Source organism: Microchirus variegatus (assembly GCF_963457635.1).
Source record: "Microchirus variegatus genome assembly, chromosome: 14".
Taxonomy (NCBI): domain Eukaryota; kingdom Metazoa; phylum Chordata; class Actinopteri; order Pleuronectiformes; family Soleidae; genus Microchirus; species Microchirus variegatus.
In genome coordinates, this window is record NC_139815.1 from 12,483,705 (window position 1) to 12,772,062 (window position 288,358).

The window sequence follows — 288,358 nt, forward strand, 5'->3', positions numbered from 1 at the left end:
CTTGCAAATCTATGGTTTGATGCTATAATTTGATTGACCCTGGCATGCATTTTGATGTTAGTGTCAGATAACACAATATAATAATAATTTTCACAAACTAAATCCTATAACAGTGACACTTTAACCATTGCTAATGTTATAGTTTTGCAGAAGCAAACACTTTTCACATTTGACGCACATACTGTTGGTAGCTGCCCATACACAAAGTGAAATGGTCAAAGATGTCTGATTCAGGGTTTCCTAACATGGACCATATGTGTTGTCTGTTTGAGAACGATTCTGAAAAGTCTACTTTGTTTAGTCTGCACGGTTACATTTACATGAAAATGTGACAAATTCAACATCGCTGTTGACTTTTTGATCGAGAGATAGGCTTTTGAAAAAACAACACGCTTTTGCAACGTGCAATAAATTAAAGAATTCCTACAGTCATCATTAACATCTGTTCTTTCTACATGCACGTTTATTTAAAGAAAACTATTTCTAGAAAAACAAGGTTGCAGAATACAGTTTTTTTTTCCTCACAAAACTTTATGTAATTAAGAAATTATCCACAGTAGCAAATGTGCCAAACATTGGCACCTCTATCTTTCTCAGAGAGCTGTGGAGAATTCAGTTTGTCTCACTGGATGCTGTGCTAATTCCAGAGACCCTGTATTTAATTATTCATACTGACTACATAACTTTGCAATTAACTAATTGCCAGGCTCTGGAGATTTCTGGAAACACTGTGCTTGGCAGGTCACCGGCAGCCATAGAGGGGATTTTTTCCACCTGTATCCTTAATACACAGTGACTTAAAGAGAAATGAACAGAGTTAATATTGAAGAGTACAAAATGAGCTTTTGTATTTATACGTCCACAATCTCGAATAAGATATTCACATGCAGTACAGTTATCTATTATGGTGGTGATGAGTCATTCAGTGTGACATTTCCATTTCAAATTGTGCTTTTAAAACCAAGAACACCAGAAGATGTGATTCAAATTTTAAATGTGCAACTTAACCCTCGAACACCATTGCCGGGTGGTTTTCGCCCGAGCAAATACATTTATGTGATTTTCATGAACACCAAGTTTTCATCTTCATAATCTTTTTTTTGTTGAAATTTTTGGTTCCCAAATTCCTAATTTTCCAGTAACTTTGGAGCATTTTTATATGGTTCCCTCATGATTATTATAATTATTATTATTAATAATTACATTTTTCTAGAGCGCTTTTCTAGATACTCAAAGCGCTTTACAAATTGGCCATTATTAATTAACATATTCTCACTGGTGGTGGTAAGCTACGTGTAGCCACAGCTGCTCTGGAGCAGACTGACGGAAGCGTGGCTGCCAATGTGCGCCAAACGGCCCCTCCGACCACCACTATCATTCATACATACATTCATTGCATGTATGAGAACATGCAAACTCCTTGCAGAAGGAGAACATGCAAACTCCGGGGAGAACATGCGAGAGTACTAACCACTACACCAACCGTGATGCTTTTCTTTCATTTTGTTAGACATGACACAGTTTAAAATAAAAGAACACTTCTCATATTTGTCATGTATTGTCATGTTTTGATATATTTTGTTGACAAGTACTTTTTATTGGGTGTATTTATTATCTCGGGTTAAAAATCACCCGGCGTTAGTGATGGCGTTTTGAATTTGAGCGATAGTTTTCTAGGGTTAAACAACTCAACAGAGAGACCAACACATCCTCTTTATGAAAATGGCTGCTTGTAACGGCAGAACCCAGTCAGGGATACTCATTGTTCGAACATGAAACAGTTGGATTATAGAGGAAATTCAAACCCTATAAAGTCCTTTGACCTTTTTCCATCATGAAAGCAGCAGTTTGAGGTTGAAAGCATGCACTTGCAGAGTATCAGCAGTTGTGATGGCTGAGGAAGCAATAGACAGCCGTAAGGAACCTGCTTCTCACTTGCCAGAGTCTGCCACGTTACTGACAATCTAATCTAATCTCCCCGACCTTACGACCTGTCCACAGAGATAAGAAGCAGGGACAATGAGGGAGCTCCCAAGACCGGCAAGTCAAACGCTGCTGCACAGAGGTTGTGCATCCTGCGGCATCCCCAGACTGCACTACCGTGTCGTTTCTTATGAAGTATAGCACCACATTTATCTCAATACGCAATGACCTTTCTTCTTAATGTTCATTCTCTCACCATTAATGGATCCAAATCCTCACTCAAAGCAGAGAGTGTACGTGCAACAGCTCAACCAGAAATGGAATTCCATGGGAGCGACTTAGATTAGTGACATTTGAAACAAGCCCGCTGTTTATTCCTTGTCATAAACATCTCAACATCCATGATAACTTTCTCCATCTGGAACTAATTCTCAAGCCGATCCTCTCTGGAATAACAGCAGACATTATAAACCACAGAACGTATCGACCAAAAGAAGCTGTGCATAGACTCGTGGTGTCTCCAGATCGAGCAGATTGAACGCAGCTAAAGTAGGGCTGCCTCCGCCTTTAGGCAGGTAAACAATGTAATAGGAAACTGTCACAACCAATTTGAGGGACGCACTGCCAATAGCAGGAGACGAGATGACATTTCTCCTCATATATCACAACCTTCTGATGGCAATCTGTTAAGCTGGAGAGTGAGTAAAGACTAGCAGAGCATGAGAGGAGGAGGAGGAGGAGAAGTGGAAAAGAATACAGCCAGGATGAGGAGAGATGAGGATAGAAGTGGGGGAACAGGACGGAGATGACAGCAGGAGAAAGAGCAGAGCAGTCGGCAAAGGTAAAGAAAGAGGAGGTGACAGAGTGGGTGCTGTACGGTGATAAAACGAGCTCCTTTCAGCCCCGCGCACAGGAGTAAGGTGAGACTCCCACCAAACTGTGCTTTCTGGGCAGAGGCCCAAATCCGGGGCTGCCTGATTGATTTGACCAGTAAAAGGCCCATTTGTACAGCTGTGCCAGAGCTGCTTCCACTCCACCAGCTCACTACAGCTCCCACTGCAGAGAAACCATATTAACCAACAAGTACAGGCTCCTTCTGAGAGCAAACACGGGTGACTGCTCCTTTCCTTCATCCACACTGTACTCTAAGACTTAGCAAATACTGGAACGGTATAAAATACATTTCATAGACAAGACAGATTCTGATATTCACCTGATGATAATATTTGTGCTTATATCATGTGAATTATAAATGATATGTCCTGTTCCTACACTCCCATACTAACACATGTTGCATGTTGTAATCGTTTTTTCATCCTCTTATACCATTATCAAAGTCATTTCAGTTGCAAAAATTGTACAAATTAAAATGAACTATATCTGAGGTGAATGAGGCTTCAGTGTACATCCCAGGGTGGATGAAATTCTGTTTCCCTAGACCAGGGGTCTGCAACCGCGGCTCTAGAGCCTCGTGTGGCTCTTCAGCCACTCTCCAATGGCTCCTTGTAGCTTTAGAGAAGTGTTTTAAAATGTTGTGCATCACATCCAACGACGACGTAAAATGCAATATTAAGTACACATCTGGATGTCCTGTCCATCTTTGGATCCACATACCCTTTTTCTCAAGCATGAACAACATACAATCCAAATATTTGCTTAATTTTAATTTCATTAATTTCCCACAAACAATGAAACAATGGAAGAACTAGGTCTACATCCATGTGTTTTAATTTTTCTCCACTTTATAAGAGGTTGGGTACAAACTGAACCTTTTGTAGTTCTTAAATTTCATAAATAAAACAAACTATTGCTCTTTTATGTATATCTGTATAAAAACCTTTGTACGTTATCTTCATCTTGTGCGGTTTTTTGCGTCTCCAAATGAATTTTATTTGTGCGAAGAGGCAACAAAAATGGCTCTTTTCATCCTTAAGGTTGCAGACCCCTGCCCTAGACAGTGTTTCCAACAAGATAATAAATCAATTAATTCTTTATGAAGCTCATTCAGATTCATATAAAATTGACTGAGGGAAATATTTATTTTGTCGTCCACTCTTTTCAGTGGATATGGATATGCATACTTTTGTGTAGCATGTGAGCAAATCACAGCCTCTGCCAGTATGAAGTTATTTCAGGACATCTGAAAATACTACAGAAAATAATGCTCTTTTTTTTTTTTTTACTTTGCATGGGAGAATTCTTATTTTTTTGGCTCGTAGAAGAGCAGCTCCCGTGCCATGCTGTGCTCAGGCCTGTACGTATATGAATCAAATGCTCTCTGATTAGCCATTCAAAGTGGATGGGCTAAAGCAGGCCCCAGGTGGGCCCCTCTGTTAAATGGCAGATTAAAGAGTGCACAACTAATTTCTTTAGCTTAATCTTATTACGGGGGAAAAACAGCTGTCAACTGTCACCATGTGAATACAAACAGTCTGCAAGGGGGAGCAGGAGTACGTGTGCAGCACACGATTATGTATAACACATATGTACATATTTATATATAAAATATATACATACTTTTTATTTATTTTATTTTAAATCCAGATTTTGCAATGTTATCTTCATTTCTTGTGATAGAAGAAGAAAAGAGATTTAATCAACTAAGGACTTTTTGGCAAATGGATCTCAGACGATCTATGTAAAAATGTATATTTTACCAGTAAACACAGTATATCCTCATGGAAAAATAACCCCCAGCAACAACCCTTTTTTAAGGGTCCGTCTGTACCGTGTCACAATCATCACTCACTCACAATCACAGTCCTGCTTCACTGACATGATCTGTGCAGGTGCTCAATACCACAGGGTCTTTAGGGAACCCGTCCAGTTTAAAGCTTCATCACCTCCAAATCCCCACCACTGTAACCCTACCACCCCTCTACGAACACACACACACACACTGTACACACAAATTCATATTTAATTCAAAGACCAGCTACACGGATTAAAACACGCACTTTTCCATAATTGGAGAAACGGTTGGCCACGGTCACAGTTTGTCTTTTGACACCCCAGCACAGCAGCCCACACACTCCTGTGTCGAGCCATCGCGGCCGTTTTGATCGCTCCTCCTCTCTGCAATTGCCAGTGATTACTCCTGGCAGCAGAGCAGGCCAGAGTGAGTCTCTCTCCCTTCTCCGCTGACAATCCTTGTCAGCGGGTTTGAGGGACAATTTGGCCGCTGACAGGCCTTCCCCAGTCTCTTGTTACTGGAGGTATGCTGTGCTTGACCCACTAGTGCCAAACTATCTGAGGCTGCAGAATTCCTTTCTCTGCATTGTTCCATGTCTCTTACTCATCATCTCTCCCTCTCCCTCCTCCTCCTCACCTTTGGCAATTTTTCATGCCATCCTTCAACTCTCATTCTACATTTCTTTTTTGTGTTCCCTGCTAGAGTTCATATCGGACAACCCGACTCTGTGGCTTTAGTGCCTGGGCTGCCTGTGTCTGCCTGCTCGCAAGGCTGCACAGGGGCAACAAACAATGGGCATATTGTTAATCTGTCTATAAGAAAGCCTTATCTTGTTGTAGACATGGTATTAAATTTCGGACCAGCCTCATGTGGCCAGGTTGGGGGGAAGTGTGTGTGTGTGTGTGTGTATGGGAGAGAGAGAGATGTGGATAATAAGATGTGTAATCTCTTCACCTACCCTAAACAGCTTAACCTTGTCAGTGGCTGCTGGCCCAGGGGATAACAAAGGGTTAATGTCTACTGTATGCTGCACTGGCTCATGGTATAGATCACAGACACAGAGCCAGTAACACATTCAGAATTGTTTTTGCCGTCACATCAGTTGCTAGTTCTATAATAACAATAATTATGATGCTTTGTAAAAGTGGTAGATCAATAACTTTTAGAGAACCTTATTCAGTGAGACTCACCAGAGAATGTTTTTTTAACACCACAAACCACATTTATACTCCAGAGTCTATAAAACTGGCAAATAAATGACCAAGCTTAGTTTTTTTGTTTTTTTTAAAGTATATACTGTAAAGGTTTTAAGGGTGTCGGTTTTTAGGAATTTGTCAGCTTAGTCGAGCTTTAACTCCCAATCTGAATTCCAGGACAGATGGTTTATGGGTGAGGGGAAAGAAGATTAGGGGAGTCACAAATTACTTTTTTTTTTCTTTTTTTGAACTTCAGATCATTCATACTCCCCTGAAGATAGTTCACACTGTTGCAAAAGTAATAACAAAAGTTGAAAAACCTCACCTGATAAAAGACTATAAATGAGGGAGAGGGATTATCTGACAGAGGACTGGTCACGACTGGAGTTAGAATCCCAAAAATGAAGCTGGACCTTGAAGAAAAAACAGGGAGGAAAAGGAGTCAGAATATTATAAAAGTGCTTAAAGGAAAATGTGTGCACTGTTAACTCATATGTTCAATAATAAGAAGAGCTAGAACCTTCTTATCTTCTCTTCCTGTATATGTTCTCTCTGATTCCTCTGGTTGTATTTCTTATTTTTTTTTAATGCTTTTGGGACATGACATGCACCTGTGGGCACATCCATTGTGGTTAACAAATGACAATAAAGTGCTTGAATCTTGAATTATCTACGACAACACCGTCCGTCTTAATGACAGCTGCACCGCTGTGGCTCTGTGCAGTTTTACTACATAACAAAGTTTGCATTGCTGTTGTCTTTAGAAATTAGACTAGTTTAACCAGTTAGTTAGACTAGTTTGACTGTAATGTCTCAGCTTTCTTCACTATGTGATAAATTGTACATTTTTGGACCATGTGAACCAAAGTCAGACATCTGTTTACACATATTTGCATATTTGTAGTAACATTATAGCAGAATCACACTGATTCATTATTGTTATAATTATGTTCTGTATCTGTTTACATTATTATTATTATTTTTTTTATTTTATTTTTTTCAAATACTGCATGGTCTCAGGTGTGAATTGGCACTTAGTGTTGCTGTGGCTTTTTCTATCAGCGTCTCCCTGGAGACGTGGTGAGTCGTGGTCTTGTCTGCTGACAGGAGGTTGGTGGTGAGCCCAGATTGTGGACACACACACACACACACACACACACACACACACACACACACACACACACACACACACACACACACACACACACACACACACAGATGGAGTAAAGTCTTACTCTACTGCTCTGCAGCAGCACCTACTGGGGTCTACAGGAACCTACACATGACATGTATATTTGTATGTGCTAGTCAACATCTTACACAAACACCAGTGAATAAAGACATGCTGGTGTTTCAAATATTTGCTGTGTAGTTTGAAAAAGATTGAGGAACAGATGTACTCCCATGGAGATAGATGATAGACAGAAAGGAAGAATGTGTGTGTGTGTGCGTGTGAGAAACACACACACAGAGAGAGAGAGAGAGAGAGAGAGAGAGAGAGAGAGAGAGAGAGAGAGAGAGAGAGAGAGAGAGAAGGGCTGCTCTTTCAGGTTGGAAGATGAGGATTATTGTAAAGAGCGGATACTTGAGCTGTATAAACCATACTTAACTTTCACATGAATAATCACTAACAGAAATTGAAACCTGAACCTATTGGAGCATTGGATTATTCCATAGTATCCAAATTGTGTATGCAAACAAATCAAAAATGTATTTACATGCTTAAAAAAACAGGATTTTAAAGTCATTACACACTGAAAGCACCTCATGATATGAATCTATATGTTAGATGTGAGGATATATACTGTAGGCTACTTTATTCTCCTAGGGAACCTTAAAGAGCTGCACACTTCAATGCTTCTCTGTTACAGTAACATTAATAACATAACAAATATCAATTAAAATGTGCATATGGTCCACTTTGCACATACAAACCTATTGCACATCACATATTGCATTGTATTATCCCTCAAACAGCATCGTTTGAATCTGATGGGCCACACATACTGTAAATATAGAATCATCCTGTATTACGTTTGCCCAACATATGAACGTTGATACGGCACCTACTTATTTTATTTTTTGGTGATATTCCAGCACTTTGACGTCCAACAACAACAAAAAAATCAATTTCACAGTATGATTGGGGGGCATCCACAGAGACGGTGGTGAGTGGTGCTAATGTGTTGCGCGTAAAGGTTGTCTTTATTTATTAGGGACGTTTAAGGTCAATGTCTGGGAGACAGTCCATGCACATTACACGCGTGTTCCTGCAGCACGCTTAGACGCTGGTTAATCATGTGGACGAGCGAGCAGCTGCAGTCTCCTTGTACACAGAGGAAAAAAAAGAGGTTTGCACAGTTGTTCAATGAAAGCGATGCACTGATGTGACACGTGGAGCACTTGACGATATCACGGTGACAGGAAAATGAACAAATAAGCAGTGTTGTGCTGGAAAAAAAGCATGGTAATCATTTGTAAAATTAGAAGTATTCAAAAATGGCCAAAATATCCATGGATTTGTATTGATGTTTGTGTCAGTCGTATTTAAACAGTTATTTCAAGGATAGAATAAAATTCAAATGTGCCATGGATGCTGTGGCTTAGTAAACCCATTATGTGATGTGCGTCATCCCACTAAACATCAACTTTACATTTAAGGCAAAAAAAAATCCTCTTACTTGCATCTCAACAGAGAATTAACAGAATAAAAGGCCCCAGAGATTCTACTGGAGAGGCCATTTCCCTCCAGGTATCTCTTTCTGCCACTGTAGTCCTTTTGGTTAATGACTCGACTTCCTTAAGCATTTCTGATCAATATGCTCCGGAGGTAAACTTGCTGAAGTTACCGCGTGCTCTATAATGTCAGGGCAGCTCACACCATCGCCGGAGTGAAAACAATGGGACTGACAGGACAGAATGGGCCGATCCACAAGTATCAAACATGATACACGTCAGTCCTGACCTTGGGAAAAGAGGAAAATAATCTAGGTATCAGGTCTTGAGCGGTGGATTTTGCAGGAAAGTGAGGCTTGATGGGAAAAGAGAGGGGTTAAAAAAAGAGTAGGAGGGGAAAGACGGAAAATAATGAATGAAATAAACCTTTCACAATAGATTCGGTAACTCAAATAAAATGATAAAACCCATTGAAGAGAGTGCGCTGCAGTGTGAGTGACATCAATAAAATGATGATTTTTAAAAATGATGTGTGAGAGATGTCCTTCCTGTGGTCCATTACTGTGAAGCCAGGCCCTGAAGGAGACACGTCCCAGTGGACCACCATGACTGTTGAGGGTTTTTACAGCTTCCTGGTTGCTGAGTACATGTGTGAGTGAGTGTGTTTCATTTCCTCTTCACATGCTCCTCACACCCAAAGTTATAACCAGAGCAAGTGCCCATGTTTAAAATACATGACACAAGTGTGTCCTCAAAAGTTATGTGTGTGTGCGTACGTGTCCTTAAGACTGACACAATATCAGTGCGAGTGATGGGATTCCTAATGAGTGTCACAAGCCTCCAGGCTCACACATCTCAACTGCAGCGATACAGCAGGACTTATCTCTGTCACTCAGGAACACAACACACATCTCACTGACACACACACAGGTTTGTACAGCTATTCTTCTCAGGACACCGCACTGATTTAAAGGGGCCATATTATACCCTATTTCTCCAAGTTAACCTAGTTTCCTAGTGTCCTAATGAACATGTCTGTGACATGCTTTGGTTAAAATACCTTAAGGATGAAGCACCACAGCAGTTCAATCACCCTGCCAAAACAGGCCTGTTCAGAACACTCTGTTTAGTAGCATCTCTTTAAGTCCACCTTAAAAAAAGGTAAAACGAAACTTAAGGGACAGGAAATGACATCAGCCACAGAGGCTACTGGCAGCTAACAGCAGATAGCATTTGGAAAAATAATCATTTACAGGCTCTAGCAGTCATATATAACATGTATCCACTGGACAGATAAATCCTCTGAGGCTGGAAGTTTGTGTGGAACTCTGTACTGCACTGAGGAGACAAGAATAGAACTTTTCACGGACTTTGCGGACTTCTGGTTTTCGGATACCGTTGCCCTCGCCAGCACTCTCACGTGTTTTACGGACAAAGTGGAGCTCCGCGAGACAACGATTCCAAGAATTTAGTGCATTTTGACATCTCAATGAGTCCCAAATATAAGTATTTAAATGGTTAAAAAGTTGTTGCATAATGTGTCCCCTTTAAATGAATTTGGACATAGCCTAAACAACACACTATCTCTAACTTTAACCATAACCAGTTCATGCCTGCACTCTTAGTAATAAAAGTGCTAAGTAGAACCATGTAGGGTTCTTCGGCTTGTCCTCATAGGAGAACCCTTTTTGGCTCCAGGTAGAATCTTTTTATAAAGGTTCTACCTGGAACCCTTTTGGAGGGTTCCACCAAGAACCCTGTTAAAACCCTTTATTCAGGAAAGGGGTTTTAAAGGGTTCTCTGGATCAAAATGGTTCTCACTGGAACCATTAGTGTTACCAAGAACCCTTGCTTCCTTCAGAAGCAAATGGTTCCAGGTAGAACCTCAGCCCTTGTAGAAGAACCCTTTTGGAATCCTTATTTCCAAGTAACCCTAACCTTAATCGATACACAATTGAAATCTTTGCCCTAAACTTAATCAGTTCTTCAAAAATGAGGTTCTGCCTCATCAGGTCCAGGTTTTGCAATTTCCAAGATCAGTGTTCCTGCCAGAAAAGGTCTTAACAGAGGTGACAAATACACACTAACACACACACAGAGAGCGGAAGAAGAGGTGCCGGGGAAGCCCCCGGCCTTTAGAGCAAGAACAGTGCCCACTTGCTTATCTTATCCACACAGTGTCTTAACATCACTCACAGAAATGTGGAGAGAAGACTCGCATCAGGCTGGTTCTGCAGAGCAAAAGACAAACCTGCGCTGATGTTTGTGACACTGCACAGACTGTATTATATGTCATCCTTTATTTATTTCGTCTTGGTTTAAGTAGTTTCCAGTAGTTTGAATAAAAAATGAATTAGGAAACGTCAGAACACCTCAAAAGTTTTCAGATTCGGAGGAAACTTTTTTTGTTCTACCCAGTCATTAATATGTTCTTCAGTTACATAAACAGAATCTTTTTTATTGTTATTGCATTTGGATTCATATATCCACTCTAAACTGCAACCACACCCTGATCAAAGTGTTTTCTTGTTTTGCAACTCAAACCAATACTTTCTCCCTAATGCACACAAAAAAAACCTTACTTCATATTCCACAATCATGTAGATTATGATATTGATCGTCCCGCTCTGTAAAAGCATTATAAATATAAAGAGCATTTCTCCATTAACGGAGAGTAGGAAGCTGGCTAATGCTAATGAGCCTCAGAGTGCCCATTCCAGTCCATTAAGGGCTCTTAGCGCTGGGAAATGATTGTGTTTTCACAGGGAGAAAAACTAACACGGCCACGTGGACCCACAACTTACACACAGGGAGGTTAATGATAAATGGTACTAATGGACTTTCTGTACATTTGAGGGGAGAAAAAAAAACAGCGGAATAGAAAATAGGAAAATGTAATTGTTGCTGTAAACTTGAAAGACTCATTTCATTTGAGGACCTAATTTGATTTCTGATGCATGACATGAGAGGGAAGGAGTTTTATGACGCTCAGGAAAGTCATGCTGGTTACGTCAGGCATTTTGGAAAAAACTTATTAGATCCACCTTATGCACCCGGCTTGTTATTGTTATTTTATGTGATTTTATAGAAAAAAAAACTATATATAAGAAAACAAGGGCAAGAAGACCTTCAGTAAAGAGCAAAAAGATGATGCGTCACACCAAAATGTTGCATGTAAACACCATGTGCACCTCAGTATCACAGCTTAAAATTGTGAACATGGCTTAGTGTGTTTTAATTTTGAAATAAACAAAGCAAAAACAATGGTGTATAGTGGGGACACTGAGGATAGTAGTAAAAAAGGTCAGATTATCTGTAGCACAGGAACAGAGCGAACAGTGTGTAATGAATGGAGTGTTTAAAGGGGGGGGGGGGGGGCGGTCATGCTTGCACTTAATACTGAGTCTCTGCAGAGGAATGCACATGGGACTGTGTAAAAAAAGAAAAAAGAAGAGGGGATGGGAGTGAGTGGAGGTGGTGGCAGTGGGGTCAGAGGGAACTATACCTGTCCACTGAATCAACAGGAGACAAGGGAGGGGGGGATAAAAAGACGAGAGAGAGGGGAAGCGGGTGTGTTGTTGTTGTTGTTTGTGTGTGTGTGTGTGTGTGTGTGTAAGACAGAGCGGGGGGAGAAATAAATGGAGGAAGTGAGGAGGACGAGGGAGGGGCAGTGACTACCTGTCTGGACAATCGGCGTTCCCCCTCCGACGTGAAACGTTACTCCATCTGCATTGTTTCGGAGACGGACAGAACAAGACACAGTCAAGAACAGGCAGCCAAGCCGAGGGATCAAGTTATTCTCCGAAAGGTATGATTTACCCTGAAACAACCCCACCCCACCCCCGACTCCCACAATCCTCATGTACCCACATTCTCCACCTTTCTTTAAACTCTCCGTTTCTCTCTCAAGGTCCCATCCCTCCTCTGCTACCTCTAAAACTGAGGTGAAATCTGAAACAGTGATCCCTAAAACATTCCTGCTAAATCTCAAAAGCCAATGCATGAGTCTCCCCCCCCCCATCCACACACACACACACACACATGCTCAAACTTGCCCATATAAACCACTGCGTCTCTTCACACAAGCGCTCACCGGGGGTGAGAACTGAGATTGAGAAGTTGAGAAGAAGCAGGTCTGTGTGTGTGAGCGGCAGCAGGGAGGTCTGCTCTAATCCAGGGCATCCAAGGAGGAGGACGAGGAAACCAACAGGAGAAGAACATCAGTCAGCATCCTACATGACAAGAACAAATCCACGGCATTATTTCTCCAAATGTTAATACAAGGATGAGTCAAAGACAAACAAGCAACTTGTAGGGAAATACATTGACATGTGTCTGCAGGGATGTCGCTCATTTGCTTCCTCCGACCTTACACCCTGGAAAAAAGAGCCATAGTGAGATTAATTAAGATCATTTATGAGGGTGGCAGTATTATCAAATGTTCTTTATTGTCATTGTTTAAGAAATGTTATTGCTTAAAGGTGCATTATGTAATAAATCTAAAGCAACTGGCCATAATATGTCACAGAGACTCAGGAATAATGTTCATATAACAAACTGAACTCACTAATAATCATCATTTTTTGGCATGTGGTGCCACCTACCGCCTCCTACCGCCGTCTACCAATCATTGCAGTCAGTAGAGTCTCAGCTGCCGAGCAACCACAGGTTGCCAGTTACATCAGAAAACGAAATCTAAAGGACCTCGGTATTTTGAATTTGAATGTAGTAACCGTTTTTGGCCACATTCTTACATATGGCACCTTTAATAAGCAACTCCTTTATCTATCATGCTGGTACACCTCTGAAAAGCTATTTAAATCTTATTAAATTAATTATTCAGCATTTTGTCACAGGAAAGATTTAGCTCATTAAAAAAATTTTAATAAATAAATCACGACAATGCAAAAAAAAAATCAATCTGGACTGTTTTTGGTTCTTTATGACACAAGCTTGCTGTGATGACCTAAGTAACCTCTGGAATTAACAGACTAGTTTGTCTGAAGTGCTGGCAGACTTCAGCATGCAATGTGTGAGTTTAACGCCACCCACTTTAACAGGCCTATACGATCTGTTTGCATTGCTGACATACTTACCTGCTTCTAGGATTTTGCACCCCGCAGGATCGCTGCTCGAACTCACAACTTGTTTTGCAAGAGTAATAAGATAATTTATCTGGTTTAGGAGGCAGATGATGACATTTTTTTATATATAAATGGATAAAATACATACATTTTAATAAAAAAACAACAACTCTCAACACTTTTGATGGCCAGAATGATTAGTTAAATGACAAAATCCAAATGCCAGCATCATACCAAAGGCCAAACGCTCATGTTTCTCACCGACATTCAGTTCCAACGAAGCCTCAAAACACCTGGACGTTGGCGAGGGGTTTTTCAATAATGAACAAGTTTTGTTTTCAACAGATCTGAAAGTTCAAAGACGTGCTCTATAATTCTAGCTCACCGTGCCAACTTCAAGCAGACAGTATGACAGTCTTACAGAGTGGGACGCTTTGTTCCATTGTCCTGCAAGCCTTAACACATTTCACATGAAAACATGAGAGACCCCCCCCCCCCCCCCAAAAAAAAAAGTAGTCTAAGCAGCTTTTCTGTTCATCGTGGCAACTGCCCCAGAGGTTTCGTCGTGCAGCAGAAAGCCAGAAGAATGACATGTTGGCATGCGGCACAATACTTGGGTTTCAATTGGCTGGATTCCACCGACGCAATCAACTACTGATTGAACTGTGATTTCATGACGGGACACGTTTCTTTGTGTGCACGAACAATTATGGAAGTGTTTACTTAACAAAAGTGTGTGTGTGGATTGTCTGCCTTGTAGCAGACACGTGTTTTTTGTTTTTTTTTTACAAGTCTGTCCAAGTGATAAATCAATAAAGAGTAAACTTCACCACTACAGCAGGAACTCTGAATACTGACCTCTGTTTGGTGAATCAATTCATTTTCATTCCTGGATCCAGAGTGACATCCAGATTTTGACTGAAACAATTTTGACTTTCTTGGACCGTAACACTTTTGTGTAATTGACTGAACTTGTGGCTGGGTAACAAACTCCAATACAGTAAAAAACTTCCTCTGTTTCACCAACAAAATATGTTGTCATTCAATATAGCAGTTTGGTACATAAGAAGTCTCATCATACACATACACAAACCATACATTATTAATTAAGAACCAGTAAACCACACCTGTGGCTCTCTTATTCTATGCCATTAAAAATCATATGGAAATGTGTCATGGTTTATTCCATAGATTTGTTTCGCACATAATTATCAGACATTTTCCTCTGTCATAACTCTTCACACATCTCTTCAGTGGAGTCGTGAATGTTTGAGTCAAACATGTCATGCAAATTTATTTCCTCGATTAGCATTTACTTTCGTTATTTTGACATGTGTCGTGGTGCTTTTATAAAGCTCTATTACTGGAAGTACACACATTGTTACACCACGGTCACAATAAAAAGTGTCCTTACAATAGAAATTGAGATTCATAACTGGAGTACTGTTTACAATATCGGGTGTTGTATTACTGCTGCAGGACATAATACATTCAATAAATAGTCCATTATGCAAACAAGTATATTTCATATTTGATGGCTGTGTCCAAAGTGTATAATGTAGGCAATAGAAATTCACTTTCAGACTATTACTGTGAATAATTATGCATTATATTTCTGGGCAAATGTCATTTCTATGTCAGGATCAGATAGTTCATTCAAATGAGCCAAATGAAGAATGGGAAGATTGAATTTGTGCAGCTACAAATACATGATTTTGTCACTTCTAATTTCAGTGTACCTGAATGAACAAAACAAAGTGTAGGACCCTCCTAATGACAGCCAAAGAACTGGAGACAGAAACACAGTGAGACAGACTCTGTGCCTCGCTGACCAGCAAACAGATTAGAGGCTCAGTTCTGGAGCAGCAGACCAAAGACAAATGAAAGAAGGAGGCAGGGTGGGACGGGAAGGGGACAGTCCTGAAGCTGAGTGACACGTCCCAGTCAGTTGTATCCCATGATTAGCCTCTTTGTGTCCAAGCGTTCTCGGTCATAATCAAAAGACGGAGACAGGGCTAATGACAAGAAATGCAGGCTCAGAAAAGGGTGGACTGGGGTCAGTGGGTGGGCCAGACCAGGTCTTTGTACTGCCCTTTCCTCTGCCCCCTAATTAGTCTGCATTGAGGAGAGAAGAAGGACAGGAGGCCGCGGGGTAGAAGAGTGAAATACAGGGGAGGAAGGAAAACAGGAGAAAAGGAGGAGGACAGAAGGAATGGGGAGAGAGGAGGGGGTGGTGGTGGTGGAGAAGATCATTGACAAGGAAGATCCCAGATCAACAGGACAGCGAGCTGATCAGACAGCAGTCTGGCCTGTTTGACACACACTATGCAAAGGCTTATATCAGAGGTCTCAAACTCGCAGCTTGCTGACCACATGTAGCCCCCCGATCAATTCCAGTGGCCCACAACTTAAGATCAAGTTCTCGTAAAAAAAAAAATGGCCCACAACCGCCCACAGCCTGTGCTCTCACATATACGCTTCCGATTTCTACATTCTCTTATCGGAGTCTGTCAATAAGGTGCAGAGTAGGAAAATGAGGGGAGTTAAATAGTATAAATGCTTCTCGGCTGCTCACACTGCTGCAACTGCTTAGCCTGCTGCAGATAACAGAGCAAAAGCAAACTGTGCACATGATGATGAAGAGACAGAATAGAGAAGATAATATAATAAGACATTTGTTCGTAATTGGCATTAGCAATTTTAAATAATACATGAATTAATAATACATCATTATATTTATCATTAAGTTTTAATTACAGATTGTTTTTCTTATTTCTAAATGCATTTTGCATCATAAATATGTGGTGTTTTATTCTGAACTAAACATCATTTACAGTCACTTTTAATTTAATTTGAATTAATAGTAATTTTTTTAATTTAATTTACAATTCTGTATTGTTATCGCAGTATCATGATGGAATAGCGGGATATAACTTTAAGCTCATTTTGTTCCCCTCCTGACCAGACTAGAAGATGCTCATTGGAGTCTGAGACCCCAGGGCGTATATGAAAAACGCCCTCAGGTGTTCCATTCAAGTGCACCATCGCCCTGCTGTTTATCTCACACTAAGCTGAATAATAAATGTGGCTGCAGTCATCATGACATCATTGCAGCAACAGCTCACTGCAGGGTTAATGAGTTCATGAAGGATGAACATTTTATGTTATTGTATTGTACTTAGAAAGGCATTTTATATATATATATATATATATATATATATATATATATATATATATACATACAGTATATGTGTATATCACTGTCTCATTTCATCTTCATTGCTCACATTTTCTCATCACAGTTTCTTTTAATAAGGTTCCTCTATACTTTTTCCCACTAATATTAGACTACAACTCAATAGGATACATACCTAAAAAGCTGATTATCCACAGATAGTGTGTGGAGGCTCAACTAATTTGATACACCTGGCTAAAACCTAACTAGATTAGCACTGTTTACTTCACCCCCTACTTTAATTATACGGTTCAAGTAACAATACATGTACACAACCCTAAGGTTGGTGTCTAATAGCCTTTATCAGTTTTCCAATCAAAACAGCACTCTAGGAGTTCTTTTAAGACATAACAGTTAAACTTTCTGCTGCTTCTGTTGGGTCCTAAAGCTGCTTGCTGCTTTATCAAGACCGTGGGCACATTTGTTAAAGCTCCAGTGTTTCTTTCCTATCTCAATGAGGACCACTCAAAACAAAGCAGAGCTGTGAATCAAAGACACTATAAGGTATTTGTCTGACAGTTCCTCAGTGGTTATGATCTAAGCTGCTGGAAGCTAAAAACAGACATGAACCGAGCTTCTGTAAACCAAAGATTCTTTATCTATTGTTGGTTAAAAAAAAACAGTGTTTAAAACATACATTACTATTAATGCACAAACCGTGCAATGACCATGAAGCATCCAGACATGAACCACTCAGCTGCAGTAGGAACGGTGGGGGAGGAACCTCTACAACTATCAAATTAGCCTCCTAACACCATCCCAGTGGACAAAGCTGCCAGCCGCAGTCCCAGACGAGCTCCCTGCATCCCGTAAACACTGTCCATCTTGGCTACCTTTTATTTGAAAGGTGTGACAAACAATGGCAGGCCTTCACCGTAAACATGTGAGCTCATGACTGGTTCATGTTGCACAACTGTTTAATTAGTCCTGAAAATTTGAGCTGCGTGGTACCAAAATACACTTTGACAGAAAATAAACCATTACCGGTCACCGAGGAGCTGCGCTGAGAGGTCATGGGCTTTGGCAAACTTGCAAATGGGCAGAGGCAGCAGAGGATCGCACACTGAAGGGGCAGCAGTTATAGGTGGGGGGTAGAGGATGAGGAGTGCTGGCTGCGTTCCATGTGCACAGAGTTGAGCGGAATTTGGGAACAAGATCAGATGATATATAAAAAAATAAACTTCATGTTAGCATTGATCCAGGACTTGAGCTGTTGCTTGAGGATTTGTCAGAAACAGCCTTTAACCCTTATCAGCACAACTGGTGGCTCTAATTCTCAACATGATAAAGAGAACTTTCACTTCATTGCATCTAAACTTTGACCATGCTGAGTAAAAAAGTACAACATACACTCACTGACCACTGTTTAATATGCTCGATAACACAAAGAATGTATCCAATAATCAATCACATGATAACAACTCAATGCATATAGGCATGTAGACATGGTCAAGACAACCTACTGAAGTTCAAACTGAGCACCACAAAGGCGAAGAAAGTTCATTTGACTTTGAACATGACATGGTCGTTGATGCCAGACAGGCTGGTGTTTCAGAAACTGCAGGGATTTACACACAACATGGTTGAAAAAGAGAAAATATCCATTGAGCACAAGATCTCTGGGTGAAAATGCCATGTCGTTGTCAGAGGACAGAGGAGAATGGCCAGACGTGTAGTGGCTCAAATAACTTCTTGTTACAACAACCATACGCAGAAGACCATCAATGAACATGCAACACATCAAACTCTGGGAAAAGACGGGCTACGGAGGACCACACCAGGTGCCACCCCTGGCACTTTATCAGGTGATTGCTGAGCGTACATACACATTTAAACTTATACACCATTAAAAAAAATGGTTATCAATCACTGGGAACTGGGATCCTAGAACACAACAGATAAGGGACACTCAAACGTACTGTAAATCAATATGATGCAGTTCTACAGTAGGCTCTATTGAAAAAAAGGAGCAGTATTGTCAGTGTCTGTAACAGTAGCAGCAGCCAGTTTATTGACTGGAGTGGATATGTGATCTGAGCGCTCTGCAGGCAAACGCATTGCCCTTTGACCTGGCAGCCCTGAGGCATGGTCCTCGTGCCCCTTGGCAGATGTGACTTACTGGAGCAGACTTTCCTGCAGTGTGACAGCTTGTTGTCCCCCCCCTAAACACACAAGCTCCACCTTCAGGACATCATCTACTGTTGCAGCTCCTCCCCCACAATCTGCCTCCCATGGGAGATTCATTAACAGGCTGCATCTTCTCCACCCTCACCAGTGATTGGCACCATCAACCACCTATCTACTCCACCCCCTACTTGGATGATGGGCCTATGACCTCTGTGTCCAGCACTGAGCAACAGCTGGACAGAAGGTGGAGAAGGATGCTCTGCATCTGTTGTTACAACCACACTAGTTACTTGTGTAATCTATCGTGTTTGACATGACAGAAAAGTTATTGATCAGGTTTAGGTACCACAGTGAGCACATCACGCCACTATCAGACTTACAGTAAGCTAATGTCCTGCTTTATTTGTTGATTCTTCAGCCGAGTGATTCTCACAAATTACAAACAAACACAATAATATTTAGCTTTTGAGATAATTTTGCACTTGATGATGTGTGAGATCGCTTTCACCGAGCTTCACATTCGGGTTAGGGGATAATTCAATACATGTTGAATATAGCTATACACTCTTAGGAATAAGGGTTCCAAAAGGGTTCTTCTACAAGGGCTGAGGTTCTACCTGGAACCATTTGCTTCTGAAAAACCTTTTCCAGAAGAAAAGGTTTTTCAAGGGTTCTTGGTAACACTAATGGTTCCAGTAAGAACCATTTTGATCCAGAGAACCCTTTAAAACCACTTTCCGAATAAGGGGTTTTGAAGGGGTTCTTGGAACCCTCCAAAAAGGTTCCAGGTGGAACCTTTATAAAATGGTTCTACCTGGAGCCAAAAAGGGGGACAAGCCGAAGAACGGTAGAATGGTAGAAGAATGGTTCTACTTACAAAAAACGACTATGAAAACTTTATTGTCCACAAAGTGAAAATTTGTCTTTTGGTTCCACTTAGCACTTTTATTTCTAAGAGTGTATAGAGTGCTATATGTTTTTCTTAAATCTCAATTTCAAGTTCAATACAAGTCAATATACGTTTAAAATGCCATTAATCTTATGTTTAACAAAACCACAATTAACTGGTTTCACTCAACTCAGTCTTTTACTATATGTGACGGTTTTTTTTCCATGATAATAATTGATATTGACTGATTTCAAACCTTTTTATGGTAATAACTTTTTTGGCCTCATCGCCCAGGCCTAAAAAACTTAGGAAAACACATTTAGCCATAAAGTAGATTTGTACTATAACCATAACAAAGGTTAAACACTATGTTTAACATTCCAGATCATAAGAAGCTGTATGGCCGCTCTGCCTCGACCGGCCATACGATATCGTGCTCGTGCACCTCTGCCATGGCTAAGTGTAAGGAAAACAGTGAGTGCTTGCCTGAGAGAGGTGTCACTTGTTCTCAGTATTAGCAGTGGGGTAGATAAGAAAACAGATGGGACAGGGGAGGTCAGAGGGCCATGCTATGGCTGACAGGTTTGTTTATTTGGCCTGTCTCTGATTTCCTGCTTTCCCCCCTCCACGCCCTGCATCGACTCTGCCTACAGCCTGACCTGGAAGTGACCACGCAGAGATGGATCAAGGCCACTTTTCACCACAGAGTCAACAGCACCTACCCCACTCACCACTCAGGACAACTCAAAACACATGGGGCAAGTGTGGGCGTATCACCCTTCTCTGACAGGAACAACAATTGACTAATTTATGCTCGTGAAGTTGAGTTGGGTTTAGCGTCGATACTGTAGGGGACATTTTAACCAAAACAAATATGGCTGACACCAACAGCAAATATCAGATTAAAGTGATGGAAAAGCAGCTTGTGGCAAAGTGGAATGGAATTGGCTGTGTGATGAAAGGTTACCAGTTTGAATCCTGAGTACCCAAGCAAGGTACCCAACCACCATTGCTGCTTAGGTGCAGAAGTGTGCTGCACACTGCTCCTGTGCCAGATTGGTGTGTTCATTACTGCTGAGTAATAAGGATGGGTAAAAAATCACTATGACTGACTGGTGTATGGGCAAATATATAATATTGGAAGTATTCAAATGTTTATCCAAAGTGTTTTAGACAAATGTGTTCTCCAAAAGCTCCAATATCTCCTCTTTTCACCAGTCTGTGTGAGGTCTAAGGTCCTTATGCCTGAGGGAGGCCAGAGCTGATAACCCTGCCTGGGCGCACCAACAGATAAGACCGGCCATGTGAGATCCCACTAACATCGCACCAAAGAGGCTCTGGAGGCAAAAGGAAGATAAACTGGATCCAACTGATTCCAGAAGATTCTCTCAAGTCGCCCTGACTCATTTCCTTTAATGACAGATGGCAAAAAACAGATGCTTGAATTTGAAGGAACAGACGACTCCTGCTCATAATCACGGTGTGACTAAATTTCCACTTCTGAATGACGCTTTTTCTTTCTTTTTTCTTGCTATTTATTTGCACATTGATAATATTTTAACCACTAATCAATCAATTTAGTCACATCAGGAATTTTGCGTTATTATTCATTACACCATTGACGTCCAAAGGCCTTAAGTTTATATGGCCAGATGCGATCAGAGGAACAAGCTTTTGTCATAATCGTTGCATCTGTTCTACGTCGTTATCACTTGTTATATTTCCCCCCCCGACATTCACTCTTACACATTCTCTTCTAGATTCTCTCGCTTCTGCTGCGTAATTATTTTAAGAAAGAATTATCACTCAACATAACCGAATGACAAGTGCGGAGTGGTTGGACGACGCAAAAGTGAAAATCCCTAAAATGTGTAACGTGATATCTTGGCTAAGTGTCAGCATTAGTACAGCATTACACACAACAGTAGTACAAGGAATTTGACTTTTGACGCTCACGCATTCTTTGCACGTGATAGATTACATTCTGAAGACGCCACACACTTAAGATAATGTGCATAGCTTAAAAAACACAGTTCACATGATAACAGTAAAAAAGTGTAAGAAGAGACCCCCTTATACCCAAAGTGGGATTTACAGACTTATGCCATGTAAAAGCATATGCCAAGGCAGTGTGGCACTTTCCACAGTCACAGAAATCTTCCGCAGAGCTAAATGGGCATGGTATTATTGGAACAATATTGGTATTGACCGATACTGGCTCTAAAATGCATTATCACATATCAGCGAACACGCCAAAATCCGACATTATGACTAATGACTAATGGGCTGAATCAGCTGCTACCTTCTATGCTTGTGCTCTACCATAATTGTTTCATGTTTATTAATTTTGCACACTGAATATAAGTATATATACACATTTTTTGTGATATGAGTATGTAAAATATTGTGTTAAATGCGCTAAAGAAAAGACTAAATGACATTTAAAGGTGCCATATGTACGAATGTGGTCAAAAACAGTTACTACATTCAAATTCAAAATACCGAGGTCTTTTAGGTTTCGTTTTCTGTCGTAACTGGCAACCCATGGTTGCTCTGCAGCTGAGACTCTACTGACTGATTTCAAAACATAAACATGATTTGCAGTCTGGTTGGTTTTTTTAATGCAAATATGTTTGGCTGTACTGTTGTTGTTGGTGAGTTCAGTTTGTTATATGAACATTATTCCTGAGTCTCTGTGACATATTAGGAGAATTTTATGGCCAGTTGCTTTAGATTTATTACATAATGCACCTTTAAAGTTGGGCGCAGGAAAAAACATATATATGTATATATTTGTATCAGTATTGGTTACTCCCAATATTGGCAAATCTAATATTGTCCAATATCGTGCATCCCTAACCAGATCCATCAACATGTATCATTTTAAATAAATATCATTAATGTTTAATTTTACAAAACACAATTTGCGACCAAAATGGCAAACTTTAGCTGTAAAAATGGAGACACAATTCATGTTGTGGCAGATGTGGGAGTTCAGATGCAGTAAATCAGACAAATAAAGTCCAAAATCCGTTTAAAGATGTGAGACAAAACCGAGGACACAGAGGTTCATATGTAAATCTGTGCCTGATTGCTCCAAAGATGAGTGGAATAGCACACTTTAAAAGACGGGTCATATCACCGAGACTTAGTGAACACTTCTTCAACATCCCATAGTGGACGGGATGTAATCCCTCCAGTTCTAAACAGACGAGGGGGAAATCAAAAACAAAGCAGCGCTAAAAACAAGCAAAACATCTGCAGGGCAGCCACACTGAGACAGAGGGGACGTCAAGCACACCCAGATTCAGCCAAACAGATGTTTTGTCTCAGGCATCACTCTCTCTCTCTCACACACACACACACACACACACACACACACACACACTGCTCCTACACACACACATCAGTGAGGAGTGTAGCCTGGGAGCTCAGTAATGCAGATTAGCTCACTGTCCAAAAAGAAGGGAGGGTGCGTCCTGGAGCGTGTGTTGTGAAGATTCAGGATGAAATCATATGTAACATGAGTTGGTTCACACTCATCGAGTCTACATGTTGTGCTATGTACACACATGATGTGTGAAATAAACACATGTGACCGGAGATGCGTGCAGTAACACACATACACACACAGACAGAATAAATATTTTGGAAAACTCAAGCACAGTAAAAGGTCTTCAAGTCAGTGTGCTCGCCGCAGTGGGAAGAGAGTGTGTGTGCTAACAAGCATATAGATAGTGTGGGAGTGTTAGTGTGTGTGAGGTTTCCTCTGTGTGTGTGTGAGTGTGTGTGTGTGTGTGTGTGTGTTGCTCCCTCTCTCTCTCCCTGCAGGACATGCTCAGTGTGAGGCAGACCTGTTCAGACAACGAGGGCCGACTCCTGTTTAGACTGGGTCGGCGCCAGTCGTCCCCTCGCTTTGCCTCAGCAGCGACAAGTGAGAACCTTCAGCTGACTATCATCACACTCAACACTGACAATGCCACAGCACACCACAGTCAATCCATCACGTCTGTCACACGCAGAAAAAAACAACAAAAAAACAAAAGAAAAAAAAAATGTGGTTTCAAATGTAGTTCTAAGGAATTCAGAAAGAATACTTTTTTTCAGTTTCCGAATGCTTTGTTTTTGCTTTTTGTGATTACATTGTAAAGAGATTTTGATCTCAATATTGTTGTTTTTTTCTATTTCAAGCACAAAACCTAAGGAAGCAAAAAAGAACAAAAAAAAAACATAAGAGTCAATATGTCACTGTGAAAAACTGTACTCTTGAGACTCCTAGAAAATGGGTGGGTAACAAGTAACACACTTGACACCAATATGTGAACATAAGTTAGATTTTGCAGTGCTGAAATTTGTAAATGATTTAAACAAAGAAAACAGTGAGAACCCCTGGCCAGTTTGTGGAAAGTCTGTGACTTTGTGTGTTAATATTGTATTTAAATTACAACTGTAAGGTTCTCTGAGTGTGTTAAAATAGTATTTATCTGAATCTGTGCATTCTCTATTCTATACATCAATTCAGTAACACTTTAGATTAGGGAACATATGCTAGTATGCTACTCAGTAGCATTTTATTAGTAAATATTAAGCACGTATTAACACCTTATCTAGAAAAAATCTTTATTATTGTCTTAATAGAGGTAGAATAAGGTGTTAATACATAATGGTTACTAATAAAGGGCTAGCATGCTACTGACAAGCATGCTAGTATACTACTTACTTAGTAGCATTAGCCCTTTATTAGTAAATATTAAGCACGTATTAACACCTTATGTAGGAAAAATCTTAATTCTTGTCTTAATACAGATAGAATATGGTTATGGAGAATAAGGTGCTAATGCATGCTTAATGGTTACTAATAAAGGGCTAGCATGCTACTTATATAATAGTAAGCACCTAGCTAATGGTGAATATGTGTTCAATAATCTAAAGTGTTACCATCAATTCTAATCAAATCAACAGAATATATTTTCCCCACTCTCAATCGTGTATATTTAGTACAATGTCAGCTACAAAAAAAAGTAATTTAATCAGAATCCAGAAATTGTTGAACCAAATTTTAGGCTCCACTTGCCCAGTGGGAACTGTATTTGTGCTCCCTCATAAAGGTGAATCTTCCATGATTCCTTCACGACAGCTTTACAATCCTCTGGGTTAAATGAGGACCCATTTTGAAGTAATATATTATATCTACATCAGACCCAGTTACACGGCGGAAAGTTATAAATAGTCGTAATCAGCCTGGTCAAAGGGGGGCGGACGGGGGACGCACGAGGCTTCAAAGCTGAAGTAATAACCAATGAATCAAAACTGTCCCTGCATTCACCCCTTTGTGGGATTGACACAGACAACCTGCGTCATAAAAACGAGATCACTGAGGAATTTGGTTCTTAGTGCTGCTCACCAGACACCGTCAAAGGACAAACTGTAGATCTGCTCAAAAGCCTGTCGAGGATATGTGCGGACACATTTGACCCTGTGATCGACTTTTACAAAAGCATGTCATTATCCCAACAGTCAGGTTGTATTTCTTAATTTCCACAGCATATTTAAAACAGCAAGTGCTTTACAAAAGCAGATAGTCAAAAGGTGACTAACAAAGAGTTAGCTGTACCTAATAAAGTGGCCGGTGACTGCACCTTAGACTGTATATAAAAAGTAGACATATAGGCTTCCATTGCAAAACAAACTCCTATTATGAAGCCTCAGGATTTGTGATGAAACAGGAAATGTAATTTCATTCATTTCTATTGGACAAAACAGGCTGTCAGTCACAGAAGTGTTCACTCATAATGTGTCGGGCTTTATCGTCAATTTTCTTCTAAACAGGAAGAGAACAACATGTTTTATTGAACACATGAATCTATAGCGATTCAGACCATTTACTCTTCAGAAAAATCTATACTGATGTTATAAATCATATGAGAAGTGTAGGCTCATTTTCCTGTAGATTCACATCCCCACTCAAACTCATCATTATGTTATTGTTATTTTTTGCAACCAGTGGAATCGCCCCCTGGTGGAAAATTGCCATCATGCCTCCTTATTTTTCATATTGGGAGACTAGGTCATCATCATTATACAGAAGAGTATTAGCCCCACATGCATTTTTATTTATTTTTGTAATAAAACAGCATGAATTCTGAGAAAAAAAATAATATTTTTTTCTTTCATTTTTTTCTTCCCGTATCATTAAATGTAGGCACAGCAGATATAAAATCAATTACTGTATCCCTACTCAAACAAACAAAGCCAATCCTATGGTTGGTGACAATAATTAGGCATGAAATAACGTCCCACTGAGAAACAGTGTACGCTAACAACAGGCCAGTGGACACAGTCACAGTGTTACATGGTCATGCTCCATTTAAAAAAGCTAATCCTGCTTCACCTACACAGGAGACCAGTGTCCCCAACTCCCTGCTGTGAGATTCTTTTTAGTTGTGACACACACACACACACACACACACTCACACACACTGAAATGTCCACTGTGACCCACCTCGCTCTCCCATTTACAGCCTCTAAAAGCCTTTTCCATTTAACAGTGGGCCTGGGGCTGTGAGTGACAGGGAACAGAATGGACCTTATGTTGTCACTTTCTCAGCGCTGTGGCCTGAAAGGAGACCTGGCACACCAGTCTGCTCATAGTGCCTGAGCGGGTGGTGGTGGGTGGGTGGGGAGGACCCAGAGAGGAGGAGGAGGTGGAGGGGGAATCAGACAGTAACGCAAGAGGACAAAAAACATGTCTCCACAGTTTTCCATTTACTAGAGAGCATAGCCTGAAGGGAGGCCGGACACAGCTTGCTATCCTTTTCCATTCAGAATGATTGTAACTGAAGATTGGCCTACGGTGATTGATATTTGACCAGGAATAAAGAGATGTTAAAGGGGAAGCAATGGCACATCATCTGAAGAGAAACGCTCGTACACTGATTGTTTCTCAGTTTCAAAGAGAGATCACGAGTTGCTTTGAATGCTGAACTGTTTCACAACGGTGACACAAAATCACAGGTAACTCATGGCAAAACAAAACAGACGTTTACAGATACAGAACTACAGAAATGTCACTGAATGACATTAAAACTGCTGATGCTGTTTTATGTGATACTGCAGCGTCACATAAAACACGAAACAGACGTTCTTTTTGCCTTAATGTTATTATTTGACCATAGCAGACACCGGAAATGTGTGTGTGTGTGTGTGTGGGGGGGGGGGGGTTAATCTCAGCATTTTACTTAATTTACTGAACATTTAAGTGTTTATATTTTAAATGACATGCACACAAAGCTGTGTGATTCATTGATCAAACATATATCATATATATGCAAACATACGTATACATCGTATGTATATACATACTTTACTGTGTAGGTGTGCCTCTGTTTTTAAAGTTTAGGGTTACTTTAGAGACTCGTTTTAACAATCCGGAGTCACGTAAACATGACGTCACACGCGTCTTTTTCCGGTCAGTCGACGCGTTAACACGGCCATCACTAATGTATAGCAAATATGACATCACACGCGTATATACGGACATATATACGTATATATACGAACTGGAGCGCTACTATATACGTATATATATATACGTATATACCCGTGTGATGTCATGTTTGCTTGCCGCGACACCAGAATCCAGGCACGGCTTACCAGTTAGCTCTGTTAGCTGCATTAGCTCGTTTAGCGCCGTTAGGGCGATAACAGTCGAACTGGAGCGGTCTGTTTATTAAACGAAAAGAGCAGCGCTACAAATAATCCGCGTACACGTGTACTGCGTACTTGTGCCTCTGTTTTTAAAGTTTAGCGTTACTTTAGAGACTCATTTTAACCAATCCGGGGTCACGTAAAGAAGACATCACGCGTGCCTTTTTCCGGTCAGTCGACGCGTTAACGCGGCCATCACTAATATATAGCAAACATGACATCACGCGCGTATATACGTATATACGCGCGTGATGTCATGTTTGCGTGCCGCGACACCAGAGTCCAGGCACGGCTTACCAGTTAGCTCTGTTAGCTGCATTAGCTCGTTTAGCGCTGTTAGCGCGCCTACAGTCGAACTGGAGCGGTCTGTTTATTAAACGAAAAGAGCAGCGCTACAAATAACCCGTGTACCCGTGTACTGCGTATGTGTGCCTCTGTTTTTAAAGTTTAGCATTACTTTAGAGACGTGTGCCTTTTTCCGGTCAGTCGACGCGTCATGCATTAACGTTGACGCCGTTAACACGCCCATCAATAATATATATCTTGGCTGGTTTATCTATTCATAAGAATATTAGATATACAGAAATGACACTTACAATAGTCAGAAATGTTACATTGGGCACAAATTTGCTCTCGTTACAATTTATTTTGTGAAATGAATCAAGATAGTTTGTCATCTTTAAATATAGGTCCCCATAAAAAGTCTGGGAAAAACTGTGATATTATATACTGCTTTGTAGAAAGACACAGCCAAACGTATCATTGATGCGCCCATGAATCACTCTTTTAGTACCATCAAAATGAGATAAATGTACATGCATAAAAAAAACTATTCCCGCCAAAGCCTTTTGTGGAAACATCTAAACTCGGTCACTGTTTGGCTGTTTGATGATCCTATCACTTATTAAAATAATATAAATAAGTCATTCATGCTTTGGTGTCTTTCTTTCATCGAGGGTCCGACGCAGGCCCAGCATTGGCTCAGCGCTCAGGTATGCAGAGAGAGAGGAGACGTGTGACGCTGATAGATGGCCAGGTGTTGACAGTGACTGGCAGCTAGACTACCTGTTTCACAGTTCACTTGAAAATTCATTAAGCATTTTGGACAGGCTCTTTTTGCAGACGCCTTGCTCAGGTGTAATCTGATCCCCAGCCTCGGGGATACTGTAATGTTTTTACATGAATTGCCCTCAAACTATGGGTGAGTGCTCAGTCACAGGCCAGGGGAGAGAAGGAAGAGCAGGGAGGAGAGGAAAAGGAAGGTGGGGGGTTGGATATGTTTTGTGTAGGACAAGCTTGACATATTCCCTCTTGTCTAATGACAAATGGCTTATCTCACTACTCACTTTCCATTCAAACCAGGTTCTCAACTTTTTTTTTTTTTTTTTATGTCCCCCTGTGTCCCCATGTTGTGACAGGATTCTAAATTGATTAAGCCGTGCCCCAGGATCTGACACTATAGTGTGTTGCCTTCTATTTGTTGATTACTATTGATTTTCTTTAATACTTCATTTAAAAATCAATAGCCAGAGCAGGAGAAAAATAGGCACAGTTTACACATACTTTAACATACTATTGTGCAACAAAGAAGGCCACAGTTTTGGCAGTCGCCGCGATGGCAGCGGCCAATTACGAGGAAAGCTCTTAACAGGTGAAAGAGAGAGGGCCTGGATCGATTCGAAGCTTTCTTCTCCAATCACAGAAAGTGGCCATAAATTAAAGCGCATCTGTTTTGTTTAGAAGACAGCCATGAAGCATGGCTGCAATTTTTTTTATTTTTTGGTATCCTTTGCTCTTTTAATAGCCCCCCGTTTTTGAAATAACTGCTCTGTCCTCCATCATTCCACATGGCAGGCCCGAAAGGACAAGTGTCAAATAACAGGCAAACAGCGGGCCTTCAGCATGATATATAAGTGAAATTTGACCGGTCTCACTTTATTTGAATTTACAATAGGAGACTCCGTTAATTTACAGTAAGTTATGTTATTCCACCGCAGCTGTATGGCTTCAGTCATTATAAAAGAGGTTTCTGTGTTTTTCCATGGAGCGTGAGTGTTGTGAATTCTCTGTGAGCAATTGATATAGACTTGTTTTTATTTGTAGGGGCAGCAGTAGTAGTAGTGCTGCTTTGTGATAATAATCGGTTTTGTTACACAAAATATAGTCGCAATTAAGATGAAGGGGAAAAGTATGAAGGTTCACTTGACTTCAGACTTCTGCACGCACACAATCTCGTGCACACAGACACACAAAAGGAGGCAGCAAAGTGGGCTAAACCGTGGACACGTCAGTTGTTCCCTTGTCTCTCTATGAAATATGAAATTCTTTGTACTAAAACTGTTTAAAAAAAGAAAAAAAGTAACCTCTTTTTTTGTATGTACGGTAATACAGATAAAATCTTAAAGGTGCATTATGTAATAAATCTAAAGCAACTGGCAATAAAATCCCCCTAATATGTCACAGAGACTCAGGAATAATGTTCAGATAACAAACTGAACTTACCAACAACAACAGTACAGCCAAAATATTTACATTAAAAAAAATATTTTGCAGACTGCAAATCATGTTTATATTTTGAAATCATGTTTTGGCATGTGGCGCCACCTACCGCCGTCTACAAACCATTGCAGTCAGTAGAGTCTCAGCTGCCGAGCAACCACGGGTTGCCAGTTACGTCAGAAAATGAAACCTAAAAGACCTCGGTATTTTGAATTTGAGTGTAGTAACCGTTTTTGGCCACATTCTTACATATGGCACCTTTAAAGTCTATCCAGATCAATGGGTGATATATAAGGAGCATTTTGCATAAAACTGTAGCCAGGTGTGTTTGGAAACTATCTAGATGACAGTTAACAGTAACACAACTGACTACAATATGCTGCGGAAAATAAAAAATCCACATAAAAACATTGATCACTGCAACTATAATGAACAAAACAATGAATTGAACATTCAAATCACAATCAGTTAAATCCACTGAAAAACCTAATCCTTCCTGTGATGCATTTTTTTCTTTTTCTTTTCTCTCTCTTCCTTTCTTTGCATCTCCTTGGAATGTCAGCCATTTGTCCTCAGTTGCACTGATCTTTTTTCTTCTTCCCCTCCTATTTCTCTCTTTTTCTCACCTATTCCCCCCTCACCACGACCATATCACCCCCTTTGCCCAAACTCAAGCACGCAGAACAGAGCAGGCAGGTCCTCTCCAACAGACCAGAACGCTCTGTTCTCAGAGTTCTCACCTTTCACCCAGGGTGAACGTGAGGCGGCATCGCTCGGGGGCCCCCGAGCCCCGCGAAGACCAGAACACAACACCAGTCTACAGCCGAGCCGGGCTGTATGGAGAGACGGTGGAATGCTGAAAGACACACATTTTGGCGAAAGAAACCAGGTGGAACAAACAAATGACTGACGCTGCAAAAGAGACTTTGAGCTGGTGTGGAGGCACCAGACGCTGGTTGGAGAGTAAGTTTGATCAAACAGCAGACCTACAAATCCTTCAAAATACTATGGAAATACTAATATCTACAGTACGTAACAGCATCTGCACACTAACAATACTATTTCCAGGAATGCTTTAGATTAGGGAACACAAATTCACCATTAACTAGGTGCTAGTAGCATACTAGCCCTTTATTAGTAATTATTAAGCACGTATTAACACCTTATGTAGGAAAAATCTTAATTCATGTCGTAATAGAGGTAGAATAATGTTATTTAGAATAAGGTGTTAACATGTGCTTATTAATAATAATAATAATAATAATAATAATAATAATAATAATAATAATAATAATAATAATAATATATATGTATAATTGGAACTTAATTTGATAATCAGTTGATTTAATGAGTTTAAATTTAATGAAGTAATGAATATTTCCTTGTTTCTTTGCACCACTATGACAGCAAACTGGCTGATTGGCAGAAATGCAAAAATGTGAATGCACCTTCATTTTTCCATTTTTTTTTCTTGTGAACCAAACAACTCAGCAATGAACTAAAAAGAAAAGGTAAATAATTAATCAATGATGGAAATGATTGTGATTTGCAGCCCATACACAGCATATGACACATCTTACAATCACAGAAACATCACCACACATGGATTGTTTGGGTGATTATTTGGCTGAAACAAGTGATCGTTCATTTTGAGGTCATTACAGTAACTTCTGCGACTCTTCTGCTGATGCTGGTCTGTATACTGGTGTGTGTGCGTGTGTGTGGTGTGTGCCAGTGGTAACGACCTTGTCCCCCCCCCTCCAGCAGGAGTGACAGATGCTCAGTAATCTGTGTGAAAGGCGATCCACCACTTAATGGGATTGTTTCTGTTACACCTTAAAGAAGAGGCAGCCAGCAGACCAGAGCTGAGCAGTCGTCGTCCATAACTGCTGTCCTGGGACCTCAGGTGGACACAGTGAATGAGGAGACACCACATGAGTGTCAGGGAGGGGGGGGGGGGGTCAGCGTGGCTTCACACCTCAGAATCACAAAACAATGCCCTCCCTGCGTTGTATTGTCTTAAAACAGATGGCTGACATATTGACAAGGAGCAGAGAGATGATATGCTTCAAAAGTGTGAAAACCATCCAACATATGGAAACTTGATTGTCACAGTTGATGCATATCATTTGAGGTGCTGTCAAACAGGTGTCCCTTTAGAAGAAAGAGGTACGTTTTTCCCGCGCGATGAGAGAGTCAATTACTTAATTTGGCCACAACAGGTTCATTCTGACACATCTGTATCTGAAAATCTCATTTGATAATATTTATTAACTTTGTCTAATTAAAAATGCTCTTTCAGTGTTTTGGTTTATTCTGATTTTCTTATTAAAGGATAAGTTTACTTTTTTTGGGGGAATTTTTTGCATTACATTAAACGCAGTGATTTTTTCCCCCCTTAAAATTCAAAAATTATATTTAAACCAGTGTCATGAGTTCACACACAAAGTTTAAGCCTATCAGCTCCACAAAGTGTAGTGTAGTCCTGAATATAACAGTGTTTAGATTTGCAACAGGGATGGCAAAGCCAGATTCAAATAAGTCTAAGTATGATGAAACGTTTCAGAAGTTAATCCCATTGCTCAAAAATCGGGTAATTTGACAGTTTGACAGGATAAATGCTCCCACCCCTGCACTCCCTCAGTCATGTCTGATAGTATTGCTTGGCAGAGCATGTTTTCAGAAGAATGCAGCAAAAGAATGTGACATTGTTACTGTTCACAAAGACCAAACCGAGGCAGAATAATAATCACATCATCAACAACACAAATCTGAATCCCTTCAAATACAGCCGGGCTGTTATCGCTGATATCTAGTCTTTGTGCTAACGTAACAATCTGCTAAGGGTAGCTTAATCTAAGGGTTGCTTAAAGGTCCCATATTATGTAAAATCAACTTTGTAATCATTTAAATCCTTATATTTGGGACTCTGGAGGTCCTATCAGTCGGCAAAGTGTGAAAAAAGATGACTCACTCATGTTTTTGTGGTCCTCCTCAGGCTAAGTACAGGAGATAAAACACGCTAATTGCGGCAAACTCCTGGAATTGTCCGCTTTGTCCGTAAAACACACTAGAGTGCTGGCGAGGGCAACGGTATCTGAAAACTGGAAGCCTGCAAAGTCCATGAAAAGTTCTATTCTTGGCTCCACAGTGCAGCACAGAGTTCTACACAAACTTCCAGCCTCAGAGGATTTATGTGTCCAGTGGATACATGTTATATAGGACTGCAATCCTTATGGTATTTTTGACCAAAGCATGTCAGAGACTGTTTATGAGGACACCAGGGAACTAGTTTGGAGACATAGGTTATAATATGAGTCCTTTAATCTATAGTCCAGACATTTGAGAAGTTTATTAACCATAATCAGTCAGTTCACTTACACTAATACTGTCTTTGCATCACCATGCAAGTTGACGACGGCCCTTCTGAGATACAGAGGGAGACTTTGGAGCGATCTCACACACAAAGACAGAAAGGATGAAGAAAAGGCGGAAGAGAAATATAGTAAAGGATGACAGCGTCGTTATCGCTCCCCTCACTGGGGTAATATGAGAATGAGTTTCCTTCATCTCTTTCACCCGTAGCAGCAGCAAAACTGTCCGTGTCATAACGCCCAGTGTGTCAAAATGATATGTTTAACCATCTCCTGCCTATTATGGAGGACAATAGTAGCCCTGGATGGATTTCCTCCCAGTGTGAAATGACAGATTCCCCCTCTCTTTTGCCGAGTGCCCACTCGGCTCAGCGCACCTCTTCAAAAGACCGCGACTATGTGTCACCTGTGTAGTATGTAAAGACACGTCAGATTGAATTTCACAGCACACCTCTATTCATGCTTATGATTGCTTTGTTTGGTGGAGATATTTCAGGGTCCATAGGGGACGGGAAGGTGGGACCTGTGCTTTATAAATGAGCCGTTGCTTTGTCAACACAGGAGTGGGGTCATCTCAAGCAGCAGCTGAAAGATTGATGGAGAGAGATGATTATCAGTGAGGCCTCACTATGGTGATCAGGCCACGGAAATACAGTATGCAGGGAGGAATCAATCAATTAAAAATACTGATTTTAACTCAAGGTTTTCCTAAGAACCTGAACAGTTTGAAGTAATGCTTACCTTTAGGTAATTCACTGATATTAATCAGCATTACTTTAATATATTGGTGAATAAATGCATGTCTCAGGAGTGGAGGGGGATCAGTGAAGATGGAAACGTATTCTGGACATGTAGTAGTTCTAATTCTGATGCTTCAGACTCCATAGGCCACAGTGAGAATTTTGAATTTTACTACAGATTGATTGTATAATATAACATTTATTTTCCCCCACACAGGAACTTTGAATTTTCAGTGTGTAACATTCAGGAAGGTTTATTGGCAGAAAATGAATATACTTCCCATGAGTATTTTTGTGCATAGGAATGCCCCAATCCCAATCTGATCTTTATACTGTTGAGTATTTGTTAGTCTGATACTTGTATACTTGAACTACACAGTACTAAAAAAACTGATTACTGTGAGTAAGATAAACAATGTACCAGACTAAAGTTTAGAAAGACAAAGACAGACTCCTCTCTCTATCTGCATCTGCTGTGACATAAGTATCCAAAATATTATATAGATATAGATTATTATCATATATGGTGATCGGCCAAATTATATCAGCATATAAGATATAAGAAAAAGAAAGTCGTATCAAACGAGTCATTATAACAAAGCATGGCCAATTATATCAAACACAGGTAATATGAAATAAATTCCACTGGCTAAAATGATTGGGTACATCGGGGTTGATCGCTTTTGTGTATATTCTCAAAAACATAAAAATCATTTGGTTTTCCTAACTACATAAAGGCTTGATTTATGGAGGCTGACATCTTGCATCCCCATGTTGCTACAGCAGTCCAAACAGACAAAGCGGAAGCTTACTATGCAAACAAAGAAGAACGACATCCTTTCTGGTATGCAAAGGCCACCGTAGTTCTGTTTTACGCTCTTTGAATGCACTGTTTTTATCGGTGGATTGTTTTTTTTTTTTTATTGCATTGTATTGGCAGTTCTTATTAACTTGGCATTCGATTTGGGCTTCTTTTTAAGACAAGTTTGCTTGTTCTCTGCCCTTTTTTTTATTATGTTTTTAATCATTGTGTTCACATTTTTTGTCCTATATAAACTAAAAAACACATTTCCCCTTGAAGGACAATAAAGCTCTGAACTAAACTGGTCAGTCTAGAATGTGTCATTCTTACACATTCTAGACTTTTAAATCTTAAAACAAATCAGAATCTTAGATTTCGTATTCTCAGGAACTGTGGTGATAAAAAAAACCTAAGCAAGTCTCATAAAATGTCAGGATACTGGAGACTGAATACACTGTACTTGATTGTCATTGCCAGGTAAGTTATTGATTTGAACCCATATTTCAACTTCCTCTTTGCTGTGACAGACACAGAAACACACTTGACACACTCGGATGAGTAAAGACAGAAGGGTCAGAAGGGAGGGGTGTGGGGGCCACAGATCAGGGGTCCTGTTCTTTCGCGAGCCTTTTCAATTAAGCACCGGCGCACTGGTAACAATTTATGAACATGACCTTCCAACTCTCCGGCTCCCACTCTCAGCCCTGGGAGCTACAGTCTTCCACCCCCAACTACATCAAAACGAGCTCCAGTACCCCTGTGACCCTCTGACCCACAACATATACCCCATCCTGACAAGACAAAACAAAAAATGTAAAAGGATGTGTGTGTATTATGTGTGTTGTCTCATCATACAGGCGCAAGTGTGCCAACACACACACACACAAGCACAGGATCAGGCCCCCTGTGATCACATTGAGGGGTCAGTGGTTATTCCTTAGCATAGGCTCAAAGGTGAGCAATAAAAAAATCCAATACGGTAAATGCACTGGGTCACTAGCATATCAATATATAATACAGAAAGGCGCAAATGACAAGGTATAAGTCGACAGAAAGCGATTGAATTCTCTGTTTCTCGCTATCCTGCCGTCTCTGGATGCATCAATCTGCAGCTGTTGATAATTGAATTAAGAAGGAGACATGATTAACAAGTTCTTCAAAAAAAAAAAAAAAAACGGAATTGCCTGCAATCTGATGCCTGTGGACCCTAATGGGTTTCTTTGGGAGCGAAAAACTATTTGAGACACATCCACAGTTCACGCCAGCTGTCTTCATTTTAATTAAAAATCTTTCATGGGCGTAAGAGTTATGGAAGGTACAATGAGGGCTTCTGGCAGCGGCCCGAATGAAATGCCACATAACAAATTGTGCGTGTGAATACAGTAAGCAACAGCTACTCAATAGGACGTGACAGAAGACGCAATTTCCCAAAAAAGACGGCCAACTGCAGCTCTGGACAACTTTATTGAAATCATGAAACTTTATGTGATATCATGGATCCCGCTGCTATTAACCTGACCTCATTGCATCACCGCTAACATTAGTGCAGAACTGTTTGACTTTGGAGAGACTATTATGGATGTGGGTTTTTATATCATGACTTTTATTCAGCCTGAAACATGAAGTCAAACATCGAAGAAACAGCGTTGTTTCTGCTGCTAAAAGGCTGTGAAATGTTTTGATATACAACAAACAACGTAGATATTTCAAATGTTTAAATGTTACGGCGTGACTGCATGTCATGTTAATGAACTGGCTTGTTCTTTTACTTTGTGGCTGCAATGTGCATTAGTACAGACTTGGGTGATGTCATTTGTTACGTGTCCTCAAAGCTGCAGAGTGTATAGCTTTTAAGGGGTTTTTGTTTCTTTTTGCCTCAGCATTATTTGTATTTGTATACCTGAAAATTAGTTCTCTTAAAGGTCCCATATTGTACCCTATTTCTCCAAGTTAACCTAGTTCCCTGGTGTCCTAATGAACATGTCTGTGACATGCTTTGGTCCAAAAAGGATGAAGCACCACAGCAGTTCAATCACCCTGCCAAAACAGCCCTGTTCAGAACACTCTGTTTTACGAAACTTAAGGAACAGGAAATGACATCAGCCACAGAGGCTTACTAAACTAACAGCAGTTAGTTTAGTAAAAAGTGATCATTTGCTGGCTCGAGCAGGCACATTGCCGTCATATATAACATGTATCCACTGGACAGATAAATCCACCGAGGCTGGAGGTTTGTGTAGAACTCTGTGCTGCACTGTGGAGCCAAGAATATAACTTTTCGCGGACAACAAATCCAGGAATTTAGCGCATTGTAACGTCCCAAATGAGTGTGGAAGTCAACATCGCGTGTTTTATCTCCTGTACTTACACTGAGGAGGACCACAAAAACATGAGTGAGTCATCTTTTTTCACAGTTTGCCAACTGATAGGACCTCCAGAGATTTAAGTTATTAAAAAGTTGATTTTGCATAATATGGGACCTTTAAGCAACATTTTCAAACAGCAATTACTGAATAAACTCCAAATATCACATAAATGCTTCATTAACACCACCTTTGAGACCACAGCGTGAATGAGTGCTAATCATGTCAGCTATGTAAGCTCCAATAAGGAAACAAAGCAAAAAAGAAAAATGCAATTTCATTTTGAAAATGATTGATTGAAAATGTAACAGGATATTGAGTAATATTGGAGAAGAATATGTGGTAACACTTCAGATTAGGGAACACATATTCACCATTAACTAGGTGCTTACTAACATGCATATAAGCAGCATACTAGCCCTTTATTAGTAAATATTAATGTATTAACACCTATAAGAAAATTCTTAATTCATATTGTAATAGAGGTAGAATAAGGTAATATAGAATAAGGTGATAATACATGCTTTATGATTACTGATAAAGGGCTAGTATGCTACTTATACGTTAGTAAGCACCTAGTTAATGGTAAATAAGTGTTCCCTAATCTAAAGTGTTACCGAATATTTGTGGCACACTAGGATCATTATGTTTTTAAAATAGCTGGTAACTGCATCAACACAAATGTGCCACACCTTACAGTATAGTTGTGTTTTTGTTGTTTTAAAAAAGACTGTATTGGACTGCTATCTGTGTTCTCAAATAGTCAAGGTTGCCGTATTGTACATTGGACATGAAAAGTGGTGTTGATCCACTAAAAATATCAGCTCATTCCTCGTTTTTTTTTTTTTTTTTTAGCAATGTCAGTGCCTGAGAAATGTCTTTATCTTTTCACTCTTACGGCTGAATGCATGTGCGTTTCAGACAGCAGACACCAGAATATGAGCAAGCCCTTGTTGCAGGTGTAATCACAGGAATTAAATTACCGCTGCAGACACATGAGGCTACTTATTGCAAAATTAATTGTCAAATTAGTTCTGATCTCATTGCCTATTGTGTCATGTCTATGTGCAACATTGAATATAAAAAAAAGAAAAAAAAGACGACATGCTGTAGCGACAATATACGGGCCATGGCAGTAATCTAAGACACCTGTGTTTAATGACTATGTATGTGCGGGCTGCATTTGCAAATCATTTTAAATACCAATGAATGAGACATGACTGACTGACCTCACTATACGTCTGGTAACAATTACACGTTATCTTACCTCAGATAAAATCACTTAGCCCAACAAGTAAAAGACTGCATGGCAACATAAGAAGGGAGGTCAGTGTTTTATTGCTATTTATTGCCAGCTTTTTTATTATGCAAAAAAAAAAAATGCTCTCCACAACTGAGCTGTTGCAGTCTGTCGTCTTTATCCAAGTTCTCCCAAGACCTCCACCACACTCCACACTGCGATGCTCTCAGTGATACCATAAGTCTCACACACACACACACACACACACACACACACACACACACACACACACACACACACACACACACACACACACACACACACACACACACACACACACACACACACACACACACACAGTCTATACTGAGGATATTGTTCTCTTTTCCTAATCATTGCACCAAAACTGTCCGGGTTCTGCTGCGGCAATAACGACTGATTTTTTTTAATCACTGATTTTTTGAATAATTCAGTCGTCACTTTGACTCTGGGTCACTTTCAATACCACGACACTGAAACCACTTTCTCATCGCTGCCGTCACACAAACAACGAGACATCAGAGCTACGCACTAAAGATCAAACGCTGGCCTCGGCCATAACAGGGTGCAGTGCCGTGCCCGTTGTTTCTGTGACCCTGCCAGGGCACTGGAGAGGGAAGTAATGAATTAGAGTGGAGCTTGGAAGGCATTAGAGATTAGGCAGCAGAGGGGGCTCCACTGAGGAGCGACTGCAAGGTCAAGGGTTAGGCATATACCACCAATAGTTGTCAGACGACCTCAGCATGTTTATTAAGGGGAGATCTGCTTACTATCGACGAGACAGAAAAAAGACAAAACTGTCTCCGCACATTAAAAGAAAAGCTTGTCCAGATGCTAATCTATTCCTTCTTTTTTTTTCCTTTAAACGACGTCAGGAAAAATTTACGTCAGATCAGAGGGAAATATGCTACTGTATGTGGCCAATTATGTGACAGGTTTTAAGGGGATTTCTGCCGCCAGACTGGCTGAACTCAAAAAGGGCGATCATAATCAGATAATAACTCAAACAGTTTGTCAGTGCTGAGAAAATGTGAGTGTGCAACAGTACAGAAAGAAAGCTTTTTGGATAAAGAAATTAGAGCAGAAATACAACACAAAAGGTCATTTTTTTTCAAAGTCGATGCCTGTAGATTTTACGTACTGTACACGTGTCGACATGGAGCTACTTTAGAGTAACGGCAGTGGTGACATCCAGCAACAACTCTTCCTTTGAAACTAAATAAAGGCAAGATTCATTGCTTTGTACATGTGATCCTTCCCCTTTGGAATGTAAAGAAGCACTGATCCTGACGAGGTATAAATTGTGCAATACTCTTTGAGAGAGACGTTATTCCTCCCGCGCTCCCCTTCTGCCCTCATAGGTGCAATAAGTAAAGCAGTCCAACATAAAGCTGTGGGTCATCACAGAACTCCTGCTTCCAGGCATTGGAACCACAGAGCCTGCGGGGTCAAGTGCGCAGAGCGTCGTGACTCACATCAATAACTCACTCCGTCACTGACGGACTTCCCTGCTTCTCCGGCTGGGTTTGTCTGACACACTGTTGTTGTTATTGTTACACAGAGAAGAGCCATCTGATGAAGGCAAAAATGACGACCGGTCCCAGACGTGGGAATCTGGGAAACCTTCAGAGATCAGCCAGACTTCCTGCTGCAATGACGATAAACGATGACAAATATTTACTGTTAATTGCTATATAAATGCCTTTTTTGTCAGTTGTTTTTTTTAGTAAAATAATAAAACAGATGGTGACGTTCAACCACATACTATATAAACATACCTGTATATCTTTCATGACTATTTTCACCCTAGGTCACCAACCATTTTGAGACCAAGAGCTACCTGAAGGGTACAGAATAATATGGAGGGCTACCATAATAACATTTTATGCAATTTAAATTATGAATATTATGTGTTAACAATATTCAAGTGCTTACTTATAAACGATATCAATTACATTTTACTGAGTGACCATGTTGGTGACCACTGGACTAGGGTATATATAAAAAAAAAACATGTAAATATATATTAAAACTGTTTATAAAGCACATTTAAAACCAAAACTTGACCAAAGTGCTATAAAGTAATAAAGCAAACATTTACAGCCATCAAAGCCGTGATGTTATATGTCAATAGAGGTTGGACAAAGCATGCAGCAATTCTCTTCAGGGGAACATACATTTGACTATCGTCGGCATAAAAATGCAACAATATGCTATGTTTATGAAAGGTACTGCCAAAGAGAAGCAGATACAGTGAGAACAGGAGGGGACCAAGGATAGAACCCTGCGGCACTCCACAGGGAAAAGTTACCACAGAGGGCTCAGAATCACCAATCCTGACACAGAAGCTTCTATCAGCCAAATAAGAACAAAACCAGTCCAAGGCAGCACCTATAATACCCACCCAGTTCTCCAGGCGAGAGGAGGATACTATGATCCACTGTATGAAATGCAGCAGTCAAGTCTAAAAGCACTAAAACGAAACGATTACCAGAGTCAGTGCCAGTGTTTGTTTTTTGTTTTTTAAACCATACTGTAAAAGTTTAAAAATATCATTTCTGGAAGACTACCAAACTAATTTCTCCTTTGAGTAGACAGAGGGATCAAGGCTGGGCTTTTTGATAAGCAGCTGCATAAATGCATGTTTAAGCACATCAGGCACCACACTGCAGGAGAGGCTGCTGTTAACGATAAGCAGAACAGAGGGAGCTATGGTGACAAAAACATATTTAAACAGGTGAGGGGGACAGCATCTGTGGGGGAGGCAGAAGATTTTGACCAAAGACGTCCGAAATGGTGGACAGGGACAATAGAGCAGGAGGCATAAAGTGAAAGGTCATATGAGGGAAATGAGATGAGAGTTCTGGTTGACACAACTTTGTCAACAAAAAAGAAGAGAGCATTTTTTTTTCACACACTGCAGCAGAGTCTTCTTTAAAAATAGCACTGACTGCGGCAAAAAGGACACGGGGCTTGTGACAGATTGATGCAACGACCTCTGAAAAGTATTTGCTTTTTTCAGCTTTGACAGTGTATTGATAACACTCCCAACAGTTTCTAAGTGCATCAAAGGACACATGCGCTCTGCTCTCCTGCACTCTGGTCTGACAGAAGGATTGGGGCTCCTGGCTTTCAGTGGAGCCACCACATCCATCCATCCATCCATTATCTACCGCTTTATCCTCCACCGGAGGGTCTCGGGGGGTGCTGTGCCTATCTCAGCTGACATAGGGCGATAGGCGGGGTACACCCTGAACAGTTCGCCAGTCCATCACAGGGCCACATATAGAGACAAACAACCATTCACTCACACTCTCACACCTACGGTCAATTTAGAGTGACCAATTTACCGAATCCCCATATTCCATGTTTTTGGACTGTGGGAGGAAGCCGGAGAATCCGGAGAAAACCCACGCGCACACGGGGAGAACATGCAAACTCCTTACAGGAAAGCCCTGAGGGCTAATTTGCAGGTGAAGTGAAAGTACAAAGTTGGTGCTATCTGGGTGTTAGCAATGAAAGTAGAGGACAACAGAGTAACAGTGGAAGGGTTAAACACGTGGTAGCAAAGTGCAGGAGTGCATGGTAACTGCACGATCAAACACGACAGGCATATGATCGGAGAACACAGCATCATAAACTTCCAACTTAGAAACTGAAAATCCACATGATAACACCAGGTCAAGTGTATGTGTAGGATACGATCTAAAGAATCGTTGGTCGATGGCTTATGAGGACAACACACATGTTGATTGTAGTATTTATAATAAACTGGAATGAGCAGTAAAGAAATTTCTAGCCTTTATGAATATTAAAGCTTGCAAACATGTGCTTGCATTATGCTAAATGACAAATAACGGAAGAAAATGCAAACAAAAGGAAATTACTCTAAATAAAGAAATGAAGGTTAAAAAAAAACATAAAGCCAGCAGACCATGCCACTGAAATGAGGCTGTGTGGTAAAAAAAAACAATGATATATATAATAAGATTTATTATTAGCTAACACATGGAGATATATAGTATATGTTATAAAGCTTTTACAAATAAAACGTGGACAATTTAAAGCCATCAAAGCTGTGATGTTACATAGAGGTTGGACAAAGCATGCATCATTTCTCTTCAGGGGAACATACATTTGACAATCAGCTGCATAAAAATGCAACAACATGCTATGTTTATGAACAGTACAGCCAAAGAGACGTACATTCTGTGAGACCAGGAGGGGACCGAGGATGGAACCCTGAGGCACTCCACAGGGGGGCAAATACTAATTTGTTCATAATTCGTAAAAAACAAAATAAATGTGTTTATCGACGTGTTTGTCTTGTCTTTTAAAAGAATGATTATCGTTGGAAACACTGGACAAATGTGTCACCTAATTTGCCACAACAGCAGCATGAATAGTGCAACTCCTCTCAAAGGCCTCAGCCATACATCCTAAAGTGGCTAAAGTCAATTAAACAGAGTGGCTTAGTGACTGTGACCTAAAGATGATCGCCGGTGTCAGCTGCTGGCCAAGGTCATGCCACAGTGTTAACTAGATTTGATCCTCTGAGCTCTCCGCTGCACTTTCTTTTGCCTCTCTCTTGTTTATCCTCTCCATGTGTCCCGTCTCTCATAACAATATTTCACTGTCAGGTTTTTTTTGTTGCTCTTGTTTTTTTTTTTTCACTATACACCCTCTTCTCCTTCCACTTAATGTCTTTCTTTGTTTCCACCCCCCCCTTCCCCTCCTTTGTCCAACGGATCATTTTAATCAACAAGATGCTGGGTGACATTCATTGTCTCCCCCCTTTTTTCCATTTTGTTCCACTGCAGATTAATGTTCCGCATGTTTTGATTTATAGCTCGTCGTCTCTCTTCTACAAGCATAAACATAAAAGTGCATCTATCACACTGGCCACTTCGTGTTCAATGAATGAGGTTAAATACTCATTTAAATATGCTCTCTGATCTAACAAAAGAAATGAGACCTACCCCTGTGTTTCCATATACAACTATGTAAATGAGACATCGCATACGTCACGTGTGTAATTGCAGATTATGCGCAAGCAATAAAGATGAAAACATCACTACTGTTACTTTACCAGTGTGGTGTTATTTGGTGTGATGAAATTCCAAACACAACTAAGCATCAGATTTTAGAATTAGATAGTCAATCGATATCTAAAGACAATGACTTTGCAGCACATAATCCACTGGCCTCCTACAAGGCACTTTTGAATGTAATGCTTCTTTTCTATAGCAATTAACTCCATGCACTCTTAGAAATAAGGGTTCCAAAAGGGTCCTTCTACAAGGGCTGAGGTTCTACCTGGAACCATTTGCTTCTGAAAAAACCCTTTCCCAAAGAAAGGGTTTTTCAAGGGTTCTTGATAACACTAATGGTTCCAGTAAGAACCATTTTGATCCAGAGAACCCTTTAAAACCCCTTTCTTGAATAAAGGATTTTAAAAGGTACCTGTAGCCAAAAAGGGTTCTCCTATGAGGACAAGCTGAAGAACCTTATATGGTTCTACTTAGCACTCGTATTTCTAAGAGTGTATAAACAATTTGTTCAACTTTACTCTGTCTTGATTTTACAGTTTTTGTGCTTCTTATATTTTACATAAATTGTTTTAAATGGACCTCATTACATAAATGAGTATGGTTATTTTTTCTTCTGGGTCATTTGATCATTTGACTACTAACAAATGTCCTTTTTGTAACCATAAATGTTTTTTTACTTTTATTTATCTCATTTCAAATAAATAATAGGTGCTCATTATTTATTTGAAAATATTACTCATATCAAATTTTATGTGACCCACAATATAAAACTATACTGCACTATATACTATAAATACTGTCACACAGCAATGTTTCTTGAACCTAGTCTTAAGGTTTGTGAATAATATTAATCTTCATCATTTTTTATTAATCTTTTTTATATTTATAAAAACATTTAGGTTGAGTGGTCAGCCTTCATTTATAGGCCGTACCTGCACTAACTGAACCACCATCAGGAAAACCATTGATATTGATCAGAGAAAACAGCCACACACTATATCTGGTAAGTGATGCTTAGATCATCACTTAGGCTCACTAAAATGATTACTCAGCTCCATAATTATATTTTTACTATAACAAACAACGCACATATTTCCTAATAAAGCTGTGATCTTACAAACGGATAGGCGTACACACACAACCGCACACTTTACTGTCAGTACTCTTCCATTACACACACACACACACACACACACACACACACACACACACACACACACTTTACTGTCAGTACTAAAAAAAGCACTTTGCCGTACTAATATACATCTAGTAGAATAGTAAAGCTTATAACCCAAGTGATACACACACACTTGATCATGTGCACATGCAGTTTTTGCTTGGTCAGAGCAGAAGCATCAGTATTATCGTCACCATCATCAGCAGCAGCATTAGTAGCATTAGCAGTAGCAGTGTCTGGCTGTGCAGGTCTCCTGCAGATGATGTGATTATTTGCTCCACTGGTCACTGTCTTCTGGCTGGTTGGCTGGAACACATTAGCAACTGAGATGTATGTATGTGCCTGGCAGAGCCGTCACCTCAAGTCTGCTAGTTGTGTGTGTGTGTGTGTGTGTGTGTGTGTGTGTGTGCGTATGTGTGCGTTGTCCCTATGGTTGCACTGACCGGCTGGAACACATTAACAGCCTGGATATTTGTGCCTGGGAGGCTCAGTGTTCCACACCGTTTCATTTTATGCTGTGAGGGTAAGCAGTACAGTGTAGTTTCAGGGTTTTACATGGAAGTATATTTGTATTTAATGTCTGGCTAGATTTAATCTAAAGGATTTTAGGGTTACTTTAAAGTTGGACATGTCCTAATGGGCTACTTTAAAATATAGCCAAGTCCTTAACCCTTTAAAACCGAGCGCATCGCTGACAACACGTTTGCACAAGCGCACTTTGCATGACTGTAGTTAAGCAATGTTTTGTGATATCGGAAAAATTCCAAACAGTCTATGAAAGCTGAGAAGTTGCACGTCAAAGCCAACATTATCACTTGTTTCAGGAAGCCAGATAATCAGAGTGTTTGTCACCAGAGAGAAGAGGGTTGCAAAAACACCTGTACATACAGTCAGGTGCCTCCCCCTAAAAAGAGGGAGGCACATATAAAAAGTATTGTAATTCCTACACCGTTCACCTGATTTGGATGTAAATACCCTAAAATTAAAGCTGAAAGTGAAAGTTTCAGATCCATTGTTGTTGCGTATAGAGCTAAAAAGAAGAGAAATGTGTTGATGTCCCAATATTTATGGACCTGACTGAAGGCCTGTTTTTTGTGCTTTTCTAAATAAACCTGATTTCAAATTGTTTAAACAGTATTTTTAACATGCAGACAGCACTTAGTTACTGGACATTCTCTGGTTCTTTTATGCTTAAAATAAACCAAAAAAAATGTCCAGGCAGACATTTTGAGGGTTAGGTGTTAAAGGGTTAAAGGCCAAGTATGTAAGATTTAGATGAAATCATATAATTGGCAGGAATGGAATATGAAATTATACTGATACTGATACTGATACTGGTCAACAGCAAAATGATTGTTTAAGTTTTGTTTTTTTTAGCTGATTTAGTATAATTTTGATGTGCTCCAAAAATCCAATAATCACATTGGTTTTGCTCAATCAGGTCAACTTTCTGAACAAAGCTACATATGACTAATTGTTTTATATATATATATATATATATATACATATATGTGTATATATATTACAAGTGAATGAAATGGCTTCGACTAGAAGATCTTGCAAAAATAAGCCGTATTCTGCTACATCTGCGGTGAATACACCATTGTTCCCAATAGGAATCTATTAGAATTTTTTTTTCAATCCTAAAACCTTTTTTGGATGAGAAATATTAACGAAAATCAACTAATAATGTCACAAAAATGTGATTTCTCAAAATCAAATTACCATAAAAACCGGATCCTGATTGACAAAATTGTCATTTTTGGATTCAGCGGTGCAAAAAGACATAGACAATGTACAATTTGTTTTTTGTAACCGTGTTATACTTGTATGGTTGTAAAATCACCCGAATGTATGAATTGTTGTTTTCATTCCCACAAATTGAGCCTAACCCTAACCCAGACTATCACAAAGGACACATTAAACACCTTTTGAGATTAAATTATGCCTCAAAAAGGAAGGATGGGGTGTCAAATATTAAACAGAAACTTATAGATACTGCAAAATCCTACACACTGTACCTGTTCAGGTCCTTCTGCATCTGTTTTATGAACACATGTTTGGGTGCATGCATGCATGCATGTGTGCCTTAGCCTATGAGAAGGCCCCCTGTGTACAAAGCAACCACATCAGTGTCCTCTCACTTGGTGAGGCAGTGAGATGAGACTGATGCAGCTCCCTGCTGACTCACCAGAGGCTCTCGCCTGGACACAGCAGCTCTGTACAAACAGCCTTTAACACATCTGCACGCTTCACTGGTGCCACCACAAGTGTGAATATCTCAGCTCAAGCTCACTAAAACATGACTGTCCTACTTCAAATATCATGAAGGCAACAATGAGTTAGATGTGGTCCCTTCTCTGGGTAATTTACTCAGGATTTATGGGTCAAACTACAAATTATTTGCCTGTACACTCTTAGAAATAATGGTTCCAAAAGGGTCCTTCTACAAGGGCTGAGGTTCTACCTGGAACCATTTGCTTCTGAAAAACCCTTTCCCAAATAAATGGTTTTTCAAGGGTTTTTGGTAACACAAATGGTTCTAGTAAGAACCATTTTTATCCAGAGAACCCTTTAAAACCCCTTTCCTGAATAAAGGGTTTTAAAAGGGTTCTTGGTGGAACCCTCCAAAAGGGTTTCAGGTGGAACCTGAAGCTGCCTCTGCAGCGTCACACACACACACTACACTTATTTGAAATCAGGTATCTACAGAGTAGTTTTGGTCAATCATCCATTGGCTCATGTAACGATGCAAATTAGTATGCTGTTAAATGTGTTACAGTTCTAGTGCATAACTTGTGTAACAACTGAGGAGGCATACACTGAAAGCACAACAGCTATGTAGTGTTTGAAATAAGGGTTCCAAAAGGGTTCTTCTATAAGGGCTGAGGTTCTACCTGGAACCGTTTGCTTCTGAAAAACCCTTTCCCGGAGAAAGGGTTCTTGGGAACACTAATGGTTCCAGTAAGAACCATTTTGATCCAGAGAACCTTTAATATCCCTTTCCTGAATAAAGGGTTTTAAAAGGGTTCTTGGTGGAACCCTCCAAAAGGGTTTCAGGTGGAACCTTTATAAAAAAGGTTCTACCTGGAGCCAAAAAGGGTTCTCCTATGAGGACAAGCCGAAGAACCTTATATGGTTCTACTTAGAACTTTTATGTCTAAGAGTGTACTTGGTAAAGAATGTTTATGACAAAAAAATATATAAAAGTCCGGTAACACTTTAGATTAGGGAACACATATTAATCATTAAACGTGCTTACTAACATATATAAGTAGCATACTATTTATTTATTTGTTTATTTCGGGAATGACAGTTAAATCAACATAAGCACACATCATCAGTTAAATTCATACACCTTTATAAGTAATTATTAGTAAGTATTAAGCATGTATTAACACCTTATTCTACCTCTATTACTACATGAATTAATATTTTTCCTCCATAAGGTGTTAATATTTACTAATAAAGTGCTAGTATGTGACTTATATACATGTTAGTAAGCACCTAGTTAATGGTGAATATGTGTTCCCTAATCTAAAGTGTTACCAAAGGTCTACATTGCTTTTGTCTTCAGACCAACACCTGAAATCTGAAAACACACTCCTCTGATGAAATTTGACTGTTATTGTCAGATTCCTGGACTTATCATGATGGCAGATATATTCATTACCTATCGCGCTGTCATAGCCTCTTCACTGAACTGTAACTTAAGTTGAATAATTAGTCTGCATGCCAGCATAGCCCGGGCGAGCGGGGTATTGTTTTTCACCCTGTCGCCTGTGTGAGAAACAGAATAACTCAACAACGCACGGGTGGATTTCCATCAAAGTTGTTCGCAATATTACTTTGGAGAAGTATCTTCAATGATTAGAGCGGCTCAAGGTCAAGGTCAACAAAAATATGGTCCAAAACACAAGATCAGCAACAAATGTGAATAGGCTAGGCTAATATTGATCATATACTATGTGAGAGATATATTATTGATTGGAACATAATCAATCATATGATAGGAATGATATCATGACATCACTTTGAGATTGAAAATGATAAATCATTCATCATCATATACAGTATGATGAAGTCATTTTGAAATGGCACCATGGGCTGTAACTAGTGTTATTATTTTCATAATTGATGAATCTGTTTATCATTTTCTTGATCAATCAATTACTTAGTTGATCTAAAAAAAATGTCAAATGTTGAGTTTCCCAAACCACAAAATTATGATGTTCTCAAATGTCTATAACGCAAATGTATTCAGTTTTACTGATTTATTTGTTATATGGTGCAAATAAGAAAATATTCACATTTAAGAAGCTGAAAAAAGAAAAAGAAGCAGACAGTTTGTTAAAATTAATTAATTAATTAATTAATTAAACAAAATAACAGATTAATCTATTATCAAAAAACAGTTGGCGATTAATTAAGTAACCAATTAACACTTAATTTAAATAATTTTATAATGAAAGTTGAACCTTGTCAATTTAAAGTATTCACATAAAGGCTTAATGCATCAGCTTTGCTTACTGATTTGTTAATAATTCAAGAGGGAGCAACATATCTTTAAAAATACAGGGAAATTAAAGTGAAACACATTGTCTCATATCTCATTTAAAAAGTTTGACTGCCATAATTTGACAAGGCACTTGTCAACAAACATTTATTTTCAAAAATTAAAAAAAAAGACTTTCAGACGACACAAGACCTCCTCTGTCTTCTAGCTCATCGGGCAGTAGAGCTGATGAATCTGTCGATTATATTCTCAGTTAATACAGTATTTACTACATACAATTTCAGAAAATGTAAAAAAAACAATGCTGATTGGTTTTTCCCAAACCTTGGAATGATGATGCCTAAAAGCTGAAAAATCAGAAAATGTGTTTTAATTGTTGAAAAAAAAACTCTAAAACCAAATAATTGATGATGAAAACGCTTGATGATTAATTGAGTAATTGATTATTAATCGATTCATCGAATAATCGTTACAGTCCGAGTGGATTGTCTCCTCAAGGTGTGATATTAAGGCGACATGCTGTCCCTTATGAATGTGAAAATGCTCAAAAAAAAGCAGATATGTATCCTTTACCAGCCGCCACATCATCCAGCTTTCTGTGAATGAGTCCACTGTTACATTGGTAGATAGATAGGTTCTGGACGGCCTTCACTTCACCATTTTATGCCTCTTACTCTGGGCTGTTGCTCGACTGCTGCTGATGCCAACACAGTCATCACCCTTCTCTCTCCTCCCATCAACTGCTTCCTCTCTATAGACCCCTACACTGTTGAAGTTATGGCATGGGCTCTCTCTCTCTCTCTCTCTCTCTCTCAGGTCTGTGCTGCCACAGCTCTGTCAGCAAACTGCTGAGAAACCTATTGCCCCGCAGGTAAAAGTCCACACACTTGTCTTTTTTGTCAGTTTGAGTTCTTTCACATGGCTCCTTGGCTTTGGGAAATCGCCTCGAGCCAAAGGTTTGTATCTACACAACACACAATACCACAGTGTATAATGTAACTCTCCATTTCTGCCCTTCCATTGACCTTTCTGATGATACCTCTCTTCGATCCAGGACGTTTTTTGACTACACATGGCATGAATTATTTGCTCGAGTCTCATCCAAGGCCTCTTGACACCTTGTTTTTTTTTTTTGAGGTGAAATATTTATGGAGCCAGTGCTATTCTGCGATGACATGCTGCTGTGTATTTGTGGGGGAAACTAAGGTAGACCACAAACACAGGGGAGTGGATCTCTCTGAGCCCAGACTGCTCTCATGTGCTATCAGCAGTGATATGTCAGCTATGGTTATGTTGGATGTCAGATGGGTTTAGATCAGACTATGACAAGAAACCCTCCGTGCACACAGAGGGTAAGAGATAAGTCGTTTCATTGTCCCGCTCTCTGCCAAGGCTCACGTCATCTCTGCTGCTGCATGAAATCTCCTATCTCCACGACTGAAGTTTCAAAAAAAGAGAATTTCCACTATTTCATGTCAATATCAATGTCTAATATCAGCCACTTCATTAGGTACAGTTGTTCCACTGTTTGCTAATGCAAATCACCCAATCATATGGCATCAACTTAGTGCATGTAGACATGGTTAACTCGTTGGCTGCCAGCCATTTTCAGCACAGACTGCCAAGCGTTTTACAGCATTTTGACTGATTTTCCAAGACCCACAAAACAGTCTGTTCTATGACTATGTCAACACTGGAACTACCAAAAGAAAGAGTATAGACTCTAGAGGTGAAACAATTAATCAATGAATCAATTTAGGGCTGAACAAATAATCACATTTTAATCAAAATCGCAAAATATGGCCTACTGCAGTTTTCAAATCGCAGGAGGAGCCAAAATGTGTTAAAGCCAAAATGTGTGTCAAAATATCATTTTCTTGATATATACACATCATATTCTTCAGACTGCAGGGAACATCTTTGTTTCTCACAGATCTGCACAAATGTCACACAGTAAATCATTTTAAATATGTTTTTCGAATGAAAAAGAGAATCATGATGTCAACATTTCCATTCTCTTTGATATCACGAATCATATCGCAATCGCAATTCCTGTTTAAAAAAAGCGCAATTAGATATTTATTCAAAATCGTTCAGCCCTACATCAATTTTTACTTGATTACTAAATTAATCGTCAACTATTTTGACAATCGATTAATCGGTTCGAAGCTTTCTTTCATGATTAAAACGAGATTTCTGATTGTTTTAGCTTCTTAAATGTGAATATGTTCTGGTTTCGTTAAAAAAATAATCATTTTGGTTTGTGGACAAAACAAGACATTCAAGAACATCATCATTTTTAGGTTTGACGAACACTTATCAAATTTTTTGGACATTTTATGGACCAAATGATTAATTGTGAAAATAATCATTAGTTGCCGCTCTAATAGACTCTTCTTTCATCAGACATCAGTTGTATTTGAATTGAGGTCTATAGACGTCATTGGCAGCCAATGAGGAGTTAAGATGACCTGCTGATGTTCAAACTGAGCATCAGAATTGAAAAGAAAGGTCATGCAAGTGACATGGTTGTCGGAGCCAGACGGGCTGCTCTAAGTATTTCATCGACTGCTGATCTACTGGGATTTTCATGCATAACCGTAAAGTTTACAGAGAAAAAATATTCAGTGGGGGGAAAAAAGCCTTTTTTATAACCAGTCAGTAGATCATAGAAAGCCAAAAGTTATTTCAATAACCACTCATTAAAATTGATAAGTCATTTTGGGAGCAGCAGAAGACCTCACCAGACACTTTATCAACTTCACATCCATGTTAAAATTTCGATTTGGCCACATTTGTATAATTTATGGCGTAAGGCAAAACCCCTGAGCTGATTCTTCCTTGTTGTTCTGGTTGTGGTCACATCAGCCCTTCACTTGTGCAGTGCACGCCTCAGTATCGTATCAATTTACTCGCCAATAAATTACCATTGCTGCAGCTCATTAGCCTGAAATGTATCAGTAACCTCAAATTAAAGGCACGGTAAAGAACAATAAATAAAGCTCAATTGACAGACTTGACACTAAATGACATGTTTGTTGTTGTTCAGAGTTGAATTTTCCGATTAAAAAAAACATCACTGACATAAACTGACGTAATACTGCAGAAAGGTAAAGCTTACTGCTCTACAGACGTTTGCAACAAGCAAATATGAAATGTTAAAGCACTCTTTAAATTGTGTTTTTGACAAGCATATAGAATACTTTATCTTAAAGGCGTTATGGAGGCGAGTTGTCTGAGCTGCATGTGTTTGGTTTTGAAACACTTATCCTCCTGTTGACAGATGAGACTGGAGTTTTTCCATGACAACCCCAAACTCTGGACACCTAACAATAGTTCCCCCAGTCTCATGTCTGCTAACGGGCAACAACAGGACTTAATGAGGACAAGGACAGACACGACTCATTCAGCACCACGACTGAGGCCCAGTATAAACACAAAACCCACTCTAAAATGGAAACTTTTATTGTGTTGTTCAGTACTTTTAACCTCTACCTGCATAAAAGCCTCTCAAAGCTATGAAATGTTAACTGTAAGCTCAATTTTGTTCACAACATCACGTTTAGATCAAATAAAATGTACATCTGGAAATGAATGTGTTGTCAGTATGTACTAGTGACATATTGACAGTTTTAAAAGTAACACACTTTAATAGTCTCACTGAAATGCAACAAGGCTAATCATCCAAGAACCTTTTACTTTGCCAAACTACTACAATCTGCAGTATCAACAAGAATACTAATGTGTGCTTTACCTGTGTAGGGTCAGAGCACATCAAAAACAAAAGAAAAAGAACCCAATGTTTTCATAGTAATGGAGTCTTTTTTTGAAGAAGTGCTCGCTCATTTTATGAATTACTTGGTTTCTCTTTCTCTATATATTATTTTAGTATATTGTGCATTGGAACTAAATAAAACTGAACTTGGTTTTACTGTGCAGACTTATATTACAATTATGTGTATGTTTTTTTCCACTGATGTTCAGCCTAAAACCAACCAAAACTCATCATTTGACTTTCACAAAACTGTGAAAATCAAATGAGTGGAGTGGACTGTCTTTGCTCAACTTATTTCTGCATAAATGATAAGTGGTCTCTGTTTGGGTGGCATTGGCCCAGTCAACATTGGTGGGCTGTCTGTCCCCTGTTACCACCCAAACTGGTGTCTTATCCCACACTGAGAGACACAGCCAGACAAGTCTCCTTAGAACCGTATCAATCCCTGAAGGCTATTAAAAAGCCATTCGTCTTAATACAAGTGGCAGCCAGTCGTATGCAGCCCAAGTGTTTTATTTTAACCCCGTCTTCTCCTTCTCGTCTACACTCTTAGAAATAAAAGTGCTAAGTAGGAGAACCCGTTTTGGTGGGTTACATCAAGAACCCTTTTAAAACTCTTTATTCAGGAAAGGGGTTTTAAAGGGTTCTCTGGATCAAAATGGTTCTTACTGGAACCATTAGTGTTACCAAGAACCCTTGAAAAACCCTTTCTTTGGGAAAGGGTTATGCAGAAGCAAATGGTTCCAAGTAGAACCTCAGCCTTTGTAGAAGGACACTTTTGGAACCCTTATTTCTAAGAGTGTACTGCAACACCTACACCAATGTCAAACTCTCACAGTCACTTCAACTGAGCATTCTAAATCAATGAAAAACAAGAGCGAGAACTAACCTTCACCATGGACACTGAGAATCCACAGCCAGATCACCATCAAAAACTACTTTTTAAGTTATACAGCTATACAAACAGACAAAAAATAGACAAATGCAGTCAATAAAATAACATCTCCAGAACCAGAAGTTTGAAGCAGAATGCAGGACAACTGATAATTCATTTCACAACAATAGGATTAACCGATTGACACATTGCGTTGATCTTCAGTTTCAACCAGCTCTAATCGTGTGAGTCAATACTGACCACAAATAATAATATATAAAGAGCAATTTAGCTGCGTGTCCTTCACCTAAATTACTCATGCACACAGAGAAGATGACCTCAGTTTCCTGGCCTGCATGTCAGAGAGGACTCGCCTTGTTCGATCACGGCATTAATCAACAGCATAGTGACGTACTAAGGGGAAATGTTGCACTTTACCTGAGTGAATCAAGGTGGCATGTCTGTGAATGTGACAAAGAGATAAAAAGCACGGTGCATGGCCTTTGTTGTGACTGCGACCAGGGAGAGTGAGAGAATGACAGATGACAACAGCAAGAGGAAAAAAGTGATAAGGCTAAAGGCAAAAGGAGGGTGATAGTTGTGGGAGCAGGCAGGTTGGAGTGTGCTGGCCAGGCCCCAGTGGAGCCATCGATCCAGGCTGGCCTTACATCAGAGACAGGAAACCTGAGCTGCATGCTTCATCACCTTCCCCACGGAGTCGTCCCTCTCTCTCTCTTCTCCTCAAAATCATTCCCCACAACCGTCTTCTCTCACCGGCTCTGCGGCACCTTGTGGTAAAATCTCCACCTTTTTACTGCCTCTCCTTCCCTCAATCTTTTGGATGCACGATTTTTCAGCCGCTACAACAAACTGCCATCAATACATCATCTATGGCCAAGGCTGGCTACACCCGGCTCTAAGTGCACACAGCCATCCATTCACAACCACTCATTCTTTATGTACCGTTTGTGTGTGTGTGTGTGTGTGTGTGTACTTGTATTGTTACCTCTTAAATATCTTCTCTGGCATCAAACAATGACCTTGTCTCGGGCCGTCAGGTTTTATAAAAAATCAAGTTCGGACAAATTTATAATGACCCGTAATCCATTTGAATACATTTGAACAATTTGAATAAATTCAGAGTGCACAGATGTCCCTGACACACACAGATACAGTATTTATGAACCAGCTTCAAGACAGCTGCGTTTACTTTGTGCTCCCATGTTTCTCCACCAAAGCAGCGGGTACCATCGGCAGAGAGCGTCTCCCTCGTGTAGAAGCTTGCATCTCCAAGATGCTGTTGCTGCTGCAGGTGTCAAAGTCACTCAGGTCCCCACATTGGATATACTGTATATGGTAGGAAACCTTACAAGCGCCCTCTACTGAATCCTAAGGGCTACTGCTACTTGAAATGGTCTGAAAGATTGCAGAATGTGACCAAAAACATAACTTTACACCCCACGGACAGCCCTAACCTTGTCAGGGTCCCTGATGGAGACCAAAACCTATTCCTAATAAGGGTGAAACTAATTTCTGAGGAACTAGGGCTAAGATTTGAATTGTGGTTAGGTTAAGGTTAGGGTTAGGCATTAATGACAATGGTTAAAGGTCAGGGATAACACTTTGTTTAAGCTGTGTATGTGTGTGTCTTTCACCATGTGAACATGTGTGCACATCAGTGTCTAGATTATGCACAGCGTGTCCTGCCTGTCTGCTTAAGCTATTGTTTTGAATGGAGATGGGGGGGCGTTATGGAGGCCAGCGCCATGCAACTTGGTGGTAACAAGGTTAGGTTATCGAATTTGTTTAGGCGTCACAGTCTCCTGTGGGAATGAGCTCTACCCCCACACTCCACTCCCCTCAATCCTCATCTCTCACTCTGCTCTGTCTTAAATATCTCAGCAACCCAGAGTGAGAGGCTCTGCTTGTAGCAGCTGGTGTGTTTGGTTATTATGTATATGTTCCATTGACAGTGTACAACTTTGCATTTACTATTAAAAAGATGTTCTCTTTCACCGTCTGTAATTAGGTAATTACAGCCCATAATTTAGAACTTAAGTTTCATTATTGGGTATGGAACTAGTGAGTGTATAGCAAAAATTGATATTTGAATATTTGACAGGATTATTTACTGAATGTTGAAATATTCTGAACTCCACTGCATGAGCGCTAATGAAAATAGAGCAGCTACGAGATGCATTCAAGAAACCTCTTCAATGTCATCACAACATACAGTCTGCTGAACAAATTTGTGCTGCTGATTAGGCAGTTATTTTATCTTTGGAATCAATGATAAAATATTGTTTCTGTTTTGTATCTTTTTAATAAAACTACCAATAGCCACATCAACTGAACGACTTTTTGTAATAAAACGAATAATCAAAGTGTCCCTTTAAGGTACGCACCAAGAAAAAAGCAAAGGAAAATTATTTATTTGGTAATTTTGTATGATTTTATTTTATTTTATTTATTATGATAACAATAACGACAATCAATATTTATTTATTTTTGAATTAGACCCTACAGTATTTCAGATACAGGCCTCTACCAAACGGTTGAGATGTCTGTTCATAATAAACCTGGTTTGCATAATTCATTAAGTGTTAGTGAGTTCAGCTTGTTGCATTTTTCAATGAGATATAGTGACTTAAAGTGTGGTCGACCAAATGGTTGAGTAGTACCTTAAAGGGTTAAAGTACAATGAAAACCTTACCATTTGACCTAATTAACATTAAAAATATAATAATAAATAAACACAATGTTAACATCTTTCACTCTTTTCATGATGGCATTATTAAAAGGCCCTGTGTTTGAATGGGAAACAGTTTGATAGTTTGTGTTGCAGCAGAGGCAGAGGCCTAGTGGAGAGTCTGGGTACAGCAAGTTTATAGAGCTGAAAGTGCTCAAGCTGCAGTTTGAAAACCTAAAAGATGTTTTTCCGAATTCAGGATTTAGGTACCTGATGCTTGGAATAATTTACAATCTGATCTTCAGCTTCAAAACCCTGTCAGAGTTTGTTCCTTAATTAGAAAGACACCAATACTATGTAGTGGAGTGTGATTGCAGAGTCTCTGTATTGTGATATCAACATTAACATGGCCCTTAAATCATGTCCCCCACCTAATTAAACACTGATTAGTCTGCACTGATCTGTAAGCTAAAGATCATTTAGATGATGTCCTGGGGAACCCCCCATCTAAATGTGTTCTATGGTCCAGTCGCATTTTTCAGACCACACGTTCTGCACAACACACACAACGTGTGATGTTCTCATCTTACACATGGAGACATGAGCCACATGACCAGGCCCGTACAGGACAAACAAACTTTTTATTTTTTTCTCAGGCCGTATCGATCTGTTCTGTTGATGTCATACTCTCTCTCTCTTCGTCTTTCACACTCGTGCACACACTTCTGTCTCTCTTCTCACACACACACACACACACACACACACACACGCACACACACCCCGCTGAGTCTCCATATTTGAAAGTGTATTAACTGAGACAAATCCTCTTAAATTCCATGGCTTCTTCCTATGTGCGTTATCCTGTACATCCTGTCTGTCCCGATCAATACTGATGGAATTCCCTTGATAAAGATGATGGGAGATAGAAATTGTAAAGCATATATACATTGTTCCCATGAATAATATATTATTGACAAAAAAGCTGCTGAATGATATCAGTGTATGCGACTGCATGTTTATCCTATAGGGGAATAACACAAAGACAAACTGTGTTTGTGTCATTGTGTAATTTAAAGGGACAAGAGGTTGACAGCTACTGTAAGTGCTTTTCCCAGACCATTGATGATCTTAAGAAATCAGATTTGCATATGCCAATGTTATGGTCAATATGTTTGGCCAGTTTACCTTTTCATTACATGAGATAAAATAGAACAGTTTAATAATAACAAATTGATCATTGTTGTCTGTCTCTCCAAACTGCACTTGTTTTTTGTTGTTGTTGTTTTTAAATAAAAATAGTGTATAGACCAGATAGGGGCAGTTTGGCTGTTATCAACTATGCTATTCTGAAAGGGCATTAGCCTGCCTAATGCCAAGTCATGCGTTTTCCACACGCATGACTTGTTGGATGCATTTGGCCCCGCTGATGAATTTTTCAAGATCACAGGTAGTTTTAGCAGCCTGATAAAAAGGGAAAAAAGAAAATGCAGACACTAACAGCAGCTGAAAGCCCTGGCGTTAGTATCTGGGCAAACAGATTTCTGGGCTCTAAATAATGTAAAAAGAGGGAGAGAGGTGATATGTAAATAGCTGAGAGAAGAAGAGGCTATTGACTGCTGCATAGCATGTAGAAGAAAACCATGTGCTGCCCTGTTAATTTTAACGTTATACGTTTGAACATGGCTCATGATATTTCCCTATGTCTGTCAATGTCTCTACTTTCTGCATATATTTAGAATAGAATACAGTTATTTCAGGATTATAATGTGGCCCTGTATGTTACATCCGCCCGTTATTGTCGACCACTGCAAACATCAAAAGCAAAAGAAGTCTCTGTTCTTTTTCCCATCAGTCTGACAATGTTTTCCAGATAAAATCCATTCATACCTACTTAAGATGTAAACCTTAAAAATGGGTCACGGAGATATATTTCCATTATTTTAAATGGCTCCATAATTTCCCAAAACGGAAGGCCAACTGTGGTTTTTAGTAAAGCTTACGGGAACTACTGAATTTGTTGAGAACTACTTAAAATTATGAATTTAGAGCTGCAGTGGGTATTATCGGCAGAAGGATGGTGCGGGATTGCCTAAAAAAAAAATATTATTATTATTATTAAAAATACATGTATAAATATATAAATATATATATATACACACCTATATATACACATATATATTTAGATATACATTATGAATATATATATATATATATGTATGTATATATATATATATTTAGATATACATATGTATATGTATATATATATATATATGTGTGTAAATGTATGTACATATACACATATACTGTATATTGACAATAATGGAGCTCTATGGCAAAGACAAATCAAGTTAGTACAATCAATTATTGACTGTTTCAGATCAATTAATGGCGTTTGTTGACACTTGAAATAATACCGTGAATATCATTATTTGACACAACACAAAGCACCGTTGCAGCACACCTAAGGCCAACTGTGACAGCTCCACTCATCTGAGCGCCATCTTGATAAATCTTGCTTTGCCCCCCATGCAGCCATAGAGTGAGTAAATGGTCATCATGATCAATATCTATTTCCTGTGTGTCAGGTTTCAGAATGATGTCCATCTTGAACCAATGTTTCGTCAGACTCCCACCACAGTTTTTCTTTCACCGTTTCCGTTGCAGAAGGAGAGAAAATCCCTACAAATCAAATTAAACAAATGATTTTCAGACAAGCCGTGGATCATCCATCTTGTTCCACTGGCCTAACTGGGAGATCCTAACAGTGCACACTGGGTATCTGAGAGGGGAATGTGTCTCTAATCGTGTTTGCAATTCCTGTTTATCCTGCACAGATCAGCAGTGCTAACTTAATATGAGGAAACTCTCGATCTCTGTGCCACTCTGTGGAAACCCACTCTGAAACAAAATGTGTGCAATATGCAAGGAATAGAAGCGTTTGATTTCAGAATCTTCTACAAATCAGAAACTGGATCGTGTGGTCTCGGGGGAAAACTGGCCTTCCTCCCTGACATTTGGAATTTGCAATTTATGATCTGATTGCTTTTGGCTTTCTTGCGTCTGACAAAGAGTCAAAGAGTCAAAGAGTGACAGAGCAAGATCAAAGAAACAAAAATCTAATATTTATTTTCGATGTCTATCAGTCTCAAAGAACAGTTATTAATCAGCAGAAATATTGCCTGCAGGAGCACGAGTTACTGCGATTCCTGTTACTACAGTATACCTTCTCCCTATTGGGAATCTTAATACAACAAAGCACCTCATGTAATACACATTTATACATCAGTAAACTGGGTTATTACCCATATGGGAAACAAAAAGCCAGAACCTAAGCAAAGCATTAGTAAAACAATCAATGTAGAGCCTGTGCTAAAAGCACAATTTGAGGGAGGGTCTGGCTCCGTAAAAGCCTGCACTTTTGTGCCTTAATCAATTTATGAGTGTACTGGTCATTTTGTTTAAGCCAATAAACTAGTGGATTACCTTGAAATATTGCTCGGCCCATTGAACAGCTATGTTTATGATGCGTGATACAAAGGCTACGTGCGCGCGCATGAGGGATGCTGGGTTTCCTGCTTTAGTTTAGTCTTAACGTGGTGAACTGGCATCACCATTTCAAAGTATCCTGCTGAAAGAGATTTGAATCATGATGTGAGACGAGTTGGAAAGCTAAAGGCAGATTTACACCTTATTGCAGTAATTCTGGGCTTCACTGATAAGAAAGCAGACAGACAAAACATTGGTCTTGTGTTATCTTGTCTGTGTAGTCATTTCAGCATTTTACTACCCAGATCTAAAAGTCAATCACTGCTAAATTCCACCAGTAACTTGGACTTGGTGCTTGCAGAGAAGTAAAGCGTGCACACGTGCACAGAATCCAAACCCATTTCCTCTCTGTAATTCACTCTCGTTCTCTAATTCAGTTTAATTTCTCACACTTTCCCTCCCACCTTCCTGTCCTCTCTCCTCCCCTCTTCTTTCGCTCTTTCTCGCGCTAAAGGCGAACAGGAAGTGTCAGGTCAGACCAGGTTATTTCAGGCCTAATTGGGAGATTGATGTTCCTGCAGAAACCTGGCACCATGACATGCCTTTCATCCTCCCGTGTGCACTTCCTCCCAAATGGCTCGAGCCAGACATGTTGACGGCTCAGTGAAAATCAGACAGCTGTCCTTTTTTTTTTTGAGGACTCTTCTGTGCCATCCTTGGCCAGGGATGACACACGAGCGGTGAACAGTATCAACCACAAGTCACCACAGGCAGAGAGGGGTCCTCTTCAAATATTACTGCTTGTTCAATTCCACCTTTATCTCCTACAATTCCATAGCCCCAGTCTTGCCTATAATGTAGGCTACAGATATGCTGAAAGGTATCCTTGAATGGGCTGGAAGAATAGGGGCATCGGTCCCGACTAATAGGGCTATTTGTGGGGAATGTCTGGACGAGGATAGTGGGGGCAGAAGCTCTATTGTGTCCCACATTACCAAGCCACATCGGAGCGTGCTGTAACCTGAACCTCACGTCCACCACTTCTACAACACAGCCAACAAGCAGACAAGGGCCAGTGGAGCATGTCCTGCTCAGTGTTTAAATAAGATATTACTCAGAAGGGTCCAGAACATTTTTAAAAGGGTTGGTTCGCCCAATTTATAAGAAGGCATATTTTCACATTTAAGGGGTCAGTATGGAGTTTTAAACTGAAATTCCTCTCCAATGATCAAACAGTAAATCTGAACATATACACCTCTCTTGAGATTTTTGCTACTACCCTTCTGGGTAGGGTGTAAAAAGAACATTTTATTTTAAGGAACATTTGAAACTTTCAGCTTGTTTTTCCAAATATCACAAATTGACTTGTCAGATTTTTTCCCCATTCACACCTGATATTAACATGCATTTTGGGTGATCAACGGACATTTGGATAAAGCTTAACAAGTAGTGGTGTTACTTAAAAGCAACTTGCAAACTGGGGACACATTGTGATTGTAGCCCTGGGTGCCCGCGCATCCTGGCAAATGTTATATGGTGGACTGGTCTTAAATACATTACTCGAGAATGGAGATATACTGTACTTGGTTGGAAACATGCAGGTAAACTGCTGTACATACAATTATTGAACCAGAGAGCACTATAATCATTTTATATTCAATACACAGACAAAAACTTAAAGTGTCATCGAATGACACGCGTTATGCTTGGGTTGCAATCACCGAACTATCGCCTATATTTATAGTGTTTTCTGTCTTAAATTTAATTCAAGGTGGTCTTAAAAAGTCTTAAATTTGACTCGCTGAAACCTGCAGATACCCTGATAGCAGCCATTAACCAGGTAACACATGCACTTACTCCATCCTTGTATTATTCAAAACAATATGAAGTTCGGAATGAAGGCAAAACGAGTCAAGTAGCAAAGTATAACACTGAAACAGTACTGTGGATAGCTACCACTTCAATTATTACTATTATTATTATTATTTGTGGGCCTGTGCAAGTGATGCAGATGGACAGTGCAGTCAACCCTCAAATCTCACTTTGGACCCTGGAGTCACACTGTGGTGGGGGACTCTTAGACCACACTCTCCCACTTCCTTTCTCCCAGTTTCCTGTTTCTTCTTCATCGGTCAATTCATCAGTTTAGGGCGGAGCCTTTCTTTGTCATTTGCTTTGCTTCATTATGCAAAACACAGTTTGCTCGTCTGTCCATTTGGGTCACTGTAGAAACACGGTGGCAGCTGACATTTTAAAAAAGTTCATATTAAATGCTCATTTAAGGCTATGAAAACCAAACTATTTCAAACTTTAAAGCTGTTAGTTTATTGATAGTATATGACATTTCTGCAAATAAATATTACACACTGGACCTTTAAATGGAGAGTTACAAACAAACTGAACTCATATTTCAGTCGTTCTGTAACACAGTGGACTATATTTGTGCACTGAGGACAAAAGTGTACCTGAGAGGCCCCCACCTCAAACACCAGCACCAGTGGCCACAGCTAGATGGACAGCTGAAATTACCAATTAGTTTACCAATTGGCTGCAGCGGATTCGATTGGTTTGTAATTAATTCTAGTTACTGGCCCGTAGAGCAGGACGGATGGCGCCATGTCTTTGTCCTACTGACACACTATCCCACAGTGCTGGGCCTTGGGGGGGAGACAGCGGACATCAATACAGGCCCCAGCAGCTACTGAGCCCTCCACCTTCTCCTCAGCACACACACACACACGCACATACATACACACACACACACACACAGCCTTTCTCACCCTGTGCACACTTAGATACACAATACCTTACACATAGTCTCTGATACGCAAACACACACACACACACACACACACACACACACACACACACACACACACACACACACACACACACACACACACACACACACACACACACACACAGACGTACCTCCTTGCAGCACTTGGCTGATTCCGGATAAGGCGAAACCTCAACCGCCTGAGAAGGTGCTGACGACAAACAAAGACAACAGAAATCTTGTGTTTCGAGACCCTGACCCTTCTCTCGGTGTGTGTGTGTGAGTGTGTGAGTTTTGATGTGAAAAGGGAGAAAGGAAGCAACAGACGCTCGTGCAGCAAATGTAACCCAGTGTGGACTGATGCTTAAAGAGGGGAACTTTACACCATAAACATAGACTTTCCTACATCTTCTGTTGTTATTGTAATCTATGATTAGAGTCTCTTTTTTGGGGGGGGGGACATTTGCAAAGCAGGTGCATTTGCCTGCGAGTGTGAGAGAGTGGTGTAGCAGCAGTGGCCCAGAGCGGAGGTCACATGGCTCACTGATACCTCCCACACTGAAGGTCAAGGCTTCTACACCCAGGAGCAGAGGAGGGAAGGTTGAAACAGATCGATGATGCAGATAAAAATACACAGCACCTCAGCTCGTCTCCTTTATAAACACACACACACACACACACATATTCACACACCCTCAACAAATGACTTAGATGCCACTACAAATGATGCTGGCCTCCTTTTAATGAAAGTGATATCAAAGCCGGAGCCCACGGCAGTGACTGCTGGCTTTCAGGATAACGATACAGTAATGGAAGACCATTAAAAGATCATAACAGCTTAAACGATGAGGTTTCCGTTGTTGCTCTTGCCTAAACTTCCTGCAATCAAACCACTGTTTGCATCCAATATAAAAGAGGACAGGTTGGGAGGTAAAGTTACTCCTGCTCATAAAGGCACTAACATCCACAGTGCATGCTACTCAGAGATGTCTCCTGTGGGGCAGAGAAAGTGAGAGAGCAGCGGTGAGCTGGAGGGAGGGAGGGAGAGAAATCAAGACAAGAGTGCAGCTCATGAAAGACGGCAATGTGTGATTTATGTGAGCAGTGAGAGGAGTGGTAATTGGGAGTAAAGCTCCACAATGCTTTTAGTTAATGACAAGTCAACTAGTGAAAGATGTCTACACCACTGCGCTCCTTATTACGGACGCTGGTTAACAGTGGGATGAGGGCCATGCCAGTGAGCTCTCATCAGGTAATGAATGAGTCGCCGAGAGAAAGTGCGGGAGGGGGGGGGGGGGGGTTGTATACAATATTGTGTTTGAACTTTCTCAGGCCAGTAGATACGATCAAAGTCCATCCATCATTTCTTGTGGAGTGGAAACAGGATATGATGTTTTAAAGCCTTGGGATGAGTGATTTGGCCAGTGCCATTGCAAATGGAAAAATCACAGATATCACCTGCAACCTGCAACCAGGCTCCTATTGGATGATACCAGCTGTCAATCACCCTGGCGTCCACTTCTATGCACTGTACTTCATCAACTACTTTCAAGAATATAATTTGCAAAATGGACGTTATATGCTGCTGAAGAAGACGTGATCTGAAAATGTTTACTGATGTATGATGATATTTTTATTCCTGATGTTATTATAACAGCGGAGAATGAAAATCTTCTTTTAACCCTATAACTCAAAACGTATCATATGTGATACACTCGTTTTTGAGCACTTTTATTTCTAAGAGTGTATATGTGAACGCACAAGGGGTGAGCCATGTTTTTTTAACATTTAATTGGTGACCTCTCCGGTGTGTAACCCATGACCCACAAAGGATAAATGGGACAGTTCATGGACGTAAGTCCGTATGGATAAAGTTATTCTGTAAAAAAATGTTCTTCCATGTCATCCACTAAGTAAACAATTCACATTTGCATATCATTGTCCTGTCGTGGAGTGACTAAGAGCCTTCGCATGAGTAAGAGAAATGGTTCCTTCATCCGAGAAAATGAATGACCAACACACGTGATCTCACCACACTCCTCAACAGCACAGACAAATGAGTGAAATCACCACAGGAGACTTTAAATCAATCTATTTTTCACCGTACAACCGTGCGTTGCTGGGATGGCAAGTAACACGTAAACCCCTCATAAACTAATCTACCCAATTAGAGCTCAGGAGTGGACAAGTTTGTTGGATTCTGGCCCAAATGTGTTTGGCAACAAATGATGGGTTCATTTGCAAGACAGGGAGGAGAATAAATGAAGTGGCATAAATCAAGGTTCTGTGGGAGCGTTTGACAAAAACAAAAGCAAAAACAAATTAGTCATTAATACTCGGGGTTAAAAGGCTCTTTGTGTTATTCAAACAAATTCATTAAGCATGACGCGAATGTCTCGGGATGATATATTAACACAGGTATGACTGAGATAAAGCCAACATTTTCTGCTAATGCTATTAAAACACCTGAAGTTGCTGAATGCCATTAAATATAAATTACACATATAAAGCGCATGTTATGCCAACTGTGCAAAAATCTTTAGAATTGAGGGTGAACATCAAATTCAAAATAATTTCATACTTATCATACTATACTATCACCAGCCATGTTGTATATACTATTCTGTGGGACTAAGCCCTGCAAAAGTGTAATAACACAAACAAAACCACAATCAATAGTTTCAGTGTGTCATGACAAGAATCAAACAAAGCCTACATCAAACAATCGACTTGATGTTGAGGAAGATGTCCCCCGATCCAGCACGGCTGTATCAGAACTACTCGAGCTTGCAAAACATACTAAGAGAGGACAGAGAAAGAGGAGGCCTAGGGTGCTCGGAGCATGCCTGTGGCAAATCGACGTCAGATATTGTTTGTGCTTAGTGCTCGGCCCCATGAAGAATTGATGAAGCTCTCTGGAACTTCGCTACCATCAGGGCAGGGAAGAATCAGAGCATGGCAAACGCTGCAAATTTCTGCAAAAGCTCCCCGTGCCGTTTATGAGAGCCGTCCATTAGTGGCTTCAGCCATGGGGTCACTGCTGCTGCATGCATCTGCTCTGTGGTCGCTGCGTGTGTGTGTGTGCGTGTGTGCGTGCGCGTGTGTGTGCAGAGAAAAATAAATACAATCACAGACAGGTAGGGAAAATCATTGTCTGCGAAGACTTATTTAGTTGTGTATTCAATGCATACACTCTTAGAAATAAAAGTGCTAAGTAGAACCATATAAGGTTCTTCAGCTTGTCCTCATAGGAGAACCCTTTTTGGCTCTAGGTTCTACCTGGAACCCTTTTGGAGGGTTCCACCAAGGACCCTTTTAAAACCCTTTATTGAGGAAAGGGGTTTTAAAGGGTTCTCTGGATCAAAATGGTTCTGACTGGAACCATTAGTGTTACCAAGAACCCTTGAAAAACCCTTTTTCAGAAGCAAATGGTTCCAGGTAGAACCTCAGCCCTTGTAGAAGAACCCTTTTGGAACCCTTATTTCTAAGAGTGTATAGCAGACAATGACACATAATCATGCCCAGTGTATGTAATTGCTTTTCACTGCTTAATGTTTGTTTGTCCCCATACAGATAAACTGCATTATATTGTTGTTATTGTTATTATTCTTGAGAACAAAATTAAAAAGTAGGTCAAAAATAGGTAGAAAAAATAACACAAATAATACAAAAGTATCTTAAGGACAGTGGTACAAAGCACAAAAACAGAGAGAAAGGGCACATTAAAAGTAGAAGACAAATGACACGCGCACACACACACACACACACACACAGCTGATCTTCTTACACAGCCTTGGCTGTCTGTACGCTAACCACAATCCTGCTCCCTGCAGTGCTGACCGCAAAGCAGTCAACAGAGGCACACTGGGCCTTATCCGGCATGACACGCTGGTCGATAATCATGCACACCACCGCATAGCACAACACCACTGGAACTGCGATACCTGGGCCTGCCCGGCTGACCGACCGGCATTACTGATCACGCCTGGATGAAGCCGCACTCAAATTAACAGCAAAATGATTTTGTTGAAATTATATTTTGTATATTTGACGTTAGGGGTGAGTAGCACATGTGAGATGATGATGGTTTTAGGACAGAACCTCAGAGAGTTAAGCAGCAGGACTAAAACAAATACAAGGGATGTCTGTCTGTTCATCACATGACTGTTCAACGGGTTGTTTGACAAGCTTCAAACTTGGCAGGTGAATTACTAAGGGCACCAGTGTGTGGTTTGTTTGGATAAAAATCACAAAAGATATTGGTAGATAATGTAATCTCTAAAGCAGCCGCTTCACAGCAGAGACACAGAGAGATATTCCACTCATATGCTCATCACAAATACAAAAATACACAAAAGAAACTAATATTAAACGGGTACTACAGCACTCGTTCATATATTGCTACAAAATCATTTCTAATATTGACTTCCTCCCCCTACGCCACTCCTTGTCGGTACACTCTTAGAAATAAAAGTGCTAAGTAGACCCATATAAGGTTCTTCGGCTTATCCCCATAGGAGAACCCTTTTGGCAGGTTCCACTAAGAACCCTTTTAAAACCCTTTATTCAGGAAAGGGGATTTTAAAGGGTTCTCTGGATCAAAAATGGTTCATTAGTGTTACCAAGAACCCTTTCTTCAGTAAAGTGTTCTTCAGAAGCAAATGGTTCCAGGTAGAACCTCAGCCCTTGTAGAAGGACCCTTTTGGAACCCTTATTTCTCAGAGTGTACAAATGTAATGTTAAATAACTGTAAATTAAACTGAGCTATGCAGTCGTCACATGAACGTAATCCGTTCCCTGTGACTGTGAGCGATTATGCAGAATCACTACAGAACATATACTAAAGTCAATATATTATGCACATCAAACATGCACCATTCATTATTCATTAGCTGTTGCGTCATATAGATTTTTGTGGTACCAGAGCAGATAAAGGAAGAGCAATAGGCCTGCATGTGACAAAGGTAAAGAGAAGAAGAGCTACATAAAATGGGAGCCCTTAGCTAATCATTTTTCCCCCCTGCTGTAATACTGTAAAGTGTAACCTGCGCTGTCCTCAGTTTTACCATGGCAATAAAATGTCTGATGGATTGCCAACAACCAACCTTGTGCCACTCACAGCAACACATAGTATAAAAGACAGACTGTCACATTGTAGATGTCCTACGCCTGTAAACACCTCCAAATCACCAGCGCATCACAGAAGAAGGTCTGGGAACTCAACTGTTCTCTCTCTCATTATAGAAATGAGCAAATATAAGAAAACAATTGAAGTTATTTGTGGCTGTGTGTTTTTGCATTGTTTTGGTTGTTTATTTAACCATGCTCCGTATAGGGTGACGTCAACCCTTCTTTTTTACCGGTTATCAGGAAACAGATACAGTTGTTAAAAAAAAAGCAGACTGACAGGTGATATTCAGAAGGTCTCGTCTCCATCTGTTAGACCTAAAAAATAACAAAAGGAATATGATTATGGAAAAATGGATGAGCCATCCAGTCTGAACACATTTAAAAATTCAACAGCACCACCTACTGTTTACTACGTGCATTGCCTTGAGGGTAAAATCAACTTCAGGAGTGTGCATGCAGAACAATGTGCAACCGGGTTTAAGAATTGTGGTGTAGGATGATACACGGCAAGAAATAAGATCTCAATCCTCCCACTGAAGTAAATACACAGATTTTTTTTTTTTACCAAATATTCTGTTGAATAATTCTTCTGTTGTCTGTGGCTACACTCTTAGAAATAAAAGTGCTAAGTAGAACCATAAGGTGCTTCGGCTTGTCCTCATAGGAGAACCCTTTTTGGCTCCAGGTAGAACCTTTTTATAAAGCTTCCACCTGGAACCCTTTTAAAACCCTTTATTCAGGAAAGGGGTTTTAAAGGGTTCTCTGGATCAAAATGGTTCTCACTGGGACCATAAGTGTTACCAAGAACCCTTGAAAAAACCATTTCTTCGGGAAAGGGTTTTTGAGAAGCAAATGGTTCCAGGTAGAACCTCAGCCCTTGTAGAAGGACCCTTTTGGAACCCTTATTTCTAAGAGTGTAGGGACTTTTCTGAAGACTACGAATAATGCTAATTTGATTTAGACCCTTCTTTATTCGGCATAATTCAGGAGAGTCAGCTCATTTTGCGAGTAAAAACCTATCATAATCACAGTCATATTTTTTAGTTAGAAGTTAAAAATTAGTGGAGAACCAGTCCAGGTCTAACTTTGACCAGAACCAGTTAACAATAGTCCTTCTATATACCTTCGAGAACTGGACAAAGGTGTGGTTTCATTTAGAAAATGCTGTGGGCAAATATTTCAAGCGCAAGTCGATATTTATTTTATTTTATTTATTTGAATCATCTTACTAGCAGGTTCGTATGAATACTTAACACTCAAATGTGAAACCTGATACCCTGAATCAGTTTGTCAAACAACTTTCCCACTTAATAGGCTTTTAAACCTGCACACACACAGACACAAATGCACACACTAAACCTCCACATGCCCTCAGCCTGTTTGTATTACTTTGAAGAGAAAGAAAAACAACAAAGCAACGAGTGCATGATGCTGGTGTGTAAGCTGGGCCACACTCTGACTCCCCTTGTGGCCTGGATCACAGAACTAGTGAACCCAAGCAGAATCTGGAAGAAACCACTTAGTCTTCTCCTATACTGGCTTCACAACACAACACACACACAGACAAATAGTGCAAATACATCCCATAAAAGCACAGGTATGTGCACAAGTACCCACATCTGAACACACACACACACACAAGCAGGAGTTGGTAAAAATGCAAGGTTACAAGACACTGGCTGGACTAGACACATGCAGAGGCTGGAGTGGGAGGAGAGGATGCAAGAAATTTGAAGTAGAAAGGAAGGAGAGGACACAGGGGCAAATGAGGAGGACAGTGTGTGTCCCAACAGAGAGAAAAGGCCGCTGGGCTAATTGCTGTGACACCAACATCCAAAATCTGCTAAAGGAACCATGTGAGGGAAGAGGAGAGCAGAGGGGGCGGTGGGGGAATTGCCTGTGGCACGCACCCCTTTCACAGGGGTCACCAACAGTACACACCAACTCAGATATATACACTTTCCCTACATATTTTCACCAAAATATACTAATATATATACACTGTACATGCACACACACACACACACACACACACACACACACACACACACACACACACACACACACACACACACACACACACACACACACACACACACACACACACACACACACACAGACACTGCGCTCATTTAAAAATCATCAAACAAACAGGAACATAGTCATGACTGCATTATGTGCCATCCATGCTCATCAAATATTTATACAAAAGGAAAAGACACACCAACATAGCAAACAAGATGTGTGTGTTTCCATTGTGCTTTCATCCCAGTGTCCGGAGAATCACATCGGGGAATAACACACACACACACACAAGAGTATGAGATTGATTATAGTAGGAGTTCGGAGCACTAATAGGGATTTAGACTGCTAATAAATATTCCATTTGAAGTGCGATGTAGTTCAAACGTGAGAAAGGCCCCCCAGCTCTGCACTCTCTGTGGCCAGTGTTGATTCTCCTCCTCCTCCTCCTCCTCCACCGCCGCTGCTCTCAGCTGTTGGTTTTCAGCTGTATTGTGACAGCCACTACAGATTGTCTCACTAGCAACTACAGTCGCTGCCCCTGTGCCTACACACCATTAGCTGCCCATCTGTCAGCTTCCTAACAGGTTCCCACTAATGCAGCCAAGGACTCACTTCACTGCATTCCTCTCCAGCAGGCAGAAGAAGTCGACTAAGCTCTGCTCTGTGTCCTGCTCTGCTCGTTTTTTCCTTTTAACTTTGACTCCTCTCACCTTCGCTTCCTCTAATTTCCTCTGATCCTGCGAAGTTCTTCCCTCAGATCACCTCCGCCCCGCTCTCTTTTTTTTGCATCACCTTAGCCTTCCTTCTCCCCTCTCGCTCTCATGAACTCCTCATCCACATTTAACCTTTGCACTCCTCTAATCCCTCCCCAGACTTGTTCCCTAAAGTATCTGGGGAAGTTCAGGACTGGTACCACTGGTCAACAGGGAATCAGCAAGAATGGAGTACAGAGAATAATTATGTGAAAACCAGTTACAGTAATGCTGAAATGTTGCATATGTTGCAGTTAAAGTAATCTGCTGCCTTAAAATAAAATAAAATGTTTTAAAGGAGACATATTATACCCTATTTCTACAAGTTAAACTAGTTCCCTGGTGTCCTAATGAACACGTCTGTGACATACTTTGGTCAAAATACTTTAAGGATGAATCACCATAACAGTTCAATCACCCTGCAAAAACAGCCCTGTAGAGAACGCTCTGTTTTGAGTGTCTGTCTCTTTAAATATGCAAATGAGACACAGGAAACTACGTCAGCGTCACTGAGGCTCCGGCAGCTAACAGCAGTTAGCATTTGGAAAAGGCATCATATGCCGACACTGGCCGGCACATTGCCGTCATATATAACATGTATCCACTGGACACGTAAATCCTCTGAGGCTGGAAGTTTGTGTAGAACTCTGTGCTGCACTGTGGAGCCAAGAATAGAACACTTTGCAGATTTCCACTCTTCCGGATACTATTGCCCTCGCCTGCACTCTCACATTTTTTGGGGGTTGGGACAAAGCGGAGTACGATGTGATGTCACAATGAGTGCGGAAGTCAACATCTTGTGTCTTATTTCCTGTACTTAGACTGAGGAGGACCACAAAAACATGAGTCTTTTTTCACACTTTTCCTCCAGAGTCCCAAATATAAGTATTAAAATGATTAAAAAAAAAAAAAAAGAGTTAATTTTGAATAATATGTTGCCAGAAAAAACACACAGAAAGATGCAGTGGCTAACGGCAGCGACAGTGACACCGGTCCTGGCAAATGGGCTGTGTGTGTAACACTATCTAAGGCGGGGGAATACAGCAGTGGTTGGGTAATGGAAAGGTCATTTAGTGAATCCCCCAGGTAGGGGGGCTGGTCTGACACGGCTCGTTTGTCACAGTTCAATAACTGCCACTCTGGGCAAGTGAGAGAGAGAGAGAGAGAGAGAGAGAGAGAGAGAGAGAGAGAGAGAGAGAGAGAGAGAGAGAGAGAGAGAGAGAGAGAGAGAGAGTGAGAGAGAGTGAGAGAGAAGAAGAGGAGGGTAAAGATGTGTGTAAGTGTGCTGCAACCCTGGTGTGTGATTGTGTGCTCAGACCAGGGAAAGCACAGCTGATTCCCAGAGCTTGTCCCTCCATTATAGGCCTCGAACGGGGTCAGAGTGAAGGCCAAGCACGACTGATTCAGTCATCTCAATATGAAAACTTCTAAGCCGGAGTCTAGCAAGTGGGAAAGCTCAATTTGTTTACCCCTTTCATCCCAAAGATGACCAGTCTTTAAACCCTATAACTCCAAACCTATCATATGTGATACATTCGTTTTTGAGCCCCCCCCCACATGAGCAGTGTGACAATTTTTTCCTTGACAAATCAGATGTATAAAATTATGGGAAACCAGACAGAGATGCAAGCACTGCGTTAGGCCACTTTGCCCTTGTGTACTGTGAGAAATGCAGAGTGCATCTTTGTCTGAACAACTGTTTTCAATCCTACCATCACTCAAAATAAAAAGGTTGTGAACAACAAAATGAGTAAAAATAACTTCCAGACTTCCACCCTGCCTGTTCCATTGCTCCATTGTTTTTGTTGTTTTTGTTGGATTGGTTTGTGTATTTCTTGTTCAAGAAAAAAATAATCTTTGAGCATTGTGACCCGCTGTATCAAATATGATACAAATTAAAACTCCTATATGGAAATCGATATTTGATTTTTTGTTTGTTTGTTTGTTTGTTCAGAAGGACCAATAAAGGCTCCAGTTTCAAAGAATTGGAATTTTCTGTCAATTATTTAATGGTTTGGGCTTTACAGGGACAAGGATGTCAACTTGAAAGTCGTGGCTTCTGATAAAGTATTATGAAAGTGACGCATGGAAACGAAACGGTGCTGCACAATGCAACCAAAGACCAATGGAAAGGCGAAAAATGCATAAATGTCATAAACGATAATATACAATAAAAGACAAAATAACAATAATAACAATAATAATAATAAGGTAACACTTTAGATTATGGAACACATATTCACCATTAACTAGGTGCTTACTAACATGCATATAAGTATCATACTAGCCATTTATTAGTAAATATTAAGCATGTATTAACACCTGATGTAGAAACAATCTTAATTCATGTCGTAATAGAGGTAGAATAAGGTTATGTAGAATAAGGTGTTAATATGTGCTTAATGATGACTAATAAAGGGCTAGTATGCTACTTATATATGTTAGTAAGCACATATTTAATGGTGAATATGTGTTCCGTAATCTGAAGTGTTACCCAGTATAAAAGTTAAAAAGTAAAATGTTTCTCTCATGTGTTAACATCGTCTCTCCACCTCACATTATTTAATCCAAACACTTCCCGGGGATTAAGAAAACTCCCATTCTTCTATGTGCATATCAGGTTTGAAAAGTCCAATCTATTATTCCAACAAATGTGTCTATTGCACTGTTCTGTACATAAACATACTCTTTGTAAAATAGACCAAATACTTTATTTTCTATTTTGACCCTATTGATTCGCAGTGTCCATTGAACATGCTGTTACAGTAGGTGTGTGTGACAGAATGATGCCCAGCTCTGCGAGAGAGCCAAAGATTTTCACACAACTCAGTGAGCAACTGGTGAGAGAAGCCCAGCCTGTGCTTCTCCTCACTTTGAAAATCAATAGAAAGCGTCTCTGTGCTGCACCGACGTGTCTCCATCTGCGAGGTGCCGGAGACACAGATTTGTTTTCATCTCAGCAAGATGGCGAGATTGTGGATTTCATGCCTGACCCCCTACATGGACATTTGAGACCTACTAACTCTGTGATAGTAGAGGTTTGAGCCCACTTATATGCTATACTTGGGTGTGCTGCTTGAGGTTTTTTTTACAATGGTCTATGTCGCCCTCTTGTGGCCAGCACCGGTCAGGAACAGCTGCTGAATAAAAATTATCTCAACTTTAGTGATATTGATGATTGGTACACTGTTTTAGACATAGTAAGGAAAGTGTTATTAACAGATATATAATAATGGTAAGTGATAATGAGAGGTGGAAAGAGTACTGAAAGTACTGATCTAAATATGTACTCAGTAAAAAAGTAACTTGTTTAAAATGTACTCAGATTAAAAGTTACTTACTTTCCGAACAAGGTTGGGCTTCTTTTCGGTCCTTTGAAAAGCTAAAGCGCTAACAAAATTAAACATTTAAACACATTATGTATCAGTCAAAATGGGTCAAAGGTCACAAATGCTTTAACTCCTTAATTAGCACCAATTCATCTGTCGTCATCATTCACTGCCAAAGTTTCCGGTGCATGATTTATGTATTTATTTATGTTTTTTTATATATATATATATATATATATATATAAAGCGAAGTACAGTAATTTCAAAAGTAAAATTACACATTTCAGTACACAAAACCTACTCACACTACTACACAGTAACACGACTAAACTGAATTCATTACTCTCTGGTGAAAATTGTTATTTAAACACTTGCCTTCTCTTAATTTTAAGCCATATTTATACTATAAGCCTAATCCAAATGTAACATGAATAAACCTTATGAAGGAAAAAAAACAAAACATTAAACGTATAGTTTCTGTAACTGCTGGGAAGGACCTGGTGAGATTGGTCTGTAGATTTGTCGTATTGCCTTTTTTGCCAACACAGTGTATTCAATCAGATGATGGGATTAGTAAAACATTTATAACTGTGTTTATAAACCACATACTAATGAGTATTCATGAGTTATAAATGACAAATTCAATATTTATTAATGCTTTACTAATGTTAATGTGTATTTATTATAAAGTGTAACCCTAATGGATCCTTGAACCAGTCAAGTGTCAGTACAACAAACTATGGTGGAAAAAGTGAATGGGGAAGAAAATGTGACATTTTGAAATGTAAAGAATCATAATAGAATAAGACTTAGATTTGTATCAAATACATTTAAAGTGTGTTTACATATTGCTGGTGATATGGCTATTGAACACTAAACCTTAAACAGTCAGTCAGTGAATCAACTGAGCTGTGACTGTACTTAGTTCATCACCTCTATGGATCAAACCAATCATTTCTTACATGCACTCCATTATCTTACAATATGTAAATGATGTATCTAATAAACTGTTGAAGAACCTTCACAGGAAACACACCACCTATTGCATTAAGTGACAGTGAAAGAGTGACTTGCCTCATAAGGACTGAACCATCTGTGGTCGGTGACATCATGGGACAAAAAAGCTCTTCCTCATTCATAATGACTAAGTGTCATTTGGGCAGCTCACGGTTTAAAACACAGCTCACTTGGCTGAAGTCACCTGACCTGAGACGACTTTATTTAAGCAGTTTATTGAAGTTTTACATTTTAATTCTACAAGGGAAGTTCATTCAAAGCAAACCGACTGTGTTCATTTCAAGGAAGTAACAACCAAGATGGAACTTCTGCTGTTTAAAGACGCTTTCTGGGTAAGTTTGCTTCTGCAGTTTTGCATTCAAGCTTTTTTTAAAGCTTTAATTATCAACTGAATTAAATTATAATGATCCATTATATACTTATACTAAAGTATCTGCAAAACCAAATTTGATCTTGACACATATACACTTTATTTAAAATGATAACGTTGGTGTCACTATAATAATGTTGCTGTGAAAAACATCTTAAGTTTTCCTTGTATTGATCACTTCTCAATACAAGGTGATCTTATCTACTCTATAAAGTGTATATGAGCAGCTTGATGAAGTGAAGAGTTCTGTTGCCATGGTTAAATTTATATATATATAACTATATTTTGCAATTATAGTTCTGCATTTTGACCACAGTGAGTGCAGGATTGACACAACCATATGTCGCAATGGCTGTTTTTTTCGCAATGTTGTTTATTACAGCATTTTTTTTTTCTTTCTTCCATGTCTTCTCAACTCAGGGGTCGGATTTCACTTGTCAAGCTGGATACGACGCTGTGATCCAAAGGTTACGCGACGGAAGGCAAATGTGCAAAGACATGGAGGAGCTTTTAAAGATGAGGTCGCACGTTTGTACCGTGTTTCTGAAACCAAAAGTGTAAACACGTGTGATCTGTGGTTGTGACAAACTTGTCAACTGTATTGACAGAATAATTTTGGTGTGTGTGTGTGTGTGTGTGTGTGTGTGTGTGTGTGTGTGTGTGTGTGTGTGTGTGTGTGTGTGTGTGTGTGTGTGTGTGTGTGTGTGTGTGTGTGTGTGTGTGTGTGTGTGTGTGTGTGTGTGTGTGTGTGTGTGTGTTCATCACGCACAGGGCACTAGCAGAGGAAAAGTATGGGAAGGAGCTGGTGACAATCGCTCGCAAAGCTGGAGGACAAACAGAGATCAGGTAAATGCTTTGCTTTAGTCAAATTAGAGCCAGTATTAAATGGATAGACAGTTGGAAATTAAGATGTTTAATACTGAATTCAAAGGTCGTCAAGATCTGACTGTCATCTTCTTCTTTTAGACTGTGTGTGTGTGTGTGTGTGTGTGTGTGTGTGTGTGTGTGTGTGTGTGTGTGTTGCTTCTGCTTCTGACAGCACTGTTTACGTGGCGACAACAGAAACAACTATACAACTAGAGGAAGAGTGCAAACCTCCACCAAGGTTTAACAATATAAAATATAAAATGAATCCATATTTGGTGCACAAACCACAAAAATCTAATCATTCCTTGACTTCCTTATTCTGCTGAAAGACAAACTGACAGATTAACAGACGGACAACCATGACCCCATCAAAAGACAAAATCATCACCCCATCATCAAAATAATACAATTACAACCAAAAGATTAGTCAATAATGGCTGTGTTTGTGTGAGCAAACAAAAAGCCCTATGTCTAACACAACACTGACCCCTCTCTGATCTTATTGTCTTATTTCCAGCACTTTGAGAACGTCCTTCGACCAATTAAAAAAACGTAAGTTTCTCACTGACTGTGGAAAAACACCTCAGCCTCTGCATGCCGCTGCCATATTTTTTCTTCTTTTTTTTCCCCCGCCTACAGAAATCGAGACCATCGGGAACTTTCACATCCAGCTTTCTGATATACTGAAAGAGGAGGTGAAAAAGATGGAGACATTCAGAGAACGCCAGAGAGAGCAGAGGAAGAAGGTAGTGGATTAACAACAAAATGATTCCTCACATGGGTATATGGTTTGATTTCCCCTGATAATGTGAAGTCTGACTTTCTCCGTCTTTGTATGTGTGTTAGAAACGTATTACGTCCAACATACCATAACATACAACGCGTATAAAACAACACACACGTCTGAAAGCCTCCAATTCTGACTCTTCTGTTTCCTCTTATAGTTTGAAAGCATCATGGAGAAGGTTCAGAAGATAAAGATCACCTCATTCAAGAAGACCATGGAGGTAGGAAAATAAGTCGTATTTTTACAATAAATCTCATTCTGGAAGAAAAAATATATATACATTGAACAGCAAACAGGCCTCGGTGAAGCTCTTACTTTCTCTTTCTGTCAGTCAAAGAGGAACTATGAGCTGAGATGCAGGGAGGCAGATGAGGCCGAGCAGGTCGCTGAAAAGACCACTGTGGTAACCAAAAACTCTGAAAAGGTACAATCAACATAATATACTATTGTATAATATACAATAGTATAGTAGTGTCAGACCAGTTTGTATAGAAGAAATGTATTTTGTATCTCTGAACTGCATCCCACCAGACAAATAACCACACACTTCAGCTCTGTTTATAGATCATAGGTATCTAGCGGCAGGAAAGCATCTGTGGTTAGACTAACCGAGGTAAAACTATAACTTCTAGCATGGGGGAACTACAGTATATACGTTAGTGCCATGTTTCGAAAAAGCAGATTATTTTCAGTCTTTTGTATAAACAAGAAGTGTACCACAACAAATGCACTAAAGATAAAGTATTTCTTCCTGTGTGATAATGTGTTCACAGATACGCCACAGGGCCAAGCACTGCAGACAGACAGCCAGAGAAGCAGGTGTGACCAAGAACCACAAATGTGTTTATTTTGCTCACCTCCGTCTGAGTGGCTGTGTTTTGAATTCGAACTACAACGACTCTCTCTAATCTCTCACAGAGAAGCTGTACTCCAAAAACATCGTTCAGCTCAAAAATGTTCGCCAGGACTGGGTAGAGACACACAAAGGCACATGTGAGGTACTGTGGGGAGGCAATATTCCTGTTGCCTTTGGTGCTGGTCACACACCTTCACCATATATCATTTTTATTTTGCTTTCTTAACACCTCTTCGGCATCTCCCTCTCATCTGCTGAGTGATCTGCATATTCGATTTGGTACTAGGACACTGGATGTGTCGTCCCACCCTACGCCAATTTACCTCATTAATTGGGTGCAATTGGGATTATGGAACTTTAGACCTATCAGGATTTTAATCGCCAACCCTCCCGTTACAAGCAAAGTTCCCTTACCATAGGCCATAGGCTGCCCATGCAGCCACATGTAATACACATAAATAATAATACCAATGTCTAATGCAGCAAAGTGTTCTGACTATCTAAGGAAACTTCCATGTCTTTACAGATTATTGTAAAGACAATTACTTATATTATACCGGGAATAATACTATAGAAACTATATATTCAGATTCAGATTAAGATAACTTTATTAGTCCCCGAGGGGCAATTCGGTTTACAGTCAACCATCCATCCATTAAGGGGTTAAAAGTTTAAAAAGTGCATTAGCATTCACTATGCAATGTTAAGAATAATAAATACACAAATAAATAGGTAAGTGCTGCACATCACCTGTCTAGACGCACACTTTACTCGCCAGCAGCGGGGTGCAAGAACCAATATTATTATATTTTTTATGTATTTTTTTATATTAATATAATATGTATATAAAAAGTGTGCGTTTGTCTTTTAGGTGTTCCAGCAAATGGAAGGAGATCGCATTAGCATGTTAAGAAGTGCTCTCTGGGACCACTGCAATCATTTCTCCCTGCAGTGCATCAAAGATGATGAGGTGAGTTCATAAGATTTATATATAAGTCAAAAAAGGATTTGATATCTGCACCGTACCAGCATTGATATATATTGATATTTGACAATTCTACTAAATAACACTGTGAACATGCACAACTACTGGTAAAATAACAGTTAATATGATTGAAATTAAGCTCACCATACATGACATGATCCTGTTAGGATGTGGTTGAATTAATGCTTGCATTTTGTGAAAATACACATTACCGTTAATTAGGGGATGAATATGCTAGAAAAACATACCTGCATTATGTACTTTATATAATTAATGTATTACGGCAAGGAGGAGAAGTCCTTGACATGTATTTGTCTCCTGTCTGAACATCAGTTTTACGAGGACGTGAGGAAACATCTGGAACGATGCGACATCGCTGCGGACAACAACTATTTCATAGTGACAAAAAGCACAGGATCTAATCCTCCAGGTGAGGCCCTGTCCTTCAGAAACAACGACTTACTTACAGTCAGTTTTCTGCCCATGTGTGTCCTTACCTCTTTCCTCTCACAGATCCCATCGAGTTTGAGAGCTACTACCGAGCTGAAGTGTCCACACAGAGCAACGGCCAAGCTCCAACAGGAGGAGAAGACGTGATGAGGAGGTGTGACATAAATAATCTACAGGAGGAAATTTTAAAGGAGATAATAGCATTGTTAGTGAAACCCTGCCACAACAAATTATACATCAGGCAGAAGTGTTATTGGAGTCTCTTTTAATTCATCTTTTCTTTCTCTTTGTGTATTTTGATCGCTTTAAACAGTAAACTGTATATAAGAGTGTGATCGAGCCATGCATTCGCATTCATTTACAGGCCTGTGGACATCAGCATGGACAGTCCACAACACTCACGACTATCACTGATATCTTCTGGTGAATGTAAGTATTACATCTACTCACTTATTCACCGTTATCTTACATGTTTAAGTACAAAGCTTAACCGAATGATCAGCATGTCACTGGCTTCGTAGAGAATTTGTGATTCAAGTGGATTTTTGCAATGTATTTAATAGGGCTGTCAAAAGATTACATTTTTTATCAGATTAATCACAGGGTAGCTGTGGATTAATCACGATTAATTACCATTCTTAAATATGCCAGAAAAATTCTAATTTTTCCCACATTATAAGACAATATAAATATATAGGAAAAATAAAATGCTGTAAATAACTTTAAAAAAAAACTATACATTGCACTGTAAATAACTTAATTATTTACAAAACATAAAGTATAGAAGTTAAATAGTTTTCTTGTGGTACTAAACCCACAGCAGGAAATTCCTCATCAGCACCTTTGAAGCACTGCTTCTACTACTTAGCGTTAGCGTCAGCTAGCATTCTGACGCTAATGTTAGCTTCTGTCTGTGTCCCCGTTAGTTAGACAGTGACTGTTAATGTTATGATTATATCATTATCTGCGCCAGTAGCTCCACTTACAACTGTGTGTCTTTCTTTCTTTTTTTCTTCATCCTCTTTTTTTCTTCCTATTCTAACTTGCTGATTGATAACTCCTCTTCATTTTCCTTCAGCTTCACACAGGTTAACGTGAGGAGACGTGGGGCCCCTTTAGGGAGGTTTCCTACTGAGATGTCATTGCAAATCAACCCTTGTTGTTTAAGGGAGACGGGGATGCGGCTGCTCACTGATGCATTTAGGCTCCGAGTGTCGGGAGCCCCCTATCGGCTCGGGGCCCCAAGCAGTTGCCCGCCGCCTTGCCTGTTCATAAACTGCACGTCTACCCGTAGCGCGATGAAAGTGAGAAAGTGCGTTAATGCGTTAAAAAATGAACGCGTTAATTCCACATATTAATCATCCTGCGTTAACGCGTTAATTTTGACATCCATCCATCCATTATCTACCGCTTTATCCTCCACCGGTGGGTCGCAGGGGGTGCTGTGCCCATCTCAGCTGACATAGGGCGATAGGCGGGGTACACCCTGGAGAGTTTGCAGTCCATCACAGAGCCTCATATAGAGACAAACAACCATTCACTCTCACATTAACACCTACGGTCAATTTAGAGTGACTACTAAACCTAATCCCCATATTGCATATTTTTGGACTGTTGGAGGAAGCCGAAGAACCCAGAGAAAACCCACACACACAGGAGAAGAATATGTAAACTCCTCGAACCCAGGAACACAGGTCTTCTTGCTGCAAAGGCGAGAGGGCTAACCACTACACCAACCGTGGGCCCTACATTGAAAATATTAGGCCAATTCAGATTAAAGCCGTATATGGTATATAGATACATGCACACATCTGAAATAAAAAAGGGAAAACTTCAACTTAATGCACAGTGTATGTTTGCAAAATACAATACTTCTTACTGTATATAGGATTGAAGATTGAAAGTAATAAGTGAAAGTATAAACTAGAACACATTATTGTATATTATGTTATATTATGGCATCAGCATCCTCACAGACTCCACTCACCCTTGTCACATGGGCCACCTGTTCTCCCTCTTGACTTCAGGGAAGAGATACTGCAGCCTGAGCAGAAGTTCTGACAGATTCAGGAACAGCTTCTACTCAGCCGTGGTTAGGCTGCAAAAAAACACAATCAAACACAATCAAACACACCATACAGTCTTAGAAATAAAAGTGTTAAGTAGAACCATATAAGGTTCTGCGGCTTGTCCTCATAGGAGAACACTTTTTGGCTCCAGGTAAAACCCTTTTAAAACCCTTTATTCAGGAAAGGGGTTTTAAAGGGTTCTCTGGATCAAAATGGTTCTTACTGGAACCATTAGTGTTACCAAAAAGCCTTGAAAACCCCTTTCTTCAGGAAAGGGTTTTTCAGAAGCAAATGGTTCCAGGTAGAACCTCAGCCCTTGCAAAAGAACCCCTTTGGAACCCTTATTTCTAAGAGTGTAACTGTTTATCTGATCTGCAACAATTGTGATTTATTTATTATTTATTTAGTATTTTACTCAGTGCAGTAACCGTTTGTGAGGTGTTCCTTTTTTAACCTAAAGCACAGCTCAAAGGGGAATCTTGAAATAACAGATACAGCACTGTGTATTCTACTTTACTTTATAACATGAGGTTAAATGGGCATTTGTCGTTTTCAGTTGATATTACAGATGGAGGATATGCACCACTATCAGGCCACGAGCGAGACACATCGCTGGCCACATATACAGCTGATGAAGAAAACTATGCAGTGATTTATGCATATACCGCACAGGTAATTACTAAACACATGCATGACTTTGATTGTTAAGCTTGTTACAAAGTCAGTGTGACTTACTCTGACTCACCTTTGTTAACTGGTCAGGATGCAGATGAGCTGACTGTGAGCAGAGGGGAAGTGGTCCAAGTGTTGGAGCGAGGGGAAGATGGTTGGTGGCTTGTGGACAGGGACGGGCTGACTGGAGTGGTGCCAGGAAACTACCTGGGGAAAGTCTAAAACAAGAAACAAACAAAAAAACACAGACACAAACAAACAAACACTCACATTCACAAATGACAATAAACACACCTCAAAACATGTGTACATGAATAGTCCACAATACTTATTTGCTAAGCTTTCTTTTTAAGTGCTCATGTTTACGTTTAAAAAGTTCTTCTATGGTTTACCTAACCAAGGAATCTGTACATACAAACACACAAACTTCTATTTAAAGTCATATTTCTCATGTGGCAGATGAATAATCAAATCATTATCTTGATATGTATGGTTTAATTTCATATAAAACCAGTGAAACATTCACATTAAAATGTATGAGTTTATTTGTCTCCTGCCTCTTTTTTTCCCAGTCTATACATTTCTTTTTTTTCAGCACTAGTGGGTCAACAAACTCAACGGTTCAAATATATTGAAACAAAAACAAAAGGAAAATTCACCAATAAGTATAAAACAATAGTGTCATATTTCTTCATAGCAGGTTTATAACTAACAAAGTAGACAGAAGGAATGATCTGCCAGTAACTACACATACACATGTTTTTGTTTTTTTTTAACACTGATAATACTCCAACCAATAACACTGGAGACTAAAAAGGTGAGTATATTAGGCAACGTCTCACGAGTGAAACAAGAATCAGAGAACATCTCCACCACCAAAACAGAGTGTGTGCATCATTTACAAACTGAATAACTGGGAATATGAACTCATTCTATCAAACCATAGGTTTAAAAGCAATGTTTCCAAAAACAAAATGACAAAGATAAAAACACAAAGGATGTTCCTTGTATGGTACAAAGATCTCTCAATGATCTGATCTGATTAAGTTTGAGAAATATTAAATTAGAGGCCGATGATCTGCTGTGGCGAGCCCACAAAATATCCCCAGGGCTACAGTCGTAGTGCAAACTATCCAACAAAGAAATACATTCCAAAGAACACACACAAGCTCCAAATTACCTCTCATCATCCTCACTGGGAAAGTGCCCTCATTTTAGAAAATGTCACCAAAAAAAAGGGAAACGCAACATCAAAATCACAAGGGTCAATAAGCCGTACACAACTTTGGCTTTCCTGTTCCACTATTTGTAAGGAGAGAAAACAATAATAACATTTAAAGTAACAGTAACTTACAATGTATGTCAATAAATATGTAACTGGTTTTGCCTTGTAGCCCCCGACCCACCAAACCCGCGGCATCAGTGTTCGCTAATTTATCATGAATTGTGCAAGGTGTGCTTGAGCTTATATAACTACAGCTGAAATCTACTGTGGACTTGTCTGGTGACACTCTTTTTTTTTTTCTTTAATTTTCAGAGTGCTTTGCTGGCCGCGTGTCATTCATGCGTAGCTGTTGGTCGTGACCAGTAGCTCGTAGGCCGGGTCATGACTCCTTCTGCACAGCACCACGCAGGCACAGAGCATTCCCAGCATCTGCAGGCACACAGTAAAGGAAGGAAAGGGAAGGCGTTATTCAAGTCATTATGTCCTTATTCAAACATGACAGGCAAATAAAAGTCATCTTATCACAGCCACACTGAATGCTTATCTACAATAACTGATTTTTATCACTACTTTGAGAGCACAGGTATCCTGGTCCGCAGCAACCATGCTGAGCTTGTTGATTACAGTGCAACATGTTTGACACAACTGGGTCAGACCTGCCGTCAGCTCAGTTTTCTGCTGACAGAGATGAGTGCAGCTTTAATTATGTTCCTCATAAAGATATGCTAAATCAGCGGTCTCGAACGTGTGGCCCATGGGCCACGTGCGGCGCTCCAGTTGATTTCCTGTGGCAACAATTCCAGGAATTAAGCGTCTTGTGACGTCCCAATGAGCACGGAAGTCAACATCGCGTGTTTTATCTCCTGTATTTAGACTGAGGAGGACCACAAAAACATGAGTGAGTCATTTTTTTTTGTTCACACTTTGCCGACTGGTATGGCCTCCAGAGTCCCAAATATAAGGATTTAAATTATTAAAAAGTTGATTATGCATAATATGGGACCTTTAAGGCAGAGATTCATTTTGAATGATAAACACATTTTTATTTTTTCAGTTATATATTGTTCCATGTGAAATATCATCAAAAATCTTGCTATTGAAATATGTTTGATATAAAATTTGGACTTTTGGGGAAACTGACTGGCCCCTCCTGACCGGACTCAATGCTCAGTGGCCCCCAGGTTATTTCAATTTGAGAATCCTGTGCTAAATCAATTCTGTAAAAATAAATCTTGTTAAAGGAGTAAAATTAATTAACTCAGTTAATGTCAGTGTTAAATCCTCAAACTAGTGTAGGTCAATTGTTGCATTGAGGAACACTATAAATTTGTGTGGGTGGGGGATTATAGCACTATATAATATGAGAAAATCTGTGGCAACACTCAATTCTATACACTCATAGCTCAAATGTATTACTATTACTCGTCTCCCTTACCTGTATAGATGCAAAAGTCAATGCAGCCCATATGACGTACATCATGATCTCCTTTAGCTTCTTCACAACGAGAGCTTCACAGCCCTAAGACACGAAAAAATTATCTCAAAACCGTTTCATAAATGTAGAAAAAAACATTTTCATCTGTCGATCATATGTCATTCTGTGGTTTTAGTCAATTCCCCCATTTATTTATGCACATTGTTCGTACCCATATTATATTATATTATATTATAACTCTGCTAGTTGCAAAAAGAAAGCAGTTTGAATAGAAGTCTGTGGAAAAATGAGCCTACTTCTCACTAAATTAATAACATAATAATAGCATTTCAGGTTAAAATAGACAGTAAGCACATATGAGTGGACACCACTGTGACTGATTCAATATCGTTCAGGTGACACCTCTTCACTCCCGGTTGCAAAATGTCAGAAAAGTGCTGGCCAAATTGCAATTCTGGAGGATTCAAACGGGAGTTCTGATTCTTGCAGGCGACGTCATCACGACCAGTTCTAATGTGTGTGTACCTCTTGGTAGAGATCTGATGGACGAGTGAGAGTGCCAGTGCAGTTGCTGATGCTGGGCTGACAGCAGCTTACTGGGACACTGTTGTTCTTGGATTCTTTAAACCAGTGAGTGTTCCTCCAGTCAGAGTAGTTGTGAATGCCGCAGCAGTGAAGCTGTTAGGAGAACAGAAATCAATGGTGAGTGAAAGTCTAAAACATACATCTACATACAGTACCGTGCAAACAACTGAAAACAGCTGCACGAGCAGCTTTGTTGTGTTTATGTCTGTCAAATTCTGTGATCATTGGCATTTGGGCTGGAACGATGCGACTGAAAATTGGTCTTATATATTAGCAAACTGCTATACATGTATACTGCTATATTATATAGTTTAACTCATACAACGTGTATGTGTAGTATTATATACCTAGCACATGAAATAGACATGAAATAGTGGTATTAATTATACGGTACTGTCATTATAGCATTGCTAAAGCAACAAATCAAATGGTGGCCAAAGACTTTTTGCACAGTACTGAACTTCTAACTGAACAGGCATAAAATGTTAATTAAGCTATTCAAATTTGAACAATCGAGGTCAAGAAAGGAAAAAGATTAGAGAAAGCAGACCGTTCTTTTTTCACCCACCTGCTTCTGCACATAGTCAATAGCACGACTTGGAGCATCAGTGTTGGTGCCATTGTACTCATTGTAAACCTTCTGAATGGAGTGATTCACCTCATCTTCTACCTGAAACAGTTACACAGCAGCTGTTACGGTCACTGTTCAACAAATAAGCCAGGGAACTGAGATTAGTTTAGAAACTATTGAATAGCAAAAACATCTAGTGTCTTATCATCTAGTGACAAAGTTCAGTATCTAAGGAACTCGTCTTCTTCAGCGATTTTAAAAGAATCAGCATGTGGACACCAAGCTCAGGAAATGGTGTGCATGTGTGTGGTATCTGTATTTTGACCACAGCACTCGTCACATAGTAAAATGTAAAAACAAGTCATCGTTGCTGTGACAACACAAGCACACCAACAAGGTATTGTACAAATAAATACATTAAAGGGACACTGCGTAGTATTTATGGGTTTATATGACCCAAAATCCACTTTTTTATACATATTATGTGCTCCTGCATTGTCTAGTCGCTGTATAATATTTTATGTTTCATTTTCGTAGTGTTTCAAAAAGTCATGTAAAATAACATGGTCGCGGGCCGCTGTTGCATTGCCACGACGCCATGTTTCTACGGAAGCCTGTATAGACAAACCCGAGAGAACAAATCGAGCGCCAAGACGAGGCTGAGAGCGGATCTTTTTACGCGTTTAAAATGGAGGACCACACGTATTTTACAGCGGATAAAGGAACACCAGTACCTGACCTTACGCCTGCACCACAGAGAAAGACGACGAGGACGACATTTGACCGGCTGAGCATACCGTAGCGCTCAGGGAAGGGAGTGGGTGAGCAGAGGAGCAGTTCGTTGTTGTAAATGTCAGCCTCTCCTCTAGATGTCACTATAAACTACTTACTTCAACTTTAAATACTATATAATTAGTTTCTGATTTACTGAGATGAAAAATGTGGCTCTATGTAGTGACGTCCAAAGCTTCGCTGCCCGGCTGAACCACGTGATTGCTTCGGGAAGTGGTTCAGAGTTTGCCACAAGGTTTTACAGCTATATAGACCCCTCAGGCTCCATTCAAAATGTGGGTTTTTGAAGGACAGTTGCGGTCAGTTTAGAGTTTGGATAGAGTTAGGAGAGCGTTTATATCGTTTGGAGAGTTCTTGTTGGCTAAACAATTTATGCACAACAGCCTCATCTGTTCCTTGTGAACGTGTTTTTTCAAAAGCTGGAGAAGTTGTCAACAAAAAAATTAATTGCAAATCCAACAACAGTGGAAAAACTATGCCATGATTGTCTGGGTTACACAAGCACAGCCCACCTTCCCTGCACCTACTTTTTGCTTGTTAAAGCACACTCTCCCTCAATCCCAGATACAAGTCAACATATGTCTACTGAATCAGCTGAACATATTGACAGTGTTTGTCACCACTAGATGTCACTGAAATGAACCTTTGAATGAATGAACCCATTTTCAATACAATTGGCAAAGTGGTTCAATACTGCTTCATTGCTTCATTTGAACATCATTAAGCCTCTATGTCATCAGTAAGGTGTGAGTGAGTGAGTTTACCTTTGCTCTGTAAATGTAGCCCAGCACCACCACCACACACTCTGTTACGAACACCAGCAGGAGAATGGCAGCAAACTGAAAGGACAGTTCATTGTTCAGATACACATTAGTGAGCTAACTGTGAGGCAAAATGCTTACATTGCTCTTTACTTTCCAGTGCACTTAAATAAGCTGTGTTCTTCAATGTGATGTTACTTACAGTTGCCAGACCGCAGTAGCTTTCACGTATTGTTGCGCAGCAGCCAATCAAGCCAATGACGAAGAGTAGAGTCCCCACGGCTATAATTATGACAGCAGGAATCAAAGTGTACACATCTTCAAAGAAGTGGTCGTAGTCGTCGTACGTGATGAACACGTAGGCTCCGATGTAGCATAAAATTCCAGCTGCAGCCTGCACAGAGCCGAGAGTCAGTGAGAGGAGGAAAATGTGTTTGTTTTATTTATTCGATGGCTTATACATGATAATTAGGTTTCAGTGATAAACTACTAAATGTCCCATAGTGCATTTTTTTTTTCTGGTAAATTTATTTTCCTTTCTTTTTTATTATACAGTCCAGGATTTCGGTTGAGAATAATGTTGTATATTTCAAAACACCAACACTGCAAGTAGAGTTGACGTTGATACAGGTTTTTCTAAGACAAATGTTGATCTTTCGAAATCAGAATAACAGATATATATATATTTTTTTTTTATTATTTTTTTTTTTAAATAAAAAAATAAAAAACTAGTTTAGGCAGTTATCTTTTTATTTACATAATTTGATAAAATATAACAGGTTATCAATAACAAACAACACAAAAAAATGAATTAACTTAAATAAACACTACTTTATATCTGTTACAATCTGCATTTAGTGTCTGCAGTGCAATGAATGGAGGACGAGACCTGACATATCAATAAATATATAAATAAATACATAAATAAATACAGGAATAAATAAATAAATAAATAAATAAATAAATAAATAAATAAATAAATGTAAAGCATTCATTTACTTATTTATTTATTTATTGATATGTCAGGTCTCGTCCTCCATACAATGTGCTTATGTACAATAAGGAGGAAATTAGATCAAAAGTGTGTAGACATAAATAAGAAATAACAGGCAGATTAATTACATGATAATGATAATCTTCCACTGCCAAACAAAAAGAATTTCAACACATAGGATGGTGTTGCATTACATTATGTTGTGTCATTAAAGGTTTTGGTCTTTTTGTCTCCTCCTACATTCAGAATTACTTGCATTGCAAACACAGTATGGATTGGTTAGCCTCAAGTGAAGACAGTTAAATATCACATGTGCAGAGAGAAGTGGAACACTGGTTATCTATACATCCTCAGAGATGAGGAGTCATGTGTAGCTAAAGGTCAGATTATATACTACACATATAATGTGTAATTTAATCCGTAACGCTGCAGGGTCACTCAGCTACCGCAGCTGCCGCATACCATCACAGCAACAACTTGTGGGCGGTAGCCACCGACACACACTGCAGCTAGCTCGAGCGACACACTATTTGTGACTGTGTGTGTCCGTTAAATTAGCTCAGTCTGTGGGGAGTAACGTGACATAAGTGTCCACGAAACACACAACATGTGTCCGCCGTCAGACCCGCAGAGCGTCTCTTGCGCAGTTAGCTTAGCGTGCTAATGTTCTCCATCCCTCGACGCTGCACTTTGTTCAAAGCCCAGATTGTCTCTTTCTTACCCAGAAGATGAGGTTGAGAAAAACCAGGACGGTTTTCGACGACGTGATTCCGCACTGACCCATGATTGTAGCCTCCGTCTTAACAACGACCACTGTTTCAGTGTGAATAAGCAGACATATAGAGATAGATAGATATAAATATATATATATATATAAATGTTAGGATGCACCTGCACCTTTGCTGCTATAATAATAAAATGGCTTCAGAGGTCCTGCCCACTCTGCAGATTCCATCAGCCTCCACCAATCACATGACGCAATGAAAAGACACAGGTCACGTGCTCCGATGACGTCATCATTGAAAACAAAGCATCTAATGATGGATAAAGGATACAAAAGACTATTGTTATGCAAATTGAGGGAGAAAATGTATCAAGTGTTGGGGGGGAAAAAACTGACTTTTGAGATGAAAAAAAATAAAATTAATTTAAAGACAGAAATCTCAGAGAATTCTGACTTTTTTTCTATGAATTTTCAAAACAAAACAAAAAATCATGTGACCATAATCACAGAGGGCCTTAATCCTCTTCCATATAAAGTGGATTTAAGTCAGAATTCAGACTTTTTTTTGTTTCCAAATGAAATTTCACATGTGCCCATAATCCTCTTTACTTCTACAATTTTTAGCAGATTTGTTTTCACATTGTGTACACACAATTAAAGAGTGCACCTTCAACTATGATTGTGAACTTTGAGCATGAAAAACATGGCGTTGTTCTTTTAAGGTTTACTGGGCAAATGTAAAGAAAATATCCAAACAATGATGTTCGTTGACTCCAAAAATTGTATAAAGACACCACTATAAGCTATATACAAGGATCTTATCAAAGTATAAGGATGTATTGTTGTGATGCTTGGTGGGGGTGTTTCACCCCCTATTTATTGATTTCTTTATGTATCAATATGTTATTTATTGATTTATTTTCTAATTTTTTTATTACCTCCAAAAACCCTGAGCAGATTAATTCTTCAGCCATAGTCACTACAGTGTCCTCAATGAACATCTCTATTCCACTAGATGGAGCACTTGGCTGATGTATATATACATACATATATATATATATATATATATGTATATATATATATATGGATAATCCATTAAACAGTGTCATTTACACAGATGGTGTATTTTGTTCACCTGCATATGATTCTGTGTTCTGATGAGTTTCATGTAAAGCAGGTCATTTTAATTTTACCAACCTATTATTTAGTAAATATGGTCATTTGAATGGCTCCAGTGTAAGACAACTGGAAAAATGAGAATACCTGATCATCCCATCGTGTAGTAGTGGGTTTTATGTCAGAAGGTGCAGTGTATGATTGCTGGTTTGACACTGCCATACAATTTGTAATAGAATATGATACACCCAGTGAATGCAGTTGGTAAGACCCTTTCTACAACTCTACACAACTGATGAAGTTCTGTGTGGACTATATAAATAAATCACATGTTCATTCTCTGGCCTTGGTGAATAACCATACACTGCAAATACAAATCTCGTAAAACAAACATTTTAAAATTAAAATAAAAGATATTTGATGTACCACTTCAGCCTTTCAGACACATGCATCTCTTATGAGGGAAAGACAGATTACTCAATTGAAAGTTTGTACCTTTGGGGCGCTCAGTGATGACTTGGGTCCCAGTTTTATTAAAGTGTATCACATTTATCTCTGTCAGCTGTTCATGTTCAAACTAAACAAAAGTGTAACGCACACACACACACACACACACAAGCGGAAGCAGAACACTGTGTGAATTATGCATCACGCTCGCTTCATGGCTGTAAATTGAGTCATTAAAACAAGACAATGTAAAACTAATAAACAGGCAAATAAACAGGGACAGGAAGACAAATAGCAAAGGTTACTATTAGCCTCTGATTTAAGTTTGTGTGTCCTTCTCACCAAATGATGTCTATGTCTGTGTTTAAGTTTGTATATAAGCGACTAATGATATTAAACAAGATCAAGAATATGAAAAGTGATGGTTAATACTTCCTTGGAGCAGGTAAGAAGAAAAAAAGTTTCATTTATTTTCACAAATGTGAACATTCTATTGGGGTTCAGGAAAAATACAGCCTTCTGATGACAGTTTACTGTTGGGACATTGTCATACATGGGTCATTTATGAATATAGACTTGCTTGTGTTTTGAGGATATCACCAGGATTATGTCCTGCAGTCTATTCTCATTAAAATCCCCTCACAAAACACGTTTCTTACAATAAACATTTTAAGACACACTTGATACATATTAAATTATGATTACCCTGGTCGCCAAATATTCACTCTCACATTCACACCTATGGCCAATCAATAGCGTCCAGTTAACCTATTGTGTACCTGGAGAGAACCCTATCCACACACAGGAACACACTGACCCCACACAGAAAGGCCCTTGGTCGAAATCAGGCTCAGTACAACGACCTTCTTGCTTTGAGGCAACAATGTTAGCCACTGCACCGCTGTGTGCTATCTTTGTTTATGTTAATAGTTCAACATGAAAGTGTTGATGAGCCCAAGACGTAAGAAGCAGGAGTTTAAGACAAGTATTTTTGGATCATGTGGTAAAGCCTTCAAATACAAAAGAAAAGAAAGCTCACATATCACACATATTAATCACATCTTTCATTTCTGATCAGTGCTTGTATCTGCTTTTAATTAGCTCCAGGATTTCAACACCTTGAATATAACTGATAAAATCTTTTCTTTTTTCTTTAATAATGCACCATTGCTATTGTGGTTGGACTACACACACACACACACACTGTCTTATAACTTAATGTCTTCATGCCTTTTCGTTATTTAAATCACAGCAGAGAGTTAAGTGTTCCCTTCCAATGACACCCATAGTAAATATGAATTTATGGGTTTAGTGAGTGGAAGATACAATTCAAAATTCTGATATTTACTCACAAGCAACACCTCAATTGCAACAAATATCCCTCTATTCATCATATTTAAAATGTAGTAGACATAGTTTCATCGTCATTATATTAAGGTGGTTAGAAAACAAACTTTGGGTAGCTTGTCCTATTTGTTACTCATCTAAAACAATAAATATTCAAAGATTAAAACTACTGCAACGGTGGCAGACAGCAGCGAGTTGTAACAGAGCGTGTGTTCTATTGTGTGCGTGTTCAGCCCCACACTCTCCTGTCTGTCCCACTGATACAGATGTATGAAGGGTGGATTAATAGATGATGACGAACGATTTCAATGACATCAGATCTGTGCAGGAAAAATTCCTCAAATTAAAATTGTATGCTGTTTTTTTCGCCTGTGAATTTAAAGACACGGAGCTGCTCCTCATTTGTGTCACTAATATGAGCAAAAGGACAGAGATGTTTAATGGGATCACTCATTCCCTGAGGAGGGAGAACGCGTACACGTCCATAACGGGAGTTCAAATCATGTGGAGACACTGCCTTGACGATTTGCAATTTTTAAGCGATTCATACACACACATTCACAAATTGATAATTATTATAGCATACAACAGATTAACACACAGTTGTTCATTTAGTTATGTCAGATGAATAAATAAAGACTGTTTGGTCTGGTTTGAAGGACCATGTTATGTCTGAATAGGTTTTCAATTTCTCATCAAAGGTTAGAATGCATGTTTGAATGCTTTCCCTGTGTCCCATTGAGAAGGCTTATTTATGAAATTGTGCCCAATTTCGTAGCCCGGTGACCTACTTATGCACAACATTGTGCACTTTTAGGTGTCACGTTCTTGATGGTTGAATAACACAGAAATCATTCATGATTAGATTTTGGTTTTCCTTTGTTTCAAATCACTTGAGAGCATCAATGAAATTGTCTTTTTTTCTTTCTTTTGCTGGCCTATAAACCAGGTATTACAGCATTCTATAGTAAGATGGTATATCAGCAATAGGCAGAATTTTATGATTCATTTATAAAAGTAAATACTAGGAACACCTTTCAGTACAAAGCCCGCTCTAAAACAGTTTAAAACAAGTTTAATTATTAGCTGCACTTCGTAACCTGGATACATACACACACTTGATACATTATATTTTAGGTAAGTACTTATAGACCTCACACCTTATTGTGGAAGATTTATTGAAATAACTTCCTGTTAATCTTTTAAGGTACTACTTAACCATTTGGTCGACCACACTATACTCACTATAGTCACTATATCTCATTGAAAAATGCATCAAGCTGAACTCACTAACACTTAATGTCACTTGTTCTGAATGTTGTACTTTATGAATTATACAAACCAGGTTTATTATGAACAGACTTCTCAACCGTTTGATAGAGGCCTGTATCTGAAATACTGTAGGGTCTCATTTTAAAAAATAAAATAAAATTAAAAAATATATATATATATATAGTGACCCAGCTCACTTTACCACTATTGGTCGAGAGAACGGATCATCCCTTTATCCAAAGGACAGGAAAAGTACAAAAGACGATATTGATTTCATATCATTGTGTTCAGGAGTGTGTGATTTATATACGCGGCCTACCCACGGTAAGTGTTATTTTGGATATGTTTTAACAGCCAAACAATAAAGGTGAATTATCTTTTGACTGTAAGTGTTGGGCCTATAAATAATGGCTGTAAAGTTAATGTGCTCAATCCATCCCTGTGGAGGAAAACAGAGTGTTCCATAGACTAGCTACTATAAACCCTTAAATATATAGCTGCAATAACAGAGGGTGCCTTTACACGGTGGAGGCAATATCTTTACAATGTCACGATAAAATTCTAATTTTAATGCCCGAGACACTGATGTTATTTTTTTTGACTCCATTGGTCCTGCACAGTGTCAAATGCATCAACTGTTTGTAAGAATAAAGTGAAATATCACAAATCAAAGTCACAATAGTGCAAATAAATACTTTTATTCAATATAAATGTTCGTTGTTGTTTTTTTAAATGACAAGACAATTTAAAATATCATCCTTAAAATGAACTGAAAACAACATTTACTCGTATCGCAAATGTCACAGAAGCTGCAGAACGAGCCAGTGGCTGTGACAAGAAATTACAATCATGATGAGCAGAAGACAGAAGGTGTGTGTGTGTGTGTGTGTGTCAGATTTATTTTCACCAATGAGGTCCAATGTCCATGCGTCAAAGAGTGTCGCCTTACTCTGCATCACTTTCTGCTTTGGAGGTAGCTTTCTAAAATCTTCATCAACAAGTCCGCCTCCTGGAACAGAGTTAAAACAGAGATATTTAACAGAAATGATGGCTCTTTGGGTTCAAATAAGTAATTATTGATCAGTGGGCTGTCACAGAGACACTAAACATATACAGGTACCAAGGGATCACTGTTATTAAATATGTTTTCATGTACTTATTCTGAAGGATTTGGGTGTGGTGGAGCAGATTGTACTGAAGACACCTTTCAATTTTGTTCATTTTTCTCTAAGGTGATATAGTAGCTTGCTTTAATACAAATTTAAAAAACAAAAACACAAGTAATCACTTTTGTACTTTTTTTTCATTGTGTGGCACTCACTTGAATATTGGAGCGGCTCTCTTGTGTATCCACCTGCAGAAACTGGTGGAAAAGCTCCCCCACAGCGTTCTGCTCCCCCGGGATTCTGACTTCCAGCGCATCGACTCCCTGTCCCTCCGCTGAAGGCTTCAAAGGCGCATCCATCACGCTCTTCTTTCCCATGAAGTGCCCTGCAAAGCCAGAGAAAACGCCCATTAACAATGGCCTTAACAATGTCGTTTTAAAAATGTGTTGGATAAAAAAAACTAAAAAAAATCATAATTTTGGGGACGCAAATATTAAAGTGGTAAATTGCTTCTTACCTGTGGCCCAAAGGTTGCCTCTTGGGTTCAGTTTAATTTTCGCAACTTTATTTCTAAGCTCAGTCAAGTCGAAACTGACAGCAGCGGTGAACGACACGAACGAAAACAAGAGCAGATACGTAAATAAGCCACACTGGCAAACGTTATTCAGCGTAAACATCATCTCAGCGCGTAGTGGCGAACTACTCCTGGAAGGAAGGAAGGAAATCTCCAAGTCTGCAGTTGTTGGCTGTGTGTGCATTGTTGCCCAGGCTTTATAGGCTCTCCTAACAGGGCAGGGCTTACGCTGGCCGTCACTTCATTCAGCCTGAATTGCTGCAAAAAGTGAAGCGTAATCAGTCGATTCACTGTCGTGAAAGCGCGTCTGTGGCTGCGCGTCTTTACGCACGGCACGATTCAGGAAAGATCATGTCAGTCTTCTCGGCAGCCGCGAAAATGCATCAGCAAGTGGTTTTTTTTCAGGAGGTTGATGGATTCAGGGGTGGTTTTATTTTCTATCACCATTATCATCATTATCATTATTGTATTGTAGGTGGGGGTGGTTGATAGCTGTGATGAGGTGAGCGCCCCTCACACCGAGTCACGTGACATTTGGCCAGTTGCAGCATGCTGCTGTGATCACCATCAGTCCACAGAGGCCAAGAACCTGCTGATTTTCACTGCTAATAAGACAGACGACCTCTGTGTCACTTCAGGGTGCTAAAGTTGCAAGTTAGGGGAAGCTTGTAGCTTGCTCTTTTCATAACCTTTGGCATATTCAAATGTCATGGCTGGATGTCAGTCGAATTAGAAAAGAAGTACAGGCATCACCGCAGCCTGACAATGGTTGGCATGAATCTGCACTTTTACAAAAAGAAAGATAGATTGCGTTGTGAAAAATCATTTCAGGCTATGGAGAAGAGCCTGGGATTTCCTCCATGGCCATATTACCCTGGTCGAAGGTCTAAGGACAGAGGATGTTAACAACCCCGTGAGGGAAACTATGTTTTGTAAACTGTGGGCTATACAAATAAAGATCGATTGATTGATTGACATATATATCAAAGTGGAATTTTGCAATGTCAAACCAATGTGGATTTTGAAGACCAAATGTGGCTCTTGGCAGACTGCTTTAGTGAGATACTGTTCTCAGTAAATCAACTATTTTATTAATAAAAAAATAAAAAAAGGCCCACATAACATGTCAACGCAGGTAAGGTCTTTAAGGTCTAGCAGAAACTGTCACCAAACACAATGGTTGATGGTCAGTGAATGAGAACCTCAGTAGTTTCAAGTGGATCTACTGTACGTTATCCTTCTTTCATGATTACATGCTGGTGTTTCTGATGGCTTCATTTGAATTTACCATGATTGCAAGAAGACTCAAGTGTATGCGCTCAGATCATGTAAACAAAGGGCAATGGCAAGGTTAATACTTACAGCATGTCTGCACTCATGAAAAGTAAGGCCACTTTTCAGAAAAAGAGCTTGATTGTGAGAGTCGCGACCTCCTTATGACACAATTATCTTTACACTTCCAGAAAAAGGTGCTGCAAAGTGACCCGCGTCTGACTCATACACTGGTTACGTCCGCTGGTCTGGTCATAACAAAACACATTATAATGCACCAAAGGTCTTGAAGGTCATGAAATTGCTTATTTGAACGAAAAATGTCTGGACGCATTGTTGCAAATTATAATCTCCATCAAATACCTTGTAGAGACCACTGTTGCAACATGCTGCACATGACCACATCTATGGAATTGGGAACAAGTGAAGAAAGACATAGTGGATGGCAACCAGATTTCAAATTTAATACCACTGAAATCAGTTCTCATAAAATACTTCACATATCTTATTTAACAATGATTCAACGGGAAATAAACAAGACTTAATTTATCTTTAAGAATGTCCTTTCACATTCTGTGAATTACAAATAAAGACTGACTTTGAACCAAATTGAAACTAGTTTTCACAAAAATATTTTTAAAGCTTGGATTTTTCAAATGTAAACATCCTATCCACATTTCTACAAAATGTCTAAACAAAATGGTACAAAAAAGCCTGTTGGGTTTGACAAAGTCTAACTAATTTCTGTTTGTTGAAAGGCATGACTGAGGTTCCTGGACGTAGTTTATCCTTCGTGAGTTCTGAAGTCTGGGCGCCTCACTCCCGATGGACTAACACAAAGAGACCCAGCATGAAGAGGACGGCGTACTGCAAAACAAAAATGACAATCACATTAGAAAATGTTAACACGAAGGGGTTAAGCAAATTTCAGTCGGGACAAGGTCAACAAACTTACTTTGAACTTGGGATAATCGTTCATGAGAATGGTGACAATTCCAATGTATGGCACAAACCTGGAGGTGACACAGATATTGACTTCGTAAATTATCAGATGAAAGAAAGACACACATCAAGTGTCTGCTCAGTTCTGCAGTGGTTTGTGCAGACCCAACAAGGACGATCACGAGCACACCTCCTGTGCAAGACTGTACATGCTCCCTAAGTTGGCTCCCAGTTGGTGGTGCACTTTTGTTTTGGTAAAAAGAGACAACGAAGAAGGCGGTAACCATGGAAACTTGCTTGTGGTTATGTAGGGAGGAAATATAAACGAGGGCAAATCCTGGTGAATAAGCGATGCTACTGAAATGGAGCATCCATGCCCAAAACTCTAGAATGACAGAGCTCTTGTTTTAGTATGAACAGAAGCACAGGCATGCATGTGTATGCAAAAATTCAAAGCACATATATGACAACCTTAAATCCCTTTGACACAATTTATGAAGGAGTGACACACATACAATTAAATCAACAGAAAACATGAATTTACATTGCTTAAATTAACTAGTTAAATATGAACTTTAAAAAACGCCCAAATACAATCCTTAAATCTAGTAACAGTGAAGACGTGTAATTGCTGCCTGTTCCATAAAACTCCAAACAAAAGTATGACTAGGACAATCAAATAAAACCATTTCATTAAAATATACTTCTATTCTATCAATCCCTTCATTTCAGACTCCTTTACAGCAATTTCTACTTACAGTCCCAGCACACCTCCACTCTGCATCTCTTGGTATGGTTTTCCATTACTATAGTACCTCATCAATGTGGGTGGGGGCATCATGGTACGGCAGTTATTTTCGATGTACTGAATCATTAGAACCAGTTCATGAAAAAGATTTGTTCACAGAATAGTTCAGTACTTCCTGTATGACCAGAGCACACTCCGTCTGACACTGAACTGAAACACAGGGGTTTTTGATGCAGGTTTTTGATGTGGGTTGTGATACGGCGCTCTCCGCCCATGATCACATTTTTTGGCAGAGCGGTCGCTAAATACACCAGATTCCTCTGTTAAATATTGAGAGGTTAGATATTTCCTTACTAAATGTTGGCGATTAACGCATGTTTTCAGAACCTTTTAACTAAACGACAGTTCTGCATTGGCGTCACACATAGTATCAGCTCGGCACATAGTACAAGGTACTATCACTAATCGAAAAAGAAAAAAACATGAGTCGCGCCGTGCTGGGACTGTGACTACTCTCGAGAAAAAGAAGCTTCCATTAAAGCCGTTTTAAAAACATCTGTACCATTTTGAATTTTCTGACCAAAGTACTTACCCCCTAGCTCTTCCAACCACGTCTTTTTTCTCCAGCCAGTGTTGGCCCTGCTTGTACAGCCCTCTGTCATCCACTGCATTGTTGTCCCCTTTGGTCAAGAACTTAATGTCTCCATTTTCCCTGTGAACAAAGAATCACCATGACTAAATACCACTGTGAACATTGTGTCCCCTTCATATAGATGTCCCACAGTCTTCTCTGAGCATTTTCATGCAGTTAAATGCACAGGTATTGATAATGAATAACTGATAATGAAACCACTATTTCATTACAGACAAGAGCAAGTGCAGTCATACTTTTCATGGATCTTCAGTACTCGATGTACTATTGGGATCTCTCTGCCTTCTATTCTGAAGACAACAATCTCTCCGACTCTGATGGGATCTTCTACTCGGTTGGTCAGGAACAGCAGGTCTCCTCTGTGGAAAGCTGGCTCCATACTCCCACTGAAATTAAGGATAAATACACATTAGTAAAACATTTTTGTAACATTTGGATCGTTCAAATATTTGACATGTCCACCTTTGCTTGCTAACCTAAGTATTTGCCAACAGAAATGATCTGTACCTGGTAAAAGACATGGTAAAAAAAGGTTTACACTAACAGAAATGCAATGTCATAAGATTTTTTAATTCTTTGACATAATTTGCACCCATTCAATGTGTTTTTGCAAATACATCGTGGGGACATCCAAATATACATTCATCATGTGCAGGGAATTGCGCTGGTGGTCTGGCAATACATGATGCTTTGGGTGTGTCTCTTTATACGACAGGGTAGAGAAGGCTGGACTTGACAGCAGCACTTTACTAGCACTGCATGCCAATGCATCACAATAAACATAGAACAAGTCTTAGGTGAATGGCCAGACCAAGACTGGTTCAAAACACCCCCATGATGAGTCATTGCAAGAACCAGTGACCCTGGAACTTCTGGAGAGGGACTGGACTCTCTTCTTTGCTGTAGTTTGGTGATGTGAAGCTTTTTAAAGTTTGAAGTGAAAAGGCGGCATTCTAATGCTCGCTAAGAAGAAAATGATTGTTTCTTCTTCTTGAGATTGTTGAGAAAAACTGTAGTGAAACTGTCTCAAATTGGCACATTTAACTAAATTGGGATATTTAACAAAATAAGAGTTTGATAATAGTTTGAGAGAAATACAGAGTCTCTCAGGTTGGTGTGGGGGGATACCAGTGTTACTATACTCCCACAGAGCAGCTCAGGAGCTTCATGATTTCTGATAACTTCCAAGGCCAAATTAAAACAGGCTCCTATGTTTTTTAAGTCTGTGCAACCAGCTGATGGGAATAGTGAACAACTCTTCATGAGACAGAGACAGCAGAAGTGTGTATATTTGAGAACTGGCATACTGAAATGCTTCACTAAAACCAAAAGTTTTAATGTCTTCATAATGAATGTGTGTACCAAGTTTGTATCATGTACAGACAGATGAGTACAATTCATAACCAAGCCAAGATGAAAAAAGCATGGTATCAGTCTCAGATAAAATGAGACAATGAAAGGCCTCATCTTGTAGTGAGGATTTGATTTTAGATTGCAGGTGCACGGAAAAAGCGTGTTGATGTGCTGATTTTTTTGTGGATCCCTGGAAATCTAATGGGTCCACAATACAATTATTTCTCGATAAATTGTATAGTTAATCCCCAGTTTGATGCTGGTAGCCCATGTTAAATTTGTGTTCATTCGTTAATTCATTACGCCTGGGTTCACCAAAAGATATGCCGCTTTCTCGTATTACCATTTCACAAATGCTGCAGGCATTGTGCATGTAAAGGCGGGACAGACGAATCAGCAGTGTCTGCGTGTGCGAGAGCGAGCAGGGACATGAATAAAAGGACATTTACTTTATTTTTAAATTGTGTTGAAAAAAATAAGACAGAATCCTGTGCATAAAATTCACCTCTGTTACACAGACACACAAATCAAAGAAAAAAACAGTGACGGAACAAACAAGAACTTAGACCATAAAGTTCTAGAAAGTTTTTTTTTTTTTTTTAATCTCATTCACACAATATGCGGAGAAACATAATAACCTTATGATACATTAAGACACACTAACAGATGTTGTTGTTGTAAAGGCGAGTTAGCACGTGTTTTGAGCGGCCCCTACTGCAACGTGTACATAGTTGTACTTGTATGAATGTGTGCAAGTGTGCGCTTATCAGAGCGCACAAGGACAGGGACAGCAGATCAAAAATAGGAATCATAATAAAATGTCAGCGCCGACACTTCACCCCCATTATCAACATGTTCAATAGCATGCAATGCTAAATCTGTATTTATGTAAGTAAGAGGGATATTTCAATATCAACATAACAAAGGTTCAATATACTGTACATCAATAAATGTACATGGTGGATAGATTTATAAACTAGTTTATAAACTGTGCAACACCCATAAAGACACAGCGCAAATTAGTGCCTTTTTAAACACAAGTTAACTGGTTTCTTCAGCCACATATTAACATCACAATGATGATATTTCAATACATTGACCAGCCGTAATGGAAATGCTACACAGTGTACTTGTGAGTGTTTAATCATGATACGTGGTAATACTATGTATTGTCCCATCCCCAGATTGAAAAGCCCAGTACATGACGCTAACTTACCTAAGAACAACAACAATAGGACTCTCGCTGCCAGTCACAACCATCAGTCCCTTCCAGATCATCAGCGCAGAGGAAACGATCATACCAAAGTTGAGCACCTGGTAATACAGCTGCAGGACAAAGGCACAACATAGCATTTCTGTCAGAAACAAGCCTTCAACATCGTAAATCGCAGTATACGACTACCATTAAGATCGGGCACACAATCGGTAATAGAATAACACACATAGATTTGAGATAAGAGGTGATGAACACATCTGGCCTCAGCTCACAATACCACGACAATAGTGTAGAAAATGAAGAAGGTAGCTAGCTACACCGAGGTTAGAATTATTATTTGACCAGTGATTTGCACTGGTTTTATCTTGTACTATAAAAGAAACACTCAGGTTAGACGTGTTTATTTTGTAGGTGGCTAACATGTGTCAGACAGACTGAGGCTGCACCGATTAAAAAAACGCTCGGCGGCTAATTACCGTTAGCTTTGAGCTTAAAAGACAACACAGTCGTTTTGTACGAGAGTGAACAAACTGCCGTGCACCTACCTGCCGCTTATTCATGCGACGAACATCGTCGAGAAAGTCTAAAGACAACATTGTTGAAATACTACAGCGTAGAAAAGGCGTCCAAAATCACATGAAAACGCTCGAGGGTCGAGCATATGGATGGAAACACGACCAGGCACCGAAAGTTGCATCCGAATCTTCCGGGTGCGCTCAACCGGAAGTCCCGCCCCACACCGAGAACAGAGACCGCTGAGGTGTCAGCTCCGGATACGAGAGAGAGAGAGAGAGGGAGACGTGTCCCCAATCCTCGGCAGAAATGGGAGCTTCTAACGGACACATCAACCCACAAAAGTGCTCGATATTGTCCAGTATATATCTCCAAATCCCTCTTCTCTTCGTCTTCTGTTAATTTTACGGCGGTTGGCATCCACGTGCCAATGCCTCTCTTTATCATAGCCTTCAAAGATATCAAAGTGTCCACTTTATCTAATGAACTGCAACGATATTTAATCAAAGGCTAAAGGCTAACAGCTAACTACACTGTAACAAAGTAATCATGTGCTAATCATTTAAGCTAACCCTAAGCTAAATGAACTCAATACTGGCTCCTACACACTTCCTTGGGGAAATTAGATGTTGTGAGGGACACGATAAACCAGTTTATTAGTTGTAATGAAAGCTGTGAGAGTCAACAGAGAGTTTTTCTCTAATTTGTATATGGAAAGCAATGTTTATCATTTGAATGCAGCTAATGCATTGGTTCTCAAAGTGCGGCCCATGAGCCAATGGCGGCCCGCAATGAGTTACAGCTGATAGATTTAATCCAGGAGCTACTAAAATGTTTATTGGACATTACTGGATTTACAATATGTGTAAAATGTAGAACTGCAATCTGGTCATTACAATTATTACTATTCATTAAAATAAATAAATTATTATTAACAAGATTTCTTCCTGTTTTTTTTTTCCTTTGGCAGTCCTCAGTCCAATACTGGGTTCCTAAATTGGCACTCGGGTATCAACACTTTGAGAACCCCTGAGCTAATGTGTCATAAATTATTAAAGGAGAAATTATTTCCATCCGTACTTTAGAAAACAGTCAATAGTTTTAATGTGAATGTTTACACCACTTGAATGACATTAATATTCATTAATATTGTTATCAAAATGAAATGAGGGCTGCTCTCGTAGCAGCAAATTCACAAAGAATTATCCAGCTCACCTTTGCATAAATATTATATTATTCTATATTATATTTTGCATGTTTATAACGTACATGTGTACTAGGCTTGGTGTAAAAAGGTTACGTTATACGATAGAAATGTATCTTGGATGTATATGTCAAGTGGAATTAAACTCTTTCTTGCCTTGGTGATTGATGAATTAAAATGGTACTATACACACTAAGAAATCACTAAGTACGAGACTGTACCTAAAAAGGTACAAATGCTTTGTCGCTCCAGTTGTATGCTATCAGGGTACAAGCACTGTACCTTTAAAATGTGTACCTGCTTGTTTGTACCTTTAAATAAACATTTCTGCACCCCCTAGTGACAAAAATGTACCTGTACACGCTGAGAAAGGTACAGTGCCTGTACCCTGATAGGGTACAACTGGAGTGACAGCAAAAGGTACAGTCTTTGATTTCTTAGTGTGTACTGCCTACAGCTAACGACTTTCAGTGGCGTTGGTATCAAGTGTACGTTTGCAACTGCAAAGTGCATTAAGTGATAATATAATTGGTGAAGCCATTTTTAGTTCAGCCATGACATATATTAGTTTGTTTATATGACTCGTACAGAATATGCTGAGACTGTATTTATACTTAGTTTTGCACACACACACACACACACAAACATACCATGGTCTGTGTAAAACCTGTGGTGTTTTAGAAGTTCTTTCAACATTTACTGTATGTCCTGATATCATACCGTTTTGCATTTCTTCACTTAAAAACATTTTTTATTTGTTCTATTGGGTCACACAGTGGTGGGCAGCATTGTTGCCTTACAGCAGTGAGGTCACTGGTTCAGGTTTATGGTCTATGTGGATTTTGCATGTTCTCCCCATGTGCAAGTGGGTTCTTTCTGGGTTCTCAGGCCTCCTCCCACAGTCCAAAAACCATACAGATTTGGGATTAGGTTTACAGGACACAAAATTAACTGGTGGTTTCATCTCTGTATGTTGGCCCAGTGATGGACCTGGCAAAAAAAAAAAATTCTCCCATGTGAGGAAATAATATGAGATGTGGATCTGAACGCCATTATTTCATAGTCATCAAAAGCTATCGAGATGAACTCAGCGCTGACAGTCAACCTGGCGATGGCACTGAGACCAGCGGCAGCTTGCGACTTCTGGTGGAACGAAGATAAAACTTTTCCAAATGCCAATGAGTCTGTGACATTTAGGGCCGTGTGATGCTTTTCATATAATCCTCCCTAAATAGTCACAACTACCTTGGCTACTGCCAATGGTAATTGAGGTCATTCAGGCACAACAATGTGAGGTCAGAATCACAGGCAGCTTTGTGAGATAGCAGAGTTGTCAGTCGCTGTTACAGTTATCGCCCTTTTCCCCTTACGATGTAATGAGATATCAACTGTGCTATATTTATATTGTAGAAACAAATGCAGAGTTGGATTTTATAAACCCATCTTCTCTCATCTGTTGTAATTTCTACTGTTTTCTGTCAAAACGACCAAAGGAGCCTGTGAGGTAGCAAGCTGCAAATGGGGTTAAAGTGATAGAGCTTTGCATCACCACAACATTATGTCTTATTAAATGACTTGACATTGGAGTAAATATATTGTACATTTCTGCACTTATCATGGGTATTAATACTGAGATTACTCTGAATGATCATGTGCTCTTTATAGCAGACTAGTGCAGTGCTCATAGAAACTATGTATTCCTTTAGTGGGAGCTGAAGAAGATGTTTCAGTTATAGTAATGCATGATAAGGACAGTAAAGACTAACTTAATACATAATCACTGGCGTGGCTTACAGTCACAATACGCTAATGCTAATCAAAAATGAAAACATCTGCAATTTGCCTAATGAGGTTGCACAGTGTTTGTATTATCATAGCCCCGTTAGTTTACCTTTGGTAACAGGTTCGCCAAGTTAGCCGCAATGTAGGAGCCTGCTAATGCAAAATAAATATGTGCTCCCACCTTCCCGCTCCAGACAGCACAGCTGCTGCTGATGAGCCTGGTGTAGCTTGATAAATCGGTGAAAATTAAAATTCCTCCAAAAAATTTGAAAATCAAGGGTGCACACCATCGGGCCATGCTCAACACATATTCAAAGTCTTAGGGCGATCTGACTTACGGTCAGCGTGCTATGCCTGTCACAGACAGACAGACAGTAACTTGCTTTATTGATAGATATACTCAGCGCAGCATGAAGAGTTGTGCAAGTGCATCTTTTCTCTGTAATTTTCTCACTTCACTCATCAAACAGTTGGATTATGGCATGTATGTGTCTGATGTTATTACTTTCAGACAAATTGAACAAGACTAACTTCAAATGGACTAATTACAACGTGAATAAAAAGGGGCCGCAATCAATTTTACAACACTACATCAATTTTTATCTAGTCAATATTCCCAAAACTCATGATCTAATACTCCCAATTATCAGAATTATTTGTTTGTCAATTCAAGATATCATGATCAAATCATAACCTGAATCATTTCATTATTCTTTCATCTGTGGTACAGGGTAGGTGGGAATGTCTTGTCCCAGTCTGTTCCATGTTGTTATCACACCTGAGTCCCACTTGTTACCTGTGCAAGTTACATGGACATGATGGATGGTGCGTGCTGACTTCTTTGCTGCCTTTAAACAAAGAAAAGGTAGATGGGACTCATTACTAATTCCCACTGCAGTTAACGGTGTGAGCAGCTGGAAGAAGGTAAAGAGGAAAGAGAAAAAATACCTCTTTATCTCCGATTAATTTAAGGGATTTCTGTCTGCCCTTCTATCCATTCCATAAAACAGGGCTTCTTCTAATCACCTCTCGCGAGCTGTACACAGAGAGGTGAAATGCTGCCCTCCACAGTTCAAACTTCTTAATCACAATTCAAAGGTCCTTCATGGTGTTGAATAATATCAATACAATTGAAGAGTTGGGCGTCATGGTTGACTAGTTGATGAACAAATAAGATATTAAGATTAGTTATTCCAAATCATGAATCTTGTAAGTTAACAAATAGAGTACCCTTTTTCCTATTTCCTAGTGTCTACTATTCTATTTTGTTATATTGCTTTTTTTAAGCGTGTTTTAAGCTTCCATGCTACTGTTCACACGTGTGTGTACGTGTGTGTGTGTGTGTGTGTGTGTGTGTGTGTGTGTGTGTGTGTGTGTGTGTGTGTGTGTGTGTGTGTGTGTGTGTGTGTGTGTGTGTGTGTGTGTGTGTGTGTGTGTGTGTGTGTGAGGCCACTGCTTATATAAATGATGACTCACTAATGACTGTGAATCACAAATGATTACGATAATGGAGTCACAGCCTTCCACCCTCCCAAACACAGTGCGAGCAACACTTCTGATTTGTACCCCTGAGTGATAGTGGATTGAACATGTAATAGCACGTTTAATACTGCTGCTAAATCTGATGCACACGTTCATGTGCCCATCGGGGTGACATGTAATATGTTAGGTGACCATTTCTCTTTCATTCCAGGAACATCAAGTCAAATGTATCTTGTCCAATACTTTAGTTCACGACTAAATACACGCAAAAGTAATGTGCTTTCCATCAGCTTCATCTGTAACATTGTTTTTTTAGTGCTGATTATGAAACCTGCAAACAATCATTTCACGTAGAAATTGACATTATAACTAACACTTGTCCCTTTTATAGATGTTTTGGACTTTCCAGTTATATACCATATAGACAAAGTTTAATCAAACTACAAAGTAGATCAGATTTCTGCCTTTGAAAAAATAAAAAATAAAGCTAAAAATAAATACCCAATAATAAATGAAACTACCCAATAAACCAAATGACAGAAAATATGTAAATAACATGAGTCCTGTCAGATAACTGGAGCAATTGATTCTATGGTGATATATTATGACATAAAAAAGCACATACATACTACACAGCCTCTCCAAATGTACAAGGCATATTTATATATTTTATTTTACACCCTGTTGCATTCAAATGTGCGGTTTCTAAAATGCAGTGCATTGTACGATGACATGTAAACATGACAAGTTACAATATAAAAGCTTTGCACCATCAGCCACTGTACAACAGTGTCACATATCGAGTTACGCAAGGACTGTGAAATAACTGGTTGTAAAACGGTAAAAGTCAAAAAATCGAAAGGTTAACATTTGCATAGTGGGCGGCACATAATGCAGCATCAGTGCAGGATAACATAGTAAAAATACATCGACCTCAGACAGGCGTCCACACTCTGTAACAAAAGAGCATGTGGATTTATAGAATACAAAATACTGCTTAACAGCAACAGTCCTAGGATTTGAGCATAAACGCACGACTCAGAGATTCACCACAACATGTGAGAGCATCAGTCCATAATAAGTGTTCACTGCAAGGAATGGTGGCCATTAAAAATGAAATCCCTGGTCTTCATCAGGTGTCTGTTTTCCCACTAGCTCTTCCTGGGCATTTAGATAAACACTCTATGTAATCTTTACAACCTTTGGAGCATCTGCAGCTTTTTCTTTAGTGGGAGTATTTGTACCTTCTTGCTCAGCCTTCCTTGGCAGTCTAGGGCTGCCACCAGCTTTCCGACCCATCTGAGGGGAACCAGCAGCCAACTTACGCTGAAGTAACGGGCTCTTAGAGCCTTTGGGCTTTGTCGGTGTCAGTAAGGAGTCTACGACCTTCAGTGACCTCAGTCCAAGCAGACCACAGAAGTAGTTACACTGGTGCTGCGAGACAAAGCGATCGAAAACCTTGGGATTCCCTTCAACAGGTAGACCTTGATGCCTGCAGTGACACACAACAAAATCACAAAGAGTATAGAGTGGTGTGAACTAGCTGTAAAATGAGGTTTTCACGATAACATTTACAATAACACAACACAATACAAATATACTGACCCGGTGGATTTGACTGAAATCCCAACGTTAGTGATCTTGGTGTCAACACCTGCAAAGTAAAACCATGAAATCAATTCTACAGCAATACATTCATGCATACATGCATCATAAGTTACACGTCATTAGGTCCAACACTGAGGAGAGTTTATTGGAAGAAATGAAATATGCTAACCTCAAATATGTTTGTATAAGAGCATAATCACTTTAAATAGAAAAAAAAAAAGTTTGATTTTGTTGCTTTAGAATAAGCCTTTGATATGTACTTTAAGCAAGGGCCTTGCTTTAAGGAGGGTGCCATGTTTCTACAGCATCCTCCGTTCCAAAGTATCATTGTAATCTTCAAACACACATTTCAGGGTAAAGTTAAGCGTGATATTGCTCTGTGGAATCAGACTACAATCTTAGAAATAAGGGTTCCAAAAGGGTCCTTCTACAAGGGCTTCTACAACCATTAGCTAATGAAAAACCTTTTCCCGAAGAAAGGGTTTTTCAAGGGTTCTTGGTAACACTAATGGTTCCAGTAAGAACCATTTTGATCCAGAGAACCCTTTAAAACCCCTTTCCTGAATAAAAAAAATAATAATAATAATAATTATAAAAGGGTTCCAGGTTCAACCTTTATAAAAAAGGTTCTACCTTGAGCCAAAAAAGGTTCTCCTATGAGAACAAGCCGAAGAACCTACTTAGCACTTTTATTTCTAAGAGTGTACCTTCTAGCCGAGTGAGTAGCAGATTGCCGTTGGTCCACTGAAAGATCCAGTGCTGCAGGGCACAGCATTTCTGCTCCACCACAGAACCAGTCCTCATATCTCTTCTGCCCGTGCGATCCACGTCACAGAATTTTTCATAGACTCCTGTCAGATCGGCCTCCACCGTGGCGTAAGGGACAGGGTTCGCTGGTCGGTACATCAGGTAGACTGGAAGCACCCTGTGTAACAAAGCAGTGATGTGCACGACTTTTATAAAGGCTTTGTGGTCCATATTTAGGATGTTATCTTTAAATTGATTACACTCACTCAAGAGAGGGGCCAAAGTTCTCTATCCCTCTTGCCTCTGCAGTGAAGATTTTACAATATTCTCGAGCCAGGTTCTGAATTTTACACTCCTGTAAGCAGACCATTGGAGAACAGCAAACAGCTTTTTTGTGATTTCTGTTGTGGTTGATGTTATTCTGCCTCTGGTCATTGTGAACAGAAACAATTGCCGCTTTTCCATCACACAGTCCCGGGCAACTACACTCTTAGAAATAAGAGTTCCTAAAGGGTCCTTCTACAAGGGCTGAGGTTCTACCTGGAACCATTTGCTTCTGAAGAAACCCTTTCCTGAAGAAAGGGGTTTTCAAGGGTTTCTGGTAACACTAATGGTTCCAGTAAGAACCATTTTGATCCAGAATAAAGGGTTTTAAAGGGTTCTTGGTGGAACCCTCCAAAAGGGAACCTTTTTATAAAGGTTCCACCTGGAGCCAAAAAGGGTTCTCCTATGAGGACAAGCCGAAGAACCTTATATGGTTCTACTTAGCACTTTTATTTCTAAGAGTGTACAAGAAGTCACAAGTAAATTATAAAATCAAACCTTTCTGTACCTGCTTGATGATGTCCAGGTTCCTCTCTGTCAGGCCGCTTTCTCCTTTGCCTCCATAGGCGATAGGGTTGCGTACTTTAATGATACATGTGTAACCAGACTCAAACACAGGCTCCAGACCGTATATGACTTTTGCTCTCCAGACCTTGCGAGAGCACCCATCGCCAATATGTGACTCCTGCATCATAATGCGACCAAATAGTTTGTTGCCCCACATCCCAGAGTCAGCAACACCCTTGCTGAACAACATGGGCGTCATTTCGATTTCTTCTCCAACTGCAACAACAATAACAGATAAAGATGTTACAAGATGAACACATCAGGCTTAAAAACCAGTGACTAAAACGTGTAAAAACCTTATCTTACCTCCAAGGTCCTCTCGGAGGGACATTCCCGCTAAGACTGAAACGAAAAACACAATGTGATGTGCTACAGCCAAGTAATGCAAAGAAAGACGTTTAAAATAGAGAACTACATACTTTCGGCACTAAGTAGTGTGTCTGTTGAGTCTGTGCCATATTCATTTGTAATGGAGCATCTGTAAACACCAGTGTCTCTGCATGATGCTTGTATGATGGCAAGTTTGACCTGAGTCTCGTCTCCTGCACTGAGAGAGAGAGAGAGAGAGAGAGAACACAATTAATAAACACATATAAACAATAGCATAGCATAACTATTTTCCCCACTCTTACTAAAGTTCATTGATATAATTTTGAGTTCATCACTCACTTTCTTTTCATCTGCACAATCTCGTCTTCGTCTTTGTACCATTTGATTGTAGATTCACTGAGAACATTGAAGAACTGGCACCACAGTTTTAAGTGTCCCGAGGCATCGGCGAAGGTTTCGCCCCTGATCTTACGAATAACTTGAGGAGCTGCAGGCAGAGACACACACGCCTTTTAAGAAACCGTGGCATATTCATTCTGCCAATTAAAATGTCAACACTTATTGCAAATTGTGCTGGGAACCATAGTTTCAAATAGCATTTTAATACTAATTTAATACTGATATATTAGGAGTTTTACCTTTGAACGGGTCATGCTTGAGCTTCTCTGTCTCCTCCGTTGGCAGGTCCTGGATCTTCTCTGTGGACTGCTGGCTTGGAGGTTGAACCTCCACTGTTGTCTTTCTCCTGTTCAGGAGTGGAGAACGCCTTTCCACAGGAGAGGTTCTCTCGCCAGGAGGCTGGAGTAGAGGCGATCGCCGAGACATGCTTGGAGAAGTCGAGGGGGTCACAGGACTTACAGAAAGCCTGTTGCTCTGGCTAGAAACCTCTTTTTTCTGCTCCTGGTTATCAGCAGGTGATGTGACCTCTGTGACCTCTGTGACCTCTGTAGCCTCTGTAGCCTCTGTTGCCTCTGTAGCCTCTGTTGCCTCTGTAGCCTCTGCGGCCTTGGGGACCAGGATTTTGCGGCGGGCACCAGAGGCCAGCTCTTGTGGCGTAGCAGAGGAAATAGGCGAAGCACAGTTTCTTTTTTTTAACAATGGACTCGCCTCAAGTGTTGGGTTGGTTGAGGAGTCATTCCTTGAAAGTTCCTCAACCATAGAGCTGTCTGACGGAAGAAGCTGAGGAGTTTTCTCTGGTGTTTCCAGAGTGGGAGACTTTTGCAAACTTCTAGGAGAAACCGTGTCTTTCATTTCGCAGTGATCGAAAGGTGTTGCAAAATTAATTTCAGTTTTACCATCTCCTTTAATTTCCAGATCAAATTCCATGTCCGTGTCTTTGCCTTGCACAGGTTCATCTTGGGTGTGCTCCACAACAGCTCCTTCTGACTCCTGACCACTGGCCTTCAGAGAATTCCCAGATCCTTGGCTGGTAACTCCAGATGGTTGTGTAGTGCTGTTGGCCAATTTATCCTTACAAGTTGAGGAAATATATGTATTTTTGTCATTTTGACTCTCAGTGAGAGGTTGATCTATCAAAGGAAACAGGTGCGATGCTCCAGTTTTCTGGTTAATATCAACATTATTCTTTTGAAGTCCTGTGGTTTCTTTAACAAGATTCCTTTCTGAAGAATGAACAGACTCCAATGAAGTCTTACTTTGAGTGTGAATTAGTTCTTGATCAGTTAAATTTAGTTGACGATGTACCTCCATCAGTGTTGCCTTTATGTTTGTAGGAGGAGCTTCATCAGTGATGGTCTCAGGTATCGACTTCTTCACTTCAGTCTTTAATCCCTGACGCGTGTCTGCAGCAGTTTGTTCTTGTACAAAGTCACCATGAAATGGTACAGTGGGCACTGAATTATCTAGCGATAGCTCAAGTGCTTTCATTTGTGCTCTCAGAAGTTCAGCTACAGATATGACTTTTGATACAGGTTTTGTAATTTCTTTGAAGTCTATAGTTTGCTCCTGTGTGTTTACATGTTCTGGATTATCTTTTAGATGTGTCATAGCAGTGTCTGATATATTTGACGTCATGTTCTGCAGTTTGGAACAACTTTCTTCAGCCAATTTTGACAATGGCTCGTTCTTCTCTTTACAAGACACTTCCCCATTATCCACTGTATCTCTGGTCTTCTCAACCACATGTAGAGCCGCAGTTTCAACCTCCAACTCAACTACATGATTTGGAGCCACGTTGTCGGCCTTTGTTAATAACTCACCTTCCTTGTTACTCTTAACCTTGTCATCAACCTGCACTCTTGTCCCTTCAACAGCTTTCATAGTTGGATCAACTTGGCTTTGCAGCGTGGGTGGTGAATTGTTACATACAGGGTTGGTCTCACCGCCACCACCAAGATTTTCCATGGGTGACTTCTGTCGGTCTCTAAAAAAGACTCTGCGGCTTTCATGCGATTCCCTCGAATTATCCCGTTTGTCCTGTGTGGTATTGTCAAGAGCAACTTTTCCTGTTTTTTGTAGTGGTGATACATCCACCTTACACTTGTTGAGTGGACTCTTAAGGTTGGCAGGTGCATTGGGCCGTTCCACCTTCGTATGTGCTTGTGTAACCTTGGGACGAAACACAAACAGATGTTTACAAGTTGTAAATACTTAGTCCCTTATCCCTCGCTATGCAACACATGGAAAAGCACATGCAATTTTACAAACAGCAACAGTGTAACCAGCAACAGACAGAGGAAGGAATGGTAAGACATGAGAGGAAAATAAACGTATGAGATCAGAGATACTTAGTAAGGGTTGAAAATGACTTTTCCTAACCCTGCACTCTTAGTAATAAAAGTGCTAAATAGAACCATATTGTTCTTCGACTTGTCCTCATAGGAGAACCCTTTTTGGCTCCAGAACCTTGTAGAATCAGATTCCACCTGGAACCCTTTTGGAGGGTTCCACCAAGAACCCTTTTAAAACCCTTTATTCAGGATGGTCAAATCAAAATGGCCATTAATCAAAATGGTTCTTACTGGAACCATTAGTGTTACCAAGAACCCTTGAAAAAAGTTGTTTTTTCAGAAACAAATGGTTCCAGGTAGAACCTCAGCCCTAGTAGAAGAACACTTTTGGAACCCTTATTTCTAAGGGTTTCTAAGAGTGTGCTCAATTGGTATTGTGGGCCTAAATTCATTTGAAAATTTGGTAACACTTACAGTATATTAGGTGAACACATATTCACCATTAACTAGGTGCTTACTAACATGCACAGAAGTATCATACTAACCCTCTATTAGTCAATATTAAGCACGTATTAACACAGTATTTAGGAAAAATCTTAATTCATGTCATAATAGATGTAGAATAAGGTGTATGAGACACTAATGAGACACACTCAGGGCAAACAGCTGCTTTGTGTAACACATTTTACTACTTTAAATATATCTCTGTTTTGTAATTGACAAATATTAGTATCTTTTACCAATAACCAAATTTAGCCTCCAACTATCTTTTAATTGTGCCTCAAATGGCAACAACATAACTGACTGTTCGAGGTCACTATTTTATATTTGACTCTACCACAGGAAGGAATGCTAATAATTTTAAGAGACACACAAGCTATGCAGTGTTTTATCTCAGGCCTCAGTGTTGTCAGCACTGAGCCATGCAGCTGAGGTCTGGATGACTGCATACGCTCTGTAAGATAAATGTTCACAATTCTATGGTATTCTGATGCTGGTAAATTAGTTCAAGTAAATATTTGCTTTTATTCCACCTTTAGAAGCTCAAAGTCACATTGAGATTTAAATATCTATAATCTAAGAATATTGGGTCTCCATTCTCCACACAACACCATCAATGTCATTTCTAAAGGAATAGTTGGAAATTTTGGGTGAAACTTTCTGGGGAACGCTCCAGAGTCAGATTATGAGGTCTAAATATTTTGAATAATTGCAGATTAAATATACCGCGAGTCAACAGGCAGCAGCCACTTGGTTTAAAATAGCACAAAGGTGGTTACACGTAGTCTGGCTTTATCCAGGAGCAACATATCCTCACTTCAAAAAAGCACATATTGTAAAAAGAGTAATAAAAAGTAAAAAAAAAATATATATCTATATCTATATATACAGTACAGACCAAAAGTTTGGACACACCTTTCCATTTACTTGAATGAAGAAGTGTGTCCAAACTTTTGGTCTGTACTGTATATAGATATAGATATATAATGAATTGCTGCTTAGCTGTATTTCAAATCCATCAACGTGCAGTCATGCAACAATAGTAAAGTGTCTTGGTAAGTTATTAGGCCACTTTGTTCTGCCAGAACAGATTCAGTGCACTTTGGCATTGATGCTTCCAGTTTGTGGAGTATCATTCTCTAAAGATATTAAACCCCGTTAAGTGTTTTGGTGATGATGTCATGTCAGTCCAAAGTCTCAGGGTTGAAATCTAATGACTGCAATTTTCTTATTCATCACCCTGTTCATCAAACCCTGTATAGAGGCCGTATACAGTTTCCTCCACACATTCTTTGGGCTTTCCTTAAATTTATCACCTGTCTGTAGCGTTTTTAACTGTCAGCATGTGCGTCATTTAATTCCCGACACACGGCAGAGAATACTTGCTATATTGCTGTAATTGCTATAAATAGCTCTGTGATGCTTGTGCCGCTCATGAGGCCCGTGTTGGCAGCACAAAACACTGATGAGCTCATGCGAAAGCGCTCACTCACCTCACTGGGCAGAACTGGCTTATTCTCAGACACACTCTTCAGGCAGGGGCTTGTTTCCTTCTTTGACAGCTGATCTCCAGTCTGTTCGCGGGGACACTCAGACGAAGCGGCCCTGCGACCGTACTGTGTGTTCACTGACTTGAAGTCAGTTTTATCTAACGATCCAGCAGTGGAATTATCTGGATTCTCATCGATATCCATGGCTGTAGCATTGTCAGTTTTACTAATGCCCTCCTTTATTTTGCTCAGGCGCGTTGAATCAGCACTCAACCTTAGCTGTGATGAGGCAATGTTCGGGTTATGGTTAGGAAACCTGCTGCGCTTTTCCAAGTTTGCCTCTTTGTCTTTGTGTCCACGCTGATTCACGACTTTTTCAACATGATTGCCTTCGGTTCCTGACACACGGCGATCTTCAGATGTAAGAACAGTAGGAGATGCTGTGACCTGCTCAGTCTGTGGAGCGGCCCTGCGACCGTGCTGTGTGTTCACTGACTTGAGGTCAGTTTTATCGAACGATCCAGCAGTGGAATTATCTGGCCTTTCATCAATATCCATGGCTGTAGCATTGTCAGTTTTACTAATGCCCTCCTTTATTTTGCTCAGGCGCGTTGAATCGACACTCGACCTTAGCTGTGATGAGGCAATGTTCGGGTTAAGGTTAGGAAACCTCCTGCGCTTTTCTAAGTTTGCCTCTTTGTCTTTGTGTCCACGCTCATTCACGACTTTTCCAACGCCTTCAGTTCCTGACACACGCCGATCTTCAGATGTAAGATCAGTAGGAGATGCTGTGAGCTGCTCAGTCTGTGGAGACACAACACTGATTCTTTCACCCTTTAAAAGCCTTCCAACAGGCATTCCTGCAGCATTTCTAGAGCCTGAATCCACAATACGTGATCCAGACCTCTTCTCTACTTTAATTATTTCTTCTACATTCCCTTTAGACTTTATTGAATCTGTGCAGGTTTCATCTTTTGCTCTTCTTACCTCCGATGGCTTCTCCCTCAGTGTATCTGCTTTTGGAAAGTTTGCATTAGAAATTTTAATCTTCTTCTTGACAAAGGGCGTTTTGGGTTGGTGTGAAGTGAAAATCTTCTGGGCAGTGTCGTTTATGTACGTCCCTCCCTTGTTTCCATTTTCATGCACAACTTGTCCATTAGTCACAGGCTTCTCCTCGACCCTCTCCTCAGTGGCCTTCTGCAGCCTGACCTCAGTCTCTACAGCCGCAGCCTGATGACTCTCCTCATGACTCTCATCCTCCATGGAGCTTGGCGTGCTGAGAAAGGCCTCCATTGTGGATCGGCGTTTCCTCTGCGTCCGGTCTGGACTGATGGTTCGTAATGGCTCCAGGTTTTCTTTACCTGTCGTTTCCTTGCGTTGGTGCTCGGCCTTTTGTTTGAGCTTTGCAAAGTAGCGCTGATGGATCTTGAACTCGTTCATTTCACCAACCTCCAGAACCCCAGAGCAGGACACGATGCCTTTAGTGTTGATGGCTGAAGCCTGGTAAATAGCAGCATCCTCCACAGTGCAACTGCAGAAACAAAACCACATCAAATTTTAAATGACCTTCATTTAAAGGTGCATTATGTAATAAATCTAAAGCAACTGGAACAAACTGAACTCACCAACAACAACAGTACAGCCAAAAATATTTGCATTAAAAAATATATTTTGTAGACTGCAAATCATGTTTATATTTTGAAATCATGTTTTGGCATGTGGCGCCACCTACCACCGTCTACCAATCATTGCAGTCACTAGAGTCTCAGCTGCCGAGCAACCACGGGTTGCCAGTTACGTCTGAGCTACAATGGCGGAGAAAACGAAACCTAAAAGACCTCGGTATTTTGAATAGGAGTGTAGTAACCGTTTTTGGCCACATTCTTACATATGGCGCCTTTAAATTTACAGAATAGCATGTTGTTGATTTTGGTTAAGAGCAGAACAGTTTATAAATGTTTTGAAACATACATACTTGTAAATGTGCAGGGAATGGTTTGGCCCATTGCGGAATATTTCATATTTAGGAAGTCCACAGTATCTGTCCAACTGCATATCATCCTTATACCAAGTAAGTTGAGGGACAGGGTGTCCTGAAATAAAAAAAAAGAAGATCAACAGGAAAAATGTTTCAGGATATCAGGACTTGGATGATTAATTAATTAATGATAAAACTATTTCTTTTAATTAATGTAATTAAATAAAGCAGTTCAGTTTAGTTAGATACATTTCAAGGAGCGTGTCCGAGCTTTGCTATAGTCATATGCAGATGCTCATTAAGTGTGTGAAATGATGTGTATTTTCAGTGTATTTTTGGAGATTAAACGTTATTTGTGAATTCATTTATAAGTTGTTACCTTCTTTAAACATGTATATAACTGTGTACCATTTCATTATGTTGCACAAATGTGGAGTCGTGCTAGCAGATGCTTGAAGGCGTGTTTACCTGTGACCATGCATGAGAATTTGACGTTGCAATTCTCCGACACAGCTTTCGACTTGAGGGTTGTTTCAAAGGACGGCTGAGTTTCCTCAGTTAACAGAGCCATCACGCTGCAGAAAGTGCTCCTGTGCAGGGAAAGGGAGAGATGATCCACTCGGTAAATGAGTGAAATTTTGATCTTGTGTGTGTGAGAAGACCCTGCACGGAGATGGTTAGTTATGACTGAGAATGCTGGAAAAAAATACCCATGAACTAAACTAAAAGTCAAATGTGGGGGGAACAGCATGTGCCTTACATGTATATATTTATCATCTACGCATCATTTCTGTATATAGATCAACATCATTGGTTCAGAACAGATTATCACTTCATTCGAGAGGTCTCAAATGGAATTAATCACTGACATTAAAAGCACAGCTTTAAATAGAATGGTCTACAATATTGAACAATTAAAGCATAAGGAAGTGCAGAAGCAGAAGAAGTCCACACATGCACTTCATGACGTATCACAATGAACAGATGAAGGCTTGCATGCATGTACGACAACAGCAGCGCTGCCGTGCTTATATTACAGTACGTGTGGTTGATCCGTGTCTGGTGTCGACGTCCACGTCAGTGTTGGGTCACTGCACAGTTTAACGATACGCTACACTTCACTGCATGTTCCTCACGATTAAGCAAAGAGAATAAGACACTAATGCTAAAGACAGTCACACTTGGAATTAAGCGCGAGGTTAAGTTCAAGCACTTCCTGCTGCTGCTTGTGTTGATGGAATTCAAAGCTGACTTGCAGCATAAACAACAAAAACACCATCAATAATCAGCTTAACTAGATCTCTGAAAGAAAGTTTTTTTTTGGGGGGGGGGGGATGTGTATGATGATTTTTGTTGTTATTTGAAAAGATTGTGCAGTGGAATTTTTAGAATATAGAGCAAAAATGCTAACTAATCGGGAATATTCAGCTAGTTTCCCGGCACCGTTGCCTCAAAAATACTTTTGAAGTCAAAGAATCCTTCCATTCCTTTTGATTTGCGTGTTGTGAAAGAGGAAGCCCCTTTGTTTCCATGCAGAAGCTGTTGCCAGTGTATCACTTGATTTAAACTGGGCACCATGATGCGTAACAGAGAAGCTGTTCTTAATCAGCAGTTCATCTCAACTCTGGGGACCATGGCGACAAACAGAGTAATAACAGGCCACATGCTTTCATCCCGAATCAGTACCTGTTTTCTGGCCTCAAGTTAGAGATGTAGCTGCAGCCGCTCGGCCGGCTAATCCCACTGCTATTGTCCCCATTGCTGGACCTTCCGTTCAAAGACGTGGAGCGTGTTGTCGTCCTTCGTGAACCCATTTTCCGTCCAATCAAGGGATGCCAAAAGGAACAAAATAAAAGTTTGGGTTGTCACCTTTTGGGGAGGTTCCTGGGAAAATAACAAGTTTAAAAAGAACAAAGTGAAAATAATATAAACACATGTAGAAAAAGATGATATATTACATTTAAGATACAGAGAACAGAAGATATATGCTGCTCTTGTGTGAAGTTAACTCACCGGTCGCAAGGTCCTTTCCCTCCTTTGACAGATACCCCACTGCACTGAGCGAAGGCACTGCAATTTCCAATCAAACATGAGCATGCATACGCTGCCGCACTATTTATAGTTGGCCTGCAAATAGGCACAAGAGCACATCATACTTTCCAAAACGTTTACTTTGGAAACTTTGGACGTTTTTTGGACTATTATTATTATTATCGTACATATTATCATATTCATACCCATGCATTTTATATATAAATCGTGTTTTTAAAAAGTCTGTGGAGAAACAAAACAATCCTGTTGAAGAGAAAATTTCCACATTTCTCTAATGTCAAATACAAGGTCATTCCAGATTTGGGGCTTCCCTTAAAATAGGTGGAGAAAATAAAAACTTTTTATAAAAAAAACTTTTTATAAAAACGTAAATGTTTTCCTCTTCTGGTAATAATGAGTGACATAAACCCAGAGAAAATGACAGGAGACACTTGTGATCCGATGATAGCTTCTCACGCTGTCAAAATCAGTACATAGACAATAATAAAGGATCGTGTGATTGTGGCAGTGAGGGGAATCATTTTAATATATGACCTAACTCAAGTTTTTATTTACTTTTAGGGTTTATGTACTCATATCTGACATAATCCTAATATTAATAACCAAATTACAAACAAAAAAAAGGAAAGGTAAAGTGCAGTGTTTATAATAAACATAAGATAGTGAGGCCTAACAGAGGCTCTCCGACATGCATTGTCCTGAATGACAATTGCAGTTGATCCCCAGAGGCAAAGCAATAGGAATAGAACAGCCTTATATAGGCAGATCCCACTGAATGCCAAATAGCTATGGGCTCTTATCTCTCTGCAGGCATGCAGGCATGTGTACACACACACACACATACACACATCAATGATCAGCTGCTTTTCTTTGTAATATACAGGTGTTGTTATAAGGCAGGGGAAAAAAACATGATTCGCATCATCTTGTCTTTGTGGCAGGTGAGAGGAAACCGACTAGTTAAAGTAATTGCACCAACAAGGGCTCACATTAGGTGTCATCCGGATGGTTATGGTAATCACCGTGGTGTACATTAGGACCCCCCTCCCTTCTCTTCTCAGATTTTCCCCAGGCGCTTTAGGCCCCCAGCCCTAGCCCGTTGCGTTTGTGGGCGTGTAGAGTAGGTGTTGAGTGTGCTGGTACAGTAACACACAATGTAATGTTTTCATTATATTTTTAGTCATTATGTGTGAATAAATTATTTGTTTAATTGTGGAATCACGTCTCATCCCTAGTGCTTTTTGAATGTGTCCTTAGTTAGTCTGAGGTGAGCCCTAACGTGGGCAGAATTTGCCACATCTTGTTCGATACTCACCGAAAACCTGCAGCGTGAATGACAGACATGTGACTGAATCACAGCCTCGTGACTGAATCACAGCCTCACTAAAAGGCCGAGTACTCGTTAAACCTAGTTCAAATATATCAATTGGTATTATATCTCACAAGTGTATGTTACCACATACACTTGTCATATTTCAGATGCCTGTGTGGCCTCTGTTCAGCTATTTTAATTTCTCGGTTGCATCCCTTCATCATCGGCGTCTGTAACCCCCACACTTTCCACCTTTCCAGTCAGGGAGGCGAGCCACTGACTGGACATGACTTTAAAAATTTTTAACTTAAAAAAATGTGACCTTTCACATTAGATTCCACGAGCGATTCCTTAAACAAACACATGTACAGCGCACACTCTCGTGACAGACATGCATGAGTCGGAGCGGTGTACGTGTGATTGGCTGCCTGCTCCATGTGAGGCGGCTGGAAAACACAGTTGCCTCACTGTGGTGTGGATATTCTGGACGGGGGGGGGGGTGCGCAGAGAGAGATCAAAGCTCAGAGTGTGGAAACACCAGAGACAGACAGACAGACAGACATACATACATACAGACAGGGTATTGGTGAATCCCCCCTCATATGAATAAACTCCTTGTGGTTGGAGAGCAATGACCATGTTAGCTGAACCATATGTATGAAAGCACAGGAGGAACAAAAGGTGAACATTTCCACTTGTTTTTTATCAACTTTTCCTGTCAGCCACATCATATCATTATTATCATTATCCCTTTGCCACTGCCAGATTCGTAACAGTCTCTCTCCAAACCTGCATTAGGATGGAGTTCCTGTGGGGGGGGGGCATGATTTTGCCATTGCATGCTCGTTGCCTCATGCTTTGCTAAGTATAGCCCTTGTAAAATCCCTTTTGTGGCTTAGTCACAGAGCGACAGTTACAGATACACTTAATGCTCACTGAGATACATTTGTCTTTTGCATGTTTAATTGTTGCAGTAAGTGTGGACAGTTTTCACAGAACTGCGTTGTTCAGGCGTGTGTGTACTTTAGGACTAAGATTTGAATTCAGATTGGGTTAAGGTTAAGGAATTAATGTTCCAAGTTCCTAAGAATAGCTGTGCAAATATATGTGCTTGTTTTTGTCAACGATTTGTTTTCATTAGAGCATTTATTTGCCCGCTCCATGGAAATCCAGTTAATAGTGTTCTTCTAGTGTGTGGTTGAGAAACCTCTCCTTAACCCTTTCTCTTGTGCGTCAACACATTTCCTGTCATCGTGTCATTAGTACATCTAAAAGCCAATATTGTATAGTTTTTGCAGTGGTCTACTTTCTATTTGACAACTGACACTTTAGTTTGAGGTTTTTGTGCAATTAAACAGGCACAGGTGTTGTCTGTCTGTCTCTACGCTCATAAAAAGCAGCCAGACAGCTCGTAACTTCATGTCAAACGACAGCTCTATTTTGTCTCTATTTTTTCGGTCAACAACCGAGCGCATAATTCGAGTGGTTAAGTGGACGTGTTCACAGATGTTGTGGTAATCTTCAGTCAATGGTGATGAAAACTTGAACTGACCTACTTTAAGCCAAGAGAGTCAGCTCTCTCCCCCTTTATACCAGTGAGCACCGGCCTGTAATGCAACGTCATGAAAAACAGTTTCTTTCTTGAAAAGACGCAGAAAGAATCAGTTTTTCCAATTCTTCAAACCGGCAAACTAGCAATGAATAAAATGAACCGTTTGACGTCGCTGCACGGGAGGCACACACGCTTAGTATAAATCACTACTATTTAAGCTGCATGAAACACCAGCTGCACAGGAACACACTGTTCTAATCCAACTATGACAGCACCCAGATCTAAGATGGTGTGAGTGGTGAGGTGCTGACAAAACCCACAGGGAGGGGAGCAGTGGACAAACAGAGGTCAAGGCAGTTACGGTTGTGATCATGAAACATTCTGGGGCTCGTAGCATTTTATAGGTCTGGAATTGCTGAATTCAAAGCGGCATGTCAGCTTTTTAGATCCCTCACTGCATGCGAGGAAAAATAAACAGCAAACAAAGCTGTACTCAGTAACATGATTTCTGTGTACAAAAAGTTGTGCCAAGTGTCATCCCCCACCACCACCACCCCCACCCCCACCCCAAAGAAACTCACCCATACATATGCACAGTTGGACGGCAGATTGTTTTGATGTTTGACAGGTCTATGTGGAAACTGAGCCTGGCTTTGTACGGCCGATGCTGAGGCTGTGACATCATCTTCTGTATATTCATACTAGTGTCAGCTCCAAGGAAGCAGAAACAGGAGAAGACTCGATTTCAGAGGACAGCTGTGCGCTCCCCCCCGCACACACACACACACACACCTCGCCTTCAGGAAAGCACTGCACAGCTAACACTGCCTCATAGACACGTGTACATGTGGATGGCTGGAGCAGTGTTGGCTGTGCAGTGCTCTGTTTGAAAGTAGCATGCTGTATATTCTTCTATCTGGACTGATAAGCATTAAGTTATATAGGAGGGAGGGGCATAATGTTAAAATATTACATATATATTGTGTTTTTTTTTAGCTGTACTGATGTATGGAATCATATTTGGCGTGTTCTTCTTCCACATTATTAATGGCACTTGCCGATCATGGACTGATTGTTAACTTCTATGTAGAATGCACTGTATAAATAAACAGCTCCTCATGTAGGAAGAGTTACAGTGAACTCTAGTGGCAACAATGAGATTTCTGTATTAACATAAAAAAACAACTTTAATTGAATTAACATACCATGGGCATTGCCAATTTAGCTTTGAATTAAAAGATCATCTCACATTATCACTTTAACAATTTAATCCACGGCCTGGCTAAAAAAAAAAGTCACATACTTTGCTTCTTGCCTACTATGCTGGCAGTGTTATAATCTGGTCTGGGTTCAGCAACATTATGTGGCCAAAAAATGTAGGTTTTGTGGGTCTTGGAAAAATCAGTCAACATGAAAATGGCTGGCAAGCAATGAGTTAATATACTGAACGAACAGGATTGTAAGGGATTTTCTAAGAGGACAATATCAGGGTTCATCAGGCTCAATTTGTATAATAGAATAAATGGTAAATTTCTCATATGGATTAGTCACTACATTGAGAATCTTTGGGAAGACTTGACACAGCAGTCAATGGAAATGTAGGCAACAATAGGTGAAAATCGGTGTTGTGACCTTGCATAAGCCTATTGAAGTGATGCCATTGCAAATGTATGTTCAAGCTAAAGATGGTCTGACAAAAATTTCAGTATGTGACTTTTTTTTTAAAGTGTACAAACTCCTCACCTGAGGAGACATGGTATAATTAAAAGATAATCACCACACATAAAAAAAACAGTCTTCAAGCATTTTTAGCTGGCCTAATATAATTTATCAAATGTAAAATCAATAACAATAAAAAAGGTAAAAAATAAAACTTGTATTAAAAGAGTAAGAAAGAAGAAAACTGACCAAAACCTATGCACTGTGTTATCTGTATCATCATATTGATGAATTAAATCATCGATATTGCTTCTCATCTTTTCTTTTTCTTCAGCATGTCAACAACAGATGCCTTGCGCTTTACTCCTGTGAAGAAAACAAAAATAAAGAAGATCAGATTCTTCTGTAAACATGACAAACACTGGACGGAGATAAACTGATAAAAGTATTTGTTTCCCTGCGATACCTTGCTTTTTGCTGGGTGGCGCAGTTTTGTCTGAGGACCTCTTCGCATAAGCTAACTTCATCCTCTGGATATTCTTCTTGCTGATTACCTCATGCTGTACAATAGGCTGTGGATAGTCTTTACCCACAATGCATCCTGCTGCCTGCTGGACACTGCGAGGAGCTTTCCAAGGCTCATAGATGTACTCAGCTGGGAACTTCTTCAGGAGAGGAAGGTACTTCCTGCAGAGGCAGCAGAGGAGGTTGAAAGTAATCTGCGGATACATTGTGGTCAATTCAGCTCGACTCGGTCACTGTATGATTACTTACTTGATGAAGTCTCCGTGTTTGTCTGTCTTCTTCCCAAAGGCGACAGGGGAGTAAACCCTGAAGAACTGATGGAAGAAGGTACTCGCGGAGAGCCACTGCCAGTTCCCAGCATTCAGAGCCCAGTCACCATCCAATAAAAGCTTCTCAAACACCTTTAAGAGCAGAGAGAAAATGAAGAGGAAGCTTCAGTAATGCTGCAATGCTGAAAATATAACACATTTATGTCAAATAGGTTCCTATTCTGAGTATTCTGGCTCTTTAAGAGTTTGACAATATCCTCATTGATGCTTGAAATGGCTTTGGTTTTAAGTTAGGTCTGACAAGTACAACAAAATGAGCTGTGGTGAGAAATAAATATACATGTACATATGCCTGCAGAGAGTTTGATAGAAACAACAATAAAAGCACCTTCTGTCCTTCTTCCCAGCTGATCCACAGGTCTCCCCTAGTGAGAAAACAGGCCACTGCATGTCTGGCCAGGTGGTGGATCCAGCCCTCCTGTCTCAGCTGAGTCATGATGGCATCAATGAAGGGGAAACCAGTCCGAGCCTTAGGAAAAGTACAATTCACAGATTTGTGATAAGATCACTTCAATAACTGGGGAAACTGCACTATTGGACTATATGTCAGTACCTCTCTCCAAGCAGCCAGGTATTCAGAGTTAGTGTCCCAGTCCACTTGAGTACATACAGTGTTGCCCTCCATCTTGTTGAAGTTTGGGATTCCCACACTAGCCGTGTAGAAGAACTCTCTCCACAGTAACTGACCGTGCAGGGAAACTGGGGGATCAGAGTGTTTGTTCTGCAGAAACACATGAAACGAATAGTTGACATCTCGCTCTTATATTATACACATTTCCCTGTCTTAGGGTGAATTCCAATTCCTTGCTTAATCCTCAATCTTAACCCTCAATCTCAAAAATGTGCGCTCCCTCTAGTGCAAGTGCTGTCCCGATTCTCAGAAAAATTAAGTTGAGGGCTGAGTTTAAGGGCTGTATCGCCCTCAATATTGAGATTTTCCGACACCACCCTTGGTAGCAAGGGCTACCCAGAATGCATTGCGTGTTTTCACATAAGAAAGATGGCGTTGAAAGCAGCGAAGCGATTGAGATACAAATTAAGTATTTTCTTTGTTAATAGAGATATAAAAATTATGTAAACCATTGTATTATCTTAGTTTAGGCCCATATTATGGATTACTTACGTCATTGTTGCGTAACATTAATTTTATTTTACGATCTTTTGTCAATAGCCAGCCGGTGCGCACACGCGATCGTTTGCTATCGTTTACTTTTCAATAAGCCGTGGTGTGTGGTAACTGTCAGCTGAATATGTCTGTGGTTGTGGTATTTGTATGAGTATCATCTTACAACTAACTGACAACCTAATAACTTGACTGAAATAAAATAATAAATAAATAATCATGACGTAAATGTGTTCTTTTTTGGAGTTGACAGACTGGACGCAGCTTTCACGTTATTCTGCCCCCCGCAGTCTGAAGACGTATCTGCATTTAAGGGGTGTCCCATTTCTAAGTGACAAAATAACCCTCAACACTTGGTTTTGAGGGCCAGTTAAGATAAGGGTTGAGCTTAAAGGTTAAGATAGGAATTGGAATTGGCCCTTAATGTATTGGTATTTAAATTACACTGCCACTTCAGGTTCAGCTTTATCCATATGGGGACACTCACCCCCCGATACACCTCCGTCAGCCTCCACCAGAAGGTTCGTGCAGACAAGCAGCCAATGGTGACATACGGACTAAGAACTGTGGTGCTGGGGCTCAAAGAGTTTGGAGATGTTTGGGGCTTTTCAAATTTACACACCCATCCCTGAAATATGTACACAGAAGAAATATGAATTAAACAGCAGGACTTACATTCACCTGCTACTCTTTTATATAATATAAAAGAAATACCGTTCTTTTCATATGTTCATCAAGTCTCCTTAAAGCCTCCTGTTCTCCTCCTGGAAACAGCTCCTCCTCGAGAGCTGCAGTGTCCTGACAAAGCTCCTCCAGTGCAGGGATCCCATGTTTCTTCTCATGGTTTTCTAAGCAAGGGGTCTTTATCTCTGTACCAGAGAAACATTTATGTTAGATTCAGAACTTGTGCTTTCATACTGGAATACTCCGTAACAACACGATTGAATAGGGAGGATTCCTTGTTTGATAGTTGATCACCTGTCATGTCTTCCATGGTCGGTGCTGGGACTGGTTTCTTCGGGGGGCCAAGAGATTTCACTATTGCCTGCATTCGGTTATAAGTAAGAGGAGCCTTCCCATCATTCTCCTCTATTATCCTACAGAAGATAAACAAAACGTATTCATCATCTGACTGGTGTATGGCACAGTCTCTAAATCTCTGGCAGGTTGCATGCATACATACCTCTCTATATCATAAAGAGTATGTGAGATTTTATATACGACTTCGACTCCATGTTCTTTGGCCAGTGCTGCTACTTTCTTGTCCCGACTCAGGCTGTAAGGCTCCGTGTCGTACTCGTAGGTTAACTTTGTCGTTTTCCACTCATCGAACAGCTTCGGAAACACGTCCTCTGGTTTGCCTCTGACGACAAACAGTCTGCAAGAGTCAAACACAGCACAGCATGACAACATTATCGCACATGGCCATGATTAAACCAGTCCGACACACTACAGTAGATCTGCAACTAACGATTATTTTCATAATCAATGAATGTGTCGATTATTTTCAGGTTTAATCAGGTTTGGTTCATTAAATATCAGAAAACCAAAAATATTAACTTTCAATGATTTATTTGTTATATGGCAGAAAGAAATGGAGAGTATATGCACATTTAAGAAGCTGAAACAATCAGAAATCTTGATTTAATAACGGAAAAGGCTTCAAACTGATTAATAATAAATTAATCGAGTAACTATTCGAGCTCTATACTACATTTCATCTTATAATAGATCCATTTGCTTGTGGTCCTACCTAGTGTTGAGCTTCCTCAAGCTGCAGTCCAGGTCTTTGAGGGATCCGATGAGGAATCTCCAACGATTGATGCACATACAGTCATTGTTATGGAGGTGCGGGTCCAGGAGGAACACAGGGTAGAGCTCCTTACAGTCCCTGAGAGCAGCCACCAGTGCTGGGTTGTCATGCAGCCTGAGTCCCTTACGGAACCAGTGAATGCAGATGTGAGACATGATGATCCTGTGAACACATGAGAGAAATTCAACTGCATTTTACAGGATTACAGCAGTTTTCCCTGGGGTAGATTACATTCAAATTCATTTTCATATTATCTTTCAAGTCCCTTGAAACAGTAACTAGCTACAAATGTAATTTGATTGTAGAATTAAAATGAGGTATCATTTAATAACAATTATGTAATATTCACGTTAAGTTGTCCATTCATGACTGGAAAGTTTTGATTTAAGAATGCAATCAATTCCTAACCACATAGTAAACTATATTATAATGGTTTGCAATAACTTCATGAAATACAACAGGAGGATTCAAATGCATGCCTCTCTTTGTTGGACCGAAAGGGTGCATAAGTTAGCAGGAGGTTTGATATTCGCTGGATATTCGTTTTTGAAAGACATTTTCTAAATCGACAAATAGACATTTTCCCATTTTGATTGCTGTAGTAGTTGCCAATGGTAGGCAGCTAGTTACTACAGGTAAAGTTTAGTTGATATTTGCCATTATTGTGAAACGATATGAAATTTAATATTTAAACCATTGGCAACTACTTCAGCAATCAGAATGGGCAAATGTCTATTTGTTGATTGAGAAAATGTCTTTCGAAAACGAATATCCAGCGAATATCAAACCTCCTGCTAACATGCACGCTGGACCAGGTAAGGTAAAACAATTACACCAACACGCTGCATATTTGCCGACAAACACAGACAAACCAACGACTTACACGTTAACTTAACTTCTCCCCGCGTCAGGTAGGTTCATGTGCAAGTTTAACAACAATTTTACAAAACAGAGTGAAAGATGAATTTACCTTAACTGAATCTTCGCCACACAACTCCGACGGTATTTACTGAAAAACTCGTATTCTGTAACACGCTCAATTGACTCTGTTACAAAACAGGAAGTGTTGTGACGTCGGAGCCTAATCAGCCAATCAGAGAAGCGCTGGTTGTGTTGTAGTGTGCAGCTTTGTCCACTAGATGTCACTAAAGCGCCAATAATACTGGAGGTTGAATGTTTCCTCTGCAGTCGCCCAAAAATGGATGATCCAACAACTTATCCACTTATCTATGTACTTATCTTCTAGTTAGTGATCTTATAAAATTACTACACTGTTCCTGCCTTAGCCCACTTTAGTTTCTCTGTCACGGTGTTGGTTATATTCTATTCTATGGAATGGAATGATCTATGGATTATTGTTGCAACAATTAACTATATTAAATAAACCAATGATTCAAAATTCCAGTTATCCATTGTTCCTGAATATAAACACACAGGCGTGCCATGTGAACAAATCGTTTTTATTCAAAGTCAGTCTTGTGATCTAAATACACAAATAAACAAACAACACGATTAACTGGCATATATTAACACTATGTAGCGCTAACACACCTCAGTGTAGTGTTGAAAATGCTGCTTAACTGTCTGTAACAGAGGGCACAAACACAAGGACCTGTTCACATGTTGTTCATAAAACCCACAATTTTATGTACCACACTGCTTTCACCTATAGAAGCTTAATTTGGATGATGGATCTTCAGAGTTTAGTTCAGAGTAAACAAAGGTTACTTCTTTTGTCGCAATATAAAAAGATGGATTTAAAGCGCTCGCTGCATTGCAAAACAGTTTCATCTCAACACACGCACATAGTATTTTGCCATAAGGTGGATAAAATCATATTATGAACGGTGGATAATCTGTTGATAGACAAAGTGCTGACTTTGCAGTTATTGCAGTTATTATAGAGATACTGAGGCCGAGGTGTGTAGAGAGGCTCAAGGTCTAATATATTCTCATCTATCTGTTCCCCATGACGCCTACTTTCAACAGCATTACAGCTGGAACGGCAGTCATTAATGCATTGCAACTTAAAGTACCTTACACTGTATATTTGGTGGTGATGGCTGTGGTGTAAAATGAAACATTCTGATTGGGTGGGCCATGGATATGCTGAGAGAAACCTCCTAAATCAAACAAATATCTGTGACATTCAAACCACTGTTAGGTGATTTCACACAGTGCTGATTTAGACTATAGAGGTGTTTTTGTGTTTGCTCTCCCTCCAAATTCTTCGTACTTCAGCTGCTTCTTCTTGACATAAATTCAAGCCAGTAGCTCACTGTGTCTGAGCTGACGCCAACAATCCCACCATTACTTAAAAAATAAATGTTCTAGTAGTCGTTCTGATAGCAGAAATAGATAGATGATTGACACATCAATCATAACTTTAAGCATATTATTTAAAGGTAGTGTCGGATCTCCTGGAGAAACTGTTCAAGCAGGCTACATTTTGAATTCAAAAGGTCCGAGCCCCTTTCTTCAGACTTCCCTACGAAGCTACATCTCCAGAGAACAGGAACGAAATCCATGGTTTCACATGGATTCATGAGCACGACGCAGCATTTCAGTACTTTTCGGTGCCGCTAACTTTTTTGGATCCTTGATGCTGAAAAAACAACAACCAGGCTACTCTCGAAAGATCACATAGGCATGAACAGAGCCACCATGGCATCACTTTGCGGCCCTTACTGGGCTTTCATTTGTCGCCACTGTTCAAACGCAGCACCGATGTTCACTCTGGTCTTTGATCACTCTGCATCAGCCTTTTTCTTGGCCTAACCAACACCTGTTGTTGGCAGCTTTTATGCCATAATCCTGCCATTTAATACATTTGTTGTACTTCATACAGCAAATGTCAGACAAACAAACAAACATTTAACAAGAGCTATCCTAGATATCAACAGCACTCGTTACAAACAACAATAAAAACACTACTACACATATTGGAAACCACCATCGTTTAATTTGATTAGACTTTTTATAAAGAGGTTCTATCATTTTTGTTTCACGCTTTGTTCACCAGTGAAATGTTGAATGGCACAAAGTGTCTGCGAGTGCAGCTGTTGTGAAGAAGAAACGCGGACTGGGCCTTTGAAGGCCATCTCCGTTTATTTCTGACAGAACGTGAATGAAACAAAGACAAAACCTTCATTCAAACACATCCCAAAAAGTCGCATACACCTCTTCCCTGGTGAATCACAACACAAAGGGAAGAGGTAATGTGAGACACATAGACACTTATAGACAAATGTGGAAAATAAATTGTTTTCCTGTTCCCGTGGATGGGTTTAGTGTAAGGCTTACTGTATGTTGTTAAAGATAACAATTAACCAAAAGTCAAGCTGTGAACAAATGATGGGATTGTAAAAGCAGGGGTCGGCATGAGGTGCACAGGATGACATGTGTGGGTCATAAAGAAAGTGGGTTGTCTTGTTGTAACTTGCTTTGATGTGACTGTATATATGTTTGAGCTCTCTGAAGCAAAGTCAGAGAACATTTAGACCATCTTGGTGACAGAGTCTCTCCTTCATGCATGCAGTAAAGACACGATTTAACCAACACCGATGACTCCAATGAAATTTCTTTCACACAAGTGTGCCCACAAATGTGAACTAAAACAGTTCCACATGCCTGTTAGGTAAAACAATGCACACATTCTATTTATACATAAAAAGTAGTTAATATTAACACATATTAATGCTCCAGAGAACTTCTGAGTTATCTCTTACCTTTCATCATGCATTCAATTGTTCTGTCAATGGTATTTTAGTTAGTTATATGCTGTATATGTGCATCTTTTAATGTTGTGTTACTTGTCCAGATTTCATCCAGGATACTTGGAGCTTCATGGTGCAGGAACAGCAGCAGCTGTGATGTATAGTCAGGTAGCTGTTCGCTTTATGTTCTTTGCATTTTGTTGAATGGTTACGAGAGGCCAACATTATGTATTGGGATTACAACTGGATTATTATGATGGTGCATGCCAGAGCCCATGCAAACAAATGGGACTTATTCTACCTGAATTGTACTAGCTCCTACTTCAAAATGTTCCAGGTATTTGAAGTCAAATATTAGAAAACATGGACGATCGCTGCGCTTTCGCTTTATGTTTGAAGAGGCATTTTGACTGTCAGCAATCCAGTCTACTTATATACACAAGCGATGTAAAAGCGATACATATCGATATGTAACGTCATGAGTATACTTTTACCGTAGCCCTACATATCTTCATGCTAACAGATAACAACGACAACATACGTTCACGCCATAACATGAAAAACAAGTTGTGATAAAATTGCTGTGTCTAAGACAACTCTACACGCAGAAAAGTACATTTTATAGCCTATTCTTGTGACTCCATGGGCGCCACCATTATTCTCCGACTTCATTTTGGTGAAGTGGGGGTAGGTTGATCAGCCTCGACTTCACTAGTAGGAGGTCCCACTTCGTAGTTGGAGGTAGACAAGTCCCACATCCATCTGGTTTGGATGGGCTCTGGAACGCACCATCGGATCCTACTAAAATGTTCAGGTTTATTTTTAACGGAAGGGGCCACAAATTGGACACTCTAAATCAGGGGTCACCAACGTGGTGTCCGCGGGCACCTGGTAGCCCGCAGGCAGCCAATACGGTGCCCGCGGGCTCACTTTACTTCACCTCACTTGCATGTCTCCGTATGATCGCTCAGTAAAATATGTTTGATATTGTTTATAAAAACTGATAATCGTTAGGAGTAAGCACTGGAATGAATGTGTATGCAGTTGAATGCATAATATTAATCATTTAAATGGTAAACAAACAAAAAAATATTATATGGTAGCCCTCCATATTATTTTTTACCCTTAAGGTAGCTCTCTGTCTCAAAAAGGTTGGTGACCCCTGCTCTAAATGCTCCGTGTGGCCCTGTGATGGACTGGTGACCTGTCCGGGTGCCTTTTGCCATGTCAGGTGGGAGTGGCACCAGGGGCCGACAACAACCCTCATATGGAGGATAATGCAGTAGAAGATAAATGGATTGATGGAATCATCTGAGACTCTTTGTTGGCACTTTTTGGTATTTTCAGTCATAGTCCAACTATTTGAAGATCGGCTTGTCCTCATAGGAGAACCCTTTTTGGCTCCAGCCTGGAACCGTTTTGGAGGGTTCCTCCAAGAACCTTCCCTTTATTTAGGAAAGGGGTTTTAAAGGGTTCTCTGGATCAAAATGGTTCTTACTGAAACCATTAGTGTTCCAAAGAACCCCTGAAAAAAACCCTTTCTTTGGGGAAGGGTTTTTTCAGAAGGTAGAACATCAGCCCTTGTAGAAGGACCCTTTTGGAACCCTTATTTCTAAGAGTGTACAAGCACTACATATATAGCCGTTGTGCTTTCAGTGTATGCCTCCTCAGTTGTTACACAAGTTATGCACTACAACTTTAACATATTTAACAGCATACTAATTTGCATCGTTACATGAGACAATGGATGGATGACCAAAACTACTCTGTAGATACCTGATTTCAAATAAGTGTACTGTATGTGTGAGTGTGTGTGTGTGTGACGCTGCAGAGGCGCACTAGTGTTTTATTATTCCTGACCATGTGGCTACATGTGGTCACGACGTCGATCGATTTACTTATATGCGTATCGGAATGTCTGAGCTGCTCTGTGGAGGACGAGGGAGGCTGCAGAGACGCAGAGAGCGCGCAGCATGTCAATGGCGATGAGACCGAGGGAGAGAGAGAGAGAGCAGTGAGGTGTGACATGACCGGACCAGAGAGAGAGAGAGACAGAGCAGCACTATTGCAACTATTCACTGACTAACAACCGTGCGGTACCTTCACCAACCATCTCTCTCTCTCTCTACACACACACACACACGCGCGCGCGCGCGCCTGCTTGCTGATGAAGCGATGCCCCGCTGCTGCTGCTGCTCACCGTCACCGTCGCCGCCGCCGCCGCTGAGCAGGTGTTGCGCCACCTCCGAACAGGGACGTCGTTAATCAACTCGCACGCATGTGTGTGTGCATGTGCAGTGCGCCCCTTCTCCGCGGTCCCGCACGCAGACGATCGAGAAGATGCTGAGCAGACTGATGAGCAGCAGCATCAGGAGTCTGGACAGGGAATGCAACTGCACGGTGAGGCTGCTGGACGACTCGGAGTACACCTGCACCATCCAGGTCAGTGTGGGCACCACTCTGTGTCACCTAATTGTTGTGCCGTGAAGTCACTGGGTTCCATGAGTAGTCATGATGATCCACCCTGACTCCACTCCACCAGTTGTTGAACATTTGTTTGGATGGATGATGATGATGAGGATGATAGATGACGTTCATGGTGAGGTGTCTGATCGGATGTTGCCGTCGTCAATGTGTGTGTGCAGACATCCCGTCATGATCATGATGCCTGTGGTGCGTCAATCACCACTGTAAGATTTCCTGGACTGACAATGAGCATTAGATTATATGTGGATAGGCTGATCTTGATAAATTTTTTTTGCATTCTCTATCTGCATGAGGCAGAGCGACAGAGGGAGAGGAAGTTCTGCTCTGTATGCAGGACATGCCACTTGAATTAGTCTGAGAGGAGGATGGGAATCCAGATTATGTGAAAACAAAGGTGAAGTCACTGCTGTTTGTCCTTCACACTGACCCTGACCTTGGCGCTTCTCAGCGATGAGAGACATTTATATCCGAGACATGTATGAGTACATCTCTTTCCTAGATGTGAATTGATAAAATACTGATCCAAATGTCCCTTAAAGGGATAGTGAGGATTTTTATGGTTGTATGAGTTTGTTGTGCACATCACCAGCTTGCCATCAGACCTAAGGTTAACCTGGGACACAGACGAAAACCCAGAGGACACAAGAGCAATGTTTCTATCACAGTTCAGGTTTGGTACAATATGGCATGGTTTGGAACGTCTGCAACCCTGGGTCAGGCTTGAGTTTTGACTGAAAACAGTACCTTTACTTGGTAAAGTAAGGCGTGGTAGACGATGTACCAGTGTGACGACAACGAACATCGAACGCGACAGAACAGACAACAAAGGAGGTTATCCAGCAGCTCATGCTAAGTTTGTGGCAGTTGTCTCACAAGATATTGTGACGAGTGTTGAAGAAACACCGGTCACAAGGGAGTGACAGCTTTTCTGTCCCCTCGTTGGAAACACGGCAAAGGAAAAACAGATTTTAGCCACCTAAAATCTCACCTTAAAGGTGCATTATATAATAAATCAAAAGCACCTGGCCATAAAATCCTCCTAATATGTCACAGAGACTCGGGAATAATGTTCATATAACAAACTGAACTCACCAACAACAACAGTACAGCCAAAATATTTGAATTACATTTTTTTTGCAGAATGCAAATCATGTTTATGTTTTGAAATCATGTTTTGGCATGTGGCGCCACCTACCGACGTCTACCAATCATTGTAGTCAGTAGAGTCTCAGCTGCCGAGCAACCACAGGTTGCCAGTTACGTCAGAAAATGAAACCTAAAAGACCTCCGTGTATTGAATTTGAATGTAGTAACCGTTTTTGGCCACATTCTTACATATGGTACCTTTAACTCTATATACACAGTATGCAATTTCTACCACTAGGGGTCTATCAATCAAAACAGTGACAAAAGTCCTATTTTAATGACGTCATGAAGTAGCATGGAATCATGGGAATGCTGGTCCAAGGAGAGCCGTCGTGGTGCTCATTATATTCAGTAAAACTTGTCTTTAACTTTTTGCCTCCAGGGTCATCTCACTGTGGTAGAGATGGTAAAGCACATGACATCATTAAAGTGCGACCCAAATGAGTCAGTCCTTGAATACAAATATGAATTTATATGGATTTAAATACATTTTGGCCAATCTAAGTACACTGCCAGTACATCATGGCACTTTTTCATAATTCTAGGCTAGCATGGCGAGGCTCCTGCTCAGCTCTATTCTGCTCGGTTTGGTATCAGGCGTATTTGTCTTCCGTTACTATTGCACCTTGGGCGGTGTCGTCATAGCACGGGCTGCACGTAAATGTGCACACATTCATTATTTTAAATGGAAACGCACTCAAAGATGCACTCACAGATGAAGGCGACACATCCTCTGCCACACACAACCATACAAGAATATTTCAAAAACAAATACTAAGTATATATGTATACATATTTTTTGGAAAAATACATGTAGCATACAAAAAATATATAAGGCAGCTTTGTAAATCATTAGACACCTAGGGTACAAAATCTATGTTTGTTCTTTCTCTTAAATGTGTTATGAAAGGTTTTTAAATTGAAAACAAACAGCTTTCTTTGACCCTCTAATGAATGTTGCCTTCATTAATCTCAGTTTCTTGTTGCAGTTGTGGCATTAGCTACAATATGAGACCATTATAGGTTTTTATTTGTTGTTGACTCAGTGGAAGAGAAGCTTTTTTTTCCTATTTGAGGCTGTTGTTTGTGGTGTAGCTGTACAGAATGCAGTCAGGCAGAATTTATTGTAAGTATTTTTTGTGATTGTGTTGTAAAGCTGACCTTACGTCTGGTTACTGTGTGTGTGTGTGTGTGTGTGTGTGTGTGTGTGTGTGTGTGTGTGTGTGTGTGTGTGTGTGTGTGTGTGTGTGTGTGTGTGTGTGGCTTATTCAGAAGTTCCCCTTTACTCACTCAGCCCCCTCGGTTGAAGCATTCATCTGTTTTCTTGTACTTTGACTTGTTAAAAAAAAATCAATTGCTGTAGTGACATGGATGAAGTCGTGACAGTCGGTAAACAGGCGGTGGAGTAAGAACAAGAGATTAATGTGTTTCACCTCCTCTGTAAATGGAGTGCAGCTGTTGTTTTTGCGGAGTGCATCGTCTAATACCTGGTCTTTGAGCTCCTGCTGGGAGGAGTGTTTGATGCTTGTTACGCGGAGGAATTCAAAAGCTGCTGGATTAGAGATGACAGCACACAAAGACCATCACCATCAACTCGTTTCGACGATCTGACGGCAGAGGAGATTCAAGCAATTCAAAGTGTCAGTCCTCAGGGGACAGACGTTATTATGACAGTCTCTGGTCTTTCCCTGAATGTCCTCATCCTCTCTGTCGCTAAGGAAGTATCACCAGCAAAAGGGGGACGTCTGAGATTGTTTACTATTAAATTTCATGTCTCATGTTTGATGTTGATGTGAAGTGTGGGGGAGTATGGTTGTCACTTTCCCATTCTCATTTTTCTTCATGTTTCATCTGAAGCCTTTCCCACACTAGAGGAAAATTGGCCAGATTTCTGTCCCAGATTATCTGGCCAATTATGCTGTAGTGTGAGGGATTAACAGACACCATTTTAATGTCTTCCCTGTTTCAAATCAGAAGTTTGTTTGATATTTACAACAGAACAGCGATTGCTGCATGAGCAGAACCATTTAAACTTTTGTTTCGATCCTTAAGTTTCTATCCCAAATCCCTGGAATCTCCTCACAGAAATGTTTGATTAAACGCCAAGTGTGTGGTCCTGCATATTGACTGGATCGGCTAGTCTGTGTGTTAGTCAGGATTAAAACAGTAAATCAGCTTTGTAAATCAGCTACAAAGTTCCTTGTGTCTTGTTTGATCTCCAACGTTTTTTAAAATCAAGTCAGATTTGAAAACCCTCTGGTTTGGGGCAGACTTCACTAAGAGAAGAAAGTCTTCATGGGAACTTTGCAGCACAACTTATAGATTTAATGGCAATGTCTTACAACAACAAAAACACAAGATGAGTGCAGCCTGCACTTGTTCCATCTTGACCTCTGAGCAACTCCTTCACCCAGTAATGATGGAACGGCTTTGGCAGAAAGCACACAACGGGGACAGAATGCTTAATTTCTACCGCAGCCTCGATTGAGAGGGATCAGCTCTCTATTGGCACGATTGGTGTAATCTGTGTGATGCACACGTGTGCACCAGTGGTGGTTGCTGGTCTTTGAAACAGCGCAAGCGAACAACTAGGAAACAAGGAAACGCGATAACTATGCAAGACTGAAATGCTGTATTAGTGTTCTTTTATTTGTCTACAGACTTCTACTGAGGCTGAACTAGCTCCGCTGTCGTGTATGTTTATGCAACGCTGTCAATCGTAAACTGGTCCTGCCTTTCAGACAGTTCCTCTTATCATCATGCAGAAGCCCAGTGCCACCACCCCATCCACTGTCATGGAAGCCGAGCTTCCCTGGAAGTGACTCTTTTGCCGCATTTGTCCAATCACCGTGGAGTTCAGCGCAGTGAAAAAACCTATTCTGTGCCGTCCTATAGAGAACAGTTGAAGCTGAGCTTCAAATGGTGAAGGCTGCTACGGGAATACGAAAATCACGTAAGATGATCCATCATCTGTGATAAACACCTGATTCTGAACAAACTTGTTTTTAAAATTAAATGTTTAGTATTGAAATATGAACACAATACATATTGGACAGTATTTTAGAGGAAGCTGAGCTTCCCTTGCTGTCCTATAGCAATTGCCACTTTGTACATTGTAAACCCATTACAAAGGCCAGAATCTCCATATTAACACTTGAAAAGTGGATGTGTACTCACTACACAACTGATTGGCATATTTTAATATTTCTATCATACAAATTAACAAAAATATGCCATTATTTCAAAGAGTCTTGACAAAGGATATGCACGATATCACAGACTGTTCACACCAATGGTAGAGGCACATGACCTGAGTGATTCCTGCACTCTGTTTTTGACAAGCTCATACCGTAAGCATAGTACGTCAGAACAAAAAGTGGGACCTGGCTGTGCCTAATGGGAACATAAAGAGGATTAGTGGCTGAGCCAACATTTTGGTAGCTTTATTAATTATACCTCACATAGTGTATCTGAAAGTAAACACATCTCCATTTCCACTTGCTTAGATTACATCACAAGGACCAGACTGAAAATGACAGTGTTGTCTCGGTGAAGATGAGAGCAGATAGCTGCTGCTGTTCCCTGCTCATGTTGGGAGATGTGTCCTAGAAGGGCCCTCATGAGGCTCAGCACCTGTCATAGTCTCCATTTAGCTCAATTAGCCTACACCTTGAACTTTTGCTGCAATAATGAAATCACATCATAGGGGAACGATGGAAGATACTGTGTGACCTTCAAAAATTGAAAAAAATAAAGGGAAGAGAAAGTGGAGGATCAGACAAAGACCACATTATCTTCAATATATATACAATATAATAAATATAAAATGTAAATATGTGCAATAATATACAGTGTATAATATGTTATCCATATGATCAGTTAAACAATAAAGGTCCACTGTTCCACATCAATTGTTTTCCAGATATGATCATTAAATTATCCATAATTAATAAGCTGAGCCATACGCTTCTTAGCATATAATGTAAACAGCCCAACATCTGAAGATGTAGGGCTGTATATATAGCTCACAAATGAAATTAGGAACGCTCCCAAATGCAGAACTTGGAAGGAGCTCCTCTGGTTTTTGCGCTGTGAATGCATTATTAAAATAGGTTGCTCTTGTCTCCTGAGTGGTCTACCTGCACTCGTACTATTTTCTTCGTGGTGTGCACAACTAAAATTGGAATACAACTTGTAACATATTTTGTTTTTATACATGGACGGGCCTGTTCTGCCCATGTTGCCGTCCCCTCAACATTTCTGAACTGAAATAATCTCTTTACCCCAAAATCTGACCAATCAGTTGAGTGAGATTAATTACTGAAATGGATCCAAACAAAACCTGTATTAAAGCGGACCTAGACCGGAAGTTCCAATTAACGCTGTTTTTTAGTGTGTATCTGCGTCATTACCTCGTTTACGAAGCCCTGAAGGTTCAAAACAAACAGTTCAGCCACTGCTGAGAACGCTGTGTTTTATCGTAATCTCGGGCTCAGCGAGATCTCCCTTCTGGTTACGTAAACAGCGGTTCTCCTGAACAGCGGATCCTCCTGCTCCGGGCACTAGTCCGGGTACATCCGGTTGCATACATTCAACCGCAGAAGAAGAATAACGTCCGTTGTGGAGGTGTTTCACGAGCGACAGTGTCTTCTGACTCTGGGTCTGACTCCGGGTCAAAGTCATAAGAGGGACTTTTGCGGGGAGTCGTGACGAAGCCATTTTTAAACATTGTTAGAACAATGTTTTGATAATGAGTAGCAGTGCATCCACCGTTCCAGAGGGGGGAGCTGCGCTTCTGAGAGCTGGTGTGCTAATTATGTCACTTCCGGGTACTGGCCAATCACAAGACAGTTGGGAAGGCTCTACGCTGGCTGGCCAATCACAAATCAGTCTGTCTTCTGGGTGTGAGATTTCAGTCTGAAACACCTCGACTGAGGAGAGTGTCAGTGAGGAGAGATTTCTATCGGCTCGTTTACAGCAACCTCGAGGTTTTTGACCATAAAAACAAGTTAATGTATGTAAGTAGAACTCCATAACTAACATTTATGTGCAACAGGACCACTCCATTGTGAGCTTTAAATATGAATTCACGAAGGCATTTTATGGTTTGTTGTTGAAAGAAGAAAACATCAGATACAGAGTGTTAATCACAGTTTAAGTGTGAAATTGCTGTTCTTTACTTCAGCTGACCATTATTTAAATGGTCCTCTCCTCTGACACTAAAGTACATCTAATTCTTCACATATTACCATTCACTAAAGAAGCCAGCGTTTTGAGTGTATGTAGATGTTTGCATGTTTCATGCTTCTAACTAATCCACATCATCCAAATAAGCTAGTTAGGGTGCATTCAAATGATTATTATATTATTATTGATTATATTCACCTTTTCAATAGAAGCACGTTTTAATCAAAAGGTAAATCAGTAGAATTACTTTGATGTTGAGACTTTATTTGGGCAGACAATCAGACAGTGACATGGGTTGAGGACATGCATGAATACTCTGCCTTGCTCTAAAAAAAGTTTTTGATCACAACTAAGGACTCTCAGTGTGAGCTTAGTGGATCTGATCAGCAGATGAGAACTTAATTCTGCTCAGATGGGAAGCTCCCATGTGTAAGCAGAAGGAGCTAAATGGGAAATATTAAGATGTTCTTATTATATTTTCAGACATCTAATAAGAGAGTGTTAATAGTTTGTCTCTCACAGAGGAGCTAAATGTTCTACTCGTAGCACCTTGAACTGTAAGAAGTGGTGCTAAAAAAAAAAAAAGAAAAGAAAAAAAGGCCACTGCTATTCACTTAATTCTTACTGGACACGAACAACATTTGGCTAACAGGCATGGGATTCAGAGAGAGCGGCTTTCAACAGGGAATGCTGGTCCCCTTATTCTAACCAGTGAACGCTTAATGTAGAATATAAATAGGAAGTGCATTAGACAGAGCTTCTGCTTATCAGCCTCACTGCACATGAGTCATGTGCCTTTTGAATCCTGTTAGAAATGTGTCTACCTAATGTGGAGAAATCCTCCATAATGTGGAGAAACTGTGAAATAAGCCTTTTCAGGGCTTTGGTGTGTGTTGTCAGATGTACGACTCCCATGATGTCAGGGACTCTTCTGACCTGCTGACTTTATCTTTGAGTGAGAACATACATACTATCAGATCGGTACATTGTTCTTGTCACGTTTTCTTTTTAAACACGGAGAGTGAAAATAACAGAGTCAAATTCCTTGTACGTGCGCTCATACTTGGCCAATAAAGCTGCTTCTGGTTGAATTCTTTGACTTCTCCACTGGGTTTTAATTTCTATCCAGTTTTCATGTTGTAAGTTGTAAGTACTATAAAATATAGTATTTTAATACACAAAGCATCCTTGGTGGTAACATTATGCAACCTTGATCATTATTTCAGGATCATTCAGTTCAGTTCAGATCATTCAGCATTGATGTTGCACATTTTCCCAAATGCATTCATTCATTCATTCATTCATTCATTCAATTTAGGAAGCTTGCTATGAAAACATGAATCCCTTGCTCACCAAAATGTATCTACATGTTCAGTTAAAGTGCCGATGCAGTCATTGTAGAATAGACCCATTAAAACTCAGAGACACATGTCCCAGTTGTGAGGTTGCTGTGTTTGCGATAGCAATAAGCTTTGTATTTCTGGTGTTACGCTCTCTGTTAAAAGAGCATTTATAGTTTGGACCGGAAAATGCAGAGGAGGCAGAGCAGATTTATAAACACTATTTATTAATCGTTTAACAGACATATATAGAATGATAAGCGGGGAGCTGGAATGGGGGCTCGGAGAGGACGCCTGATGCAGCTGAGCCGGGGAAGTGCTAGAGCTCAGGGCAAGAGTCAGTGTTTGGGAGGCAGAGGTGGAAATTAACGAAATACATTTACTCAAGTTACGGTATTGAATACTTTTTTTGTGTATTTTGTATTTTTTAAGTACAATTTAAAATCAGGATTTTGTATTTTACTTGAGTACGTATTGACTCAAGTATTGTACTTAGTTACTTTATAAATCCTATCTGTTACTGAATAAAAATAAAAATTCAGCACAATGAAGACCTACAGGGGAAAAATATACTCCAGAACCAGACGAATGATGGTGTGATTAGCACCAGCACCAAAAGTGACGTAATATCCTGTGTCGCGCCAGACGCATGAGCTCCAAAATAGTTTTGGATTTCTGAGCCCTTGTCATATTTCTACTACCCTCACACCCCACGCAAAGTAACTAAGTAACTTTTACTTAAAGTACATTTCAAATGGACTACTTTTTACTTCTACTTGAGTAATATTTCATCAAAGTATTGGTACTTTTACTGGAGTACAATATTTTAGTACTTTTTCCACCTCTGTCGGGAGGAGATCCAGAATGGGGTTAGGTAAGAGGGAGAGTGTGATCATGACATCTGGACTAGTTTGTTGGGTTCAGACACAACAGAGGTAGAAGAACTTTACCCAACACTGCCTCCAGTGACATAACGCATGCATTACTCCATGTTTCTCATGTCTCCTATTCCCTTTTTTTCCCCCTGTAAGTGCTTTGTCTCATGGCCAGCTCGTTGAATTCCACAAAATCACACATAACTTTCCCTTATTTTAAAACTTTAATTCCTTCTCCATGTCTCTCTCTGTTCCATCACACCGTAGCACTGCAGCTGAGCATATTAATGGACTTGGTCCTGACTGAACCTGACACTGGTAGACAACACAGCAAAAACATAATGTATGTGACACAGCAAGAAGGTTGCTAGAGGCACTTCACTGCAGGCTATAGGCACTAGAGACATCGCTAGACATTTAAATGGCAGATAGTATGTAGAAGAGGCGGAACTGCAAGTGTATGAATCCCAGATTTTATCAGCTAGGTATGGTAACGTCAATCTGTTGGAATATGTCAACAACCTGCCATGGAGATGAATCTTTGGTGTCGCACTTGTACTAGCATTAGAAGGCTGCTAGTGTCACCATCTGTGTTGCTCCCCTAGGTGTCACACGCTCATTCACTTCTTTTTTTCTTGAATGAAATCCAATTTTTTTCTCTCACACCAAAATTTCACAGCAGGGAAAGAAACGTGTGAAATGTGCAATTTATGCAGCCTCTGCCGTTTTCTCTCAGTGATGAATTTCATCTCTCAGGCAGTGCTGTGGGTATTTGCTGATGATACCTTTAGGAACAAAAATGTTGTCAGGAAAAATAATAATAATAAGAATAAGAATAAAAAGTGATTGTGGAAGATTTGGTTCCAAGTACACAGAGTCAGACTGACCTTTAACAGCTACACTCAGCATTGAAGATTTGTTTTTGCACAGTCTCCTGTATGTGTGGTGTTCATTTTGTGTCTGAAACATAATTAAGAAATGTTCCTGTCATATTTGAGAGGCATGAAAGAGATTAGTGTTTAATGTGGGAACTGAGCAGGAGCCAGACTCTAACCAGCGAAAGGAAATCGAGTTCACCTCGCCTGTTTTGGAGCAGTTACAGCTCAGGGATTATGTGTATTCAGACTATAGCAAAGACCAAGAGATGCTCTGAAGAAAACAGATTATGTTTTTTGTCATATTGTGAATATTAGCACAATTAAAGCTCCCATAGACCGGAAGTTCCAATTAATGCTGGTTTTTTTTTTGGTGTGTATCTGCACCATTATGAAGCCGTGAAGTTGAGTCGCAGTGCATCCAACATTCCAGAAGGGGAGCTGCGCTTCTGAGAGCTGGCGTGCTGATTAAGTCACTTCCAGGTATTGGCCAATCACAAGACAGTTGGGAAAGCTCTCGTTGGCTGGCCAATCACAACACAGTTCTGTCTTCTGGGGGTGAGATTTCAGTCTGAAACAGCGCGAATGACGAGAGATTTCTATCGGCTGGTTTGCAGGTTTTTGACCGTAAAAACAAGTTAATGTATGTGAGTAGACCTCCATAACTCACATATATGTGCGATAGGACCACTCTATGGGGGCTTTAATGTGTTTAGTTTCTCAATGCTGGTGGATATCAGACTGACAGAGAAATCTTTCTCACACCGTCATCGGCTGAACAGCAGGAAAGTCTTAAAATGAATAACAGAAAAAAAGAGTGCAGCATCTTGATCTCACTGTGTCTTCCCTGACACGCATTTTTGCTCTTTGCTCTCTCAAACAAATGTAAAAAGTTGCAACAGGAAGGCAGAGGTTCGCTGTCGAGTTCAACATGTCATGAGAAAGTTGAGACACAGCAGTGATCTTGTCTAGACCGATGTTGGCCAACACTGAACTCACCAGAATCGTTTATTCTGTTGGGATTTTTGGTCAGAGATGCATGAGTGTAATGTATTATTATTCATAATGCAGTTCCTTCTGGTTCCACTGGTTTGATATTATTGAATCACCATATTGATGAGGTTTGCACCTGAAAACTTGTTTTCAATACGGCATGTCTTCTCTTAACTTGCTGCTGATTTTATTCTGTACAGTATTTTTGTAAATTAATGCTGAATCAGATCATCATTTTCAAACCCATGCAAGTTTCTAGACATGTATCAGGACAACACAAAGATACATAGACATAGATAATGCATTGACTACTGGGGGAATGTGTCAACGTCGCCGCCATCTTGGGAGTGGCATTGAAAGTGAGAAAGTTGCCTTATTCTTGTGCTGTTTGAGGCTGCACACAATACTGCACCTTTCAAACAAGATCCCGGGGACATAGTAGCCATCTCTAAATAAATGGTATCTAAAAATGAATATGATAATATAAAAAACGATTCCTCAGAATCAGTTCAACAGTCCATCACAGGGGCCACACATAGAGAAAAACAACCATCCACTCTCACACATACGGTCACGATAGAGTGTCCACTTGACCTAATCTTGGACAGTTACCATTCCAGCAAATGAATACATGAGGAGGATGTGGCATTTAAAAATATTGCCGGTTTCTTACGGCTTCTGCTCACAGAGGCGCAGCTTGTGAACAGGCAAGGCAGGCAACCCCGAGCCGATAGGGGGCCCATGTTTTTTTTCAGTTATTTACAGTATTTTATTGTTCTATGTATTTATATTGTTTTATAATGTGGGTTCTTTACAGTGTAATGTATTTTTTTTTACTAAGTTTATATAGTTTTTTAAATGCTATTTACAGTATTTTATTGTTCTTTACATTTATATTTTCACATACAAGGTTTTTCCATGTTAGTTCATAAGTTTGAACTCATACATTTTTCGTTTGTTGTCAGATTACTTGTAACATAATGGTGATGAACATTGGTGGGAAGGGCCCCCCTTCTTTGCTTAGGGCCCCTACAGACTCTAGAATTGCCTCTGACTGCTCATCCACATTGGGTTTGACTTAAAGTAAGAAAAGCTTAGCTGTTAGATCTTGTAAGACCTGGCCTGCTGACTTAGCACAGTACAATGGCCGCAGTGCACAGGTGCGCGAGTGTTGACGCACGGCTGTGACGCAAATCCACAAAGGTTTAGAGAGAAAAATCAGCAGTAACCTTGCAGTTAAATGTTAGTTGAATATTTTTATATGATTCTTAGCAATGGAATTCTGTGAAGTCGACCATTGTTTCACAATGTCTGTGTTGTTGTTTCAGGCCATTGGGTTGTGGTCTGTGTTACTTGCCCTCTCTCGTGGATGTGTGAGCATCCAAAAATAAACGATTATCCTTTAAACACACCCTCCATAATTAATCATAGAAAAAACATACTACTGACTGGGGTTTGTAATTAAGGGTGTATAAAATATGCTTAAACAATTGTCTGTATAATGCAGTGTAATTTAATAGCATCACTTTGCAAAGGCAGGGTTAATTAAACAACTGTTACTATGCGTGCTGCATTAGATTTAGCTGCATGTATTCTATAAATGGGTACTAAATCAGGAAAGTTTCCTGATTGCATTTTGTTAGCAGGTAAGAAAAAACAACCTACTTCTTTATCACTTAGGATGAAGTATGTCTTGTAAATCATGTGTCACGACCGGCTCAAAAAGCCATGACAAAAGATAGTGAGACGCGGGTAAAGTAACAATTAACAATATTTATTTAAATAAAGTGCACAAATCAAATAATGCCATGAAGTGTGAATGTTTGGTTATCAGTGTGTCTGCCGATGGATGCGTGTGAGTGATGAATGCAGGATGTTGTAAGGTGTAAAAACCAGGCCGCAGCCAACAAAACAATACAATGACCCCGGAGGATAACCAGGTCCTTCTGGTGTGAGAGAACGAGAACGACTGAGACGGTCTGCTTTTAAAACTTCCAGGAGACTGGCCAGGTGCTCCTGGTTTCAAGCCCCGCCCACTGAGATACCTGCAGACAGAAAGGGAGGGACACACAAACACACAACGCAGGCCACAGCAGAGGGCCGTCACACCCCCCTCCATAAGAAGGTGGCCCGACCTCAGCGCCACAAAGACTACATTAATAAAAGACACTAATACCCATCTTTCACCATCTTGAATAATAGTGCAACACATTTCAAACAATCAGTGCATATAATTTATACATATATATATATATTACCATATTGGGCTTAACGCTTCACCAGTGAACTAAATTTTGTTTTACCTGCTGAATGTTATTCACCACTGGTGCTCCTCACCATCACCATACCCTTCTGCAACCTGGTACCAAGGAAGCAATTTTAAGAGAGGAAAGGAGAGACAGGGACACCAAGAGGCAAACACACCTCCAGCTTAAGTTAAACATTGGAAATTTTACTGACAAGGTGCTCTGGACAACGCGTCTGCAACCACATTGTCAGAGCCTTTAATGTGCCGAATGTCTAACCAGTAGGACTGTAATAACAGAGACCACCGGATTAATCTATGGTTGGGACCTTTAAGCGAATTGAGAAAGGTTAAGGGATTGTGGTCGGTGTAGACCACCACAGGCACAACACCAGAACCCACATAGACATCAAAGTGTTTTAAAGCCCACACCAAGGCCAGTGCTTCCTTTTCTATGGTCGAGTAATTGAGCTGATAAGAATTGAACTTTTTCGAAAAGAAACTTAAAGGCTTTGCAACACCAACGTCGTCCTCCTGCAGGAGAACAGCTCCTGCCCCGACATGGCTGGCGTCCACCTGCAAGGAGAACAGACGATCGAACCGTGGGGCTGCAAGAACCGGAGCATCACACATCAACATTTTCACTCGATCAAAAGCCTGCTGACACATAGGGGACCAGACAAATGTTACTTTTGCCTTCAACAAATCAGTAAGTGGCGCAACTACTTCAGAGAAGTTCCTGCAGAAGCTCCTGTAGTAGCCCACTAAACCGAGAAAACGCATCAACTCTTTCTTTGTAACCGGTACAGGATAACAGGCGACTGCTTGGACTTTTTCCTTTAGAGGACGGACAGTACCCCGCCCAACCACTCGACCCAGATAAGTCACCGTTGCCCTCGCAAACTCACACTTCGCAAGGTTAATGGTGAGTCGTGCCTCGGGCCAGGCGTCTGAACAGGGCCTGGATGCGCTCCAGATGTTGAGACCATGTGTCAGAGAACACAACCACGTCATCGAGATACACAGCACACCCCTCTAGGTCACCTAAAATGTTTGTCATCAACCTTTGAAAGGTTGCAGGAGCATTCCGCAACCCAAAAGGCATGACTTGGTATGAAAACAGACCATTTGACGTTATGAACGCTGAAATGTCACGTGCCCGCTGAGACAAAGGAACCTGCCAATAACCTTTTAACAAATCAAACTTACTGACAAATGTTGCCTGTCCCACCAGATCGATACAATCTTCCATACGAGGAAGCGGAAAGGAGTCAGGCCGAGTGACAGCATTAACTTTACGAAAGTCAGTACAGAACCTAAATGTGTTATCGGGCTTAGGAACTAGGATGCAAGGCGAAGCCCAACTTGAGGAGGACGGCTCAGCAATTCCATGATCCAACATGTACTGTACTTCAGTTTCCAGGCATTTACGCTTTTCAGGGTTAACACGATAAAACCTCTGTGTTATAGGCTGGGCATCCCCAACATCTATATCGTGCTCTATTAAATGTGTCCGTGTGGGTGTGTCACCAAACAAACAAGGATACATTTCAATCGCCTCTGATAAATCTGCCTGTTGGGACTCTGACAGATGACCAAGCAACACAGGTAAATTACACAAGGACTCTGAATTCTTCAGACGACCCTGCACCAGAGTGGGGTCCAAAACTGGCAAACCATCCTCCACCTCAGCTGCCACAATCTGAGGGACATGGACAGTGGACACCCTACCTGCTGAACAAAACGGCTGTGGGCCCTCCGACGAGATCGGAGCCTGCATGGTATGAGAGTCAGGAGAATCACGAGCATAATAAGGCTTCAGCAGATTTACATGACACATCTGAGTCTTTTTTCTGCGCTCAGGGGTGGAAATGATGTAGTTCAGCTCAGACACCTGTTTCACCACCTCATAGGGACCTAAAAACTTAGCTTGCAATGGAGAAGTGATTATTGGCAACAAAGCTAAAACCAGGTCCCCCACACTAAACACTTTTTTCTCAGCACGCCGATCAAACACTCGCTTCATTTTATACTGTGCAGACGACAAGTTCTGATTGGCTAACACGCCCGCTGCATATAGTCGATGGCGAAACCCGTTTACATAATCAATCAAGTTTTTTGGAATCTCCGTTTCCTTCCACTGATCACCAAGCAGAGACAGCGGCCCGCGCACTGTGTGTCCAAACACTAAATCATTTGGACTAAAACCGGTACTCTCCTGTGTAACCCCCCGAGCAGCCAACAACAACCAGGGCAGACCCTCTTCCCAATCCCCCTCCATCTCAGTACAGTATGAACGCAGCAGTGATTTCAGCGTCTGGTGGAACCGTTCAAGGGCCCCCTGGCTCTGCGCATGGTACGCGGACGCTTTGTTATGTTTTACGTGCAACTGTTTCAAGACTTGGTAAAATAAATGGGATGAGAAATTGGAGCCTTGATCTGATTGAATAACTTTCGGAATCCCAAAAACCGAAATGAACTGGCTGAGTGCGCGCACAACAGACCGCGCAGTTGTCGTGCGTAATGGATATGCAGCGGGATAGCGCGTCGTCTGACACATTACAGTGAGAAGGTACACAGCACCAGACCGGGAAGGAGGCAACGGCCCCACACAATCGATAATCAAATGTTCAAAAGGCTGACTGACGGCTGGAATAGGGAACAAAGGTGCGGGCGCTATTCCCTGGTTAGGTTTACCTGTAAGTTGGCACGTATGACAGGTTTTTATGTATTCCGCAACATCCCGCTTCAGACGCGGCCAGAAAAAATGTCGCAAGACCTGGTCATAAGTTTTTCTGACCCCCCAATGGCCAGCATCATTATGCGCCAACCTCAGTACAGCGTCCCGAAACTTAAATGGCACCACGACCTGGAAAACCGGGTCAGCAACAAAATCATCACAGTGGGAAACCCATTTTCTCAAAAGAATATTGTTATCAACAACATAGCCCCGAGAATTCTCACTCACGTCTTCTGGCGGAAGCACCTGCTCAAAAAGAGCAGCTAAGGAAGGATCAGCTCGCTGTTCTGTCTTCAGGTCCTCCAACGAAACTGAGAGGGGAACATCAGACATAGAAAATGCAATCAGCTCCGACGCGTCGTGCTTCGCACCTTTCGACTTCTGGACGTGAGCAGCAGCATCAATATGCGCCATGGCGCGCGTCACCGCGCAGGCTGTGAAAACCTCCGGAAAATTCAATTCACATTCGTCCGGATGTTTACTGATCAAGGGTAGAGAGGAAACATCAAGAGGCGGCGGTGAACCATTTGCCCAAACGCGGGACCCCGCTACACCATTACCCAAAATGAGCGTAATGCCCTCAATAGGCAGTGCTGGACGTAAGCCAACCGCCACCTGACCCTGAACGAGATCTGAGAATAACTGGATGTTATGCAGCGGAACCTGCAACACCCGCATGCCAACCCCCCGCACAGGAACAGTGAACCCTGCATCACTCTTGTCTGAAAAAGGCAACACGGAAGCCTGAATAAAAGAATCAAATGCAGCAGTGTCACGCAGAATTTTAACTGGCACCTTCTCCTCACTTCCCAGTAAAGAGACAAATCCACTAGACACAAAAGGTAAAAAAGCATCTAGCTCACCAGCTGCAACATCTCGCTGCAATATCCCCTTATTCAAACGAACTCCATGCACCTCGGGTGCCGACATCGCTACACAAGCACCTTTCACATGCGTCACGGGTTGTTTGGCTTTAGCTTTTAAAATATAACAATCAGCTTTCCAGTGACCTTTCTTATGACAGAAGTTACATATCTTCTCAGGACCTCTCAGGCCACGAAACCTCCCATCAGATCTAGACGGATAAACAGAAGGAAACGCATCACTCACCCCGGCACTCTCAATAGAACCAGAGCCGCGAGCGCGCCCTTCTCCAAACGCACGCCTGTGCGTCAGGACATAGTCATCTGCCAGCGCAGCCGCTCTTATGGCAGTCTTCACTTTTTGATCGCCGATGTGGTTCGCAATATTATCAGGAATAGAATTCTTAAATTGCTCCAACACTATCAGATCACATAAATCTTCAAAAGTCTTTACCTCCAGGGCAGAGCACCAGCGCGTAAAATGAACCGACAGGTCGCGCGCAAACTCCAGGTGCGTCTGATTCTCAGCTTTCCGCCACATCCGAAAACGTTGACGGTAAGCTTCGGGGACCCGCTCATAGACCTTGAGAACAGCGGACTTCACCACCGAATAACTCTGGCTGTCAACAAAGGACAGAGATGAATAGGCCTCCTGAGCTTTCCCAGTTAAAACACATTGTAACATTACTGTGCGCGCAGACTCCGGCCACTTTCTCGATTCAGCCACACGTTCAAATAGAGAAAAAAAAGTTTCCGGATCCTTTTCATTAAATTTCGGAAGCAGCCTCAAGTTGCCAAGCATATCAAAACAGACACCCCCGCCCCCGGGATTAATAGAGGAATTCTCCTGTTCTCCCGAAGCGCCAGAAACAGGGCTTCCACCTTTTAACAACTCAAGCCGGGACTGCTCCAAAGACAGCTTCGTTTGCTCCGTTTGGAAGCGGAGCCTGTCCAATGCCATCTGCCGCTCAGCCTCTTTTATCATTTTATCATGATCCAACTGCAACAACAACAATTCTCTCTGTTGCTCAAATGTGAGATTACTCGGCCCACCAACCGTAACCACCGGCGGAGCCAAACTCTCCGCCTTGGCTAAGCCAAGAGGTTGCGCACCGCTTATCAATACACCCATATCACTCAGATTAGCGCGCAGAATACTTTTAACAGTATCCTTTAACCGTTTATCAGAGATCTCAATATCATAATGATCTGCTATTTTCAGTAACTGTTCCTTCGTGCACTTATCCAACAACTCCTCCGCTGGAGCTTTAACAAACTCGTCCACCTCAGACATCAAAAAAGTCACACAGTTCAGAGAAAAGCCCAAAAGTTACACCTCAACACCAGGAAAAACGAATGACAGCTTAGTGATCACGCGGCCCGAAAGGACCTCAGTCGGAGCGAATAATCCCCACTAACTAGACTGCCTAACCGAAACTACATAAACTGACTCACCTAGTCTTCATGCGGCTTTGCGGCGGGTATTTACGCACTAGAGACCGCTGGCCTAGGAAAGCGACCAGTTTCTGGCAACAATCCCACAACCACGGACATGCTCCCGAGACAAGCTCTAACCGCTAGCACCGCAGCACTATCGAAAAAAACAAACCCAGCGAAGCCCAAAGGAGCAACGCTGCTACAACCTACCAGGGGAAAATGGCTCCGTTACGATGTGAACACCAGCCGACATTCACTTCACCTTCAGTTTAACTAATAACTTTACCAACAATTTAATACAAACAACTTACACACATCTCACTCGATGAAACAGACCCAAAACGTCGCTACTCAAAGCGCAGATCGCTACACAAAGCCTCGTAGTACTACCAACGCTGACGTCACTCGCTCAGCAACAGCTGACGAGTCCATTGATAAATCTACCGCTCATAAAGGCATGAATGAAAACACGAGTTAAATCGCGTATGGACGAGCCCCCACTTTGTCACGACCGGCTCAAAAAGCCATGACAAAAGATAGTGAGACGCGGGTAAAGTAACAATTAACAATATTTATTTAAATAAAGTGCACAAATCAAATAATGCCATGAAGTGTGAATGTTTGGTTATCAGTGTGTCTGCCGATGGATGCGTGTGAGTGATGAATGCAGGATGTTGTAAGGTGTAAAAACCAGGCCGCAGCCAACAAAACAATACAATGACCCCGGAGGATAACCAGGTCCTTCTGGTGTGAGAGAACGAGAACGACTGAGACGGTCTGCTTTTAAAACTTCCAGGAGACTGGCCAGGTGCTCCTGGTTTCAAGCCCCGCCCACTGAGATACCTGCAGACAGAAAGGGAGGGACACACAAACACACAACGCAGGCCACAGCAGAGGGCCGTCACACATGCCATAGCAGATGACGGAAGGTAATTATGAGCAACTCCAGTTTATATCAGCAGTTGTAATATGTTGGTGTATAACATAATAATGTTTTAAGTAGTATAATAGTAGAATTATTCCAAAAAACAATATATATCAATACTATTTTCTTCAGTACGTTTAATTATCTGATATCTATCATAATAAGTATTAACTAGACTTTTTAAGTTAGTGTTTCTTTTCAGATTCAGATTAAGGCAAAATAACTTATCTTACAGTGTTTTCTTTTCTTTTTATATAATAGAAGAGAACATAGAATATAGTGATGGTAAATCTTAGCAGTTTATGTCTTTTTTTCCCAATACGGTTTGCACTGTCTGGTTTATAATCATCATTACCAAAGACAAACCCGTTCTGTCACATCATCCGCACCACTCCGGATGTCTGTCATCGTATGCAAGCTGCACCTCTTTCTTTTTTCTTTTCTTTTTTTTTGCTCAGCTCGACAGTCCTGCGAGTCTGCTGAGGTCTATTTTTAAACCCTTGCAACAGCAGAGAAACCCTATGTGTGTGGAATACTAAGTACGGCTCCTCTTACTCACACATGCTCATCCCCTTGCACAGTCAGCTCACTTCCTCATGCAGAGTGGTGCACACTTAAGTCAAGCGGCAGCCAAAGAGCCCTCACTTCTCCTCGCAGACCCTCTTGCTTGTCCTCTTGCATTCCTCTGTGGACACAAACATGAATTCAATCGGCTGTATTTCCCTACACATTTATACCCAATACAGCAACTCTGTTGCAGAAGTCTCCACTCTTCTGGCCTGGAAGGCTGTCTGACTGTGTTTTTAATGATTGCGGAGAGACAGCGGAGTTGTCCCCCTGGTGGCCATTGAGTATAATCTTATAAAAACTGCATAAACTAAAATTGAGTTGATGACCATACATTCTTAGAAATAAAAGAGCTAAGTAGAACCATATTAGGTTCTCTGTCTTGTCCTCATAGGAGAACCCTTTTTGGCACCTTTTGGAGGGTTCTACGAAGAACCCTTCTAAAACCCTAAGGGGTTCTCTGGATCAAAATGGTTCTTACTGGAACCATTAGTGTTACCAAGAACCCTTGAAAAAGGCTTTTTCAGAAGCAAATGGTTCCAGGTAGAACCTCAGCCCTTGTCGAAGAACCCTTTTGGAACCCTTATTTCTAAGAGTGCAGTCATACAAGCACTGGATGGTAATTGTAGTTTTTTGTAACGTCACAGTACGCATTTACACTTTGTTAAATTAAGCTTTTTCGGCTGAAGTTTGTCCATTATATTCAAAACATTGTCAAATGACTCTCTCTTTATCAGTATTGTGGGATTTTGTTCTTGTGTCGTCTGGAAACATTCCCACACTGTGTACGGGAATTTATTTCTCTTAAAGGGGACATATTATGCAAAATCAACTTTTTAATTATTTTAATACTTATATTTGGGACTCTGGAGGCCCTATGAGTAGGCAAAGTGTAAAAAAAGAAGACTCGCTCATGTTGTTGTGGTCCGCCTCAGTCTAAGTACAGGAGATAAAACACGCAATGTTGACTCCCGCACTCGTTGTTACGTCACAATGAGACATTCCTATAATTGTTGTCTCGAAGAGCTCCACCTTGTCCCTAAAAAACACGAGAGTGCAGGCGAGAGCAATAGTATCCGGAAGAGCGGAAGTCGGCAAAGTGTTCTATTCCTGGCTGCACAGTGCAGCACAGAGTTCTACACAAACGTCTAGCCTCAGAGGATTTACATGTCCAGTGGATACATTTTATAAATGACGGCAAATGATGGCTTTTCCAAATGCTAACTTCCTGTTAGCTGCCGGAGCCTCAGTGACACTGATGTAGTTTCCTGTGTCTCATTTGCATTTAAAGAGACAGGCACTTAAAACAGAGCGTTCTGAACAGGGCTGTTTTGGCAGAGTGATAGAACTGCTGTGGTGCTTCATTCTTAAAGTATTTTGACCAAAGCATGTCACAGACATGTTCATTAGGACACCAGGGAACTAGTTTAACTTGGAGAAATAGGGTATAATACGTCTCCTTTAAATCACAATCAAAACCACAAGCAAGGCTGAAATACAACTGCAACATTGTGCTAATAAAGCAAGATGGCTGAACATTCCAAGAAGCACCCACAAAAAGTTTCAGTGAATTATATTGTGAAAAAAAAGAATGTTCAGCAGTTTGATGGATAAATTCCCATTATAACTAGGTAGTGTGTGGGTTGGGCTGGTGTGGGATCACCTAGTCATAAGTCACGTAGACGAGCTGGAAGTGTTTGGCAGAATTTCTTAGTGGGTGACAGATGTTTCCACTGGATCATCAATTTGATTGTGCAGCTTTTGAATAAGAGCCAAGTTGTGTGAGCAGAGAGTGAGTGAGTCTCTTTGATGAAACAAATGATTGTCGAGTAAATTTAAATCAAAGCAGAGCGTTCAAGAGGAAGCCTATACACACAAACAGAATTTCAAATGTTGAAAAAAAAAAAAAAATGGTTGTAAAATCAGACTAAGCTGTTTCTCACTGATGAAAACACCGTTTGACATTTCCTTCACCCATCGGGGCAATAAACAAACAGCTTTTCGACATCGTCCTCTGTCTCACTTAGGTTTTACAATAAGTCCTATTTGAGTGCGCACATATTCACAGACACACACACACAGATACACACAGCCGTGACACACTCGCTCAAACTCTGCATGTCCTCTGCCAGCAGCAAGCAATTAATCTATTCCAGACACATTTTTCATCAATCACTGCAACTCCGATGGTCACAGTATGAAATATAGATTTGGACGTCCACAGAAAAATTGATTTTGTAGATTGGCACTCAGCCTCAATGAGATCCTGGTGTCCTTAGATCCTTTAACTTTTAAGATGCTTATCAAGACAAAAGGAAATATACTACATATATATATATATACATATATACATATATATATATATATATATATATATATATATATATATATATATATATATATGTATGCATATAATATTGTGCTTTGTTGTTTATTATTTGCTTCTAATTTATTTGTGAGATTTTTCTTCAAGAAACATGCAATTCAGTCAGGAAAAGTGAATTAAATGTTTCACAGTACACATATAAAACAAATCTATAATCTACATATCCATATTTATTTATCTATTTATTGTCAACTTTGTTTGAGTTGTGCATCATCCCTTTTAAAATGGAGAAAATGGACTCTCAGATTTGAGAAAACGGACTGTTTTATTTGCTCAATTTTGATATTTTCGTAGTTTTTTGGAAACCCATCACTTTATGAAATGTTGTGAAACCCTGTTTGGTGTTTCTGTTTTTCCCCTCACTTAGTCTCTCCCACTTTAACCTAGAAAAATAGAATCTCCTCATATGAACTCTTCTAAATAGTGTTTTTTCATAGAATCCAAGCCTCTCCCAAATGAAGGGAAACCAGTGCCAGGGTTGGCACAGGAATCTTATCTGAAGTAGGTAATGTAGACACAAATGGGGAGAGGCCTCGAGATTTCCTAAGGGGATTCCTAAAGAATTGTGCTATGGATACAAGATTTACATTTCATCTGAGATGCCTCTGATTTGAGATAATCTGATCAGCTTTGCTAGTCCTTTATTTATCAGCTTAGTTTACGAGACGTGTAATAGACATAGCTTATTGTCAGGCTACTTTCACACACGTAGACTACAAATATTGTATTGGATGACTGTTACAAGTGTTTCATTTTCTCTCACATTCCAACAGAAGACTGAATTTTGGATCAACGGGCAGTCGTCTCAGTTTGCTGACATTACCGCTGTTTTTGTGCAACAGATGGAAAGTTTAAAGGGGTTGCATTATGATCTGCCAAAATGACTGCAGTGCGAGAGCTCTGTGTCCAGCTGTCAAGGCAAGAAAATGTTAACTCCAGAAATAAAAGCATTTTTTTTTTATCATATGAAATGATTTCCAGCACAAGCAGACAGCTAATTAGATTCCTGAGCTTGGTTTCTCAGCTTCAGGCACCAAGACGAGGGCACCACTTGGGTTTTAAGTGAAGATAAAATGCAGGCTTTTTATTCTCCTGCTTCCTTTGTTTCCAAGTGGTTTCTTTCTCTTATTGTCAGCCAATTCCTCAGCCTTTTATTTTTTTATATTATTACTATTATTTGTGTCTCTGCGGAGCCTTGTCCGGATCTCACATCATGTATATCAAAAGACCGGGAGAGTTCTGGAATGCAATTAAGGCTGCTGATGTGGGTTTATGCAGGGAAACCGTCGCTGCATTTACATTTGCTCAGCATGTTACATTTTTATGAAAGACAGCGGAGACTCATTTCCGAGGCAGGTTTTCCACTTCCTCAGCGATGCATGGCCCTAGTGTTCCCTGCGTCTGTTTGATTGCAAGACTGACTTACTGATTACTCTGGCCTGGGATTTGGTGAATCCCGACACAGCTATTTTGACAACATGGAAACAACTCATAAGGTCATGATGGTTTAGCTTGGATTACATGAGGTTCTGGTGCTTTTCTTTTTGAAAAAAGTCATACTTCTAAGTTCTAATTACCCACTTACCAAGTATGGATTTGCATAAGACTGTGGATTATGTCGTGCTTCTTTAGCTGTTTCAAAAAATCAGGGTTTGTGCAACATCATTAAAGCTCCAGTCAGTGCATTTACATGCATGTTAAAAGACCGATTTTAGTTGGACTAAGACAATTATTCAGTTTTCTTAAAGCTCACATAGTGGTCCTGTTGCACGTATATGTTAGTTATGGAGGTCTACTTACATACATTAACTTGTTTTTATGGTCAAAAACCTCCTAGTTGCTGTAAACGAGCCGATAGAAATCCTCTTTTCTGAAGCTGTTCCCCAGCCGCGACTCGACTCTCAGACTGGTTCTCACTAATGTCAACTTAGTCCAACAAAAATCAAGCTAGTCTTAGTTGGACTAACATACCTGGATAATGCAATTCATAGTCTGATTATTCCTGCATGTAGAGGCTTAGTCGGATTGCAGCCTGAGTCTTTGAGCTGAAAGTAGAAGAAGACGACCTCTCACTGTTCACTGTTTCTTTCTGTGACTTAAAGGTCAACAGGAAGCTGATTAAGATACAGCGCCACCTGTAGAGGCGGAGTCAAATGTACACAGCCATTCCTCCCATTCCCAAGCAGGTTGCATACCTGAAAAGAAGTCGTTCTTCTTCTTTGTTTACGTGTAAGCTTCTTCTTAAAGAGCGATGGTTTGTCCATTTGTGCTGCTGTAGAAACATGGCTGCACAAGAAAGCACGGCCTTTGCCTAAAGTAAATATAAAAGGCAAACATACATATGTGCATGTCATAAAAGTATGCCTGAAAGTTACATGCTGAACCTGTACATTTGTTTGCACTGCAGTCACATTTCTTCACACTCGTGGGTTTGGGTATTGTGTCGTCACAGCAGCACTGGCCCAGCTCACCGGCCCAGTGACTTTCCATCATCCTTGGATTTTTTTTTTTTTGGAATGCTGGGGAACTATGGGTCTCCATGGCAACAAGATTATTACATCACTACTCTACAGCTGCTGTCGTCAAGCTGGGGTTTAGCCAAGCTGTGCGGCAGCCCAACTGTGACGCACACACACACACACACACACACACACACACACACACACACACACACACACACACACACACACACACACACACACACACACACACACACACACACAGGGCGTATAATGCTGATGGCACACACATTGTCTTTGGATTTGAAATGTGGTTTGGGTTAAAAGTTTAGAGCTAATATTAACTGGTCATGGTTAAAGTTAGGAATGATGCTTTATTTCAGCTGTCCATGTTAATGTAAGTCAATGTCGTGTCCTTTTTTTAACCTTTTCTCGACCTGAAGGGCTGTTTTAACTTTGGCTCGACAAACCTCTCGTAGCCATTCTGCACAATTGTCTGATGTGTTACAGATCAACCGATCAGATGACTTAGCAAAAAGTAATAACAATCAGGAGATTAGCCAGAAATACAAATAAGCATTCTTTCCGTACCTTCTTGAAAGTAAGTTTAGAAAAAGGGAATGCAGGATAAGATCGTTTTGTAATTTTTTTTAATCAAATTTAAGTGAACTTAAAATCTCAGTGAGCATCAACAGGAGATGTTTTTGCACTGTCCTTCTTTGGATCTCTCGCTTTCTCCTCTACCTGTAGCGTCCTTTACCCCAGTTTGATTTTTGCCTTTGGGAAGGTTAGTCCTTAAAGCGTTTGCCACTCTTTAAATAGGGTTAACAGTCCATGTTAGCCCAGTTTTCAGTGGGCTGCGTCCCTGTGGATGACTGTGACAGATGGCTGCATGAAAGAATGTACTTATTGCTGGCTAGTAGTGCGCATGCAGAGGTTGCGGTTGTGATTGGTACAAAAAGGTCTGTCAGCATCAGTCATGTAGTACAGACTCCCTCAGATACATCATGGATTCATAATGTTCGCGTTATGGCGGCAGCTGAATTATTGCGTTGGTCCAACTAAAACGTAAACATGTTAGTCTGTTTGAAGTTATACTGTTATATCTGTTATCAAAAGTCAGACTAACACACACACAGATAATGTTGCGCTACTACTACTTGAGGAAAATTGTGAAAATTCAGGCCAGGATTCTTGAACTGACAGGGAGAGTGATTTTATGCTCTGTCAGCTTACAGAACGGAATATTTTAAAGTTCATGGACAGCAGAGAGACTCATAATGGCACTCTACATGCTACTACTTGACAACTACAAGCTAAACGGGAACCCGCCTCATGCTAATAAGCTGAAAGTGGGCATATCACCATCTAGTGTAGCAGAGGCAGACACACTTCAGTCAATAAATCCATTCTCCTCTAATGCTATTATACTGGAACGAGAAGTGGTCGGCATAGTTGCAGCAACGACCATTGCGCAGATGAACTGTGCATGGACATGTACTGTGTGTTTACCACAGGGCCGTGTGCTCTCCTGCTTCAGCAGAGGTCAAAGTGACCTTGCTTGCTTGAGTGAACATGCACGTCAGTGGTGTTCCTCCAGCTGACCGGAACATTAAGGCGTGTGCAGCGTGTTGTGGGCCCTTGGGTCACAATAAGAGGAGAGAGAGCTGTGAGCTTTGACTGGAAGGAAGAACGAGGAGGAGAGGATGGAGTGATGAGAGAGAGGTTTCCACCTGGTGTGCAGGTTACATAACATGAATGGAATTTTACAGCACACAAAGAAGTGGGATTTTTTTCTGACCATGAGTGTTGCCTATCCTGTGTACCTGTCAGGTCCACACCTTAGGTAATTAAATAAGAGTTATATCACCGCATGTATCTGCAGAATGTATACATTGTCAGGATGTGGAGGATAATGCAGCAGAATGAGAGGTGAGGTCCAGGCGAATATGTCTCAGGACAGAGAGGAGCAGGAAAATAAGAAAAAAAATATGCAAACTATAGCTTCTGCAATGGGCTTCATCCCATATAGTACACTCTTATAAATAAAAGTGCTAAGTAGAACCATATAAGGTTATTTGGCTTGTCAAGAACCCATTTTGGCTATAAAGGTTCCAACGAGAACCCTATTAAAACCCTTTAGATTGAGGAAAGGAGTTTTAAAGGGTTCTCTGGATCAAAACGGTTCTTACTGGAACCATTAGTGGAAACCCTTGCTTCGGGAAAGGGTTTTTCAGAAGCAAATGGTTCCAGGTAGAACCTCAGCCCTTGTAGAAGGACCCTTTTGGAACCCTTATTTCTAAGAGTGTGTAGACTTCTATGGAGAAATCATAGTGAGAAGATTGTCAACCTTGTGCATTCACCTCCGACACAACCACTGCTACTTCTTTAACCTGAAGCATAGAAGAAAACATGCAGTATCTGTATAGAGTGATGCACATTGACAGGGGTTTAACAATGAAAGCTTTAATGATGTTGCAGTGCATCTTGTTTTCTCTGCATTTATACACACCAGTTAGTTGAATGTTTGGTCAGGTTCATGAGTCTCTCCTTCCTCATTCCCAGTGGTCAGAAATTCTGCATGTACAAGGTTTTTTTCAGCTCCAATCGAAGACTCAGGTGAACGAGCATTTCATTTCATTTTTGGCGATGATGCAAACCTGAGACACACATCGACCTTCTGGCCGGTATCATTCTTGCAGTTAGTCATGAAAGATATTGGTGAACATTACTTTTTACAACTTGGGACATTGCTCAGAAATTCTTATTTCATCTCACTTAATTTCATTGACGACAAAAATCTTTGACTCACCATTGGTTTTGAAGAAGAGACGCAAAAATATCATAATAATGGTTATAAGAATTTCAATTTTAGCACCGTTTTGTTGTTGTCAATGTTTTCTTCCTCCTGAGGCTCATCACTTGTGTCCAGTGCATTTGTGATGTCACATTTCACACACATGCATAACGCAGAGGTGAAACAACACCACAGGGCAGACCAGGCAATGGGAATGGTGTAATTCACTTTTTATGAACTTTTAATAAAAACAAAGTATACACTTAGAAATAAAAGTGCTAAGTCGAACCATATAAGGTTCTTCGTCTTGTCCTCATAGGAGAACCCTTTTGGAGGGTTCCACCAATAACCCTTTTAAAACCCTTTATTCAGGAAAGGGGTTTTAAAGGGTTCTCTGGATCAAAATGGTTCTTACTGGAACCATTAGTGTTACCAAGAACCCTTGAAAAACTCTTTCTACGGGAAAGGGTTTTTCAGAAGCAAATGGTTCCAGGTAGAACCTCAGCCCTTGTAGAAGGACACTTTTGGAACCTTTATTTCTAGGAGTGTATACACTTTCATTTTGTGATTTCATTACTTATGATTATGACATTCTCATTCCGAAGAATAAATACTGTTCTCTCTTTTTTTAAATGTGATATCATCCACATTTTTCCCCCAAAAGGAGCTTGTTGTTTAGCAAAATGTCCCTCACCTGAAGTCTTAAATTAGAAAATGTCAAAATGAGTAATGATTGACCTTTGTTAAAGTGGCTGGTTCAGAAAAAAAAGGTGTGACGTTATTCAGTCACAGCACAATGCATCTACATATATTTGTACATGAGCGGTTTCACCCTGAAAATTGTTCACAAACCCCACGATTGTATTAGTCCGTAATCCGTATTTGATTTTTTTTTCCTTATTAGTGCAAACGATAAAAGGTAGTAAAAATATATCCTAAATAAACACAAAATAGACAGACAGCAATATTGCACAATGCTCTTCAGGCAGATATCACAACTGTATGTGTGTGAATGATGCTTTGTCAGCATTTAATACATTGATGGTTGTGGGGTAAAAACTGTTCTTCTTAAGTCTGTTTGTACGTGTTTTCAAAGATCTGTATATCGTTTTCCTGACAGCAGCAGTTTTGGGCTTTTCTGAGGCAGCGGTTTAGCGCTCACACAGATGCACAATGTACATACTGGTTGCTCATTGGCTATAGATGATGCACTGTGTGTTGAAAAATGTTACCCAAAATGGTTTCCATTTGCAGTTGAGCAAACGTAACCATAGTGACGGTTTTGATGTGTCTTTCGTGGACGTAATGAATCAATATGTTTTCCAAGCTTGAGATTTATGCATTGTCAAAACAATTACGTTTCCTCTGCGTGAGGATAATCTGTATGTCAGTCATGCGACTCTTCCCTCCCAGGGCTAACCAATCTCAAAGTCAATTTCCAAAGCAAAGGATGAATTATTGCTTCACAGAACGGAGTCTAATGATGATACCGAGGCCTCAAAACCTTATTTGCTCTCAATTAATCTATCTCTGCTGAGATGAGTTGCTCCAAGTCTGGTGGGCTATTTGGCTGAAAACTTGACATCATTTGTTGATTTGACAGTTGTTCAATATGGCATCAGTGGAGCAATGAGGAATGCTAAGCATCCCTGACTTCACCTCTGTAAGAGCTCACTTGCAGGTTATTTAAGTGCAGCAACAATCCTGCACACATTAACTGTTCGCCTTCAGCTAATGTGCAGACATTGATACTATGGGCATGTGGCATAAATAGGTCATATTCATGTGTCAGTCATCCTCATTATAATGCAGCACATGAATAGAAATGAGGCTTGTTATGTTAGAGGCTTGGGCAACAAATGAGCCCGACACTTAGCTGCCAGTTATGGCTCTTCTCCTGAGCACAGTGAGCGCTCCCCCCATTCTCTGTGTACAACGCAGGGACACTGTTTTTACAACAGTGCAGAGATGCAGTTATATTGCCATTATTCAGGCCCCTCATTATGTCCGTAATGGTGCCCTAGTGTGTCGTTTTAAGGTGGAGCGGGAACACTATCAGGTATCAGGGTTGGGACCTGTGCCATGTTGCTGGGTTTCCCTTTTACACACAATACATTCACATGACAAAATAACGCAATGATTTGGTTCGTTTCAATAAACTGGTCTTAGAAACCACGTAAAGATTGGTCTAACTGAAATGGTACTAAATCTAATCCCTCAAAGGTGGACTACTCCACCCTGATAATGTGATTATTAGTCAAATTACTACATGTAGTATATTAAGTCAGACCAGAGTGCTCTGTGCATGTGCCGCAGTTCCCACCCACTCATCTAAATCGATTCCTCAGTCGTGACTCTTTACTAGAACAGAGACAGTAGTAACGGTAGTGACTGTGCATGGAAACATACTAACAGATGTTGTTTAGTCTCTTTATGAGCAAGGGTGTCAGTTTGTTTTTAAAAGTGATGGGGACAATAACCATGAGGTTGAGTGTGGTTTGAAAAGTGCTGGGTGCAAGGATTCATCCGTTTGACGTTTAATTACCACAAAACGGCGCTAAGGCTGTTTAGGCCTGTCAAAGTTAGCACCAGCTAATGCTAAACAGCGTGGGGTAAGCCCTATGTTCCCACATTTGAGATTTGTCTAATTTCTAAGATTTTTCTCAAAATGAAAACCCTATGGTCCCACATTTCTTAAATTGAGTGTCAGCGCAGGCTTGGAGGGAAGTCAGGAGTACATTTCACTGCTTGTTGTACAGGTAAAACAATTCATATGACAAATAAAGAATCTTGAATTTAATCTAGGACATTTTCAAAACTAGGTCTTGTGTTCTGAATATTTACCTTCAATTGGAGCCGCAGGTTTGAGTTTAAGAGAGTTTGGAAGCTAGCTCACTCTTTCAAATCGTCGGCCGAGGGAATGAGTGGCGAACACTTTACTACCAGGCAGGGGTAGAAATATGGGAACTTTATGAACATAAAGGCGGATTTCCACCGAAGTGCCGCAGTCGCTGTTGCAAATCGCTTCCATTCTAACCAATGAGAGCATTTCCACCGGGCGCGATGCGGAACGTCTCAGCAGCGTCCCAGAAGCGACTCGCCGCCCCGAATCGCTTTCGATAGGTAGCAGTTCTATTTTTGCGGACACAGAATCAAAGTACAACACTTCCGCCCCCCTTTCAAAATAAAACACAATATGCAGGTCATATAGCCTATCACAACTTCACATCAACATTACTTCATGACCGGAGCTACCAGGTCAACAGTCAATTGATCAGAGCGTCTCGGAGAGTCATAATGTACAGAAGTGGAGAAACAAAAAATAATTTATGACACCAGATCAACAGTTCTTCCACGTCAGAGAATGAAAGAAGCTGTGTTGTTGTTGTTTCCTTTTTACACACAGTCTATCACGGAATCTCACGAACTCGCGTCCGTTCAGGATTATCGCGTGATCTTCCGTGAATACCGCTGGCTCCCAAGGCACCGCACCGCTGGCTCCCAAGGCACCGCGCCGCTGCCGTTACGCGCCCGGTGGAAATAACTCTTAGAAATGTGGGAACATATTACTGTGGGAACATAGCCACGCTCCCAAGAGCGATATTATAACAGCCTTTTCACGTTTAGAATACACCTTGAGATACAGTAAGCACACTCAACAGTATCCCGTCACAAACTGCCCCGGCCCCATCACACCACAACCTCATAAAACAAAATGTTTATGGACTTTTATCGTGAGGAAACTTTACCCACGTTTCACCTGAATCGATATGCGCAGACGCAGACCTACAGTTAGCTGTAGACAACTGAATTTAGTAAAGCAAGTCTTAGTTGCTGATAGACACAATCCCATCATGCAACAGTTGGAATCAAAACAACGCCATATTGGCAGGAAGACCTGCACTCTTAGAAATAAAAGTGCTAAGTAGAACCATGTACGGTTCTTCGGCTTATCCTCATAGGAGAACCCTTTTTGGCCCCAGGTAGAACCTTCTCATAAAGGTTCCACCTGGAACCCTTTTAAAACCCTTTATTTATGGTGTGACCACAAACCCTTGAAAAATCCTTTCTTCGGAAAAGGGTTTTTCAGAAGAAAATGGTTCCAGGTAGAATCTCAGCCCTTGTAGAAGGACTATGTTGGAACCCTTATTTCTAAGAGTGTAGCACTAGCAACACATATACCAGGCATAGTTCAGGCATTTTGTCTCTTCGTCGGCTGTTTTCATAAAAAGTGAAGATGGCTGCCCCTGGATCACTATAAAACGCAGGTATAGCAGACCCACAGTCAACATATTCCGCTTGTATAGTGATCACTTCAAATCAGGTACAGAATGCAGTGTTTACTCGATTGAATATCTTATTTTAGTTTAGTTTTACAGGCTTTTTTTTCTCCACGTCTAAGCATTCTTTGGAGTCGGATGAGAGAAAGGTTAGCAGAAGGTCAAAGATGTCAAGATACAGCAGGTCTGGAATAATGTTTGCTCCAGCTGTTTTCGTAGCAGAAAAAGAAGCACTGCAGGGGGCATGATGAGGGTCAGATATATTCAGTCTGTCAAGTTCTGTGATATATAACCCGTGGATTTAAAGCGAGTCGTTAATTTTTGCAGAAGCCTTTCCTGCCAACATAGCAATGTAAAAACAAACTGAGTCGAGTGAGGTGATTAAAGGGATTTATTAATTCAGCACAAACACTTTTTAATGTACACCGTTTTGTGCTTTGTTTGTTTTTGTGAGGCGCTGCGTTCTTATCCCCTGTTTTGTTGATCTGCTCCCCGATCTTGTTGAAAGCTGTCACAAGTGGAAAAAGTGAATAGCCACTGCAATAAAGTGCAGATTATGTTTGCTATTTTATCCCTCTCCCTCCCAGCTCATAAATACACATGGCAGAAATTGCCGGTGTGCTTTTACCCATGTAGCACCACAGTTTATAATGGCCTCTGAGGGGAGGCTGTGCTATCAGATGCTTAATTTACATTGGGACAGTGGGCACCGTCCTGTCAAAAGAGTCAGCGAGTAGCTGTAGCTGCTGCTTTCTGTATAACGTTCCCCTGCTTGACCTGTCTAACATTACTTTGGGCCCAATTTTGATCGCGGCTCCAACATTTCTTCCCTCGCTGCCACTTTACTTTGTTTGTGAGGAGTGTGTTTTAGAGCCGAGTGCCGTGTGACATGAATAAAAACGACTCCTCGCTGTTCTCTCAGGGGCTCAGTGAATCTCTGCAGCTAATTGTCTCCACCGCCTCTGAATGCTGCTGCAGTGTTTCTCCTGTCACACACTGCTGTTTCCTCTTTGCCGGCGGTGAAGCTGCTGCTTCACCTGTGAGGAGGTGCACAGCAGGAAATAAAATAACCATAATTACCCTCATAACTTTCAACAGTAACTTTATTATAAAAAAAAGTATTTTTCTTTGTTTTTGTGAAGTGAAACCAATGATCTCAACAGCTGTTAGGAAACAGAGGATTAACCTGTCCTCCCTTTTGAAATCCCAGGACTTGTGTCACATTGTGCTCATTCGCATCTTTACGTCTTCACATGTTTGTCAGTGCGTGCATGCACCGCCTTAGCTGCCATATGTGCTGTACATTCATTATTTGTATATTTGTGTGTTACCATCCCAGAGGTCTGTGCTGTCTCCACTGCAGTGACAGCCTCACCGTTCTTGCACAAACTAACCATCCGTAACAAGAGTAAACCAAGTGGTGTCGATCATTTTATCAATTTGCTTCAGCAGAGAAATAAACCTTAGGCAGGAATAAACTGTTACATCCTAATCAAAAATAATAATAAAAAACACTATTAGCAGATGATCTTTTTTCACTCATAGTACTATTTTTTGTTTCTATTCTATTCCTGTAGTCATTTGCACACTACTGAAAGTGTAAGTGTGTATTTCCAGCTGGCACAAACTTTGGGTTGCATTTTAATGACTCAGCAAAATCCATTCTTTGGCATCGCCTGCACCCCTCTCGATATTCACAGTGTTTACAGCCAGAAAACACTGTACCTTTGAAGCTGCTGTTGAATTGACTCCAGTGGTGCATTGTTTGTGAGAGTGCTGAATGTAATTAATCAACCATTTTTTATTTATTTATTTATTCATTTATTTATTTTAAATGGAGACAGAAATGTCTGCAATCAATATCTTATTACTATATTGTTGCTGAATGTGATTTTTCCTCAGGTATGGCGTGAGTTCGACTGTGGAGCTAAAATATTCAAACACCAATGTCCAATCTCCAGTGTTAGAGGATGTGAGTCGAAGAAAATGTTGACACTCACAGTCATAAGCTTATCAAGCAGCAGTGTGATGCAATAAGATGTTTCCCTCTGGGTTCTATGACAAGTGCATCAACAATAAAATAACAATATTAACTTCATCTGCTAAAGAATGATTACATCACTTATCTTATTTCATGCTTCTTTCATATTCTGTTTCCAGCTTCATAATCACATCTTTTTTTGTCGACTCATTGTGAACTGACAATGTGCAAACACACACTGTGTGTTTGTATGTATTTTTTAAGCACTTTAAAAACAAATAGACCTAATAGACCTATGAACAAACAGGAAAACTTACAATAAAACAATAAAATACTGTAGAAAGTATAAAAACACAAATAAAAAAGTCATACAATAAAACAAAAACAAAAAGATAAAACCAACGTCACCAACTGGAGTTGGGTCGAAAGCCAACTCCAGTGGAATGAGGCCAAAACAGGTGTTGTGTTCCCTCACATGCTCCATAAAAAAAAAAAAAAAAAAAACGTATATAAAAATACATGTTTCTGCACCTGCTAATGCTTAAGGCTGGGTCATAATTACCGCCCATAGCAATTTTGCATTTCCGCATACGTGTACACTGATCCTTTGGTGTGCATGTATACTCGATCACACATTCCTTTTTTCGAAGGGTTTTGTATTCTTTTAGTGGGGTTTTGAACTTTGAGCAGGTTTCCATGGTTACCCTCTTCTTTGCTGTCTCTTTTGACCAAAAGCAAGCAGGGAGCATGTGCAGTCAATGCGCATGGTGCGCACGGAATGATACTGGACGTGTGCGGATTTAGCCTGCATGCATACCAATGCGAAAATGTGCCGATGATGAAATTTGCACCACGCGGACCCCAGTGGACGTCTACGTGCACACAGAAAGTATGACCTGGCCCTGAGATTCTGCATAATTCAATGTTAAAGCTGGAGGGTGTAATCAAACCAGGCTTCGTCTATATGATTTTCAAAGGAAAAACGTAAATATAAGGTTTATACAGTACTTTTTTTGTCTCCACTTACATTAAGCACATTAAGCAGGAGCAATACATTTCTCCATCTTTCAGAATTCTGCCCCTCAGTGAATTCCACTCTCCGACCTGGCCTGCCATAAATGTGATCATGAGAAACACTTCAGACAAGAGAGCCCCGGGTATGACAAAGTCAATGAAAGCTACTTTACTGCGAACAAAGTACAAATTTCATTTTAAAACAGACCATTAACCAGAACTCTAACAGTCAGGTTGAAAGGGTCATGCTTTCAGAGGACAGCCCTTCAGCTCAGACACGGGCACATTCTTTCTTTTTCTTGATTTCATGTTCATGAAAGGAAAATTTCTATGAAATTAAATATTCCTGTTTTCCACATTTTAAATGCAATGCTTGCAAATGAAGAAACAAAGAGTGTTTAATATAAACTGCCAGTGTGTGTTCAGCTGCGTAGTCATCGTCCATGGTCATGTGATCATTTTGTTTCATTTCATAGAGCGCTTCCATGGAGGATTTACCAGAGTAGTAGTTTAGATAGCTTGTTATTTACTATTGTGATCTACTGACTTCCTTCTGAGCACACACCTCCACAATTGATGCACTTCCAAGCTGCATTTTTCCATTGTGCATAATGCAGTGTTAAAAGTCCTGTGTGGGTGGTTAATAATTCTTCATGTGCTGAGGTTATATGGATGAGATGAAATACAGCAGAGGGCTGTATGTAGTATGCCCACAGAGTAAAACACTGCAGAGCACAACACTGTAGTATTATTTGCATGATAGGTTTGAGGAGAGAATGTTGAACCAATGCATGAGATGAATGTGAAAGACCAGTCAACAGCGGTGGTTTAGGACTCCCTAAATTAGTTTACTACTAATATGCAATTAACTGGATTTTTTCCATTGGTGCATCTTTAGCCACCTGTCCTCTAATCCATAGACAGATCGTCATTTAAATAAGAATGCTTGTATCTGGAATGTGTGGGTAGAAAGAGGCATCTTTATATTAGAACATTTACACAACAAGTGCAGTGCCCGTAGGAAATATGTATTCCTATAATGGGAGCTAAAGAAGGTTTTTCAGTTTGTATTGCATGATAAGGAATGTAAAAGGCTAACATCCTACAAACACTGTGCAACCTCATTAGCACAAAGCAAATGTGCCTAATGTTTTTTTGAAGAAAGTCAGCTCACTGTCAAAGTGCATCAGGGCAAATGGATAATTTCCTGAATTTCAAAAATTAATTCCTTTGGAGATTTGCAAATATTTTCAACGGATCCTTGTTCAGGGTGATGCCGACTACTATGATGGTAAATTTCAAGTCATTCTGAGATACTTTTTGTTTTTGACAAAAAAGTCAGCTCATTGTCAAAGTGCATCAGGAAAAAACATGGATAACCTCCTATCCAGGACTGGGTGACTGAATTAGGCAAAGTAGCTGCATATGAAAGAATATCATTCATGTAAGATACAGGACAGAAGAGAAAAGTTTCTTCTGAAGTGGGCCATGTGCCTTAACACTGTACATGTGGTGTACCAGTGGAGGCATAATGTTTATCAAGGTATAAGATAGATACCATATACTGTATGTATATAATAAGGTGGAGAGCTGATGGATATATTTATTATTATTTGTTTAAATGTATTATTATTATTTTCTTCTTCAGGATTTGTAACATCCATCATCCCTGATTTTATTTGAGATTGTTGACATGCTGTCTGGTATGCGAAGGCCACCGTACTGTAGTTTCCCTGACGAATATGTGAGAGGCAGAGGTGAGTCTAGGTGAGTCCTTCATCAGTTACAGTCTGTGGTCTCACACAAGATGTCAATGGACCTTGGAGATTGTTTCATGCTCTTGTGAACATGACACTTAAGAGCTCCAGAGTGAGCATTTAAATCAGATGTACTGTATGAGATATGTCCAAAGTCTGGCCCGCAGTCCAATCAGGACCCTCAGTCAGATTTTTTATGTTATGTTTTATAATGTCTTATTTGTGGCCTGCGATGGAGTCTTACAGAAATTTGGCCTAGAGTCCTAGATTTGCAACCCAGCTGTGACAGACACATACATGCATTATTCTCTATTATGTTATGTTTTTTTTTTTGTTTGTTTTTTTTAATCACTCCTGCGTGGCTTAGATTTAGTTATGTTGCCATTTAAAAATGACAATAGTGACATCCATCCATCCATTTCCTATGGCTTTATCCTCAGCTGACATAGGGCGATAAGCGGAGTACACGTTGGACAATTCTCCAGATAATTGTGGCATTGAAAATAAAATTATTATAAAACAGTGCATAAAAAAGGTCTGAAAGGACCACCGGAAATCAAATCTGGCCCATGTTTGGACACCCCTGATTTAAAGTATTTATCCAGAGATGACGACAACAAACTGAAAAAAGTAGATCAAGATAAGCTGCTGAGACAGATATGAGGATTGTTTCTCATGGCATCTCGCTGCGTTCCAGTGTATGACATGATCCCTCAGCAAGTGGAGGTTAAACATTGTTGATTACAGCACTTTTAAAAGGCAACAGCACACACACACACACACACACACACACACACACACACACACACACAACATGCAGGTTTTCTCAGGTTTCCTCTTTGCTATAGATTTTTTACCGTCTTCTATTTACAAAATCATTCTGATAGCATCCTGAGTGTTATGACAGTCCACTGATTGTCACATTGTTCCCAAAGGAGATAAACCCCATTCCATCCAAGTGTGATGCATTGGTGCTACTTTCTTAGAGATATAAGAAAATAATGAAAAAAAACTTTTTCGTGGAGGACACATGACCACTATATCATATGAGGGTGTATTTATCTGTCTGTGTGAACCATTTGGTGCTCCGATGATATGTGTGAACAGAGCTTTACAGTAAGACAGCTGAGCCTTAATGCCTGGTGTGTGAACTCTGAAACACCACAGTGTCCTTCTCAAAGTGCAGCAGATACAGGCCTCCTCCTCCTCCCATCATCCTGGGCCGTGATCAGTAACACATTTGACCTGCTCACTGCTCGGTCAGGGTGACAGTATTGCCTGTAGGCACTTTCTATGTAATGAGCCACTGTGTCTGTGGTGTCACAGTTCTGAGCTTCTGTTTCAGTCCTGACCTTCTGTGCAGCCAAGGTGTAATATTTGTAATTTGATAAAATGTGTCCTTTTTTTTTTTTATTGTCATGCTACATACATTTGCAGCAGTTTTTCAAATGCTGTATTATTGGGGTTTTCACCGACTAATTCAGCCATAATCATGAAGTGGGACTTTTTTTTTCACATTGAGCCAAATGGCTGCGCAGCCAAGTAAAAACATCTAGTTATTAGCAGTGCTCCTTGAGTTAATATCTTAAATTGACTCTCATTAAAGGGCCCATGAAGCTGAGTAATTTTTGAGTACATTTACCTCTGGGCATTTACTGCAATTAATGCACCCACATCCCTGGCACTTCTGCTGAATCTACATTAAGTGCATGGATTATTACCATTTTTTGCCTATAGGTTTAGCCTGTAGGTCAACCTTAATAAGTCATGTTCATGAAACCAAAGATTCAACTCCACATCTGGTAAAAGGGTACTTCAATCAGGAGAGACCAGTGAAGGAAAATGAATGTATAATGGATTGAACAAAATATTGGCTGCCGATTGAACAGAACAGTCTTTGGCATTTGGAAACAAGGGTGGGGATATCTGTGCAGAAGACATCTGCTTCTGAGCTATATCTAGGAAAACCCATTAAGGGCCAATTCCAATTCCTATCTTAACCCTCAATCTTAACCCTCAAGCTCCACCCTTAATCTTAACTGGCCCTTGCTCCCAAGGGTGGTCTCAGATAATCTCAATATTGAGGGCGATACAGCCCTTAAACTTGCCCCCAACTTAATTTTTCTGAGAATCAGGACAGCACTTGCACTAGCGGGAGCGCGCATTTTTGAGATTGAGGGTTAAGCAAGGAATTGGAATTCACCCTAAGTCCAGGCAGTGGTAGTGTAATGTAGGTTGGTGAAATGATGAGAGTGATGAAGGACGAAGAATTATGGAAGTGTGAAGGCTTGGTGGGGAATGGGAGGTAGAGAGTGATCATGAGAGCAAAGCAAGATAAATAAGACAAATGAGACAACACACTCAACAAGACAGATACAAGGTGATTGGCTAATGAGTTTGGTGAATTACAGTGGTTTTGTGGCAGATGAGACCAGCTGATGAATAGCAGTGTTTACACCAAGGGGAATTACATGTAGGAAGTGACACTGCGCATCCATGAAAGTGAATAAAAACAGAAAATATGAGAATAAGATAAGGATCAAAGCATGCATCATTTCAATCAGGAGAGACAAGTGAGTGGAATCAAATTCAAATGAAATGTGATGATAAAGTCTTTGGACTGTGGAGTCTATGGTGTTTGGACTCAGCGTGGTTTTAAGATTGAAGGTATCTGTCCAGAGCCAAAATGAGGTAAATTCCCCTGTTCTCTTTATATTATTTTAAAGGGGACATATTATGCAATATCTACTTTTTAATCAATTGAATTCTTATATTTGGGACTCTGGAGGCCCTAGTAGGCAAAGTACAGGAGATAAAACATGCGATGCTGACTTCTGCACGCAATGTGACATCACGATGATACACTCCTGAAATTGTTGTCTTGCGGAGCTCCGCTTTGTCCCTAAAAGACGTGAGAGTGCAGAAAGTCTGTGTGGAAGTCTGCAAACTGCACAAGACAGTTGGGAAGCCTCTTCACTGGCTGGCCAATCACAACACAGTCTGTCTTCTGGGTGTGAGAGTTGAGTCTGAAATATCGCGGCTGGGGAACAGCGTCAGAAAAGAACATTAACAAGTTAATGTATGTAAGTAGACCTCCATAACTAACATATATGTGCAACAGGACCACTCTATGTGAGCTTTAAGGTATATTGACCAAAGCATGTCACGGACATGTTCATTACCAGGGAACTAGGTTAACGTGTAGAAATAAGGTATAATATGTCTACTTTAATAGAAGACTGCCTTAGGTCAGCAGATTTGGTGTGTTGGTGTATTGGATAAATAAGACCAGTTGATGAAAAACTAATCTCTTAACTAACTGCCCGAGGGGCCAGCTGGAACAATTAAGTGTGCATGCATGAGAGGAAATAAAGACAGGATGAATCATAAAGACTGTAACAGAAGAAAGCAAGAGTCTTCCTGACTGAATTGAAACTTAAAAGTCACAGTTGCTACAGCCAGTTTTACATTATCATGCAAGATAAAAATCATACTGTCAACTTCTTTGTACTATAAATGAATGAAGGATTATTTTTGTTAACTCCATTTTTAATTGAGCGTGAACCTTTAGCATATTTTGCTGTCATGAGCTGCATATTGAAGGCTGTCAAACAGATGCTTGAGTTTACTATCTTCTTATCTCCAGCAGATAGCAGATGGTGCCGGTATGGAGTGCTTTTGCAATTACGCTTATAATTTAGCCTGAATTAAACGCAAGTGACGTGACAGTATGAGAAAATATTGTTCCACCCCCCACACAACTATGTAAATCAGGTTTGGCTCCTTGAGTTATAACACTAAACAACAGAAAACAGTTGATGCACAGAATAAAGAAATGTGTGGAGGATATTACATTTCTATATTTGAAGAAAGTCTCTTGTGATGAGGAGCGATGTTCCAGATTTTTGTCACAGTTAAGTGAATCCAGGTTTATTGTGTCCCTTCTTTTCTTAAAAGGCTTATTTCAGAATGACAGCAATATTTTAGTGTGAGGCAGATAATGTGCTGGTAACACCCCGAGGCCTGATGTGTCTTTGGGGCTGTCTGTGACAGTGAGAATAACGTTAATCAAGTGTGTATGAAATATTGATACCAGAAAATGACATTTATATTATTTATTGATGCTGACTGAAGGATGTGCTACAATATAATTCAGTTAAATGTGTGCAACTATAAGTTTATGTCTGAAATTAGCACAAATTCAGTGACTGAAATATGATTTTGTTGCAGTTAGCTGAAATAATATCATTAAAGAACAGTTAGCACTGTTTCCTGTGAACATGTATCATCTCTGCTGGAGGAAATGACATGATGATATACTGTACACAGCGGTGCCAGTTGTATTGATTCTGTATGTTCTGCCCTTGGTGTATCTGTTAATGTCATGCAGCCATGCTCCAACATAAGAGGAAGTTCAGACCAAACGGTGCTCTCTATTACAGCGGAGAGTTACAGGAAACGCGAGGCATGTGATTTTTCAAGGTGTACTCAAACAGAGTAAAATGTAAAAAAATGCCGATTGAACATTTTCAGCGCGACATCCGTAGCATTTCTTGACTGCTCAGTCACTGGAGCTGCTACTGAGGGTTAAAGGAAGGACAGAGTGGAAAAGTCTTACTTATTTTTAGGTTTCGCTCATCACTGAACTTTTCTAGGATACGATCCCGAGAGAATAAGAGACACTTGCAAATGTTGTACCTCTTTTTTAAAGCTCCCATAGAGTGGTCCTATCGCACATTAGTTATGGAGGTCTACTTACATACATTAACTTGTTTTTATGGTCAAAAACCTCCTAGTTGCTGTAAATGAGCCGATAGAAATCTCTCCTCACTGAAGCTCTCGTCAGTCGCGGTGTTTCAGACTGAAATCTCACCCCCAGAAGACAGACTGTGTTGTGATTGGCCAGCCAACGAGAGCTTTCCCAACTGTCTTGTGATTGGCCAATACCTGGAAGTGACGTAATTAGCATGTCAGCTCTCACAAGCGCAGCTCCCCCCTCTGGAACAGTGGATGCACTGCTACTCATTATCAAACATTGTTTTAACAATGTTTAAAAATAGCTTTACCGCAGTCCCTTTTACGCCTTTGACCCAGGGTCGTACAATATACGCAACCAGATGTGCCCTGACTAGTGCCCGGAGCAGGAGGATCTGCTGTTCAGGAGAAGTGATCCTCACATCACGATACCAGGCTTTTTCAGAACACTTGCAGAGCCCGAGAATACAATAAAACCCAGCGTTGAACTGTTTGTTTTGAAACTTTAGGGCTTCATAAACGAGGTAATGGTGCAGATACACACCAAAAAAACAGTGTTAATTGGAACTTCCGGTCTATGGGACCTTGTCCTCTGGTGCTTTTGCCATTTTCTCCTTTCTGTCACCTTGCCCCTCCTTCTTCCTTTACCTCTCCTCCTTCCTTAACCTATCCTCTGACGCCTGTCTCTCCTTCCATCTCTTCTCCCTTCAAACCTCACCACAGTTCATAAAAGCTATCTTCTCGGTGTGTGGTGTGCCGCTATTACTCTACTGAGTTTGCTCTTCTCAGGCCCCACATCCTGTGATGGATCGCCCTGGAGCATGAGCCTCTGTCTGAATGAGAAAGGATTTACTCAAGTGAGAAGGTACTGTATATGTAGAGAGTGCAGCCCCAGCTTCACCGAGTCCCACTGGGCCACTTCATAGGCAATAAGACGGGTGAAAAAATAAGGCAGAGGTCCATTACACTCAATAGTCAAGTGATGTCATACTAGGTGAAACCCTATTAGACATTATAGAGTTTGTATAGCTCTGGTTCTCTGTTTGAAGATACAACACACTGTGTGCCCATGTTTAGTAAGATATATCTCTCAGTAAATGATTGCAATTTAATGATGTATAATTCTGCATCACATTCAAAACAATGTAGTATATCACATTTTGTAAGTAGTGCAAGAAATCTGATGAAGCCAGGCTCTCTCTCTCTGTTTCTCGGTTAACAAACAATCCCACAGTGCACACACTATATAATGCATTTTTCTTCACGACTCATAGAGACATTATCATGGTCAGAAAGTAGAAACCTGTGCTACAAAATCTGTATTAAAGCGGACCTAGACCGGAAGTTCCAATTAACGACTGAGATTTCAGTCTGAAACACCGCGGCTGAGGAAAGCGTCAGTAAGGAGAGATTTCTATCAGCCTGTTTACAGCAACTAGGAGGTTTTTGACCATAAAAACAAGTGAATGTATTTACAGTTTTTCTCAATTGTTTACACACAAATTCTGGTACTTGAGACACAATGACCACGACAGGTAACTCATGCACCAACCCCCTGAACCAACTCTGCTAAACTACAAGCACAATTCCTGTTTTACACTCAAATTGCAGTTCTAAAACACACTTTTTTCAAAACACTACACACAATTCTCTGCATTTGGCACACTTTTCATGAAGAAAATCTCTTGTTTTCACAAGGAACACACTGGCATTCAAAATTCTAAAGTTAATTTCCCTACAATGCAAACTGACTCATCACATTGGAAAACACCTGTCACACAGGTTTACAATCTGCAATCAGTGCATTAGCATAAAAGGGTTCTGTTTTGTTTGTAGACCACTGTATGTGCAACTTTGTGTTGGTTGGGATAGACACTGTGTACATTGTTTTTGTGTGAATAAAATATATTTGTTTCTGTGTATTTGTGTGTTTTGAGTATAGGGGTCTCTGTGGTTACGCAGTTGGATAACGCATTACGCAGCTGTAGAAGTATAATGTGGCCTTTAGAGTCAGTGCAGTGCATTATGCTAATTATCAACCCTTAGGAAGTGGGTGTTGTTAGAGAGCATCACAAAACTGTTATTATTTTTACTCCCCTGAGCTCAGATCCGTACAGTAACACAAAAACAAATAACTAAACACCACCGTTAAACGGATGCTGCTATAGAAACAGTTACATTTCAGGACCATGTGCTCAGTTGCTGCAATTTCCATCTTCTAGCTTGAAATGACACCATCATTTATTGATGCGGTGTTTCCCAAGCTGATATGGAACCCCTCTCAATAATTAATCTGACGCAAGGCCTGGCCACGCTGAGAGAAGCGTGCCGGTGCTGCTGCTGACGCTCGCTAAGGTCCACAGTGGTCATTTGGCCCCAGTCTGGTTTATTTCCTGCTCTGCATTTATCACTTTTATTGTAGCTGTGTGACGAGATGCGGTGCATGCTGCAGAAAGCACTTAGAGGCCTCTGCTTGTTTAATGCATCGCTCTTCCACTGACAGCTCCTGCACTAATCTCATTAGAGATTGTGGCTGATATCACAGCTGGTCCCTCTACACACATGGACTACTGTTGGAAACTATACATTGAATGCACATGTCTCACCTGCTAACACAACTGACAGCACTGTCATGACAACACCACTGATGATAGTCATCATCGTCCTGTCAATTGGCTTCTGCTGTGCGAGTTCTTCATCCTATCTTTGCTTCACATTCTTCCCACCTGTGACCCTGAAACCCACTACACACACACACACACACAAAGTAATTCATAGGAATAGCGAGCGCAGCACAGGCAGACAACACCCACTGAGAATGCACTCGCTCTAGTGTCAGTGGTGTGAATTGCTGTGGGTTGCTTTGGTTATACAAAAACCCCATTGTTTTAGTTCAGTGGCCACACGATGGATCACTGTGTAGTCGAGATGATCCAGTTACGGATTGTTCCCTTTCAGTTTGAGGCTTGTCAGACTGCGACATATCCTCCTCCTCCTCCTCCTCCTCCTCCTCTCTAACTCCCACCGTAATCGTCCTGCTCGGCTGATTTTGCTGATAACAGGAGCATCGCCAGTAGATGTTTGTGGTGCAGACCACAGGGAAACTTTTAGATCTTAATTATAAGTTGTACTTTAGTTTTCCATGTGTCTCTTTTAAGGTCAAGTGCACGTTTATTCTCCAAGGCCTTAAACCTTCTCTTACATCCTAAGCTATTCTCATTTAAGTTGATGTATAGTTGTACCCATCTTCATTAAAGGAGACATATTATTCAAAATCAACTTTTTAATCATTTAAATCCCTCCTTTGGGACTGAGAAAAAGATGACTCACTCATGTTTTTGTGGTCCTCCTCAGTCTAAGTACAGGAGATAAAACACAAGATATTGACCTCCGCACTCATTGGGACGTCGCAATGCGGTAAATTCCTGGAATTGTTGTCTCGTGGAGCTCCACTTTGTCCGTAAAACAGGCAAGAGTGCAGGCTAGGGCAACGGTATCAGAAAACCGGAAGTTCTATTCTTGGCTGCACAGTGCAGCACAGAGTTCTACACAAACTTCCAGCCTCAGAGGATTTATCTGTCACTTTTCCTAATGCTAACTGCTGTTAGCTCCCAGTAGCCTCTGTGGCTCATGTCATTTCCTGTCCCCTTAAATTTCATTTTACAAATTTTACAGACATATAGTGTCATGACATTGCATGTGTGTTTATACATTGTGGTAATTCAGGTTGTATGGCTTATTTAGCATCAGTTTGGCTCAAGATTACATACATCTTTTTTGGGAAGGGGAAACATGGGTCTGATTTTCAAATATGTTAAATATATTTAATATAGTTTTATATATATATATATATATATTTGCTAAATTATGCAACGGTTTTTGCTATCGGAGAAAAAAACCGACGGTTTATGAAAGCTGAGAAGTTGCACGTGAAACATTGTGGTTATTACGGTAATATTACTCGCACTTTTGTACTTTTACATTGAGACAAAGACTCAAAAATTTTATTGTAATGTTTGTATGTTATACTGTTCAAAATTCAAATTCAATACTTTAAATTGTTAATATGCTGTTTTAACATGCAGGAAATTGTAAATAACTGCCATATATTGGAAGTTATTCTGGAAAAATGGTCAAAAATCAATTTTATGGTTAAAATAGGCAGAGCATTTGGAGGATTATGTGTTAAAGGTTATACAGATGTGCTGAATGGTATGTTTCATTTAGAATGTGTTTATGATACACATCGATCTACGTGTTAAGTCCTTGTATTGAGTGTAAAACAGAGATTAATCTCACTACAAAGCCTGCTGTAAAAAAAAAAAAAAAACACTTTGTCAATTATCTCAATACCAGGTTGTTTTATTTCCTGAAGTTTTGGCAGCAAAAGGATTTTTTTTAATCCAAAGAGAGCTCAGATCTAATTATTTCCCCTCCAGCAATAAAACCTGAGGGAAAGAAAACAGTGTGAGAAACAGTTCCCCGCACTGGAATCACATGACCGCCAAACCACATCATAGATCTTCACTTTATTGTCTCGAAAACAATAAAACAGCGCTTTAACTGGCAACACACTGTATAGTGTTACCTCTGCGCCGCCACCAGGGTATTGCAGCTGGTCTCTGGGTTTAAATCTGCCAAGGATGTTGAAGAACACTTAACTTGAGATCAATAAGGTTTGTGCCTTTGTGTCCCAGTGGAGTCCTGGTCAGCTCTCTCAAAAATCAGCGCGTGTCATCATTATGCGTCACAACACCACATATACATTACAGGCAGTTGCACATCGCACTGCTTTATTCTGTCACTGCTTCGTGAAGCCAGGCATGGTTAGTGTGCACTTCATTATCACCATTACACAGTGATTCTGAGTGCAGAGTCAGGTGAATTGCCTGGAACGATAAGATTACCGGCACAAAAAAGAGTGTAGATCAAAAGCTCTTCATTAGGTTGCACTATTTAAAATCTGGTAGCTCGTAAATCCATTGTAGAAAGTTGTGCTGCTGCTGCTGCTGCTATAAAAAGCTCTGCAGCTTATGTGAGAGAGAGATTTGTTTACTGTCACCAGTTCAGAATGTGTAAAATGTAAATGTTGTACTGGTGCACACAGAAGAAGAAGAACATTATGATTGATTGGGGAAGATTTTTTTTTGGGCAATGCTGTAGTTTCCACTACAGAGCACAGCAGATGGATCGAGTGGGAGGTGCAGGCTTTGAAGATGTTGTGGATTCACAGGTGTACCGCTGACAACCAAGAAAGGGTGTGTGTGTGTGTACGTGTGTGTGTACATGTGTGTGTGTGGGTGTGTGTTCTATTTTTGCTGCTTGGCCTCAGCAGGTCTGTCCTGGCGCGTCAGGGTGTGTGTGTCGTGACGGTGACGTGCAGACACACTGACAGAGGAGACAGAGGGTCAGCATGCTGAGTAGGTCTGGACAAGACATTTGTCTTTTTTTTTCATGGTCTGCTTTGGTTTAAACTTTTTTATTATATTCCAGTCCGGTTGTTCTCCTCTGACCTTTGGCACCAATAAAGCATTTTCACCCAGAGAACTGCTGTTACTGGATATTTTCTCTTTTTTGGATCAACCCTAGAGATGGCTGTGTGTGAAAATCGCAGCAGATCAGCAGTTTGTGAAATACTCAAAGCAGCTTGACTGTGTAGGCCATGTGTAGAGGCAAAAGAACAGTTCATAGTGATAAATACAGTTGTTACAAAATGTTAAAAGCACACTAGAATTCATGTTTTAGGTGATTTGGTACATGTTTAAGACCATTTACGTGGGCTAGACGTTCTGTTGTTTTTGATGACATAGAGTCATTGATTGAGAGCTATGGAAGCAAATGGTTTCCTTACACTCTTCGAAATAAGGGATCCAAAAGTGTTCTTCTACAAGGGTTGAGGTTCTAACTGGAACCATTTGCTTCTGAAAAACCCTTTCCCAAAGAAAGGTTTCCTGGTAACACTAATGGTTCAAGTAAGAACCATTTTGATCGAGAGAACCCTTTAAAACCCCTTTCCTGAATAAAGGATTTTAAAGGGTTCTTGCTAACACTAAGGGTTCCAGGTGGAACCTTTATAAAAAGGTTCTACCTGGAGCCAAAAAGGGTTCTCCTATGAGGACAAGCCGAAGAACCTTATATGGTTCTACCACTTTTATTTCTAAGAGTGTACTCTTACTCTCAGTCTTCTCAGTGATTTGTAATGATTTTTGTAATGAGTTGCAAAAAGTGTATTAAATGGCCACTTACTCATTTGTAAGTCAGTGGAATTATAAATTTGAAACCGAGTAATAAATCGAAGATTTTTCTTTAGTTTCTGAAGTGGACTTTTGTTGAATTTTATAGCCAGAGCTAGCTACGGAATACTGCCTGTGGAACTTTGTGCGATCAATAGACAACCGAGTAAGCCATTGCAAGATCTCAAGACAATGCAAACTTCTACACCATGTTCACACTAACTTAGATCACCTTTCTTCCCGATTCTTATACTCATTTTGAACATAAGCTGGTCATCTAGACCTACAGTATTATGTCTACAATGTCTAAATGCACTGAGTTGCCATGTGACCGGCTGATTATAAGTTATTAGTTATACCAGTGAGTGTATAACAGGTTCATCATAAGAGAGTCATTTTAAAGATTCCATTTTAATTCAAGTCACATTTTGAAGGTTTCAAAGGTTTTATTCAGCATGCACACATCGTACTGTAGCTCCAGACTGAGAAGAAGAGAAAATATGTTGCTGTCAACAGGATTAAAGGGAGACAATCTGTGTCCAGGTACAACAAGTTGTCGGGACATTGCTTCAACTTGTCAAGGTGATCTTGAATTGAGAGAACTTCTGGTGAATTGTGGGTTTAGAGCCGGAGCTGAACAAAATATGCAAAGACTGTAAATGTTATTTTATACTAGGGATAATAACTACTAAATAAGCTGATGAAGGCTATTACATCTGATATTGAGATTATGACATGTTCTATGTCATTTGGAAATGGTTCACACAGACTCATTCTTTACTGCAGCTCTTCTTCACCACGTTCTCTCTCTTTTAAAAAAAACCGACAGATCAGTGTCATGTGGCCTTGCTTGTCCTCTCTCCGTTTTCCTTTCCTCTCCTCGTTTGGTTTTGTCTTTCCCTTTCGTTACCTCTTCCGTTCTCATGTATCTCCGTTTGATTCTCTCTGACTGTGCAGTTTTGTGCATAAACGCGCAGTGTCTTTTTCTAAAAAAGCAGAGTATAGATATTTCATTGTGTCCTTTACTGGAGAACAAAAGGATGTGTCCTGTAGGTACAGATCACACGGTGCAGAAAAATGACCCTCACAATGTATATGCACTCACGATATGCAGGCATTCACCAGTGTCTTTGCAGATGCACAATAAAAGATCCCTTCAAGATATGAAAAGGGGTTGGGAAACCTCTGGCCTCCAGGCTATGACAATTACTTTGACATAAAGTTAATGCTGGGAATTTGTGGACCTTTGTTTCCATAAAACTGAACAAATAGTTTGTTATTGGGACACTGTGTCTCAAAAACTATCTCACGGTCAGCTTCACAGAAAGGACAAAATGAGGACAGAAATACAAAATTGAGGACAACAATGAAGGATACAATGATTTCTATCTTGCTGGTGCTGTGAATTTCAGAATGTAACCAACAGTGCAAGCTGTTGTTTCCATGTTGAACTGAGCACAGAGACTCTTTCCTCCCTCAGCTCTTTTAACCTTCAATTGACCAGGAAAAGACTCAAAACTGTCCTGGTAAAGACAGACAGCAGCATAGTCGTACACAAACATTCAAATCGCTTAGCGTCGAAAACTGCAAACATTTCAAGGTCAGCTACAACAATAAAAGCCTCAGGCAAAACATCTACAGGCAGATGTTTCTGCCTCCAGGTCATCCAATTTCCCCTTAAAAGTTTTATTTCAAAGTTTTCCTGTAACATGTCCCAGGAAGAGGGAGCAGCAAACATAAAACACTTTCTTTCCCAGTTCAGTTTTGACTTTTTGGACAGACAGCAAGCACAAATCCCGAGACCGAAGACTTTAAGACCCAGCATTTCATCCATCCATTATCTACCGCTTTATCCTCCACCGGAGGGTCGCGGGGGGTGCTGTGCCTATCTCAGCTGTCATTGGGCGGTAGGTGGGGTACACCCTGGACAGTTCACCAGTCCATCACAGCGCCACATATAGAGACAAACAACCATTCACTCACACTCTCACACCTACGGTCAATTTAGAGCGACTAATTCACTTAATCCCCATATCGCATGTTTTTGGACTGCGGGAGGAAGCCAGAGAACCCAGAGAAAACCCACGCACACACGGGGAGAACATGCAAACTCTTTGCAGAAAGGCCCTTTGTTCCGAAGTTGTTCCAAACGGGGCTCGAACCCAGGAACCCGTGTCTTCTTGCTGCAAAGGCAGGAGTAGACCCAGTATTATTTCGGGTTAATTTATCAGAAGTTTCAGCTCACGACTCCTCACCGCCTTTAAACGACAAACCTGAGAGCGACCATAACTGTTCTGCTAAATCCCAGTGTCTTGGCTAAAAGGTTGGATTTTGCTGACTTTGCAGTGAAACTTCAAATACTGGCTCTCATGTAGCGTTCAGCATCCATGGCAGACTCGTTGTCTTGTACCTTATGTTGCTGTAAAAATCTAAATGAAGACTCCCATTGTAATGGGTCTTTGGGGAAAGTTGTGGTTTTATGTCGGGCAGCATTCATGCTGAGAGAAACTGCAGGTTCCAGAATAGCAGATCTGTTTCCACACACACACACACACACATTTCCTTGTTGTGTAATTCAGAGCTATTTTAGGTTAAATGAAGATTAGATTAGTGTATGTCCTGGTTCTTTACTGTAGACGAGATTCTATGTTACACAGTGAATGCTTTCTCTCCTTCATCAGTTCTTCTCCAGCAGACATGTCTCAGAGCTCTCTCAGATGCCATGCCCTCTGCCGTGATGAATATTTGATCGCGCGTCTCTCTCGAGGGTTGTGAAATATTAAAACAGGTGCTGTCGGACATTTCAGAGGCTCCAAAAAGAATGGACATCATCATGAAATATAGGAAGAATGTATAGTTTTTGTGATCCAGGTTGAAGTTTTAACCTGGTTTAACTTGTGCAGATCATTGTATGGTAGAGATAATTTCCTGCTTACATTTGATTAATTTCCGGATATATTGTCTTTTTCAGCGCGATGCCAAGGGACAGTACCTGTTTGACCTCATCTGCCATCATCTCAACCTGCTGGAGAAAGACTACTTTGGCATTAGATATGTTGACCCGGACAAGCAGAGGGTACGTTTTAATTTTTAATAATAAATTGATATTAACGTCAAGTGTGTGACCGAGTGTGACCATAAAGTTCCTCTGAGGTTCTTCTCCTTACAGGAACCTCAGTTTAATCTGCATGATGTGAACTACAAGTTAATAAAGCAGATACATTTTTTAATGTAAGATAATATAGCATTAAACGTCTTGACAAGGATGATTGCACTATTTAAATGAAACCCGTAAAAAGTCACTGTGTGGAGCTTGCAGATCACTTGGTAGAGCAAATGACTAATTAAATCTCCGAGGTGGTGACAGATACTTTATTACAGACTTTAAAAATAATAATAATCAATCCTTTACCAGCCTCTGTAACTGATAGGAATATCAATCATAGCAATTAGCTCTCAGTGCCTGGTGAATCTGCAGAGCTTGAACTACACAGTTGTTTGTTGTGCACTTTTGAAATGTTAATTTATACAAATGCTTGCCGAGCTATAAAAAAAAAAAAAAAAAAAAAATGTGCACACGTTTGCAGCTTCTGTTAGGACAGCAGCCAGTTTAGAGGTATTTAAAAAAAAAAAGACAATAAAACGAGTAAGTAAACAAACAAAACAAGTAAACAGACTTTCTGGGGAATGATTGTGCCTCATCATTGTCAGCGTGTCAGTCAGCATCGCGCTGATTACAGCCGGCGTTCAACTTGAGCGGTTTATTATTCTGAGAAAAGACAACGCCTCACTGATTGTCTTCCACACGTCTCGTCTCCGCATGCGAGTTTGAATAAACACAAGGCAAAAAAAAAGGATGGAAGTGCCTTTGAGATTGAGCGTCCTCTTCAAATGCTGACGATTCAGCAACTTCAGACTTGGCAGTTTGACAGCGAGAGATTCGACGTTTTCCACATTTCCTTTTACTTCCTTTTCTGTCCTTTTCAGCACTGGCTGGAGTTTTCAAAGTCGATTTCCAAACAGATTAAAAGTAAGTGTGTTTTGGTTTCACCCGTGTATGAAACAAAATGCAAAGATAACGCAGAGACACACACACAAAAATGACGACTACACATTTGCACAGAGTACATCTCTTCCCTTTCCTCCGCAGCCCAGCCTCCATTCACCATGTGCTTGCGTGTCAAGTTCTACCCACCTGACCCCGCTGCCCTGAAAGAGGAAATAACCAGGTAAGATTTTCTCATAGCTCACAGGGCAGCAGGTGGTCATTTAGAAATGGACACGTAGCTTATGAATGTCAATAAAGTATAAGAGTTTGCCCTTTTTGACAACTTCTAAGTCTTTTTAACTGGCCTCAGTTCACTATTAGTCTTGAACTTGAATGTTTTATTTCGCAGCAGCAGCAGCAGCAGCAGTCGAGCTCCATGCTGTGAGTCTGTCTGCACGGGTGTTTGAATCCTAAGCTGCATAAACTACAGTGTCATGATGCTCCTCGTGACGATTACATAGTGCATGGCCTCTTTGACAGCTGAACAAACTGAGCCAGAGAGATATTGAGCACGCACACACATCCCTCAAAATCACATCCCTGGACGATATTTTCCATGTAATGAAACCTCCTATTCACAGTAAAGCCCCTTTTATAGAGCATATATAATAGATTAATAATAGTATTAATAGACACAACCTACTAATTAACCAAAATAATCCATAATAAAATGGGGAGCACCTTCTGAAATATAGCTTTCTTGATTACAAGTATTCTTTTTCTCAGGATCAGATCACATTGTGTATCATATTATATGTCTTATATATAACTACAGACATCAGCTGATACCATCAGGTGATATCTGTGTATATGTATACTACAAAGTACTGCTAAGAGATGAATCACCGTCCTAAATGAACAGGAAAATGACACATTAGTGATCTCATGGATGTTTGAGACGGAGACCAGAAGAGTTGCTCCCAGTGCACTTCAGTGTTGAAGCAGCAATCACAAACCTTTTCATGTCGTCATTGTCATGAAAAGGATGTTACTTTTTTTGCATAATTATGTGCTCGCCTAAACCTCGTGTGCTAACTGAAGAGCAGCCCATACGCCGATCCTACATAAATAATGAGCCAAATTAGACTTTTTTTGTGTGTGTGTGTGTGTGTTCCACTCCACAGATATCTCGTCTTCCTGCAGGTTAAGAGGGATCTCTACCATGGTCGCCTCCTCTGCAAGACATCAGATGCTGCTCTGTTGGCTGCCTACATATTACAAGGTAATGACAAAATGCAATACTGTGCCTTTCATTTTGGGGCAACTACTGCCATTTTTTTGCCAGTGTAATGGTACATTTCTTTGTCTCAGAGCTACAACTGCCCATCACCCTTCTCCTACCACAGAAGGTCCTTTTGTGTATTGTGTATTGTATATTGTGTAATTAGGATGTCTATATTGAACTTGCACCTTCCTACAACATCCGCAGGGAGTCGGCTCCCCGATATCTTGAGTAGACAAAGAGGTGTGAAAACACGGCCTGGAAAGGCAGACTCCTTTGTCTATTGAAGGAATGTGAAAGGGGAGTTGGCTCAGGTTTAAAAGTGGAGGGCTCACTATGCTCTGGGTCTTTCTCCAGCTGGGATCCCTGGTGTGTGCAGATTGACCTTTTCTTTGCAAAGAAAATAAACCCTGCCAGCCAGCAAAAGTCTCTATTTCATTCTTCACCAGCAGCAGACAATTTCCACAACAGCAGTTAAGGTTCAAAGGTGTAAGAATGTGATAATTTTCTGCTGCACACTTTCATTCTCAATCTCCACCTGTTGCGGGTGCATTAAATAAATAGATATAAAACAAACAATGGGACTGTGTGACGCCAAGTATAAGTGCAGCTTCTTATTTCAATATGTCTCTAAAATCTGGCATCCTACTTGAACTAACCCAACTTACAAACATCCATCCATCCATCCATCTTCTACCGCTTTATCCTCCACATAAAGCTGGGAGCGCTGTGCCAATCTTAGCTGACATATAGGGCGAAAGGCGGGGTACACACTGGACAGATCGCTTGTCCATCACAGGGACACATAGAGACAAACAAACATCCACTCTCACACTCACTCCTACTGTCAATTTAGACCACAATAGATCTCATTTCATTCACATCAATTGGTCTTGAAAATCTGTGTTAAAATAGGTCTAAGCTGCTTTTAGGCGTGTGTTGACCATAAAATACATTTCCCACAATGCATGGCGATTGCGCTATACCCGCAAAGTGACGGCACCGCCACTAGATCGCAGTGTATCATTGTATATGCATCATGCAATGAGTGAAATTAAATTAAGTAATAAATACAGAAAGTTATTTAGCAATATGTTACGGAGTAGTTACCTTTATTTTACATTACATTTGGTTACATTTAGTTACATTTATTCTGTATGACAGTTACACCTGGCCCTGATTTAGATAATCCCCAAATCTGCATGTTTTTGGACCGTGGGAGGAGACCTGAGAACCCAGAGAAAACCCACGCACACACAGGGAGAACACTACTACTACCGCGTGGCCAACTTACAAACAATTACACGGTAATAATCCTATGGTTATTGACATGTTGTCAAACAGTTCTTATTTAAGCAAGAAACAGGACTTGCCAAATCAGTGACTATCTGACTCCTCCTTTCATGCATGGGATGCTGTTACCAAGTATTTCTGGTCTAAATAAGAACGTTTCCAAAGTATAATTTTCAGCAGTGGCATATGTCTGAGCAGCACAGCACTTCCTCCACCATCTGTAAACTGGTGTCAGTAGTAAACTAAGAAGCCGCAGTGCAACTGACTGCAGCTCTGCACAGAACACTGGCAGCCACTGTGATACAGACATGCCAACTCAACACTCAAAGACAAACTTCTCCCTCCGGAGAATGTGGTGGTTCACACATATTTTCTATAACATATTTATGGAAGTTATTTAAAGATTCAGCCTCCAAACTGCACAGTGTATATGAGCAATACTTTTCAGTGTTGCTGAACTGTCCGTCACAATCTAAACTATGTGGATCTCCACTTTGACTCTGGAGCTCTTCCACATCAGCCCGGGTACAGTCATGAAATGTCTATTTCAAATGCTTCACTTTGCCTTGTTTATTCTGCAAACGTTCCATTGCTAAGGTCACACCATGAACAGTATTAACTGTTATGACCAGGATAGAATAGAAATCGCTTTATTTGTCATTGTATTGAATACAGTGAGACAATGTTGCATAGAAGAAAGGAAATCATACACTGCGTTGTGCATTTTCTCACAATAAATGAAATGAAGGCTATTATTGTGTATGACAGTAAAACAAAAAACAGTTTTCAGTGCATTACAAATTCCTGTTGTTAATTAATGGATTACTTAATTAGTCATTTTGGATGTATTTACCACTGCTCTAGTTTCAGGCATGTTCCCAGAAAGCTCTAAACATGCTACTCTTCACCCTCTACTAAAGAAACTGTGAATGGACCATTGTCCCTGAGTAATTACAAGCCAATCTCCACATTCTCCTTTTTACCTAAAGTCTTTGATGAAATTGAATCTGCCAAATTAATTGAATTGAAACAATAATATTTTAAATACCTTTCAGAAGAGCTTGTCACAGCGCTTGTCAGAGTCACTAGTGGTCCTTTACTATCTGCTGACAGATGTAACCCCTTAATTCTCTTAGATTTAAGTTCTGCCTTTGACACGGTTCACCACTGCATCCAATGGAGCAAACATACGACATATATACGCTGCAACAATGGGCTCAGCCATTTCTCCCAGCTATCGTTATACACATGTGTATGTTTTGATTGTGTTTACCCACAATTCCCTGCATTGTAGTCCATTTCCTGCATTTGGTTCACTTGAAGCGAACCGTGACCTACGTTTTTAGGTGGACCAAAGCTCGGTTGCACATTCACACTTCCCCAAATGAACCGGACTTTCCTAGCAAATGAACTAGGGTTTGATTAAGAAGGGCTGGTGTGAATGCACCCTAATTGGCTCAGCTGAATTGTGGTGTTCCCCAAGGTTCTGTCTAAGACATGCTTAGTGCTACCCCGTACTTTACTTTACCATTTTTTTGTTGTCTTTGATTGTAATTTAACGTCCCTTTCAATTAGGTTATAAGTCCATTCAACTCATAAAGATATTTATTTACCCAAAACTTGATAATAGTAATGTATTACACTGGTGTCTGTGAGGCTTCTATCCATTGTCCATTCAGCTGGTCCAAAACCTAATCACCAGAACAACCGTATTGATTGGAAATCTGTTTTTATACTCACTTTTAAAGCATTAAATTGCCTATATCTATATACAGTATATATATATATATATGTATATCTGTCTATGATATATTGCCAAACATCCACTGAGATCAACTGATGGATCCTTCTTCTTATCTCAAAAGCTCAATTTGTCTTTTCTACTCAGGCAAACTTTAGTTTTTTTATAAAGGCCTTTGGGGATAATTTACATGCATTTATTATGGGTCTTCATTATTATTTAACTTTCTCTCATTGTAACTGTGGTCATGTACGTTAATCTACTCCATGATCCTGCTCTCTCGCTTCTCTATCTAAATGCCCCTCTTTCTTCTTCTCTGATTTGATTTGAATGTTGAGCACTTGGGTCACATTGTTAAGCAAGGGCTCTATAAATACAGATTGTTATTATTATTATTTACTTAGTTTTAATCGAGAATGGTCATTTCTCTTTCAGTCCTGACTGAAAGAGAAGTAAGTGGCTCAAAACATGAAGCCATGCTCATCCCCCCGTTTGTTGTGTCTATGCTTTTCCCCACATTGTAGCTGAAATCGGTGACTACGACCCCGGGAAACACCCGGAGGGATACTGCTCCAAGTTCCAGTTCTTCCCCAAGCATTCAGAGAAGCTGGAGCGGCGGATTGCTGAGATCCACAAGACTGAGCTGATGTAAAGTGACACCTGTGTGCATGTCCTATACAACCTTCACACAACTTACTAACAGTTCCTGTGTGCAAAAAAGGGAACATAATCATTTCAGGTGTTCTCATAACATTTCAGCAGTATGGGCACAACACTGGTGTAGTTTATTTGCCTTCCTCCCTTTTTTCCGCAATTAATTGATCATAATTAATTAACTTCTTGATGTATTGATTAGAATAAAATCACACAAGTGGGGGATTGCTAATAATATGGGTTAAATCTGTATATAAGCTTTTTACATCTCTGAGACCTATACGTACTGTACAGTGTATAAAATGTAGTCACTACATTTACTGGTGAAGTTGTAGGTTGCAGATGAACATCTCTCACCTCATCCCTTCATTTTAAACGTGTTGGAGAACCTTCACATAGCATCAAAACTCAAAAGTGTTTAGTTTGTCCATTATGGGCTATTGTAAGTACATAGTGGTCCTAAATGGTGGCTCCGTAGAGCTGAACTCCTGATATAAATATAAAATGCTAATTGCTAAAGCTAATGCTGATTTGGGGTTATGAAAAACAATTCATATAGTCAGGTGAATGAAAACTTTTATAAAATATGTATAATTATCTTAAATTTCTCAAAAATTAGAACAGTTTCATCTAAATTGACACACTTGACCCTTGATAACCCAAACATGAGCACAGATCTTTACTCAAAATATCTCCCCTTTCTCCTCCCAGAGGTCAGAGTCCCGAAACATCAGAGCTCAACTTCCTCCAGAAGGCCCAGATGCTGGAGACATATGGAGTGGACCCTCATCCATGCAAGGTAAAGTTTGGTTTGCTGTTGGATACGATGATTAATTACATACTGTATGTTTTTGGATTACATTTGAGGGGAATTTAACAAAATTTGTTACAATTTAATTGTAAATGGTGTAAATGTTGTATTTCTCTACTGCAATCTTGAGTATCCCTAAATCAAAATCTCACTGTAATTTTGTGTTTTATGGTCCCGTCAGGATGTATCTGGCAACCCAGCTTTTCTGGCTTTCACTCCTTTTGGATTCACTGTGCTGCAAGGAAACAGGAGGGTCCATTTCCTCAAATGGTGAGTACAGATGAACGCTTACAAGTGGATATGGATGGCAGTGACAAGTGAAAGTGTGTTTTTGTGGCTGTGAGCCCATCAAAGAATTACAGTCCCAAATAAATAACTCAAACTGAGCAAACAAATATCCTGCATAAATAATTTTACCAAGACATATGGCAGCAAACCTGACTGTTGCTTAATATTTAAGACCAAATGTTTAAGTTACGCTGCAGGTGATTTAGTATAAATCATTCACGCTCTCGTTCAGAATAACAGACGTGACTCAGATCATTTTAGCGCCAGAAAAAGGAAGAAGAAAATCTTATCATTGGTTCAAACAGCTTGTGTGGCTTAATCCAAATTATTACTGTTGGCTCTGAACATTATCTTTTTTTTTGTTCATTGTATTTAGATTCTTATTCTTCTCCTACATTGATCACACACACATATCGTGATGAGATTAAAATAATTGAATTATTCCGAGATGCTGAGATGTTTATGAGGAAAAAAAGCTCCAACCAAAATATATGGAACTTTGTTCAGCCAGGAGCGGAAGCTGTGTGTTAAATGTGATTTGGCTTAATGCATCATGTCATGATGGATGACTGTGTGCAGTCAAATGTTTCATTTATCTAAAGTTTGTGGGCGGAAAATAAGGCAAAGGAAACTGGTTGAAGACATCAGTAACATTTTCAGGACCGACTGTGAAGCTCAGATTTACACTTTTTTGTTTTCTTGTAATTTATAGGTCTTGTATGTTCTTAAATCAATGCTTCTAGACTTTTCCTCACAGAAATGAATGGTGCTTGGGCTTATTAATGTGCCTCCAGCTAAATTAATATTTTAGCACCTTTTTCATTTTCTCTCTCCTTTCTTTTCTCTGCCTTCTCTCTCCTCTCCTCTGCTCTGCCTCCACCTTTTTCTTTGACTCTGTTGAACTGCAATTTTTTACTCAATTTGTTTACATCTCTGATCACTCTTTTTTCCCTCTATTTGTCTCAGGGATGAGGTTACCAAACTCAAGTTTGAAGCAAAGACATTCCATATATATGCAAATCAAAAGGAGGTATGCAAATGAATTATTGAAAACACTGCCCTTTTTGGCCTGTGGATTTCAGCAAGTTAAATGAGTGTGGCCCTGTTTTATGCATGGAGACACTGTCACTGGGGAGCTAAAATAATCTATCCTTAATACAGATGTAACTGGGAACTAGTGAGAGGACTGAAATGCAGGAGAACAAACACAGGAAGATCAGTTTAGGGTCGGTACACAAAGGTTAGCAAAATCTCAAAAATCTAAACTGGTTAAACACAAGGAAAGAATCAGAGTGTGAACACTGACAGGAGTGGAGGTGAACTGGAAGAAACTCACAGGTGAGCAGTGGCTAAATAACATGGTGAGTAAATTAAACGCAGCTGAAACTAATGGAGGAGGAGCATGTAATCACTGTGGCGGAAAAAACACAGGGAGTGAAGTGGTCTAAAACAAGAGAGAATGTAGGTTACCAAAAAATAAACAAACAGGAAATGAGTATCAATAGTAACAAAAAATGTGATCTTACCCTTACCGACAGATGTTACAGATATAAGACTAAATGTGTGTTACCCATGTGGCTTCCCAGACAAAAAGGACAAAGTAAAGACACAGTTTAAGAGATAGTGTAATGAATTCTCTAAAAGCCCAATTTTCTCAGGGACAGCATTTTCTATCTATTTAAAATACTTAGAAAATAACCAGACCATTAGAAACAGTAGTTGTTAATATTGTGTCACGTGTTGGCTTGCAGGATAGGAAGATCATACTGACTTACTTTGCACCGACACCTGAAGCCTGTAAGCATCTGTGGAAGTGTGGAGTCGAGAATCAGGCCTTCTTTAAGTGAGTCAGAACACCTTTAGCACATTCCCTTTTGGAAAAGGTTTTTTTTTTTTTTTTTTACTTTGTTTCAGTTGATTAATGTGTTTGTGATTTTTCTCTCCACATTCGCCTACAGGCTGGAGAAGTCGAGTCAAGTCCGCACAGTGTCCAGTAGTAATCTCTTCTTCAAGGGTAGTCGTTTTAGATACAGGTATTAAATGTGTTTTGCAGCACTTAATACATGGGCAAATCAGGAATATTACTATTCATATTCATCCACTTGAATCATGTAGGGGTTTTTCCACAATCTTGGAAAAAATTGATTGCACGTGTATAGTTGGTGTTTGTCTTTCATTACCCTTTACAGTTCACTCGTCACTGGAAATTAAAAGTTTCAACCCGAGAGTGTTATTGAAGGATATAACAAGACTGGTTAGCACAGTAACGTACAGTAACGCACAGTAACGCACAGTAACTGTGACAGTAACGCACAGTAACGCATAGTGAGTCACAGTAATGCACATTAACACACAGTAACCGTGACAGCAACTGTGACAGTAACGCACAGTGATGCACAGTAACGCACAGTGAGGCACAGTAAAGCACAGTTACGCACAGTGAGGCACAGTAACGCACTGTAACGCACAGTAACTGTGACAGTAACGCACAGTGACACACAGTGACGCACAGTGAGGCACAGTAAAGCACAGTAACTGTGACAGTATCGCACAGTGAGGCACAGTAACGCACTGTAACGCACAGTAACTGTGACAGTAACGCACAGTGAGGCACAGTAAAGCACAGTTACGCACAGTAACGCACTGTAACACACTGTAACGCACTGTAACGTACTGTAACACACTGTAACGCACAGTAACTGTGACAGTGAGGCACAGTAGCGCACAGTAACGCATAGTAACGCACAGTGACGATTGGTAACTGTGAAGTACGCACAGTCACGCATAGTAATTCACAGTAACAAACAGTGACGCACAGTGACGCACAGTAACAGTCACGCACAGTAATTCACAGTAACGCGCAGTACATTAGCACACAGTAACGCACAATGATGAATGGTAACTGTGACAGTAACGCACAGTAACGCACAGTACAGTAACACACAGTTATGCACAGTAACGCAAAGTAATGAATGTTAACTGTGGCAGTAACACATAGTGACGCACAGTAACGCACAGTAACGCAGTTTTGTACGTCTGCGGAAGCTACCATATAAAAGCTTCCTTATATAGTTCTTTGCCCGACAACGGAATACAGATGAACTGACCGCCTTTTTCCATTTTCTCAGTGGAAAAGTTGCAAAGGAAGTAATGGAACAAAGTGCCAAAATTAAGAGAGACCCCCCAGAAATCCACAGGTAACATTCAAAACTACATACTTGCTATGAATGATGAGATGTTCTACTTCCTACTTACTAATGTTCACATTGTTTGTTCAGGGCTGGCATGGTACCAAGTAGGAGCTGTCCTTCCATCACCCATGGCCCTCGTTTGACCAGTGTGCCCAGGACCCGACGTAGAGCTGTGCACATCTCCATCATGGAAGGTAAATCTGAGAAGTACTGAAACATTTTTGTCTCTTAACCCTTACCCCGCATTTCCACTGGACGCGTTACAGCCGCGGCACGTCAGCGGCGCGGTTCTGCTTCGTCCTCTGCCCGGCGTCAATCCCCACCGGGCGCGTTACGGCAGCGGCGCGGTGCCTTGGGAGCCAGCGGTATTCACGGAAGATCGCGAGATAATCTCGAACGGACGCGATTTTGCAAGATCCAGCGATAGACTGTGTGTGTAAAGGAAACAACAACAACACAGCTTCTTTTCATTCTCCGACGTGGAAGAACTGTTGATCTGGTGTCATGAATGATTTTATGTTTCTCCACTTCAACAATCAGTCTCTCGTCGTACATTGTGACTCTCCGAGACGCTCTGATTAATTGACTGTTGACCTGGTAGCACCGGTCACGATGTAATGTTGATGTGAAGTTGCGATAGGCTATATGACCTGCGTATTGTGTTTTATATCCTTTATTTATTTTTGATACTTGGGCCAAAGGAGAAAGTGAAACTGTTTCTTTTTTGACTCTGAAATAAACTCTGAACCTCCATCACCCACATGAAGCTCCAGAAGTAGTCGGTGAATGAACCATAGACCTCTTTTTATAAAAGGTCTATGGTTGAAACCAAGGACGTAGTGTATAGTTATAGATGACTTATGGTCATCATGGACTCAAGGACGACCTGATCTGATCAGAAGTTGGTGGTTGTAGCTGTTGGTTTTTTGCTGTAGTGAGGTTACTCTTGAAAGATCTTCTCATCAACATTTGTGATACTAGATAGCTGCTGCTTATGCACGAGTAGTACCCTGGAATGTAGCTTGGAGGTTGTTCTGAATACCAATAGATTGTCCTTGTAAACAAACTAATTGCATATTCATACGCTGATGCACTCTTTTGTCCACTTTCTGAAACGCAGAAATACTCCAGCATCAGCCAGTGAACTGCGGCATTATTTTCATGTGAGAACGTTATCCTGTCAGTTTATAAAGGGCACTTACTGTGCCTTCTGTCTTACAACAGGCTATTAACCTTTTACCATTGCTGCCACAGTGAGTAAGTTGCAGGTTAGTCAACCAGCATGAGTACAATCAAATAAACTTATAGTAAGTTCACAGTAAAGCGGTCTTTTGCCACGCTAACCCCCGCTGACATAAAGAGCAGTCTGTGACATTGTTGTAACAGCGAAACAAATCCCCTGTGTTCTGTCCTGTTGCTCTGTCTGTGTTGTTTTTTTCCACTGGTAATAATATCTCTGGCTGTAAATAGCTCCTGCCATCAGTGGCCATGCCATGAGTGTCACAGCTGACAGCAGGTGGGGGGAGAGGGGGGGGGCGAGGTGGACTGTGCACAAGTAGACCACATTCCTGTGCCTTGTCTTTCTCTCTGCTGACCTGCCTGTCAGCCGTGAGCTGAGCCGCTGTAGTTAGAGACAAAGACAGGTACGGCGAAGAAAACTTGGAGAGAATTTCTAAAGGATAACAGCAGTGTTTTCTTTGCTCGCCTTGAACCATGGTGAAGTGTCTGATCCAGATCAAGACCAAGGTGAACGTTCACTTGCGCATGGTCAACCACTGTTATCGTGATGTGAGGGTGCGCGTGTTGTCCCTGGGACCCAGGCTCTTGGGAAAGGCCCTGGGGGTCCTACCAATCTTGCCCGCTCTCCCGGGGGGTTCTTCCACTTCTGGCTCTGGTCCTGGAAGTGGACAGAGCTCCAGAAGCCATTCCAGACTCGCTGTCCCACCCAAACTCCATGGATGCAGCCAACCAGGCAGTAGTGATGGTAAGATAAGATGATCCTTTATTAGTCAATGGGCTAGTTTTGTATAGGATTGAAAGGAACAGCTCTGAAGAGTCAATCAAATATTTCAGGATTGTGTAGACTGTACGATATTCTCATGAGCAATTGTGGGCTGGTACTTACATCAGGATTATCCTGCCTCCAGAGAACATGATGATCAAGTGAGAGTTGAGAAACTGTTCATAGGTCTCATGTAGCATCAGAGGTGACACCTCTAAGTCTTTTATCTTACACAATTGGACAACTGGATCCATTTCAGGTGACACAGATGTTGCTTAAAACCTTTTCCCTATTTGCTTCCAAAGAACAGGCAGAAAAGGAAATACTGTGGCTGTGTGTGTGTTTGTGTGTGTGTGTGTGTGTGTGTGTGTTTACCAGTGTGCAGCCTAATCTGCTGATCTGACTCAGCTGTGTGTTCGATGCACCTGCAGTTAGTGGTTGCAATAACGATGGCACCTCCTAAGATCCAAAGCAGGTCCTTTAAAAATACACACACTCGCTACAAAGCCGTTTTCATTTTTGATGAGATTGTTAACTGTGAGTGTTTGATCAAGATATTTGGAAAGAAGAAGTTTTAAAATTGGGGATTTGTGTGTTTTTGCCCAAGAGCGGGACAAACTGGATTTTTTTTGGTCGTCACAGTAGTTTTGTGGTTGAAAATCATGCATGTAGAGCGACTTCTATGAACTGGAGGGCAAGTTGAAGAGAATGTTCCATTATAGGGGTTTGATGTCATCCACTGTAGCTCTGAAACTTACATAGCAAGGGTTTTCTCCAGTTTCCTCCTACAGTCCACAAACATGCAGAGATAAATTGGTCACTCGACCTGTCCAGGGTGTACACCGCCTTTTTCCTTATGTCAGCTGGGAGTGGCTCCATCCCAGCTCACTTGTCCACAGTCTTGACAATTCAAATCCAGATGCATCATTAAATACATCCCTAGCTTTTTTTTCTTCCTTTTCGACTTCTCTGTCTCTCTCGGGGTTGCCTCAGCGGATGATCTGCATATATTGATTTGGCAGAGATTTTTACACTGTATGCCCTTCCTTACGCAACCCTCCCATTTATCTGAGCTTGTGACCGGGAACTAGGGACATTGGATGAGGCGCCCCATGGCTGGGGTCAATTTAGAGTGTCCAGTTAACATACTGTACATCCCGAGATCATTTCAGCAAAACTGGTCCTTTACTTTTTGAGGTATGCATCTCACAGACAAATGCCATTGAAATCATAACCAGCTTGGCAGAGGTAAATGTGGCACTCTTATGGCTTATGCGTTTCCACTAGCATAGTACCTGGTATCAGGTACTTTCCTTAGGACCTGCTCTGGCAAGGCTCCAAGCTGAAGGTGACACTATGCGTGATGTCATCAGACTGCCGGCCACTGATTGTCAAGAGTGCCGTCACAGGAAGAGACATCTGACTTCAGAATCAAACTGAAAAATAGAGGTGGGCAGATCGATCCAAAAATATCGATATATTGATCTAACGTTGGTATTGATATTGATCAATACCAGCGTAATAATATCGATACTTCAGTTCCTGTCCTGTCGGCACTGCTGCGGAGGCAACCTGTCTGTCTGTTTCTTTTCTACTTATAAACTGTCCTGGATGGATTACTATTAACTAATAATTAACAAATTAATAATCCAAACGAAAGGACAGAGCAGCGTGAAAAAGGAGCGCCCTAAGTATTGGTATTGTATCGGTATCAGCGATCCGATACCGATCCAATACCAGTCAGTATCGCCGATACCGACTGGTATTGGATCGGTATCGGATCGATACCAAAATTTGCAGTATTGCCCACCCCTACTGAACAATGCCAAACTGTAGATCAGTTAAATAGAATCCTAAAAACGTGGGTTTATCTCCAACAATTGCCTGGAAAAGGGCGATTATTATGTCATATGTTTGACATCGTGATAACTACTTTTACTATGTTTCACATAAAGGATGTTTTTTTTTAGCCAGTGGACTGTGTAGACTGCTCCACTTACTATGCAAATGATGGTGAAATGATTCACTGACATCAAGCCAACGAAGAAGGAGGAGGAAATGAAAGAGAGAGTTGCAGTTCCCTGACAGGGAGTGGTGAAAAGAGGAGTCAATCAGGCGATAATACCTGTCAATTACAAAAAAAAAACAACAATGTCTCCTTCTCCTGAAGTGCCTTCCTCTTCTGTTTGTTTGCAGGTCTGGAGTCTCTTCGAGACAGTGCCCACTCTACGCCCGTGCGCTCCGTCTCCCATGGCGACTGCTTCATGCCTTCCCGGCGTCAGCTGATGGACGGCAGCGAGGCGAGTACATCGGCGGTGATCTCCGATGAGGCCTACAGCCCCTCAGACAGTGTGCTGCCGACACCTGTGGCTGACCACGGCATGGAAATGCCTTTGGACCGCCACCACAATGGGTCTCCATGCAGCATCGACGAGGAGCAGGATTCCGCAGCGGGGACATCGAAGGAAGGGAAGGCAGCAGAGTTAAGGCTTGGCAGGAGAACGCTGCGTATGGTTAAGAGCAGACAGTCGCCACAGAGCGATGCAGAGGAGCTGAACAAATTCATCCTGAGTGTGTTACGTCTGTTCCTGGTTACGATCGGACTGTTGTTCGCCCTGCTGCTGCTCCTCATCATGCTGACAGAGTCAGACTTGGACATAGCCTTTCTGAGGGACATCCGCAAGACACCGGAATTCCAGCAGTTCCACTTTGAATACTTCTGCCCCCTGCGGCGCTGGTTCGCCTGTAAGTTACGATGGATGGGAGGTTTTCTGATCAGTAAGTGAGGTGAGCTGAAAGGTGCACAGACTGAACACAACCCTGCGCAGATGGAGATGAGATGTGTTCAACAGAGAGACAGGTCAGGAGAGAGGACGAGAACAAAAATATGGTTCCTATTATGGACTAAGCTTCTCAAAGGAAGGACGTCCTGCCACAGAGCCAAGGACTCCTGACAAGTTTTGAACATTTTTTAGCAATGGGAAAAATATCATATTTTCTTTGCAAAGTATTTTGATTATTATTTGTGCACAAAAATCTCACAGCTACGGGGTCAAATAGGTCTGACGGAGTACAGTCATCCAACCACCAAAAACAGTTGCCTTTACTTTTTGACTAATTTATGCTGTTACATCATTGTTACACAGAATGTCTTGCTGTCTTGAGGTGTGTTTTTGTTGTTGTTGTTGTTGTTGTTGACCAGCGATTGTAAGACAAAGGTGCAGTCTCACTAACAACAGCATTTATCATGGTTGTGGTCTGTTCTGAGACTAATAACTATGCGTTTGGAGTCAGAACAGTACCTGGGCTGGTGTGTGTCTGTTTTGGTTTACCATCATTTTCGGCTGCTCCTCATAATTCAAAGGGCTGTTTGAGTGTTGAGACACGGTTTGTAGGGCTAAAATTATGGTGTAAGTTAGGGCAAGGGTTGGAGAATGCATTTTGCCAGTGAGTGTCCTCACAGCTGGGGGAAGACAAGAATGTGTGTGAGACTGTGTGTGTCTGTGTGTGGGTTGAAAGAGAATCTGGGCAGCAATTTCTGAATGTAAATCAGTTCTGTGTAAAAACAATATTTACAAATCTTACATTTGGTTGCACTGGCGATGTGTGTAGAGCAATTAGCACGCTTTAAAGGTCCAATATGCAATATTTGATCTAGTAGTTTCACAGCCACCACAACAGTGGCACCAATGACAACACACAGAGAAGGGGTGTGACACGCCTCTCTGCTGATGACATCAGAACTATACTATATGGATGCAGACTATTGCATAGTGTACCTTTAAAGCAACTAGACTTTTCTGAATTCTTCAGGTGTGTGAAAACAACCACATATGAAGGCGTTTAAGTAAGTTGTAGTAGCTATTTAACCTGGGAGTGACGTTAATGCTGCCTTGTTACAAGCCTTGAATAATTCTTTGTAATAAGTGTGACTTAGTTTATTGTTAGTCGTGCTCCATTACCATCCCAATCTTTCATTGTCCAATGGTTATAACTCGATCTTTTTGTTAGTATGACAGTAATGGCGTTGGTAGGTTCACTGGTTTTTATTAGATAACAGCCAAATAATGCTAATAACTACTATCAGCTGGGGGGACTATGTTAGAGCTGTAGTGATAGTGACGTGTCGGTTTGCTCTATGACTCTGTAGTAAGGAGCTTATCTATGTGGAATACTGTTAATATGACGTTTTGACCTTTGTAGAGCAAATATTAGTTATATTTTATCCACTGTTTAGTTTTAAGACAGCTAATGTGGCCCTTTTCTAAAAATTAAGACCCATGTTCCTCTTTGTGTTTAGCTCCGTTGTTGATACTTTTACATAAATCTGTAAGTGCAGATGACGTGTAGATCGTTTTTGTACACATGGAGATTTCCTCACCTTCAGTGGACTTGAAGGTAATTTGTCTAGTGGAAACACAGTTATCAGACCTGCACCTGCTTCCAAGAGACCCTACGATAATTCATGTTTTATGTCCAACTTCAACCTACCAAAGAAACCCGTGTTGTCGCCTAGTTTAAGATGGTAAACTCTGATCGTCTGCTGTCCTTCTCCAGTGTTTTTGTGTTACTTCACATGTAAATCAACAGCCCAGAGCCAACAACAGCATTACTTAACACCACACTATGTACTGTAGGTATGTACTGTATATGCTGTGTGCAAGTGATAATTCTGATCATTCACAGCTTTAATCACTAAATTATTGAGGAAAAGGTAAAGCAATATGAGCAGTTTTTCAAATTACTACAGGTTATTTTTTGTTGTGTTGGACAAGAGAAACAGAAATATGTGATATTATTTGTATTCTGTAGAAATTCATTTTGTCAGACTTGAATGAACGGGTTATGATATGGAGGCAGATTGAGCCAGTAGCTATTTTTGCTTTGTACCCTGATTGATTTCCTCATGTTATGTTTATGTTCAAGAAAATGCAGCATCATTTGAGCAATAAATATTATAGACAATGTAATGGATACTATTAACAATGAACAGCTAACCGATCAATGTTCGTCTGTCTACTCAACATGGGAAATGTCTTTTGAATTCACTCAGAGGGTAAAAGAGACAGCAGCGAGCAACACTCTGTGGCACAGTAGAGTATCTACTATTCATAAAAAAGTGGGTGAAATGTTTATATGCAAGTCCTGTTTAGTTGTTGCCTCCTCCAAAACTGCTTTCTTTTGCACCTCACTTCATAGAAAAGTATTAGGCAAAAAAGGATTTCATATAAAGTGACAGCAGAAGCTTTTACCATTCGACTCTGAAAAAGGTGTGGCCACAGTGAAGATGGAGCAGTTTCTATTTCTAGCCAATTCAAAAACAGCATAGGTAGCATCCTGAACTACCTGACTCTCTCTTTGTGCAATGCAGTTGTGTTGGGTTTTTTTGTACAGCTAAAATCTGTTTCAGATCACCTAAGCCACACCATGATAGAGCAGGAAGACGGCTCCATCTTACATTTAACTGATTGCTGTTGACTGGAGTGAAGCCTGAGGTTTTGTCTTACTGTAAGATCGTTTCCTGTACCATAGCCCCACACATGGAATTGTCTCTGTAAGCATGTGCTCTGCATTTATTACTTCCAACAAGGCTGCTTATCTCCAACCACTAACTGAACACTGCTGTACACTATTTATGAATAAATATAATCTATTCTTGACAACCAGCAGTAACTGCGGCTACAAGTTCAATGTTGATTTCACTGAAGAATCTGTAAATGCCAGTTTTTACCCCAGTGTCCTTGCTCCTGAACTAACACACTCAAGCATTGTGTTGCAATGCTGCCATCTTATGGAACAACCAATATTATGAATAGTAAAAATCGCACCCAAATGTTTTTAGAATAAACAATTAATATTTATTGTATACGTTTCAAAAGGCAACATAAAAAAACAAGAATAACATTTACAAATAACTTCCTAAAGGACAATGTAATGCGAACCCATCTTTGAAATTGACTAAATACTGACATTTGGAGTATTAATTAGTTATCCAACTGGACCATAACTGTGCTTAACGACTGTTAACACTGATCCTTCCTCTCCATCATGAAGGAAGTAGCTGCATCCTCATGACAGCTTGTTGAGACAGAAGGTAAAATGAAGGCAGAGGGAAAACATAATGTGAAAAACCCTGAGACAACTAAAGATCAAAATCTGCAGAAGACTGGCTTCACAACACAACATCATGCCCGAGTCCAGATCTCAGTTTAGTCCAGAATATCAGGCAGAACTTTGCTCATTAACAGGAACCGTGACAGTGTCTGGACGGTTATGAAAGAATGAACTATTGTGCAGTCTTCTATCAAAGACCAATGATGCATTTAACTGCATCTTAAAGAAGAACAGGATAATAAGCAGCCAGATAGTATCGTATAGATGAGGAGGTAGTTATGAGGATAGAGACAACGCTGCAAAAAAGCTAAACAGGGGAAGAAACAAACAATACTGTCACAAACCAGCAGTGAAACGTATTACTTCCTTTCTTCCTCTGCCTTTCTAAAGACAACCTGAGACCTGGACCTAGTCAGAGAGGACATGCAGCCGCCCTGATGAGTTGCCCCCCAATAAGGCATTCCTTGTGGGGTGAAAAGCAGTGACGGACAGAACTGTGGTAAGGTTCTCATTATCCATGAAAGAGTGCAAACGCTGGCCGCTTTCGTGGAACACCTCCACCCTCCGGGGCTTCGACATGCTTCCCACTACAAAGCAGTCTTCCTGTTTGGGGTCCCACACTGCTGACAGTTTGCTCAGCCAGCGTCCTGTTTGCATGTCATGGCTGAAATAAGAAACAAACAAAACAATCGTCAAACAAGGTCAGACTACATAGTTCTCACAGCACAGAAGCGGAAAAAGAACAAACACATTTAGTGAATTAACTAAAAGGATGTACCTGAAGCTCTTCAACAAGGGACATCCTATTGTCAGTGCAGATGTGTCATATATTCTGTGGAAAAAGAAGGCATTTAGACATCGAGTTTGGATTTAACTAATTTAAGCAAATACAGCACATTTTTTTAAAGCATATGTCAAGCTTCACCTGATGCGATTGTCCATACAGGAAGTGAGAATTCTGTTCCCAGTGTGTGGGGAGAAATACGCGCTGGATATGCTTAAAGAGTGGCCGTGCAGCTGGGAAACCGCCTTGCTGTTGGTTTTCTTCAGGCATCTGCTGTCATAGATACTTACTGCCCTTAAAACAAGATTACAAAACAAAAAACATGAAGCTCCAAACAATAAAACCATCACCTGACAGATTTAAGTGGAAAATATTTGAATAAGTCAATAATGAACCATACCTGCTTTCTGCCACAGCAAAGTACTGATTCTGCACAGGGTGGACGCTGACACAGCGCAGAACCTTTGGGTCCAGTGAGTGGACGGACTCATGGGAGTTCCTGCAGAGAAACACATCACCATTACTGAATTGTTATTATGGTTATATTTTGAGTTGGTGAATACTGTCATACTGTAATTACTAGAGTTGCAAAGTTACGGGAATTTAGTGGGACTTTTCCATGTGAATTAACATGAAATAAACTAGACTTTTTCAAAAGTGAAGGCTGGGAACTTAAATATTGTTGGTGAATAATATATTGTACCATAATCTTGGCTACAACAACCAGATTTAATGCAACTACAGCAGAGCATCAATATCACACAACATACTGCAGGGTTATTGAGGCCACACCCCCTACATGCACTGTTCCACCATCACATGCCACGGGTTTATTATAACAGGCATGTCCAAAATCCAGCCCTCACATTTTGCACGGCCTGCAGCTTCGGTTTTATGCCATATTTATGTTGAGGGAAAGCGTAGGACAGAACATTAGACCCAGTCACCTCCATTAGCTCAGCTGCTGAGGAGTTGCACTTTTTGCAACCCAGCCATGACAGACAGATATGCATTCATATCCTTTTATGTTATCTGCCTCCCGATGTGCAACAAAGGCAGAATTATTTCATTTATTCACTCCTGCGTGGCTAAGATTTAGTTACATTGCCATTTAAAAATGATAATTGTGACAATGAAATGATAAAACTGTGAATTTGGCCCCTGGGAATCTTCACATGATCAAATCCGGCCCACGTAAGAAAAAAAGCGTGGCCTGTATTATAAAAGTGGATAGAGTACCTAGACTAACTGAATGGAGTAACGGTTTTCCAGTGGTCATTCATGGTATTGCAACAGAAAATACTCATGCAGCCAAAAAGTAATTGTCTCATAGTAAAGGGACACCTGTAAAACTATTCACAGTACACCACGAGACATGGGCATAGGCATTAATTGATTTATATATTCTTGATTTTAAATACAGTTTCGTTTTATAAAACTTTCCTCAAGGCCATAAAAAGCACAGAGTGACTTGTTCACAAAGCCGAGATGCATGATGGGAATAGTACTACTGCGTAAAGTCTATGGGCTGCAAAACCCAGAAATAAACCCGGCAGTCAGAAAAGGTTTTCAGCATATGTGCTGGGTGAGCAGCTTCATCGCAATGAATGGTGCCAGGGGGAGGTGAGCCATCTAGTTCTTATAATACAGTCACATGCACAGGTGAATTCCAGAAACCTAGAAAAATCTATAACACGGTATACAACGGTATTTTTATGCATGAGTGTGTGCTCCAGCAAGGAAGAGGCACAGCTGACTGTGTCTTTATGAGAAGTTTACTGTACCATACATGAATTTATCAGCTGCAAAATATGACGACCATTCCATTTGTTCGGCTAAATTTCTTTCTACATAGTTAGCTAGACATGGAGTTATTATACATACACATCAATCTGTGTCAAGTTATTTAATTGTATAATTTTGCATGCATGTCTGTTTAAGACAAAACAGGACAGTCAGTTTCTTTAAATTATCCAAAATGTACATACATTCTCATTAATTCCCATGGAAATAATACGTTACCCTGGGGTGCGCCGATCAACGATGGCGACTTCTCCATAATAGTTCCCAACAACTAGCGTCGAACAGTCGTGTGACATGAAGTCAAATGTTTTCAGGGTATCTTCAGTGTCATACACCTGAAAAAAGAAGCAGACACAAACAAAACTTAAGAAAGTTATTTTTTGTGATGAATAGATTTTCATCAGTTTACAGTATCCCGTGTGGAACATTTAGGAGGGTTTATTTGGTGTACATTAAATATTACTACCTAAAACGTTTGTGTGTATATGTGTAAAATTGTTACAAAATACAATTAAGTTTTTGTAACACTTGTATATAACCTGTAATGAGGGACCTTGCTTTATGGAGGCCGCCTTCTTGCACTGCTATGTTTCTGCAGCAGCTCAAACACACAAGCCAGTGAGAGCAGATGTTTCACATTTTGAAACGGAAGCTTGTTGCCCCACAAAGTAAAATGAAAACCATATTTTCTGGAATATTAAGGCCTCCACAGTTAGATGGGTGGATAGATGTAACAAATATTTACATACTGGACCTTTAAATGGTTGCAGTACAAACTCTGTAACATGAATTAATAGAACAAAAAGTCTCACCTCATCAAAGACAGCCTTCTCTAGATCCATGCAGCGTAGAGATCCATCGTAGCTGAGACTCAGTAGATGGCTGGCATGAGCCTTGGAGAACAACAGGGAGCTCACTGGACGAGTGTGAGGCTCAAAGAGCAGCACTCCATCATCTCCCCAGTCACCACCCTGATGAAATACACCATTCAAAATAAGGGGAGTTCATAAGATGACACAAAAGAGCTGTATATAAACACTATGTTTATTGTTTTCTGAAAGAGGCCAGTTGCTATGAGCACATTTAGGGCCTGATTTACTAAAGCTTTGCGCGTGCAAAAACGTGTGCAAACTGGATTGCACACGCAGATTTGCGTTGATGCTGATCTACTAACAGGGCGCAACGAGGAGCGCGTCCCTTAGACGTGCAAAATAGCACTCGCAAACCATTTAGCGTTCTTGCCTTAATGCATATGCAATATGGGGCGTTTACACGCTATTTTGCATGTGATGGGAGGAGAAAATGTAAATATGTTATTTTAGCACACGCAAACTGATTTATCAAACCTGAAACTGATTGCGGTGTTTATTTTTGCGTCTATATTTAGCACGTTTGAAAGGCAGGTCTTAACTGACACAGCGGTGCGCGCACATGGCTGCGGTCATTTATAGTTATATAATATGTGTAAATCAGGAAATTACGCTTTTCCAGAGCATGTTCAACTACGCGTTCACAGATGACGCACATTCATTTCTTATTTGGTATATCTGAATAAATTAAATATAGATATCCAGAGGAGAAATGCATGTTTGTACTGGTATGGGCTTAACTTGGTCTGCAGTTTGTGGTTCAAGGAGGGGTCGTACCCATGTTCCCCCGGTTAAGACCGGAGGAACGGGGAACCCCGCTTTACCTTAACGGTCCAGCTCTAACCTGGTCTACTCTCGGTGCACGGTGAAGCGCAGGCACAAACGTCACCAAAACCTCACAGGCAGGTTACCCTAACCCTAACCCTTCCAGTTCCAGGCACATTTAAATGCAATAAATAATCACAACAATCACTATTTAATGTAACTATCTGAATCAGCTATAGATATATCATCTATAACGATTGTCCCGTCACCTCTGACGTCAGATCAAAGACGGATGGCACGCTTAATGGAAACTCAGCCTGACTGAATGAACACAGATGAAACCAGGGACGTACTGGGACTAAAAAGCCGTTGTGGTGATCTGCTTTATTTATTTATTAACTTATTGACAAAAAAGTAACACATCTATTGAAATTAGACTTATGTGTACTCTTCAGAGAAACAGCAGAACTCGCTCCCCGTCAGCTGTCAGTGAGCTGCAGGTGAGTCAGGAGGAGAGCGCAGCAACATCCATAGTCCATAGTTTTCTTTGTTTGATACGTCAGGTAATGATGGAGCTGTCCAAAATACAGACGCAGGATTATAACAATAATAATAATAATATAAAAAGTTCCTATGGACCCGGGGAACAAGGACCTCATATATGCCTCGATCTCAGTTATCAGCTCATCGCAGAACGTCACTTTCTGTTCAGTGGCTTTTAAATTTCATTCTGCGCTTCCGTTGAGTCTACTCTTTCTCCATGTGGACAACTCTTGACTTGCGCAAAATCCTCATTTAAATAGGGCAGTCTTAACCACTTCTGCGCCTGTAGTCAATTGCGGCCGCAATCTTAGTAGTTCACCCGCAAAACATAATCCAGTAACGGGCGCAGTCTTTCTGCTCGCGCAAGCAATTTAGCGCTCTCTATTTGGAATCTTAGTAAATCAGGCCCTTAGTGTTCACTTCCTGCCCTGCAGTGGTCTAACACACATTTTCAACAACTTCAGATCAAAGCAGGTCTAAAAACATACCAACTTCCAGAGGCCAACTTTGCCCCACTTGTCTCCCGCTGCCATCAACAGGCTGCTGGTGCAGGGGTGGAAGGCAGCAGAAAAGACACGATCCTTCACCACTTTGGCCACTCTGTCCTCAGTCAGATTCATGTTCTTCAGGACTGATGTATACCTGCAGACAACCAGTGTCAATTCACATCTGTCAACATTTATACTAGCATTCATTTAAAAAAGAAAAACACATATACATTAGTCAAAAAAAAACCAGCTGAGTAACTTCTATTTTAGTGTAATATAAAAAAGTCAGAACCAAAACTTTGAAACTCACTTCTTCAGATCAAGTTGTACCTTGCTTTCCTCAGTTGGGTTCTGTGAAAAAAAGTTAAGCTTAAATTGATGAATTTATTCACATATAGTATGCAACAATTACTTACTTACAAACTATGCAGGGCCTTGATTTAAGGACTCATATTTTCAAGTAATTAAATCTTTGGCCATCTTGTCATGAGGAACATTTTGAATTAATGGGAAAAAAATGTTTATAGATAACCTTCTACAGGCATGGAAATACATCATGACAGCAAGATTAATGTCTAATGTTATTTAGAACATACAGTATTGTAATAGCCCAAATAGGTACCTACCTCAGAGAAGAGTTCAAAAAGTTGTGTTGGCAGCTTGCTGCCCTCCTCCATGTTGACTGGATCCATGGGCAGAGGACCAGAAGACTTCTTGAGAGGCACAGACTTTAAAGCAAATCAGAACAGAAGTGAACAATCAAAAAAAAAAAAAACAGCTGGAACAGGAAATGTAAGAGACAGCCGTGGAGCAGTGTAAACCAAGATATTATATTTAACAAACTGTATATAATATATGGCTATTTAGAAGTAGCTGTACCTGTTCCTCATTGATGGGTTCAGGGGGAAGAGTCAAAATATGTGCTTCTATATTTTGGAGACGAAGGGATTTACGAGCTGGCAACACTACTTTTGCAGCAGCCGGCTTCCTGTTTCAACAGAAACCAAGCATTACAGCAGACATTGAGGAGTTACTGTCCTACTGAATAGAATAGAGAGCTCCGTAATATGTGTACCTCGTGAGACCCCTCTGGGATGCCTTTGGGCGTGCCAACTGTTTGAGATCTTCTGAGGCCTTTAGGGAAAGATATAAAGAATTCACAGTTATCACATCTGTTCAGTAACAGTCAGAGAAGAGAGACACAGGAAAGGGCGTATAAAACAAATTATGTGCTGCGCAAAATACACTAAAATAACAATAATAATAATACATGAAAGGGGTTAGTGATGTAGCCTTAAATTAAACAAGTTTAGTTAGTTTTTATCAACCTAAAATCAACCATAATATTGTATGGCCTGAATTACCAGACATACAATAAAATAATTTTATTGTTTGTCTGGTAATTCAGGCCATACGGTTGGTGTAGCGGTTAGCGCTCTTGCCTTTGCAGCAAGAAGATCTGGGTTCAAGACCCAGATGGAAAAAGGGCCTCTTTACATGGAGTTTGCATGTTCTCCCAAAATGTGCGTGGGCTTCCTCCCACAGTCCAAAAACATGCAATATGACGATTAGGTAAATTGGACACTCTAAATTGACCATAGATATGAGAGTGAATGGTTGATTGTCTCTACATGTGGCCCTGTGTCAGCTGAGATTGGCACAGCACCCCCGCAACACTCCTGTGGAGCATTAAGTGGCAGAAAATGGATGGATGTCTAGTAATTCATAACAGTATGACCATTCCAAGGTTCTTACATAAACAATGGTTGGACATTTTGATAGTTGACATTGCTCGGTGGCTATACCATAATATAGATGTATAGAAAAGTGCTGAGTGTAGAGTTATATTGGAGAAAAGGCTACAGTGTCAGTGAAAACATCTTTCAGCCCTGAGGTGGAGCGGTCATGGAGTTGTGGAGACATCACGTGGATGTGGCCAGTTACCTGGAACAAACTGATGGAGGACAGGAATTCTTGGTTCCTTCTGATGTTCTCTTCTCGCTCCAGCTCGTACTCTGAGAGTTCTTTGTGCTCATTCTGTGACACAAATGGAAAGCACAGACAGACATACATTTGTCACACAACTGTGATCACTTCAATTGGTCATAGAAGAAAAAAAATAAAAAAATAAATTGTGCATTTCTGAGGAGCATCTCACCCTTTTCCTCTTGGGTGTTTTGGCTGTGCTGATGTTTTCAGGAGAGTACTGGAGACACTTAGGTGCCAGCGCTTGTCGAGATGATCTTCGGACACTAACCTCCAGACTCACTGGGGTCTTCTCCTGCAAGACGAAACATCATGGTGAATTGCTGATTATTGTATTTAGACATAAAATGACCGTGATGGTGTTAAACTGAAGTATGGGTTTCACTGATGACAATGGTACAGACAGGTTATTCACAACTATCTATTGTTTTCTTCATAAAACAAAGGGTGTATATAATAAAATAAATTTTAAATAAACAGCATGAAATGTAAAATTAAATGTTAAAATGTGAATTGAGTGTTCCATAATGTAATCTTGTGCATTTTCTCTACATTTCGGATTTTTCATTGGCTTGAACAGGACAGGCAAAAATAAACCACGTTTGTGTTCATTTATCTTGCTTTATGTTTGTAGTGTAACCGAATGTATCAGAAATGAAGCTATTCATTCATTCATTCATTCATTGAAGCTGCGAATATCAGAAACTTCTACAACTATTAGTTACATATTCAGAACAAATCTTAGATGTTTAAACAGCTCGTCGTACAACAAACCAATGCGTTCATTCAAAACGTAATGCTTTGCTAACACAGATAATGTAAGCATAGAACGTTCATTTGATTCAGCTGCTAACAAAATAACAAATACAAGGCGGGTTAATATAGAGACAACATTAAACTCACCATTTCCTGTACCGTCGTCACAGCAACTTCGCGCTTTGATCGTCTTGTCGACATTTTAGTCTTTAAACGACTCAAAGAAGCTTCTTCCTCAGGAAAGTTCAGCAGACACAAACACGACCCTCCTCACACAATGTAGTAATTAAAAGTGTTTGATAACATTCGCGCCACTCGCTGAAAATGTTGTTTTGTAACTAGTCCCACCTCTCCGTGTTGTGAAACGGAATCCTATCACCTTATTGGTCAAAAGGGTACGTCATTGACGTAAGAGGCGGGCCTATTCTGTCAATAGCCAATGAACGCCTTGGGATGCGATTGACGTCTCTTCTCCTCCCCCCGTGTTTGAGAGCAGTGGAGCCCCGCTGTCGCCACCTTTCGGCAGATTTGGGGAACAGCAGGATTACGTGAATTTACGTTCTGTGTTGACGAATGAGGATAAATTCTAATTCATTAAAAACAAAAAGCATGGTCATTATGAGTGTGGCAACAGTATTTAGATATATATTAGTTATTAGATGCACTAAAACAGCTATTGTTTGACAAAACAAAGTGCTTTTTTAGATAAAAGTGATTATGATGACTGATAATAAACACATCAGTTTGGCAGTGAACTGCTTCTGTGACACAAGATTAGATGTTTTGTATGTAGCAAGTGAACAAAGACAAGACAAGTTTGCACAACAAAGTACTCACAAACATTTTCTCTTTTTTCCTAAGTAAATGCGACTGCTTCGATCTTATAAACCGCTACCCAGTTATATTACTGCCCTTGACAAACAAATACACACTTGTTATTGTTGGGTTTAAGTCTTCTTACCTTATGAATGAATATTCATGTTGCCTGCTTTCTCAATTGACTTCACCTCATGTCAACAGCTGTCTCCAAACATTTGTACCAGATGTATCACATTCTGGACAAACGGGACACACCTGTTTGTGATGAATCATGCTGGTTTCTATATATTTTATATCAGTATAACCCTATAACTCCAAACCTATCATCACATGTGATACATTCGTTTTTGAGCCCCCCACATGAGCAGTGTGACAACTATTTCCTTGACAAATCTGTATAGAATTATGGGAAACCCCACAGAGATGCAAGCACTGCGTTAGGCCACTTTGCCCATGTGTACTGTGCGAAATGCAGAGTGCATCTTTGTCTGAACAACTGTTTTCAAGCCTACCATCATTCAAAATAAAAAGGTTGTGAACCGCAAAATGAGTAAAAATAACTGAAATGTTATGTCTTCCAGACTTCCACCCTGCCTGTTCCATTGCTGCATTGTTTTTGTTGTATTGGTTTGTGTATTTTTTGTTCAAGAAAAAAAATAATATTTGAGCATTGTGACCCGCTGTATCAAATATGATACAAATTAAAACTCCTATATGGAAATCGATATTTATTTAATTTTTTTGTTCAGAAGGACCAATAAAGGCTCCAGTTTCAAAGAATTGGAATTTTCTGTCAATTATTTAATGGTTTGGGCTTTAAACGGTTAAGCAGCTTTTTCCCAAGTTTCCCAATTGTTCCATGATTTATTTACTACTGCAAATACTTCACCAACAGGACACACCTTTGTATTGGATTTAATGTCTTTTTAAATAGTGTCCATATAATGTCACCCACCATTCCCAAATCTATGCCAAATATAACTGTACTAGATGAGCAGAACACACTTTTATATTATATGGATATTTGTGTTAAAGTGAATCCAAATCAATACCCAATTGTAATATGTAATATACTAGAGCAGGGCAAACAGAACACACTTTGTTTCAGTGCTTCTTTATATATATATATACATATGGATACTCACATTCAAAAATGTGCTATATTTTTATATAGCGTTCTTGTAATCTGACGTAATTGTGCCACAAATTGTACTAAACAAGACAACCTTAAACCTATAAAAGCTGTACAAAAATATATTATTATTATATTGTACTTTCATTGAGCTTATTTTTCACCTACATATGGCATAATTCAAACAATTTCCCCCGGGATAATAAAGGTATTCTGATTGTGATTATTGATACCAAATAGTCATTCATTTTTGCCATGATGCAACCATGTTTTTAGAATTATTATAAATGTTAAAATAATGTGAATTATTTTCAATATATCACAAGTAAATGTTTTGTGTTGAATTATTACAGCCTGGGATTATGTCAATGCGAGACAGGGGGGATTGTAACAGTGCCATCTAGTGGTGATAGCATGTTTTTTTTTTCTCCAAATGCAGAATATGGTAAAAAACGACGCCATCTGGTGGACAGTAGTAAAAATGATACATATCAAGGCAAAAGCCCAGCTTGACAGCCATATATAATTTAACGCTTATAATAACGCTTATAATTACGCTTTAATGGAAGTGAGATCAGTTTGAATGGGTTTCAATGGCACATTGTTTGCGCTTAATGATAAGAGTGTAACACACTGTATTTTAGCCTTACTGGCCAGCTGAGCTGGACATAACAAGATTAAATAAAAATACACATTTGTGCCCAAATTCATGTCATATGCATAAACACGGCCATAATTATCAAAACAACAAGAATGTGAAAGTGCATAAACTGCACACAACAGTAAATTCTGGCACTTAAATGTACTGGAAAGGTAAATTTTTTTACAAAAGGTAAGTACAAACTTACTTAAAAGAAAAAACTAGCCCCAAAGCTCCAACCCCCCAAAAAACAAACCATTTCACCTGCAAATCCAGAACAACAAAGTTCATGGTCTAACAGAGTGTAAGACAAACATGTGGCAGCCGTCAGACCCTTCTCCCCCTGAGAAAGAATAGATTTATTAACAAGAGGTAATCAGGAAAGAATACACTTTTATACAAAACTGGAAATATTACTCAAGCTGTTGAAACAGACTGAAATATAATTCTCATACCACTAGGTATTGCTCACTGCAAACATCTGATGTGCCTGTTCGAGGGTAAAGATTCATGTGTGCAAGGGCGGGGTTTAAATACAGTACACATACTGTTCTAGATATAGATTTGATTTGAACACGTGAAAGTGGTGCATGCCTGCCACTTAAGCGTATGTGTTCTATACAAAGCCTGTAAAAAATACATATACAAATATTCCAATAATAAGCACAATATTACTACTGTATAGTTCCTGCTAACAAATGGGGATAGACAGGATACAGAATGTGTTACACTTGTAAGTTGCCTTCAACGTTTGTCTCAAAGTGTCGAACACAGGAAAAGTTATTACAGAGTTGAACGATCATAAGAATAACACATTTTGAAGGATATGTTTTTTTTTGTTTTGTTTTTTTAACACATTGCACATTAGGAAATGCATCAGACTGCCTGTACATCATAATGTACACAGCAGATAGTCCTGCTTCATTGGCAAATTGTAGAACAAAATAGTTTACATATTTTTGTGGTATATAATCAATTTAATGATTAAGGCAAAAAAACAAAAAAAACATAATGCACTGGCCGAAGAGGATTAAACCATAAAAACTATGCTCTCACTGTCTAAGTGTAAACGCTGGGAATTTAACTTCCTGAAGTGGCTCAATATTGGTTACATCTGCTACATACACTGCCCGGTGCTTATACTGTATATACATCACGTTGCCCACCAGGGGAATAAAGTAATAATAAGCAAAGCATTAAAAACCCGTCTCTCCAAAAACTGGGAACATGTCCCGTCTCGGTCAGAATCAGCAGGTTAGACTGCATCACGTCCAGATGTCGCTACATAAAACAAGATTCAGCTTTATGCATGTCCCACTTTTCACCTCCTCTACTGTGTTTAAAAATGATACGGATCTTTGTGATTTTTCCAAGAAACAACAAAGAAGTAACTCGTAATTTCATCTACTTTTGTGCCATTCCTCTTTAAATTCACGTTGGAGGAGTCCGCTGTCGATCCCCCTCGCTGAATCACAGGACAAGTTGACATGAACACTCATGCAGCTATAGGATTAGCAGACATGCTATTCATATTAAGGTCTACACTTGGCTTCTGCACCTATAGAGCGAGGGCCTTTAAATAAAGTTTAAATACGTTTGCAGTGATGTGAAGTTCTCAATTGATTTCGACATCGGAGCAGAAAAGTGGGAGTTGATCATCATGTCAACATACAACATATTCCCAGTGTGATATACTATATCATATCTTAATACTCTCTCATCTCTTTGTATATATTTTTTTTTCCTGTGGTTGAAAAGAACTCACGATAAATAACATATAAATACTCTTTGACTAGATAAATAAAACCTCTGTGGGCTTCTACTCAGTCTCTACTAACAGTTATACACAATGGGTTCATTAGGGAGCACGTACTAGAGGAGAACGACCTACTGTGTCTAATAGAAAGAGTAGCATATATACATTATGGTACAGTGTTCCTGTACAGTCCATAGAAGTGCTGAGAGAAATCTCTCTTCATGATGACGATTTGGGCTCGATTCTCAGAGACGCGTCATACAGGCTCTCCTCGTCCAGCGCTGCACTGCAGTCCAACAAGTACTTTGCAGCCTAAAGCAACAAGCACACACACAATCAGAACAGCATTTCTTATCTAACCCTGACAGCACCTTCTGTTAGTGTAAATAATGTGTTTTTTATGGCTGCTCGGTTTACTCTTGAATTAAATGTAATCTATCTATAAAGCAAGTTGCGTCTATGTGTCTGTCTGTGACGGGCATGTGTTGCTGACCGTTAGTCAGATCGCCCTAAGACTTTGGATATGGGTTGATCATGGCCCGATGGTGTGCATCCTTGTCATTTTAATTTTCGCTGATTTATCACATTACACCAGGCAGGCAGCAGCTCATCAGCAGCAGCTGCGCTGTCTGGAGCGGGGAGGTGAGAGTGAAGAGGCTGTCCTCACGGTGGGTGAGACACTTTCACACGACTCAACGCAGAACATGGTGTTATACTGAAACGACAAAGTCGGTGTCCATTCACCAATACGCAAGCACATATTTATTTATCATTAGCATGCTGCTATTTTGCGGCTAACTTGGCAAAACTGTTTCCAAAGGTAAGCTAGCGAAATGAAACGACGAAGTGGGTGTCCATTCACCAATACGCGATCACATATTTATTTAGCATTAGCATGCTGCTATTTTGCGGCTAACTTGGCAAACCTGTTTTCAAAGGTAAGCTAGCGAAATGAAACGACAAAGTGGGTGTCCATTCACCAATACGCGAGCACATATTTATTTAGCATTAGCATGCTGCTATTTTGCGGCGAACTTGGCGAACCTGTTTCCAAAGGGTAAGCTAGCATTAGCGTAGGGCTAACATAATACAAACACTGTGCAACCTCATCAGGCGCTACTAAATTTTTTTTAAATTTTCGATAAGCATTAGCATAAGCTAGCTTTTAAAAAATATAAATAATTTGTGTTGTGCCTAATGAGGTTGCACAGTGTTTGTATTATGTTAGCCTTTATGTTTATGTTTATGTATCATATCTTCAGCTCCCCCTATAGAAATACATACGTACTTCCTATGGGCACTGCACTCGTGTGTTTAAATTTGGGTCGGCCCTGTGTCAAGTTAAGCATGAGATTTAGTTTCACAGAGGAGGTGGAGTTTTCCCAAATGTTGATCTATATGTCAAAGAGTTTGAAGTGTGCTGCTCTCCATTCTGCTGTTTTCTGCCTGCAGGACAAGAGCTTTACAAAGCATATAAGTGTGATGATGAAAAACCCCAAAAATGTTCACTAGACGTAATTGTTGAATTTAAATGAGTGACTAATGAGCATACATACGCAAAACCAATGTCAGTGTTTTTGATTATGACATCTTAAACTTAAAAGTTTTGATCAATACAGACATTCTGGGAGTGTAAGTGCACACACAGTGTCATCTCACCTTTGGTTGATAATCAATCTTGTAAGCTGTTTGCTGAAACTGTCGTATCTCTCTGATGATGTGAGATATCTGCGGATCAATCAACAAAAAAATGATGTCAGATTAAATGTTTGCAGTTGTCCCCCTAAACTAGATCCAGTGTCAAAAAACTATTTAAAACTGCGAAAGCACTTAGGTCCCAGGGTTCAGACCTGGAATCAACACGTGCCATTAAAATGTGTCTCCTGTGACCACAGATCATCAGATCCGGCTTCCCTGTCATTTATTCAAAAAGGAATCATCTGATAATCATTGTTTGTCCTTGCAGTAGCTGAAACTTAATTAATTAAATATGGGCTCAGGTTAATATAAAGATTAAAATACTGTGAAACTACCAGAGGAATGAGGGGATGTCAGCTGAGGTGGTGTCTCTAAATCAGGAATGTGGACACATGCATCCTGAAACCATCTCAAATTTCATGTCTGCAATTGGATTGGAGGACATTCAGGACACACTGGAAGCATTCAGACCTGTACTTGTGACAGTGATGTGGACATGATCAAATCACGTTTAATACCCAGTCTGAACAGGGTCTTAGGGTGCACAAAGCTGCACCAAAACCACTCAGTTTCCCATAGTGTCAAAACACTCAAGATTCAACCAAATCTGGATCGACATCAAAATTAAATAATTTTTTTCTTGGGCCATAACATACTTTTGAGTTATGCAGCTCACATTCAGACAAATCGAAAGGTAATGAGATGCATCTACACATGTGTTTTACCATTCTCATCTTGGAGAAGTTGACCAGATTGTCTTCAGTGTAGTTTGGTGTTCCCTCCTCAATGAAGGCCAGGTCGGTCAGGTACATTCCCAGGTAAGGGACGCACGGAGGGTCACAGCTGATGAGGTCAGGCAGGTCAGAGGGACACAGCAAATGTACAGCAATGATCAACACGATATACTGTATGTAAGAGATCTACAGAACTCCTGAACATCTCATAGGACAATACCTACTTCTTCAGAGCTTCTCTCAGGTTTTTGAACCGTCCCTCTGAGGACACCAACTTCTGCAACTTGTCGATCACAGTCTTCGTCTAGAAAAATGGATCAAAAACACGTGCAACTGTAATCTTTTGCTAACCAGACTTTTTTTTTATCGTTTATTCACGTGCAAAATTATGAGATTCATGTTTTGAAAAACAACGAGGTTCTCTAAGTGCTGCAAATAGATAAATGAAGTTATTTAAAACAATAAAAGACACACCTCACCACAGAACTCATACAAAAAACAAAAATTAGAAGTGTTAAGACTGTCATTTTGATGGGGGGTATCCCATTCATTCATATGGTGTCTGCCCCTGGTGTTTGGCCTAGTTTTTGGATGTTAGAGGTAAATATGGAGCCAGAGGCAGGTGACTTAGTTTAGCTGAGCTTAGCTGAGCATTATGACTAGAATCTAACCTGTTTGGAGACTTTGAGCCAGGTCTTCTTGAGGCGAAAGATGGAGCTGCGGTTCAGAGAGGACGTGATCTCCAGCACGGCGTTGTAGTTGTGGAGGCAGCGGCAGATGTCGGCCACTGCCACCCATTTCTCGATCACTGCCACACGCAGGTTGACATCATCCCAGTGCAGGATCTCTGTGGCGATCCTGTTACTGATCTGACAAAAAAAATTACAGAGATAAATTAAATATTGTGAACAATATCTACCTACCTACCTATCTATCTATCTATCTATCTATCTATCTATCTATCTATCTATCTATCTATCTATCTATCTATCTATCTATCTATCTATCTATCTATCTATCTATCTATCTACATACATCGTTGAAGTGCTTGGTTGTTTTCATGATGTATGGAGTTCTCTCGTTCTTGTCGTTCTTCATCCAGCCTTGACCAAAGAACTCCCTGTCAAAAAAAAAAGAAAAGGTGTTTGAAATAATGAACAATAACAAACACTCATCATGTGCACTTCCCTCCTCAACCTCCTACTCAGCCTCAATATAGATATATATTTTTTGTTGTTGTTATGGACTAAGCCCTTTGTTTGTGTGTGTGTTTGTGTGTGTGTGTGTGTGTGTACTCACTCGTAAGGAATGACCTTGAAGACCAGATGGTCCAGAAGAGTGAGTTGCTCAGCAATCTCCAGGGCAGAGTGGCTCTCAAATGGTTCAGTCTTACAGTCTTCGCTGGCCTGACACACACACACACACACACACAAAATGACACACACACAATGAAAAGTGCTTCCACATCTGAAGCATCAATCTTTTCTACAGGACATCAAATAGTGAGAACACTTCTGTCATTTTCTTTTCCCTCACCATCTGTATGATCTCTTCCAGGGTGACCTGGTTGTCTCCTGGGTCCTCCTGAGTAAGAGTCCTGCATAAAAAAGTGTCATTATTTGACAGTTGTGTCCCAAAATTGTCATGACCTCAAAAAACAATTGAATTAAACCTGAGCAAAAATGACAAAAACATGACCGAGTACACACTGTATTACAGTAATTTTTTTTTTTCTTTTTTTTTTTAATCTGCTTGAGTGACACACTGATGGATTCGGCTAAATGTATTTATAACATTTAGGTCACAAAACCACATGCTGGCAGGTTGATGAGATTATCTTTTTTTAATAATGTGTTACACAAATGTTCTTCTGTGTCTTTCCCCAGAGAAAGAACATTCACTGATATTGTGAAAGTGCTGCTTAGAGGAAATGGAGAAAATGTTCCTTTTTTTGTTTCTCCACTGCCAGTGTTCACTTGGAATTTGTGTAAAAACCGTATATTTAATCCAGGACCTGAATAAATGTTATCTACTGTGTGATTATCAACACATATAACACACGTGTCATCCTGTACGTAACCATATGACCGTAAAACCAAACCTGATGATGTTGGCAGCTGCCTTTCTTTCCTGCGTCAGGAGCTCTGGATCATGCATCACTTCCTCCAGGAAGCTAATTACGCGCATCTTCAGCTCTGTGTTCAGCTCAAAATCCTAAAAGGAACAACAACAACAACAACAGTGTCATGACAGAAGTGTTGTATGTGTTGTAAAAGATGGTGAAGGTGAACTGTACCTGTGAGTGTTTGGAGACCCAGTGACGCAGCACATTCAGGACTCGGTTTGTGGCAGCTCTTCTGATAACAAACTCTTTGTCCCCGTTCCTCTGGTCAGTGGGGAAACCTAGGACCCAGTTTAATACAATTCAACTCAAACTGAATGTCACCAATGTAGTGCATCGTTATTAGATGGTCAGTTTTAATTTGTTTTACAGTAATAAACAGAGAAAAAAACCTTAAATACAGAGTACAGATTATGTTTCTGTCTTTTACGGCTACTATGCAGCATTCTTTACTAGGGATGTGAATCTTTGGGTGTCTCACAATTCAAATCCGATTCTAAGGGTCATGATTCGATTCAAAATCGATTCTCGAATCCAAAAATGTATGCAATGCATAGTGCGTTAAGGCAAATTATGGCATCAAAACAATATAGTTTGTATAAGATAATGTGATAATGTGATCACACAAAGGCAAACTTAAGACAATTTATTCATTCAAAACAAATAAAAACTTACTTCCTGTAAAAATAAATAAAATAAAAGCTTAGGCTAGCTGCCTTTTTCTCCCAGAAGTTACAAAAATAAACTGTACACAAATAACAAAAAATTGTGTTTTCGATTTATCGATTTTTGAAGTTTTTGAATTGATTCTAAATCGTGGATGATTAGAATCCACGGCCCTATTTTTTTTTCCGAAAACTGATGCGAAAACTAAGTCTAAAACTAAAACCAGCAGTGAAAAAAATATTTAGTTAACTGAAATAAAAATAAAAACAACAATTTAGAAAATAAACAAAATAAAAACTACAAGCCAAACTAACTAAAACTAAACTGAATTGTAGATAAATTCACCTTTGTCGTCATTTTTTCCAAAACTTAATTCTGGAATACAGACCATTTGAAGTTTTATTTTTGATTTACCTGCAGGTGTTAAAGGTTAAAGAATGAAATTAAAGGATTTGATCATCCATGTTTATTGTCACACATCCTTTCATCTACAAATCAAGGCTTTCTCTTAATAACTGACAAAGACTAAATCTAAATAAAAACTAAACTAAAACGACTAAATCATTTGTTGAATTAACTAAATCTAAACTGAAATTTAAAAAAAAAAAAGCAAGCTGAAAAACTAAATAAAAATAGAACATTTAACAACTATAATAACCTTGATTAGAACCGGGTGTTTCCTGTAATCTGACCAGTGTGTATTTTAATTCCAGAATATCTACATCTACAGGACAATAGCACTCAGGAAAAATGATTGACAGTCCTCAACAATGTGACGTACCTGCGCTGGCCAGGGACATGCGGCGGTACTTCTCCTTTGTTGGCGTGCCTTCGTTAGCACCAGCTGTGGCGATGGCGAAGGCCGAGGCAGCAGAGAGGGCGCTGCGGTTGTTGTCCAGCTCCCGGCAGGATGACACCACCATGCCGTTGTTGAAGGAAAACAGGGAAAACTCTGCATCGAATAAAACAGAAAGATGAGAGACTTAAATGCTGTCATTTACAGTCCATATATTCAGAAATATGACATTATATTTCTGAAAATTGTTATAGCTGTGCATGAACTATAATGATGAGCATCATCAAACTAAGTTGTTGACCACTAGAGGGGAACAAAGAGCCGAAGCAGACGCAGCACAGTGTGTGTCATGTAGCTTGTGGCAGTGACGGAGTACAGTGTACACTCCGCTGTGTGTGTGTGTGTGTCTGCCTCACTGCCCCCCCCCCCCCTCCTTCTCTCCCTCCCCTTCCTCCTCGCCTTCCTCCGTTCGACCGGGGGCGGCAGAGAAGAACACGCACATCGTTGCTAAGGTACAAGGTTTCCTTCCACCTACTCACACAAGGCATTGGCTTCCCTTGTATCCAGCGCCGTGGGAAGAGATCACACTTGGGATAAATTGTGCCTGACTACCTACGGGGTGGATGCTCCCTTTCTCTGCAGTATGGGAAGGGCCACGAGGCTGTGGGTGGTTTTTATCAAGCCCTTATTTGGCTATAATTACACTGGTTATCTGAAAAGTTTGCTAAAAGTATGCTGTGGCTTCTCTGTATCATATTACAGTCGAACACTTTGCATTGTTCATGTTTTTTTTCGATCTGAGGCTCGACTGCGAAACACAGAACAGCGTTTCATTTGAAACTCCTGCCAATACAGAATTGTTCTGCATAATAAAAATAGATAGAGTATGATGTCAGGATATAGATGATGTCTGTGTCGGTAATATCAGCAGGTACATGGTGTTAATCTTTGCACAAAGATTGGAAACAGGGGAAACGGTGGATAACCGACCTGCTAACAAAATCACATGTCAACATCTCCTAACTCCACAAATTAACAGTGACATCCTGGGATTTCCCTGGTTGCCGGGGCAACCTTGTGACGAAACAACTTGTATAATGCAAAACGGGGCATAAAAACATGACATGTTTTAACTCTTACTTGTGTTTAAGAGTAAAACAGACAAAAGGACGGTGTCTATCTTCTCGTTTGACACTGTGTTAATTGGTTTTAAAAAGTCTAAATCACAAGGCGACAAGGTGTTCTCAGCGATTCACAACACAACATAGCGGAGAGACAGAGTCGTACTGTACCCGAGTTTTTTGACTTGACATTCTTCGGTGTTGACGGAGACTTAGGAGGAGACATCTCTGCTTCGGTCTCTTCGCTGTGACCTGGATCTTCATCACATTCTTCTCTCACTGACAAATCTGTGCATTAAAATAAGTGATTGGTATCAAGAGGTAAGACAGAAGAAAAACTGTTTAGCAGCTGCAACAGAAGAAACAAAATGTTATAAAATAAAGAATCATTAGAAAGTGTTTTAAAATCTTTATGGCTGATTATATTGATCAGTTGCATCTTCCACTGTCATTATTAAAGGTGCCATATGTAAGAATGTGGCCAAAAACAGTTACTACATTCAAATTCAAAATACCGAGGTCTTTTAGGTTTCGTTTTCTGATGTAACTGGCAACCCATGGTTGCTCGGCAGCTGAGACTCTACGGACTGTGATGATTGGTAGACGGCGGTAGGTGGCGCCACATGCCAAAACATGATTCCAAAACATAAACATGATTTGCAGTCTGCAAAATATTTTTTTTAATGTAAATATTTTGGCTGTACTGTTGTTGTTGGTGAGTTCAGTTTGTTATATGAACATTATTCCTGAGTCTCATATTAGGAGGATTTTATGGCCAGTTGCTTTAGATTTATTACATAATGCACCTTTAAATAAAAACAGATCCTCAAATCCTTCTTATCTAATATAAGATTATGATTCCACAAAAGTATCCTCCGTTGGCTGCTCATTTGCTGTTTAATCGCAAACGACACTGTGTAAAAAAAAAGCCAACTCTAACCACAATCCTGCATCAGCAGCACTTAACCATAATGGGTATGAATGGATATGACTTATACAAGTGAGCGCAGAGCATGAGAACCCAATTAAAACTTGGCAAAATTCCTTGGACTCGCATTCTGACCTTGCTTGTTGAGGACACTCTCCTCAGTTTTGCCTTCAGCTTTGGTCTCGCCCTCATCTGGGATTTTGCTGGCCATGGTGCTCGACACGTACAGTTTGTTGATGTCAAGGGTGGTCTTACTGAACGGGGACATGGTAGTGTGCATGCTTGTATAGCCATTTGGAGAACAGCTGAGTGCAGCCAGGTCCAGGGCTTTGCCCCCCGTGATGATGGGGATGTTGAGTGAAAGCTTGCGATGGCGGTTGGGCGAGGATGTCTTGGCTATGGTGAGTGGAGGAGGAGAGGAGAACTTGCGGCTGGCGCGCGGTGACGTGGGTGGCTCACCGTAGAGGAATTTGTTGTTCTGGCTGCTGGCAAAGAAAAGCTCCAAAGAACTGTAGATATGTATGGGATTGAAAGAGGGGAGAAATGAGAAAGGGGGGTGTTGAAAAAAGACAAGAAGTTTAGAAGTTTTCACTACTGAAAAACAACACTTTTAAAAAAATGTTGTAGTCTGGATAGGAGACAGTGGGAAGGGTGTGTGTGTGTGTGTGTGTGTGTGTGTGTGTGTGTGTGTGTGTGTGTGTGTGTGTGTGTGTGTGTGTGTGTGGTGAAGCAGAGAGGGAACACATTAACCACAGGGCTGTTCGGGAGATCTTGCCTCTTTTATTTAAGCTACATTGTTTAAGACAGCATCCTCCTTGCACTGAGAGCCACCCCCTCTGAAGGCCTATAAATAGCATGTCAAGTGACAGTGTGGGAGGCACGGGTGCTGCCAACAGCAACCAGCCCAGGGGAGGCCCACAGAGACACGGGGAGAGAGACACAAAGCGAAACAGGGGAGCCAGAGAGAGAGAGAGACGGAGAGGGAAAAGTGGTAGGAAGAGACAGAGGTGCAATGTAAAAAAGAAAATACATGGGAGAAACGGACAGAGAGGCAGGGAGGGAGGGAGGGAGGGGGGCGAGAGAGGAGCAGCATATTGGATATGGATTCCACCACAGTGAAGGCTGCTGGCTGGGAGTGGGCGAATGGGAAGCCTCCGTGGTGTTAGCTGCTGCAGCCATGTTGTGTCTCCTCACTTGGATTTGTTAAACAGCAAAAAGAAATGAGATGAAAGGTGGAAAGATAGAGGGGTCGGGGAGGAAGAGGTGTGTGTGGGAGAGAAGGGAGGGATGAGGAGAGGAGAGGAGAGGAGAGGAGAGAAGAGGAGAGGAGGGTCTGGGTGCAAAACACCACCATCAATATTTAATACAGTAAAGCCACTGCAGATGATGGGAGAAAGGGGGGAGAGAGAGAGGGAGGCAGAAAGGAGACAAGGAGAGAAGTAGAGGGTGGGGTCCTGCAGCAGAGTGAGGGGTTGCCATGGTGACAGCGCAGCGGAAAGAGGGATGGTCAGACTTGTGGAAAGAAAAAAAAACACACAAGCGAGAGAATGGAAAAGGGTAAAGAGAGTAACGAGAAAGAGGAGGAGGGGTTAGGGGAGAGGTGGGTGAATGCAGGACCCAATTAACTGTGATGGTGGACTGAAGATGTGTCGGTGTGACCTCTCACTGCCTCCTCCTCTGGTTCCCTTCTCACCTGGACAAGAAATGATAGCGCGATCGGACCGCTTATAGACGGTCCACGTGAGTGCAAAGACCGAATTCAAACACAGAGGAAGTCCCACCTTTTCACTGCACCATTACAGCAGCGCTGCTGCTGCTGCAACTTCAGAAGGTGTGTGTGTGTGTGTGTGTGTGTGTGTGTGTGGGGGGGGGGGGGGGGTCGAATCACAGACAGATGCTCGGTTTAATGTAATGAAATGTTTTAGTTGGAGCGACGGTGTCCCTTCACAGAGAATGTCCACGGGATTGACACTATTACAGAGACACCATCGCAACTTCACTGTGAACACTATTTCAGAGGTGAAGTACGTCCAGGCCATCTGTAACTTCCTATCTTAACCCTCAAGCTCAACCCTTAATCTTAACTGGCCCTCAAAACAAAGTGTTGAGGGTTATTCTGTCACTTAGAAATGGGACACCCCTTAAATGCAGATACATCTTCAGACTGTGGGGGGCAGAATAACGCGAAAGCTGCGTCCAGTCTGTCAACTCCAAAAAAGAAGAAGAAGAACACATTTACGTCACGATTATTTATTACGATCCGTTTGTCAGTCAAGTTATTAGGTTGTCAGTTAGTTATAAGATGATACTCATACAAATACCACAACCACAGACATATTCAGCTGACAGTTACCACACACCACGGCTTATTGAAAAGTAAACGATAGCAAACGATGGCTTGTCCGCACCGGCCGGCTATTGACAAAAGATCGTAAAATAAAAATAAATGTTACGCAACAATGACGTCAGTAATCCATAATATGGGCCTAAACTAAGATAATACAATGGTTTTCATCATTTTTATATCTCTATTAACAAAGAAAATACTTAATTTGTAGCGTACTCGTTCCGCTGCTTTCGGCGCAATCTTTGTTATTTCAAAACACGCATTGCATTCTGGGTAGCCCTTGCTCTCAAGGGTGGTCTCGGAAAATCTCAATATTGAGGGCGATACAGCCCTTAAACTTGGCCCTCAACTTATATTTCTGAGAATCGGGACAGCACTTGCACTATCGGGAGCGCACATTTTTGAGATTGAGGGTTAAGCAAGGAATTGGAATTCACCCATAGCTATCAGTGATAATGTTGTGTTATTATTTTGCATCTTTCACTTCAGGTACCAAGTTTTAAAAAGGTAGGATGGCGATAAGAACAGAAAAATGAGTACAGAAACTCACACGCGTGGACGGCATCACTCACCGTGCAGGGATGGCACTGATCGGCTTCTTGTAGATGGTGATGAGCTTGTCGAGCACTACGTCGGCGCTGGTGAAGACACGGTAAGAATGGAGGAAGGTGTTCAGGAAGTCGATGGAAAGGAAGCGCAGGTCGGTCAGCCTCTCCAACAAGCGCTCCACGCTAGCGTAGCGGATCTGCAGCACCTTACAGGAGTTCATCATCTTACTGAAGCGGATGTCAACGTCGTCACAGTACAGGCTTGTGTCCGACCTTTGGTTTAAAAAAGCAGGAAACGTTAAGGTGCGTTACTTTCAGGGATTTGCCAAAGTGGTATGCACGGTGGGGTTTTTTCTGACTTAAAGGTGCCATATGTAAGAACGTGGCCAAAAACAGCTACTACATTCAAATTCAAAATACCAAGGTCTTTTAGGTTTCGTTTTCTGTCATAACTGGCAACCCGTGGTTGCTCGGCAGCTGAGACTCTACTCTGATTGGTAGACGGCGGTCGGTGGCGCCACATGCCAAAACATGATTCCAAAACATAAACATGATTTGCAATCTGCAAAAGATTTTTTTTTAATGTAAATATTTTTACTGTACTGTTGTTGTTGGTGAGTTCAGTTTGTTATATGAACATTATTCCTGAGTCTCTGTGACATATTAGGAGGATTTTATGGCCAGTTGCGTTAGATTTATTACATAATGCACCTTTAAGTCATTTAGCAAGTATATAAGTACATGTAAATCTATATATATATAGTGTGTAATTCAGTTTATAATGTATAATGCATGTACAGTGTCGGGCACACACTTAATCATCTGTGGCACGGTGACTTTACTGTTTTCCTCGAAGGCGTTCATCATCAGACCGTTGCAGCGGATGTTGTCGATGCACTATAATAATGCGAGCAGACAGACAGACAGAGAGAGAGAGAGAGGGCAGTCTGAGTATAACAGCACAACAGGGTGAGCGAGTTCAAACCCCCATCCCTCATCCTTTTATTCTTTTCAAACAGCTGCTATAATGGCTGGAAGACAAAGGGCTGTCCTGTTCTCGGGCCTTTGAATTATTTTATCCCACACACATGAAACTACATTATGTCAAAAAGCAGAGGTAAAGTTGTTAACGCTGCACATGACTCACTTTTAAAGTAAATGACAACAGATCAACACAGAGTCTAGGGAGTTTTATGTATGAACACTCCCTCATGTAACGACACAGACTAATCAGGGCTTGTAACGTGCCATATTCAGTCTACCGTGATTTAAAAAAGAAGAAGTTTGAAGAGGCAAACCTGGCTAATGTCACTGGTCCATGCTGACTTCTCCTGTCGGGATGAAGCCACCAGGATGACGGTGTAAGGCTGCACGTCTTTGGGTTCTACGATCACTTTAAAGTCCAGATGCTCTGCGTCCTGGCCACTCCGCTCCCCTTTGGCTGAAGAGCACAAATAAAATTAAAAAATATATATATAGTGACAATATGATAATACAAATATATTATTACGTGTAATAAAGAGAAAAAAAAAATGATGAAAAAAGAATTGAAATCTTGAGTTTCAAAGTTGAAATCTCGAGTTTCAAAGTCAAAATCTCGAGTTTCCCAAAAAATTCTGAATAAAAAAAAATTAATTAAAAAATCATAATTTTTGGAAAGTTGAAATCTCGAGTTTCCAAAAATTCTGAAAAAAAAAATTCTGAAAAAAAAAAAACGTATTTGTATACATTCATCTTCCATTTTCAAGGAAAATCACAAAGTTATTGATTCATTAATACAGTATCTTCCTGCATTATGGAAAATACTATGATTTTGGAGAGGTTTAGGACAGTAAGGTTGGTGCGACTTTGTATTTTCTGAGGTAATGTAAAAGTATCTGAAGTTTATTTCTTTTTTTAAGATGACGTCATCTTTCAATGTGTTTTTGTACACTTACACTCATCATCTGTGCCCTCTGGTTCCTCCATCAGTGTGCAGTCTATGAGAGAGACCACTCCATTCTGTCACACAGTTTAAAAAGGTTGTTAACAAATAATAGACATTGGTGGTGTTGGCATAATTTTAGGTTGAAGTTTTCTTTTACAGTGCTGTACCTTGGTGATGTGAAGTTTTCCTCCAGAGCCTCGGGTGCAGATGATGAGATGTTTGGAGAAGAGGAAACACTGTCGCTCTCCTTCCTTCTTCAGAGACAGAGAGCCCAGTCGGCCTCTCGTAATCTTCCCTTTCTCGCTCATTGGTACCTGGATCAGAGAACCTGTGGAGTCACAGTTTCATACAAACACGAGGCTTAAGTGACTGTAACGGTGTTTATAATTTGCAATTTGACATTGGAAAATGATCTTAAAACCACATGCAACTGCTTGGGTGTACATTTCTCATATTGTCCAAGGCATTACCTTTATTTATAGTTCATGTTTTTTGGGAGCAGTTTTGCAGCATTGTCAGCATTTTAATCTGACAATGAAATCCAACTTACCTTGCCGAACAAAAGTCTGACTAGTGTCCAGCAGAACTTCACAGCCCTCCACGATCATCCGCTCAATGGCCAAGTTCTTCCTGATGTTCTCCGTCTCACTCACTTCATCATGCATGATTCTAAAAGAACAACACATACTACTATTAAAGTGTGGTCTATGGATAATTTCCTTTTTTAAATCAACTTTATTTGCCCAAAACAGTGACACCACTGCTTAGAAAGACCCAATACAATTGAAAACAATGCAAATTTAATGCACTACCAATACACAGCAAGATACAGAAAAACATTTTGAAACTGCTTTTCCTGACTGAGAGACAACAATATACCTGGAAAGTTCCTCCAGCTTTGACTTGGCATAGTCCAAACTGTTCCTCTCCACGTGCTCGTGGGGCGTGTGAGCCAACAACTCGTGCAGCGTCAGGATGTAACGAGGGATCTGAGCGAGGAGACAGAAGGAGTGGGATTAGCTCCGACCGTTTTGGACATGGTCATGTTTATGTTAAAACTTTGAAAGGTCAAAGGCTTTTTTTTTTTAAGAAACACTGCATCTTAACCCTGGCGGTCATGGTCTCGTAAGTAATTGTTATGAGACCTGTCTTGGGTATGCATTTTTCACTATTACTTTTACTGTGTTTATTAATGTGTATATGTATATGTATATACATTAATATATATACAAATATATATACAAATACATATATACATATATACATATATATTTTTTATATATATATATATATATATATAAAGTGCAGTCTATGGATAATTTCCATAGACCGTATATTTTTTTTAATAAATATTACTGTGTTTATTAATGTGTATATTTATGTATATATACACACACTACCAGTCAAAAGTTCCATTTACTTGAATGAGGAAATGTGTACACTATATGTATGTATACATATATATATACACAAATACATATATATATATATATTTTTTAAAATATATATATCTATATATATATATAGATATATATATAGTGTGGTCTATGGATAATTTCCATAGACCGTATATTTTTTTGATATATATATATTACTGTGTTTATTAATGTATACATATACACATACACATTTATATATATATATATATATATATATATATATATATATATATATATATATATATATATATATATATAAAGTGTGGTCTATGGATAATTTCCATAGACTGTATTTTTTTTTGATATATATATATATACATTTCCATAGACCGCATATCATCATATATATATATATATGTATATATACATACATCTGTGCTCACTTGTTGCTCGAGTCATTGTCATTAGTGTTGTCACTTTAAAAACCTCAGCACTAATTTCAGCACAGTTCCTCTACTGCTGCTACTTCAATCCTACTGAGTGTGATAAATGTTGCCTGCCATCTTTTCTGTGTTTTTTAAATGTAAAAAAAAAAGGTGTGACACCTATACATTTCAACACATACACTCTCAGGTAACATCTTTGCAGTACTAATGAAGTCGTGCTGCATCAGATTGGAGGAAAGGCTCTGGATTGCTGCATAACACTGATGCAAATCTACTATTTACCTCCAGGCCGAGCACATTCAGGTCAGTACTCGAGAAACGTTAATGTGAGACTCAACCACTGTCATCTTACTTGAAACATGGGATAGGTGAGGAAAGTCTCCAGCGTCCTCTCCTCACAGTCAGGCTTGGCCTCGTACTGCTTCAGCAGCTTGTCAAAGTCGCGATTCTGCTTGCAGTGGGCCAGGATCTGCAGGCTGTACTGGTGGTTCCTCACAAACTCCTGGTAGATGTTCAGCATAGGCAGCAAGATGTCGAACAGGTCCGCTGTTGAGTGACAGGAGCCTCCATGAATACCTTCAGTGCATTTAGTTGAATTAATTGGACTTTGTTTGTGTTTCCAATATGAAATGTGTGATTGTAAAGGACGTTTGTAATCCGAACTTCATCGTGCATGGTTTGTGCCAGAACTGAAAACATGTATGTGTCATTTGACCGACCACAGAAAGAAATCCTAACATAGCGCTGCCGCTCCATATTAGAAAGGCCACTTCTTTGTTTTTATGTGTTTTTATGTGACTGTATTTGTTTTGTTGTGTCACATTTTCTATTTTATCTTTATATTTTATATCTGTTTTTATTTTTATCTCTGTTTTACCTATTGTGCAGCACTTTGGAAACAGTTTGTTTGTTTAAACTCGTGCTTTATAAATAAAGTGGATTGGATTGGATTGGATATCGAATGACGGGTGTCACAGATACCTGTGCCTCTTACCCAGAACTAATGTCGGCCAGCTCGATATCCTGGCCTTCAGACCCTGGTAGAAGATTTGGTGTAGGAACATGATGGTCTCACTGCCAAAAGAAGAACAAAGGTGATTGTAAACTACTGTTGACAACTCTTGACAACTCACAATCACACCCAGTCTCTCACTGCCATCCACCTGTTCAAGAAGATGCTGCTGACATCGTCGTGGGTAATGGGCGGCTTCTTGGAGCTGGCAGCCATGCGGAGCGGCCGCAGGAAGTTGTTGACCAGGATGTGGAGTTGCTGGACGTATTCCGCCTCAGCCTCCAGCATGCTGAACACCACCTGGTTCCTCTTCCTCATGCTCTCGGCGTGGGGGGACCGGATGTAGTCCTGGATGATGGTCTTCCACTTCCTGCGGCAAATCCAACCTCGCAGGAAGCTCTGGACCTGTGGTGAGGAGGTTTTAATATGGTTAAGTAATGCTATGATATGCCCCGTCTTTGTGTTTTTGATTCCTGACGTATACGGGTTTTAAAATTGTCCCTGTATGAGCTTTCAAACTTAACAAGGTAACGAGAAATGCACTAATATTCGGTTAATTCAGATCAGATTCTGTTCCGTTTCTGATTTGCTCAGCTCTTGCACTTCAGCTCACTGTGAGCGTGTTTTTTTACATTTAATGTTTGGAATTTTTTAACTGCTGTATCTCCTGTCTGCACAATATTTTTTTAATAATAAAGAAACCTTGAACCTTGAACCTTGTACACCAGCATCACAGCGTTACCAGCTAATAAAGAATGTACAGAAATTGTATTAATCACTTCAGTTTGTACTGATTAATACAATTTCGGCCACCTGGGGGTAACATTTTAGACAAGCTAGTTTCTCCCAAAAACCAAGGGAACCAAGAGAGTTACGGGTCAGAAGACCTCAAAATATAAGCTGAATGACACTAATACGTTCTGTGGCGCAGAATCAGAACTCTGAGGAGGAAGCTGCTGTTGTGGAGCTGCTGATGGCTGTAATCGGTGGCAGAGCAGGTCATCGTCCAAATGGAAAGTCAAAGGTTCATTCCCCAGCATTTTGTGTTGCTTTTACTTAATAAAATCTGTTATTAGTAACCCTAATCTTTGGTTAAAATTATTTGACTCCCATTTTCTGGGAGTCCTTTTCCTCGCACACCCTGGCTGAATAGCCCTCCCTCTGATCAACTCTCCTACTTGTATCAATGTAATTTTTTCTCCTTTAAAGCATCACAGTCATATCTCACCTTTTTGATCTTTTTGATCTCTGTGTCATCGTCACTGGGCGGCACTTCTGGATTTGACTGGATTTTCTCGTTGTCCTTGAGCAGTCCAGCGATCTGAAATTCAACACAAACCTGTGATGAATACACTCTGTTTGTTAGGAATAGTCCCTTATGTCATATAATGCAACTAAAAGCCTGATCACGGTCATATTATACATTTCTCGCTGCCCTCTGTGTTTTTTTTATTATTATTGTTTCATTCACGGGCTTTTGTTCAACTTCAGGCGACATCAAAAATAAAATATGAAGTGAAACAGTGGAAACAAAACGTGAACCCTCTCTTATTTACTCTGATCACAATGGCACAGTGTACGTGAACAGTGAATAGGAACAAACCCAAGTAAAAACACCTTTCAATAAAGGATAGAATATGAAAAAACAAACAAAAAAGAAAACAGACAAAATCCATTACTACTTTAACACAAAAAAGTCTTCATTAACAACAGCAGCTGATTCATGCATATTGAAAACATTTGGTACAAACTAGAGTTTTCCATTAGCACATCAAAGAGAGATGCATTTGATCCAGTTTGGAGTGAATAATAAGGAGATAAAACACAGAGAGCACTATTACAGCATTTGTGGAGAGGACATCACAGGAGCGCTCACATGAACTCACAGCACTGTGGTTAGAAAAACCAATGTTAGGACCTTTGTCCTGTGTCTATGTTTAGATTCACTCTCTTTTCTCTCTCAACGTGAACCACACTGACTAAACACACACACACACACACACACATATATACACACACAGGTGCTAGTAGCATGAAATTACAAGCAAGTTACCTCGGCTTTTAGACGCTCTATCTCGATTTCCCCATCCTCTATCTGTTGTCGAAGTTGCTTGGCAACCATTTTCTCCGTTTCCACGATTTGGAGTAGATGGAGGTACTTCTGCATGAGGGTCTCATGCTCCGTCGCCAGGTTCCTGTAACTATACAGACACACAGGCGACGCAAGGGCCTCATTAACGCATGTTTCATGGGCTCTCCATAGTCTCATCAAAGCAGACGCAGACCTCTGATCAGCATACGTTTGAACCGACGTCCACACAGAAGCACAGGCACTCACAAGACACCGAACCCTCAAATACTTGGGAGTTTGGCAAAGCGGGTTGTAAATGCTGCTTGTGCATGGAGAATAATTCTCTACATTACCCTGTTCAACATGTTATGTGTGTATCTTAAACTCACCTGACTCTTGCATGCTTGCATTAATCAGATCTCAAACCATTTTTAATATGAGAGGGTGCATGTGTGTACAGAAATAGCCCAAAAAAAATATACACTACAATTCACTACTGCACCATTTTACTCATCCTACATGAAGCCAAATATGATTCTTTTATTTCTTTACACAGGGTATCTGCAGGTCAAGTCAAATTTAAGACCTTTTTAAGAGCTTTTTAATGCCACCTTAAATGAAATTTAAAACTGAAAACACTAAAAATATAGGCGATAATTGGAAAATCCTGCTGAATTACAACCCAAGCATAGCATGTGTGTCATTCAATGAGACTCATTCAATTCATTTGTCTGTTTATTGAACATAAAGTGACACTCTGTGATCTCTGGTTCAATAGCTGTATGTACAAGTGCAGTTTAACTGCATTTTTCAGACCAAGTATACAAAAAATATATACAAAAATGAGTGCGTGTCTCAGTACACAGGTATGCTGGTTATTTGAAGCGCTGCTCTTTTCCTTTAATAAACAGACAGCTCCAGTACGGCTGTAGGCGCGCTAACCGGCGCTAAAAGGAGCTAATGCAGCTAATGGAGCCTGGACTCCGGTGTCGCGGCACATAAACATGACGTCGCACGCGTCTTTTTTCCGGTCAGTCGTCATGGAAACGCATCATGCATTGACGTGCGTTTATGTATTTAAGACCAAAACATACAATTTTTAAGACATTTTAAATAATTTATAATTCATTTTAGATCATTTAAGACTTTTAAAGGATGCGCAGAGACCATTTTACATCATTTTTTGAACATTTATTCTAAAGACTATTATTGTAGTGTAAGTAAGGTGGTAGGGCTAAGGTGGTAGGGCTAAATAAGATTTGCTTTTCTTATGTTTTTTTCCTGTTTTAGTTTAGATTTGTTTAGATTCCTGTGGTCTTGTCTTTAATTTGAATTATCCTTAATAGATTTATTCATTGTTGAAACAGTCAATACAACAGTTCCTTGTCTTAAAGGGATTTGCCACTCATTACCTATTGTTGTACTGATCCTCGTGTGAAGACACATAATATTACATAATGACCCCCCTTTAAAGTGAGGTACTGAAAAAAATAGTAACACTTTAATTACCAATTACATTAATACATAGAAATAAAAGTGCATTAGAGGTCATGTGTGAGAGGTACCTGGCCTGTGTGATAGCAGCGACCCACTCATCACAGTCCTTGACGTCCTCGGTGCGCAGCTCCAAAGCCTTCTGGTTGTCATGATTAAACGTGACGGTGAAATAATACTGTAACAAAAACACAAAAGAAATAGCATAGAAAAAGAGTCAAATATTTGTTCAAATGACTGAAAGTTGCACTGTGGCCGTCAGTGAGCAGCATTTGTCTTATAGTGAGATTGTGTTGTCGCTGAAGTCGTACATTTCTCGTGCATAAGTGTGAATGAGTGGGAGACAACAAAGTTCCTGAAGGAAAAAAAAAAAAAAAAAAGTCAGGACAGATTTATCCGTGGTACGTTCTGTCTGCGTTAATCTGACGTCTGCAGAAAAACCTTGTTTTCTTTTGTTTTCTTGCGTCCCTGTGATTTGGCTTCATTATGGTGACACAAACACACCTGGGACCTCACTCTCCGGTCGTCTCCAGCGACCCCACGGGTTGTGGCAATTACGGCGAAATGCGCATGGAAGTGTTTTCTAATGGGCTTATCAGATGGTGGTGGTCATTGCGATAATAGCGCAGACAGGCTATTTGTGGTGGAAACAGATGAAATTATATAACACTGATGCATGGTAAATAGACCCCCACAAATCCAATATATTGGATTTTTTATCCCTCCCAAATGCCAAGAGCAAATCATTTGTGAAGGGGAGTAATGTTCTATATTTCCTGATGAGCAGCAGAACGGGCCTTTGTCAATAATGTGCTTCTCATCTCCCGCTTCCTGCAAGCTGGTGTGTCAAGCCTTTTAGGCAGCTATATTTAGCTCTGTGCCACTACATTTTTTTTTTTTTTTTTTTTGCCACAGAAACGTTAGCTGTCGGTAAGTGAGGCAACGTACGCCATACACTAAACCCCTGTTTTAAGCCTATGAGTAAAAACTGCTGAATTTGAATTGGAACAGAGAAAAGGTAAGAAGCTTGAACATGATTGAACATTTCAATCGGTAAACACCACAGTCCTAGAAACCATATAGGATAGATTTGGATCAATTATTTTACCTGTGGGGTTCTGGAGACCCTGGATCTGATTTGCCAAGTCAAAAACTCCCTTAACTCCCTTAATTTCAACATAATTTACGAGAGAAAACATGACTTTAAAACTACTGCTGAGTTTCAGAAAATCTGATCTGGCCAGACTCCAGCAGCAATATTGGTTTTTTATATGCTCAGTATCTGTGCTTGATGCTGACAGTGCATCTTTCACATCACTAATTCCTCCAGCTGATGGGAGTTTTATAACGTTCTGTATGTATATAAATAGGAAGTAAGGTTAATTTTGCAAGGACACGGGTGATTTAAGCCATGTTTCTGGACGTACATCATGCATCTATAAATTCCAGGAACGTCAACGTCTGTCTGTCCGTTATTCGCATATCACTCAAACCGATGCTCCGATTGATTTCAATCTTGACAGGTGTCTTGGTACAGACAGAAGTAAGTAAAGTGCCAAATTTCACGTTGTTTGGATAAGTAATGCAAAAGAAGCACACATTGGCTTTCGCTGCTCTACTGTAGCCACTCCCCCCCTCACTCACACAGCACTGTGGGCTACCTGAGAGGAGAGGCATGGCGAACGCAGTGCACAGGCACTACAGATGTTGCACAGGCACTGCACAAGTTATAATGAAATTTAAGATGCAACAATGAAGAAAAATCATCAGTCAAGTGACCTGGAGGCCACTGAACTTTAAGTCTGGTCAGTAGGGGGCGGTCAGGTGAAGAAAAGTCCAATTGTGTGCGCGATATTAGCTTAAAATTATCTCACATTATTCCATCATGATATTGCAACAACATTTGTGACATTTAGTGCTGTGCAAAAGATTAACGCGCGTTAACGCATGACACGTTTCCATGACGACTATCCGGAAATAGACGCGCATGATGTCGTGTTTATGTGCCGCGACACCGGATTCCAGGCACCGTTTACCAGTTATCTCCATTAGCTGCATTAGCTAATTTTAGCGCCGTTAGCACACCTACAGTCGAACTGGAGCGGTCTGTTTGTTGAAGGAAAAGAGCAGCGCTACAAATAACCTGCGTATGTGTGTGAGCACAATTACTTTAGAGATTCATTTTAACAATCAGGAGTCACGTAAACATGACGTCGCGCGCGTCTTTTCCCGGTCAGTTGTCATTGAAACACGTTGTGCGTTAACGTTGACGTTGTTGATGCATTAACGCTTGACAGCACTAGTGACAATGTTTTCCAAAATTCTAATTTCTGGTGTTTTGTTACGTGACGCCATATGATCTACAATAAAAAAACACATTTATGATGCAAAATGAATCTGTAAATATCAAAAACAAACACAGATACCATCGATCGAAGGGCTGCAAGTTTGAAACCACTGCTTAAAGCGGACCTAGAGTGGTCCTGTTGCACAAATATGTTAGTTATGGAGGTCTACTTACATACATTTACTTGTTTTTATGGTCAAAAACCTCCTAGTTGCTGTAAACAAGCCGATAGAAATCCTCTTTTCTGACGGTATTCCTGAGTCGCGATATTTCAGAGTGAACTCTCACCCCCAGAAGACAGAGTCTTGTGATTGGCCAGTATATTCAGCACATCCGCTCTCAGAAGCACAGCTCCCCCCTCTGGAACGGTGGATGCACTGCTACTCATTATCAAAACATTGCTTTAACAATGTTTAAAAATAGCCACAACGGACTTTATTCTTCTTCTGCGGTTCAATGTACGCAACCGGATGTGCCCAGGGAACCGCTGTTTACTTAACCGGACCAGGTTTTTTCAGAGATCTCGCTGAGCCCGAGATTACAATAAAACACAGCGTTCTCAGCAGAGGCTGAACCGTTTGTTTAGAACCTTCAGGTCTTCGTAACAAGGTAATGATGCAGACACACACAAAAAAACAGCGTTAATTTGAACTTCCGGTCTAGGTCCGCTTTAAAACCTATACCCATGGTTAAACATCCCATAATATCTGTTAAATCAAAAGCGAAAGTGACCACATTGACACCGTTGTAAATGCTGCACTCGCACAGCACAGTGCCGAGGCATGTTGTAGCACATTTTGTTGGCCCCTTCAAAATCACTTTTTCAGATGCAAATAGGGGTTGCCATAGTAACTGGGGTCTTAAACGTAGCTTGCCGTCTTCTAAATGAGGAATAAGAACCTTTAAAAAGTAGAACACTCCAAAGAATACAATGAGAACGGAGAGACAGACACATGGGGAGAACGATCTTTTGGCTTCTTCTTCTTCTTTTTTTTTTGAGGACTGAGAGAGCTATAAAAAGCACCGTAGCCCTGAAAGGTGGCAGTAAGCTTAGTATCTATTGGCAGCGTTGTCCCTCTCGCTGTCACACACTGATAAGATCCAGTGCTCATCTGACCGTTCCCCTTTTTTTAGCGCTGACAAACATAAATACAGTATTAGTGGTGCACACAGCACCACGAAGATGCAACACTACAAAAAAAAACAATCTACTGTACACGCAACAGATGTTAATGTCAGAAATGTCCAGTGACATCGACCTCTGCTGCAGTCTGCTCATCCACTCAGGTGTCATCCTTTGTTTTTTTGTCCCTGAGTGAGTGGGGAAAGTGAAGATCCGTATGTCCGCAGACACCTGTGAGCATCGATTGCTCTCTCTGTCCTCGGTTTACCTTTATAGACCCACACTGCCGTATATGCAGGAGGACACACAAGTGAGGCTGATCTACATGGACGTCAGCTAGACATCAGAATGGTGTATGTGCAAATTTAACGCACCAAAAAACAAGTGAAACTGAGAGAATATATTCCTGACACATATTAAATCAAAGAACATGAGCCCGAAACAGAAGAGTGTGTTATGCTAATTGCAGGCTTTCAAAATGCATTTAATTCACTGTTGAAGTGAATTCACTGGAGCAGCCTGCATGAACCATGTGTCACCATCGGTCCATGCGTCAGCCCCAGAGAAGAGCTGCTGCTGTCTCTTTGTCCTGACACGGGTTTTAAATACAGACAAAAACCTTCGCTCGCTCCACCACAGTGACCAACGGGTTCTCACAACGGACAGATTTTTCTGTTTTAATGCTTTTAATTGAGATTATTTTCACTTTGGTTTATTCCTTGGTGGCTCTTCTGATCACACTGTCAGGAAAACACATTTTACAAAAGGACTGTAACTGCAAAAACCTGGATTTGAAAATAATCAACTGCATAAAGTGTTATCTAACTTCAACTCGAAATTGAAGTATACTTTTAGAAAAGAGGTTCTACCTGGAACTATTTGTTTTTCAAGGGTTCTTGGAAACACAGATAGATTTTGATACAGAGAACCCTTTAAAACCCCTTTCCAACCAAGGGTTCTTGGTTCTCCAGGTGGAACCTTTATAAAATGAACCTTTAGTGTTACCAAGAACTAAAAAGGGTTCTCCTATGAGGATAAGCCGAATAACCTTATATGGTTCTACTTAGCACTTTTATTTCTCAGAGTGTAGGATTATCATTCATTTGGCCAAGAGGGCGCCACATACTGTACAAGTACCAGCAGAATCTGGATTATTTTATAAACAAATCAATACTTCCAATTTGGAGATAGACCGATATGTTTTTTCAGGGCCGATACTGATTATTAGTAGTCAAGGAGGCCGACAACTGATATTTGGAGCCGATATTAATTTGCAGTAAAAGTGAAAATATTGGCGTCAAAATTTCGAATAATACAAACACCAACACTTAACTTTAACTTTTAAATGCCTTTAAGCATATGTTTATTGTTTGTATGTATGTTAAAGGTTTTTGTTTATTTTTATCTAGACAATAGACATCTATGTTTTTAAATTCTAACCAGGTTCAGCAGCATGTCTTATAAAGTTAAATGAAAACTTAAACAAATAAATAGCTCCCTAAAGTTTTCTACAGTAAATAAAGTTGTACAAAAATTTCAATATAACTGAAATGTTATTTTATCTTTTAGTTATCTTTGTTTTAAGTTCAAACAAAAAAAAAAAAAAAAGTGTAGGGAGTTCCCAGGGTCAGCAGCATCTCTTACAAAGTTAACTGAAATTTTAATTAAATAAATACATTGATTGATCTCTTATCGGAAGTTGGATTTTTTTAAAAGGCAGATGCCGATATGCGTCAAAACTCCACATAAGGTTCTTCGGCTTGTCCTCATAGGAGAACCCTTTTTGGCTCCAGGTGGAACCTTTATAAAAAGGTTCCACCTGGAGCCTTTTAAAGCCTTCTGTTTTTCAGAAGCAAATGGTTCCAGATAGAACCTCAGCCCTTGTAGAAGAACACTTTTGGAACCCTTATTTCTAAGAGTGTATATCAACTCAGCCAAGCAGGGGTCAACTGTGTGAAGATAATGTCACGTGACAGCTGAGTTGCAGGTGAAACTGATGGAAATAGGGGAGAATTTGACCAAATACAATTGATTGTAAACTCAAAAGTACACAGGAAGAGGTGACTTTGCTTCTGCTGCAGTTCGTTTAAAGATGAAGTAAGTAGTTTATAGTGACATCTAGAGGAGAGGCTGAAATTTACAACAAAGAACTGCTCCTCTGCTCACCCCCTCCCTTCCCTGAGCGCTACGGTATCCTCAGCCGGTCAAATGTCGTCCTCGTCGTCTTTCTCCGTGTCAGCAGATGAGGTTCGTGAGGTGAGGGAGAGGGCGAGCTACCGCGGCCGTAGCAGACGAAGTGGAGAGAGTGGAGGCGGGACTTCCGCTACAAGTAAAGCGACGCTTGATTTGTTCTCTCGCGTTTGTCCTTACAGGCTCCGGTAGAAACATGGCGTCTCGCTGCTAACAGTGGCAATGCATTAGCGGCGAGCGACCATGTTATTTTACATGACTTTTGAAACACTACGAAAATGAAACAAAAACTATTATACAGCGACTAGACAATGCAGGAGCACATAATATGTATAAAAAAGTGGATTTTGGGTCATATAAACCCATATATACTACACAGTGTCCCTTTAAGAGTTCAGAAAACCCTAACCCTAACACCTGTTGGTGTTTATCGGCATCGGTCGATTATTACTTACTCATTTAAGTTTTCGTCTCAGTAACTGAGTCCACTACGGCTTTATTTGTTGATTTTATTGTACATTTTTACTCATGAATTAGAAAGTTTTGCAGAAAACACTTGGATGGTCAATCAAGACACTGAAAAGGGTAAAGAATGTTAAAAGACTGCATGTTTTTGGCTTCCCTGACAGCCAAAAACAGAGATTACAGTGTGAGTCTGTGCTGCAGGGGGGAAACAGCACAGACTGCAGTGGGCAGAGCAAATTTCAGAAGGTGACTGCAGTCATCGTGGGTCAAAGCAGAGCTAGACCACCTTAGGATTATGTTTCTATCAGCAGCCTCTCTGCCTCACCTCTGCAAACAGGGAAACCATCCCCTCGACTGAGACTGTTCTCACTACATGCACCTCACTGGTTTTAATCCAACGATACTGAACTCCCGAGGAAAACCAAACAAACGTGGATGTACTGAGGAACAAGGGGAGGAGGGGAGGGGGAAAAAAAGCATTCCTGAGAGACATCCTTTGGTTTTCATTCACGGCTGTTGTTAACAACGCGGTGGTATAATGAGAGAGCTATGAAATGAACCAAGCCGCTATAAACTGGGGGGGGGGAGACGCAGTTGCCAAGGTAGGTTGCTATTAATATCAAGACAAGGAATTAAATCAATACGTCAAAATGACAGAGAAAGGGCAGCTCTCCTCCGCAAGATGGCAACCTGCAAAGTTTTGGATGCGGCTGAAGTTTCCCCTCAGTCCCTGCATTATGAGATGTCAGCAAAGCCGAGAAAAAAACAAAAAAAAACAAGGGTTTTATAATCTGTTCATGTGATGCAACATGAGAGAGATTACAGTGAAGTGTAGTGTATGCAAAGTTGGAATCCCATTAATCCTGTTGTCTCTGTGAACCCTCTGTTTAAAGGGATATTTTTGGACATGTCTGTTCTTTATTTATGTTTATTTGTTTACCTGTGTATGTGAGGAAAAAGTAAAATGATGGATTTTTAATGACATTTCTCCAGGAAAAATTTTCTGGATACAGATCGAGAAAAAGTGAGATTTGCTTTGGATAGTAACAGAAATCTGGATTAAGAAAGTTCGGATTGACGCTGAAAGTGGGTTAGGGTTTATTGGCGGAGGTCCGCGCTCTCTGAGTGCTTTCTCCAGTTGGACGCAGCACACCGACACGACGATTCGATCGTTCCGCACAGACTTTGACGCCATTACGCAACAATCAACGTCAAAGTGCGTTACAATGCAAACGCATCGCATGGGAAATAGTTTGACGTCACAATAACAACTATTGCATAATTGCACAATTTGTGCAGCGGTTACGTGGAACTACCTGATCCCCACTGATGATGATGATGATGATGATGATGGTGATGGTGATGATGCTTTTATTTCCGGTGCCAGGTCAATAAGTTAGTGTACACGACGCTCGCGCCTTCCTTACCTGCTTCTCCAAACATTCCTTCGCGGACAGAGATGGCTTTGGTGACGGCGCTCTGTCACAAACGCAGCCCTCCAACAGGTACAGTCCGGAGGGGCGTGAGCTAGAGTCGTTCTCGAAATAAAACAGCATGTTCTGCAACAGCGCGAACCACTTTGAATGCCATTTTGTGTTGTCGGAGCTTTTCTTGCTCAGGCAGCTTCGCCTCGTGCCGTCCTTCTTCGCCAAAAGAGCCAGATAGGTGATGTGTCCGTCATTGAGTCTCATCCCTTTCTGCATGTTTGTTGGCTGAGATCTGCGGTGCCTGCGGATTTATCACATCTTCTTCTTCTTCTTCTGTTCTTCTTCTTCTTCTTTCTCCTCAGTCGCTCCGGAACACGGTCAGACTTGGTGGGCAGAAGCCCACTCCTGAGTGCCCATTCACGGCTGCCACACTAACGTTTTGTCGCGGTCAAAAGAAGAAGAAGAAAGGTGCGAGAACAGAGTCGAGTTAAATCCACGCTTCAGGTGTGATGTTGTGGTGTTCGGGAAAAGCCTTCCGTCGTCATGAGCCTCAAGCACTCATGAGGAGGACTGAAGTGTCCGCGTGCACTGCCTACACACGTGCGCTCTCTCTCTCTCTCGCGCGCGCGCGCGCTCTCTCTCTCGCTCACTCGCAAGAAAGCGCAGTCACGTGACCTGTCCCCAGAGCAGTAGATTTCAGCACCTTGGTCAGAGACTCCAAGCAACCACACACACACACACACACAGAGGCGATTCTAGAGTCTGTAGGGGCCCTAAGCAAAAATTCTCAGGGGGCCCTTCCAACCAGTGTTCATCACCAGTATGTTATAAATAATCTGACACCAACGAAAAAATGTATGAGTTCAGAAGATTTTTTTGTTGGAAATGAATGGATTAACATGGAAAAACCTTGTAATTAAAAAGTATGTGAAAATATAAATGTAAAGAACAATAAAATACTAAATAGCTTTTAAAAAACTATTAGTATTAAAAAAAATACATTACACCGTAAAGAAGCCACATTATAAAACAATAGAAATATATAGAACAATAAAATACTGTAAATAACTGAAAAAAAACGTATATAAACTGAGTAAAAAAGATATTCATTACACTGTAAATAATCCTCTTCATTTTCCAACTTGCAGAACGATAACTTCACACAGGTTAACGTGAGGTGGGGCCCCTTTAGGGAGGTTACCTACTGAGATGTCATTGCAAATCGCCCATTGTTTTTTAAGGGGGGCGGGGGAGGCGGCTGGTTACTGCATATTTTTCAGTAAAAACAGCCCTCATGCTCCGAGTGTCGGGGGCCCCCTATCGGCTCGGGGCCCCAAGCAGTTGCCTGCCTTGCCTGTTCACAAGCTGCGCCTCTGCACACACACACAAACTTGTTTCTTTCAGTATTCTGCATTTTGAATTCTCGTATTAATTTCTATTTTCCATTTACTGTGTTGATCTTGTCCGTTTTATTTCATACGTTAAGATGTTAATCTTAACTTATGTGTGTTTGATTTAGCTGTTAGAAAGGCACTGACTAATGAAATGTATTTATATAGCGCTTTTCCAGTCTTGATGACCACTCATCACCCATTCACTCACACTTTCATACATTATTCTATCACTCATCTTTCATGCCCACTCACACGGGAACACATTTATTTCTCGTGTCTTGCCCAAGGACACATCGGCTTGTAGACTAGCGGGGCCAGGAATCAAAACCCACAACCTTCAAGTTGAAAGACGACTCGCGCTCCCACTGAGCCACCGTCGACATGCTATATTGTCTAACCCTTAGCCTAATTCTAACCATCACAACTAAGTCCTTAACCTTAACCATTACCCTAACCTAACCCCAATTCTAACCCTAACCATAAAACCAGGCCTTCACCCTGAAAAAGCCCTTTAAAGTTGTAGGGCCAAGGTCAAAATGTAAGGTTTTTTTTGGACAAAAATATAAATACAAGTACACACACACACACACACACACACACACATACAGGTGTCTCATTGAGGACACTTCTAGACATCACACATTCCCCACCCTGCCCCTAACCCTAAAATTAAACATTACAAGAGACTGCACATGGCAACTAAACCCTTAACCCGAACTCTGACATAAACCTAATTCTACCCCTCACCTCAAAAGCACGTTTTAATCCATGCACAGTCCTTTAACGTGGTTTTCCTGACTTTCCCAAAATGTCCTCACTTCTTATACATATTTTATATATAGTTATTAGCTTGGGACAAGGCATGGGCTTCTATTCATTTGGATAGCCTATAACCAAAGTCTTGTCCTTAAATTAAATCATAATCAGGTAATGCAGAACCCTAACCTTAACCTTATCACAGTGGTTCTGCCTCACTGGGACAAGGTTTGAGTTTGACCAAAAAAAGGTCTCAAAGAGGTGAAAAAAATGGGATCACACACAAAGAAAGAGAGAGAGACATTCTATATCTATGTATCTCAGCAAATAAATAAACAAAAACAAGTCGTGTTCATTTGAGCAGAGGGCTCCTGGTGTTTGGGCTGTGTTTCATGACACACTGTGTACAGAAGACAATGAAGGTTATGGGAGTCCATTAACAGCCCACCGTTATACACCTTTTCCAGAAAAACCATATGATGCACCAAAGATTATCTCACATCCAACCAACAAACTTCACTCTGAGTATCAGCTCCAGTCCATGTGTGGCCACAGATTAAGATTGGGTCCATTTTACAATACAACATCCCAGAAGAACTGAAACAATTGTCCATTGTGATGAACGGACTTGAACCCTCTGTATGCAAGACATTTTATATCGTCTGGACCTAATTTTTCTCTATTGATCCAAGGGGACACGCTCTCTATAAATGCACAAATAAGACATTTTACTCACATTAATATCTGGACATCACCTAAACCTCTGAACAATTGCGACATCATGGTCCTAAACCTTTGTCCTCGTCCTCTTTCTGTTTTATAGAACACACAGTTAAAAGCCTGTCAACACACGTTTTTCATGCCTGGAACATTTGCATATCTAAGAGGGCAAGAGGGATACTCACTTGGGTTGGTTCATAATTAATCCTGGATTAGCATATTCCAGCAAGCACACACAATGGTTTATTTCATCACAGGGTGTGTTTTTTTTTTTTACTGTGGCATCACAGGGTTTTGTCTGTGTGGGATCATTAAAAGGATCTGTAACAGGACATCACTGAGGGAGTCTCACTTGCTCTGGTTGGTCTTTTTCGTCTGAAAAGTGCAGCGAAGAGAGTCGAGAGAGTTGAGGGGGAGCGACGCAACAGTGTGGAATAAGTTATAATTTAATCCCATGCAGTCATTAAGAGACAGAGTGGAAGGACGCCCCGAGGCTCCTCACATCCCATATTTAGCCCCTCGTACAGTGGCTGTAATGAGTTGGTGATTCTCGTCTCTGAATGGCACTGATAGTAAAGATTAGTTTTATGGCTCCCTGTTATAGAAAGCATAAAATGGAAAGATGGAAGTGACAGAGTGGTGATGACATTTGACAAAGGTCAAAAAAAGGGGATTCAAATTCATGAATTTGTGGCCAGTGAGAGAGAGAGCAGCTCTCGGGGGGGAATGAGTGGCAGAGCCTGAGCTGGAGTGTTTTTCAGGAATATTGTGCAATGGGATTTCGAGGTGTCCTGTCTGGGTTGCTGTGTCTCGAAAAACCTAATCTGTCCATAACCCAGAAGAGGTAATGACCGAGAGGGTTAATGGAAGGCTCAGATAATTAAAACTGAGTTTTAAAGCAGTATGATCGAATGTCTTATACGGGGCTTTATATACATGGATGTTTACGTGTGCTGACCACTGACCTGAGGCTACGTGGTTTCAGACCTGCCAGCCAGTTTGGAGGCTGAAGACCATGACTCCTCTCAGCGTGCATCAGAGTCAGTGATTGTTTGAAGTCACACTCCATCAGAGACGCTGTCAGTCATTATGGGATGTTGAAGTAACGCAAAGACTTGCCAGATTAGAGACGCGGCCCTGTTGACACTTGACTAACATTCGTCAGTAGATGCGCGAGGACATATTAGACACACACGTCTTTGTACATGCAGTACTGCTGCTGTGGTGTGGTTTTTATTATAACATGTTTTTTCTTGATATGTTAGGAAATAATTACAAATTGGTTGGTTTGCCAGAGGATTTGTATCAGTGTCCACAGCTCATTTATGATGGTGGCAGATTGGCCAGTGCAGGCAGGTCTGAGACCTCAGGATTTGGCCGCAGCTCTGCGTGCACTCTGCTGTGTGCTTGGTGTAGCATGCAGGGTCACCACCTGACTGCAGCATCCTCCGAAATGACCAAAGCTGGAGCCGCAGAAGGGAACAAACGGCAGATGTCAGCCTACAAATTACAGACACATCTAAATCCAAGAGGAGTTCACGCCATAAACACAGGACATCTGTCAATTAATGTGTATACATACACGTGTAATGCATGTATAGTATTTGTTTTCAGGCTAAAACTTGAGACTGTATTTGTTTCTGAAACACTGAACACTGAAAATCTCTTTGTGTCCAGAGAGCCATCAATAAGATTGGTGCATCAAGATTTTTGGAATAGGCTGCAGTAGCAAGGAAGACTGCAACCAATGCAAATAATACATCTTTCTTGCTGCTCTCTCTCTCACAGAAGACCTAGTTCCTGAAGCTGGCTGGAGGATAAAGATACATTGCCTTTCATCGTCAGACACAATTGACGCAAATGTCACACAAATCACATGGAATCACAAAGATATAGATGAATTGAATCACACAATCCAACTAGACACATTACAAGTGACCACAAAATACAATTAGAGCAAAGATAGAGAAGTCATTTCACTGTATGTTTGATCTTCATTGCTTCAATCTGAACCTCCTCCATTACAGGACCCTGAATCTATGGTGCGATGGTATTTCATATTCTGAATTTAAATCAGGATTAGGTTGACAGCCAATGTTGGTCGCCACTGCTGAGTATGTTGTTATTGTAGGCTGATTCATATAGAGCAGGGGTTCTCAAAGTTGTGATACTTTAGGGCCAATTTAGGAACCCAACGTTGGACTGAGGGCCGCCAAAAGAAAAAAAAATCAGGAAAAAAAACAAAAAGAAATCCCATTTGTAATAACTTTAATGACCAGATTGAAGTTCTATAGTTTACACTTAGTGGTCTGTATCCAGTAATGTCCAATAAACATTCAACAAACTTAGCTCCTGGATTAAAACTATCAACTGTAATTCATTGCGGGCTGCCAGAAATTTGCCCGTGGGCCGCACTTTGAGAACCAATGATATAGAGGATCTGTTAATGTTGTACATATGTTTTGCTTAAAAGGAAACAAAAAGCGACGATTTTCATTTTATAGCCATAATACACTTATTTAGCACATATTCTTATAACCAGGCCTGGTGTTCAATACAAACAGCCATAACTTAGACACAAACTAGGCACCTTTCAAGGTTCCCTCCCTACACTCTTAGAAATAAAAGTGCTAAGTAGAACCATATAAGGTTCTTCGGCTTGTCCTCATATAGGAGAACCCTTTTTGGCTCCAGGTAGAACCTTGAACCCTTTTGGAGGGTTCCACCAAGAACCCTTTTAAAATCATTTATTCAGGAAAGGGGTTTTTAAAGGGTTCTCCGGATCAAAATGGTTCTTATTGGAACCATTAGTGTTACCAAGAACCCTTGAAAAACCCTTTCTTCGGGAAAAGGTTTTTCAGAAGGTAGAACCTCAGCCCTTGTAAAAGAACCCTTTTGGAACCCTTATTTCTAAGAGTGTAGATACCAAGGCGTCAGTCATCTGGACTAGATACACTCTCTCAAGGTTTACCAACTATACGTATCAGACCTTCAGAATCTGCGATGATGTCTTACTGTTCAGATGTCAGCCATTGTCTCAGTTCTCCTCACATCTGATCCACTGATCCACAAGTATATTCAATGTCTGCCTATAAGCACTCCTAAATGTTAGAGACTGCACCATTAAGCAATTTGGTGATTTGAGACAAAAGTATTATTTCTTTTAATGCAACAAAATACCCATTCTTTCTCCCCTCACATCAAGCCTCCTCTCTGTGACCCTGTGGCCCAGAGTGGCATCTGCCTACCTGTCTAACAGGTGTCATTTCTGCAAGCGCAGACACATAATATGGTAATGTCATGCAAATGCAGCATAACAGATCTAGAGGTGACACGCATTAATGAAAATCAACGCATGATAATCAGCCACAGAAGTGAACTGTCCTTGACAAACAAACGCACGATGCTACTGAAGGTCAGTGGACAGTTCATCACTGGAGACACTGCAGAGGACTTGGACGACACCTGCTGTGACATGTGACCGATGGACATGTGCACCAAGAGGCACCAAACACATGCATCTAAAATATGGAGCAGGCTGACTCATGAGGACATGTGTTCACATTATAATAAAGTCAGTGTGAAAGTGTCTTCATATTTTGCATATTTTGGGTGTGATGATACATGTGTACGAGGTTACCCTGGTTATTAGGGTCACTCGACCTGCTGCAGGGCCATGGAAGATGAAACTCTGGAACTGGAAAGACATGACAAAATAACTGTGTGCATATGTGTGAGAGAATGGTTTAGTGGGGATAAATGCAAAGTTACAAAGCAGCATTAAAAGCTCCAGTGTGTACATTTGGGAGGATACAACTTAAGTGTGTTTGTGTAACCTTTGGGTTTCTTTGTTTTTCTGAGCCTTTAACGTGTCCTCTGTGCTAAAGACGGCCGCCATCTTGTGCCACCGTGTTTCTGCGACAGCCTAAACTGACAAAACAGTGTGGTCTTTGCAAACACTGAGGAATGACGTCCTTTGTGGTGTGTAAAGACCACTGTAATTCCCTGATGTGCTTAGAAATCAATATTCAATAGTAATAGTAAATTGATGATGTCACACAGTGCATTATTGTCTTATTCTGCACTTATCCTCATTTTCCAGAACTTTTCTTTGTCTTTGATTTTATTACAGATCGAACTTTACTTTTTGGTTCTAACTGGTTTCATAGCACTGATTTCAACTGATTTTCATCAAATGACGGACAGACAATACATTAAAAGCAACTGGCCATAACATCCTCCTAATATGTCACAGAGACTCAGGAATAATGTTCATATAACAAACTGAACTCACCAACAACAACAGTACAGACAAAATATTTGCATTAAAAAAATATTTTGCAGACTGCAAATCATGTTTATGTTTTGAAATCATGTTTTTGGCATGTGGCGCCACCTACCAATCATTGCAGTCAGTAGAGTCTCAGCTGCCGAGCAACCACGGGTTGCCAGTTACGTCAGAAAACGAAACCTAAAAGACCTTGGTATTTTGAATTTGAATGTAGTAACCGTTTTTGGCCACATTCTTACATATGGCACCTTTAAGCATAAGACATTTCTCTCAGTGGTTGGAGGGAATTTGGCCCAATTACACCTGGTTTGTAATGAGTGAACTATTTTTTTCCCTCACTTTCATCAAACCCAGTGAATTTTGGCCACCAGGTGATGAACTTTGAAGGAACTTTTTTTTTTTTTTTACCAAATCTATGAAAAATATGCATATTAAAGCAAAAATAATGACATTAGAATAAATATATAAAATGACACTGACGTATGTAAAGAACATGGGATGAGACATAATGCTGACATCTTTAAATATTCAAGTCTAATCTTAGTTACGACGTGATTTGCAAATGTTTCCGACATGCATGTTGTGTTCTATATATTACATATAGTATATGGGCAAACAAAATGATCACAGGAGCAAACTTACAAAGGCAAACACAGATGATTGCACATTTCTAGTAGCTATACAACAGGTGCATGTTGTATACCCACACTAACAGACAGCTCAAAACACCGACTCTCCTCTGTCTTGTTCCTTTTATAGAAGCTGTTTGGTGAAGAGGCCCAAAATTCGATCATGCATTCTCTCTCTTGACTGAAGCCCTCCATATTTAGAGAGTCTATTTGTGGCAGTGTTTCTCCACAGTTGCCTTGCCCCGAGGAGAGAGAGGGAGAGAGGGAGAGAGAGTGGGAAGGAGGGAGGAACTAATAAACCTCCCAGAGTATGCCGTGCTTAGTGTGAAAACTGCAGTTGAATTGGTACTCACCGCCTGCAGTGCACAACAGGGTACGAACACGCTGATAAAACTGGAACAGGCGCAGTTCTGAGGGTCGCCAGGACTGAAGATAACATAACATAAGATATGTTGTCTGTTCACACAGACATTTGTCTGTGCAACCTCAACACTCAGAAATCAGGTTTATTGCCAGGTAATACTAGGAATGTGTTCTAGTCAGTAAAATAGTAAAGAGTTGTGTATGTCATTTTAAGCTGGAAGGTAAAGGGTTTGAGTCTCAGTTCCACTGGTCTCAGCTGAATATCTCTCTTCCAAACAGGTAGAGAAACCTTTGGTAGCTTTCAGTTAGCGTTAAAACTCAAAAGGTGTTTAGTTTATCCATTAAAAACACCAGTGCTCCAACATCTGAAGAGAGGACACTCACTCACTCACCTTCTGCCACTTAATGCTTCACATGAGGGTAACCGGGGGCGATGGTGCCAATCCCAGCTGACACAGGGCCAAAGGCAGGCTAGACCCTGGACAGGTCACAAGTCCATCCACAGGGCCACATCGAGATGAACAACCATCCACTCTCACACTCATTCCCACTGTCACTTTAGAGCCTAATCCCCAAATCTGCACATTTTTGGACTGTGGGAGGAAAATCCACGCTCACACTTGTTCCGACCAACGCTCTCGTTCGCAAAACCAGGTCGCGAAACTGAACTCTTCTCTGCGATATCCACTACACCAGTGTTTCCCAACCCTGTGGTCCTCCAACACACCTGATTCAGAAGGTGAGCTCGTCGTCAAAGCTCTGCAGAAGCCTGATAAGATCTGTTCATTTGAATCAGGTGTGTTGGAGCAGGGCAACATCTAAAACCAGGCAGGGCAGTGTTCCCTGAGGACCAGGGTTGGGAAACATTGCGCTACACCAAACACGTGACCTATGTTCAATTTCTGCTTAAAGAAAATAATTTCACCTCTTACCATCTTACACTTATATCCCATTCCAGGGGATGAGGGATGACTAACAATGTGAAAATAACTTAGAATCTTTAAAGGCGCCATATGTAAGAATGTGGCCAAAAACGGTTACTACACTCAAATTCAAAATGCTGAGGTATTTTAGGCTTTGTTTTCTGACGTAACTGGCAACCAGTGTTTGCTCTGCAGCTGCGACTCTACTGACTGCAATGATTGGTAGACGGCGGTAGGTGGCGCCACATGCCAAAACATGATTTCAAAACATAAACATGATTTGCAGTCTGCAAAATATTTTTTTTATGCAAATATTTTGTCTGTACTGTTGTTGTTGGTGAGTTCAGTTTGTTATATGAACATTATTCCTGAGTCTCTGTGACATATTAGGAGGGTTTTACGGCCAGTTGCTTTAGATTTATTACATAATGCACCTTTAAAAGAGACAAAATGAACTGTTTGTAAAAACGTTTATTTACAACAAATTTAAAAAACCTTTAACTTAAAGTGAATCTACTAGAAAAGAGAAACGAGATTAACTCAAAACAGCCAGGACAAACCAAACTAACTGAACAACAAATATTAATCAATCAACAAAAGAGAATATGAGAAAATATGACACATAACCGTTAGTTAGTGTGTTTGTGTAACACAGCTTCCAGGCTGCACAGGGGAGGGAAAAAAAAACACTGCTCTGTGGTTTGCAGCCTCACATGAACAACATATGGCTCCAAAGGCACCAGTCCCAGCTTCTTCTTTTTTCCACTTTTAAATTCCCCACAGCCTGATTGTAGGAGGAGTGGAGTCACCTGTGGAAAAAGGAGAGTGGACGAGCCAACAAAACACACAGCAATACACACTGTACTGTATATGTTTGTGCACAAGGTGAGGTTGTGTTAACTCCCTTCTTATGGGGGCATTATGCAGTCTTTTGGTTGTCTGTTACTGTGCTCCACCAGGTGGCACTCTAACTAGGTTTTACATGTCTTTCCAAAATTGGGGGGAAGGCCCTTGTCTTACTTCGCCCTCAGGTCATGGAATAAGTTGCTGAGCACTTTATTGCCGAAATATAAAATCCCCGAAAAAAAAAAAAAAAATGCCTTGTAAAAGAAGATTGCAACTTTTTTAATTTAATTTACTTTCCATTGGGTGTTTAAATAGTTAACATACAAGATGAATTTGAGAACTCTCTTCTCATGCAAAGAAATAATTTTTCCTTTGCTTTTTTTTTTTTGGTGCGTACATTAAAGAGTTAAACACACTAAACCCCCTCAACAGAGGGTGGTGTTGGTCCGAATTAGGGGTGCAATACAATAATCGATACACCAGGGCAAATATCGATATTTTAATGAATAAATTAAGGGCCAGTTTCACTCAATAGTATCGCGTGTCGCTACTTCATGTCTCCTCTTCAAGTTACCCAGTCAAAGAAGTGGGAGTTTACAGTGGGATAATGGCAGAGAAAAAAAAAAGACTTGATGAACTTTGCTCTCTATGTTGTGAATAAATAGAGAAATCCTGTACTTTTAACTTTTCAAAGACGTTTTGTTTCCTTCAGTTAGACAGATATCGCTATATGATTATCACATAATCGCTGCATCGTGATATTTTTGGTATCGTGGACCATGCATGGCGTATCGCGAGGAACCCTGTGATTCCCACCTCTAGTCTGAATCCTCAAGCATGTGCATGACAGCGCGTCATAGTGCAGAGAATTATACTGTAAACACGTGCAGTGATGGATCAGAATAATCAGATGTCATTAACTCATTCATATCAGTGTATGGGAGAAACTGAGAGTTCCTGTTGCAGCTGTGAACCTCAGAGCACACAGAGCTTCTTCACCTTCAAATTCATCCCTCTCTGATGTAAACATCACACAATCATTCATAAATAAACCAGAATTTAAAGCAAAACCCCAAACTTTTTGTTATAACTTTCACTTACGATTGACCCCTGTGTAAACGTATCATATCTACATTCTGCCCAGTCACTAAGACACTGGCAGCATCCAAGTGAAGGTATTGCTCGCCCTCTAGTGTTCATGAGGTAATGGTGACAGTATACATACAGGCCTGTCAGAGCTCAGTTTCGCTGGACTTGCCATTTCAAATGCCAGGTCCTGATGTGAGCTGTCATCCCTCCATGATCACATTTCACCCCTCGGTGAACAGCAGGGGTGGAACACAGCACAGCAACAACAACATCAGCAGCAGCAGCAGCAGCAGCAGCAGCAGCAGCAGCAGATCTAGATGCTCTACAACAGTGTAGCTTCTCCTGTGCTCAGGTCCACGTGGTTGACTCGGTCACAAAGTCAGGTTCCACATACTTGTGCACACACATGTGCACACATGCAGAAGCAGCAGCAGCAAACCACTGGAGCTTCCTTCATAAGTCAACGCAAACAGAAAGTTACTTCAAACCTCCACGTTATTTGTGTCCATGGCAACCGAGTGCAGTTTGGCCCATCAACATGTATTGAGGGGTGGTCTGAAATAAAAAAACAAAAAAAACAAAGCTAAAATATATCTACAAGTAAATAAATAATAAATAATTGTGCTTTAATAGTCTCATGTGTAGATCTGTATGCTGCATGTGTGGGACTGTTACACAGCATCCTGGTATAGGTAAGTGACAAAATGTAGACACAACAAAAGTGGCTATTAATGTAGAATTTAAATCCATCCTGAGAGCAGCAGCACCACCTGCAGTCCAAGTAAGTGTACGTACGTACAACTGAATCAACAGCTATCAACGTTTTCATTTTAGTGTGAGACGATGCAGGATCAAGTTCTTTTGAGAAATAAAAATAAGAAAAATAACACAGAGTAAACTGTGTAATGTGCAAGTTACACATTGCCAGAAGAAATCAAAGGGTGCGAAATAAAAGACTTCTAGGACTTTCCAAGGATGTTGTTATCATGCTCTTTAAAGGTGCCATATGTAAGATTGTGGCCAAAAACAGTTACTACACTCAAATTTAAAATACAGAGGTCTTTAAGTTTCGTTTTCTCCACCTTTTTAGCTCAGACTTAACTGGCAAACCATGGTTGCTCGGTAGCTGAGACTCTACTGACTGCAATGATTGGTAGATGGAGGTAGGTGGCGCCACATGCCAAAAACATGATTTCAAAACATAAACATGATTTGCAGTCTACAAAATATTTTTTTAATGCAAATATTTTGGCTGTACTGTTGTTGTTGGTGAGTTCAGTTTGTCATATGAACATTATTCCTGAGTCTTTGTGACATATTAGGAGGATTTTATGGCCAGTTGCTTTAGATTTTGTACATAATGCACCTTCAAGGATCAATATGAGGGGATCTAATCATGTTTTTCCATACATACCAAAGATCTCAGTGACAAACAAACAAACTCCATGTGCAGTTTCTTTCTATGACGTGTCAGCCAAGGTTAGAGCGGTAGAAAAAACGGATGAACGGATGATGTGTCAGCCCTCAGGCCTTCTCTCAGGATCTCGCATCTACAGGCTCGACGATATATAACCTCCCTACCTTTAACGCACCTGTGAGCGATCAGACTATCAAGTTCTTCAAGGTGAGAGCACAGGGTTCATACGGTGAGAGACAACAAATCAGCCACAAAAACATTTCAGGGAAACCACAAACATACGTAGTGGACATTATTTTACAAAGGTGATTGAAAAAGACACTCTAATAATAGATCATCATCATGAACACTGTTTTCCGAATGTCCAATAAAGCAAAACCTACATTACAAGAAACATTTTAGATCATAGTCTATATTAAAAGGTGCATTATGTAATAAATCTAAAGCAACTGGCCATAAAATCCTCCTAATATGTCACAGAGACTCACAGAGAATAATGTTCATATAACAAACTGAACTCACCAACAACAACAGTACAGACAAAATATTTGCATTAAAAAAATATTTTGCAGACTGCAAATCATGTTTATGTTTTGAAAAAAGTTTTGGCATGTGGCGCCACCTACTGCCGTCTACCAATCATTGCAGTCAGTAGAGTCTCAGCTGCCGAGCAACTACGGGTTGCCAGTTACGTCAGAAAACGAAACCTAAAAGACCTCAGTATTTTGAATTTGAGTGTAGTAACTGTTTTTGGCCACATTCTTACATATGGCACCTTTAAAGTCTGCCATGTTCCAACACCATGTTTCTACAGAAGCCCAGGCTACTCCATGTTTTTACATCACCTGAACACATCAATCTCGACAGGTGAGGTGTATATATAATTAATTGCAGGCTGCAATCTCACCACTAGATGTCACTAAATCCCACACTCTTCATAAAGTTGCTAATGGATGGATTTCATTGAGCTTGATTGCTCGCTTACACTTGCACAAATGCTCTCTTGGTCTATGTCTCAGTTATTTACACTTCAGGTCACTAACCAAAACTGTTTTAAATCACAATAAGAATGACAACAAGTATCATCAGATCGTACGATAACCTTGTTCCTGGATTGAATGCACATATTTTACAGGCATAAACAGCGAAACAGCAGCAGTTACAGGGTAAATGTGTAGGACAGGGACCCATCGTGAGTAGGAAAACCTGCAGCACTGGAGGAGGCATGTGGGGACATTCCACTGGAGAACGTCCAGGGGAGGATTGGACACACCAGGCCAGGCCAGGGGGTATGCTTTCCCCTCACTGCCTGGCTATGAGCGAAACATCGCGTGTCATGTGTGAATTACACCGTGTGTCCTCATGCAGACCAAAGAAGATAATGTGGGAAGAATTCTTTTATTTACATCATTATCATTATCTATGGATGGGAATAAAGCAGGTGTGTGCTCAGATTTACAGTTTGTTTGTTTTTTAATCATCAGCATCAATTTGGAACACTGTACCATCCTTAAAACAAACACTTTACAGTTATGTATTTGTCTGTCTGTCTACAAACCTATCTTTGTGAGGACATTTTTGTCTGGGCCCCACAACTTTATATAGCTTTTTCAGGGTTGACGCCTGGTTTTAGGGTTAGGGTTACAATTGGAATGCATTATGTCTATGGTGTGTCCTCATTAAGATATAAAAAAAACATTTGTGTGTGTGTGAGAGCTGGTGGGAGCCGCAGAGCACATGGACGAGGAATGTGTCCTCTCTAATAGCAGTGAGGGACAGAAGATGCTTTAGCAGATCTCCTCTGGTACACATGAGCGGCCCCGGGGGCCCATTGTTACCACTAACCCCCCCCCTCCTCCGGAACTGGATAAAGAGCTTTTGATGGCTGTTTGTTTTGCACCAGACTTTCACACTAAAGAGAGCAATCCAACGAAATAATTGACAACAATGCCCCGGTCGAGACGACTGCAGCCCTTCCTCTCGTGATAATGTGCTAAGACTTCAAAAAGTATCAAGGCCAGAATGTCAAGCCATGCAGAAGAGGACTGCATGTCATCAAATGGAAAAATACTATAAATAGAAAATTATACCTTATAATTATACATTATACATCGTCCCTATTGGACACACTGCTGCACTAAATGTTGATGGTTGTACTCGTTGTTTTCCTTAATCATAAATAATGTTAAATGTACCACATAAGAATCACACAATCTCCATGTCACTTTGTATATATATGTGTACATAAGCATTCTATATAAAAACAACAACAACATGTCTTTATAAAATCAAGAGTCATCAGCCCAAACCATGAAGCAGCCATGACCTCTGACTTGAGGAGCTGGTGGTGGGAACCGTGCGGTGAAGAGTCCGAGGCAGCGCAGCGTGTGCTAAGCGAGGCGGACAGCTGACTCAGCACCACCCTGTTTTCTGTGTGTTCACTTGACAGTGTCTTTATCCCTGGTGACAGAAAACAGCCTCAGGGCCTGAACTGTCTCTACAGCTATCTGAAAATCCCACTTCCTCAGTTCAGGGCCTAGAAATTTTTGGATCCTGATCTCGATTCCTGATGTGCCGCCACTCTTTTACAACAAAAAGGAAAAATAAGATGAATTATTGCAATAATAATCAGTCATATTTCTTGACATGATTTTACTACACTCTTAGAAATAAGGGTTCCAAAAGAGTCCTTCTACAAGGGCTGAGGTTCTACCTGGAAATATTTGCTTTTGAAGAAAGGGTTTTTCAAGGGTTCTTGGTAACACTAATGGTTCAAGTAAGAACCATTTTGATCCAGAGAACCCTTTAAAACCCCTTTCCTGAATAAAGGATTTTAAAAGAGTTGCAGGATGAACCTTTATGAAAAAAGGTTCTACCTGGAGCCAAAAAGGGTTCTCCTATGAGGACAAGCCGAAGAATCTTATATGGTTCTACTTAGCACTTTTATGTAGAGTGTAGGGCTGAACAATTAATCGAAATTTTATCGAAATCACTATTCAGCTTACTGCAATTTCCTAATTGCAGGAGGCGCAATATTTGTTCAAGCCAAAATATACAAAATTACATCCACCAAGGAGGTTATGTTTTTACCGGAGTTTGTTTGTTTGTCTGTCTGTTAGCAACATAACTTGAAAAGTCACAGACTGATTTGGATGAAATTTTCAGGAAATGTCCGCAATGGGACCAGGAACAAGTGAGTAAATCTTGGGCGTGATCTGTAGACGCTATCACTGGTTACAAGGCGCGCTGTCTGACCCAGGCGCGCCGGCAGGGTGTATTTTGTAGGCACTGAGCTGCCTTGGCGGAGGTCTGCGCTCTCCGAGTGCCTTTATAGTTTTAGATGAATTATTGTCTTGATTTATACACATCTTATTCTTACAGACTGAAGAGAGCATGTTTGTTTCATCACACATTAATCCTTTTAAATGTGTTTTTTTTTTTAATGATAATGAAAAAGAATAACGATGTAAAAATCGCCATTCCCTCTGATATCGTGAATCGTATCGCAATCGCATTTCCGGTCAAAAATAATCGCAATTAGGTATTTATTCTAAATTGTTCAGACCTAGATTTTACTCCCGCATTGTTTGGGCTTTCACAGCTGCTGTATATGTAAATAAATAAATTCTAAATAAAAGTGTGAAAAAAGATGACTCACTCATGTTTTTGTGGTCCTCCTCAGTCTAAGTACAGGACATAAAACACGCGATGTTGACTTCCGTGCTCATTGTGACGTCACACTGAAACATTGACCCTAAACATGCGAGACTGCAGACGAGGGCTATGGTATCTGGAAGAGCGGAAGTCGGCGAAGTGTTCAATTCTTGGCTCCACAGTGCAGCACAGAGTTCTACACAAACTTCCAGCCTCAGAGGATTTACGTGTCCAGTGGATACATGTTATATATGACGGCAATGTGCCTGCTAGAGTCGGCAAATGAACGCTTTTCAAATGCTAACTTCCTGTTAGCTGCCGGAGCCTCAGTGTCTCATTTGCATTTAAAGAGACAGGCACTCAAAACAGAGCGTTCTGAACAGGGCTGTTTTGGCAGAGTGATTGAACTGCTGTGGTGCTTCATCCTTTTGACCAAAGCATGTCACAGACATGTTCATTAGGACATCAGGGAACTAGGTTAACTTGTAGAAATAGGGTATAATGTCTCCTGTGTCACTTGGATACTGTGACCATCTAGGGAAATATACTGCATCATTGTACGCTGCCATATTTACATTAAAGCACCTTAAATGAAACATTGGTCATGCTATCTGAATGAACGCAATCTCAAACCATCTTTGAACGCTACAAGTGGACGATTTACATCAGAGAAAGCATCGTCGAGGTTTGATGAGAGCTTCAGATGCACTGTGGGTAAACGACTGGTGACAACAGAGAACCTTAGTCACTGCTGGCTGCTCTGATTCAGCTCCACACATGCACAGACTCGTCCTCGGGTAATCGCTGCACGGGCTCTGCTCTGCTTTACTCTGCTCAAGGCCCACGAATGCTGCAAACCTGCATTCCCTCACCTGCCCGAGGCACACACTGTTCACATCTGTTCTACGACACACACACACAGAGAGAGGGAGAAAGAGATAGAAACGGAAAAGACGGAGACAGAGGAATCCGCTGCAAGAGAAAGAGACTCAGAGGGGGTGGGAGGGAAAGAAGGGGAGATAAAGAGACAGAAAGACCAAAAGAAAATGAGCTTGAATAGAAACAGAGAGGATCCTTCATAGCAGAGCGGGGTCTGCGAGAAAACAGAAGACAAAAGTTCTTCTGAATGAGGCAGTTGAACCACTGCCTGCACCTGTACACCGACTAATTCAAATTAACAGGACTTATAATGAGTCTGCGATTTGTACAAATGTCAGGAGGCCTCCACGTTGTGTCCACATGGTTTCACTGTGTGCATGTATTTACACTCCAAACAGCCTCTGAGGCACAAAGAAAAGCCTCATCTGTGACTTTTACGGCATGCACTTTCCCGTGTCATTGTCGAAGAAGAAGGTCTCTCTCTGAAATCAGATATCACAAATTAAAGGAGTCGCCGCCACACAAAAGGACAGATGATACACGAGGTACAGGTAGAAAACGACTCAGTGAAACAGGATTTGGGTGCTTCTCCCTCTGCTTGGGCCCCATGAGGAGGAAGAGGGGAGCGAGAGAGAGAGAGAGCGAGAGAGTGGTCAACAGAGGTCTCACTTTCTAGGAGCAGCTGAATGCCAGAGGAGCTGACAGGTATGTACATATTGGAATGTGCTTCTCAGCCACACCTGCGGTGAACACACCCACCCGGCCTGGCCTTTCTCATCCCAGTGGCTGATCTCCTGTGTGTGATTGACAGCTGAAGGAACTATTTGGCCGCTGTCCACAGGAGCCAGGGGGCAGGTATGGCGAGTCCTGAACCCACGGACCAATGGCATCGGTGAAATCCCTGAGAGGCAGGCGGGGCTGCAGTGAAATAAAACTCATCAATGGGGTGTGTCTCAAACGTTTGTCAGCAGTCAAGCGGTGAAGGTGTACTTCTGCTGCTGCTGCTGCAGGAACCACCTTTAACTGGTTCCTCGCTGAGTGAGGATGTTTTTCTGGCTGCAGACATGGTAGAAAGAGACAGACAGGAGTGCTCTTGTTTTTTTTGTTTTTTTCATTCCGTGACAGATTCATCCTTGGCGCCTGCCGAATGATGGAAATGAAACAACAAGATCTCATCTGCTCCGACCTCGGGAACTCCACTCTCACGGCCAGGACTTTGAAGAAGAGGATGGCAGATTCATGCAGCCCTTGGTTTGGGGTGGGGGGGGCTTTTGAAACACCCTGCACAATGGGTCCTTCATCACAGTTTGACAGAGAGTAAGACCAAAAAAAAAAAAAAAGTTACAGTGGTCGCTCACATCTCCTTATCACTTTTCCAGCCCAGCTATAGATTCTGAATCCGTTGGACGGAGAACTGATAAGGGCATGTGCATGACATTACCGACAGACATACTGGAGAGTCGACGTCTGAGTCAGACAAAGCTTTGGGGGTAATTCAGTCTTTCATTTGTGACCATGTTGACGGCTGTTATCACTTGTTTGCCTTTTAAAGTACACAATGATTTTGGAGGGTTTACTAGAACTATGTAAAAGTTACAAAAATAAGAGCTTTATGCAAACTTTATGCAAGCTATGCTTTCAAAACATTAAGTTTGCATTGTTATCTCATGATTGCTCTATATTTACATGTGATTCATTCCCGGATGATTCAGGTTCTACTTGAAAAATGTGGCCAATTAGGTCAACAGTCGTACTTCTGCTGTGTGGAATATTAATGGAAACATTAAAATCCCTTCAGGCAGCTTTGAACACACCTGGTTTTCCATCACAGTTCCCAGGCGTGTGACAGAAAGAGCGGCTTTCTTTGTCAAGAGCGACTTCAGGCAAGACGATGCATTTTACCCAGATAACACACAACCTGGTTCGACGGCAAAGAAACCAGAAAGTGTCCAAGTGAACTCAGATACTCATGACATGATACTGCACGACATGATATAATCCCTTCAATATATGCTGACAGTGATGGAGCTGGTGAACTGGAACACAGAGTTTAGGTGAGTGGTTTGTTGAGGTTTTTCTACACAAAAATTTGAACTCCTCTCCCTCAGTGATCAAAGAAAAATGTATATTTCCCACACTTACATGCAATATGTAAGTGTGGGAAGTATTGCAATAGGTGTGAGTGTGAGAGTGAATGGTTGTTGTCTCTATGTGTGGCCCTGTGATGGACTGGCCATCTGTCCAGGGTGTTTCGCCTTTTCGCCTTGTGTCGGCTGAGATTAGTAAATCAGTAGAAGATGGATGGACGGATATATGTTAATCCAAAAGAAAGATCAACATAGCTGTGAAGGCTGTCTCATCCAGGAGATTCAATAGACGCTCGTTTAACTTATCTCTTAAGTCCAGTTGCCTCGAGATCCTCTACAAAAGTTTGGGGTCACTTAGAAACGTCCACTTTTTTCAATGAATATAACATTAAATGGATCAGAAACACACTCTATACATTGTTAATGTGGTAAACGACTATTCGAGCTGCAGACGTCTGGTTTTTAATGGAATATGTACATAGGTGTATAGAGGCCCATTTCCAGTGTTCTAATGGTACATTGTGTTTGCTAATCGCATTAGAAGGCTATTGGATGATTAGAAAACCCTTGAAAACCCTTGTGCAATGATGTTAGCACAGCTGAAAATAGTTTTGCTGGTTAGTCAAGTTATTATTTGGAATAAAAATCATTATTTCTAATCTTGTCAATGTCTTGACTATATTTTCTATTAATTTTGCAACTCTTTTGATGAATAAAAGTGTGACTTTTAATGGAAAACATAAAAATTGTATAGGTGACCCCAAACTTTTGAACAGTTGTGTATGTCCAACACCAACATATTCCTCACTGCTGTGATAATAACTAAAATAATATATATATATAAGTGATATACAGCTCATGTTGTGTGTGTAAAAAAACTGATTCTGTCTGAGTAATAAAACAATCTGTCAAATGAAATCATATTTTCTTTGTGTGGCCAATATTGACACTTTGCCTCATATGGGGTTTAACATGAGCAGGAATCATCTAGCCTTCATCTTCAATCAAGAAAAGACAGACAAAGACCAAAAATAAAATTTTGCAAAGTAAAAAGCAATATAACCTCGGTATAACAGTTTAGGGATGGTCACTTTGTCGTATCAATCTCATTTATGTTTTCATCTGGCTTCATTTAAAATAAGTGTGTGAAAACTTTTATAATTCACAGAGATGACAGACTGCAACCCTCTGTCATCACATGACTTCTGAAAGTACAAGACAAGGACACCTTCTTCTTTTTTTCCCACAATATAACATACATTAAGGAATAATAATATCTTTAGAAGAATTTTCATCATAAACCTTTATTGCCAGATAAGGTTTTACATTAGTGTTTTCAACCTGTTTTACACTTAACTCTCACACTTAACAGGCTCGTCGTCAAATCTTCACTTCAAGAGAAAACACAACACGCAAACATCATCCACCATGTCTACAAGAACCACACACACAGACACACACAGAGCACATGAGTAACAACATGACAAGCCTATGTGGATCTCCTCTCAACACAAGGCAGAGGATCAAATCTCCTCTGAGGTGTAACAATCTCCTCACCACTGCCAGCACTTAATGCCCGGCGGGTCATGGGAATAACGCCGCCGGATCGCTAGTTGGCATCGTTTATGGTCGGAACTACGACGGTATCTGATCGTATTCTAACCTCCGACTTTTGTTCTTGATTAATTTAAGGACACTTACCAGCCTTTAAGCAACACTTCATTGACTCTTCAACCTGGACACAAATCGGCTCTCACTCTCCTTTTTCCTTGTCGAGTTAAACTGTAGTACTGCTTCCCAGTGTTTCTGAGAGTGTGTTTCTGCAGTGAGGTTGTAATTATTGTGCGGTGGCACGATTAAACACAGCAGTTTGAAGCCTTAAATGTCTCTTGGAATTTGCAGCATAATCATACGGTGGGAAAAAATAAATAAATGAGAGCATGTTTGCCCCACAAGCAGCTCAGCACTACAAATACAAAACTTGTCCGAAGCTCATTGTATAAGGTACATCTCTCGTTTAAATGCAATCGATCAGCCAAGACAGTGGATTAAAAAGCAAATATCACCTGATTTAACTGAGGATATAGCAGCGCAAATTAGATATATATAAGAGGGCAGAATATACAGATTAGGCACAGCATATAGTTTTAATAATAAATCAACTGATAAGGAATTGTAGATTAAGGCCCCGTCCCATTTCTCCCCCTTAAAATGTCCACTTGGTTTGGAGTGCCCTCTGCCGTAAATTCCCCTTGTTGAGGGAAGTGGCTTCCCTGTGGAATTGGGACACCACGATATGCAAATTAACGTAGTGCTAACCTACGTCACATGTTGACAATTCTACCGGTGGAGCGTGCTACTACTCTCTCGAAGCACTCGGCAAATAGCCGTTAGCTAGTCAGTCGGCTCGCTGAATTCGCAAAGCATCATGGGTAATTCCGTCTTCCACTTTGTTTTAAGCCCACATCAGAGCTCACTACATTTTGAGGGTTGATTATAAGGGCAAAAATTGTGCTCCCTCCCTTGCAAAATTGAGGGTTAGGGCAAAAATTGAGGGTTAGGGGAGGTATTGGGACGGAGCCTTAGTAGTGCAACATTCTGCAGTCATCATTGAATCTTTTAAAAGATTGAAGCATGATTGATTAGTTAATGCATACAAGATACCCATGTAAACACTCACTCCAGCAGGAGAAGGAGCAGGTAGAGCCAGGACAGGCAGATGTGTTTACGCCAGACCAACCATGGACGCACTGAGGTCCCACAGCTTCTTGGCTGCAGCATCATCCAGGGCCTGTGGTGCCGCCTTTTTGGAGGCACAGTCACTGCACAGTGGAAGAAATAAAAGAGAAGAACGTTGTTTACAATTAACAATTTCTTAATCATAAAATCCAGGTCTTTGGAGTTGACTCTGTTCACTCGTTTCTGTGTGAAAAACTGTATTGTTATAAATCCAGTCACACTCAGCAGCACACTTTTATATGGAACAGACTGTCCCGCACTGTGTTGTAATGCAACAATGTACAAATACTTCTGTACTTTGCTTAGTTATTTATTAATTCTAGCAACTTTTATTCCACTACATTTCTGGAATAAAATGTGTATTTTTACTTGTTGTTACTCGTTACTACCAAATAAAATCATAAGAAGTAGAGTTGGTAATGGTGTGTATTTGTATAGAGCTTTTCTCATCTTGATGAGCTATTTTACACTACATTTTTTCACCCACACTCTTAATATGAAATAAGGGTTCCAAAAGGGTCCTTCTACGAGGGCTGAGGTTCTACCTGGAACCATTTGCTTCTGTAAAACCCTTTCCCGAAGAAAGGGTTTTTCAAGGGTTCTTGGTAACACTAATGGTTCCAGTAAGAACCATGTTGATCCAAAGAACGCTTCAAAACCCCTTTCCTGAATTTTAAAAGGGTCTTGGTGAACAAAGGTTCTACCTGGAGCCAAAAAGGGTTCTACTATGAGGACAAGCCAAAGAACCTTATATGGTTCTACTTAGCACTTTTATTTCTAAGAGTGCATTCACACGCTGCAACATGGGGTTAAGTGTCTTGCTCAAAGGACACATATAGACTAACAGCCAGGAATTGAACCCACAGCCTGAAACGTTGCTCAGTTATAAAGAGCAAAGAGAAACCTTTTTGGCTCTGTTCCTTTTTAACAGTCTTTTGCATTACGGCCCTGTATTCACTCACTGACCCTCTCTATTGAATTCACAGCCATTTACTGCCACCTACTGACATATCAAGAGCATAATATGACAAAAAATACTGCATAAGGAACAAATCACATTGAAGTCTTCAGAAATCCTGCATTAAAATTAAAGTAATCTCATCATCTCCACTTCTCTCAAACATGGCCTCTTTGGAATACAGTTTACTAAAACCCATCATCGGATTGCTGAACTTTAATCCTGCACTTGCCATCAAACTAGAAATTCAAATGAATGTCATTTATTTGTATAATTAGCGAGATTTGACGCAGATGTACTCGCCTGTAGTAGAGCCCGCTGTCGTTTGCCACGCTCTCGTCCACAGCGCAGTAGATGGTGGTCTGAGCTCCTTCCCAGGGAGTTTTGATCAGCATTCCTAATGGAATCGCTATGATCCTCTTCCACAGTGATAAGGTCGGAACGAAATAGCGGCCTAACTCTGTGCGGATGACCCCAGGGTGAAGGCTGTACACTGTCACACCAGTTCCTAAAGAGAGGGATTCATCCGATTAGTTGTAACACCTGGATCTTCTAAGCAGGGCAGTGTTTTTCTCCATTAACCTGATGGCATCTGGTTCATAATTATAATTTCTAACAACACTATGTTCATGTGTGCAATATAGACAACCTTGCAGTCTTGCAGCCAGTTCTCTGCCGAAGAGCACGTTGGCCAGCTTGCTTTGGCGGTAGCTCTTCTGAGGTGCGTAGTCTTTATCCAGGTTGATGTCATCAAAGTGAATTTGACCTGTGAGAAACATCAACCAAAACATAGTTAGCAAGGAGAGCAGAACAGTAAAAATGTATGCTAAAGGGAAAGTTGTTCATGATTATAAATATTAAATAATAATAATGATAATAATAATAAAACTACATTTGCTGAAGTCTTTTTCTGGCTGTTAGATAGCCTTTTCTGGTTGGAAACCGCTCTCTTGCTCCACCAAAATCACACACAGCACACTGCCTCAGCTCTAATGTGTTATCTTGTGTCTTCGGTGTTTGAAATCCTTTGTTCAGATTTACTAAAGTACCAAAAATGTATCTAAGGTGGCAGCAGTGGACCAGAAGCTCCTAAGTACCCATGAGCTAAAGATGCTGATTTTCTCTATGGACTGGTGGGATAGAGTGAGCAGTTTATAGTCTTCAGTTTTCACTGGCAAAAGTGAGATAAAGTGTTCTTAATATTGTAGAATTAAGAAGGTGTACAAGTATTTTGTTAAGGGTCTCGGGCTGGTTCGAGGAAATTGCAGCACTTATAAATTCCCTCTCCATTAAAAACCTGATCTATACCTTTAATTATGAGGACATCAACATTTCCTTCCTCCTACCTTTCTCGTGTGCAAGGCTGGAGACGATGACAATTCGACTTGGAGTCGACTTCTTCAGCAGGTCGAGGAGACAGTTGGTGAAGAGGAAGTGTCCCAGATGGTTGACTCCGAACTGCATTTCAAAGCCATCCTTTGTCTGCCACTTAGGACACATCATGATTCCTACAAGAGACAAAAACACACATGTGCAACCGCTCCACCAGTGGTTTTAACACCATACAGAATATGGTTACTCTTCATTGTTGCTTTGATATTCACAGTATGCCACATTAAATACCCGCATTGTTGATAAGGATGTCCAAGCGTTCCTCGCTCTCCTGGATGTCTTTGGCGGCGTCTCTGACGGACTGCAGTGAGGCCAGGTCCAGCTTTTTCACCACCACGTTGCCGTTGCCACTCTTCTGCCGGATCTCATCAGCGGCGATGCGGGCTCTGGTCATGTCCCTGCAGGCTAGGATCACTCTGGCTCCTTTGACGAAGAGTATTTTAAGAATAAATCACTTATAGTGAAGGTAGTGCTGAAGATCTGGTCATGATTTAATTATTTTTCTTATGTCACCTCAAAGAGTATTATAGTTGATAACAAAGAGCTACATAAAAACAGGGGCACTATTATAGAGTAGGTAAATGAGCTGTCAATGAGTTTAACTCATATGACATAATGTCTGTAGCCTCAAGCATGTCTTGAATACACCTCATGTTTTTCTTTTGTTACTATAACTCACTTTGCATTTTAGATTTAAAAAAACAAAAACAATTTGAATGTATATTTGTGAAAGCACTTACTTTACAGCATTTTTTATACATCTATTTAAAACTTCTGCACAGTAGTATTAGCAGTAGTAGTAGACCCTATTGCCTGTGGCCCAGAGCTCCCAATTAAACGCTTCGGCACAACAACAGTAACCAACGCTTACAGAAAGAAAGCAAACAAATACGAGTGACTCACCCCGATGGGCCATATCCAGGGCCGTCTCCTTCCCAATGCCAGTGTTGGCTCCTGTGATCAGGACTGTTTTCCCATCCAGTCTGACCTTGCTCCGGCACACGCTCCCAGCCATCCACCTACGGAAGGCCAGCAAACCTGTACCTGAATAAACAGTAATATTATAGTATAGTAATTATCAGTAGTTATTGTAATACTGGATTTTGACACATTTTGTACCAACATTATTGTGGTTGGATATGAATTTCTATCATCAAACACAATCAGTATCAGTTAAAACAGTTTGTCACTGATATTACATTCAGGACTTGCTGTGTATTTGTCTAGGAGTTGAAATATCAACAAGATGTCTGTTCTGATGTTTGCTTTCCTAAACTGTAAAAATGTAATGCATAACAACAGCTGGTACCACACACCATGTTACCACTACTAGAGATGTAACAACAGAGAGTGGACAGTCTTTTTTTCAGCTGTTGAGGTGTTTACTAAAATAATAGTTAGTCAATTCCACAGAAATAGTATGTTCTTACTTTCTCTTTCGTATGCTTTGTAAGTAAAACTGCCAGCAACACATTTCATAACAAGGTGTGTACTGTTTATATAACAATAATAATAATAGCAAGGTATTATTGCTAAGACAATTCCCAGCTTTGTATAAGTGGTAATTTTGTGGGGGCAATTTTGTTGTTGTTTTCAAAGTAATAACCAGCTAGTAACAATTACTGAAGGCTAACCATCAGTGTGATAAATGAAAATGCATCCTCACTTATGTCACACAAGCATTTTCTTCTATTATACGGTGAAAACTACATATATACGATGACAATGCTACTACTATTCCAACATGACTAGCACATTGTTGTCCATTTTAATGCAAATTGCTACAGTTTTCTTATCATCAAATAGTTGATTTACCTGCGACAAAGGCAAGCGTGAGTGTGACCGCATGAGTCTCTGCAAAGTCCTTCATCGTCTCCATGTGGTTTTGCATGTTTTTATATAGTTAAAAATCAACCAATGTCAGTTTAGTTGGCACACAGAAAACACCAACGACGGAAAATATGTCTACTTTGTTTATATTGTGACGATTTCCTGAACGGAAGTGGGGGCGTGGTGTGCATGCAGTGGGATTTTCAACATAAGAGCCATATACGTTTCATTCAATGTTAAAATAACCAAAGTATAAAATAACAGTTTTGGTGTTGCTTTTGTTTGCAGTTAATGAAGTTATGTGCGTTTGTTGAATCCTAAAATTAAGGTTGTTAAAATTATTTCAGGACAAAGGAAACGCGATTCGTCACAGTCAAACCAGCCGAAATTGCAGTGACCGAGTATTATATCCGGTATGGTAAAAAAGACATAATAAGAAGCCGGCATCTGTGTTTTCAAAATAAAACAGCGATTTCAAGCAATTGCTGGTGGATATGAATTCAGGACAATTCTGACTATGAGTAATCGGGTTTGTTGTAAAAGTTTAGATGTCATACAAATACCTTTACAGCAAACCCGACACTGAATTTGGAGTGCCCCCGTATTTTAGCCATTATGGTAGAAGCACCAAAACAGCTCAGATCGAGCGAAGGGTTAGCAACATCCGGTTTTCAAAACAATACAACATTAAAAAAATGAATTATGAAACAAACAAATGCCTCCATAATTTCTGGCAGTGAGTTTATCTAAATACCTAAATACTGAAATGTGAACATAAAAGAGCTACGTTTGTCTGTAAAACTTTTTTTTTTTCAATGCGGTATATTCATGCTATATACATGGACGTTTGATGCCTTTGATGTCTACTATTTGAGTAGAAAGTATTGCGTTGCTTTGTAGGTTCACACACACACACACACAACAAAGCAACAGTTGACTGTTACTATAGCTGCACCGGAAGTGTTCTGTGCTCGCGCCACGTCAGAGCAACCTCCAGACACTTGTCAGAGTTAAAGAGCTGCTGTTTGTGAGACTTTGTGCACTTTAAAGTTCACGATGTTTTCACCGGCTCTTCTCTCTCTGCGGCCGCTGCTGCTGCTGTTGCTGCTGCTGCAGCTGTTCCGTGTGTTTGCGACTGAGCTGACGTTTGCGCTCCCTGACAAAGACAAGCTGTGTTTTTACGAAGAGCTCGAGAAAGACGTGACGTTTGACGTCATCTTCCAAGTAAGTTGCTGTGCTTTTCCACCGGCTATTAGTGTGTAATGTATGTAGAATATAAATGTCATTAGATAGTGATTATTGTTTAAAAAATCAGTTTCAGTTAAACAGGTTTATAATGTGGTGTCATGTGGATATTTCCTTTTCCAGTTTATTACCACAGCTACATGTATATTAAACCAAACAAACAAAACGCCTGAGTGAGGTTTTATGTGTGTATGACTTAAGGGGCTTAAACATTTATTTTTAGAAAAAGAATAGATGCAGAAACACACATATAGGTAGCCTATATTCCACTTTTTTTTATCACATTAACAGTCCATGACAGAGGGAGTGACAGCTGTTTGCAACTGCCATTTCCCAGAGTCTTATGTATCTGCTGCAAATATGTTTATGCAAAAAGTTTCATTGCACTGTCCTCCATAAGTTCCTGCACAACTCCATATGTTACAGTATGTTGTTGTTGACATGCAGACAGGGGCGATTCTAGAGTCTGTAGGGGCCCTAAGCAAAAATTCCCAGGGGGCCCTTCCAACCAGTGCTCATCACCATTATGTTACAAATAATCTGACACCAATGAAAAATGTATGAGTTTAAAATATGATTATTTTTTCTTCGAAATGAATGAAATGCATGGAAAAACCTTGTAATTAAAAAGTATGTGAAAATATAAATGTAAAGAACAATCAAATACTGTAAATAGCTTTTAAAAAACTATATAAACTTATGATAAAACTAAAATATATATATAAACTATATAAACTAAAAACAATGACACTGTAAAGAACCCACATTATAAAACAATATAAATATATAGAACAAGAAAACACTGTAAATCGCCCATTGTTGTTTAAGGGGGACGGGGAGGCGGCTGGTCACTGCACATTAGTAAAAACAGCCCTCAGCCTCCGAGTGTCGGGGGGCCCCCTATCGGCTCGGGGCCCCAAGCAGTTGCCTGCCTTGCCTGTTCACTAGCTGTGCCTCTGCATGCAGATGTCCTGTCACATGCTCATACTCACCATTCTTCTCTTCAGGTCATTGCAGGAGGCAGCTATGATGTGGACTGCTTTGTCACAGATCCTCAGGGCAACGTGCTGTACCACGAGGAGAGGAAGATGTATGACCGCTTCACTCACACCACGACCATGAACGGAGCCTACCAGGTTTGCTTCAGCAATGAATTCTCCTCCTTTACCCATAAAACGGTGTTTATGGATTTCCGCTATGGGGCAGAGCAACCTCTCATGCCGGGCATGATGAGTGGCACAGCACTGACACAGGTACAGTATAAGTATGAGGATTACAATTGTGCTTAGAGAACCAGGGGTTCATATTGTCAGTAGAAACTCTCAAAGCGCCAGTTTGTGGCAAAGACACAAACTAGGGAGAGAAAGAACAAGGTTAATGGCATATAGTGACATCATATCCTGAGTGTGAGTGCACCACAGGAATTCCCCCAGCAGCCTAAGTCTATAGCAGAAAATGTATCAGGTTCCCCTAAGCCAGCTCTAACAGTAAACTTTATCAAAAAGGACGGTTTTAAAGGTGCCATTTGTAAGAATGTGGCCAAAAACGGTTACTCCATTCAAATTCAAAATACCGAGGTCTTTTGGGTTTCGTTTTCTGACGTAACTGGCAACCTGTGTTTGCTCGGCAGTTGAGACTCTACTGACTGCAATGATTGGTAGACGGCGGTAGGTGGCGCCACATGCCAAACCATGATTTAAAAACAAAAACATGATATGCAGTCTGCAAAATATTTTTTTTAATGTAAATATTTTGGCTGTACTGTTGTTTTTGGTGAGTTCAGTTTGTTATATGAACATTATTCCTGAGTCTCTCTGACATTAGGAGGATTTTATGGCCAGTTGCTTTAGATTTATTACATAAGAACCTTTAAGTCTGACTTTAAATACAGAGAGGGTGTCCGTCTCCTGAACTGTCATTAGGAGCTGGTTCCACAGGAGAGGAGCCTGGTAACTGAAGGCTCTTATACACTCTTGAGAACCACAAGTAAGCCAGTATTTTGAGAGCCAAGTGATCTGTCAGGATGATAACGTAGTACTAGTATTTTAATGTATGATGGGGCCTGATCATTAAGTACTTTGAGGATTCAATGTGAAGCTGTAGCAAATACTATGTATGCTTTCAGTGTTTTGTTTATTGAGTTATGCTTTAGGTGGCATATTGTGCAGTAAAACTGTTGTGGTTATACTACACTCAGCAAAAATATAAACACGCAAAGAAAAACTTGTAGTTATTGTTATGTGATGAAACAGAGTAATTAAATAACAGTACAACTTTATCAATAAAGTGGCTTTAATTTGCGAGCATTTGGATCAATTTCAAAACAAAAGTCCTGGAGTAATGGCAGGAAGAACACAATGGGAGTCGATGATCCAAGTTCACAAACTTTAATAACGTGTGTGTCCACCATTAGTCTTATGCAGAGCAGTACACCGGAGACGCATGGACATCACCAGGTTGTCGATGGTGGCCTGGAATGATCATGGAATGATGCACATTCAGTTGTGTTGCCACAGCTGTAACGCTCAGCATGCCAATGGCACGCTCCCTCATGATTTGTGACATCTGTGGCATATTGACAAGTCCACATTTTGGTGTGCCCTTTTAATGACCAGACCATAAGCAGTGTCTGTGTACTGGTCAGGCATATTGACCACCACTCTGCCAGGCTCCATGACTCTTGTGAGTTGAAATACTCAATCTGAGATTGTAGTCAATAGGAGTGGCCAAGTGACACTGGACTACTGGGTTTAAACAAAACAATCAACACCAATTACTGTGTGGGGACTTTAGGAGCAGCTTGGTTATTTTAACTGTGTTTATGGATGAACTACAGTATGTCGACCTTTCCATTTTCAGTTGGAGTCATCTTGCGTCGCCATTCATGAGCTTCTGAAGGTGGTGGCCGACTCACAGACATGGTACAGACTGAGAGAGGCGCACGACCGCCAGAAAGCGGAGCACCTTCACGAGCGAGTGACTTACTGGTCCATGGGAGAAACCGTCCTGCTGTTTGTCATCGGCGTCGGTCAAGTCATGCTGCTGAAGAGCTTCTTCACTACGAAGAAAGGAGGCTCTGTGGCAGCCACCACTTAGAACTTGTAGAAGAGAAGTTAAAAGTCTTAGGAACTCGTCAGTGAGAATGTAGAGAGGTGCATCTGGAAATGAGTGCACATCTTAATAGTAGGTTTTTTCAGTTGTGTTAAAAAGAAGTACCACTCATGCTTATGTCACAGATCTTGCACAGATTATTTATTATTAGAAATGCAACATGAAGTTGCTGTGCTGACTACAGTTGCTGGACTGTAGGACTGTCATGGATTTGAATGAGCACGACAGCAAACGATGATCGAGACCAAAGTAGTGTTTTTGTCTTCTGTTTGTTTATACCGTTGTAATGAAGTGGTCCATATTTGTCATGTCCTCGTCTATTTCACTCAAAGTGCCTTAAAAAGTGTTGGGATTTTTTTGGTTAAAAGTTTATTATTTTTAATTTGTCTGCTGACATGTCTGTCATCCCCTTGTTACTGATCCAGTAAGTTTCATTCCTATGTTTTATATAAATAAGCAACGCAAAGTGTCTGTGTTTATTTTATTTGTCTGATTTTCATCTGTATAACGTGTCAGGAGATTTCAATAAAATTTACTGGAGAATGAGAACTGCTTCAAGATTTTCTTATCATTGTCAAACTGATGTCAGTTCAGATCTAGGTCAATCTATCTTTATATATATATATACACAGGAAAGATGACGGTTGTGTGTATTGAGTAGATGAAAGCTGGGGAACTAAAGTCAGTGTGCTTTTATTCTCACATGCTTTTTATTGATCACACTAATCTGCTGAAAGTGGGATATGTTTTTGTGATCCCCTTAAAATTCAACACGTCTTAGGGGCCAAGATTTGGAGAACAGCCATGACATGAAATCTTTCAGTTTTAGAAACACAATGTAGTGATGAATACATGTAGTTAAAGTTTTGAAATGAATATGTAAAACATAAATACAAAATATGACAATTATAGACTGAAAATATATATGAGCTTATTTTGTGTTATGTAATTCATTTTTTTTTATTTCATTTTGCATCATAAATGTTTTTTTGTTTTTTTGCCAACTGTATTGTTCCATATCATTAACACCTTTACTTTGAAACTCTGTCATCTCTACCTCTATCATCACAAATATCGTTGATTTTAAATTAATTTCTGGTTGCCCCTTGATATTGAGACCCCTGCATTAGTGGAAAATAATAATTCAACATACTTAAAAAACATGTTTTAATATATTATCGGACTAGCAAATTATAATTGACGGTTTAAATCATAATAATTGTTTAATTTCTGATGAAGAAAAGGAGAAAAGCAACCAAACTATTTACACAGCTGTGTTCCACTCCTTGTCAGTAGGGGGTGCTGCAGCACCGTCAGCTAAACAGGGGCGCGGGGACAGCGTTTCATATTATTGAATTAAGATTAATAAAACATTGATTTAGATTCATGTTTTGTTTCATGTACTTTTAGGTTAGCGACTATTGTTGCAAATCTGGTTAAAGGTGACTAAAATAAACGTACACCACGTATTTCGCCACTGTTTGGACCTTTAAGCTGCTGTTAAATTCACTATGAACAACTTTAGTTAAAGCACGCGAGTGAACTTGAACACACTTCTACGTGATTGGTCCTCTCTCACAGGTTTGCTGACGTGTGTGTGTGTGCGTGTATGTGTGCGTGCGTGTCATACATTCGACACGCATTAGTGTGGCATCACCGGTTTACCGGACTCTGGTTCATTCATACCTGCTGAACTGTACTGTACTGCGTGCGTGGATCCAGCAAACATGGCGGCTTACCTGAAGTCTCTGAGGACCGTGTGGAGAACAAGTGCAGCAGCTGCCGCTGTGCTGCCGACGCTCACTCCCGCCGCTGTGCTGCCGACATCTGCCGCTGTGTGCCACCACCACCACCACCGGAGCTGTGAGTCCTCCAGCGCTCAGACAGTCCAGACAAGAGGCAGACCGAGTCATCGGTCGGCCAATTAATCGGGCTGTTTTTGTCGATATATATCACACGACACAGGCTTTGATTCTATACAGGAAATATACTTTTGTAGACAAATAAGAATAAGCCTAGTCTTATGTAAATGTAAAAAAAATAAAAAAAATAAATGGTAACTTGAGTAAAAGTACAAGCATGTTACTAGAATATGACTTTGGTAAAAGTTGAAGTCACTTTATATATATATATATATATATACATATATATATATATATATATATATATATATTTATATATATATATATGTATAAAATATTACTTAAGTAAAAGTCTTAAAGTATGTGACTGTATATTTACTGTATCTAAGTATCAACTTTTTTTTTCTTTTTCTTGTATAAAATGTAATTCAGTTTTTGAAGTAAAAGTATTTTTAAAAAGTCAATAGTTAGGATTGAGTCATTGTAGCTGAGTGGTAGGGTGGTGAGTTGTCTTTCAACAGGAAGGTTGTGGGTTCAATTCCTGCCCTTGAGCGAGACACTTAACCCCATGCTGAAGCTCATTGAGACTAGAAAAGTGCTATGTAAATACAGACCATTACCAAGTAACACAGATAGAGGGAATGTAGCAAAGTAAAAGTTGCTGGAAACACAAATAGCAAAGTAAAGTACATATATGTTGAATTGTGTACTTAAGTGCAGTAATGAAGTATTTGTATTCTGTTAAATTACAGCCCATGAACAAGCCAAATGTATACAAGTATCTCTGCTTAGCATCAGTAGATGAGACAGTGATTTCAGAACCACCTACATGTGTGTGTTTATTACTTAGACACAGACAGAAATCTTGAATGTGAACCATGTGTGAACTCAGTGACACAGATAAGCGTCTGAGACACTCTCTGATAGTGCCTCACTCACTCAGTCAGTGAAAAATAATGACAAAAAAAACTCTCAAATCGTGATACATTGTGATATTAACTTTGTAAATGAATAACACAGTTTCACTAATGGCTCAAAGTATGACTACAAGAGAAAGAGATATTGGAAAATGAATCATACCATTAAAAGATAGCACATTTATAGCTATGCAGTGATCTACATATTGATGTATTTGTGTCTCCCTAAAGTTGACATATTATTGTTCTCAGAAACCTGATTATTGTTGCTAAATGCTGTAAAACTATTTTTATACCAAAGTTTTATTATGGCGGTGTATCATTATATGTTAATAAACTGTTTGAATATATCAGATGGAGGGAAAAATAAAAACATCTGGCCAAACGTACACTCTTAGAAATAAAAGTGCTTAGTAGAACCAAGGTTTTTTGGCTTGTCCCTATAGGAGAACCCTTTTTGGCTCCTTTATAAAAAGGTTCTACCTGGAACCCTTTTGGAGGGTTCCACCAAGAACCCTTTTAAAACCCGTTATTCAGGAAAGTGGTGTTAAAGGGTTTTCTGGATCAAAATGGTTCTTACTGGATTAGTGTTACCAAGAACCCTTGAAAAAAAACATTCTTCTGGAAAGGGCCCTTGTAGAAGGACTCTTTTGGAACCCTTATTTCTAAGAGTGTATTCACCAGAAAGAGACATTACATGTTGACCGTAATTGTCAGTTGTAAATGTTAACAAAAAGTCACGAAGCATTAATGCAGCTGTAAATGTTTCAGATGCAACAACGCGCATCAAGGTGGACCAGCCCGTGGTGGAGATGGACGGAGATGAAATGACTCGCATCATATGGGAGTTCATCAAAGAGAAGGTAGATTGAAGGTCGCTTGTAACGACCACTTTGGAGGAAGCTTCTCAGTTCCAGATTAAGAAATGATAACTGGTGAAACAGAATCAGTCGATCGAAAACTAAACATCAGTTTGTAGCTGATGGTAGTGAGTGTCTTCATTTGCTCAGAGCCTTGTCCAGGTTGGTCTTAATAGCATCCAGGAAGTCTGACGTGTAGACAAATGCTCAAGTTCGTAAAGAACTTTTATTTTCAGAAGAATTAACAAAACGGAACATAATACATTTTCGTTTATAAGTGTTGTAGTTCATTGTTTTTTGTACTTTATGTACTGTTGACAGCTCATTCTGCCCAACGTGGATGTGGAGCTGAAGTACTTTGACCTGGGTCTGCCCTACAGAGACCAGACGAATGACCAGGTCACCATAGACGCCGCTCTGGCAACTAAGAAGTACAACGTGGCTGTCAAGTGTGCCACTATCACTCCAGATGAGGCCAGAGTCGATGGTAAGTTTACCATCATCATCCATCCATCCATTATCTACCGCTTTATCCTCCACCAGAGGGTTGTGGGGGGGGGGTGCTGTGCCTATCTCAGCTGACATTGGGCGATAGGTGGGGGTACACCCTGGACAGATCGCCAGTCCATCGCAGGGCCAAATATAGAGACAAACAACCATTCACTCACACTCTCACACCGAGCCGGAGAACCCAGACAAAACCCACGCACACGGGGAGAACATGCAAACTCCATGCAGAACAGCCCTTGTTGGGGCTCGACTCTGGTCTTCTTGCTGCAAAGGCAAGAGCGCTAACCACTACACCAACTGTGTGGCCTTAAGTTTACCCTCAACTATGTTTAATTCTATAGTATGTATGTAGATTTGTATGTAAGAGAATCGTAAATGTACATGTAATGTTTATATTTTGTTCCCCATAAAGAGTTTAAGCTGAAGAATATGTGGAAGAGTCCTAACGGAACCATCAGGAACATCCTGGGTGGCACAGTTTTCCGTGAGCCGATCCTCTGTAAAAACATTCCCCGGCTTGTTCCCGGTTGGACGTTGCCCATGATAATTGGTCGACATGCTTTTGGTGATCAGGTAAAAATAAAAAAAAATGCACTGCTGATGAGTGATTGAACAGAAGAGACATGTCTCACACTGGTTTGATGTTTTCCTTTCACAGTACAGAGCCACAGACTTTGTTATTGACCAGCCCGGGAAGTTCAAGATTCTGTTTTTCCCAGCTGATGGAAGCAAACAGAGGGAGTGGGAGGTGTATGATTTCCCCGCTGGGGGTTGTGGGCTGGGAATGTTCAACACTGATGAGGCAAGTATGAATTTATTTATTTATAGATTAGTCTCCTGAGATTATAATAATAATAATGAAAAAAGCATTTTTATAGTATTTGTGCACTTTGTGTGTTTTCTGGTTTTTAATTGAATTATTTCTGGGCCTTCTTCTTATCTTTGCACAGTCCATCAGTGGGTTTGCCCACAGCTGCTTCCAGTATGCCATCCAGAAGAAGTGGCCTCTGTACATGAGCACCAAAAACACCATTCTGAAAGCCTACGACGGCCGCTTCAAAGACATCTTCCAGGAAATCTTTGAGGCGTAAGTCGCAGGCGTCACCTGTAAACAGACACCGAGCAGAAGCTGTCAATCGCACTGCGTCCACTCATTATGTGCCATGCTTTATCTTCTATTTTCCTCTTAATGGGAACGTACGCCACAAAATTCATTCAATGCTGTTGAAGAAATCCTGAAACTAGTCACTGAGGCCTCAAGGAATTGTTAACCGACATTATAATGCAAGTGAAAAGCAGGATTATTTCTTTTTGCCCGTTGTTTTGTCTTCGATAAATTATTACTTTGTGCTCAGACTCACACAAAAACTTTTAGTTTTAATAGAGTAAATCTAGTTACATAGTCATACTTAGTAATTTAAAGGTGCAGTGTGTAAGATTGAGTCACCCTCTCTTTCACAAGCATACAGGGGAACTACAGTGGCCTTGGTAGAACATATATATGTTTTTTACTAATTTTTTAGAGATTAATGTGTCAAGTGATCATCAAACGGCCATTCTGACACACGTCTCATTCCCAAAACAACAGACGAAGTTGGGATTTTAAAAAATACAATAAAATTGAGTTGACGTCAAAGTCACTTCCTTCAAAGAAAATAAAAGCCCTACACTGCTCTTCACTGACTTTCTGTAAATTCTAACAATTGTTATTATAAGAAAATAAATAATATTCCAGCGCTGTAAGAGAATGTCAGATACAAACACAGCAGCATCACAAGGATGTTAATGGGATACTTCACCAATTTGCATGTGGCTTTGTATTGCTAGAATAGAAGTAGTATTTATGTATTTATGTACTATTTAAATACATTGTTTTCCCAACTGTGAGTCAAATGACGCCTTTTGCATCATTTCATCAAAAGTGAGGGAGGGAAGCACATTTATAAAAAAAACAAAAAAAACTATACTACTATTCTAGCAATACAAAGCCACGTAAATCGGTGAAGTATCCCTTTAAGTTTAGTGAAACAGCCCTTTAACAACTCTCTGCACTATTTTACCCTCTCTGACATTCTCTCCTTCAGAAAGTACAAGCCAGAGTTTGACGAGCTGAAGATCTGGTACGAGCACCGTCTCATCGATGACATGGTGGCTCAGGTTCTGAAATCCTCGGGAGGATTCGTTTGGGCCTGCAAGAATTACGACGGAGATGTGCAGTCTGACATCCTGGCTCAGGGTTAGCGCGTGTTTACTTGATGATAAGCGTTAATGTCGATTTAATCTCCGTGACTTGATGTCTTCCTGAGCTTTTCGTTTGTGTGTTTGTGTGTGTTGTCAGGCTTTGGGTCTCTGGGTCTCATGACGTCAGTTCTCATGTGTCCCGACGGCAAGACCATCGAGGCCGAGGCTGCCCACGGCACGGTCACCAGGCATTACCGGGAACACCAGAGGGTAAGCGTCATCAGGTCACGTAGCCCGGGTTAACTTTAGAAGCAAAGAATACTGTGTGTACACATGTGTGTACTTGTACTTTTGCCCCTGTTGGAACTGATTTGAGAATGAGGAAATGTTTGCACATTTTTTTTTGCCAGAGCCAATTTTACTGTGGGTTTATTTACCGACATTTGGTGTCAGGTGTGAGGCTTGATTCAGTTTGAGGACACGCCCGCACAACACACAGAATATCAACCAGTACAGTTCTATGAGAGGAGCGGCAGAGACATAATTGTTCCAGTAAACAGTGACGTCAGCAGATAGGAATCCTAAGCAGCAATGACATGTTGAATGATCAGTAACTGACTTTTGCTTTGTAGGGACGACCAACCAGTACCAACCCTATAGCTAGTATCTTTGCTTGGACCAGGGGACTGGAGCACAGAGGCAAACTGGATGGAAATGCTGATTTGATAAAGTATGTTTCTCTTCTTCTTCTAATAATAGTAATCGATCTATAAAGCAAGTTGCGTCTGTGTGCCTGTGACAGGCATATCTCGCTGACCGTTAGTCAGATCGACTTTGGATATGGGTTGAGTATGGCCCGATGGTGTGCATTCTTGATTTCCACGGTACACCAGGCAGGCAGCGGCTCATCAGCAGCAGCTGCGCTGTCTGGAGCGGGGTCCTCACAGTGGGCGAGACATTTTCACACGGTTCACCACAGAACATGGTGTTATACTGAAGCGATGAAGTCCATTCACCAATATGCCAGCAAATGCTTAATTAGCATTAGCATGCTGCTACTTTGTGGCTAACTGACAGCTAACCCATTTCCAAAGGTAAGCTAGCGAGGCTGCAATTACCAATAGCGTGGATCTAACATAATACAAACACTGTGCAACCTCATTAGGCACAACGCAAATGTTTTCATTTTCGACTAGCATTAGCGTAGCTAGATATTATGACTGTCAGCCTTAAAAGTGTTTGTATTATGTTAGCCTTTACGTTCCTTATCATGCAAACTGAAAAATATTCTTCCGCTCCCATTATAGGAATACATACTTCCTACGGGCACTGCACTAGTAATTTAAAAGAAAGCTGTACTAATGGGTGTAAATGCTGCCCTCTACAGCTCTCAATCACTCATCGCAGTTCAAAGCTCTTTTTTCAAACCATCATTTACTCTCATTTAACATGAAACTGTATCTGTATTTTACGACACACACACGCACACACACTGATTTGTCTGTGACTCTTCAGTTTCTCCCAGACGTTGGAAAAAGTCTGCGTGGAAACTGTGGAAAATGGTTTGATGACCAAAGACCTTGCAGGCTGCATCCACGGGTTGAGCAAGTGAGTTTTGTGTGTATTCAAATCACTTACTCCATTTTGTCTTTTGGAAACAGTTTCTAACCTCTAACCCCCCGATCTCTGTTGCCTTGCAGCTGCAAGCTGGATGAACATTACGTCAACACGTCAGACTTCCTGGATGCTATTAAGATCAACCTGGACAAGGCTCTGAGCAAATGAAGACGCACTAACTAAACATGTCTGTAGGTTTTCAACTCATTTTTTCTTATTTTACTACGTAATATTAACTCAATACAATGGCCATATTTTACAGGATTAGCAGGATTAATGACGAGCAGGGTGTGTGGAGCTGTCATTCTGTCTTATCTAAACACTTACCAGGAAATATTAATTTGTAGGTGTGGTTACATTAACTTTACAAACAGGTTACGACAAGTTTGACTAAATACATGGGAACAGACGCGTAATCTGCTTGAGCTGGTCCAAATGGGACCGCAAGAATGAGTTTGTGAAGCACTAACAAGTGCTTTAGTTCAGGAGGAAATGGGCTCTGTTCAGAACTGGTATTTACATCCTGGGATTGAACCAGCAACCTCCCCTTTACGAGCCCAATTCCTTTCCTCTTGGTCATGTGCTGCCCTAATCTGTTTAAAGTGGACAGTGCAAACAAAACTGCAGGTCTGAAGAAACCCAACAAAGGCCCCAAATGACATTGGTTCAGGAAGACGTGTCCAATCCACAACTCCTCCAGACCACCTCATCTGTGCTCCAGCCAAATAGCAAATCCAGATTAACATTAACAGTAGAAGCTCACATGCATATGCAATTCTGTTTTATATTCAGTCTTCATGCATCTGCTTAAACAAACCTCTGCCCAGCAGTGCATTAACCTCTTCTTCTCAGCAGACCTTTGACTGTGTCGCAGTCATACGACTGTAACTTTGGTATATATTTTCGCTTTAAATCAAATACATGTACAGTGCATGACCAGCAGATGTCGACATTTCACAGTCAGACTGGGTTTTTTTTTTTTTTTGGGGGGGGGGTTCATCTTTCACTGCACCACTGTTGAATATGATCTGTTCTGTTTGTAGCTGTTACTCATGTAACAATTCTACTTAAATTAGTGTTATTTAAATCGCTATGTGTAGTTGGCAGAACTAAACGTATAATGAAGACAATATAACTACATAGACTAGAACACTACATTACAAAGATAATAATCACGGTAACTAACAATATACTCAAATATCTGGCTTAGAGTCTGTTGAATCTTTAATAGGATTCAAACAGGGAACTTAATTTTTCTCCTCTCTTGTAAGTATCTGAATGTACTATTTAAACATTGTAAATAGATCTGATGTCCAGTCATATTTACTTATCAATTTATTAAAAGGCGTTTTAATTATCACCCTCTTGAGTGCCTCAGATTTCTATTTTTTGGGTAAACAACGTGTGATTGGGTTATGAAAGCTGTGTGATAGAAAATGCTCTGCACATGAGTGAACGGCAAAACTGTAGCATAATCAAGATGAGAAAAGTGCTTTATAAATACATTTACATTACAAGAATCAGATAAGACATAAACCTTAAATTACTCTGCTCTCAGTGAATTACCTTCATAATTCTTAAATGGAACAAATTCAGATGAGCCAGGAGTTTTTTTTATTATTATTGGAGCTGGCTGCTCAGCCAAAGTGACTGATCAGGGGGAGAAGGACCTTAGTAAGATGTTACCAAGATCCAGATGGTCACTCTGGCTGAGGTCCAAAGATCATGTCTACGGATGAGTGAAACTTCATCGCAGAACTCCACTGATCTGAGCTTCATGGAGGGAACCAGGCAGTGTTTTTCACCTGCTCAATACCATCTCTGCAGTGTAGCATTGAGCTAGCACAATGTGCTACAGGGTGTTTTTCAGACCACAGGGAAATCTCAGTGCAACACAGCACAGTCATGATGGAAATCTGGGCCAGAGCTCACAAGACCTCTAACTGGGGCTTTGAGTGACCCAGCAAGAACTATAGGAATTGAAGGTCTTGAGCTCACCATGTAAAGTGCCTGAGGTAAATGCAGTCATTCTCAATCCTGGTCCTTTCGAGGTGTGCTGGAGCCAGCAGGGAAACATCAAACACATGCAGGGGCAGTGGGTCCAGAGGACCAGGATTGAGAATCACTGGGATAAAGTATGAATCGGAGCTATACAAATAAAATTGAATGTTGAATGTCTTGGAGATGGCAAAGGGAAAGCAAATTAGGTCATCAAAGTCAGAAGAATGAATCCTCTAGGACCATGGGCTTCAATATTGACATCCATTCACACTTGGCAGTTAGCACAATAAACCCCCGTGACAAACTGAATTATCTTATAACCTAATCCAGTAATGTTTAGAATCCACTTACCGTCTCTGCTGTTGAGAAGCTTCCCGTGCATCGACATCGCCGAATCTTCACTGCAGCGTGAGCCAGGTTTAACCAGACAGAATTTCAGGAAGAGACCAGAAAACCCTCAATTTTCCTCAAGCTCAGTGTCCTTGAAAAAGCTTTGCGACAAACTCCGGCCGAGCCCGTCAGATCATTTCTGTCGAGTTAGTCAAACATAAAAGCCTGATTGATGGGAGTGCTACTGACACGGTCATCCTTCTGACATCCATGTCTGCAGAGGACTTCACTGTTGGGCTCTTTCGTCACCTTACTGGGTTACAAGACCTTTTCTTCCTGGTCCCTGAGTTATGCTAAACAAAATGGTTTCTCCCTGCTCAAACACACCTGATTCAAATGGTCATTTATTTGAATCAGGTGTGGACAAACCTGCAGGACAGTAGTGGCTCCCCAGGACCAGGAGTGAGAAACCCTGCTATAAATCATTTTAAACACAACTTTCCACTTCTTACGATGGGTCATTTGTTGTTTTTTTCTGTTTTGTACATTTTTCATATCCATCCATCCATTTTCTACCGCTTTTATCCTCCGACAAACAACCATTCAACTATCCAACCATGCACTCTCAAGGTCAGTTTAGAGTGTCCAATGTACCTTATTGCATTAACCCATATTGCATGTTTTTGGACTGTGGGAGGAAGCCGGAGAACCCGGAGAAAATCCACGCACACACGGAGAGAACATTCTCACACTGTTGTATGGTGTAATACTTGGCGTTAACTTACTGCAACTCGTCATTACAGTATATTCCAAACCTTCCAGTCACATGACCAGACCATGTGCAGGATCCTCTTCCCATCAATTTCCCACTAAAAGTACAGCCTGAAACTGTATTTCTTTCTTTTTTTGTTGTTTACATTCTGCTTCTTCTTTTTTTCAGGTATTGTCATCAAATAAAAAAAAAACAGAAATGCTCACATGATAAACTGTTATATTGACAACATCAGAGTGTGACTCGTCTCAAATATTTACTTACGAGACAGAAACTAGGATTTCGTGCAAGTAATGCACTTTTACAAGTACTCCACCAGGTGGTGCTGTTTGTACAAACTCTTTCAAGATATAATACATAATGAATAATTAAGGTTGAACCAATAAATGAACCAACGCAGTTGAGAAAAACTGTGTAGTGTAGATTCACAGAATCACTTCACGCACACATACAGAAGAAAACACTGTGACGGATTCCAGTCTCCATCATTTAACTAGAGAACCTTTATTAAATAATTAATGGTCAATATTCATGAGGCGTCACTTTGATATTCCTCATGATGAAAAAGAACAAGTAGACCATTCCTCTGGTTTAGTGTGCATATCAGAGCTGACCTGCATGGCAGGACAGGGGGAGCTCACTGTTTTCCCCGAAACACATATGAAGAGTAGGACTAGTGTCAGTCACCTTTCAATTCAACCATTACAAAATATAACCAAGGAGTCCATGAACTCGTATTTCTTTCTTCTTTTTCACATCAGCATGTTGCTTTTTAAATCACCATTTTGGTGTTTGTTTCTTCCCTTAAGAAGGAAAACATATCTCTGGATTTATTGAATTGAAAGTTAAGTGAAAACAGTCCTAATTTTTAAAGAGTGCTGAAACAACAAACGATAACAACAAAACGCTCGGAACTGAAAATTCTTCAATTCACATCTGAATTGACAACTGTGACAAACCCCCACATGGAAGAATCTGCACTACTGAGAACACATACGTTTCTTTTTTTTTATATAATAATATTGCCATTGTGGGCTCTGGAGGAGTCTTTGACCTTAACTCTTCTCCTCTAGGCAAATGAGTTCACTCTTACTGAAGACAGGCTTCACAGAAAAAAAAAGACAGTTCTCTTTGAAAAAAAAGTGCTGTTGTATTCACTCAGTAATTCAAAAACTAGAGCAGTATACCGACTACACAGGATCGATTATTAATGTAAAGCAAAAACCAATGTGGAAACACAACCTGTGGGTCAAACACACAGCAGGTCACTATTTGTACAGTGAGAGGGCTCAAAGTGACGGCAACACGGGCTTTTCTGGAATCAGCCAGTGTTAGCACGTCGTGATCCTGGTAAGAAAAAGGTGTGCCGAAGCACAAACGCACTCAAAGACTGGCCTGTTTTAAGTTTTAAGTTTTAAGTTTTAAGCAGAGGGCTGGGCAGGAACGGGGGCGACCACGACTGGGAACCGTCGTGGTCGCCCACGAAGGTGTGCCGAAGCACAAACGCACTCAAAGACTGGCCTGTTTTAAGTTTTAAGTTTTAAGTTTTAAGCAGAGGGCTGGGCAGGAACGGGGGCGACCACGACTGGGAACCGTCGTGGTCGCCCACGAAGGTGTGCCGAAGCACAAACGCACTCAAAGACTGGCCTGTTTTAAGTTTTAAGTTTTAAGTTTTAAGCAGAGGGCTGGGCAGGAACGGGGGCGACCACGACTGGGAACCGTTTTCATAATAGCATTCACGCCTATGAATATGTGGTCTCAAAAGGTCAGTATACAGTGAGTAAATAGCCGACACGGTGGAAGCTTAGTCGCGAATGTATAACTCAACAAAAATATAAACACACCAACTTGAAATGGTGAACAAAAATAGAATGTCATGACATTTGCTCAGATTCTTGATGCATTTTGTTTATGGAATTATTTGTTTTGCTCAAACCCAGTAGTCCAGCGTCACTTGGCAATCTCAGATTGACTACAATCGCAGATTGAGTATTTCAACTCACGAGAGTCATGGAGCATGGCAGAGTGGTGGTCTATATGCGTGACCAGTACAAGGGCACACCAAAATGTGGACTTTTGTCACTTGTCAATATGCCACAGATGCCACAAATCATGAGGCAGCGTGCCATTGGCATGCTGATTGCTTGGTTGAGCGTTACAGCTGTGACAACACAACTGAACGACACCGTATTCACCAGACATGTCACCTATCGAACACCTTTGGGATGTTCTGGATAGGCGTGTCCGCCAGAGGGTTCCAGTTCCAGTTCCCCAGAACGGCCGCCAACTTCAAGTGGCTGCAGGAGGAATGAGACAACATCCCCCGGGCCAAGATCGACAACCTGGTGATGTCCATGCGGCGCCGGTGTAGCGCTCTGTGTGAGGCTAACAGTGGACACACACGTTATCGAATTTTGTGAACTTGGATCATCGACCCCTATTGTGTTCTTCCTGCCATTACTCCAGGACTTTTGTTTTGAAATTGATCCTCGCAAATTAAAGCCACTTAATTGATAAAGTTGTACTGTTATTTTTGGATAGTTACTCTGTTTTGTCACACAACAATAACTACTAAGTTTTTCTTGGTGCGTTTATATTTTTGTTGAGTGTATCTAACTGGCACTTTCAGTCAAAAATGTAAGAGCATACACTGGGAGAGAGTGAGTGAGTGACAACGCTGGCAAAATAGTCGACAATTTTCTACCACATCTAATGTAACCGATGGCTCTGCAACTGCAGCATGTTTTTTTTTCTTTTGAAATAAAAGATACATACACAAAACATACAGATTTGACTGTCCGCTAAGAGTCCTGGAGTCACTTAGAGTAGTTACCCCCCCCCCTCCAGACTTAAGCGAGTCAGTAGTTTCAGTGTCACTGCCATATGCAACAGAGCTGAAACGTCTTCTTTGAAGCGTGACTCTTTCTCCTGGCCTCCCATCAGAGTCTGGCAGTTTCTGGCTCTTTCTGGAAGGAGGCCAAAAACTTAAAAAGAAAAAACACTTTTCCTCAAAGTTTCCCAAAAAGTCATGACAACAGTATCCAAATAATTTCCCTCTGCTTTGACAAAACAAGATTCATGTTCTCTGGTCCATCATCACTCCTCAAGGTGTAGTGTAGCTGCTCGTATCCTTGCCGAAGTTGTAATAATCCTCCATGTCGTCCATGTTTGCTGTGGTGAGTTTGGTGAGGTTCTGGGAGCCACCATTGTCCATACTGTCTGGTGACGTGAAGCCGAAGTTCTGTCCTTCATACTCCCCCTGGTTTTCCATTTCTGGAAGAACGTCTGGAACATATAAACAAATCAAATGATTATAAAAAAGGGACTAAATTGCTCAAAGAACAACAACAATAATAATAATAATCAGGGTACCTGCAAGTCCAATTTAAAGCGGAACTAGACCGGAAGTTCCTATTATCGCTATTTTTTTTGGTGTGTATCTGCGTCATTACCTTGTTTATGAAGCCTGACGGTTCGAAACAAACAGTTCAGCCATTGCTGAGAATGTTGTGTTTTATTGTAATCTCGGGGCTCAACGAGATCACTGAAAATCCCGTAATAGTTACGCAAGCAGCGGTTCTCCTGAACAACTGATCGTCTTCCTCCGGGCGGTAGTCCGGGCACATCCGGTTACGTACATTGAACCGCAGAAGAAGAATAACGTCCGTTGTGGAGGTGTTTCACGAGCAACAGTGTCTTCTGACTCTGGGTCTGACTCCGGTTTAAAGTCATAAAAGGGACTGAGGCGGGGAGTCGTGACGAAGCTATTTTTAAACACTGTTAAAACAATGTTTTGATAATGAGGAGCAGTGCATCCGCCGTTCCAGAGGGGGGCGCTGCGCTTCTGAGAACGGATGTGCTGGATAGTACTGGCCAATCACAAGACTCTGTCTTCTGGGGGTGAAAGTTCACTCTGAAACATCGTGGCTGAAAAACACTGTCAGAAAAGAGGATTTCTATCGGCTATTTTACAGAAACTAGGAGGTTTTTGACCATAAAAACAAGTAAATATATGTAAGTAGACCTCCATAACTAACATTTATGTGCAACAGGACCACTCTATGTGACCTTTAAGACTTTTTAACACCACATTTAATGAAATTTAAGACCAAAAAACACTATGAATATATAATATAAATAGTTGGGGGATCCTGCTGTATTACAAACCAAGCATAGCATGTTTGTCATTCAATGAGACTCATTCAGACTAGCTAGCAAGCGTGCATCCTTCTCAAAGTCCCGCAAGAAAAAAAATAACATTAAAAAGTCCTTCCGCGTAAAATTTAAGACCTTTGAGCAACGTATTTAAGGCCAGCATATGACATTTTTAATGAATTTAAGACATTTTAAGGCCTTCATTTTAGATACATGAATTTTAAGGATGCACAGACAACCTGAATAATAATTCTAATAATAATAGAAACAATGAAGACATTTTTCAGATGTCACTACGATTGCCTACGAAACGTTTTACTGTAATACAAAGCTGAAAAACTCTATAATCTGGTTTGAGAGAATCGTGTGCCATATTAGATCAGATTTACTTCAGCAACATGAGCAGTCAAATCCAAACCCATGACCAGATGTTGCCGAATGACAAATACGACATAGTCTTTTTTGTTGTTGAACATAATTTGATAGCCATCACAAAACAGGATTCTGGATGTGAGGTTAGAAGGAGAAAGAATGTGTTCAATATAAACCAAGAAAAATACAGTGACAGTAGTGACGCGCTGCGCTTCTTACCTTGTCCCTCTGGTGAAACGTCCATTCCATGTTTGACCTTCATGTGCCTGCTGAGGTTTCCCTTCAGGTTGAACTTACTGGTGCAGTAAGGACACTTGAAGGGCTTACTGCCAGCGTGCAGGTGCATGTGGCCCAGCAGGTTGTACATTCTGTTGAAAGACTTGCCACATACCTGAAAACAATGAAGAAACATCATTTAAATAAAGAAAAATGTGACAAAAGCACTAATATGAGCTGATACTGACACTAGAAATGCTCTAACATCTGAGATTTCCTACATCTGAAATTTTCTATTCTAATATCTGAGATTTTCTACTCTGACATTTGAGATTTTCTACTCTAACATCTGAGATTTTCTACTCTAACATCTGAGATTTTCTACTCTAACATCTGAGATTTTCTACTCCGACATCTGAGATTTTCTACTCTAACATCTGAGATTTTCTACTCCGACATCTGAGATTTTCTACTTTAACATCTGAGATTTTCTACTTTAACATCTGAGATTTTCTACTTTAACATCTGAGATTTTCTACTTTAACATCTGAGATTTTCTACTCTAATATCTGAGATTTTCTACTTTAACATCTGAGATTTTCTACTCTAACATATATACATATCACATAATAACATTATTTTAGATGAAGACAGAAAAGAAGAGCTCAAAGAGACAATAAAAAAACAGCCGTCGTGTTTGCTGTTTTGGGGGTTGAGTGAAACACTCGCCTTGCATTTGAATGGCTTGACAGGCAGGTGGACGATCATGTGCGTCTTGAGCGTCTGTTTCTGGATGAAGCTCTTGAAGCAGACGTGACACTGGAAGGGCCTGACACTGTTGTGGATGAGCATGTGCCTCTTCAGGTTGGCAGACAGGGTGAATTCTCGCGAACACACATCACACTTGTGGCCTTTCATTCCCTGCGGAGTCAAAACAAAAGGATTAGTCATGCATTGCACAGTATTCATAGAATCTTAGATGTTTTTTGCAAGTGTCCTCCTTTTCACTTTTTTTTTTTGCATAAAGTGCCAGAATAGTTGCTGAATTCACAGGTTTTCAAAGTGCCAGATGTTTGTGTGCGAGACTCGGACTTAGTTTATGTAGATGGGCTGATGATTATGAACACAGTGAGCATTTCCAACTGCAAATGAGGCCTCCATTAACACCTCACATCTGTTATAAAGTCACACTCATTTCCGCCATCAGACGAATCTCTAGAAACATGATATACATATTTTCAGATTCCGATTTTCAGCTTCAGTCTACTGTCATGTATATGAACTATGTAAAGTCCTTACACTGCTCTCATAATATTCACATCCAACAGGAAATGCATGAACAGTGAGAAGCAGGTCACAATATCAGAGAGTTCACAGCAGCTAAGGCCTTGAGGTTTATCTAAATGAGTGTTACTGCGGCACCCGACTCTCAGCTCTGCACTCGGTGTCAGCAGATACACAAGTGGCGCTGAATAAAAGTGTTATTAACAAGACCAAATATGCATCATAGCTCACGCGTGTGTCAAAAGACTGTTGGTATAAGCAGACGACCATGGCAGACTCAGTCCACACAATGTCTGCAAAAAAAGAACAGTGTTCCTGTCGTCAAATACACACACAATACTTCACAATAGAGGTCATATCTCCTCTGAGGACACAGACGCCGCCTCTCTCAGTGTAGTT

At 40.5% G+C, this 288,358-nt stretch overlaps 12 protein-coding genes across 15 annotated transcripts in view; 4 read left to right on the forward strand and 8 right to left on the reverse strand.

The window, feature by feature from the left end:
• The first annotated feature begins 75,387 nt into the window (after positions 1-75,387).
• LOC310936437 (proline-serine-threonine phosphatase-interacting protein 1-like) lies at positions 75,388-82,652 on the forward strand. The gene is made up of 15 exons (XM_083900501.1): positions 75,388-75,518; positions 75,977-76,077; positions 76,328-76,402; positions 76,941-76,975; positions 77,063-77,169; positions 77,368-77,430; positions 77,542-77,634; positions 77,984-78,029; positions 78,129-78,208; positions 78,938-79,036; positions 79,385-79,481; positions 79,565-79,655; positions 79,866-79,930; positions 82,127-82,242; positions 82,333-82,652. The coding sequence occupies exons 1-15, from the start codon at positions 75,486-75,488 to the stop codon at positions 82,462-82,464; spliced, it is 1,233 nt and encodes a 410-aa protein (XP_083756627.1). The 5' UTR covers positions 75,388-75,485; the 3' UTR covers positions 82,465-82,652.
• A 183-nt stretch (positions 82,653-82,835) lies between these two features.
• LOC310937002 (tetraspanin-3) lies at positions 82,836-89,427 on the reverse strand. The gene is made up of 7 exons (XM_083901184.1): positions 89,327-89,427; positions 87,814-88,005; positions 87,615-87,689; positions 86,056-86,157; positions 85,428-85,580; positions 84,903-84,986; positions 82,836-83,896 (listed from the first exon to the last, which is right to left on the reverse strand). Exons 1-7 carry the CDS (start codon positions 89,387-89,389, stop codon positions 83,804-83,806), a joined length of 762 nt encoding a protein of 253 aa, XP_083757310.1. The 5' UTR covers positions 89,390-89,427; the 3' UTR covers positions 82,836-83,803.
• Positions 89,428-96,942: 7,515 nt separating this feature from the next.
• sec11a (SEC11 homolog A, signal peptidase complex subunit) lies at positions 96,943-102,068 on the reverse strand. Its single transcript, XM_083901254.1, has 6 exons — positions 101,920-102,068; positions 101,375-101,484; positions 99,042-99,191; positions 98,746-98,865; positions 97,419-97,476; positions 96,943-97,330 (listed from the first exon to the last, which is right to left on the reverse strand). Exons 1-6 carry the CDS (start codon positions 101,968-101,970, stop codon positions 97,280-97,282), a joined length of 540 nt encoding a protein of 179 aa, XP_083757380.1. The 5' UTR covers positions 101,971-102,068; the 3' UTR covers positions 96,943-97,279.
• Positions 102,069-106,890: 4,822 nt separating this feature from the next.
• Positions 106,891-122,104, reverse strand: LOC310936634 (alpha-protein kinase 3-like). Of its 2 annotated transcripts, XM_083900725.1 has the most exons (15): positions 122,088-122,104; positions 118,604-118,660; positions 118,277-118,474; positions 117,059-117,180; positions 116,588-116,705; positions 114,616-116,143; positions 110,570-112,499; positions 110,271-110,418; positions 110,021-110,148; positions 109,908-109,943; positions 109,543-109,817; positions 108,977-109,065; positions 108,671-108,888; positions 107,961-108,009; positions 106,891-107,847 (listed from the first exon to the last, which is right to left on the reverse strand). In XM_083900725.1, the coding sequence occupies exons 3-15, from the start codon at positions 118,402-118,404 to the stop codon at positions 107,538-107,540; spliced, it is 5,079 nt and encodes a 1,692-aa protein (XP_083756851.1). In that variant the 5' UTR covers positions 118,405-118,474; positions 118,604-118,660; positions 122,088-122,104; the 3' UTR covers positions 106,891-107,537. The 2 variants fall into 2 exon arrangements, with proteins under 2 accessions (XP_083756851.1, XP_083756850.1); XM_083900724.1 differs by lacking the exon at positions 122,088-122,104 and having other exon boundaries at positions 118,604-118,671.
• A 1,374-nt stretch (positions 122,105-123,478) lies between these two features.
• cry5 (cryptochrome circadian regulator 5) lies at positions 123,479-127,110 on the reverse strand (the record flags this gene model as incomplete). Its single annotated transcript, XM_083900548.1, has 10 exons — positions 123,479-123,531; positions 123,632-123,852; positions 123,940-124,091; positions 124,348-124,488; positions 124,573-124,740; positions 125,630-125,770; positions 125,857-126,011; positions 126,121-126,239; positions 126,326-126,520; positions 126,896-127,110. The coding sequence occupies 10 exons, from the start codon at positions 127,108-127,110 to the stop codon at positions 123,479-123,481; spliced, it is 1,560 nt and encodes a 519-aa protein (XP_083756674.1).
• A 5,901-nt stretch (positions 127,111-133,011) lies between these two features.
• On the forward strand, positions 133,012-198,115 carry LOC310936421 (FERM domain-containing protein 5-like; the record flags this gene model as incomplete). 2 transcript variants are annotated; one of them, XM_083900482.1, is made up of 14 exons in its annotated part: positions 133,012-133,113; positions 182,985-183,089; positions 184,001-184,043; positions 184,164-184,242; positions 185,186-185,283; positions 188,842-188,965; positions 189,683-189,770; positions 189,964-190,052; positions 191,037-191,100; positions 191,822-191,913; positions 192,029-192,103; positions 193,199-193,267; positions 193,349-193,455; positions 197,460-198,115. In XM_083900482.1, the coding sequence occupies 14 exons, from the start codon at positions 133,012-133,014 to the stop codon at positions 198,047-198,049; spliced, it is 1,725 nt and encodes a 574-aa protein (XP_083756608.1). In that variant the 3' UTR covers positions 198,050-198,115. The 2 variants fall into 2 exon arrangements, with proteins under 2 accessions (XP_083756608.1, XP_083756609.1); XM_083900483.1 differs by lacking the exon at positions 182,985-183,089.
• A 3,670-nt stretch (positions 198,116-201,785) lies between these two features.
• On the reverse strand, positions 201,786-209,572 carry wdr76 (WD repeat domain 76; the record flags this gene model as incomplete). The annotated part of the gene is made up of 14 exons (XM_083900549.1): positions 201,786-202,041; positions 202,156-202,209; positions 202,303-202,455; positions 202,562-202,660; positions 204,184-204,299; positions 204,777-204,935; positions 206,630-206,783; positions 206,940-206,980; positions 207,256-207,357; positions 207,509-207,617; positions 207,705-207,763; positions 208,574-208,666; positions 208,788-208,910; positions 209,519-209,572. The coding sequence occupies 14 exons, from the start codon at positions 209,570-209,572 to the stop codon at positions 201,786-201,788; spliced, it is 1,572 nt and encodes a 523-aa protein (XP_083756675.1).
• A 4,365-nt stretch (positions 209,573-213,937) lies between these two features.
• On the reverse strand, positions 213,938-240,835 carry LOC310936369 (ras-specific guanine nucleotide-releasing factor 1-like; the record flags this gene model as incomplete). 2 transcript variants are annotated; one of them, XM_083900420.1, is made up of 27 exons in its annotated part: positions 213,938-214,030; positions 215,378-215,446; positions 216,142-216,259; positions 216,375-216,454; positions 216,822-217,019; positions 217,186-217,270; positions 217,450-217,556; positions 217,687-217,747; positions 218,252-218,364; positions 218,447-218,553; positions 219,720-219,890; positions 221,027-221,143; positions 221,919-222,292; positions 224,703-224,951; positions 225,493-225,575; positions 225,977-226,119; positions 226,616-226,679; positions 226,773-226,933; positions 227,156-227,274; positions 227,485-227,594; positions 228,783-228,976; positions 229,425-229,504; positions 229,594-229,847; positions 230,671-230,763; positions 231,496-231,643; positions 233,079-233,185; positions 240,560-240,835. In XM_083900420.1, the coding sequence occupies 27 exons, from the start codon at positions 240,833-240,835 to the stop codon at positions 213,938-213,940; spliced, it is 3,774 nt and encodes a 1,257-aa protein (XP_083756546.1). The 2 variants fall into 2 exon arrangements, with proteins under 2 accessions (XP_083756546.1, XP_083756545.1); XM_083900419.1 differs by having other exon boundaries at positions 219,720-219,888; positions 221,022-221,143.
• Positions 240,836-260,933: 20,098 nt separating this feature from the next.
• Positions 260,934-266,660, reverse strand: LOC310936899 (retinol dehydrogenase 11). The gene is made up of 7 exons (XM_083901060.1): positions 266,512-266,660; positions 265,600-265,740; positions 264,928-265,119; positions 264,651-264,812; positions 263,954-264,070; positions 263,608-263,812; positions 260,934-262,429 (listed from the first exon to the last, which is right to left on the reverse strand). Exons 1-7 carry the CDS (start codon positions 266,585-266,587, stop codon positions 262,333-262,335), a joined length of 990 nt encoding a protein of 329 aa, XP_083757186.1. The 5' UTR covers positions 266,588-266,660; the 3' UTR covers positions 260,934-262,332.
• Positions 266,661-267,582: 922 nt separating this feature from the next.
• Positions 267,583-270,867, forward strand: tmed3 (transmembrane p24 trafficking protein 3; the record flags this gene model as incomplete). The annotated part of the gene is made up of 3 exons (XM_083900550.1): positions 267,583-267,750; positions 268,779-269,024; positions 270,631-270,867. 3 exons carry the CDS (start codon positions 267,583-267,585, stop codon positions 270,865-270,867), a joined length of 651 nt encoding a protein of 216 aa, XP_083756676.1.
• A 3,573-nt stretch (positions 270,868-274,440) lies between these two features.
• LOC310936378 (isocitrate dehydrogenase [NADP], mitochondrial) lies at positions 274,441-278,997 on the forward strand (the record flags this gene model as incomplete). The annotated part of the gene is made up of 10 exons (XM_083900435.1): positions 274,441-274,524; positions 274,843-275,008; positions 275,444-275,604; positions 275,690-275,833; positions 275,982-276,118; positions 277,116-277,267; positions 277,370-277,482; positions 277,845-277,942; positions 278,728-278,820; positions 278,913-278,997. The coding sequence occupies exons 1-10, from the start codon at positions 274,474-274,476 to the stop codon at positions 278,995-278,997; spliced, it is 1,200 nt and encodes a 399-aa protein (XP_083756561.1). The 5' UTR covers positions 274,441-274,473.
• A 5,963-nt stretch (positions 278,998-284,960) lies between these two features.
• The window catches only part of znf710b (zinc finger protein 710b), a gene marked incomplete at its 5' end in the record, with an annotated part of 15,342 nt that continues 11,944 nt past the window's right edge, over positions 284,961-288,358 (reverse strand). Inside the window, 3 exons of the mRNA XM_083900551.1 lie at positions 284,961-285,217; positions 286,679-286,850; positions 287,405-287,596. Of these exons, the coding sequence (XP_083756677.1) occupies positions 285,036-285,217; positions 286,679-286,850; positions 287,405-287,596 (546 nt within the window). The 3' untranslated portion in view covers positions 284,961-285,035. The remainder of the gene's footprint in view (positions 285,218-286,678; positions 286,851-287,404; positions 287,597-288,358) is intronic.

Excerpts from the sequence above, each read along its gene's own strand:
- LOC310936437 (XM_083900501.1), top strand. The coding sequence starts at position 75,486 with ATGGAACTTCTGCTGTTTAAAGACGCTTTCTGG. Across the intron at positions 78,030-78,128 it reads ACAGACAGCCAGAGAAGCAG|AGAAGCTGTACTCCAAAAAC; the intron begins GTGTGACCAAGA and ends AATCTCTCACAG. Across the intron at positions 79,482-79,564 it reads CACAGGATCTAATCCTCCAG|ATCCCATCGAGTTTGAGAGC; the intron begins GTGAGGCCCTGT and ends TTCCTCTCACAG.
- LOC310937002 (XM_083901184.1), bottom strand. The coding sequence starts at position 89,389 with ATGGGTCAGTGCGGAATCACGTCGTCGAAAACCGTCCTGGTTTTTCTC. Across the intron at positions 85,581-86,055 it reads TTGACTATGTGCAGAAGCAG|CTTCACTGCTGCGGCATTCA; the intron begins GTGGGTGAAAAA and ends TTCTCCTAACAG. Across the intron at positions 83,897-84,902 it reads TGACTTTTGCATCTATACAG|ATGCTGGGAATGCTCTGTGC; the intron begins GTAAGGGAGACG and ends GTGTGCCTGCAG.
- sec11a (XM_083901254.1), bottom strand. The coding sequence starts at position 101,970 with ATGTTGTCTTTAGACTTTCTCGACGATGTTCGTCGCATGAATAAGCGG. Across the intron at positions 99,192-101,374 it reads CCTATTGTTGTTGTTCTTAG|TGGGAGTATGGAGCCAGCTT; the intron begins GTAAGTTAGCGT and ends CCTTAATTTCAG. Across the intron at positions 98,866-99,041 it reads GTACTGAAGATCCATGAAAA|GGAAAATGGAGACATTAAGT; the intron begins GTATGACTGCAC and ends CTTTGTTCACAG.
- LOC310936899 (XM_083901060.1), bottom strand. The coding sequence starts at position 266,587 with ATGCAAAACCACATGGAGACGATGAAGGACTTTGCAGAGACTCATGCG. Across the intron at positions 265,741-266,511 it reads CACGCTTGCCTTTGTCGCAG|GTACAGGTTTGCTGGCCTTC; the intron begins GTAAATCAACTA and ends CTGTTTATTCAG. Across the intron at positions 262,430-263,607 it reads GACAGCGGGCTCTACTACAG|TGACTGTGCCTCCAAAAAGG; the intron begins GCGAGTACATCT and ends TCCACTGTGCAG.
- LOC310936634 (XM_083900725.1), bottom strand. The coding sequence starts at position 118,404 with ATGGGTTCACGAAGGACGACAACACGCTCCACGTCTTTGAACGGAAGG. Across the intron at positions 117,181-118,276 it reads AACTTGAGGCCAGAAAACAG|GAGCACTTTCTGCAGCGTGA; the intron begins GTACTGATTCGG and ends TTCCCTGCACAG. Across the intron at positions 109,066-109,542 it reads ACCTGGACATCATCAAGCAG|GAGTGTAAAATTCAGAACCT; the intron begins GTACAGAAAGGT and ends GTCTGCTTACAG.